Source organism: Hemitrygon akajei, chromosome 18 (genome assembly GCF_048418815.1).
Source record: "Hemitrygon akajei chromosome 18, sHemAka1.3, whole genome shotgun sequence".
Classification (NCBI taxonomy): domain Eukaryota; kingdom Metazoa; phylum Chordata; class Chondrichthyes; order Myliobatiformes; family Dasyatidae; genus Hemitrygon; species Hemitrygon akajei.
In genome coordinates this window covers 12524003-12808610 of record NC_133141.1, presented here as the reverse complement: position 1 = coordinate 12808610, position 284608 = coordinate 12524003, and the positions used below count along the sequence as shown (strand labels likewise).

Here is a 284608-nt window from a genome sequence, read left to right as displayed (position 1 = left end):
TGGTGCCTGATTTGCCGAGTATCCCAGATTTTTCCGTGTTTTCATTTCAGACTGCCAACTTCTACTTCTTTGGGGTTTGAAAGGTTATTGAGATGCTCATATTTAAGTGAAGCACCAATAAGGGCCAGTGCAAGATACCCGACAGACTGACTCGATAAAAGATACTTCATATATTGCAGGGGTCTCAGTAACAGTTTCCGGCGAGCTACATCAAGCGGGAGTGGGGCTGCAGCGCCACAAGGCATCTTTTCGTGTGGATGACGTTCGTTGAAAAGGGCTGGGCCCCTTCTGGGTGACGTCAGCTAGTGGTTATTAAACGGTTCTGCACCGCCCCGCTCGGGAGAGACGGAGTGGGAGAAAGAAGAGGAGCTTGAACTCGTCTCAAACATGGTCGGCTTCTCAGCCTGGTTTTGGAACGAGAGGTTCTGGCTTCCTCACAACGTCACTTGGGCCGACCTCAAGAACACGGATGGCGCCGAATACCCTCAGGCCGCTGATTTGTACTTCGCTTTCCCGCTGGCAATCGGCATATTCCTCGTCCGCCTGGCGTTCGAAAGGTGAGGGGGAAGGGATTGAGGGGAGGAGGAGAAAGTTGGGGAAACCAACCGTGATTGAGTGACAAGGTACCGCCATCAATCCGTGTTCGTAGCCCCACGCTGTTGGAGCGGGCTCATGGTCCCGCCCCCACCTCCGACGGGTGGGGAGAAAGTCGCGTCAGGGGTGTTGATTGGTCTGTTGTTTGATTCAGTTGTCAGCTGCACGGGGCATCCGCGTTTCCCATTGATGCTCCGCCGCTGTCGATCATTGGAGTGATCTGTCGGCGAGTGGGTCGGGAGAGAAGTGTGGTTGGTGACTGACTTGAGCACTCGTCAGTGTGTTTTGGTAAATTCCTAACCTAGAAATTAGTGACTATATCTGCTTTTATTTATTGTATTAATAAAAATATCTGAATAAAGTGTAATTGATATCCCAAATTGATTTTTATTTTGTGTTCCTTTGGGTGGGTTTATCGGAGAACTCTGAATCATTCTGGTTAACTGATAATTGGTGAAGGAGCAAATCCTGAAGTGATGCGATCAGGAATGTATCCCTCTGACCAAAGTTGGGGAAATCAGTGGACTCGTACTGGTCTGCAGGTTACGTTTGTCTGAACAGTGTCTTCCTCAGTAAGTGCTTGCATGCTGAAGATGTGAGAAGTGCTGTTCCATGCTTCTTGGCCAGTCCCACTCAAGGAGACTTATGAAAACCTGGACTCACAGATTGAGTGGGTATCGGCTGACGGGGAAGGAGGGGAGCAAATGGATAGTTTGAGGTGGTGTACTTAAGCAGGGCCTCCATGTGCTCCTGATGCATGGCCTTGGTTCCCTATGCCATCTGGAATGTTCTGTCTTCACTTTGAGTAGCCATAGAGAATCCTGGAAGTTGGCGAGGTGAAAGGTGCTCTCCACCTGCATTTCAATGTGCAAAGTCTTTTTTTTGTGAAGTGCATTCTCCAAATTTCCTTTATTTTGGAGAGCTTACAAGTAGAAGATAAAGAAGAATGACATGTAAAGGTTTTTGAAAGCAAAAGCTGTAGGTGCTGGAAATCTGAAATGAAAGCAGAAAATGCTGGAAGCACTCAGTGAGTAGGCAGCTGTAGAGTGAGAAGCAGAACTGTTGTAATGAAAGGTCATCTACCTGTGATGTTCACTCTATTTCTGTTAGTACAGATGCTGTCAGACCATAAGACATAGGAGTAGAATTAGGCTGTTTTGCCCAATGAGTCTGCTTCACCATTCAATCATAGCTGAACTATTATCCTTATCAACCCCATTCTCCTGCCTTCTCCCATAACCTTTGACACCCTTACTAATAAAGAACCTATCAACCTCTGCTTTAAATATACCCAATGATTTGGCCTTCATGGCCATCTGTGGTAACAGGTTCACTGTACTCTGGCTGAAGAGGTTCTCAGCAATTTATGCTGTAATGTACTATTTGACTGCAGCTTTATTGTTCCTTTTTAAATATTGGGATAGTTCAGAAGTTCTTTATTCAAGCTACAATGCTCTTTTGTAGTATTTTTAAATCTTCTGATGTTTGCTGACAATTCTAAGTAGATTTCCTATTGTGATCATGACTGTCTAACGTGGTGACTTGTTGAACAGGTGAAGTACCCACTATGGTATTTATTGAGCCATGCACATTGGAAGTGTGGATTTGAGTACTTCATTGTACAAAGTTATCAATACTATAGTGAACATTGCATTTTTATCTTTGATTATCCTTGGGCTAGGGGAAAATTTTGGAAATACTTGTCATGGATTACTGATTTTTTTTTTAATCACTATTCAGTAATCTTCCACTATCCCCACCCTCCCTCTCACTGCTGGTTGTGATGACTTCCAAGATTCAATTGCTTACTATATCAGAAGAGGAATGGAAGAGATGGTAGATGTGATTTGAGTGGTTGTGTTTTCAATAACAGAAACTTGGAATTAAATATATGCTTACTGTGTAAGTTCCACTTTTGTGAGGTGACATTCTGTGAGCCATGTAGGGAGTATATTCTTGGATGAAGTGACCTGGTATAATTTGATCACTGCAGCCCAACACTGATGCTTAATGGATACAAGTTTTTTTTATATTCTGCGGTTTGATCTAAATTCTGGAACTTTACTGAATAATGGGATTGGTACTCGAGCTGTTCGGAGACATTTTAAGATCCACCTATAGCTGATGAAATTTACACCTCAAATTTGTGGGTGGTGTAAAGGGGGAACTAGATCTGCCAGCTCTGTTTGGACTGTTTACCAATACTTGCCATAAGTTTTTACCATTTGTTTATTCTACCACATAAAATTGGTATTTTTAGAGGCATGCTAGTGTTTAGAATGAGAGTCCTGAACTGGGAGGGCACTTTCCAATTCCACCAAGGACCCCTCCCTGCCCTTCACCGTCAAATATTTACTTATCTTGGCTATGGGTCAGATATCTGGTTACCGAAGTGATTGATAACACTTGCTGGCTCCAATCTCCTCTTCCATACTCTCCTCCAACCCATCCCCCTCCCCACTTTGCATGCTCCCTAACTGCACTTGCTGAAGTGTTCCCATAATTAAAGTATCTGTTAGTCTAAGCTTGCCTAAGATTTGTGTGTAGTGAGTGGGATCCAAATCTCATCAAAACATTCAAGAGTCATTGAGGGAATCCCATTATTGGCATGCACTAAAATTGTTCTGAGCTCTGACATTTGTTTTTGTTTTGTCTCTTCAGCATTGCCATGAGAACGATTGGTTCAGCAGTTGACTTGTGTAATATTCCAAATTAATCACCCCGTTTCAAAGTTGTGCGAGCACAGTCCCACATTTGACAGATGACTTTGAGTCCACTGCGACTCCACTGAGGTTGATGGTTTTCATATATTTATTATGAGATAGTCAGATGACTGAAACAAGAAGTATTCATTGTCTTTTCATGCCTCTTCAGTGGCTCGTCGTTTCACCTAGTGATCTGATTGCCCTCTAGCCACCTTTCTAAAGCTGGGTGAGTACATTCAAAAGATGGATAACCACCCTTTCTAGACTTGCTGGCTGGTAGTAGTATGTGGAATTGTATAATTGTAGCATCATTTAAAATTGAAAGTGAATTGAGAATTCATTTGTTCTTGAAAGATGGCTCTGAATTGCCTATCTCACTGTGTACCGAACCTAAAATATCAAGCTCCATGCCCAACAACAAAATGTTTCTTGTCTATTGCTGGAGATCTTTGTTTCAGCAGGAGTGAGCATCAGAAGTGCTAGCAGAAGCCAGCCATACACCTCACTGGGCTACTCTGCCTTCCAAAAGATCATGCCTGAATTGATCCTACTCTCAGTTCCACCTTCTTTGACTTGATAACCTTTGACTCCTCTGTGTCTCCTTGGCACTGAAGGTCTTTGGATTGAGAATTCTTAGGAGAGTTGGTCTTCAAAAAATTACTTCCTCCTTTAGGGCTTCATGGGCTGACCCACTTCATCATGCAATTATGTCCCCTCATCTAGACTCCAGTATGAGAGCATATCCTCCTCCCTGTCAAGATCTTTCATGCCTTGTATAGTCTGTTAGGATCACTTCTAAATTCCAGAAAAGGAAGGTGTAATCTTTTTGACAATTTAAGAAGATCTATTCATCCTTGGAATTGGATTAGAGTGTGTGCAAGTTGTGTGGGAAATATTGAAGAGACCAACAAATTTTCTTTTAAGGTCAAAAACAAGGGATGAAACAATACTTTTAGCCTGAATTTCATCTTGACCCACAAACAGGATGTTTTTAAATGGAGAATGTAACATTATGTTGAAAATGGCAATACTGGTTGGAGTGGTGAAGACACTGTTATAGCATGCTCCCCTTCATAGGTAGGGGCATATAACTTGAGTTGGGTGTTGTTTTGTAAAGTTGCAACATACCGATAGACCACGTTTCTGGTTGCTGCACTATAGGAAGGATGTATTTGAACTAGGGGGAGCACAGAGGAGATTGACCAGGATATTGCTGGATTGAAGCACTTTAATTGTAGTGGTGGAATTCGATGCTATTGCTATTTCTAAGTGCTCAGACACTTAGACAAGGCATAGTAGGATGCAGTCGTAATGTGGGCATCTGGGATTGGTATAGAAAGGTGAAGGTTGGCATCAACATAGTGGGCTAAAGGGCTAGTTTGTATGACTGACTCTGACTTAAATTGTGAATTGCAACAAAGAATTAGTGCTGTTGAATAGTGGTTGATGATTCTTTGATAAGCTTGATTTGTACAAGCTGCAAGAAGGGTTGGAATCTGACAGTCTGGCTGTGACCTGTTGAGGAAATTGTAAATTGCTCAGGCCAATTGAGTTTGGGGTGGGGGGGGGGGGGGGGAACAGTTGAGCAAAGAAAATACTTTTTAATGGAGGAAAAATGAAAAAAAAAAATCGTAAATGGTGCATGAGCTATGTTTTCACGTGTTGTAATCAGGATAGAGCAATAATAAGTGTACCATATTGTCACGTAAAAGGCAAGGCTAACAGTTCAACAGCCTTGTAATTATCACAGTAACAGTGTTTTATAATATCTAAAGGAAAGTAAAGAATTAGTTGTGTTCCACTGTAGATTCCCTGAACTGTTATCAACAGTACAGAGGAGCTGGGTTATCACTTTCCTATTTTGAAGGATTGCAAATACAGAAGGTAATCAGATCTGGAACATTGTATTGTTGAACAAGTAAATATTTAGTGATATTTTTAAAATGTAAATATCAAATGCATTGCCTGCATTTGGGAATGCCTCAAATATAGTACATCAGTTGGAGCCTTATTTAGCTGCACGTCTATATTAGGTTGCAAGGTGTTGTATCGGTGGATCCTGTCTTTTTCTGCATTGTACTTGGTTTGCAATTCTGTTCCAAGCATATCATTGTAGTAGTGGTTTAAGTTACTAAGGTGGTATTTAGCAGTCTAGGCTATTATTTCTGAGATGAGCATTAGCTGAAAGATTTGATTGGATTGTTGCAAAAGAAAACACTGAAATTGAATCTTTGACTCGATGCACTGAGTCAGATAAGACAAAGAATTGGAAGAGTCTATTGCAATGGCTATGTGGCCAAAGAAAGGTTAGTGGCTAGAGGAACCAGGGAATATATTTTTGATATTCAGATGCTAGAAAGAATGCAGAAGTTCCTGAAGCTTGATGTTTATAAAGGTGGGCCAATATATGTTTTGAATACCTTTATTTGCTATGAAGAGAAAGATATTTTTGGTTCCCAGGATGACCAGAGTTAACATTGTGGGATCAAAGTCCAAAACTCTGCTTCACAGGCAACTGATGCGGTCGCTAAAGTTTACCTTCGTATGAGGTAGTCAAAATTTTTCTTATAGTTCCCTTTCGGGGATGGTGAGTTTTTTTAAAAAGTTAGCTCAAGCTTTTACCTTGCTTTGATCTTCTATATTGCTTTCAGTACTTTGAACATTGTTTTCATTACCTGGGGATTTGTGTGCTTGGCTACTTTCCATTGGGCTGTAGGGGTAGGACTTGCAAACGGGTGCCTGCTTTGAGTATTGGGTTTGTCATTTAAAAAAAAAAAAATAATAATTCTAAGAGCGCTGCTCTAAAGGTGATTCCGTATGTGTCAGAAGGAAAGCAATAAGCCCATGAGATAGATAGATACTTTATTCATCCCCATGGGGAAATTCAACTTTTTTTCCAATGTCCCATGCACTTGTTGTAGCAAAACTAATTACATACAATACTTAACTCAGTAAAAAAATATGATATGCATCTAAATCACTATCTCAAAAAGCATTAATAATAGCTTTTAAAAAGTTCTTAAGTCCTGGCGGTAGAATTGTAAAGCCTAATGGCATTGGGGAGTATTGACCTCTTCATCCTGTCTGAGGAGCATTGCATCGATAGTAACCTGTCGCTGAAACTGCTTCTCTGTCTCTGGATGGTGCTATGTAGAGGATGTTCAGAGTTATCCATAATTGACCGTAGCCTACTCAGCGCCCTTCGCTCAGCTACCGATGTTAAACTCTCCAGTACTTTGCCCACGACAGAGCCCGCCTTCCTTACCAGCTTATTAAGACGTGAGGCGTCCCTCTTCTTAATGCTTCCTCCCCAACACGCCACCACAAAGAAGAGGGCGCTCTCCACAACTGACCTATAGAACATCTTCAGCATCTCACTACAGACATTGAATGACGCCAACCTTCTTAGGAAGTACAGTCGACTCTGTGCCTTCCTGCACAAGGCATCTGTGTTGGCAGTCCAGTCTAGCTTCTCGTCTAACTGTACTCCCAGATACTTGTAGGTCTTAACCTGCTCCACACATTCTCCATTAATGATCACTGGCTCCATATGAGGCCTAGATCTCCTAAAGTCCACCACCATCTCCTTGGTCTTGGTGATATTGAGACGCAGGTAGTTTGAGTTGCACCATATCACAAAGTCCTGTATCAGTTTCCTATACTCCTCCTCCTGTCCATTCCTGACACACCCCACTATGGCCGTGTCATCAGCGAACTTCTGCACATGGCAGGACTCCGAGTTATATTGGAAGTCTGATGTGTACAGGGTGAACAGGACCGGAGAGAGTACGGTTCCCTGCGGCGCCCCTGTGCTGCTGACCACCGTGTCAGACCTACAGTCTCCCAACCGCACATACTGAGGTCTATCTGTCAAGTAGTCCACTATCCAATCCACCATGTGAGAGTCTACTCCCATCTCCGTTAGTTTGTGCCTTAAGATCTTGGGCTGGATGGTGTTAAAGGCACTAGAGAAGTCAAGGAATGTAATCCTCACAGCACAACTGACCCCATCTAGGTGAGAGAGTGATTTGTGCAGCAAATACGTGATAGCATCCTCCACTCCCACCTTCTCCTTATACGCAAACTGAAGAGGATCCTGGGCGTGCCTGGTTTGTGGCCTCAGATTCTGTATTATGAGCTGAGTGTTTCCTCAGTAGACTGCTTGCATGCAGCCACAGCGACACTTTATTAGACCACTGTGATGCCAGTTACCATTTGCTAATGGAATGACAGTTTCAGTTTAATTAGTCTCTTGTAGCCTCAAGATTCTCAGCCAGCTTCCGTGCTGAAAATGTGAAGAGACTAAATTATTGAGGTTATTATATGTACTCATGTAGTTTCATGAGTGTTATTTTAAAGTTCAGATTTATTCCCAAAAATACTTTTGAAAACTTGAATAAAATTAAGTTGGTTTATTATTGTCAGATGTATTGGAGTACAGTAGAAAAACTGCATATTATCCATACAGATCACTTTACTGCAGTGCATTGAGGTAGTGCAATATCAGAATGAACAGTGATGGCTGAAGTGATCCTTAAATTTTCATAAGGCAAATTCAGTCCAGCACACTAGTCCAAAATGTGAGCCAGGGGTCTAGAATGCAAGCAGAGCATGCAGCCAGAGACGGGTCCACAGTATGGTTGGGGTCTGAATTGTGGGCCAGGTGTGTCACCAGAGCCGGTGTTGGTATCCAAGACCCTAGTAGCCAGCAACATGGGTCATTTTATACCAGAGCTGGTGTTGAGAGTCCTTATGTATTTCTGGCTCCCTTTAAACTTGTGCTTGCTGGAAAATTATCAAACAGCTGTGTAACATTTTCCAAAACAAAATGAAATGTATATTTTGTTATTTATGAAAGTAATCAATAGTCCAGCAAATCTGTCTGTCTGGCACTACTAAAATCCTAAAGCTGCCAGATTGAGTTCTTTGTTCTGCTGCTGTTACTGGTTTCTGCAGTGATGTCATATCTTTCAGCCAATATTCCAGACTCCTTGGGGGAGGGTTGCAGTAGAGAAAACAGAGCTCAAATCCTTGTAGTTTGGAATTTGCTTTGTTGTCTGTGTAAAGCTTATCTTTTTTTCCCTCCTCACAATACCCAGAAAGCTCCCAATGGGCTGTGTAACAATAACATTTTTCCAAGAGGCTGTAATCCATGGGATGCCTTCATGTTGATCATTGAGATTTGGATAACTGGAAGAGGTCAGAAATTCCATACTTGTTAGCTGAGCCTAATCGGTGTGCTTTACAGTTTGATTTACTGAACACTTGAACATCTTTTATTTTGAATGCTTGAGTATCAGTAGCCAAGACATTGGGTCTGAATGAGGGGGAGGAGCATAAAAGGAGAGAATTGGAGAATGTGGTTATTAGGTGGGATATCACTGGCTGAGTGTCACTGAAGGTTTATCACAGGGGCCTTTGAGGCAGAGATAATGGGGAACAAAAAGGTGGAGTGGGAGCAATGAGTTTGTACTCCTGCCTATATATTTGTTTTGACTTTCCCCCCCCCCCCCCACCCCCATATCACCATATCTAAGTACAAAGGCTAGGTATGAGGAGGCAGAATACTGGGCTGGAGGGATTGAACTATTGAAGAGAATGTGATAGCAGAAAAGGTGTTAAGGGGAAATCTTAATTTCTGAGATTTGCTCTATCTACTGTGGTGGGTGACATTCTGATTTCTGTCCTGGAGCCAACTGCAGAAGTGTGATACTGAGCAGGCAATGTGCTCATATACTGTCCTGAAAACCTGGTAAAGGCTCTAGACAAGGCAGACACTGCAAGTGAGGATCATTTTGTATTTAAAAATTGGAGCAATAGATTGGAAGAAGACATTTTGTTATGTCACTGAACACCTGACAAATTTCCATAGATTTGTTGCGGAAAGTATCCTGACTGGTTGCATTATGGTCTGTTGTGGTAGGTTGAGTGTAGAGGAATGTAAGAAGCTGCAGAGAATAGTGAACTTGACCCAATACATACCCATCTTTGGAATAATCTACAGGAGGCACTGCCTCAGAAGGCACCATCCATGAAAGATCCCCACCATCTCCCAGCTTCCATTGGGCAAGAGGGATAGAAGCCTGAAGTCCCACACCAGCAAGTTCAAGAATGGCTACAATAAGAACGTGGAGCAAGTGTGTACAGGATGATACAACTCGTTGAAAAGTTTGTAGCTTTGAAATGGGACTTGCTTTACTATGGTGGCTTGATACATTCCAAGCAATAATGAAGTACTATTGCAGTGTACCCAATGCACCCAATTTGTAGTTGGTAAGCTCCTGTAGATGGGATTATGAGCAGGTAATCGTCTGCCTTTAAGTGATGGTTGATTTGAAGGATAAATTTTGGCCCCAGGGCATGAAACATGGGTTAGATATTATCACAATGAAGTTAATTGATGCATGCTTTTGAGGAATGAATAGGCTTGACCATATGAAACTCAACTTTTGTATTTGTACCAAAACTGATATGGCAATATTAAATTATTTGTATAATAATGAGCTGAAAAACATTATTTTACTTGGTGTAGTTCTACCCACCTTTCTTTTGTAAGTCCTTTGTTTTTTAATACTCCCTTGAAAGTAGTCTTTTGTTTAAAGGTGGGTTGAGCTTGGTTGCTACAGGACAATTGGATTGCAGTTGTACTGATGATGCTCTCTGGTTTGATATTCGGGCATGATTGTGGTTAGAAGAGATTCAAAGCAGTCTAAAACCTAAGGTGCACCTCCCAGTTATTTGTGATAGGGGAAGTGGGTTGCTTGGAGTTGGAATTGTGAAACAATCTAATGCTATACTTAACCTCGGGTCCTCAATTCCCTGATCATTCACCACCTACTGGGGCAGAGAATTCCAGAAACTGACCACCCTCTGAGAAGAAATTTTGAACTACTTCTGTTTTGATGCCTCTTGAATTTACTTGCATCCTTCACATACATGAGTAAAAATCTTTGTTATAGCTCTGTCTAAATGTGCAATTTGTAGTAATTTATAATAAATATTATGTACAACAGGACAGTCAATACAACATAGAAATACAGTTGTATCAGCATGAGTTAATCAGTCTGATGGCCTGGTGGAAGAAGCTGTCCTGGAGCCTGTTGGTCCTGGCTTTTATGCTGTGGTACCATTTCCCGGATGGTAGCAGCTGGGAACAGTTTGTGGTTGGGGTGACTCGGGTCCCCAATGATCCTACGGGCCCTTTTTACACACCTGTCTCTGTAGATGTCCTGAATAGTGGGAAGTTCACATCTGCAGATGCGCTGGGCTGTCTGCACCACTTTCTGCAGAGTCCTGTGATTGAGGGAAGTACAGTTTCCATACCAGGCAGTGATGTAGCCAGTCAGGATGCTCTCAGCCATGCCCCTGTAGAAGTTTTTATGATTTGGGGGGAGCCCATACCAAACTTATTCTTTCAACTCAGATGGCTGTGGTGCTGTTTTTCACCACACAGCTGGTGTGTATAGACCACGCGAGATCCTCGGTGCTGAGGCACTTAAAGCTGCTCACCCTCTCAACCCCAGATCCATTGATGTCAATAGGGATTAGCCTGTCTCCATTCCTCCTGTAGTCCACAACCAGCTTCTTTGTTTTTGCGACATTGAGGGAGAGGTTGTTTTCTTGACATCACTGTGTCAGGGTGATGACTTCTTGGCTGTAGGCTGCCTCATTATTATTTGAGATGAGGCCTATCAGTATAGTGTCATCAGTAAATTTAATTAGCAGATTGGAGCTGTGGGTGGTGACGGTCATGGATACAGAGAGTAAAGGGGGGGGGGCTTAGGCCGCAGCCATGAGGGCCACCTGTGTTAAGGGGCAGAGGTGAGAGGGCCCACTCTTACCACCTGCTGGTGATCTGTCAGGAAGTCCAGGCAGGGTGAAGGCCGAGGTCTCTGAGCCTCTTGTCGAGCCTGGAGGGAATTATGGTGTTGAATGCTGATTTGTAGTCCAAGAACAGCATTCTCACATAAACTTGAAACAACATCCTCTTGTTTGTTTCTGAAAATGTTTCAACATCCACCCTCTTTTATACCACTTCAGAATCTTTATATCTCAGAATCTGGTTTAATATCACAGCATAAGTCATTAAAATTTGTTGTTTTTGTGACAGCAGGACATTGTAATTTATAGGTTTATTACTTGTATTACATTAAGAAGTGTATATGGAAAAAATAAGTAGTGCAAAAAGAAGGAAAATATTATGGAAGTGTTCATGGGTTCAATGCCCATTCAGAAATCTGGTGGCAGAGGGGAAGAAGCTGTTCCTGAAACATTGGATGTGTGTGTCTTCAGGCTCATCTACTGCCTCCACCATGGTAGCAATGACAAGAGGACATGTCCTGGGCAATGGGGATCCTTAATGATGGATGATGCCTTGTGAAGATGTCCTGGATGCTGGGGAGGCTAGCGTACATGATGAATGGCAGAGTTTAAAACGTTCTGCAGCTTTTCCGATCCTGTGCTGTGGCCTCTCCATACCAGACGGTGATGCAACCAGTTGTACTGTGGAGAGCATTCTATCTGTAGAAATTTGAGGGTCTGTGATGTCCTACCAATACTCCATCAAACTCTTAATGAAGTATAGTTGCTGTCGTGCCTTCTTTGTAATTGCAGCAATATGTTGGGCCCAGAATAGATTCTCAAAGATATTGATACCCAGGAACTTGAAACTGATCACCCCAATTTTTTTTTAAATTTGGAGAATAAAGAGCTATCAGTTTAGCATCTCTTGATAAGATAATTCTCATCAAAGGAATTATAGAGCAATACAGCACAGAAACAGGCCCTTTGGCCCACTTAGTCTGTTCCAATATGATCTTCTGCCTAGAGCCATCTAGCTGGACCATAGCTCTCCATATCACTCTAATCCATGTACATATCAAAACAAATGTTACAATTGAACTTGCATCTACCACTTCTACTGACAGCTCATTCCACACTGGAACACCCCTTGAAGAAGTTCCCCCTCAGGTTCCCCTTAAAATATTTTATCTTTCACCTGAAACCAATGACCTTGAGTTCTAGTCTCACCTAACCTGAGGGGAAAATGCTTGTGTGCATTCTCCCTATCTATACCTCATAATTTTGTATACCTCTTTAAGATCTTCCCTCATTCTCCTCCACTCCAGGGAATTAAGTCCTAACCTGGTCAACTTTTCCCTATAATGTATTTTCTGTAGATAGTGACCAGAACTGTATGCAGTACTCCAAATATGGCCTCACCAACATCTTGTACAGCTTCAACATTACATCCCAACTCTTGTACTCAATACTTTGATTTATGAAGGCCAGTGTTCCAAGAGCTCTTTATGACAACATTGTCCTGGTTATCATAGCTCCAACCACAGACCTGTACTAGATCCAGGACACTATTTGGAGAAGAGCAGAGCCATCCTCTTGATATCCTGAGGAGAATGTTTATCTTTCACCCAGCAACTCAGAATATTTTTGTTTTCTGTGCTTGGGAACTTAATGGATGCAAATTGATTGCTGCTTCCTGCACTTATAAAGCTCCTTAGGATGACCTAATGGTTGAGAGTAGTATATCAATATAGTTATTTCTTTTATTTAATATATTGTGTATTTCAATTTTTGATTTTTCTTCTCCCCCCCCCCCCCCTCCCCGATCATCACCCTGACTACTCATCCTGGCATTGATGCTTGAATGTTGCCTATGACACTGCTGAGATGTAGAAGCAGGGAGGTTATTTTGTTAAATGAGGGGGATGTTGGAACTGCTCAGCAGGTCAGGCAGTATCTGCCCAAAGAAACAGTTAACCTTTTGAATTGAAGACTACCAGAACTTTGAGAGAAAAGAAGTTGTACTTTGTATTGGTCCACTATTTCTAGTATTTTTTAAATTTGCATTTTCCAGTCTCAAATTTGATTGAACTTTATTGGCTTTGAGGTTTGCTGTTTGTGGTTTTTTTTGGGGTGGGGGGGGGGGGGGGGAGACTTCCAAACTGAGTGTGTGTGTGTGCTTATAAAGAATCATCTGATATCTTGCTAAATAATTATTAGTTGGTAAACAAACCCTTTGTAACCAAGGTTGAGGGTGAATGAGCAACCTGAGAAGAAAATTGAGTGAATTGGATTTGAAGATTAAAGAATAGGAACACTCTGCAGGAATGACAATCCATAGTTCAATGTGTTCACTATCTGAACCAGATGACATTGCAAGTAGTAAAATTTCTTTTTTAAAAACAAATATGTAGCCCTGATGCTACAGCAAATTGCATTAGTGTTTGCTGAACTATTTCTTTACTAGCTGGGAGGTTGTGGGCAAAGGCGATTTCTGCACTTCAGCAGTCCAAATTGTACAGCAACTTGTGGCATTTCACTAAGCAATTCTTCCTGTCCACATGTTACCAGATTCTAGGATTGTAGAACATTTATGATGCGGAAAGAAGCTATTTGGCCCCTTGTGTCTTGGCAGTTGTGAAGGTTACCTGGTCTAATGGCAGTGCTGCAAGGTGTCTTACAGTTTAGTTCTTCAAGTACAGTTCCAATGAGGCTAGCTTCTACCTCCACCACCCTTTAAGGCAGTGAGTTGTAGACTTCCTTCACTCTTTGGGTGGGGAGAATCTTCCTCATCTCTCCTCTTAGAGATAATTGCAGAAGAATTGACTACACTCTCTGGTTCGTCACCTTGCTGCTAAGGGAAATGCATCCTTCCTATTTCTACTGTCTAGATCCTTGTAATTTAAAACGGCTCATTTAAGTCTCCTCAGCCTCCTTGATGAGCTAGGGCTGTTTTGTGCAATAATCTTTCCTTGTAACTACTCTCTAAACTCAGCAATATCTTCACAGCCTCTATAGAGTTAGGACTGCACTGGAATGTGATGACTAGAATGGTATGTAATCCTTCAGCTGCTGCCAAACTAGTATTGTTCACAGTGCTATCATAATCAGCCTGCTCTTCTATTCTGTGCCTTGGTTGACTTAAAGGAAAGTATCCCATGTAATTTTTTTTTTGGAAAAACCATGAGCTTATCGATTTGTCCTGCTGTCTATAACAGGGAGCCTACACTTTGAGGTTCATCCACTCCTCTCAGTATCTGTACATTTTACCATATATTCCCTTGCCTTGTTACACCTCTCCAAATTCATCACCTCCCACTCCTCTGGATTGACACCCATTTGCCATTTTTCTGCCCCGTTAACCAGACCATGCTTCCTGTAGTCTAAAGCTTTCCTCTTTGCTATCAGCTGCATTGGTGAGGCAGATTAAATTCTCCTTGGTCTTACTAACAAATTCTAGATAATTGCTTCCTTACTGATCTACTGCATCTCAGTAAGATAAGACCTGTATATTAGAAACATTTACACCATTTGTTGGTTTATCTTGGTTAGGCACTTAATAAGTTTCTCTAACTTTCTCAAGTGCCACAAAGGTAACACTGACACACTCAAAATGGTGTTGGAGTGGGGCTCTGGATCTTGTTTTATTTCTGGATATCTGGCACTGACTGATACACTGAATTGTATAGCATTTATAATTGTATTATCTTCTGGTCAATTTGGTCTTGGATCTGCTATTGCTTTCCTTCTGTGTGCTACACCAGTGATGGTCAGAGTTACACAGTGTGGAAGTAGGCCCATTGGCCCCACTGACTAAAATGTCTATCTAACTTGGCTGCATTTGGCCCATATCCCTGTAAACCTTTCCTATCCATGTACCTGTCCAAATGTCTTTTAAGCAGAATGATTATGCTTGCCTCCACTATTTTCTCTGGCAGCTCATTCCACATAACCATACCTTCTGTGTTACTCCTTGGGTCCCCTCTTTTTATCTTTCCCCTGTACTTGAGGTTGAGAGGAAGGAAGAAAACGGCTTAGAGATGAAACCCAGTACTGGATTGAAATAAATGCTTCCTGTTCTGTAACTACTATGTTCTGCTCTTCACAGGGTATTGGAAAAAGAACCTCCTAAAGAAGTGCAACTAAATTTTATAGCTTCATCTTGGAGGTCTGTTTGGGTATAAATGTTGATATTTAACTCAGTTATGAGCCTGAAGACTGTTTTAACTGAAGCATGCCCCTCCATTACTGCAAATGTAACAACTTCAATGTTACTTGTCTGTCTGAGGATGAAATGCCAAGTATTGATGAATAACAGAGGGCACATGGGCAATACCAAACAAATCACCCTGGTCTGGATACAGATCTAACCTTGTACTGGTCAGCTTCCTTCTGTGGTTAAATGAATCTGAATCCGATTAAAATTCGGGAGACCAGCTTCTTATCAGTTTATTGCACACCCTCCTGCCTGAGTTTGAGACCCAGTTGTCAAAGGGAAGGCACCTAAGTACTGCCACCATCTGACAAGTGGGCCCACTCTCTCCAGTTACAGCTGTATATTTATACATAGTAAGCCCCATATTACTGTTGCAAGATGTCATTTGAACTGGTACGCCCACCAAGTCTGTTGATGAGAAACTTAGTTGCAGATGAGAGCCTGCTAGATCAAGGCTTAATTACAGATGGATGTGCTGTCTAGTCCTTATCAGTTTTTCCCTTTGCTAGGCCCAGTCTTGATTACAGATGGATGTTCATTCCTGTCCTTACTGGTGAGTCCTCCTTCCCCTACTCCAATGAGTGTACAATGTTATCAAACTCTCAATATTTCTTTGGAAACCAGGGAGAACTGGTAATGAGCCCGTCTTAGCTAACTGCTGAAGACAGAGCTTACTTCAGTTCAAAAATTCCTATTCAGTCCCAATTATTCTTTTAGCCAGAGGTTACATGGGTTCAAAATGATTTTTTTAATATCCTCAATTCCTCAAACACTGGATTCCTTTCACTGAGTGCCCCATCTAGTATGTTCAGTGCTTGTGCACCACTCAGCAGAATTAAGAGTTTTCTAGTTTAAGCTCTGTTTTAACAAGGGCCAAAAATTTAAATGGTAGTTAAACAAAGTAAAGCAGCACATGAGGTACTGTCTCAACAGGTTTTTGGTCTGCTTTCTGACACTGCAACAGGTGAAAGTTTCTGCCAGATTTGCCACTGACAGTTTTGTGTCATTCTGCAGGAACCTCTTGAGAATAGTTCTCTGCTATTGCTCTGAGGAGCTGCATTAGTTGTGCTCTCCAGGGCAAAGCTAAGGAGTAGCTGAATAAGATGTGCTCTCCTCTTCTACCTATGGACAGAGTGAAGTGTTTTTTTTTGCTCTCCAAGTTCAAAACATTGTGTTCTCTAGTTATTTCTGTGGCTTCTGCTTTGCATGGCAGTCCATGAAATAATTCTGCTCAGTACCTGTAAGTGTAGGAGCCATGTCATGGAAAAGCTCTTTTTAAAGTGTCATACTACCTTCATGAAAATTTAATGCAGTATAAACCTTCCTCTGAACCATAAAGGACTGCAGCCCAACTGGGGTTTTTTTTTGTCTAGTTTCAGTACTTTTGACTGGCATCTTTCACTGGTTTTTGTTTATAAACCAAAGAGGAAGTTGTATTGTGGGAGTACCACCTTTGTTGCTCTTCTCCATGGTTCCAGTTTGCCAGTTCTGATCCCTATGCTGCTTAGTCTTTATTTTAAGAGATTGTTGATGCTGGGTGACTTTGTGCTGGGGACTGGATTGTGACAGGCCTAATCTGACTGAGCCCGGAAGACAGTAATGTCAAACTGAAGCAGTAATTTATTCAAGTCTGAAGTTCTTCCAATGTTCAGGGTGACTTGGAGAAATCTGGTGGGTGGAAGATTTTCTGGTGAACCCTCCTATCAGAGCTAAATTCTTGTGGGGTGGGCAGTGTTTGTGAGAAGCGCAGTATATTTGAATCTTTTTCCTAAATCTGTTTGGATCTTGTGTTGATGACTTCACAAGTACTATATATATTTTAAACAAAATGTAGTTGGCTTTTCAGCCAATGTGGGAAGGTGACTTAAACAGCAACATTTCAAAGTCTTCTAGTTGCTATTTCCAAAAGTGGGTTCTTGCATGTGTTAGGAAGTAAGCGTCAAGCTTTTATAATGTCTGGCCTGTTCCTTGAAATATTGGCCTTTACAATGTACTTTGGAATGAAAGCTGGAGGACCAAAGTGTGTGGTTTATGGAAGTAGTAGAAATTGGGCTGATTCTCCCTGCTCCTTTTTGTAGTTTCAAGTCCAAAAGAAAAGGAAATCTAGTTGTTTTTTTTTCTTTTGACAGTTGGATGGAAACTGGCTTTAACAATAGTTTGGCACTTCATAAGTTTTGAATTTTAAATAGTATTATGTAGGTGGGAGGAGAGGCCTTTTTAATTTACAAATGGGATTGGCACATGCAGTGAATTTACAGGCTGACCTTGCAACCCTGGGAGATTGTTCAACCTTGCCTGGACTAGATTTAAACTAGTCTGCTTGTATGTCGAAGTAAGTTTAAAATTCTGGTTGCTATGAAATGTTTGCAAACCGGCAACCCTCTTCTTGTAACTTTTTCCAACTTTACAAAGATTGCATTGCAGAAGGAGGCCATTCACCCTGCCAGTTCTGTGAAATTGTGGAATGCAATTTTCTGGCTTAACAACCATGGGTTGGTATGTCTAATTACTAAGAATTGGGAAAGATTTGTAAGACCCTCTGCTGGAAAAGTGTTTGCCAAATTTTCAACATTTTAAAACCAATTGTCAGGGTCCAGTTCAGCACAAGCTTGACTCTGATTTCGTGTATTTGAGGGGTGAAGAACACACATACCTTTTTATGGCTTTTTAAACATCTTTTGTCCAGCTCTGGTACTTTGAGTGATCTGATAAAGCTGCTTTTAGTTACATCAAAGAAAGCAGGTGTAAATAAGGTTACATTATACACTGCTAAGTCAGTTGGGTGTGGTTGTTGTCAGCGCTACCAAAGTCATGGTCATGATTTTGGCCAAAGGTTCAATTTTAAATCTTTGTTTCCTATTGGCCATGATCACAAGCCAGGAGCTGGGCCAGACCCTAATGGGATCCTTGGTGTACAGATTTCCCATGCTGTTTGGCAGGGGAACAAGATTGTAATTGCCCGTCTGGGACAAACATTCGTGGTCTGGAATCTGATGTTAAACTCTCTCAAAGGAAGGCTGTTTAGGTTGTTGGAAGCCAATCATCCCAGCTGCAGGATATCACAAGTACCTCTGGGTAGTGACCTAGGTCTGATCACATTTGACTGCTTCATCGTGACTGACCCTCTATCATAACATCTGAAGTGGGATGATTACAAATTATATAATGTTCACATTCACAGTGAAGCAATCAATGTCTGCCTGCAGCAAGACTGAGGAGAGATCTTCTCAGATATAAAGTTGACACCTAAACCGCTGCCTGATTTTCTACTTCTATACCTTGGCTATTGCTTTAAATATTAGTCTCAACTGTCCTATTTGAGGATAAAATGCCAAATGCTGATCAAGAACAAAGGTTGTAGACAGTAATACTAAACTAATCATCCTGACTTAGAAAGTTGGGGCGTGGGGTAGGGGCTTAGATGGCCTGTTGCAGCCCAACAGTTCTTTCAAGTCCAGAGTGTTTGGCTTGAGACAATTTCCAAGGCCTGAACAATGTTTCTGGCATGGGTGGATATGGCAAGTATCACCTGCAAGTGCCACATGCAGACTATTTCTAGCGAGAGAGACTCTGACCACATACCTTTTGATATTTAATGGTATTGCCATCAAAAGTCACCACTATCAACATCTTGGCAGGCCACCATTAGGTAGAAAGTCAATGGACCAGCTGGGTGTTTTGTAATAAGCGAGTCTCCTCCAGAGACCCCAAGGCCTTTCAGCCATCTATAAGGCGCAAGTCAGAAGCATGATGCAATATTCTCTACCACCCTAAATGAGTGCTGCTCCAATAACACTCGAAGGTCAATGCTATATATTCAGGATGTGGCAGTGTACTTGATTGGTTCCACCTTCATAAACCTTTACTTCCTCTAGCACCAGCACATAGTGGCTGCAGGGTCAACCATCAACAAATGCATTACAGTTACTCACCTAGCACCTCTTTTTGGGTGGTAGAGGTCAGCAAGTGCATAGGAATACCACACTGTGGACTTGGAAATAAAATACTGACCTTGTGAGCAGCTAGTCTTGCCCCAAATCCTGTAATGAATTTTTAAAAAAATCAACCTTTTGTACATTCTTCTGCCTCTTCTTTCCCACCTCCCCCCCACAAAATTAAAACACTGAATCTAATGTTTGTGATTCCAATGAAAACACTGACTGCTTCTGGTTTCAGCTTGCACTTTATCTGGCTAACCATATGATATGGGGGGGGCCTATAAAGCAGTTCTGGTCTGGATTTGTGCAGCTGTTAAATGTTAAGGCTGCTATAATTAATTCTGAATCGTAATTTTCAGATCTATTTTGATCATTTTGTGGGTTATGTATGTGAGGAATTGGTAAAAGGCAGGTGGGTTATAGAATTTACTGTTGGTATTTAGCTTTTGCTTTATAATTGGGATAAACTTATCATTTGTTCTTTAAAATTATGAATTTATTAATAGCAGTCTTAACATGAGAGGTGAGCTTTATTTGTCACGTACATTGAAACATGCAGTGAGCTGCATTGTTGACATCAATGACAAACATTCTGAAGGTTGAGTATGGTGCAACTAATGTTCTCAGCTGCGTATATTTCAATGCAAGAAGTACGTAGGAAAGGCAGATGAGCTCTGGGCATTGATCAACACCTGGAATTGTGATATTGTAACTATTAGTGAGACTTGGTTGCAGGAGGAGCAGGGTTGTCAGCTCAATATTACGGGGTTCTGTTGATTTAGATACAACAGGGGGAAGGATTAAAGGGGGAGGGGTGGCATTACCAGTCAGGGAGATTGTCACTGCAGTGTTCAGTCAGGGTAGAAAGGGAAAACTCATCCAGTAAGGCTTTATGGGTATAACTGGTGATGAGAAAGGTATGACCACATTAATGGTCTATATTATAGACCACCCAACAGTCTTTGGGATTTAAAGGAACAAAGTCGTAGTGAGATCGTAGATTGTTGCAAAAAACATAAGGTTGTTATAGTAGGTGATTTTAACTTTCTACATATTAACTGGGACTCCCATGCTGTAAAATGACTAGATGGGATAGAGTTTGTAAAATGATCAGAAAAGTTTCCTTAATCAGTATGTAGAAGTCCCAACAAGGGAGCATGTGATATTTGATCTGCTATTAGAGAATGAGACTGGGCTGTTGACAAAGTTTGTGTGGAACACTTTACATTTAGTGATCGTAATGCCATTAGATTCAAAGTAAATATGGGGGAAAATATGGGTCTGGTCCTCGGGTTGAGAATCTAAATTGGAGAAAGGCCAATTTTGATGGTATCTGAAAGGTTCTGGCAAGAGTGGATTAGGACAGGTTATTTTCTGGCAGAGGTGTACTTGGTAAGTGGGAGCTCTTCAAAAGTGAAATTTTGTGCAAAGCTTGCATGAGCCTGTCAGAATAAAAGGTAAAGATAATAAGTGCAGGGAACCTTGGTTTTCAGGAGATAATGAAGCCCTGGTTAAGAAAAAATGGAGATGGGGGAGATCTTAAATGGATTTTTTTTTTTTTTTTGCACCTGTGTTTACTTGGGGAAATGGGCACAGAGTATATAGAAGTGAGGCAAAGCAGCTGTGAGGTCATTGACCCTATTCAGATTAGAGGAGGAAGTGTTTTCTGTCTTGAGGCAAATTAGGGAGGCTAAATCCCCAGGGCCTGATGAGGTATTCCGTATTCCCTCGGACCCTGTGGGAGATGAGTGCAGAAATTGCAGGGGCCCAAGCAGAGATATTTAAATCATCCATGGTGACAGGTGAGGTACTGGGTGATTGGAGGATGGCTAATAATATTCCGCTGTTTTAAAAAGGCTGTTTAAAAATAAACGTGTAAATTATAGGCTGATGAGCCTGACACTGGTAGTGGGGAAGTTGCTGGAAGGTAGGCTAAGGGATACAAGTATTTGGATAGGCATGGACTGATTTGGTGATATTTGGCATGGTTTTGTGTGTTAGGTCATATCTAGCTAATCTTACTTTTTCAGGGAAGTTAGCAGGAAAGTTGATGGAGACAACACAGTGGAAGTTGCCTACATGGACTTTAAGGCATTTGACAAAGTCCCGTGCAGGAGGTTGGACACAAGTTCAGTCACTTGGGCTTCAAGATGAGATAGTAAATTGGATTAGACCATAAAATGTGGGAGCAGAATTATGCCATTTGCTCCATCAAGTCTGCTCTACCATTTCATCATGGCTGATCCAATTTTCCTCCCGGCCCCAATCTCCTGCCTTCTCCCTATATCCCTTCATGCCCTGACCAATCAGAATCTATTAACCCCTGCCTTAAATATGCATACAGACTTTACCTCCTCAGCTGCCTGTGGCAAAGAATTTCATAGGTTCACCACGCTCTGGCTAAATAAATTCCTCCTCATCTGTTCTAAAAGGATGCCCTTCTATTCTGAGGCTGTGTCCTCTGGTCTTGGACTCCCCCACCACAGGAAACATCCTCTCCACATCCAGTCTGAGACCTTTCAGCATTCAATAGGCTTCAATGAGATGTCTTCCCCCTCTCCCCTACCCCATTCTTCTGAATTCCAGTGAGTACAGCCCAGAGCCATCAAATGCTCTTTGTATGATGAGCTTTTCAGTCCCAGAATCACTTTTGTGAACCTCCTTTGAACCCTCTCCAATGTTCATTGTTAGATAAGGGCACAGAATTGCCTGCAATACTACATGAGGCTTCTGTGCCACTTTGCCTATTCTCCTCATCTGTCCTTCTGTAGACTCTCTACCTCCTCAACACTATCTGCCCCTTCACCTATCTTTGTGGCCAAATTTGCATACAACACTTATCAATTCTGTCCAAATCATTGACGATGTAAAACAAATCAGTCCCAAACAGACCTCTATAGAACACCACTAGTCACTGGCAGCCAATCAGAGAAAGCTCCCTTTATTCCCACACATTGCCTCCTGCCCATCAGCCAGTGCTCTATCCATGCTAGTATCTTTCTGTAATACCATGGGATCTTAACTTGTTGAGTAGCCTCATGTGGCACCTTGTCAAAAGCCTTCCAAAAATCTAAGTACACAACATCAACTGATTCTCTTTTGTTTATCCTGCTTGTTATTTCTTGAAAGAATTCCAGAAGATTTGTCAGGCAAGATTTCCCCTTAATATACCACGCTGACTACAGCCTATTTTAGTATGTGCCTCCGAGTACCCAAAACCTCATCCTTAACGATTGACTCCAACATCTTCCCAATCACTGAGGTCAGACTAACTGGCCTATAATTTCCTTTCTTCTGCCTCTCCCTTCTTGAAGAGTGGAGTGACTTCTGCAATTTTCCAGTTTTCTGGAACCATGCCAGAATTTATTGATATTTGAAAGATCATTTATGCCTCCACAGTCTCTTCAGCCACTTCTTTCAGAACCCTGGGGTGTAGACCGTTTTGGTCCAGGTAATATTTATCTAGCTTCAGACTTTTCAGTTTCCCAAGCATCTTCTCCTTAGTAATAGTAACTTCATACTCTTATGACCCCTGACGCTTCTGAACTTCTGGCATACTGCTAGTGTCTTTCACAGTGAAGACTGATGCAAATACTTATTCAGCTCATCAGCCATTTCCTTGTTTTCCCTTCTCTTCTCCCCCCACCCCATTACCACCCGTCCAGCATCATCTTCTAGTGGTATATATGAAGAAACATTTGGTATCCTCTTTAAAATTATTGGCTAGCTTACCTTCATATTACATCTTTTTGCCCCTTTTGACTTTTGTAGTTACCTTCTGTTAGTTTTTAAAGGTTTCCTAATCATCTTAACTTCTCACTAATCTTTGCTCTATTATCTGCCCCCTCTTTGGCTTTTATGTTGGCTTTGACTTCCCTTGTCAGCCGTGGTTGTCATTCTGCCTTTTAGAGTACCATTTCTCTGGGTTGTGTGTATCCTGGGCCTTCCGAATTACTCCTAGAAATCAATAGACAATAAGTGCAGAAGTAGACCATTCGGTCCTTTGAGCCTGCACCGTCATTTTGAGATCATGGCTGATCAATTCCTATCAATACCCAGTTCCTGCCTTGTTCCCATATCCCTTGATTCCCCTATCCATAAGATACCTATCTAGCTCCTTCTTGAAAGCATCCAGAGAATTGGCCTCCACTGCCTTCCGAGGCAGTGCATTCCAGACCCCCACAACTCTCTGGGAGAAGAAATTTTTCCTTAACTCGGTCCTTAATGACCTACCCCATATTCTCAAACCATGCCCTCTGGTACTGGACTCTCCCAGCATCTGGAACATATTTCCTGCCTCTATCTTGTCCAATCCCCTAATAATCTTATATGTTGCAATCAGATCCCCTCTCAATCTACTTAATTCCAGCGTGTACAAGCCCAGTCTCTCTAACCTCTCTGCGTAAGACATCCCAGGAATTAACCTTGTGAATCTACGCTGCACTTCCTCTACGGCCAGGATGTCCTTCCTTAACCCTGGAGACCAAAACTGTACACAATACTCCAGGTGTGGTCTCACCAGGGCCCTGTACAAATGCAAGAGGATTTCCTTGCTCTTGTACTCAATTCCCTTTGTAATAAAGGCCAACATTCCATTAGCCTTCTTCACTGCTTGCTGCACTTGCTCATTCACCTTCAGTGACTGATGAACAAGGACTCCTAGATCTCTTTGTATTTCTCCCTTACCTAACTCTACACCGTTTAGATAATAATCTGCCTTCCTGTTCTTACTCCCAAAGTGGATAACCTCACACTTATTCACATTAAACGTCATCTGCCAAGTATCTGCCCACTCATTCAGCCTTTCCAAGTCACCCTGAATTCTCCTAACATCCTCATCACATGTCACACTACCACCCAGCTTAGTATCATCAGCAAATTTGCTGATGTTATTCTCAATGCCTTCATCTAAATCGTTGACGTAAATTGTAAACAGCTGTGGTCCCAATACCGAGCCCTGTGGCACCCCACTAGTCACCACCTGCCATTCCGAGAAACGCCCATTCACCGCTACCCTTTGCTTTCTATCTGCCAACCAGTTTTCTATCCATGTCAATGTCTTTCCCCCCCGATACCCTGAGCTTTGATTTTACCCACCAATCTCCTATGTGGGACCTTATCAAATGCCTTCTGAAAATCGAGGTACACTACATCCACTGGATCACCCCCGTCTAACTTCCTGGTTACATCCTCGGAAAAACTCCAACAGATTAGTCAAGCATGATATACCCTTGGTAAATCCGTGCTGGCTCGGCCCAATCCTATCACTGCTATCTAGATATGCCACTATTTCATCCTTGATAATGGACTCTAGCATCTTTCCCACCACCGATGTCAGGCTGACAGGTCGATAGTTCTGTTTTCTCCCTCCCTCCTTTCTTAAAAAGTGGGATAACATTAGCCATTCTCCAATCCTCAGGAACTGATCCTGAATCTAAGGAACATTGGAAAATGATTACCAATGCATCCGCAATTTCCAGGGCCACCTCCTTTAGTACCCTAGGATGCAGACCAACTGGACCTGGGGATTTGTCAGCCTTCAGTCCCATCAGTCTTCTCATCACAGTTTCCTTCCTAATGTCAATCTGTTTCATTTCCTCTGTTACCCTATGTCCTTGGCCCATCCATACATCTGGGAGATTGCTTGTGTCTTCCTTAGTGAAAACAGATCTAAAGTACTCATTAAATTCTTCTGCCATTTCTGTTTCCCATAACAATTTCACCCAATTCATTCTTCAAGGGCCCAACATTGTTCTTAACTATCTTCTTTCTCTTCACATACCTGAAAAAGCTTTTGCTATCCTCCTTTATATTCCTGGCTAGCTTGCGTTCGTACCTCATTTTTTTCTCCCCTTATTGCCTTTTTAGTTCTGTTGTTCCTTAAAAACTTCCCAATCATCTGTCCTCCCACTCACCTTAGCTCTGTCATACTTACTTTTTTTTAATGCTATGCAATCTCTGACTTCCTTTGTCAACCACTGTGGCCCCTTTCCCTCCTTTGAATCCTTCCTTCTCTGGGGGATGAACTGATTTTGCACCTTGTGCATTATTCCCAAGAATACCTGCCATTGCTGTTCCACTGTCTTTTCTGCTAGGCTATCCGTCCAGTCAACTTTGGCCAGCTCCTCCCTCATGGCTCCATAGTTTCCCCTGTTCAACTGCAACATTGACACCTCCGAGCTGCCCTTATCCTTCTCAAATTGCAGATAAAAATTTATCATATTATGATCACTACCTCCTAATGGCTCCTTTACTGCAAGATCGCTTATCAAATCCTGTTCATTACATAAGACTAAATCCAGAATAGCCTTGTCCCTGGTCGGCTCTCGTACAAGCTGTTCCAAGAATGCATCCCGTAGGCACTCTACAAACTCCCTATCCTGTGGTCCAGCACCAACCTGATTCTCCCAGTTCACCTGCATGTTGAAATCCCCCATAACTACTGCGACATTACCTTTGCCACATGCCAATGTTATCTCCCTATTCAACTTGCACCCAATATCCATGCTACTGTTTGGTGGCCTGTAGACAACACCCATTTGGGTCCTTTTGCCCTTACTGTTCCTCAGTTCTATCCACACAGACTCTACTTCTCCTGACCCTATGTCCCCCCCTTGCAAAGGACTGAATCTCTTTCCTCACCAACAGGGCCACCCCACCCCCTCTGCCCACATTTCTGTCCCTACGATAGCACGTATACCCTTGTACATTCATTTCCCAGGTCTGATCTCCCTGCAGCCATGTCTCCGTTATCCCAACAACATCATAGTTACCCATTCGCACCTGGGCTTCAAGCTCATCCGCCTTATTTCTGACGCTTTGTGCATTCAGATATAGAATTTTTAGCCCATTTCTCCTCTCTCTGTTTGAATCGCTGCCTATTGTGCTTAACCCAGCTCCCCGAACTCCCATTGGGCTATATGCCCCTAGAATTTTGTTGTCCTTCCTAAATTTACTTATTCTTTCAACACATTTAACTCCATGTTCTGTCAGACCATCCCTCTGTACATGTGTCCTCCTTATCACTTGTTCCGCCTCACCTTTCTCTACTACACACTTAATATTCCGGACCCGTGTAGTCCCCACCTGTCCTTTATTCTTCCTCTCGCTATCCTCTCTCATATTCTGGATCCCTGCCCCCTGCAAATTTAGTTTAAACCCCCCCCCCCAAGAAGCACTAGCAAACTTCCCTGCAAGAATGTTAGTACTGCTCCAGTTCAGGTGTAAACCGTCTCTTCGGAACAGATCCCACCTTCCCTGGAACAAAGCCCAATTATCTACAAACCTGAAGCCCTCCCTCCTGCACCATTCTCTCAGCCACGTATTAATCTTTATAATCTTTCTGTTCCTTGCCTCACTTGCACGTGGCACAGGTAGCAATCCTGAGATTGTTACCCTGGAGGTCCTGCTCTTCAGCTTCGCACCTAACTCCCTGAACTCCCTACGCAGGACCCCCTCACTCATCCTACCCACGTCATTGGTCCCTACATGGACCACAACATCTGGATTCTTGCCCTCCCTCTCGAGAATAACCTGCACCCGATCTGAGATGTCTCGGACCCCGGCACCAGGGAAGCAACATACCATCTGAGTCTCCCGATCTTCCCCACAAAATCTCCTATCTGCTCCCCTGACTATAGAATCCCCTATCACTACCGCTCTCTTCTCTTCCCTCCTCCCCTTCCTAGTCGAGGGTCCAACCTCAGTGCCAGAGACAGGACCACTGCAGCTTGTTCCTGGTAGGTCATCCCCACCAACAGTATCCAGAACGGTATACTTATTTTTGATGGGAACGGCCACAGGGGTGCTCTTCTCTCTCTGTCTGCTCCCCCTGCCTCTCTTGACTGTCACCCATTTGCCTACCTCCTGTCTTTTCGGTGTGACTGCCTCCCGATAACTCTTATCTATCTCTGCCTCTGCCTCCCGAATGATCTGTAGTTCATCCAGCTCCTGCTCCAATTCCCTAACTCGGTCTGATAGGAGCTGCAGCTGGATGGACCTATTGCAGGTGTGGTCATCAGGAACAACTGTGTTGACCCTGACTTCCCACATACTGCATACGGAGCACACCACTGCTCTAACTGTCTTCCCCATTACCTGATCCCAGATTAGTCAGAATAAATGAAAAGCACGTACTCAGGCTCACTAATTTCTTCTTGCCGAAGTCCTCTTGCGCCGAAGCCTGCTGAGCCAAAGCCCAGCACTCTGCTGCTGCGCACTCCGCTGCCCGCTCCTGAAAGTGGGCCTCTTTTTAAAGCTCGCGCTTGCCGCTGACGTCACCCGCGCTTGCGCAGCTTTACAATCCCAACCATTGCTTCTCTGTTGTCATCCCTGCTCGTGTCCCCTTCCGATCAATTTTGGCCAGCTTCTCTCTCATGCCTCTGTAATTCATTTTAGTCCACTGTAATAATGATAGAGATATAGTCACTGTATTGTCAATAATGACTATAGCTTCTTCTGAAATTGCAGAGTGAAGACTGTCATTATGATCATTGCTTCCTAATGGTTCTTTTACCTTAAGCTCTCTAATTCCGGTTCATTGCACAACACCCAATACAGAATAGCTGATCCCCTAGTGCGCTCAACCACAAGCTGCTCTTAAAAACCCATCTCGTAGGCATTCTAGAAATTCCCCCTCTTGGGATCCAGCACCAATCTGATTTCCCCCCCCCCCCCTAATCAATCTACATATTGAAATCCCCATCGACTGTCGTAACATTGCCCTTTGACATGCTTTTCTATCTCTTTCTGTAATTTGTAGCCCAAATTTTTTGGCTACTGTTCGGAAGTCTGTAATACAACTTCCATTAGGATCTTTTTACCTTGCAGTTTCTTAATTCTACCCACAACAATTCTATACCTGATCCTATGTCACTCCTTTCTAAGGATTTGATTTTTTAAAAAATTTTTTTTTTTGCAAACAGCCACCCCCACCCCCTCTACCTACCAAGCCTGTCCTTTCAATAAAGTGTGTATCCCTGGATGTTAAGTTCCCAGCTATAATCTTTCAGCAGCAATTTGGTGATGCCCAATGTCATACCTACCAATCTCTTAACTGTGCTTCAAGTTCATCTACCGTATTCAGTGTACTGCATGCATTCAAATATGCAGTTGCAAGAAAAAGTTTGTGAACCCTTTGCAATTACCTGTTTTTCTGTATTAGTTGAAAATGTAACTTGGATGAAGATCAGACCGTATTTTGAGTAATTCAGAAAACAAGGTAATTTCAAAGGTTCACATTTTTTTTTCTTGCAACTATAACACCTTCTGTCCAATATCCATCACCCTTTTTGATTTTGACCCCCCTTTTTACATTACAGCTTGTCGCATTTTATTTGCAGTTTTGTCCTTTGCCCTATCAGCAGCCTCTCCACACTACCCACTGCCTCTGTTTATAAAACAATTGCCTATCCCCAGCTCTATCACTCCAGTTCCCACCCCCCCCCCCCAGCAAATCAATTTTAACCCTCCTGAACAGCTCTTGCAAACCTGCCCACAAGTATATTGGTTTCCCTTGGGTTCAGGTGTAGTCTGTCCCTTCTGTATATGCCATACCTTCCCCAGAAGAGATCCCAGTGATCCAGAAATCTGAAACCCTGCTCCTTGCACCAATTCCTTAGCCAAATCATCCTAATCTTGCCCTCACTAGCATGTGATACAGGCAGCAATCCAGAGATTACTACTTTAGAGGTCCTGCTTTTCAGCTTTCTAACTAGCTCCCTGAAATTTCTCTTCAGGAACTCTTCACCTTTCCTATCCATCTCATTGGTGCCAATATGTACCAAGACTTCTGACTGTTCACCCTCCCCCTTAGAATATCATGGACCTGACCCTGGCACCTGGCATCTGGGTGTCTCTTGTTGCATCCACAGCATCTCTTCTCTATTCCTCTGGCTATGGAATCTCCTATCAGTGGCTCCCCAGCTGGTAAGTGATCCCCTCAATGGTACTTATTATCAAGGGGAATGGCCACAGGGGTACTCTGTACTGGCAGCCCATTTCACTTTCTTCTCCTGATTCTCCTGACAGTCACCTAGTTATGTTTCCTGCAATTTAGAGGTGACTACTTCCCTGTAGCTCTTATCTATCACTTACTAAGTCTCCTGTATGAGCTGAAGCTCATGTTCCTTAACACGCTCTCTGAGGAGCTACAGCACAGTACGGATGTGGCAATGAATACAGGTTCATAATTCAGTGAAATTGGCATTAGATAGATGGGGTCGTAAAGAAAGCTTTTGGCACAATGGTCTTTATAGATCAAAGTATTGAGTTTAGGAGATGGGATGTTATGTTGAAGTTGTACAAGACATTGGTGTGGCCTAATTTGGAGTATTGTGTGCAGTTTTGGTCACCTATCAACAGGAAAGATGTAAATAAGGTTGAAAGAGTACAGAGAAAATTTACAAGGATGTTACTGGGTCTTGGGTTATAAGAAAAGATTGAACAGAACATTGAAAACCTACAGCACAATACAGGTCTTTCGGCCCACAATGCTGTGCTGAACATGTATGTACTTTAGAAGTGACCTAGGGTTACACACAGCCCTCTATTTTTCTAAGCTCCATGTACCTATCCAGGGGTCTCTTAAAAGACCCTATCGTATCTGCCTCCACCACAGTTGCCAGCAGCTCATTCCACACACTCACCACTTTTTTTTTTTAAAACTTGCCCCTGACATCCGCTCTGTACCTACTTCCAAGCACCTTAAAACTGTGCCCTCTTGTGTTAGCCATTTCAGCCTTGGGGGTGGGGGGAAGCCTCTGACTATCCACACAATCAATGCCTCTCATCATCTTGTACACCTCTATCAGGTCACCTCTCATCCTTCGTCGCTCCAAAGAGAGAAAGCCAAGTTCACTCAACCTATTCTTGTAAGGCATGCTCTCCAATCTAGGCAACATCCTTGTAAATCTCCTCTGCACCCTTTCTACATCCTTCCTGTAGTGAGGTGACCAGAACTGAACACAGTACTCCAAGTGGGGTCTGACCAGGGTCCTATAGAGCTGTAACATTACCTCTCGGCTCTTGAACTCAACCCCATGGTTAATAAAAGCCAATGTACCGTATGCAGCCTTAACCAGAGTCAACCTGCACAGCAGCTTTGAGTGTCCTATGAACTCTGACCCCAAGATCCCTCTGATCCTTCACACTGCCAAGAGTCATTAATACTATATTCTGCCATCATATTTGACCTACCAGAATGAACCACCTCACACTTATCTGGGTTGAATGCCATCTGCCACTTCTCAGCCCAGTTTTACATCCTATCAATGTCCTGCTGTAACCTCTGACAACCCTCCACACTATCCACAACACCTCCAACTATTATTATGATGGGTATAGATAGGGTAAATGCAGGCTTTTTCCAGAGGTTGGGTTTGACTACAACTTGAGGTCATAATTTAAGGGGAACCTGAGGGGAAATGTCTTCATTCAGAGGGTGGTGAGTGTGGAATGAGCTGCCAGTGCAAGTGATGCATGCAAGCTCAAATTCAACAGTTAAGAGAAGCTTGATAGGTACATGGATGGCAGGGGTATGGAGGGCTGTGGTCCCAGTGCAGATCGATGGAGTAGGCAGTTTAAATGTTTCAGTGTGGACTGTATGTGTTGAAGGGCCTGTTTTTGTGCTGTCCTTCTCTATGACTGTGCTGAATGTAGCTCAAAGTATTGCCATGCTTCTGGATGTCTTTGGAAATGTGGGAGTAAACCAGAGCACCTGCAGGAAACCCACGTGGTCACAGGGTGAACTTGGACTCCTTGCAGAAACCAATGGGAATTGAATTCTGATCGCTGTAAAGTGTCATGCTAACCACTTTGGTACCATGCTGCAGTGCCACAGTTTTCTGTGGTTGCCACATATAATTTTATTTTTAACTGTTGGATAATCTTTTGCTTGGCTTTAAGGTGCATTGTTGTCATGGTAAATGCTGCTTTCCATTTTAATATAATTAAGCTCTTCCAAGAAGTATGACTGGTTCAGCATGACAAATATTATCCGGAGTGGTTCTATTGTCTTAAGCTGAGGAAAAGCTCTGTTTTGGAATCAATGGATTGTTTTCTTTCTCTAAATTGCTCAGTTTCTATTCTATAATCAGGCTGTGGAGGCCGAAGGAACTGTGGTGTGATTCTTGTCTGTGCTGAGTTACTGATCAGCGCATCACTCGGTCTGTGGTGGATGTTGTGTAATCTTAAATTTTGCCTCTTTACTCATGGAAACTTGCACAAAGAGGTGAGGACGCTTGAAACTCCCTAATATGGTATTTTGACAAGCATGTAGTTTTAAATCTATATAAGGTTCTCTTTAGTACACTGTCAGCCCTGTTCATCATTAAAATTAGTGTTCCAAACTCAAGTTTGCAACTTTAATTGCCAAAGTATTGTTTGCTCTTTTTTCCCCACTCAAGTTGTGTGAACTTCTTACCAGTTAGAGCCTCAGTGTCATGGAATCATTTTCACCAACTCTGGAATGCTGTGAAGGGCTGCACCTCTGACAGTGCATTGCTCCCTTGGTACTTTTCAGATGTGTTGTGGCTGTTTGCTTGGAGCAACAGGAAATTCAACAATGGGGAAGACAAAGATGAGCAAATGTGACATACTTCTGGGAACCTTGTCACACTTGGGAATAGGATAGAATAGTGCTTCTTTCACTATCCCCCACCCCCACTACCACCACCATGATTACCTTTCTTGGATGGAGTTATTTGCTAGAGAATTTGGTGTGTACACAAACAAAGTGCAGCTTTTACATAAACCATTGAAAGCTTCATTTATTTCTGGAAACTTCATAGGCCAATGAGTTTGATGTAGATACAGTGCTGTGACGTCTTGGAAACTGAACAATGGTGTTCCAGCTTGTGTCATTGGATGTAAAATTATTTCTTTTAGTTAGAAAAATAGACTTGCATAGCTGAAGTTGCGAAGCCTACTAGCAGTGCTGCATCTGTGGAATATTGAGCGTTCTGCTTATGAATCACACTGGATCCCTGTGTGTGAGCAGTCCCTTCTCCACCTGGAAGAGTTTTTTTTGTCACTTTGTTAGGTCCTAGATGAGAAAGTTCATGTTGGCCTTTTTTTTTTAAGAAGGTTACAACAAATCTACCATCTGAGCCCCCTTCCTATAGATGCAACCCATATGTCTGTTTTGTCTGCCTTTCAAGAATTGGTTTCTAGTGGATTGAGCAAATAGGACATCTGGAAAGATGCATTGAAAACTTCCTGTCAGCTAAGGCAAGCAGTACAAGTGCAGGGAGGTCATGCTGGAGCTGTATGAAACACCTGCCAAGCCACAATTAGATGAAACCACTGTTGTAGTCACAACATCACAATGATATGATGGTATGAGACAGTGCATAGTAGATTTACAAGGATGATTCCAGGGCTTTAGAATTGCACAGTTCTATGGAGTGATCTGGGTAGGTTGGACCAACTTGTCTATCTTGTCTATACTCTTCATTGGAACAAAACATTTTTCTTACACTTGTGCACAATCCCTTTTTGCAATGAGATCAGCATTGTATTTGCCTTTCTAATTGTTAACTCCCATATGCTAATGAAGTGAACTGCATTTTAAGTAAATTTTGTTCAATTGGTTTAAAATGAGAATGTAAGAGCCATTAATAAGACTATTCAGCCTTCTTACTTGCTCTGCCATTCAAAGTGGCTGATTTTTTTTTACCACTTTGCTGCACTTTCCTTTAATTTTCAATAATATCTGTCTTGAATATACTCATGAGCACAGGTTTCCTTCCCTTTTTTTGCCAGTTAGATTTTTTTTTTTGTTTTTGAAACTTGCACTGTGTACTTTTAATAGAAAGAGGAGAATTCTTGCTGGTGGTATTGTGTCCAGGACTGCAGTAAGTCACAGTGAACCAGATTTGTTTCTGTTCTGCAGAGAAGGTAGTCTGCTGTCCCTGGTGCGCCTTTTGAGACTCCAGTCACTCTAGATCTAGATCGATTTTAACTATCCCTTTTGAACAAAAAGCAGGCTTGGTAAGAATGATTTATTTATTTTGAGGCAGACAGTAACTGCCAGCCTTGCTAGTGATTCCACAGTTGTGAATTAATGTACCTGTGACCCGAGTCACCTATGTGATCCAGTGGGCTGTGTCTTTATTTGAGTGAGGTTTATGATTGGGAAGGAGGGTGAATCTTGTGCTAATCATGCATCAAGGCAAAAGGAGTGATCACGTCACATTTATTTTAAAAATGTTCCCTTAAGGAATGGGAATGTCCTAGTAATAATTTTTTTTCCCCGTGGCAGTTAATGGTTCACAAAAAAATCTAGTCACTGACTGTTTCCTCTGAATTTTCTATGATGACTTGAGTTTGCATCTACCATACAAGCACCTCAACTACAAATGTTCAAGTGTTGTGGTAAGGTGGGCAGCAAGATGGTGGAGTGCCTCAATTCTGAAAATTACTCTTGGATAGTCACTGTTGACCAGGCATTTACCCCTTGGCTGCAGTTATACCAGTGGGTGCCATTAGCTCTCTGTTATTCTGATAGCAAGTGCTGGCCCATTATCAAACTTGTAAATTCCTCAGAGAATTCAATGAGTGCAACATAAATCAAGCCCAGATTGCATGTATAGGCAAGGTGGTTGGGTATTGATTAAAGTAGTAATCTTGGGGTACTGATACATTAGCGTGTTAATGGTATTCCAAAACATTAGCTTTTGTAAGTATGGATTATGATCTGTACTAAATTGTATGTATTGAAAGTTTAAATGTATGCCAACATTTTAAGGTATTTTAAATTGAAGACTGTAATAAAGATAATTGCTCTTGTTCACTTTGACACTTTTAAAATGCTTTTTCTAAGCCTTGGAGAACAGTTTGGATAGGAATGCATCTTATAATATAAATCTGTATCAGACAGGGAATGTTTTCTTCATTTGGAGTGCAGCAAGTTTTGTGACAAGGAAAAATAAACCTTGCATGTAAATACTCCCATGAAGCTGATCTTTGGCCTCCAGCAGCTCAAACCTGTTTACCACACGACTGAAACTGGAGTTTGCAATTTCAGAAATTCAGTCTTGTGCAGCATGTGCGAACCTGTGCTTTTCCTATGGGAAATTATTCTTTGATTCTGACATTGGCTTATCCCAGCAATCCCTATATTGTTTAGACAGCTGCTCTTTTTTTGTTAGCAGATACATTTTGCTAACAGCTCTTTAACTTGGCAGTGTGCCACAGAGCAATGATTGGATTTGGTTTGGTGGGCACTGACTGCCCTTCAATAATGTCTCACTGATATAGCTATCCGTCTGGAATGACCTGTATCTCTTTGATCGCTTTCTTGCATGATATGCATATGTTGTAGCATGAGTTACGACACATTTTGAAACCACTCTTGAATAGTTCCTATTCCAGGGCATAAAGTCTGCAAAATGAATTTGAAATGGTGGTAGCAGACCAGAGGGGTAATAGTTGCAGCTGCACAGGTCATTTAGGCAACCAACAATCTGCAGGCATATAAAGCAAATGAATTCTCTGTTTAATTTTTCCCCACGGCCATTTAACAAAAAGCAAAATGATTATTAATTCTGTATAGGATATCTAATTGGGGTGTACCAGGATGTTGGATTATGGAAAGGATAGCAAAGCATTTAGAGAAGGAATAGTGCAAATGCAAGGGATAATGGACTATAATTACAGACACTTTGTCTTGTTCTCTTTGAGCATGTTGAAAGCTGACCCTTTTTAAAGAACACTTGTACAGTATGATAATGGGTGGTTGGTGACAATACACTGCTTGTAAAAGAAAAGAAAAATTTGAGTTTATGATAATGGAGTTAAAGGAATGGATAATGGAATCTCCAGTAGATAGAATGTTGAAATCTTCACCCTGGTCACTCTTGACTTTTCTTTTAAAAAGGAACTGTGTAGTTTGAAACAGATTGTGCAATCAATTTTTTAATTTAAAACTTCATATTTAAAATGCTAAACGTCCCTGGTTGCTATTATGAAATTCTTATTTGATTCCTTCTGCTTTTGCTAATTTGTTGGGTATAGTGATTAAGTGCGTGTTTTGGGATTGGGCTAAACATTCAGTTGGGAGGGGGTGGAACCAGTATAAGACTTAAGACGCTTCATTTTGTGATTTTGCTCTTTTGTGGAGGGGGTTTATTTAAAAAATAAATAAATATCCTTTGGGGCAGGACTATGGTCAGGTGAATACCTTTCAGTTTCTCTTTTTTCCCCCTTCATGCTCAAGTGCTGTCCAATTCTGTGAGTGACGTTCACATTTCTGGCTGACTACCCACTCCACAACATCTGCATGGCTCAGAGAGCAAGCCCACCATGCCTACACCCTCCATTTTATGTTGCTAAACCCAACTCCAATTTTCTAAGAATGTTTTAAACCCCCACTATGAATTGCTTTCACGTTGGATTATTTTGATTTGATTCCTGACTTTCTAGACTTTTATTTCTATTGTACTGATCACAACCACCCGACATCTCAAATGCTTCACAGCCGGAAGGGACTAGTTGGGCCAAATGTCCTGTTAATGTGTAAACCAATAATGTAGTGTGTTTTTTTTTAAAGTATAGCCATTGTTGTAATGCAGTGTATTTTCTGCTCACCTTTTTTTGACTAATATTCTGCAATCTTCAGTGATGAGAGAGCAGATGGAGCTTCAGTTTAACAGGTGGTTACTGTTCCACCTACTGAATACCTGCCTCCAAGAACCCAAACTAAACCAGGTCATCCATCTGTTTATTGGATAGGTCTTGGGTAGTAGATGAGTCTTGCTGCAGGATGGCCATTTAATAAATCCAAATGGGGAATGCAGCAGAGACTTATCCAGAGGAACTCACAAGAAATGGTTGAAATAAATGGCACCTTCAAGTGGAAGATAGATAAAGATCTGAAGAAGAATAGATGTAGGAAGTTCATGAGGAAGCATTAGTATAGATTATTTGGGCCAAATGGCCTGTTCTGTGCTGTCAATCCCATGCTTAATTATTCTGGTGTGCAGCTGTTTTAATGAATGCATTGAGATCAGACTGTCTTGTGCACATGTGTAATACAAATTTGTCTTTGTTGTTGTTACCAATAGTAATGACACCCACTCAGTGCATTTTAAGCTTGGACTTTGATAAAATGATGCAGTCTTTGTATAAAGCAGCTTTTGTTTGATACTGGAAACTCTTCAAAAGTGGTTCTGTTGAAAAGAACACTGCTGAGTAATACCATGGAGTCGAGGCCTCTGAAGTGAGGATGCTGTCAAAGCTCTGTGACTGTGTCACCCACTCCTAACAAGTTTGCACAGACCCAGTTTCCTATTCATTGCTAAAACTAGACTAGATACAGTTGTTTTACTGGTAAAATTGCCATTGCATGCTTCCAAGTAGAACACAACGGATTTGTGAGGATATATTCTGGCATCATGCCACCACGGCACTTGCCTGAACCAATTGCCCTAATTATCTTTTTAATAAAACTTTTTTTTGAGAGGGGGGGAGTTGGCAAATCAGCTTCAATTATTAAGTAACAGCTTGCATTGATCTACTGTCCTCAAAAATAATTAATTAACATGGGCAGTGAACAAACATTTTGGCACTAGGTTGCATTAGGAGGTATTGAAGCAAGTAATCAAAGCTTGGTCAGAGATGGGGCTGGAGATGAAGTGAAAAGGAAGGAGAATTGGTCATGGCCTGTAACTCCTGATCTCCCTATCAGATGCGGCAAGATGGCTATGGTCTCTGAACGCTGAAATACTTTGAATTTCACACTTCCTCAGTTTTTTTGCACTATTTTTAGAACTGGGAGATTTTTCTTTTATCCCTTTTGGTGTTATTCCCTTGCTAGTCAATGCTTTGTTCTTTCTCCTGCACTGCAGGTTAACTGATTGCTTCCCATTTAGTGAGTCATTTTTCAATTGATTTCCAGGGAGAAATTGAATAAAGAACTGATTCTGCCATATTTTCTGGCTTGTACAATATCAACTTCAGCAAAGTATTTGCATCATTCAATTATGTTGCTTATGATGAAGAGTTGTATAGCACAAATGGGTCATTTGGCTCACCACCCTGATCTTGTAATCTGGATGTTTGTTGAAGAATTAGCAAGATGCCTGAATCTTTGCAGTTTTAATTCACAATAAACATGGCTTGAATAAACCAGTGCGTATATATCTATATATATTTGTTTTATTCAAACAGGTTTATTGCCAAACCATGTGCCTTGACCCTTAGAATCCAAGCAAATGGACCACGCAGAGCACAGCCCAATGCTATTCTAGAGAAAGTCTTTACGTCAATTACAAAGGTAGGTGCTGTTTTTGCAAGACTTTCTGGTTTTTGCTTTATTGTCTTTTTGTTTTAAAAGTCTACTGTTTATATCGTCCTTGCCCTGTTTGCTTCCCAGCTCTGATCAGGTAGGTGTTGATTGCCAGATGTTTGCTAATCATAACTTTGCCCTGGCTTCCAGTAGCTCAGAGCAGCAGGATGATGTCCTATATTACAGCTTTTGCTTATCTCCTGCCTTCCTTTTCTGAATATGTGAGTGAAATGTCGGCTTGCATTAATCAAATCACACTGCATGAGGGATGTCTGGATTTGACTGGGAAAAGGGCTTTGACCAGGAAAAGGGCTTTGACCAATGGCCAATCCAGACATCAGTAGTTTTGAGAGGAGGGGACTTCAATTAGGTCCACTGCCTGAGTACAAAAGACTGCAGCAGCTCAGTACATGGGGGGGGGGGGAGGAGCTTTGACTAGTGACCAATTGGCCTTTGTAATTGATTAGCAAGAGCAAATTAAAGGAAGGCAAGGGCAAGCACAGTGGCTGTTGTCAGTGGTGATCTTGGGGCTTTAGCTCTTCAAGGCTTCAGTCAGAGAAAGCAGAGAAAAAGAAAAGCTCAAGTTTTTTCTTCCCTCCTTTATATCTGATCAGCTAAGGTAGAGATTTCAAGCAGGATAGTGAATGCTCCTCTTGCTGGATGTGGGAAGGCAGGGAGATCTCCAGTCTCCTCGATGACTACAGCTGAGAGAGGTACATCCAGCTGCAGCTTCTGACAATCTGTGTTAAGGAGTTGGAGCTGGAATTGAATGAATTCTGGATCATTTGGGTGGCTGAGGGGGTGATAGATGGGAGATATCTAGAGAGATGGTTACACCCAAGGTGCAGGACCCAGGAGACTGGGTGACAGTCCTGACGAAGGGTCTCGGCCTGAAACGTTAACTATTTGTTTCCACGGATGCTGCCTGACCCGCTGAGTTCCTCCAGCATGTTGTGCATATCACTTGATATACTGCTGGGGGGAGAAGAAGAATGACCTAACAGGAAAATCACAGGGGTCTGGTCTCTGGCACTGAGTCTGCTTCTGTGACTCAGAAGGGAAGGGGTGGAGGGAGTGAATAAGCATGCTGTGGTGATAGGGGATTTGTTAGTTTGGGGAACATACAGGAGGTTTTGTGAGTGAGAACAAGATTCCTGAATGGTATGTTGCCTACTGGTTGTCAGGGTTCAGGATATCTTTGATAAAGGTCTCATCATTCTTAAGTGGGAGGATGAACAGCCTGAAGTCATGGTCTATGCAGGTGCCAATGACGCAGCTAGGACAAGTGACGTTCTGCATAGGGAGTTCAGTGAGTTAGGTGCTATGTTAAAGGGCATGACCTTCAGGAATATTCTAAAGGCAAGATCTCACAACCGTGGTTAGTGAGAAGTCAAAGCCAAAGAGCATATAATAGAGCAAAAATTATTGGGAAGTTGGGGAATTGGGAAGCTTTTCAAATCCAATATAAGGCATCAAAATTCATTAAGAAGTTAAAGATGGAATGCAAAAGTAAGCTAGCCAATAAGAGGCTACCAAAAGTTTCTTCAGATACAAAGTGTAAAAGAGAGGCGAGAGTGGATATTGGACTGCTGCAAAATGATGCTGGAGGGGTAGTAATGGGGGACAAGGAAATGGTGGACAAACTGAATAAGTATTTTGCATCAGTCTTCACTGTGAAAGACACTAGCAATATGATGCAAGTTTCAGGGGTCATGAAATATGTGAAGTTACCGTAACTAGAGAGAAGGTTGTTGGGAAACTGAAAGATCTGAAGGTAGATGAGTCACCTGGACCAGATGGTGTACACCCCGGGGTTCTGAAAGAGATGGCTGAAGAGATTGTGGAGACATTAGTAATGATCTTTCAAGAATCACTTTATTCAGGAATGGTTCTAGAAGACTGGAAATGTGCAAATGTTACTCCACTTCTCAAGAAGGAAGAGAGACAGAAGAAAGGAAACTATAGGCCAGTTAGTCTGACCTCTGTGGTTGGGAAAATGTTGGAGTCTATTATTCAGGATGAGGTCTCGGTACATGGAGGCACAAGATAAAATAGGCCGTAATCAGTATGGTTTCCTCAAGGGAAAATCTTGCCTGACTAACCTTGGCATTCTTTAAATGACAAGCAGGATAGACAAAGGATAACTGGTTGATGTTGTGTACTTGGATTTCTAGAAGGCCTTTGACAAGGTGCCACACAAGCTACAAGTCCATGATATTACAGGAAAGATTCTAGTATGGGTAAAGCTGTGGGTGATTGGCAGGAGGCAAAGAGTGGGAATAAAGGGAGCTTTTCTGACTAGCTGCCAGTGACTTAGTGGTGTTCCACAGGGGTCTGTGTTAGAACTGCTTCTTTTTATGTTTTATGTGTATGATTTGGATGATGGAATTAATGGCTTTCTTGCAAAGATCAGTAGATGGAGGGGCAGGTAGTTTTGAGGAAGTAGAGGAGACAAAGTCTTAGACAGATTAGGAGAATGGGCAAAGAACTGGCAGATGGAATGCAATGTTGGGAAGTGTATGGTCATGCACTTCAGTAGAAGAAGTGAAAAGGTTGACTATTTTCTAAATGGAGAGAAAATTCAAAAAAACTGAGGTTCAAAAAGACTTGAGAGTTCCTGTGCAGGATTCCCTAAAAAGTTAACTTGCAGGTTGAGTCTGTGGTGGGGAAAGCAAATGCAATGTTAGCATTCATTTCAAGAGGACTAGAATATAAAAGCAAGGATGTATTGTTGAGACTTTTTACAAAGTACTGGTGAGGCCTCACTTGAAGTACTGTGATCAATTTTGGGCCCCTTATCTTAGAAAGGATATGCTGAAACTAGAGAGGGTTCAGAGGAGGTTCACAAAATATTCCAGGATTGAATGGCTTGTCAAATGAAAACTGTTTGATGGCTCTAGGCCTGTATTTGCTGGAATACAGAAGAATGGGGAGTGACCTCATTGAAACCTATTGAATGGTGAAAGGCTTTGATAGAATGGATGTGGAGAGGATGTTTCCTATGGTGGGGGAGTCTAAGACCAGAGGATGTAGCCCCAGAATAGAGGGGCGTCGTTTTAAAACTGAGCAGAGGAGGAGTTTCTTTAGCCAGAAAGTGACTCTGGAATTGCTTGCCACAGGCAGCTGTGGAGGCCAAATCATTTGGTATATTTAAGACTGAGGTTGATAGATTCTTGATTTGTCAGGGCTTGAAGGGATACAGGATGAAGGCAGGAGATTGAGGCTGAGAGGAAAATTGGATCAGCCATGATGAAGTGGCGGAGCAGACTCAATAGGCCAATTGGCCTAATTCTGCTCCAAAAAAAGTTTGAATGAAACAATCATTTAGTTTCTTAATGACCCTCCGAATGTTAATGGTTTTCTACTTTGATTTGTTTTGAGAGGTGGATATCACTGGGAAGACTAACAGTTAATGTCTTGAAGTTGGCGTAAGCTGCTGCTTTGTGAAAGTGCCACTGGTGAGGGAGTTTCAAGGTTTGGACCCAGTGACAATGATTGTCTCCAAGTCAGCAAGCTGTGTGACTCGGAGGGGTTGGTGTTCCCATATGCTTGTTTTCCTTGGTGGCAGAGGTCATAAGTTGGGGAGGTGCTGTTGGAGGTGAATAACTGCGTTGCATTTAGCAGACGGTGCACACTGCTACCTCTGCAGGACATGGCAAAAGAATGCGTTTAGTGTGGTGGATGGTATGTGCCAGTCAGGCAGGCTGCTTTGTCCTGCTGATGACTAATTTCTTGACTACAGTTGGAACTGTTTTCAAAGGAAGTGGAAGTTACTATGTCATGCATGTGATTCTTTCCTTGTAGACGGCGGAAAGGCTTTGTAGAGATGAGAGCTGAGTCACTCACTGCAGGACACCCCAACCTCTGCCTTTTCTGCATATTACTGGTTTCATGAATGACTTGACTCAAAACACAACAGTGGGAATGATATCCCTTCAATAAAGGAAACCAGTCATTCCCTGTCACTTAACTTTGACCCTCGTAGTAATTTATCTCTTATCCTGAAGTTGGGGATTTATGGATAAAGGTGAACAACTGCAATTAGCCTGTAATTGACCTTGTTTACAGCCATTAGACTTTGTAACATGAAAGGTGGAAATTGGCTCCAGCCTTGGCAGGAGTGTATTGTATTGTACATCATACAACCTAAAATTCCTCTCTTGTCATGAGATCTGTCAAATGTTGAAGTCAGCAAAATTTTTTGTTTTGGTCTTTTGTGGTTGAAAAGCTGTTGAATCCTTCAGGCTTGCATTATGTTGTCCTCAATGTACACGTTAGTCTGCAAGTGTTGGCTCTGATTCGGGGGTCGGCCTGGTAGCATAATGGTTAGCGCAATGCTTTACAGCGCCAGCAATCACTGGGAGTTTCAATTTCTGCCACTGTTGTTTGTATGCTCTCCCTGTAGTTGTGGGTTGCCTCCTACATTTCAAAGACTCGCTAGTTAGTAAGGGTACTACCTCATATGTATTTGGAATGTGGGAGGAGCCATGCTGTATTGGTGCTGGAAGCATGGTGACATTTTTGAGCTGCCCCAGCACATCCTCTGACTGAGTTGTTGATACAAATGATGCATTTTATTGCGTGCTTTGATGTACATGTGACAAAGTTGATCTTTAATCTTTAAGGATTTATCCATTGGCTGACTGCCTTTTTAATCTTTCTATGGAAACTGGTGGTTAATAAAAACAAGTGTAACTCTGACTACGATGCCAGATTGCCAGGGGCTATGAACAACAACTGGCCCACATCCCAGGGTCAGTAATTCGATGGCACAGCTTTTTTTCCTCCTTGCCTTTCCTGCCATCTTCTTTTACTTTTTTTGGATGAAGTTCCACAGATCCCAGAATACCCCTCCATCCCAGTAATTGTTGTAAAACTACAGAAAGGCATTGTACCTGAAACACCTTATTGGTATATGATTGCTTCAACTGGTGGGGCAATTTCACTGTTTTTCCAGACTTACTCCCCACTCACTTGGGGGCTGGGTGGTTTGGAGGGCATTTAACATTATTAGCTATCCATTGATTAGGAATTGGACTAGGAAATTATTGCAATATAGGAGTGTGCTCATTCATGAGGACCATACTAACTCTGTGGAGCAAACCCATCAGTCTTATTTCCCTTGAGCTCTTAATTCTTTCACTCATGGCTATTAGCTTCCTTATGGTGATTTTGGCTATATTTAAAGGGAAAATTACTGTGGTCAATTAACCAATATGAGGGGCAACACAATCACACAAAACGTTCAGCTGCCACATGGATAGCACCTGAGGACGGGATTGAAACTCTATCTCAGAAACTAGAAACAGAGTGCTCATAGTGCTGCTCACAACTTGACGTAGCAAAGCACTAACTGTTAGTGGGGGTGTGAGGTAAGGACCATCCAGCAACAGCAATTTCCAATTGTATGGTATGTTAGATGCAAAAAGAGCTGGGTGGAGAAATGATGCTCTGCTTGAGAGGGGGAGATTAACAAGGATGACTGAAAACTTGGCTAAACACCTGGGTCATTTGGATTGCCTAGTAGAAAGGAAAGGTGGAATAATTTAGTGACTGTGAGGCAGCACTGCCCTGTGATGATGAGAGGAGGGCTGGGTGCAGAGATCAGGAACGTACAGACTCTACATTCGGGTACGGACAATACACTATGCAGAGCTGTGCAATATAGAGGGCAAGTCTGAAGAGATTTATATGCTATGAAACATTTAGGAAGTCAGGAAAAGGTTGCAGATGTTGGAAATCTAAAATTCAAAATACTGGAAGTACTTTTATCTGAAATGTTAATTGTTTCAATGGATGCTGCCCAATCTGATGAGTATTTCCAACATTTTCTGTTTTTGTGTTGGCTTGTGGACTGGCCTAATTAATCTTTGCAGCATTTTACCCATCTACAACTTGTGTAAAAAGTTTTAATTCCTACAAAGCAGTGCTCTCTTGTCCAGAATCTATTTGAGAGAGCAAAAGCTGTGACCTATTGTCAAAGTAATTCGGTGAAATTCCAACTCGTGTAACCTTGCACTGTTAGCATGGGCCACATAGATTCCACAGATGACATGGTGCACATTCATGGGTTTGGGAGCTGGGGAAAGGAAATATTATCTGGCAAAAGCACTAATGTTCAGGCCCTTGGGTCCTGGGAAATCTAATTCAAATATAAGGTTGGTGATCTGGGAAGTTGGTGCCTCTGTGCAGGGGCTATCTGCAGTACAGAATGCTCCATTGTGTTAAGTGTTGAGATGGGCATTTTCTGTTTGTGTAGAATCGCAGTATGTTTCACATGAGTGAAGGCCATTTGGCCCATTGTACCTGCATTGGGTAAAGGTGTGGCACTTTTGTTTAATTTTCCTAACAACTTGGAAAGCAAGAACTTGCACTTGTTTAGTAATTTATCAAGTTGTTGGGATTTAGCAGAAGAATGCGATGCAATCAATGGCTTTCTTTCAATTGCAGTTACTCTTGTACAAATGTAGCGGCCAAACTAATGGAGAAATATTAACGAATTTTCATCTTGTGTAGTGTTGATTGAAGGGTCACGTGACAGAGGCTAAATGAGTACACTGCTTTTCATCAGCTGCTCTTGTACCCAAGTGAGCAAGCTGATTATGCCTCCGCTTGACATCTCAAGGACTTGTAAAGGGCAGAACCCTTGTCAATACAATAGTCTCAATACCATGCAGAAGTAAAGGGTAGATTTACCAAAATTTATGACAGGAAACAAGGTCATTTTTTTTTTAAAAAAAAAGCAATTTGTTGGATGAACTCAGCTGGTTGAGCAGCAACTGGAGACCGATGGATCAAGTTTCAGGTCCTGAGACATCAAACATCTTTTTGCCTCCACAAATGCTGCTCAACCCCACTGAGTTCTTCTGGCAATTTGTGCTCCGGATTCCAGTATCTGCAGTTCATTCAGACTATTTTCTGTGCTGATAGGGTTGAATGCAAGCTAAGTCCATGGAGAGGATTGGTCCCTTTAATTCTTGGATCTGAAGTGAGATTATTGTACTGAGCTAACATCAAGGAACAATAAGAAAGAACCAGTGGTGTGGTTTCATTTAACCCAAGAGCTCTCCCATCTACATTGGTAGAATAAATGAAAGGATTGACTCATTTCTAAATGAAGAGAAAGTACAAAAAAACTGAGGTACAAAGGGACTTGGGGACTCCTTGTGCAGAATTCCCTAAAGGTCAACTTGAAGGTTGAGTCTGTGGTGGGGAAAGCAAATGCAATGTTAGCATTTGTTTCAAGAGGACTAGAATATAAAAGCAAGGATGTATTGTTGAGACTTTACAAAGTACTGGTGAGGCCTCACTTGAAGTACTGTGATCAATTTTGGGCCCCTTAGAAAGGATATGCTGAAACTAGAGAGGGTTCAGAGGAGGTACACAAAATATTCCAGGATTGAATGGCTTATCAAATGAAAACTGTTTGATGGCTCTAGGCCTGTATTTGCTGGAATACAGAAGAATGGGGAGTGACCTCATTGAAACCTATTGAAGGGTGAAAGGCCTTGATAGAATAGATGTGGAGAGGATGTTTCCTATGGTGGGGGAGTCTAAGACCAGAGGACGTAGTCCCAGATTAGAGGGGCGTCGTTTTAAAACTGAGCAGAGGAGGAGTTTCTTTAGCCAGAAAGTGACTCTGGAATTGCTTGCCACAGGCAGCTATGGAGGCCAAATCATTGGGTCTATTTAAGGCAGAGGTTGGTAGATTCTTGATTGGTCGGGGCATGAAGGGATATGGGGAGAATGCAAGAGTTTGGGACTGAGGGAAATTGGATCAGCCATGATGAAATGGCAGAGTAGACTTGATGGGTCAAATGACCTAATTCTACTCCTTTCCCTTATGGTCTTGTGGTCTAAAATAACACAATGCAGCACTATTTAAATGTTTGTGTGCATGAGAATTTTATTGTGTGGGCACCTTGATTTTTAAATTGGGCTGCTGTTAAGCTTGTTGGTTTGGGTGGAGGCTGGATCCACAGTAAAATCTGGAGCTGGCTCAGGGAAATGTAACTATCTGCATGGCAAAGGGTTGGAGTTCAGAATTCTCCTGATTTTTGTTTTTGAATCTGGATTGGGGAAACTTGCTGCTTACAAATTTGCAGATTGAGTGTGATTTATGCTTAAAGCCAACGAGGCAATCAATAGCCTAAAGTGGTAGATGGTTTGTGCATTGTTTATGATTGTATAATATAATTTCCAGTACATAAGTGTAAAAAGGAGAACAAAATGATTGTTACTCTGGATCCAATGCATCACAAAGAACACAATAATAAAGAAACACAAAATAACTATCAATGTACAAGATGACGTACATATAGATTGCATGTCCATAAAGTGATGGGCACAGGAGTGTTTGTACAAAAGGTGACTCTGGCAGGGAATGATAGTGGTGGTAGTGGGTGGAGGTGTTGATCAGCCTTGCTGCTTGGGGGAAATAACTTTTTTGGGAGTCTGGTGGTCCTCACGTGGATGCTATGTAGCCTACGCCCTGATGGGAGTGGGACAAACAGTCGATGAGCAGTGAGTGTTGGATCCTTCATGATGTCACTGGACCTTTTCCAGCACCTTTCTGTGTACATGTCCTTGATGGCAGGTAGGCTGATGCCAGTGATGTGTTGAGTGGTTTTGACTACCCATTCCTGTCCACTGCAGTGTTTCTGTACCATGCAGTTGATGCAGCATGCTCCCTACTGTGCATCTATAGAAGGACATGAGTATAGATGTGCATCATCCTCCTATCTTTAGCCTCCTCAGGAAGTAGAGGCTTTGAGCTTTTCTGATCTAGTAGGATGTGGTCTGAATACGACTAAAGGTGCAGATGAAGTGATTGAGGAACTTTGGATTGGTTGCACAATCATTACAAATAATGTAATAAAATTAATTCTACTTCAAGTAAAAGTGACCAAACCAGTGAATACCTAGTAAAAATGACTAGTCCTAGCAAAGATGTCTTGAAACCCCACAGGATGTGTAGGGAGCAGGTGAGGGATGTTGATTAAAAGTACATCCCTTTCATCAGGTGCTCAAGTAGTGATGGTTGCTACCTCTATCTGCCTATGATGCCTTTGAAGAATAGTGATTGAATTAATTTGCCTATGTAGTGATCTTCTCCTGTAGACGACCATTTAAATGCTAAAGTGTGATTTGAGGATCCCCTAATTGGACTTTTGTTTTCATTGAGTTGTACGTGTTTGAGATCTGAAGATTGAAGGTTAACATAAAAATGAATTTAAAAAAAAGAAATGTTGATCCTGACACCTGAGCTGCTAGAATCTGTCAATGCCTGTGTTTCTGTACAGTTCTAACAGTTAGACTAGCGTTGGTTCCTTTTGTACATGTATGGCATGCTCTGCTTTCATTAAAAGTTCCAGGCCCTTTTGAGGAGATGGAGCTACAGATGCTTTAAATGGTAAAAATTTAGGTACAAAGAGATGGGGTTTATGCAAAGACCAATAAAATCTAACTTTGACTCCTACATAAACAGATACTGCACAGACCACGACACACTGTCGTTTTTTCCATGTTATGAAATGCGACTTCATTTTGAGTGTTTGCTGCAAATCCTCTTTTTTAAAGCACCAATCATAACTGGTAGAACTGTCAGAATGACACTTGCTTTTGGTGGATTACTTGTGTAGAATCTACTGGCATGACTGACTTGGAGTTGACTTTTATAGCTGATTTGTCTGTTTGGGGAGTTGGGAGAAGGAATGCAGAGGGAAAATTAAATTGAAACCGGCTGCTCAAGATTTCCAAATTGTTTATAGCTTGTAATCTGCTCCCTAGTATGGTGTAAATGTTTTACCAGCATCAACTCTGAAACCTAAACTTAAACTGAATTGCTTTTAATTTAGTGTTTTGTAACTTGTCTACTGTATTGCTGTGAATCTGAAGGAGATATTCAGACCACTGTCTGTCTGTGCTTGAGCAATCCAAAACATTACATAGCTGCAAACCTTCTCTCTCCAACCCTGGATCATCGTCTGCTTAATTGTTTTTTTCCTCCTTGAACAGTTAGGACACAAGGCCCTTCAAGGGTGTATCTGTACATGTAGGCCAGCCACTTGCTTAGTTTAAAAGCATCCAGAGGGGATGAGTGGGAATTCCAGGGTGCAGGTCCTGGACTGTTGAACAATGAAGTAAAAGAATCCAAAGAGGGGCAAAGGTTTGAGAAACAGAAATAGATGCTCCATAGATGCATTCTGTCTGGATGCATGAAAACTTGCATGTGACCACTAGAAACTGCAAAGTTGTGAACACAGCTTAAAACATCACAGGAACCAGCCTAATGGACTCTATCTATACTTCTGGCTGCCTCAGTAAAGCAGCCAGCATAATTAAAGACCCCACCCACGACAGACATTCTTTCCTTTCCCAACGGGCAGAAGATGCAAAAGCCAGAAAGTGCATACCACCAGAGGTTTGATAATGGCTTCTATCCCGCTGTTATCAAACCTCTTGCATGACAAGATGGATTTTTGGCCCCACAATCTACCTTAATATGATCTTAAACTTTATTGTTTGCATGCACTGCACTTTCTTGGTAGCTTTTAGATTTATTTTGTATTGTTATATTATTTTGTGTTGGCCTAATGTGTTGTATAATCTGATCTGTATGAACAGTATGCAAGACAAGTTTTTCACTGTATCTTCGTACATGTGGTAATAATAAACCAACACCAAGATATTTTTATAGGAGAGGCCCTTCTCCCTAGCTTGGGGGGTGCTGTTTATAGGATTGTTGTGCTACAGGAGGTTATTTTGCCCCTTGTTATTATGTTGGCCCTGAAAGCTGTCCAATCAGCCCTTTTCCCCTGCTTTTTCCTTATAGTCCTACAAATTATTTTATCGTGTCCATCCAATTACATTTTTTAATGGAATGGCCTGATTTAATTTCCACCCTGCTTGAATTCTAGATCATCATCTTCTCTGTATATTAGTATTTCCCCCCCCCCCCCAAGTTTTTCTTTCCATTAATTTCTTTAGTTTCTATCTATTGTCACAATTTTGTCTGCCTCTATCACCTCTTCCACAAACCAGGACATGTGCTCTTCTCATTTCTTGTCACTGTTGTAACATCAGCTAGTTTGTATACAGCATGGTGCATAAGAATGACCCTGACTTATTTTTATCCATTTTCTGAATGATCTGTATATAGGCTAGGATACACAGTGACTTTCATCATGAACACTAGTCTCCACACCATAGAGGATACCTGTAAAAGGTGATGGCTCAAGAAGGCAGCATTCATCATTAAGGATGTTCACCATCCAAGACATGCCCTCTTCTCATTACTGCCATCGGGGAGTAGGTACAGGAGCCTGAAGACCATATTCAATGTTTTAGGAACCCCTCTGCCATCAGTTTCTGAACACTATTCTGCTGTCCTTTTTGCATGAATTATTATTTTTTTTATTGTCACTTGTAATGTCTCTGTATTGCACTGTACTGCTGTAAAACAACAAATTTTGTGACATCCGTGATACTAAACCTGATTCTGAGCTCCCCGCTCTTAGTTGCAAAGCTAAAGAGGGCAGGCTCAAGCTGATATTCTGCGGCAATATTAATGGAAGTAGAAGTGGGTGTTCATGAAGATTTAGATATTAAATGGGGATGCTGTGGTTGCAAACCTGAGGTGATGACCAGGGAAGAAGATAAAATTATGGCAAGGCCGAAATTGATGGCTCAGTCTTCTCAACCTTCTCCTCCCCCCCCCCCCCCAACCCCAAAAGTGTACAATGCCATTCCATATGGAAAATTTTTTTTTTTGTTTGCTAAATTGTGTTTCCAATCATGATGTCCTTGCCAGGCCTCCAGTTTGTCAGTAAGACTACAGAGTAATTGTGCATACCTTTGCTTTTTTTTTAGGTTTCTGAATAAGACTAAATGTTGCCCTTTGCAGAAGTTTCTTAAGTTTGTTTCTTCATCTGCCCCCCCTCCCCCCAGTCCAAGTCTTGTACATCTGCAGATCCCAGTATCTCCAGCAAAACTAGCTCTGTACTTAATTTTGGCAATAAGGGACCTTTAGAATTGGCAACTGGAAAAGGGCCTTTTTTAAAAAAAATGTTCGTCTATAACTAAGAAAGCAATGTACTGATGGAATCCGTAACCTGGATGGATTTCTTCCCATTTGATCCTTAATTTCATCAACATTATGTGCCATGTCCACGACCATGATTGTTCCTGGCAAATTTTTCTACAGAAGTGCCTTCTGGGCAGTGTCTTTACAAGATGGGTGACCCCAGCTGTTATCAAAACTCTTCAGAGATTGTCTGCCTGGTGTCAGTGGTTGCATAACCAGGACTTGCGATATGTACCAACTGCTCATATGACCACCCAGCACCTGCTTCCATGGCTTCACGTGACCCTGATCGGGGTTGGGTGGGGGCTAAGCAGGTGCTACACTTTGCCCAAGGGTGACCTGCAGGCTAGCGGAGGAAAGGAGCGTTTTCTACATCCGTCGGTAGAGACGCATCTCCAACCCACTATCCAGACCTTTAATTTATGCTGAATAACCTGTTTGAGTGGCTCTCTGAGCTGATCTGGTGACCTTTGCTAGAAACATTTGCTTGATCTGTGCCATCCAGTAGCATTGTTTTTGATACTGAATTTGTAATGATGGGGAATGTACCTTGGGACACGAGTTGCTGTCAGGTTTGAGATGTGGGTGATTGGAAGAGGGAGGAGTAAGGGAAAGGATTGGACCCTGTATGAAACTTGATAAGACAGTATCCAATAATGAATTTATCTTAAAACAGTGCATAGATCTGTGGCACCTTTTTTTTGAAGGGGTTAATCTGCCTGGCCAAATGCAATATTAGAAGAGATGTGCAGCTATTAAATGTTTTCCTACCTGTAACAGTAAGTATTAATGAGCTTTTGAAATGAGTATTATTGCACCCTTTACATAACATTGCATATGCGTAAGCTGTTGCCTTACTACTGAAAGGCATTGTCAATCTATTAGGGTTTTTTCCACTTTAGCATCCATCCAAGTTGCCTTCCCCTCCACTCTTCAGATGGAAGACAATACTTCATAATTAACTCATGAGTGTTAGAGCTTTGGCATTTGGTAAGTACGCGATCTCCAGAGGAAATTGATCTGTTGTACTTTCTGGAATGGATGGCAGCTGTTCACTGTGTATTACATATGGCCTGCTGTTTTGTTTCTTTCCCATAAAATCCAGTTCATGTTGGACTTCAATTCATTTGTGGGATTCAGCTGGAGGAGCCTGCTTCACAAAATGTTCTAGAATTGCAGTGTCATTTCTCCGTGTGTTATTGTGAGCCTTGTGAATCTGGCAGGTCTTGATTTTGAGTCATAGCATCAAACAGTACAGAAAATGACCCTTCAGCCCACTGTGTCCATGCTGATCATGGTACTTGTATCTGCCATTTCTAAGATCCTACATTGGTTCCTTGCCCTTTCTGTGCCTCAATGATTCAGTGCTTGTCTAGATGCTGCTTAAATGTTCTTGAGTCTCTGCCTCCACTGTCTCCTTCAGGCAGTACATTTCAATCCCTCAGTTTGTCTGTGGGGTGGAGGAGGGGGAAAATTCCTCCTCTGATCACTGAAATGCTCCAACCAGGCAACATCCTATTAAATCTCCTCTGCACCCTCTTCAATGCAATAATGTCTGTCAGAAAGTATGGTGTCCAGAACTCTGCAGTTTTTCCAGGTGTGCCTTAACAAATGCTTTAAAGTTGTAATATGACATTCCTGGTCTCCACACTGCAGCTTAAGGCAATCCTCCTTTCTGTACAACACTACACATGGTGTTACCTGCAAATGCCAGATCCAAGTTCTGCTGAATATTCTTTGGATAGGTGACCAGTTAATCACTGTTCATTCTGGAAAAATAAGTTTGAATCCCTGATCTTTGGGATGGTGACATCATAGGATAGGAACATTTGGGGCTGAAATAGATTCTATTCAGCTGTGATACCTACCCATTTGACTAGTTGAAAGTGCTGTCATTTTTAAAAAAAAAAAAATATATATATATGGAAAAGTTGCCATCTGGTGTAAGATGCCGACCTTGAATGTGCAGCTGTTCCCCAAAACAAGTAGGAGAGACGTGTGAGCCATTCCCCTTTGCACAGTGTCAAAATTGTACTGCAGAAACAGACCTTTGGGGCCTTCCATATCCATGGCAACCATTATGTGCCATCTATGCTAGTCACATTTTCTGGCACTGCTTTGGATATGTTAAAATTGGTACTCAACAGTAGAAAAGGCAAGAACTATACTTGGTTACACTCAACTTCTCAACAATTAGCTGTTGAACATTACAAGGCAATCCATTGATTTGATTTAATTGAATAAAAATTTAACCTTTACAGATAAGAAATGCCACTGTGGTAAAACATCGCAACAAATTCCAGCTGCATTCTGCATCACTTTTAACCTTTCACTTTCTTTCCCTCTGAATTCTACCACAAATGGTTGCCGAGCCTTTGATATGTGCCTTTACCTACCCACTCTCTCAATGTGATTACCCTCTTACTTCCCGACTGAACCCTGTTCATCTATGTAAACAAAGTTCCTCTGAGTCCATTTGAGCTTCCATGTTCTACTCTTTTTTTTTTTGTATTTTTACCCCAATATTTGGGATAGATCAATATTGATATTGTTTCACTATTATTGTTTCAAAAGGCATGCTTGAGGCTGCAGGTTCAATGAGATGTACTTGTTTGTACATGGCCATGTCTATTCCTTCCACTGCACTCACTTCCATTTTTTTTTAAATGCCTTTCATGCAAGTCATTAATTTTTTTTTTTGTTTCTTTTCAGTCTCCTGATGAGAAAAGGCTCGAAGGTCTGTCCAAGCAGCTCGACTGGGATGTCCGCAAAATTCAGCGCTGGTTTCGACATCGAAGAAACCAAGATAAACCCAGCACGCTCACAAAATTCTGTGAGAGCATGTACGGCTTTTATTCTACTGTTATGTCTGAGTTTAGTTAGCTGTATTGTACAGATGTTTTTGTGTATCAGCATTTTTTTTAAAAAAAGACAAATGAAGCATGAAGTGAATCTCTTGTCCTATTTTGCTTGCTCTACTCACCACTCCACCTTTTTTTAAAAAAGCAAAAGTGATTATTAATTATTTTGAATAGATTTGGCATTTTCAGTAATGATTTTTAACAACTTGGATTGCTGCAATTTATTTCCTTATCCTGCCTTATGGAAAAAATTTTGATCAGTGTGAAACATGATGATAGGATCTTCCTTGGATAATTTTAGGATTGCTATAATGGTTGGTATAGTCTTGTATCATACTCCCCCAGTAACTCCACACACAAGTGAGGTTCTTGCTAACAGGAATGGAGTTTGCCCATAACTCTGTCCACTGGTTTATGGTGACTGAATGAGTGAACACCAATTATTCTTCCATGGGATTTCATGTTTCCGGCTGAAATTTATGGATCATATTTCAGGTTCCAACCCAAGCACAGCAAGGGCCACACTGACCAGGGACAAACATAAGGCAGCTCCTGGTCACTGTAATGCTTGGCAGTGGGCTTGTCTAGTGTTTCATCGTTGCAAGCACTCTGCCAAACCTTTTTACACTGTTCAAGCTGCTTAGGACAGCAAAAGACAAAAAATGGCAGCGGCATTGGCATCTGGGTTAGAATGGCAGCGCAACAAAAATGAGCCTAGAGCAGCGGCGGCAGAACACGAGTAGCGAGGAGCATGTTGCAATGGCAGCAGCGGCAGCAGCAACGTAATCTCAGCGTGCACCATTGGCATTTTGGTTGCAAATAAGGAATTTTTGAGGTCCTGCAGGGCGTAACCCATTGGCATCAGCTTCTTCGTTTTTTATTTGTCATGTTAAAATGACGTCATTGTCCAAACTTCACAGCAAGGGTAACTCTGAACTACTTTTATGGAGCATTTTCATTCTTGTTGACCCTTTCTCCCCTGTTGGCTTAAACTCTTTTGGCTCTGATAGTAAAACCATCTAGAACAAGATTCTTCAGCCTGCTCTTTGGATTTTTAAAAAATGTGAAAATGTACTTCTTTCAAAGAGCCGGCACGTGGATCTCCTCCAGCATTGCACCAATGAATCGCATTTCCTCTGCTTTTTCCTTCTTTCCCCCCCCCCCCCGCCACCCCCACCCCTTGTGGTATTTGTTCTGTTCCCTTATTGAATCTGTTTCCACTGCATTCCTTGGACATTGTGTTCCAAATCATAAATGTGTAGAAATTTAAGTTGCCCTCCTGTCCTTTTTTAATCTTTTAATCAGCGTCCTCCAGTTATGAACCCTGCTGGTGCTGGAACTAGTTTCTCCTTGTTTGCTCTCACCAGAATTTGTACTTTAGAGTCCTTCTATTAAATTTCCCCATAATTTGCTCTATGGAGAATAATGACAGTTCCTTCAGTCTCTCCATGTAACTTGGCTTCCATCTCTGCCTGGTACCACTCCAGCTAAGAATTTTGCCAGCCTTTTAATCTTTTCAATCAGTCTTAACACCTTCAAAGATTTGTATGCATATATTTGAGTGAAGCCACTTTGTTCACACCCCTACTCTCATACCTTTTTAGACATGTGTTGTCTGTCTTTACTATTCTTAATAAATCACCTAACATTTATACATTGCATCTCTTCCATGTGACTTGGCCATTTCACTAATCTATACCTTCCTAGAGAATACCAAATGTCAAGGTCGAGTTTGTAGTCATAGGCACAAGTACAGGTGTAATGGAAAAACTTAGTTGCAGCAGCATCACCAGCACATAACAGCAGCATTCACAAGAAAAACAAAAATGAAACAAAATTAAATTTTTGCATGAAAATATAATTGGAGCAAAATAAAGCCCATTGTAGTGCAAAGTGGTTTTGTTGCTGAACATGTAGTGATTGGGGTTGTACCAGTCAGTTCAAGAAGTAAATGGTTGAAAGGAAGTAGCTGTTCTTAAACCTGGTGGTGTGGGACTTGATAGTATAGCCTGTGTAGTCTTTATGACAAATGTGTGTCTGTGTCTCCTTGATCAGTATAATAAATCCAGTAACCATTTGGTGAAAAGGCTCCACCTGAATTATAAACTGCTGTTGCCCCTTTGTGGAAATATGAGGATCTCGAGTCGAGTGTCGTGTGCTCGTGTGCACCTGTGCCCTCCCATTGCTTGGGCACAGGAGCAGCGGCATAGCCTTGTGGGCAGGAAAGGGAAACCTATGAGCATCACAGAGCTTCCCCTGTGTTTCAAGGCTGGTTGCAAAACTACAAAATGAGGAAGGAGGATAGCAGAGCCTTTTTGGAAAGTCTTGGGTGGCCACGAATCTTGTAGAGCCACAAACCAAATGCTAATCTTTACACGTTGATCAGTGTGATCAATAACACAATCCTGGAACTTGGCTTCTAGTAATTCTTGAATTTTGGCTAGAAGCCTGTCTATTCTAGAGTGTCATTGATTAAATGGGCTGTTAGAGAGTATGTGTGTGTGTGTGGTCATTCTGATGTATCACAAGTAAGGGTCTCCATCTTCTGAATTGTATGGAAGGAAAAGGTTCCAGAAATGGCTTCAGTCTGTGCTGTCTGTCTTCATCTGCATAAGAAGGGTGGGGAGGGGGGTTTGTCCATGAATGCCTGCTGCCTTCTGGGTTGAGGAGAAGGGTCATTGGGTGTTGCTGTTCTTGATTTTCAGTTTGACAACCCCTACTGGAGTGTACAGGCAGGTATGTGATCAAATTTGGATAGAAGGTCCACAGTCAGTAGCTTGCTGCCTAGGCTCACGCGTAAGTAATGGCTCAGACTCGCTATATACGGAGGTGGATGTAACCAGAATCTCAGCTGTAATCTTGGAGTTCTATGGAAGAAAAGTTGAATTAAACTTGCTCAGTCACCGTAAATTAATGCCCCTGATTGTAAGTAGGTGGAATTCAATTCTCTTCTCCACTCACTACTTCCAAGATAACTGAATTTGATTTCTTCAGTCATGAGTGTCCTTGGTATATTAGCTACTTGGGCAATATACCAATGCCGTTGGGACTGTCAGTGATGAAGGCAGCTTTCTGTGGTAGAGAAAGTGATTGGTGGTGGGGAGGGGGGGAAAATAAACAAGTTTGTGGCCCAATGTTTTCTGTGGTCTTCCAAGACTTTCCAAAAAGACTGTATGCTCCATACCACTTGCATTCCTTATTTAATAGTGTATCAGGGGTGTTTGACTTTCTTCACTGGTACTGTCCCTGTGATCTCATTGGCAGAGTTCTCTGCTTTGATTGAAACAGAAGGGTGGGAAGACAGGACTTGTGGTAGGAGCTGACTCTTTCAGCACCCAGCTTTCATGTGTAAATTCTACCCTTGTTAAGTCCGTTTTAATGTGGTTTTCAAAGTTGTGAAAAATGTTTGTTTTGGAAATTCATAAACATGCTTCAGGATTCCCTGAAGACCTAATGCTGGTTAGCCACCTAGCTTTCCAGCATGGCAGATGCAATTCCGTGTGTGCATTGATGGTATTGTTTCCTGGTGCTGTGCGTTCTCTTCTCCCTCTGCAGCTCCCTCATTTTTCTCTAGGATGTACTCTTACCTTTACATCCAATGAAAATTTACAAGTTCAGGTCTCTGCTAAAATGCCAAATATTTAATACATCTGACTGCTCCCCCCACCCCCTCCTTTTTTCCAAAACCTGGTTATTGCCTAGTTGAAATATTCCACAAATTTTCTTTTTTTTTAAAGTTCTTTCCATGAGTTTCCAGGTTTTAATTTAGTCTTGTTGAATTTGTGAATAGTTTCTGCAGTACCAAAATTGCTTGCTTTGCTGACCATCTTATAACACTGGAGCGAGCCTTGCCACTTTACCTGAATTGGAAAACAATTTGACAAACAAAAATGCATTACAAGTCAGTTAGTGTTTGAGTGATAGGAAGAAGACCAGTTAACATTCAGTTGTGCCTTGCTCTTTGACACTAGGTCTGTGTTTGAATTGTGACTTTCCTCTGCTTTTTTTGTTTTCTGTGGAGATGTTCATGGGTTAATTTTTTTTATTAGCTATTTCCAGGCACAGTTTACACAGGGAAGTGACTGTCTTTTAAAAGTGACTTCAACAACAAAGACTTGCTTCACTTCCATGATAATGATCAGTCAGTAGCCTAGGTTTTTAAGAAGCTCTTACTACAGCTTTCCCTTTACAATTTATTACCATCTGCACTGCCAGTGCTTGGAATCCACAATCACCACTCCCCTCAATCAGTGATTTACAATCCTTCAGTCGTAGTTTCATTCCTGTTCTGGTTTTTACTTTTGCCTTTCTCAAAGGTGTGGATTTGACAGATGTGGTGGGAATTTTGTATTGTGTTCATATTTCATTACATAAGGCTGTAAACTGCATGTGAGTTTTTTTAAGGTTGTCCACATGCTAAGCTTCCAGTCTTAAATCATAAGTATCACAATGCAGGAAGCACCTTCCTTATAAGAACAGGTGTGGTTAGAGTGCCAGGTCTAGGCAATAGATTATTGAGGGTAGACTTACTGGTGAGGTGTTGTTAACTGGGCTTTGAATGACTATAAAACAAATGAACTATCCTTGTATAACTTTAATTGTCAACAGAGGATTGGCTTTTTAAGGCAAGTTTAAATTTGTATTTTTCCACTTTAGAAATGTTGCTAAGTTCACTTGTCTTTAGGTTGTATTGTGCCATTTGTGTAATTGATATTGTAGTGAGCACTGGAGGTTGCAGGTTCATGGAAAAACACAATTCTGTCCAAGAAAGAATTGTGGCATTTAGTGCTGCTGGTGGCTTCTTTGTGCCTGACTTGGCCAGTGTCATTATCAGCTTGTGTGTCTTGAGGTGAAGGATAGCTATAATCACTGACCTCTTATCAAAGCCCTGGAGGTTTATGTTGAAATTTCTGCATCCAGACTCTTGCATTGTGGAAGCATAAACACTTATTTTTGTTTCTATTTCCTTAGTGTTTTGAAAAGAGGCTGGTGAAATCCTGGAGACTTGGGAGCAATAACCCTCTGCCTATGTGTCACTGAATGCAGCTATACCACTCTGAGAGACCATAACACACGGGCAGGTCCATTGTATTTAACCCATTGAGTCTGCTCTGCCATTCCATCATTGTTGACATATTTTCCATAACCTTGGACACCCTTACTATTAAAGAACCCTCCAGTCCCACTGAAAGGTCTCTGCCCAAAGCTTCAACTGTACTCTTTTCTATAGATTCTGCTGGCCTGTTGAGTTCCTCCAGCATTTTGTGTGTGTTTGTTGCTCTGGATTTCCAGCATCTGCAGATTTTCTTTTGTTTGTAATCAAGAACCTATCAACCTCTGCTTCAAATATACCCAATGACTTTGCCTCGCAGCTGTCTGTGGCAATGAATTCCACAGATTCACCACCCTCTGGCTAAAGAAATTCCTCCTCATCTATTCTGAGCTGTGCCCTCTGGTCCTAGACTCTCACTATTGGAAACATCCTCTCCATGTCCACTCTATCTAGGTCTTTCAATATTCAGTAGGTTTTAATGATATTTACCTTACCGCCCCCCCCCCCCCCCATATTCTTCTAAACTCCACTGAGTACAAGCCCAGAGCCATCAGGCACTCATTCCTGGGATTGTTCTTGTGAACCTTCTCTGGACTGTAAAATGCCAGTACAATCCATCCTTGGATTAGGAGCCCACACTACTCATAATACTCCACACGTGGTCTGACCAATATCTTTACTTATAAAGCTTCAGCATTGCATCCTTGCTCTTGTATTCTACTGCTCTGGAAATAAATGCAAACATTGCATTTGCCTTTCTTAACTACCAACTCCACCTGCAAGTTAATGTTTAAGGAATTCTGCATGAGGACCCTTTGCACCTCCGATTCCTGAATTCGCTCCCTGTTTAGAAAGAAGTCTACACCGTTATCATACCAAAGTGCACACACTTCAATAGGTTTCAATAGGTATATTTTAATGTCAGAAACATATACAATATGCATCCTGAAATTCTTTGTCTTCGCAAACATCCACGATAACAGAAGGGTCTCAGCCCAAAATGTCGACTGTACTTTTTTTTGCATGGCTGGTACCTGGCCTGCTGAGTTCCTCCAGCATTTTGTGTGTTGCTTGGATTTCCAGCATCTGCAGATTTTCTCTTGTTTGTGATTGGATAACCTCTCCAGTGTCATTTGCCAGCAGTCTGATATGTACTCTTGCCTCTTACTCTTTATGTATAAACTTTCAGCATCCTCTCTTGTATTATTTAGCTTACCTTCATATTTCATCTTTAATGTTTTTTTGTTGCCTTCTATTGATTTTTCAAAAACTTTCTGATCCTCTAACTTCCCACTAATTTTTGCTATGTTATATGCCCTCTTTTGCTTTTATGCTGTCTTTGACCACTTTCCCTTGTCAGCCCTGGTTGCCTCATCCTGCCTTAGAATACTAATTTGAAGAACCTGGAAACTGGTTCACCTGAGCGAAGCAAAGAATTGCTTCGGGCTGCTCCTGGGTTGGTTTTATCCGAATATTTGTAGAGCTAAGAATAGATTGCTCAGGCTGTGGTAGGGCAGGGAAGACAAGGCATTTTATTTTCATGGTTTTAAAATCTCTCCAGAGTTTTCATTGGAATCCAGGTTGGTGGACTGAGCTCCCTTCCATCAAATTTCCCCATGCACTGACTCCCTCCTTTTTCCACCCTGTCCCATTATCTGATTTCAAGTGTTTTGTATTTGCAGGTGGAGACTTGCATTTTATTTCTATATATTCTTCTATGGAGTGAGATTTCTATGGAAGGTAAGTGTTTGTTGGTGTGTGTGTGTTGGTTGGTATATCTGATGCAGCCCTCTCCCAAAGAGTAGCATAATTATGATTTTTTAGGTGGGATGGATAAGGGTCTTTCCAGGAACCTGAAGTATAATGATCAAATGTGCAAAATAAATAGCAGCCTATAATAAGTGCCATTAATAGTGCTCTTTTACTTCAGTGTAAACCTACTTCACTTTGTATTCGACCTGTATTTGCAGTGCAGAAACAAGGTTGGGGGGGGGGGGGGAGAGGGTGGTTGAGGTTTACTGTGTATTAAAGTTAAAAAAATGCATTTATCTATCTTCTTTCACTGCCTCTGGATGCCCAGAAGTGCTTTACAAGTGCAGTGTTGGAAATTGCAGCAACTAATTTAAGCGCAGAGTGCTTCTACAAACAGCGCAACAAATGTTTGGCTGTTATTGTAGCAAGTGATGTCTTTCGGCCGATTTATCAGAACTTCCTCATTCATTAACTCGTGCCACAAGATATTGTACTTCTACCTTGAAAGGCACAGAAAGGCCTCAGCTTTACATTGGGAGCACCTGTCTAGATTTTTGTGCTCTACCTTCTGGAGTGGGGCCTTAATCCATGACCTTGTGATCTGAGTGTAAAGCTCTACCATGGAATTGGGACTCTTGTTTGTTCTCGGTGGCTGCGTATAATGAACAAAGTATGTAGAGAAACACTGAGGGCCACAGTGTTGCAGTTACAAGGACCTGTATTTGTTTACCTCTTGCGGTGACTCATGGCTTGACTTACTCCTCCCAAAGTAATTGCTTTATGCCTCCAGTGAGGTGTGTCTTTGCTGCAGGGTATTTGTTACAGTGACTCTAATGTGTAGTTGCATGACTTTGCACCTAAATGCCCCCAGATGAGGGTGGTGCAATGATCAGTGGTCTGTGGCTAGGTACTGTGACTTCCTTCCCAAGTGATTTAAGTGATTTGCTTTTACAGAAGATAATGACCTCAGTTGTGCCATATTTTCCTCTCAGCTCATTTTTTTTTTTATACTTATTTCCTTTTTCGACTGTGCTGTAAATTCTGGGTTGAACTGACTTGGAACAGTTCTTTTCAATGTTCAAGTACATCAAGAATCCATCCAAGAGCTACCCTCCACTCCAGTATGTATTGAACCAAAAGGCGAGTGTTTGAGAATTGAAGGCATGCAGCAATATGCTGTATGCAATGCACTTGCACCATTCTGGTAGTGGTGCTTTATTCCCCTCCAACTCTCACTCCAGGGTACAAAGTCTGGCTTTCAGTTTCTCTTGAACAATTGAAGTTCTGTGAATGTAGTAAATTACAGCAAATGTTGCTCACATGGGCAGCTGTTTCAAACGGGCTTCATGCTGAGTCACATGCATACGCCTCTGCCAATTGACTTGGTATTGTAATGTTGAATGAAAAATTCCCCCAAGCGTTAACTGGAATTCTTTCTGAATACAAATCTATGTCCATCCAGTGCTATCGAACTACTCTTTTGCATAAATTAAAGGGTGCCTGATAATATGTGAAATGGCTAGTGCTGTTATGCTGAAAGCATGTGGGGATTTTGGCTAGTGAAAGTAACATTGAGGCTAACAGCCTTGCTGTTTGTGAGAGGCAGCATTTTCAGCCAAGGGCAGGTGGCAGTTTAGTTATTGTCCAAAATGTGCTGCTCTACTGTCAGCTGTGCACAAGTTTTGTCACGTGCCTGATTTGGTATTAAATTACATCCAGTGGTGTGAAAATCCTGCACTTGAACCATGGGTACAGAGCAAGCTCAACACAGGAAAACGCAGTCAAATTGAATCAGGTTTTAAAAGAGCTTACAATTGTTATGTAGGGATGACTTACAGTGGACTGAAAAGCTTAAGCATGTAGGTATTAAAAAAGGGGATTTGCTGGAGCTTTTGGAAAGCATCAAGTTGGATAAGTCACCGGAACCGAATGAGATGTACCCTAGACTACTGTGGGAGGTGAGGGAGGAGATTGCTGAGCCTGTGGCGATGATCTTTGCATCATCAATGTGGACAGGAGAGGTTCCGGAGGATTGGAGTGTTGCAGGTGTTGTTCCCTTATTCAAGAAGGGGAGTAGAGATAGCCCAGGAAATCTTACTTCAATGGTTGGTAAGTTGATGGAGAAGATCCTGAGAGGTAGGATTTATGAACATTTGGAGAGGCATAATATGATTAGGAATAGTCAGCATGGCTTTGTCAAAGGCAGGTCATGCCTTACAAGCCTGATTGAATTTTTTGAGGGTGTGACTAAACACATTGATGAAGGAAAAGCAGTGGATGTAGTGTATATGGATTTCAGCAAGGCATTTGACAAGGTACCCCATGCAAGGCTTATTGAGAAAGTAAGGAGATGTGGGATCCAAGGGGACATTGCTTTGTGGATCCAGAACTGGCTTGCCCACAGAAGGCAAAGAGTGGTTGTAGACAGGTCATATTTTGCATGGAGGTTGGTGACCAGTGGTGTACCTCAGGTATCTGTTCTGGGACCCTTTTTTCTTTGTGATGTTTATAAGTGACCTGGATGAGGAAGTGAAGGGATGGGTTAGTAAATTTGCTGATGACAAAGGTTGGGGGTGTTGTGGATAGTGTGGAGGGCTGTCAGAGGTTACAGCAGGACATTGATAGGATGCAAAACTGGACTGAGAAGTGGCAGATGGAGTTCAACCCAGATAAGTGTGAAGTGGTTCATTTTAATAGGTCAAATATGATGGCAGAATATAGTATTAATGTTAAGACTCTTGGCAGTGTGGAGGATCAGAGGGATCTTTGGGTCCATGTCCATAGGACGCTCAAAGCTGCTGCGCAGGTCGACTCTGTGGTTAAGAATGTGTATGGTGTATTGGCCTTCATCAATTTTGGGATTGAGCTTAGGAGCTGAGAGGTAATGTTGCAGCTATATAGGACCCTGGTCAGACCCCACTTGGAGTACTGTGCTCAGTTCTGGTTGCCTCACTACAGGAAGGATGTGGAAACCATAGAAAGGGTGCAGAGGAGATTTACAAGGATGTTGCCTGGATTGGGGAGCGTGCCTTATGAGAATGGGTTGAGTGAACTCAGCCTTTTCTCCTAGGCACGACGGAGGATGAGAAGTGACCTGATAGAGGTGTATAAGATGATGAGAGGCATTGATCGTATGGATAGTCAGAGGCTTTTTCCCAGAGCTGAAATGGTTTCCACAAGAGGATATAGGTTTAAGGTGCTGGGGAGTAGATACAGAGGAGATGTCGGGGGTAATTTTTTTTTACTCGGAGTGGTGAGTGCGTGGAATGGGCTGCCGTTGACGGTGGTGCAGGCAGAAACGATGGTCTTTTAAGAGACTCCTGGGTGGATACATGAGCTTAGAAAAATAGTGCTATGGGTAACTCTAGGTAGTTCTAAGGTAAGGAGACTTTCAGCACAGCTTTGGCTGGCTGGTGGCACAATGGCATCAGTGCTGGACACCGGAGCAAAGACTCCTGAGTTCGAATCCATGTCGGGCCACCCTCGAGCACGGTCTCTATCCATGCCGTGTTGAGCGTTGAGCTATCCTCTCGGCATTGTAAAGGATAAATTTTTTTTAAAGGGTCGAGTCAGGAATGTTCATATCGTGACTCAGTTAATCTGAAAGGAGACAAATCCTGACACCACGTACCAGACAAGAATGACTGACTGTCTGGTGTGACACACCTTTTTATTTTAAAAAAAAGCAGCACAGCTTTGTGGACCGAAGGGCCTGTATTGTGCTGTAGGTTTTCTATGTTTCTAAAGTTATCTACTACAGTCTCAAAGTTCCAAGGTTTTAATTCTTGGAAATCTAAGAAGCTGTTAGAACACTGTCTTTCTATTAGCACTTCTCTTGGCCACCACCAAATTCAATATCTCAAAATATTCAAAGTACATTTATTATCAAAGAATGTATAAATTATACAACCTTGAGATTTGTTTGCTTACAGACAGCCACAAAGCAAGAAATCCGAAAGAATCTAATTTCTATGTTCTATTAAAAAAAATAAAGATGTACTCCCAATGTGGAGAGAAAGAGAAAATTCAAATTGTGCAAACAATAGAAGCAAGCAACAGCATTCTGAACCAAATTAAGCCCTTGGATCAGAATCCCTGGAGTAGGCCTGAAGCCTCGGTTCAGTCCATCATATGAGAGGGATAAATCCCTGCGAACCTTGCAGACGCAAAGCTCGGCAGCCAGGTCCTAATGAAGTGTCTCGACTCACTTTGCTTCTACTGATGTTGCCTGACCCACTGAGGTCCTCCAGCAGTTTGTTTCTTCACTCCAATTTTATTTAATTCAGTTCTCTTGATATGTGGTGCTATGGAATTCATTGATTCAAACTTGTGCTCTTCATTTCAATTTGTACTCTTCAATATGATTTGGTGAATAAAATTGTGTAGTAGCCAGTTCTGTCTGCACATAGGTCATGTTTCTGTTTACTTCTAGCAACTCGCTGTGCACAGTACAAGGGAGATCGCAAGTTGCGCAATTTTTAAGCCATGATATTTTTGGGATTTTATCACTAATTTCTACATACTTCTGGTCTTATTTAAAATTCTGACCAATTGGTCATTGGCTGTCCATAAAGGACACACTGTTCAAGTATTAAAATATAAAATAGTTTCAAAACTATTTAATGGAATTATTGCAAGATTGAACATTTTGAATTGCTAACTGGCTGATGTTTAATTAGTTGCAGAGTTATGGTTTGTACCTCAATACTCAAAATACAGTTACGAAATTAATTGCCTCTTCTCTGTCTTCCCCCCCTCCCCCAATTGATCTTTTATGAATGGCTTTGAACATTTATTTGCAAGATCTGAGTAAGTCTGGCATTTGTTGTGAATCCTTGTCCTTCAGAATGTTGTGTTGAACCACATTTATTGAACTTTCTGAATGTACTCCCGTTGGGGAGGGAGTTCCAGGGTTTAGAGCCAGCAACAGTGGAGGATATATTTCTGCATCAGCATGGTAGTGGCAACAATTTTTGTGCCCAGAATTAGAAAACTTGCAGTACCATTCACAAATAGAGGGGAAAGGAGGAAGTAGAGTGTGACTGTTTTCCAAGACAACAACACGGCTCTTTGCTTCCCATTGAAAAGTACAATGCAGGTGCTGATTTAGTTTAAACCGGATTGACCAATCGTCTGCTTTGATCTGTTGCTTTGCTGTGTTACGAACCCCGTAACTGGGTCACTTACCAGCAAAGATAGAGAGGTCCTTTGAAGTCTGGTGGTACTATTTTTAACAGTATTTATTAGTAAAAATACACAAAAATAATATCAATGCAAACATACAGATAATATACGTCGTCAATACTAAATCTAAAAGTGCGGGTATAATAATAATCAATAAGAAATATCTCTATCGTTGTCTAGGGGATAATGTATTGTCCGATGGAAATATAAAAGTCACTCAGTTCATTCAGGCTGCAGCCTTTGGTTGTAGAGAGAGAGAGATTTTTAGAAACTTGCCGGCTTTCCTTTTTATGATTTCGATCCGTCAGTAGTCCCGTTGGTGTGGCTGTTCACTTGTGGCCTCTCCTTTAGCTAAGCCGTTCTTCCGTGGTAAGCCCGCCAACCCAGGCAAGGGAGGATGCACACGGGCCCCACCGGCTTTGGCTATCAAATGCTGTCACTGGATTTCCAGCATTTCTCCTGGTGTGTCTAAAGGAGTTGTTCCCCAGACTCTCTTTTATCCTTACCCACGGGGTCTCAGATGTCAATCAGGTTGGGATGATGCAATCCCTCAACCAGCCCACTCTGGTCATCCCCTGAGGGGCTTCAATGAATAGTACCGTACTCAATACACAATTCCGTCTCCAAGAGACAGTAGCCGTTATCAGGGGTTTTGTTTTCGCTGAGGCCAGGACACATTCCAAACCTCGTGGATTCTCTCTCATTTCCTGGGTCCCAGACCCGAATTAATAGCGATCTTGCGATTCTCAAAAAGGAGGGGGCTACTTTGTACCCTTCGGCCCCTCAGAGTTGCTGCACATTCGTAACACCCCCTTCAAAGATTTTTGCCATCGGTAAAAATGAATTAATACAGAGTCTTACAGGATGTTGGAATCTAACACGAGTTTTTTTTCACTAAAGACTAATACAGTTATACATTCAATTCAGCATCTAAACAGTTAGCGATTACATTGTCACTTCCTCTAATATCTTAACATCTTGTACCTTAATAAATCCTTGTAGCATCAGACTCCAATTTAATAACCACCTATTTTTATTCCTTTTCTTCAGCAAACAAAAACTAAAGAGTTGTGATCTTAGCTTACGTGTATATTACAAAAGTTCATGCAAATACTAATCTTTATTTACTTTCAAACTTAACAGTCAATCTTCCATGGAGGTTGTCTTTATTATTCACATGCTTTGTCGAAATCCCTTAAAACCGGATCCTGTTATTTAAAATGGCATCCCGTCAACCCTTGCCCCTTTTCCAGTTAACTCCCACGTGGTTAGCTTGTATACCAGTGTGGAATAAGCTTTTGCATGCTCCTTTCATAGGAGTTATTTTATCAACAATGTGTTCCAAACTTAGACCATTTTCCGAATTTCCACACAATTCTTTAATTTTAAGTACATCGTTAGTTTTATCTTCAGGACCCTTCATTCTATTAGTTTTCAATTTAAGATCTGCAAGCGATCTCTCTTTGTTCAAACAGCATTTCAAATTCTGCCTCCTCACAGCACACTCTCGAATAACAATAGCGTGTGGGGCACCTTTACATTCCAAATCAACCTGTAATTGATTCGCAGGCACCGTGTTACCAAGCCATTGTCCCTGCAGCCTGGTTACTGCTTCTGACATCAATCCAGACTCTAAATTTTCTTCATTCAATTTAGGAACTACACTTTTCCCTTTTCCTTCAATAATAATATTCACCTCACCACCTTTTATCTCCTCACTAACTTTTAACACACCTTAGAGCACAAACAATTGGGAATTCTCACTTCCCACTATTACCAAGGTTAACCCTTTCTTCACTGAACCAAGTCCATCTGACCCACAAGGACTGCATTCCTTTTCAACTGAATCAAATACCTCAGACTTTTTCTGAGCTCCATTACTAGGTTCAGTACCACATGCATCCACATCTTGAACACACTCAAACGGGACATTTGCCTCTTCCAATGCTTTCAATACCTGTATCCTTTTCAAATTCTAAATTCCCCTGATCCGCCCAGTTACTCTCTGGGCAACTGCCTTCCGGAGTAAACTCAACCCCGTGAGCTGAAACAACCTCATCTGCCAACCCAGCAGACTTCTTCAAGGTAATGGCATCCTTTTCATCTAGGACTGCCCTCATTTCATTATCGGGAACACCTTTAGAATTTTCAACTTCTTCAAACAATTCTGCCAAACCAGACAGATCATCCATGTCCAACCCTGGACCTTCTAACTGCCTCATCTTTCTCATCTTTACTCTGTGCCTCCATAACCTCCTTCCTCACTCCTAAGTGTCCACCTAGGGGTATTTTATGGGTCAGGTTCAAAATTCCGTTCCTTGACAACACTAAATCTGCTTCGTCTCCCTTACTTTCCTTAGCTCCACTATCCTCCGTTTTACCATCCTCTAACCCCTCTTGGTACAGGACTGGTAAAAACATCTCCGCTAAATCAACCCTGGACTCATTTAAACTGTCTCCTTTCTCAGCCGCCTTTCTAGACATGCAGGATAAATCTTGGAATCTATGGGCGGGTCCTCAGCACTTACAGGCTTACTTGTTAATTTCACTGCTGAACACACGTCACCACCTGCCAAATTGTTACCAAGTAGGACGTCCACGCCGTCCATTGGTAGTTTCAACCGCACCCCTATTTCGAATGGTCCAGATACCAGGTCACATTTCAGAAACATCCTGTGCAAAGGTGCGGCCTCGGTCCCTTTTCCAATACCTCTTAACACAACCTCCCCAGTCTCAGGACCGAAGTCTAACACCTTCCTTGGAATCAATGACTGATCGGCCCCAGTATCTCTCCAGATCCGCACTGGAACTGGGGTTTCACCCTCCTTCACAGACACCGTCCCTTCCGAGATAAACTTCTCACGCCCCTCTTGTGCTCTATCTACCTTTGCCTTCCTCATCGATCTGTTGACTGACTCAATGCAACCAGTCGGGACTGCCGTTTTCCCTCTTCCTGTCTCCTTCTTCGGAGCAAAACACTTAGATGCTATATGACCAGCTTTCCCACAATTATAACATGTAAAGTTGGGAACCTTCCTGCCAGCCTGTTTTTCCTCCTTACCTTTTCCACTAGCTCCCGGCTTATTCTCTGCCTTAGCCGGTGGCTTTTTCTACCATCCCTACTGCCTTTCTGGTAGCTCTTATTTGAGGAAAACTTTGTCTTGTGGGTTAGGGCATATTCATCTGCGAACCTAGCAAGTTCGGATATGGACTTATTCGGCTTCTCATTCAAATACATCCAGATATCATCCGAAACACAACCTTTAAATTCCTCAATCAGAATTAATTCCCTGAGATGCCAAAAATCTTCTTCCACTATTTCTGCTGCACACCAGTGATCCAAGAGCACACCCTTCTCATAGGCAAACTCTTCATACGTCTGATTCCACCCTTTCTTTAAATTTCTGAACTTTTGTCTATAGGCTTCAAGTACCAATTCGTAGGTCCGAAGAATGGCCTCCTTTACTTTCTCATAATTCTCAGACTCCTCCTCCATGGACAACGCCACATATGCCCGTTGTGCCTTCCCTTTTAACATACTTTGTAACAACGCCACCCATTGCTCTTTGGGCCACTTCTGACTCACTGCCACCTTTTCAAAAAGCAAGAAATAACTATCAACATCCATCTCCTCAAACAGAGGTACTAACCTAAACTCCCGACTAACATTAAACTGCTCCTCTCGGTCTGACCCTTGAGCTCTTCGCTCTTGCCTTAACTTCTCCATGTCCAAGTCATGTTGCCTCTGTTTCTCTTTCTCCTCATACTCTCTCTCCTCGGCTCTCTCCCTCTCTTTCTCGGCCCTTTCTTTCTCTTTTTCAGCTGCTTCCAACTGTTTTAATTTAATTTCATGCTCCCTCTGCTTCTCAGATCTTTCCTGCTCTAACTCCTTTAGCTGGAGCTCATGCTCCCTCTTCCTCTGTTCCGCGTCCAGCCTCAATTTCTCCAACTCTAACTGAGCTGTCCCACTAGCTGGTACCTTTTCAGGGATATTTTCCAATACCTCAGCCGAAAACACATTCTTCACAATATAATACTGAGTTATGGCCCTCCGCACCTCCCGCTTTTTCATTGACAACCTCACCTCTGCGAGGTTTAGTCCTTTCGCAATATTTATCAATTCCGACTTTGTGGCCGCCTCTAGCGCCTCCAGAGTTGGGTTTTCTATAAATTCATCCACGTCCATCTTTGCTGGTTTCCCGTCTGGCTACCCGCGCAACCAGACCCACATTTGGACTTAAGCCCGATTTGCTGGCCTTCCAATTTGGTATCAAATCCCGAGACAAGCCCCCACTTTGTTACGAACCCTGTAACTGGGTCACTTACCAGTAAAGATAGAGAGGTCCTTTGAAGTCTGGTGTAACTATTTTTAACAGTATTTATTAGTAAAAATACACAAAAATAATATCAATGCAAACATACAGATAATATACGTCGTCAATACTAAATCTAAAAGTGCGGGTATAATAATAATCAATAAGAAATAAGCTCTATCGTTGTCTAGGGGATAAATGTATTGTCCGATGGAAATATAAAAGTCACTCAGTTCATTCAGGCTGCAGCCTTTGGTTGTAGAGAGAGAGAGATTTTTAGAAACTTGCCGGCTTTCCTTTTTATGATTTCGATCCGTCAGTAGTCCCGTTGGTGTGGCTGTTCACTTGTGGCCTCTCCTTTAGCTAAGCCGTTCTTCCGTGGTAAGCCCGCCAACCCAGGCAAGGGAGGATGCACACGGGCCCCACCGGCTTTGGCTATCAAATGCTGTCACTGGATTTCCAGCGTTTCTCCTGGCGTGTCTAAAGGGGTTGTTCCCCAGACTCTCTTTTATCCTTACCCACGGGGTCTCAGATGTCAATCAGGTTGGGATGATGCAATCCCTCAACCAGCCCACTCTGGTCATCCCCTGAGGGGCTTCAATGAATAGTACCATACTCAATACACAATTCCGTCTCCAAGAGACAATGGCCGTTATCAGTGGCTTTGTTTCGCTGAGGCCAGGACACATTCCAAACCTTGTGGATTCTCTCTCATTTCCTGGGTCCCAGACCCGAATTAATAGCGATCTTGTGATTCTCAAAAAGGAGGGGGCTACTTTGTACCCTTCGGCCCCTCAGAGTTGCTGCACATTCGTAACAGTTGGTTGAACTCTGTTACACAAAAGGCTCCAGGGCATTACTGGTTTTGCTTTTGGAAGCTTTTAAGAACTAATCATTGTCAGATACTCCTGTTTGTTATGAAGAGACTGCTATACTATTTTAAATTTCTAACTACCAAGGCACTGCTGTAGGCCAGAGTCTAGCAGCTGTAGCTGCCAGGTGTCTTGTGCTTTTGAATTTAAAAACAATATTAGTAGAAGCACCTACCCTTGCAATAGTTTTTGACCAGCAATTTTTTTTCTTCTGGATTTGCCAATATTGCAGCCAGACAGCACAATTTAGTTTGCAATGTTATTGTCCATGTTCTATCTCCAGTGTAAATATTTTTGTAAAAATGCTGTAACAAGCCATCTCAAGTTTCCCACCTCAAGTCGAGTCTTGTTCATATTTAATGCTCTTCAACCTTTACTGTGACAAGTCTGGGCAGAATGAGATTTATTTATTTTTTTGTTTCCACCAAATCTGTGTGTGACATGTGGAAGTTGTCTAAGACCACAATTGTCAAATTACTTGCAATATGCTTCTTAATGTCTGTGTATCCTGCAGGGTTTATAGGAGTAGGCATTGAAATCCATCATTTGTTAAGTTTGAACAGTTGGGTGGCTGCTACTTGTAATTTACTTCCCCAGTTCCCTTATTAAATTAGTGACTAAGCCAATGAAGGGTTGTGGTCCATAGTGCCTTTATTGTGGGCTGTGCATTGGGGTAGTAAAATATACTTTCTCTCCCCACCCTTCCACAGGGCATTGGTTTCTGCTTGGGGTCATATTTCCTTGATGGTTAGGCATTGCATCTTAATGGGGAATCACTGCCACTCAGAAACCATACATTTTGTCTGATTTGAGACGTTGCTCTCTTTCCACACACAGACAGACATACTTTATTGATCCCTAGTGAAATTGGGTTTCGTTACAGCCGCACCAACCAAGAATAGTGAAGAAATATAGCAATATAAAACCATAAATAATAATAAGTAAATTATTCCAAGTGGAAATAAGTCCAGGACCGGCCTATTGGCTCAGGATGTCTGACACTCCGAGGGAGGAGTTGTAAAGTTTGATGGCCACAGGCAGGAATGACTTCCTATGATGCTCAGTGTTACATCTCGGTGGAATGAGTCTCTGGCTGAATGTACTCCTGTGCCTAACCAGTACATTATGGAGTGGATGGGAGACATTGTCCAAGATGTCATGGAATTTGGACAGCATCCTCTTTTCAGACATCACTGTCAGAGAGTCCAGTTCCACCCCCACAACATCACTGGCCTTACGAATGAGTTTGTTGATTCTGTTGGTGTCTGCTACCCTCAGCCTGCTGCCCCAGCACACAACAGCAAACATGATAGCACTGGCCACCACAGACTCGTAGAACATCCTCAGCATCATCCGGCAGATGTTAAAGGACCTCATTCTCCTCAGGAAATAGAGACGGCTCTGACCCTTCTTGTAGACAGCCTCAGTGTTCTTTGACCAGTCCAGTTTATTGTCCATTCGTATCCCCAGGTATCTGTAATCCTCCACCATGTTCACACCGACCCCTTGGATGGAAACAGGGGTCACCGGTGCCTTAGCCCTCCTCAGGTCCACCACCAGCTCCTTAGTCTTTTTCACATTAAGCTGCAGATTATTCTGCTCGCACCATGTGACAAAGTTTCCCACCATAGCCCTGTACTCAGCCTCATCTCCCCTGCTGATGCATCCAACTATGGCAGAGTCATCAGAAAACTTCTAACGATGGCAAGAGTCTGTGTTGTAGCTGAAGTCCAAGGTGTAGATGGTGAAGAGAAAGGGAGACAGGACAATCCCCTGTGGAGCCCCAGTGCTGCTGACCACTCTGTCTGACACACAGTGTTGCAAGCGCACGTACTGTGCTCTGCCAGTCAGGTAATTAATAATCCATGACACCAGGGAAGCATCCACCTGCATCACTGTCAGCTTCTCACCCAGCAGAGCAGGGCAGATGGTGTTGAACACACTGGAGAAGTCAAAAAACATGACCCTCACAGTGTTCGCCGGCTTGTCCAGGTGGGCGTAGACACGGTTCAGCAGGCAGAATTTGATGTCTGCAACACATTCAATAAAAGTTGGGACAGAGGCATGTTTACAATTGTGTTACATCACCTTTCCTTTTAATAACACTTTTTAATCGTTTTGGAACTGAGGATACTAATTGTAGTAGATTTGCAATTGGAAATTTTGCCCATTCTTGCTTGATATAAGACTTCAGCTGCTCAACAGTCCGTGGTCTCTGTTGTCTGATTCTCCTCTTCATGATGCACCATACATTTTCAATAAGAGATAGATCTGGACTGGCAGCAGGCCAGTCAAGCACATGTACTGTGTCTACAAAGCCACACTGTTGTAGCCCGTGCAGAATGTGGTCTGGCATTGTCCTGCTGAAATAAGCATGGACGTCCCGGGAAGAGACGTTGCCTTGATGGCAACATATGTCTCTCTAAAATCCTAATATACGCCTCAGAGTCAATGGTACCTTCACATACGTGCAACTCACCCGTGCCGTGGGCACTGATGCACCCCCATACCATCACAGATGCTGGCTTTTGCACCTTTCGCTGATAACAATCAAGATGGTCGTTTTCATTTTTGGCACGGAGAACTCGATGCCCGTTTTTCCGAAAACTAGCTGAAATGTGGACTCATCTGACCACAGCGCACGGTTCCACAGTCTTTCGGTCCATCTGAGATGAGCTCAGGCCCAGAGAACTTGCCGGCGTTTCTGCATAGAGTTGACGTATGGCTTCCTCCTTGCGTAATACAGTTTCAAGTTGCATTTCTGGATGCAGTGATAGACTGTGTTAAATGACAATGGTTTTCCAAAGTACTCCCGAGCCCAGGTGGCTATAATTGTCACAGTAGCATGACGGTTTCTTAGGCAGTGCCGCCTGAGGGCTAGAAGATCACGCACATTCAACAGTGGTTTCCGACCTTGCCCTTTACACACTGAGGTGCCTCTGAATTCTCTGAATCTTTTCACAATATTATGTACTGTAGATGTTGAAAGACCTAAATTCTCTGCAATCTTGCGTTGGGAAATGTTCTTTTTGAACTGACTAACAATTCTCTCACGAATTTTGGCACAAAGGGGTGAGCCACGACCCATCTTTGCTTGCAAAGACTGAGCCTTTGATGGACGCTATTTTTATACCCAGTCATGATACCTCATCTGCTACCAATTAGCCTGCTTAGTGTGGAGTCTTCCAAACCGGTGTTACTTGAATATTCTGTGCACTTTTCAATCTTACTTTAACTCTGTCCCAACTTTTGAGTGTGTTGCAACCATCTAATTTTAAATTTGTGTATATTTACAAAATACAATTAAGTTGGCCAGTAAAACTATTGAAAATCTTTTCTTTGTACTTTTGTCAGTTAAATAAAGGTTCACGTGAATTAACATATCACAGATTTTTGTTTTTATTGCATTTTGGAAAATATCCCAACTTTTCTGGAAATGGGGTTTGTATTATAAATTACTGTGATTGCACATTTAGTTGGAGGTGTAAAGATTTTTACTCATGTATGTGAAGGATGTAAGAAATAAAGTAAATTCGATTCAATCAAGCCTGTGCTGCTTTTTTTTTGGTTTGTTTTCCTTTCAGTTCCTTGGTGTGGTTGATACGTCAGTGCATGGAGAGAGATTGCTGGTGTCTGACTGCCTGGTAGTCTCTTGCAAGATTTAATTCCATACATGCACTACTCCAGCTGTCCACCTTCCTCTTGTGAAGAAGCAGACTCTTGCAACATTCAAGGTCTGCATCAGTGTTCTTTAAAAATAAGTCAAAAAAGGATGCTGGAAATGGGCAGTATCTATGGAGAGAGGAACAAAGTTCATGTTTAAACTCAATGAAATTCCCAATGTTAATATCAGTGTTGCTTTTTATCTCTGATTTCTAGGAAGTCAGAATCTGGTTTGGTATCACCAGTGTATGTTGTGAAATTTGTTAACATTGTGGTAGCAGTACAATGCAATCCAAGATAAATATAGGAAAACTGAATTACAGTAAGTTTGTGTATATTAAATAGCTAATTAAGATAAGTTGTGCAAAGAAACAGACTTAAAAAAATATATAGTGTTTACGGGTTCCAATATCTATTTAGAAATTGTATGGCAGAGGGGAAGAAGCTGTTCCTGAATGGTTGAGTGTGCTTTTGGGCTTCTCTACCTACTTCCTGATGGTAACAGTGAGAAGATGGAATGTCCTAGATAGTGGAGGTCCTTGATGATAGAAGCTGCTTTTGAGACACCGCTCCTTGAAGATGTCTTGGGTACTATGGAGGCTAGTGCCCAAGGTGCAACTCTCTACAGCTTTTGGTTCTGTGCAGCTTGTTAGAATGCTCTCCACTGTATATCTATAAAAACTTTCGAGTGTTTTGGGTGATGAACCAAATCTCCTCAAGCTTCTAATGAAATACTGTGGTCTTCTGGTTAGGAAGTCAAGGATCCAATTGATTGTCAGCAAGGTGGAGATGTTATTACCCTTAATATCCAAATGCATTAGTTTACTCTTAGCTTGTGGAATCTGTTACTGTGAACTCTCCTTTGGTAGATTTCTTTGTGTAATACACCATACAGTCCCCTCTTCAGGTTTCTCCACCAGCCTGTAATTCTTGTTCAGCCAGTGAAGACGTAGAAAATGACTGGAGAATCAAGCAGTTCGGCGCCTCAGTTTCTCCCTTCAGTGATGGGGGAAGTACCAGTTTAGTAGAAAGGAAAGCAACATTCATAGAAAGGTGAAACAAAAGCATTGCTGGAAATGGTGATCAGGTCTGGCAGCATCTGTAGAAGGAGAAACAGTGACCTTTTTTGACCTTTTAGGTCAAAGACCTGAATTCTGTTTGTCTTCGCAGATGTTGCCCAACTCAAGTATTTTTAACATATTTGGTTTTTATTTCTGATTTCCAGTATTTTTTTTGGTGGCAGTATAGAGATCAGAAAACGTGCAGGATGTTCAAAATGGCTCACCATCTGCTGATTCGAGGTTTTCTACATTTGTTGTCTACATACCTTATTTACTTCATTGCCTCTGTTTTAGTGAATTTACTTTTTCTGTCTAGATTTCTTAACTTTGGGTCTGTGGCCAAGATGAAAATGCTGTACAAATTGAAATTAAAATGCAAAGACAAACCATTGGTCAACTCCAATAGGAGATGTTATCCGGGAAGCAGTAAATTGAAATAAGTCCCAATGCATTGGTTCTGGCAGTGAGTATTGTACCCTTGCTTTAATGCACAATCTAATTATAATGTATGCAAGAGATGCCTTGCGTTTGTGTTCAACTTTGATTTTTTTGAGGATATTCTTGCAGCCTGTGCCTTGCTCCTTCTACCATCAAGCTTTGTATGGCATCTTGTCTTTGAGGATGTTCATGTTGGTTCTTTCTCTGCAAGTTTTCTCTTCACCCATGCAAAAGGGTATAATTCCACAAGTATTGTGCATCCTTCAATGCACTGTCCAAGTGGCACTCAAATTTGACCTTGGTGCTGTTGCCAGGTTAACAGAAGCCCAGGAGAAGGCACAGCCTGCAGTGAGACTTGGTCAACGTGCAAGCTAGGGCATTATGACTACCTGGGTGATCTAGAATAAATGAACAATTCACCATCTTCCTAGAAGCTTTCTTGGATTCTACAAGACTTGGAAGGTTGTGGGGTGGTGGGAGGAGTTAATGGATAGTTCACTTTCTGGCTTGCCACTGCAATACTCATCCAAGACTAGGATCTGCCTGATTTTCAGTTGTTTACTGAGAATTCAGTACTGTAGCAGGTACCTACTATTTAAGTGCCCTGCCTCCTTTATGATCCATCCCTCTTGGTGTGAAATGCAAGAGCAGCACCACCATAGAGGAAACATTGTCCCTGGCTGTCCTAAATTGGATGTGTATTTCTTCATAGTTACTGGGTCAGAATCCAGGGGTTCCTTGACAATAACACAGTGAAGTAAAGCATCAGTATGTGAGCCACAGTGTTAGAGGAAACTATTTACTGTCCTCTTGGGGCAACTGAGGGGAACCAGTGAATGAGACCTTGCGTGTGTCACCCATGTTCCAGGAACAGAATTTAAAAGTATACTTCTAATGAGCAGTTATGGGGAGTGGAAATCCTGGCTGACCCAGCTATTTGACACTGTCCCTGAGGCAGTGCTTATCCTGTCTGGCTGCTTTGTCTGATAATCGCTAACCACGGATTGTGCTCAGTGCTTGCCTTCCTCTGCATATCCCAGTTCTCCAGCTACTTGCTGAATGACACAGTAATGTGATTCTGTGTCTTGCCAGAGAAGGGAAAAACATGTCGGACCCTTGCAAAGCAAGGGGTCTTCTGTGAACTCATCTAAACAGCTTTAGGAAGTCTGACCAACACTGGCTCTGGAAGTACAACTGTTTGTACAGGGTCTGGGAGTGATTCCTTATTCTACACTGAAGCTCAAATGTGCTTCTGACCTTTAAGTGCTGTAATGCTTTCCTAGAGCTATACCTATTAGCTCAAATTGCCACATATGTATGGAAACATGTAGTGAAATAATGTTTGTCAATGAGCAATATAGTTTGAGGATGTGCTGGGGGCATCCCTCGTGTCACCATAGGATGCCCACAACTTACTAACGCTAACCCCTATGTCTTTGAAATCATATGACAAAGGCAGAATTGATTCAAGTCTAAGACAAAAGTTTTGTGCTTTCACTCAAGGCAAGCGAGTGCTGTTCTATAAATAGCTGGCTCTGTGCCCTGTCCTGGTGTTTTTATTAGTCTGTCTCAGGTAGCCGTCTTGATGAGGTTGAACTTTTTTTTTCCCAGTGTCTTCAGCATTAACTTTGTTCTGAGTTACAGGAACGAATAGGAATTATTTGGATCTGAGCCAATTCCATGTATTCTTTGGCTGCTCTTTATTAACAGCATTCTATTGTAAAATGGAATCAATACTATACAGGTGCACCCCCACCAGTGTTATTTTAAATAAATTTGCCAAATATCTAATGTTTGCAGACCGGGAGAGAAGTGGAGAGGGAATTTCATGTGCTTTCTAACACAGTCCTCTATTAGCCCAGCAGGCATGAAACCAACATACCTGATTGAACAACTAACTTGGGCCACACTAGAGAGTAAACCTCCAGCTTTGCAAGCTATCCAGGCTAGGTGTACACTGCATAGAGCTCTTAATCAGTTATTTTTCTTTCTGTTTGGTCCTTATCCTAGTTCCTCTGGGAATGATCTCCCAGCAACTAGAAAGGAGGGTCTATTAATCTGCTGTCAAGTCTCCAGTGGTATTTTTCCAGCTGCCATACTGGACTGGTGGATATGGAAGCAACTGTGTGATTTGGTTTATTGACTGCCATCACCTTGCTATCTTGTAGCTCTCATTTGTTGGGTTTGGCCAGCAGTTGGGAGTTAACCCAGTGTCCCTCACTTCCTCCTGTGGGACTCCAGCACAGTGACGTGTTTCGGTTTCTACTGGTTCTGTCACCATGGGTTTTAAATATTTGCATAGCAATCATCAAAAGAGAAAAGGAAAAGATTAAACAATGAGCTTTATTTGTCATGCTTACATTGACACAGTGAAATGCATTGTTTACATCAATGACCAACACAGTCCGAGTAGGTGCAAGTACCTCTGTGCTTCCAGTGCCAACATCTTGTTAACCTGTAAGTCTGGAATGTGGGAGGAAACCAGAGCACCTGGAGGAAACCCATGGGGTCACAGGGAGAATGTACAAACTTCTTGTAGACAGTGGCATGAACTGAACTCCAATAGCTGGTGCTGTAAAGCATTATGGTAACTGCTACACTGCCATAACCCTGGTGAGTTGCACCACCACTTGGCTGGGATTGACTTTGGTGCTGCCCAATGGTGCCACTTGTTATAAAGATGTTTGCCTGCCAGTTACAGTCCTTGACCAAAGAGCTTCTAAGATGTTGACAGTGAATGGGCAGCCAGGTTTTGAAAAGTGGCACAGTTGCAAAGAAATCCAGCAATCAAGTTTTGCTAAACAAGCTCCCACAGTCAGCAATGAGGTAAATGAGGGTAAGTATTATCCCTTTTGAGAGAGAAGTATTGGACTAGATACTTGAAAGTAATTGAATTGTGCACTGGAATCTTTCTCTGCAGTCCTCAATTTAAGTTCCTCCTCTCAATGATAAGTCTAACACTACTTCAGTACTGGGGTTAGTGCATCAGCATGGATTCTGTGCTATAGTGCAGCTTCAATCCATTACCATTGGACTCTGGTGAGATGGCTTTCTTTAAATTGAGTGAGGAATCTGCTCCACTGTGGGTGGTAATAAGGTCCTGGTTATGGCTGTTTTTTTCCAAATTTTGTTTTCAATGAATGTGTAATACTGATGCTAGGGTTTTGGGGCTGTGCATTTTTTAGCTCAAAATTCATGTAAAGGGCTGGCTAGACAGGCTTGGGCTCTCAGTGGTATTAATTGCCCCATCCCCTTTTGTTGGGTCAGTGTTTAACTTTGGCTCTCCTAACTCAGTGGTGAATTCAATGAGGATGAGCTACTGAGTGTTGCTGGCGTCTGAGTTACTGCCATAAAGAGGAATGAAAACTGCTGGGGGAACGAGAGGGCACTTGAAGAAAAGAACACTTCTAATTTTTTTTCAATTGACCACCAGTCCATCAAATGGTCATTGCAGAACCAACCTAAGCCTCTGCTTTCTTTCAGGCTCCCTGGTTCTGGGATACGCGACATTGCTGGTACAACTACCCATATCAGGTGAGAGTTGAATAACAGAAATGCTGTCATCCAATGATAGAAATTTTCAGGCCCTTTGGCCCACCTTTGTCCATGCTAATCATGACACTATCTCTGCAAATCCTGTTTATCTCCATTAGGTCTGTATTCCTCTACATCTTTCCTATGTAAGTACCTGTCCAAATTAAGCCTTGTCATTGTATCTGCTGCTACTACCCCTTCTGCCAGCTTGTCCAGTGTACTCAGCACTATCTGTAGGAAAACATACCCCTAAATCTCCTTTAAATTTCTTCCCTCTCTGTAAACCTGTGCTTTCTATTGTCAAATGTATATTTGTAAATAAAGCCCTCCATTCTTGGCAACATCTTGGTGAATCTCTTTTGCAATTTCTAATGTTACCACATCCTTCCTGTAGTGTGGCAGCCAGAATTGTATACAGTACTCTAAGTGCAGTTGAACCAATGTTTTATACAGCTGCAACGTGATGTCCCAAGTCTTGTATGCAATGCCTAGGCCTCTTTCTATTTGCTTACTTCTAAAATTTAAAAAGAAATGTTGATTCTCTGAACAATTGTCTTTGATCAGAGCTCCTCTTTGGCTTTCGGTGTTCAATGTAATTTTTAGTAAACTTTTAATTTTTCCTTAATTTTTAAAATGTGTGATTAAGTCTTTGGTTTCTTGTCATAGTTAGAAGATCATTGTCACAACTGCTGTGAGCAGCTAGCAGCTGACAGTATAAAGTGGGATAACTTTCCTCAGATAGTCCAGTTACTTTAACAGTACAGCAGATAATGGTCATTCTGTTGTGCTCCAGTCCCTGAAGTTACACCTTTTGCACAGGAATTATATTGATCAGTACTGCAGTGTCATAAGTTGGTGTCACAGAAACAGAAATGACTGGTTATTATTGCCAAACAAGTTACTGATAAAACCGCACCCATTTTGTGTTAATAAGCTGAGACTAATTACTAACTTGATACTTTTTTCTTAAAAGGATTATCTTGTACTTTTTAATCTATGCACTTTTTAAAACAATATATTTCCTGTGGGTATTCACTTGCATGCCTCTTTACATCTGGGGACCAAGGTTGAATTCCAACTAGTTTAATGAGATGAAATGAAATGCTGGAAAATTTCAGCAAGTCAGGCAGCATGTGTGGGGAGAGAAACAACACTAATGTTACCTGTTGCTGACTTTGCTTCAGAACTCTGGCATAAGAATATGACAAACTATTAACAAAAATAGATAACTATAATTCTTAATGCTTTTTAAGGGCAAAAGCTGTCTTGTCTATTTGCCTGTTTGATTGCCTTATTGACCGAATGAATCTTTTGTATATCCTCCTTGTATGGATCAATTGGTACTCAAATACAGTTGCTGTTACCTATCCATCAGTCAAACTGCTTTTGACTACTTTTTGTTTGTGACTGAGAGAGGGAAAGAATGAGGTCAGGGGCAAAACAGCAAATTCTGAAGTCAATTTTAATGGCTGTTACATAGTCTACCAGATGTTTAATGAGAAACAGGCACACTGTGCTGTAATTGAGACAATCCAACCCAAAAAGTCTGTTTTCCCTGTATAAAAAGGTTATTTAATTACTCCCAATTTGTCACTTGATAGCAAAAACCTCAGTTTGTATATTTAAAACATTAGTATTCAAGCTGTCCATATTTTAAATTTTAAAAGTCCTTTTGTTCAACAGTGTGAAATATGATCACTATTTCAGTCCTAATCTGGCTCAATGCATATAGCAGAACTATCAGTTGCATTTTGTTGAGAACAATGTTGGCTTTTTTTTTAATAAAGCAAAAGCTAAATATAATGCATTCAACCATGTGTTTTCATAGCTCTCATTAGCTTGTAATATTTGTGTTTTGTACAGGGACTATATTCCCTTTATGATGCTAAACCTTGTCAAATGTTTTTGTCCTTTCCTACAGCAACTGGTATTTGACATGTATTATTATTACATAATGGAGCTGTCATTCTACTGGTCACTGATGTTTTCACAGTTTACAGATATTAAAAGAAAGGTAAGCAGCTGGGTTTCCTATTGAGAGCCAACCATTAGTGTAATCTCTTTTTAAAGTGCTTGGGAACTCCAGCATTGTAGATGCTGGTCAAATTACTCTGTCATAGTTATACAGGGTGGAAATGGGGCCTTCAGCCCAACTCATCCATGCTGACTGTTTGGCCAGTGAGCTGGTGCCATTTGCCTGCATTTAGCCTATTCCTCTAAACCTCTCCTATCCATCTACTTAACTAGATGTCTCTAGCAGCTTATTTCAAATATGCACTACCCCTTGTGTGGAAAAAGCTGTTCCTGATGTCCTTAAATCACTTGCCTCAAATCTCAAACACATGCCCTCTAGTTTTTAGGAGATCTTCCCTTAGGGGTGGGGGGGGGGGGGGGGAAGATGGTACTTTCACCCTGTCTATGCCCCTCTTATGCAGGACAAAAATGGGCACTTCATATCTGATCCATGCTGACTAAGTTGTCCACTTGAACTGGTCGCAGCCCAGTTCCCTGCATTTGGCCTGTACCTTTCTATCCATTATCCATAACTTTCTGGCCATGTACTTGGTCACTTTTAATGATGGAGAGGAAGGTGGCTGGGTACATCTTGTCTGTGCTGGCCTTTAACACAGTAATCCCATCTGTCCCATTTCTCTCTAGCTTGACAACTTGCTTTCTGTCTCTCTGTCCCTTGCCAATTGATTCTGTTGCCACTTGCATACACTGAGAGTTCATTTACAGCAGATATGATAGTATTGCATCACCAAGATGTACAATGTATAAAATTGTTAAATTGCATACTAACAGAACCAAAGCTCAATAACTGATCTTGAATTAAAAGTAGTCCAAAAAGGATATTTTGATCTTCAAACTGATGGGTTTTTTTTTGCTTTATTAGACATGGTTACACTGCAGACAGAGAATCAGTAGGCTTGGATTTTGGGGCTGGTTCTGCAAGTTAAAACTAATTATTAACTGTTTGCCTATTTTGTTGTAACTCATTAATTGAAAGAGCTGGTTCAAACTTGATGGGCCAAATGGCTACCTTCTGGGCTGGGTTCTGATTCAGAAAGTTTAACTGCTGGAAGTGGAAATCACAACAGTGCTCTTGGAACATTTCCTGCATTTTTCTTTTATTTCTAGATAGTAATATTTGGATCTTTTTTGCTTTTGCAATTGGGGGAGTATTTTGAATGTGAGAGCAACTTTTACCCTGCATTTGCCCAACTTTTTGTAATTACTGTAAAGATAATTTCCAAGCATTTATTTTTGTTTTTAATTGATTTGCTTTGTCATCTTTATTTGTGCCACATAGTTTCAACAAAGCCTCTTAGCAGCAGGTGTGCAGATAGTGGCTGCTTACATTGACAAATACTGTACTAAATAAAGCTGCTTATCTGTTTGGTATTGTGTTTGCAGCTTTCCCACTTTACGTTATGCAAGCAAAGTTGAACCTAATCCATTTTTTGTAGTGATTTTGCTTGTGAATGAATTTCTCAGTAATAAACCCAGGCAATACAAAGGCATAAAGAATCAGTCCTCTCTGGCAGTCTTTTGACATGGGGGATGATTTGTTTCTTCTCCAGTTATGTGGGCTATAAGATGGCTGATGAGGCCTGTGCAAGAAATGCAGACTTCTCCATGGATGGGATGGGACTCGGGTGTCTAAAATTATGAGGGACATGGGTGTAGTGTATGCTCAGTCTTTTTCCCAGGGTTGGGGTATCAAAAACTAGGCCATGGGTTTAGGTTGAGAGGGATGAGGGGTAAGATTTTAACAGAAACCTGAGGAGCAACATTTTGACCCAGAGGTTGGTCTGTATATGGAACAAGCTGCCAGTGGAAGTTGAGGCAGGAATATTAGCATGATTTAAAAGACAGTTGGGCAGGTACACTGATAGGAAAGGTTTAGAGGGATGTGGGCTATACATGGCAAATGGGACTGGTTTAGATGGGGATTTTGGTCAGCATGGACCATTTGGGTTACAGGGCCTGCTTTTTGTGCTATATGACTCGGAGATGGGGCAGATAGTACCTGATAGGGTAAGCAGTCTGTGATCGTTCCATCATGTCATGGAGATGTACAGTACAGAAAGGAACCCTTCAGCCCATGTACATGATGCAACATTTTTGCCTGTCTGCAATACTACCATTTGGTCACATAGGCTCAGTGCTCAATACAATCCTGAATGTTGCTCTTCCACTTTCAAGCCTTGGAGATTGCCAAGTTTCAGTGAACATAGTTCACATTTACTCAAGTATATCTCAAAAAGCCTGAGATTTTTAAAAATTGTCTGCCCAATTACAGTTTGGAATAAAAACACTATCCAAACTGGCTGTAAGAACTGCTTGACTGTATTTGTTTCTGAATTTGATTGGCAGGCTGTAATATTCACTCAACTAATTCCCTGGGAAGAGAGTAGTGCTGGAGTTCTCTCAGAGGGGTAGTGGATAAATACAGTACTGTGAATAATACATAAATAAATTCAATTCTGTAGCATTGCAGTTAAATCATTGAAATTCCTTTCATCGGTTTAAGAAGGGCCAACATGCTTCCTGATTCAATCAGTCTCAAACTAAACTGGCCCCAGGTTTGCTTCTTCAGTCTAACTGATTGCTACTACTTCATTGAATTGACCTAATAGAGGTCTTTATGAAGGAATTTGAAGTGGATGCTGCAAATGTTTTCCCTATGGGGAAGAAGATCACCAAAAAATCCAGTGGGAAATTTGGAAGAACATTCTCTATTCAGAAAGTATTGGGTGTGGAACTCACTCCCACAAAGAGAGGTTGAAGTAAATGGCATGGATGTAAATGGGGGCAGACTGGAAAAGCTGAGGGAGAAGGAATGGAGGCTTGTACTGATAGAAATAGTGGAGGAAAGGTGGCTTGAGTGGAGCATAAATGTCAGCATGGAATGAGTAGGCCAAATGGTCTGTCCCTGTCTTTTGAATCCTAGAAGGGCAGTCAACCCTCAAACATTAGAAAAACCTTTTTTGCAAGTCTCCACATGGGAGATTACTCTAGAAAATGAAGGGATATGAAAAACGGGAAGGATGGCAATTCTTTAAAAAATGCTTTGGAATGAAGATTGACAAATTTTTCAGACTATTTGCAAGCAAGTTACCATGTCCCTCTGGGGCCATTTCTGTCCAGTGTGTGTACGTTGACAACTTTGATGGGGTCCTTGAGAGAGTGGGACCCCATTAGCAATTTAAAATGGCTTCTCCCAATGCTTAAGTCTAGCATCTTTGATTTCAATAGTCTTGTGATCATTCAGCTGCTTGTCGTATGAGTGCAGCATTTCATAAATTAATTACCTTTGCTTTTAAATTAAAGACTGCGTGTTTGCAAACTGAATGATTTCTGCTCAGAAATGGTCAGAAACATAACCTTACCAGCTGCAAGTTTAATTTCAACTTGGTTGTCTCTTTTTTAAAAAAAACCAAGTATAATCGTGGCGTTTAACCTTAAATTCAGTTATTGCCAAAGTCTAAGCTGAGAACTTGGATTCAAATAGGACTACCGTGTTTTTTTTAAAATAGAAAAAACACCACCGACTCAACTGGTGGAGTTGGTGGATATTTTAAAATTTTTGCGGAATGTGGATTTGAGGTGGTACCCGGTGGTCTTATGATATGTTAAAACACTTCTCCCATACTGGTTGCTGCCTTAACTTTCCCCTTTCCTTCCTCCTCAGCTCTTGGAAGTATTATCTGACCTGGGCTCTTTTAGGGTTCAGCTTGGCAGCTTGTGTTGATAATTGTGGGCTGATATGTTGCCTCACATTGGTCATAGGACCTGGGTGAATTCCTACCAGTGATTGTTGAACTTGTAAAGACCAAAACTCACCCATGCCTTGACTGGTCTATTTGTATTAGAAACTCCATTTTGTCTTTGTTTTGTATTTAATAAACTTATTTTTAGTGCAGAAAGGATCCCATTTGCCCTTTTTCTATCTTATCCCTGTTGTGCATCATTTGTATAGGCTGCAACCATTTTGTGCTGATGATTCATTCATCTGCTGTTCTAAATGGCTCCCTCTTGGCTTGTTTTGTGTTCTTTATCACCACCAGGTTTAAGTATTGCTGTCTGTGCACTGTTTGCACTGACCTCGTAGTGTGCTGAGAGCTGGTCCAGCATTTTGCCTTTCCTTCACCCCTTAGCTTTGTTTAATCAGCTTCCTCCTTAATTCTGGTCACATGGGTTTCATTAACTGTAGAAGGTTTGTTTTCCGGTATGCAGTCTGTGAAAGTTGAACTGCCTGGGACTTGAACTATCATCTCAACTCCTTGAACTTCATAGACTTGCATCATATTTGTATTCATTTCTGGGTTCAAAGTTCATTTATTATCAATATGTATACTATATACGACCTTGAGATCTGTCTCCTTACAGGCAGCCACTAAACAAAGAAACTCAATAGAACCCATTTAAATGAAAAGACCAAGCACCCAATGTGTGTGTGGGGGGGAGGGGGAACAAATCATGCAAACAACAAAAGTAAGCAAGTAACATTCAGAACTGAAGTTCATGAAAGTGAGTCCACAGCCACGAAGCCAGTCATCACTGCAGCCAATTTGGGAGCCCGTTAGTTGCAGGCCAGCGCAGAGACAAGTAAACCTTAGGGCAGCGAGCTGAACCAGCCTGTTCCTCTCCTCCAGCATGACGCGCTGACCTTTACAAACTGGCCTGGTGCTTAAATCGTCCAAACCTCAGGTTGTTCCTCACTCTTGGACCCTGGCCCTGCCACTTCAATATGCTCTCAGGCCTGGGTCCCGCTGCCTCAATCTGGCCTGGCGCTTAAATTGATCAGACCTCTGTTCATGCCTTCCCTAGGGCCCAGGCCCTGCTGCCTCAACTCTGCATTTCCTCCATATAGCAAAGGAAGGCACATTCCTTCGATGAGTTTGCATGCAGTCACTGTGTGCTTGTGCCCATGACTGACCAAGGAATGGTTCCAGTTCAATGATGTTAATGGGAGTTGTCAAATAGATTCTTGGTCTCTGGAATATTTCCCAGGCAGCATTGGCAGGCCTCTCCTTCACTTTCAGGCTCTGCTGTGCACACATGAAAATGAAACCAAATTTCTTTCTTACTTTTTTTAGGGAGCCATGGGATATAGGGTTAGCACAGGAACATGGCACTGAAGTAAAGATCAACCATGATGTAATGGTATGGTGGAGCAGACACAAGGGGTCAAATGGCCTCATGCTTTTATTTCTTTCTGTTGGTGCACAATCACTTTGTGTAAAGTCCACACTCACATACTCCCAGATGGAATTGTCATTGCTATCATAGCCTGACCTTCCAAAACAGCTTCTACTGGCCTCCATAGATGCAACAATGCCATCTGATGTTCTTGTCTGCTGCATTGCCAGAAGCATTAACCCATTCATCAAGTGTTGTTGTTAAAGCTGCCCAACTCTTACTTTTAAATGATTAAAATGGATGACGGAAGAACAGGGTCAAGAGTTCAACAGCACAGAAACAGGTCCTTCGGCACAACTTGTCCACGCTGACCAAGGTGCCCAACTGAGGTAGTCCCACTTGCCTGTGTTTGGCCCATATCCCTCTAAACTTTTCCTATCCACATATCTGTCCAAAATGTTGTGATCGTATCTGCCTCTACCTCTTCCTCTGGCATATACTGACCACCCTCTGTGGGGGTGGGGGGGAACCTTTTAAATCTTCCACCTCTCACTTTAAACTTAGTTTTGGGCTCCACTACCGTGGGGGGAAAAGATTTACTTTATCTGTACACTTTATGATTTTGTATCCTTCTATAAGGTCACTTCTCAGTCTCCTTGGCTTCAGGGAAAACAGTCCCAGCCTATTCGGTCTCTGCTTGTAACCCTAGCCCTCCAGTCCCAGTAACATCCTTGTAAATCTTTTTTTGCCCCCTCTCTGATTTAATGAGATTCTCCCTATGGTAGGAAGACCAAGACTGCACACAGTACTCCAAATGTGGCCTTGCCAACTATAATATTTGGGCAAAAATTCCTTGAACCAATAAAGTATGTACAAATTGAGGGGCTCTGACTAATTTGACTCAAATCCAGTTGCACAGAAGTAATATCTGTGGTACTGTGTAAAAGCCTTGGGCACATGTTTTTAAAAAAAAATCAAAATTCTGAAAAGTGAAGATGCTGTCAAGATAATGGAAAGTTCCTAAATATCAAAAAATTACTATAAAGAGCAATAAACAGTAAAACAAAACTAAATCAAATCATGTTTGGTGTGACCACCCTTGCTTTTAAAACTGTGTCAATTCTCTTGGATACACTGTCATGCATTAGAAAGTCAGCTGGTGGGTTATTCAGAGTATCTTGCCACAGTTCTTCTGCAGACTTTGGCTGTCTCTCCAGGTAATCCCAGACAGCCTTGATGTTGAGTTCGGGGCTCTGTGGAGGCCATACCATCTGAAACCATATTTTTAAATAAATCAATCAACCAATCTAGGGTGTCTAAGACTTTTGCACGGTACTGTAGTTGTCTTGTACCTGATGTTTTATTTATAAGCCAAGAGACTTCTCATTGCAACCCCCTCATCTCCCATTTGAATGAAATAATTTGCATGAAATTTGTATGTCCAGTTGCAATTAATTCCTCAAATAAAGTTCACACTTTGTTTCTGTGTTGACTGCTTGGGCAAGTGATTTGGCATGGAAGGAGCAGTCGGCCCATCTGGCTGTGCAGATGCTAACTGACCTCCTGAGGTTCCTTCTATTTGTCATTGAATGTTTAGGGAGCCACTTTTTCATTTTCCTTCTCTTTCGCTTGGGATCAAAAGCCAGGTAGTGGTTTGGTCAAAAAAAAAATTCAGCTGACTATATTAATTTGAGAGATTAATTTGGTGGTGAGGATTTTACATTAGAAATAATAAAATTCCTTGGACAACCAGTTGCAGATAAACAACATGTCTCTGTGGATTTCTAGCATTTACTCCACATTTCCTGGGTAGTTTTACATTCTCCACTGTCAGACATGTTTCCTATTACCATCCCTTTCACCTGCACCATCTTCCTGTCATTTAATCCCTCAGCCTTTGTTTTGTTCTCTCTCCTCTTCAAAGTTCAAAATAAAATTTATTAGAGTATATGCATGTCACCACATTAAACTCTGAGCTTCATCCTAAAGCATGACCTGAAATGTGCTCTTTCTTCAGGATGTTGCTTGATCTGAAGTATTTTATGTGTTGATACGGACTTCTAGCATCTACAGTGCTTTGCTTTTGTGTTATTGGAAAGTGATTCTGAAAATTGAGTGCAACAGATATTTTGCATACTGTTCCTACAACTACTTCCAGTTGTTCTTCAACCCTTTCGCAGTCTCTAGTTTGTTCGTAATGCATTTTGGTGCAAACTGCTAAGCTGTGAGTCTTGGTCGAATCTCCTTCATCTTGTGTTGAGATTTGAGGTCCTGTGTATTCTTTCTTCCACCCTTTCCCCACTAACTTCGCGGTTTGTTTACCTGTTACTGTAAAGTAGTGGGAAGGGGAATGAGACCAGCTGTAACTTTCACACAGCTGTTTCATGTGTATCTGTGCCATTAATAGTTGACTGATGCCTGCCATTTTATTCCCTTGCAGGATTTCCTCATTATGTTTCTCCACCACCTTGCAACAGTTGGATTAATCACATTTTCTTACGTCAACAACATGGTGCGGGTTGGAACACTCGTCATGTGCCTTCACGATGCATCTGATTTCCTTTTAGAGGTGAGGATATCTTGTTGCTCACTGTGGATATCGTGGCCTGCTGGAGATTCTCCAGTTCTTCACATGGTGGAAGATACTTCTTGGTTCTCAATTCCCAATTGGAGAGTTGGATTTACCTTCCATTGAAAGTTCCCACAGAAAGCGAAAGCAGTGATAAGAAAGGAAGGTGGGGAGAAAACCTCTGGGCAGGAGTCCAAGACTCCAGTTTAATAACCCAGTTCAGATAATGTTAGTTACTTGACCTTTGTTTTTATGGTTTACAGGCCTGAGATTGCTTGGCAGCACTAACCACCTACATGCAATCTGCTTCTATCTGGGTGACAAGTGAGCATCTGGGGATTGGAGGGAATCTGAAGTTTGGCTTTTTTATTATCTTGCAGAATATGATTAAAGGTTTCCACCCATCCAGTGTTTGATTTTTGAGGCTTGTCCCTTGTCCTTGCCCAGATCCATTCAACTTTGCTATTTGAAGTTCTGTATGACCCTTGTCCCCTTAAAATGTCAGCCCACATGATGTGTCACTAACCCCAGCATGCCAAGCCCAAGGCAGGAGCTGCTTAGTAAGCTGGACTTTTGCTCTGTGCGTTGGCTCTGATGTGGCATGGAATTGTACATTATGGAACAAAAGGTCATTTGAACCTATGGTGGTTACCGGTAGAATAATCCCAACAGTTTATTTTCCCCCATAAATCTGACGTGAAGGATATTCTCTCTCGTGTGCCAATTTATTGTGGAAAGCCCTGCTTGTCTGTTTCCACCAGCCCTACTGATTTTCCTTGTTCCTTAAATAACTGGTGTAAATTGTTTAAATCAAATGTCCTCTGCTCTTGAACTGTCAGCTAAAAGGAACAGCTAGCTGTTCAAATCTGTTCTGATGCCATGCATATTTTGGTAAACCTCACCCATCTTTACTTCAAGAAGACCATTGTCAGTTTAAGTTCACAGCTGATGTTGCTGGTCTCTGGAGGCATTCTGATAAAAATGTCAGATTTTCTACTGGTAAATATTAAAAAATCAGGGATTGAGATGAGTTTGAGCCAGGGTGGAGAGAACTATATATGACTGGGTTGGCAGTGCTGTATTATTCAACACACAAAATGCTGGAGAAATTCAACAAGTCAGGCAGCATTGATGGAGGGGAATAAACAGTTGACATTTCAGGCCGAGACCCTTCATCAGGGAGTTTCTTGATTTTCAGCATCTGCAGAATCTCCTGTGTTAGTGATGTGTTTTGTGTGTTTGCACACAAGCTATTTCTTGTGAATGCACCTCATTCTCCACCCCACCTCACCACAAGACACAATATGGAAGATCTAGACAGAACCATTTTATGGGCTTGGTCAGTTCAGAAGTGCCTAACTCACATCAAGCAGGGCCTGGGAGTTATTCTAAAAGTAGTCATTTTTGAAAGACTTGCCAAAAGAATCCCTGTTGCTTGAGTGAACACGAGGTATTTCTGACATGCAACTTGGACCAAAGTGGTGGGAGAAGATGAGTGAATAGTGGTCAGCATGCAGGAAATGGGGGAGGTGACCTCTGGGGGAAGGCAGAGGACTTGGGACAGAATCAAGTGCAGGGCTGAAGGTGTGTGATGGTGAAGCAGGTAGAATGAATAGCCAGCATGCAGTTGATAGATGTCTGAAGGTTGGGGGCAAGTGTTGGGTTGGATGAACGCTACAGGGCCAGAACGAGAGCACTTGGGCTTTAATTATTTTGCTGATTGCTAGAAGCTGGAAACAAAGGTGTTTGGTGAAAGTAAATGGTGTGGGTTCTGTTCTTTATTCATTGGTTTCTGAATGAGTTGAAAATTGTTTAGATGCAATAGAGGAGGCTACCAGAGTCAAAAGTGGAGTTTATTGTTATGTGCACAAGTAAATATATGTAATGGTGCAGAGAAACACTTGCTTACAGCAGCATCACAGGCACATCACATTGTATAAGCAGCATTCATACAGAAAACAAATTGTGATTCATGTAAAAACTGTACAATTAGAACAAAAACAAAGTCCATTTTAATGCAAAGTGGTCATTGTTTTGCCTCAATGCACTGTAATCTGATCTGTATGAACACGCTTTTTACTGTCTCAGTACATATGACAATAAACCCATTCGAAAAAGCTGTAGTGAATGGGGTCGTGCCATTCAGTTCAAGAACCAAATGGTTGAAGAGAAGTCACCGTTCTTGAACCTGGTGGTCTGGGACTTCAGTCTCCTGTACCTCCTGTCTGATGGTAGCTGCAGAAAGATTGAGATTGTCTTGGAGTGCTTGTGTGACGGGAGATGTTCAAGGTAGCAAATGGCAGATGGTGGTCTGGAGTTTGGAGCTCATCAGACAGGATGCCCAGGTTACACGCTGAAGGAGTAGCCAGCAGATAAATGCCTGAAGCCTGGAATTTCTGGTGGAACCAAACAGGATTGCTTGATCTTGCTGCAGAGCTGATGGGGTTTTTCCCTTGCATTTGCTGATTAAGCAACAGCTTGTATATTGTCTTGACTTACAAGCAGGGTAGACAAAGGAGATGCAGTGGATGTAGTGTGCAGGCAGTCCCCAGGTTACGAATGAGTTCCGTTCCTGAGTCCGTCTTTAAGTCGGATTTGTACGCAAGTCAGAACAAGTACATCCTGTATTATTTACCATCATTTCATCAAATGTTTGTCTTAGTATACTGTATATATTTTACCTTTCTATGCATATAAAACACTTAAGAAACATATGTATTCCAATAATTAAACCACTGTGTTGCTTAATAATAATTGTAGCTTTCATCGGGCAGGGCCTTTCACATGCTCCATTATTCTCACTTTATCCATTATCCTTTAAAATTGTTCCGATCGTTGATCGACTGTAGCCTAATGCTTTTTCAATGACCGATGGCGTTTCACCTCTTTCCAAACACTTTATTATTTCCACTTTATTTTCAATCGTGATCGCTTCCCATCAATGGAACAGAAACACTGCGGGCGGCGGGTCTAGACCTGCACCGGCTTCTGAGGTCCACTGGGTCTTAAGGAACACTGCACTGATTTCCCCGGGTCCTAAACTGCACCGCACTGAGACAGGTTAAATGGGACAAGTGTGGGCTGTGCTAGGTTTGGGTATTTGATCCTCTACAATATTCCACGTGGGAATTTAAACTGGAGGTGGTATGTTTTTTTTTTGTGAGGTTGAGTTGCGAGCTCGACATCAACCCGGCATGGATGGTACAGGAGTCACTGGATTGACATCAACCCGGCACAGGAGCGGTCTGTCACTAAATCGAACTCGAGACCCTCCGTTCTCTAGCCCGGTGCTGATCTGACTGCGCTACCAGCTGACCGGAATGGCAGTGGGGGGGGGGGGGGGGGGGGGTCAGGGTGAATCTTACTAAGAAAAATTTAAGCCAAATACAAAGTTAAACACTCAACACAGTGTCAATGGCAACGACTTAAAATGGTGGACGGTGTCACGATCCGACTTAAAATGGCGGACGGTGTTCTTCTTCCTCGGTTTGTAAGTACAAGTTGTCGGTAAGTCGGACGTTCATAACTCGGCGACTACCTGAACTTGGATTTTCAGAAGGCCTTTGACAAGGTGCTGCACAGGAGGATGCTTAGCAAGATAAGAGCCCATGGAATTACAGGGAAATTGCTAATGTGGGGGGAGCATTGGCTGGTCAGCAGAAAACAGTGGGAATAAAGGGATCCTATTCTGGCTGGCCGCTGGTTACCAGTGGAGTTCCACAGGGGTTGTTGTTGCGACTGCTGATTTTTACGATGTATATCGATGATTTGGACTATGGGATTAATGGATTTGTGGCTAAATTTGCCAATGATACAAAGATGGGTGGAGGAGTGGGTAGTGTTGAGGAAACAGAGAACCTGCAGAGAGACTTAGGTAGTTTAGGGGAATGGGCAAAGAAGTGGCAAATGAAACACAATGTTGGAAAGTATATGGTCATGCACTTTGGTGGAAGAAATAAACAGGCAGACTATTATTTAGATGGGGAGAAAATTCAAAATGCAGAGATGCAAAAGGACTTAGGAGTCCTTGTGCAGGATACCCTAAAGGTTAACCTCCAGGTTGAGTTGGTGGTGAAGAAGGTGAATGCAATGTTAGCATTCATTTCTAGAGGTATAGAGTATGAGTAGGGATGTGATGCTGAGGCTCTATAAGGCACTCGTGAGACCACACTTGGAGTATTGTGTGCAGTTTTGGGCTCCTTATTTTAAAGGATGTGCTGACATTGGAGAGGATTCAGAAAAGATTCACGAGAATGATTCCAGGAATGAAAAGGTTACTGTATGAGGAACATCTGGCAGCTCTTGGGCTGTATTCCCTGGGGTTCAGGGAATGAGGGGGGATCTCATAGAATCATTCTGAATGTTAAAAGACCTGAACAGATGAGATATGGCAAAGATATTTCCCATGGTAGGGGAGTGTAGGACAAGGGGGCACGACTTCAGGATTGAAGGATGTTCATTTAGAACAGAGATGTGGAGAAATTACTTCAGTCAGAGGGTGGCAAATCTGTGGAATTTGTTGCCACGAGTGGCTGTGGAGGCCAAGTCATTGGGTGCATTTAAGGCAGAGATAGACAGGTTCTTGATTAGCCAGGGCATCAAAGGGTATGGGGAGAAGGCAGGGAAGTGGGGATGACTGGAAGATTTGGATCAGCCATGATTGAATGGTGGAGCAGACTTGATGGGCTGAATGGCCTACTTCTGCTCCTATATCTTATGGTCTTGTTCTCAGTATTTCAGGATTAATTCTGTGGAATCTCTTCTTTCCCAAGGTTGAGGGGTATTTGGGGGGGAAAGTGTGATCACTCTTGCAGGTGCACGCTGAGTATTATTTGACATTTCTCAGCTGGAATTGTATAATGGTTGTCTTAATTGTGGCTGAGGAGTGTTAAGGCTCTCAAAATTATCAAAGCATTTTATTTCTCTATTTTCATAATCCCATTCCTGCAACACAGTGACACACTGCTCTTTTGATTGGAAATCATTACTCGACTACAGGCAATTTAACATGCAGTGCTCACCCTCACTTTAACCCCCAGCTCTGAATAAGTCTACCCACCGGCTTATGCAAAAGCTATGCATAAAACTGTGATGGTGAGGAAAACTGTCTCCTTTTAGTGTTGAAACTAGACTGAAGTAAGAGTACAGGGGGTTGTTGCAGAGCTACCTTATTCTCAAAGGTACAAATTAATCTTGAATGTACTGAGTATGACACCATTCAGATGGAGGGACTAGTTTCCTTTTTCCATTGTCACTGTTTTCTCAAATGGCCTTGCGTTAATCTCTTTGTCTCATCAGCTCTGTGGCACAGGATACTAATGAGCTCTTTTGCTGTTTTGATTTACAGGCTGCTAAATTAGCCAATTACGCCAAGTATCAAAGACTTTGTGACACACTATTTGTGATGTTTGGTTTTGTCTTCGTCAGCAGTAGACTTGGCATTTACCCATTCTGGTGAGTAGTAATTAATGGAGTGGTTTTGTGCTTTGGGTTGTAAGCTGGGGTCCTGGGGAAGAGGGAAATAGACATGTATGAACATCTGACAATGTTATTTATTTGCTGTTCCCTTTGGGTAACCAACCGTAACACTTGGAGGGTGAAGGAAAGGATATTTATCTTCCTAGATTTTATAATTAATTCGGCATTACTTAAATTGGTATACAAGTTACCTTAACTTGAAAATGCACTTGGATTTTTCTCGTATGTGTTTTGGCAATTGTAGTGAAAATTTGGAAGTAAACTTTGCTATTTGATGGATTGCTAGCTATACTTTGTATAAGGTCTCACTCCTAATGAAAACTCCTTTTAAAACTCTAGTGGGATCTTTTCCTTCATCAAACAAAGGGAGCAATTAAATGTTTGTAATCTGAAGAGACATTTTCATAGCACACTGTCTCCACTCCAGTCACAAAGCAATACAGCACAGATACAGGCCCCTTTAGTCCAACTATGGCAACCACCCAACTAGTCCCAATTTCCTGCATTCAGCCCTTTTCCCTCAAAGCCTCACCCTTCCATATCCCTATCTAAGTATTTCTTAAATGATACTATTGTACCTGCCTCAGTACTTCCTCTGGCAGTTCATTCCATATATTCACTGCCCCTCGGGTCCCTTTTTAAATCTGCCCCCTCTCTTCCTAAACTTATGTCCTTTAGGTTTGGACTCCCCTACTTGGGGTAAAGACTTGCCATCCATCTTGCCTATCTATGCCTCTCACAATTTTAAGCACTTCTACAAGGTTGCCTTATTTCCTATGTACCAAGGAATAAAGACCTAGTCTGGTCCACCTCTCCCGTATAACTCAGGTCCTCATCCTTGTAAATCTTTGCACCCTTTCCAGTTTAACCACATCTTTCCTATAATAGGGTGACCATAAATGCATACAGTACTTCAAACGCAGCCTCGCCAATGACATGTAGAGCTGCAGCAGAATGTCTCCACTCCTATAAGTGCATTATCAATTCCAACTATTCTCTAACCACATCCACCTCCCAAAATCCTGATTCCAGAACTGGGTATCCTCGGCATCTCCCTCTCAATTCCTGTGAGCCATTGGGCATAGCAGTGGTTTAAAATTATAGATTTGATATCAATCCTGAGAGAAGAGTAAAGATCAGTATGAAGGAAAATGAATTCAGCACATCTGTGATTCCATCCTGGCCAAATTGCAAATTTTTTTAAAAAAAATGAAATGGAATGTTACCTGGCATCACTCTAAGGATAGATATCTAACTAAGCTTGCACCCCATGCTCCAGGTAGAAAAATGACACTTTGTTTCATAAATTCTGTGTTTATCCAAGATTGTTGTTCACTGTCCCTAAGCACTGAGCAGTTCAGTATTGCATGAAACAGAGTCCCTGGTGGCAAGGATTACAAATCTTTGACATTGAAACTGAATGACATGGTATCAAAAATTTCTATCTTTTAGATGAAAAGATCTCTCCTGTGAGGAGAGACCATTATCCTTTTGGAATTCAGAAGGATGAAAATTTAGAAGAATCTCATCAAAAAATCTTGGTGATTAATGTGGTGGATGACTAGGGCTGTTTCCTTGGGTTAGACAGCCCAGATCCAGAGGGTGACGATCTTGGGACAAGGGGCTGGCATTTAGTACTAAACTGAGAAATATAGATGTATTCCTCTCTTTTAATCTTTTTATTAGTATTAAAAATATTATGAACAAAATACAATTAAAATATTAATAATGGATTACAAACATATAAACTCCCATTACACATGAAGGAATACATAAACAATGAATACAGTATAAGTAAGCTTTCCCAAACATAAACCATATAGTGTATATATGAACAAGGTAAGTCTAGATATTCCATAATATATAATATAAAAAAGAGAAAAAAATATATAAATCTATATATGAAAGTTAACTAATCTACTAATCTAATATCTAAGAAAAAAAAACAAAAAAGGAAGAAAAAACTAAAAAAAAAACTAAAAAAAAAAGAGAAGAAAAAAAAGGGCTGTTCATAATATCTCACAAGCATACATAAACATCAATGTCGTCAACTCCGATCCTCTCAACATACATACGATTAAAGCTGAAAAAACCGATAAGCTTGGCACAGGGCCATTACATCATATGAAAATATTGAATAAATGGTCTCCATATCTTTTCAAATTTAATAGAAGTATCAAATACAGCACTTCTAATTTTTTCTAAATTTAGACATAACATAGTTTGAGAAAGCCAATGAAATACCGTGGGAGGATTAATTTCCTTCCAATTCAACAAAATAGATCTTCTAGCCATCAAAGTGAGAAAAGCAATCATTCGACAGGCGGAAGGAGATAAGTGAAGTGAGCCCATCATCGGTAAACCAAAAATTGCGGTAATAGGATGGGGTTGTAAATCAATGTTCAGTACCGCCGAAATAATATCAAAAATATCTTTCCAATATTTTTCCAAAATCGGACATGACCAAAACATATGAGTTAAAGACGCGATTTCTGATTGACATCTATCACAAATAGGGTTTATATGAGAATAAAAATGAGCTAATTTATCCTTGGACATATGGGCCCTATGCACAACCTTAAATTGTATTAATGAATGTTTGGCACATATAGATGATGTATTAACTAATTGAAGAATTCTATCCCAATTCTCAATAGGAATAATAAGATTAAGCTCTCTTTCCCAATCATTTTTGGTCTTATCAAAGGGCACTGAACGTATCTTCATAATTATATTATAAAGTTTTGATATAAGCCCTTCTTGAAAAGGGTTTAATTCAAACAAACTCTCCAAAATATCTGAAGACACAAAATTTGGGAATGAAGGAAGTACCGTACTTAAAAAATGCCTAACCTGTAAGTATCTAAAAAAATGAAATCTAGGCAAATTATATTTATTTGCCAATTGCTCAAAAGACATAAAACAGTTGTCCAAAAATAAGTCAGAAAATCTTAATAATCCCTTAGTTTTCCAAGCCAAAAAAGCTTGATCTATAATTGAGGGGTGCAAAAAACAATTAGATACAATAGGACTATTTAACACGAATTGAGTCAACCTGAAAAATTTCCGAAATTGAAACCATATACGTAAGGTATATTTAACTATCGGGTTGTCGATTCGATTCGGCAATTTAGAAAGAGCAAAAGGGAGAGATGTCCCTAAAATAGAACCCAGAGCATAAGCAGATACCGATTTAGTTTCCAAACTCACCCAATGAGGGCCAAAAGGACCACCATCCCATTCTTTCAACCAACATATCAAATGTCTAATATTAACTGCCCAATAGTAAAATCTGAAATTGGGTAATGCCAACCCACCATCCTTCCTTGTCTTCTGTAAGTATATTTTACCTAACCTGGGATTTTTATTCTGCCATATATATGAGGAAATTTTTGAATCAACATTAGTAAAAAAGGATTTCGGAATAAAAATTGGTACCGCTTGAAAAATATATAAAAATTTAGGTAAAATAACCATCTTAATAGCATTAATCCTACCTATCAGAGACAAAGATAATGGTGACTACTTAGTAAACAAGCCTTTAATCTGATCAATTAAGGGTAGAAAATTAAACCTAAATAATTCTTTATGGTTTTTTGTAATTTTAATCCCTAAGTAAGTAAAAGAGTCTTTAACTAATTTAAACGGTAAAATACCATAGTTTGGGACCTGTCTATTCAAAGGAAACAATTCACTCTTATTAAGATTTAACTTATACCCAGAAAACTCACTAAATTGAGCCAACAATGATAAGACTGCTGGAATAGATTTCTCAGGGTTAGAGATGAATAATAATAAATCACCTGCGTATAAAGATACCTTATGAATATCTGTTCCACGATTAATACCCAAAATATCCTGTGATTCTCTGATGGCAATTGCCAAAGGTTCTAAAGCGATGTTAAATAGTAATGGACTAAGAGGACAACCTTGTCTAGTGCCCCGAAATAAACGAAAAAATGGAGATCTTTGATTATTAGTAAACACCGAGGCTACTGGAGTTTGATATATCAGTTTAATCCAAGAAATAAAGGTCGGACTGAAATTAAACTTCTCCAGCACATAAAATAAGTAAGGCCATTCAACTCTATCAAATGCTTTCTCCGCATCTAATGAAATAACACATTCTGAAGTATTGTGTGAAGGAGTATAAACAATATTCAATAATCTCCTAACATTGAAAAAAGAATAGCGATTTTTAATAAAACCGGTTTGGTCTTCCGAAATAATTTGGGGTAGTACCTTCTCCAGCCTGGAAGCCAGTAACTTGGAAAAAATCTTAGAATCCACATTCAATAAAGATATTGGTCTATAAGATGCACAATCAGTAGGGTCTTTATCTTTCTTCAGTATTAAGGAAATGGAAGCTCTATAAAAAGATTGAGGCAAATTCCCCAATTTAATTGCTTCTTCAAAAACCTTGCATAGCCAAGGAGATAGAGTAGCAGAAAAACATTTTAAAAAATTCTACTGTGTACCCATCTGGACCTGGTGCTTTCCCAGAATTCATTGAGGAAATGACCCCTTTAATTTCCACATCCGTAAACGGAGTATCTATTACTGAAAGATCATCAGATGATAGTTTTGGAAAATTCAATTTCCCAAGAAAATCACACATGGTATTATGATCCTGAGGGAATTCAGATTGATACAGGGAGGTATAAAAGTCTTGAAAAGACTTATTTATCTCATCATGGTTAACTGTCAAATCCCCGTTCTGCTGACGAACCATAGTGATTTGACGTTTAACTGAAACATTCTTCAGCTGACTAGCTAACAGTTTTCCCGATTTATCACTATGTATATAAAAATCAGATCTGGTTTTCATTAATTGATTTTCAATCGGAGATGTAAGTAATAAACTATGTTCCATTTGAAGTTCAACCCTTTGTTTGTAAAGCTCCTTGCTAGGAGTAGTCGAATATTTCTTGTCAATCTCTTTAATTTTATCAACCAATAAAAGAGTTTCCTTCTTAATGCGTTTTCTCAGACCAGCAGAATAAGAGATAATCTGTCCACGTATATACGCTTTAAAAGTGTCCCAAAGTATTCCGCAAGAGATATCCTCCGTGGAATTAGTTGAAAAGAAGAAATCGATCTGTTCCTTCATAAATTTAATAAAGTCCGGCTCTTGCAATAAGGTAGAGTCAAATCGCCATTGTCTAGCACTTAAAGCTGTATCCGTAAAATTAATAGAAAGTTTTAATGGAGCATGGTCGGAAATAGCTATAATATCATAATTACAACCAATTACCAATGGAATAAAACAAGAGTCAATAAAAAAATAATCAATTCTCGAATAGGAGTGATAAACATGTGAGAAAAAAGAAAACTCTTTGTCATTAGGATGACGAAATCTCCAAATATCAAAAACTCCATTATCAGTCAAAAAGGAGTTAATACAAGTGGCCGACTTATTGGGTAGAGTCTGAATAGGTGTAGATTTGTCCATCAAAGGAATTAGACAACAATTAAAGTCACCACCCATTATTAACTTATATTCATTTAAATTAGGTAAAGAAGTAAATAAGGACTTAAAGAAATCAGGACAATCCACATTTGGGGCATAAACATTAACCATAGCAACCTTTTTATTACCGAGTAAACCCGTAATTAACAAAAATCTACCATTCGGATCCGAAAGGATATCATGTTGAACAAATGCAATAGAGGAGTCAATAAAAATTGAAACTCCCTTAACTTTGGCATTCGAATTCGAATGATACTGTTGACCCCGCCAAGACCTAAAAAAGCGATATTTGTCCTCCTTCCTCACATGAGTTTCTTGTACAAAAATAATATGAGCATTAAGTCTTTGGAATACTTTGAAAATCTTCTTTCCTTTAATCGGATGGTTTAATCCATTAGTATTCCAAGACACAAAGTTAATGGTTTGAGCCATGTTTCTAAAGTCATCCCTTTGGTATATAAAGGGTTAACCATGTTATAAACTCATGCACCCGGAAGAGGAACAAAAATAAAGAGCGGACCCGGAAGTGACGACATCGTAGACATATTTGTAGTTCAAGAACAGCCCAAGTAAAAAAACTAAAACAAATTGATAAGAGAAAAATTAAAAAGGAAAACAGACCAACCCCCACCCCCACATGAAAAAGAAAAAAAGCCAAAATATGGCTAGAAAAAAGAAAAAATGAGACTAACTCTACCCCCATATCAGCGGCAGACCACTCCGTGTTTAAAGGATATATATTAAAAAAACCACCCAAACTTTAAGAACTATGATCGCAGTACTAAAAACTACGCTTCTTAATATGCTGAGTTGTAAAGAAAAAGGGAATATAATCACTAAAAGTTTATAAATCGGGTTATAACCCAAACAAACCAAGAAGTATTTAAACTATGATAAGCGATGCATTATAGGAAGAAGACGAAAAAAGAAACAATAACGCCATCTTAAACTAAACCAATACTTTGCAAAAAACCATTATCTTGATATTAAACAAAAAATTCACTTCGAAAGGTTAAAAATATACCTTCAAGGGAACAAAAATAATAGACAAAAATATAGTATAGTAGTTAAAGTGTATAAGACAAAGCGATTAATATAACGAAAACACACTTTAACTTAAATATGAAGTATAGGATAAACCTACACCAATAACCAGAGACTAACCCTGGTTTAAGGAATCGAAAACCATCTTTCACGATCAGAATCACTCATTTAATGGAGAGTAGTAACTGTATCAGTAGGGAAGTTCTCCTCCAAATACTTTTTCGCTTCAAAGGTAGACAGAAATACTTTACGCGGAGCATTCGGGGGGGGGAGATCCTGAGCTTCGCTGGGTATAAGAGCGCAGGTTTTAGATTTTTCTCATAACATTCAGACATCAGAGGTTTAAAAAGCAGCCTTTTTTTCATAACTTCTGGGCTAAAATCATCCACCAAACGAAAGCAATAATCACGAAATTTAATCATCCCAGCCCTTCGAGCTTCACGAATGAGTTGTTCTTTGTCGTGTACGTAATGAAATCGGACGATTACCACCGGGGGCTTATCTGAAACCGTCGGTGAACGACTCCAAATTCTATGTGCTCGGTCAAGTAGCGGAGGGTTTTCTGGAAAAACCGACGGAAACGCATCTTTTAGAAATTGAGCAAAGTATTTCGAAGGATCGCCTTTTTCTATGCCGTCTGGGAGACCAAGTATGCGTAGGTTCTGTCTTCTGGACCGATTCTCCAAATCGACACTCTTGGCTTTAAGTGTCTCCACCAGTTTAATGGTCGAAATTAAATCCTGTTGCAATTTTTCAATTGTCAAATCTCGTTTCCGCGCTTCATGTTGCAAAGACGCGATAAGCGCTTGCTGCTGGTTAATTACTGAATCCGTCTTAACCATATAATCTTGAAAAGCCTTTATATCTCGTTGAAAAGCCTGATGTTGTTCCTCAAATTTTTTATCCAAAAGCTCCATAAGCAGTTCATAAGTTAACTCAGTGCGTTGCGGTTGAGCTGGCTTCTTTCCATTACCGTTCGGGTTTCGCCCCGGTTCTCGTCCTTTGGATCTAAGAGCCATTTCTGTTTGCATATCTTCCAAAATTCACAATAAAATCTTAACAATAAGCCCGAGAAAGTAGCAAAAATCTTTTGGTGTAGGTAACAATAAGTTGAATAAGGGTGATCAAAGGTTAAAAAAAGTCAAGGTTATGGAGCGGATCTGAAACAGTACTCACTCCATGAGCGTCTCCCGCTGACTCATAGATGTATTCCTGTGGGTTTTTTTTTCCCTTTTTGTTTGGCTCTGACCTCGGACAGTGATAAACCTGTGGAATTTTCTGTTCCTGAGAGCTGTGGACACAGTCTTTGGGTGCACCTGGAGTACTGTGTGCAGTTCTGGTCTACATACTTGAGGAAGGATATACTGGCTTTGGGGGCAGTGCAGAGGAGGTTCACCAGGTTGATTCCAGGGATGAAGGGGTTAACCTAAGAGGAGAGATTGAGTCGTCTGGGACTATACTTTCTGGAATTCAGAAGAATGAGAGGGGATCTTATAGAAACATACAAAATTTTGAAAGGGATAGATAAGATAGAAGTAGGTAAGTTGTTTCCATTGGTTGGTGAGACTAGAACAAGGGGACATTGCCTCAAGATTCAGGGGAGAAGATTTAGGACGGAGATGAGGAGAAACTGTTTTTCCCAGAGAGTGGTGAATCTGTGGAATTCTCTGCCCAGGGAAGCAGTTGAGGCTTCTTCACTAAATATATTTAAGATACAGTTAGATAGATTTTTACATAGTAGGGGAATTAAGGGTTATGGGGTAAAGGCAGGTAGATGGAGCTGAGTTTACGGACAGTTCAGCCATGATCTTATTGAATGGCGGGACAGGTTTGATGGGCCGGATGGCCTACTCCTGCTCATATATCTTGTGTTCTTATGGAAATGTCAGGTTTGACTAACAATTGAATTTTTGAGGAAGTAACCAAAAGGGTTGATAATGGTAGTGCATTTGATGTGATCATTATGGATTTTAGCAAAGCCTTTCAAAGTCCTACATAACAGGGTAATCAAAAAAATTTAAAAGCCCATGAGATCTGAGGGAGAGTGGCAAATTGGATCCAAAAACTGGCTTAGAGGCAGGAAACAAAGGGTGATGGTTAATTGGTGATTTAATGACATGAAGGCTGTGCTAGTGGAATCCTTCTGGGTTCTGTACTTGGTTCCTTGTATTTTTGTAGTTAGTATTGTAGGAGGCATGATGGGGTAGTCTGCAGATGCAAAATTCGGCTTTGTGGTTGACAGTGAGGAAGAAGGCTTTAACTGCAGGAAAATGGGCAGAAACATGGAAAATAGTTTTCAATCTAGAGAAGTGGGAGGTTATGCAGTTGAGGAGGTGCAATGTTTCAAGAGAATGGACAGTAAATGGGAGAGTATTGGGTGTTGGAATGAAGGATCATTTGCAATGTATGTGCCCAGATCCTTGCTCTACTAATTTGCCCTGCTGCCCTGGTTTAAAAGGCATACAGGATGCCTTCCTTCATCAGTCAAGGCACAGTGTATGAGCAAGATGGCCGTGCTAGAACAGTAAACAATACTAGTCTAGCTATTGGTCTGGTACTGTGCACAGTTCAGTCCACACAATAGGAAAGATAGCACTGAAATTGGAGAAGGTGTGGAGGTTTACAAGGTTGTTACTGGGACTGCAAAGTTGAAGCTAGGGGGAAAGGTTGTAGAGTCTAGGATTGTTTTGTATATTTGTCTTTTATTGCCCAAAATCAGAATCGGGTTTATTATCACTGGCATGTGTTGTGAAATTTGTTAACTTAGCAGCAGTAGTTCAATGCAATTCATAATATAAAAGAAAAAATAAGTCAATTACAGTATGTATATTGAATAGATTAAAAATCATGCAAGGTCAGAAATTATATATATTTAAAAAGTTGACATGAATGGAAAAGCCTGCAAAAAGTAGTGAATATGACCCTGTCCATCATGGGTAAAGTTCTCCCCACCATTGACCTCATCTATATGGAACACTGTTGTTGGAAAGCAGCATCCATCATCAAGGGCCCTCACCACCCAGGTTATGCTCTCTTCTTGCTGCTGCCATCAGGAAGGTGGTACAGACCCACACCACCAGGTTCAGGAACAGTCATTACCCCTCAACCTCTTGAACCAGAGGGCATAACTTCACTTGAAATGTTCCCATAACCAATGGACTCACTTTCAAAGACCCTTCAACTCGTGTTCTCAATATTTATTATTATTAATTTTTTGTATTTGTAGTTTTTTAACATTGGTTATTGTCTGTCCTGTTGGGTGTGGTCTTCATTGATTCTATTGTGTTCTTATGATTGCCCACAAGGAGAATGTATCTTGGAGGAGTATATGTATGATACATACATGTATGATGTATGTACTTTGATAATAAATTTACTTTGAACATTGGATGTGTGCATCGCCAACAAGACCAATATTTATTCCCCTTGAAAAGTGGGTGTGAGCTCCTGTCTGAACCACTCCAGGGTTGGTTTTCTGGGGGGAGAAAAAGGAAGCTGAGCAAGACCTAATTTAAAGTATTTAAAGTCTGTAAGATTACAAGATCCTTCCTATTTGTTTTACTTGGCAGAGCAGGTTAAGGACCAGGGGCACGAGTTTAAAGAAGTTTGTAGAAAGATTAGAGGGTAGATGGAGTAAAAGCTATACCAGTGAATGGCAAGGATCTGATCCTTGCTGCTTGAAAGGGTGGAGGTAGAAATCTCTCCCACATTTAAACAGGACTTGAGGAATTGTGACTGCAGGATAGAGGGTGTGGTGAAGGTGAAATTTTTGCTCCCAATATAAGTGTGTTGCATGTTCTCTCTGATCTTTTCTTACGATTAGAGGGGATCAGATGATCTCAGTAAGTGGCGTAGCAAACTTGGAACAGTGTAAACTACTCCCGGTTTCTTGTCACTCTGAACTGTTTTGAGGGTTGTAGTACTGTGTGAGTAAAAAGATCTTGGTGTTGACAGTCAGGACAGCTGCTTTGCAGATTAACATTGGTCATGTTTTCTCCCCGCCAAATGTGACATTAATTTTATTTCCTTGGAATATATTCCTTTTTAAGCCCAGGGTTTACTCTCACTTCTAAATGCATTTGTCGTCTGTAAGGGGATTAAAGTGCCAGTATGTTCAACAATGTAAAGCAAAATGTGAGTTACTTGTAGGTTTACACAAGGCAATTACTCCTGTACCCCCTGTTATGTGGTGACTTTTTGTGTAACCATATTTGCATGTATTTGGTGATAGTGTAACTCAAGTGAATACTCATTGCTGGGTGAGAACTGCTAAACAAGCTGTCTGCTGGTCAGATCTGGCCTCTGACTTTCTAGAGATAAATTTGCTAGATTATTTCAGCAGCAAATCGTGCCCTGCAGTGCACGCATGTGTGGGGGGGGGGGGGGGAAGCTGCGGGGTTGCATAAACAGTATGTAGTATTATGTTGTACATAACTTGAATACTTGTATAATATGGCTTCTTTATCTCAGCTAGCAAATTCCAATTACTCTTTCCAAGAAAGTAAGAATCCTATTTACCATGTTTCCTTATGATGGTGAAGGAAGCTATTCAGCACAAAGTCTAAGTAGGCTCCTAAATTTGCCCTCCTGTTTTTAATGGTCTTTGTGTTCCTGTTGGGTGATTATATGGAGATCATTCCACGAAGCAAATTACCAAGTATTTTACCCTCTCTTCTCCCCCCCCCCATTCATTCCCAGTCTGAAGTAGAATTAGTGGCATTATTGCATATATGTTGGCCTGCTATTCCAGTCTTGTTTAGGTACTAACACAAGTACAGATTCAGGAAGGCTGTGCAGAACATATTTTCCACAGTGAAGTGTGTGCAAATCTCTACCAGTCTTTAAAGGTTGATGGTCACTGCTATCCTGTTTTGGAGCAGCAAGTCCCCACCAGCTTCCCAATGTCTTTTTATTGCTGCTGTACCACCTCCACCTCCCCATAGCCTTTCCTCTTCCTGTTTTGACTCATTAGTGCCTTTTAAAGGGGCATTGCTACATTCTGTATGTCCAATTGGTTCAAGCATTGTCAAAGTCAATTTGGACTATGAACCTATTCAGCCCTTGATCAGGGGGAAATGTTTTGTTATGAGTAACATTTTTCACAAAAATAAATCAGGAACCATTGTGGCTTGAGGTTTGATGTCTGGGTGCAGATGAGGAGATCTAAAGGCCAAATAACTGAGCTGAATCTAGAATATCAAATTTGTGCGTCCTGTGTATTGTAAGCCCACAAGAAACAGGATGGGCAATTCAGCCCCTTGAGCCGCCTCCTGCCAATAGAACATAGAAAACCTACGGCACAATGCTGTGCTGACATGTACTTACTTTAGAAATTACCTAGGGTTACCCATAGCCCTGTATTTTTTCTAAGCTCCATGTACCTATCCAGGAGTCTCTTAAAAGACCCTATTGTATCCACCTCCACCGCCGTCGCTGGCAGCCCATTCCACGTACTCCCCACTCTCTGCATTTAAAAAAAAACTTACCCCTGACATCTCCTCTGTACCTACTTCCAAGCACCTTAAAACTGTGTCCTCTTGTGGGAACCATTTCAGTCCTGGGGGGAAAAGCCTCTGACTATCCACACGATCAATGCCTCTCATTATCTTGTACACCTCTATCAGGTCACCTCTCGTCCTCCGTTGCTCCAAGGAGAAAAGGCCAAGTTCACTCAACCTATTCTCATAAGGTATGCTCCCCAATCCAGGCAACATCCTTGTAAATCTCCTCTGCACCCTTTCTATAGTTTCCACATCCTTCCTGTAGTGAGGTGACCAGAACTGAGCATAGTACTCCAAGTGGGGTCTGACCAGGGTCCGATATAGCTGCATGGGATGTACCATTGCCAGATATCAGAGGTGGCTGACATAAAGTCCTACCAATGGTTGGAAATGGCAGGGCTGAGGGACAGCACAGAGATGCTGCTCATGGCTGCACAAGAACAGGCACTAAGCACAAAAGCGACAAAACCCAAGATGCAGACCGCAAGGAATCTGCTGAAACCATCCAGCACATAGTAGCAGGCTGCAAGATATAGGCAGGGACGGCATAGACTGAACAGCACAACCAAGTTGCAGGAATTGTGTACAGGAACATCTGCGCTGAGTATGCATTCGAAACTCCCAAGTCCAAATGGGAAACACCTGAGAAGGTAGTGGAGAATGACAGAGCTAAGATCCTGTGGGACTTCCCAATACAGACTGATAAGCAGGTACCGGCCAACCAGCCAGACAGAGTAATACTGGGCAAGGAGCAGAAGAAAGCAATAGTAATAGATGTGGCAATCCAGAATGACAGTAATATCAGGGAAAAACAATGAGAAGCTGGAGAAATCCCAAGGCTTGAAAGAGCAGATAGAAAAGATATGGAAGGTTAAAGCCAGAGTAATCCTGGTGGTGATGGGAGCACTTGGGTGTTGTTCCCAGGAATTGTTTGAGCCATTCTCCCAGTCCAGGTGTCACAGCCCGGAGATCTTGATCCAGAAGAGCGCACTACTAGGAGCAGCAATTATAAAAATTGGGAACTTCTGACCAGTTACAGTGGAAACTGGTGTAAACACTGTTAATCCCCTCCCCCTGCCTTGGAGGATATAATTACAGTGTGATTGGTTTATGGAGAAAGTTTCCATTATTAATGTTGAGTCCCATATTAATAATGATGAAGTTCACCTTGAGCGCAGATGTAAGATTTTTAAACCTATAGCAAGTGCTGCAAGAAGCAATATCTTTGTCTAACTGCTCAAATTGCTTGACTTTGCCAAAATTCCGAAGTAACTCAGTGTCCTCAAATCTGACTTCTCTATAAAATGGATTGTTGTTACTGTCCTTGGTCTCACAGTAATTGGGTGATTTCTAATCTAAACATCTGTTTAATGAAAAAGTGCACCAGTGGGGTATATTGAATTGACTAAATCAGGCTTTTATTTTTTAAAAAAGTATTGCCTGGAACTATGAGACTATTCCTGGCTTTTTTTAATTTTGAGGATTGTATTTTAAGATTTTTGTCTGCTGCTCTTTTTGCAAATGGCAAACTGGTAACAGCTGAGCAATAAATTTCCACTTTTAGCAAGTCTGTTGCTGTGTTTCTCACAGTAGTTTAAAATACTACAGAGTCTGTTAAACTGAGGTGTAGTGCCTTCCTGTAAGGGAGAGTCAGGAAAATTAATGGGAATCCAGTGAATTTAATGTATATCCGGTTTGCATCCAAATGGAGGTAATTCTATAGAAACACAGGGCAGTGCAGCACAGGCACAGGCCCTGCAGCCCATGATATCAGTGCCAAACACAATGATGAATTAAACTAAGTTCATGTGCCTGTCTCAGTGCCTCTTGAACACCATTATTGTATCCGTTTCCACCACCACTGACAGAGCATTCCAGGCACCTACCACTCTGAATTTTAAAAACAAATTTGCCCCACACACCTTTTTAAACTTCCCCCTCTTACTTTAAAGCTGTGCCCTCTGGTTTCTGACACTTCTACCCTGAAAAAAGAGACCCTGACTGTATCTGTGCCTCTTTTAGTTTTTGTAAATTTTTCAGGTCTCCCCTTGACCTCTGACACCCCAAAGTAAACAAGCCAGGTCTGTGTATTAGCAGCAATACAGTGCAACTGTTAAGAAACACTGACCTATTTTAGAAAGGTGCTTGTGAAAATTAACCATGTTATTTGATTCTAGGCTTCATTCAGAATTTAAAGCTTTAAACTGGCATTTCTCCATGCATCTGTCTGTCCATAAAGGATTGGCGTTGGATCACGTGATTTTAAGTTCATTGATATGGGTGTGAAAACATACTGCCCACTGGTATTGTTTTGCATCTCTAAAAATAACTGTAACCTGCTCCAATTTCTTCGTGTTAACAAGTCAGAGGGTTGCAAGGAAAGAAATGACCAAGCAAATGGCATCTAACAATGGCTCCATTATTCCTTGCAATTAGAAGGGTGGGTGGGTGAAAGAATGCATGTGTATCTTTAGTTATTTCATTCATCAGTGTTTCATATTTCTGTGTCCCATGGTGATATGGCATGTAATGATGGGAGTCCCAAAGTTCATAAGTTGTAGATGTAGTGTAATTATAGTTCTAGTTTATCTGGCTTAGCAACTTGTGTTGTAAAAACAATCCACAGGTTGAGATTTAATTTTCCAAATATAGGAATTTTGGACTGTTTTTGAATATTTGTTTTGAATCTGAATCAGGTTTAATATAACCGGTATATGTCGTGAAATTTGTTAACTTTACAGCAGCAGTACAGTGCAATACATGATAAATATAGGGGGAAAACTGAATTACAGTAAGTATATACAGTATGCCTATTAAATAGTTAAATTAGTGCAAAAGGGTTTTTTTTAAAAGTAGTGATGGTAGTGTTCGTGGGTTCAGTGTCCATCTGGCAGAGCGGAAGAAGCTGTTTGCTGAATCGCTGAGTGTGTGCCTTCAGGCATCTGTACCTTTTCCTGATAGTAACAGTGAGAAGAGGACATGTCTTGGGTGATGGAGGTCCTTAATTACAGATGACACCTTCCTAAGGCACTGCTCCTTGAAGATGTCTTTGATACTACGGAGGCTAGTATCCATGATGGAGCTGACTAATTTTACAAGTTTCTGCAACTTCAATTTTGTGCAGTACCCCCCCCCCCCCACAATACCAAAGGGTGATACAGCCAGTCAGAATGCTTTCCACAGTGCATTTGTAGAAGTTTTCAAGTGTTTTTATTGATGAACCAAATCTCCTCAACACAATTTACCCAACCACAGCAACACTTTTGTAATGAAATTCTAATTATCTGGATAGTTTTGGTTTCACTGGGTTGGATGGGAAACATAGAAACATAGAAAATAGGTGAAGGAGTAGGCCATTCGGCCCTTCGAGCCTGCACCGCCATTCAGTATGATCATGGCTGATCATCCAACTCAGAACCCTGTACCTGCTTTCTCTCCATACCCCCTGATCCCTTTAGCCACAAGGGCCATATCTAACTTCCTCTTAAATATAGCCAATGAACCGGCCTCAACTGTTTCCTGTGGCAGAGAATTCCACAGATTCACTACTCTCTGTGTGAAGAAGTTTTTCCTCATCTCGGTCCTAAAAGGCTTCCCTTTATCCTTCAACTGTGACCCCTCGTTCTGGACTTCCCCAACATAGGAAATAATCTTCCTGCATCTAGCCTGTTGTTTTACAACTGGGAAGTTGTTTTAGGAGTCTGGTGGGATTTTCATCATAACCTGAATATGCCAATATTTTGGGTGAAGCTCTGTGATATCATGGTTTTTCCTAGAAAAGATTCCACTTTCAAAAGTGTACCCCAGAGAGGCTGCATTGCAGACAGCTGGTGAACTTTCATATGTGTCTCTGTGCTGCTCCCAGAACAGTATAACAGGTTTGCAGTGTAACCTGTAATCAGTTCTTTTTTCCTGATAAGAGGGTAGGAAGCTACATGGGAAACACAATAAGCTCCAATATATAGTTAAGTGAGGTGACCAATTTTCAGTGATACTGTTGGCCAGGACTCTAGCGAAGAACTCTGATGTTTTCCAGGAGATTTTTTTTTTTTGCAATTTGCCAAGGAGAGCAGATGGAGCTTTGCTTTAACTTCTGACAGCGTGGCATTCTGTCAATGCTACATGGCCCATAACCTTCTGACCTGGATGAGGGTGCAACTGAACAAGAGGGAAAACGTGTAGTATTTAAACATTAAAAAATATTACACACACACACACACAAACCTTGTCTGTTGGAAAATTGAATATTTTGTGTTATTTCATTTTCAGGATTTTAAATACAACACTTTTTGAAAGTTGGGAGATCATTGGGCCATACCCATCCTGGTGGGTCTTCAACATTCTGTTGCTGCTACTACAGGTTCTACACGCCATCTGGTCATATCTTATTATACGCATTGCATACAAAGCTGTCGTTAAGGGAAAGGTAATTTTAAACCTTTAACAGTAGAGTAAGTTTTTCTGTTCTTGGCTGAGATTTATCAGAAAATGCACAATTCCTGGCCATTAATTGCAGTTTCAACTTTACTTGTTAGGGTGAACTTTGGTGGTGAAGCTTAGAAGCAAGATTATATCCATTCCTTAGCTGGTCTTACAGAAACACTAATGACTATGGGACTGAGACTTCCATATTTCTAATTTGGGCGTGAGAGAGGGAAGTGGAATAAAATCTTTGTTTATTTTAAGGTTTGTAATTCTGAGGAAGTGTGCTATTGGATTTCCCATCTTTCAGATGCAGTGTTAAACAGAGGACTTTGTCAGTGCTGTCATGTAGCTGGGAAAGGTCCTACAGCCACAATTAGAAAACCTTTTTCATCCCATGTCCATGCTGACCTTTCTGCCCACATTCTATCATTCTATACCTTGCTTTGTAGTATCAAAGGTCTAATTTAATGTCAGAGAAATATATTCAATATACATCCTGAAATGCTTTCTCTTCACAACCATCTGCGAAAACAGAGAATGCCTCAAAGAATGAACGAGTTTAAACGTTAGAACCCTAAAGTTCCCGCCTCCGAACTCCCCCTTCTCACACATAAGTGGCAGCAAGCAACAATCCCCCCTCCCCCCATCGGCAAAAAAATGCATCGGCACCCGCCACCGAGCACTCAAGCGTGCAGCAAAGCAACAGTAAAAACACAGACTTACAGTACCCCAAAGACTTTGCATTTCACCCGGTATTCGACATACCACAGTCTCTCTCTCTCTCTCTTCCCAGTGAGAGGGAGACATAATACACAACTCGCTGGTTTATTATGTTAAAAGTCCCCCACATCACTTTTTTCAAGCTCTGTACCCAAAAAAAAAAAAAATTGGGGCACACAGCCGCAGATATTCTGACTCCCCTGATGGCACACGTGTCTCCAGTCGTGACACCGACCCTCAATCCACCCATCTCCAGAGCTCCGAGATCCTAGCCTTCCAAATCCGAGCCAGACTCTCAGGCTGAGTCCTTGGTGTGCTCAGCAACAACAGCTGGTTATGAAACCCTGAGAGCGGGTCCCATTCCCACAAAGACCCATAGTCAGCGTGTAACTCCAGGTCAGGGTCTTCAAAAGAACCCTGAAAGGGAAAAATAGAGATAATAAAGACGGAAACAGAGCTGTTTCCGAAGATGCAAGCAAAGGAGTCGCTGTTTAGCACCATCTGTCTCTGACTCTCTTAAACACAGCAACCATATCTGACTCCACCTCCTATCATTTATGTTTCATTAATCTTTTTGTTCTTCTGACAAACATTATTCTTGTATTCTTAACACCATTTGAAATGTGCCTCATTGTGTTCCATAATATTCCCAAACAATATTATTAACCATTTGAATTTTTCTGATATTTTGTTCTCGTCCCTTCAGAATGAGCTTTTCTTCAGTTCTGTTGTCCAATCTTCTTTGTGTCCTTTTCATTTATTTTGAAATGTATTATTAATATTGCCTGGATCCCTACTTGTATATCTGTGGTTCATTCCCTATTACTAAATTTGACGGCAAGTGCTCTCTCAGCAGGCTTTTGATGCAGTTAGGCATGAGGTTTGACCAATTAACCTTACATTAGCTGGAAAACACATTTTACTTTGATTTTTTTTTGGTATATACCCACTTTCAGGTAGTCTGTAGATGCCCCCCCCCCCCCCACTTACTGGGATTGATCTTGTCTTTTAAGCTGTGACACAGTGCTGCTTTGGGGGCAACCAATGAAAGGCACTAAATTCTCTTGCCAGCTATATTTGCATCCCATAAATGAATGAAAAGGATTGCCTGTCATTAAAACTGATAATAGGGTCAGTTACAGAGGGATTTCCTCTTTCTACCACCCCCCCCCATCCATTTGATTGCTGAATCCTAACAGCATCATATGTCCTCCTTTGTTACAGCTTGCTGGCATGTAATAAAGGCATTGTGGTTGATGCCCCATTAATTACTGCCCAGAGTCGGTAACCGTCAAAATCATCTGCCCAGAGTCGGTAACCGTCAAAATCATCTGCCCAGAGTCGGTAACCGTCAAAATCATCTGCCCAGAGTCGGTAACCGTCAAAATCTGCCCAGAGTCGGTAACCTCCAAGCTCGACTCAAGAATAGCTGTATGCTGAGTGAAAATGGTGCTCTTAAAAATTGATTGTAACTGTCCTGTAGCTTGACAAAGTCAGTTCATTTTCCATTGCAACTTCCACTTGCCACCTTTCACCTCTTTTTGTGCATTTTCTGAAGCCATTCATCATGAATTTGATTAAATCTGACCTGCAATGTTGAGACCCAATTAGTTTTCTAATTTTATTTAACCATTACAAACATTGGGTTAATGATATAATGCCCTCTGCATTTTGATACAATCTTGACCTTTAGCAGGAACATAAAATACTTGAAGCTACAGTACTCACTACTTTTTCAGGGGAGATGAGCAGGTATCTGGACAGGTCCCATGGATTTATGTAATTGCTCTGTCTTAAAGGTTCTGCCTTTGTTAAGTGTGCTTCACTGCCATTGGTTGTGAGCTATATTAGCATCTGTGTTTATGTATGAACAGGATATGGGGAGGGTAGAGAGTTGTAATCAGAAATATTTAAATAGGTTGATTCCTGACATGTTTGGCTTTTGGTGATGTGTACTATTGATCTATATTGTCCCATGTACTAAGATGCAGTGAAAAGGTGGGTAAATGTTCATACAAATCAAATTATTACACAGTGCTAAATCGATAGCAATACAGAGAAAAGTGTAAAAGCCACAGCAAAGGCCAGATAATCAATAAAGTGCACGATCATTACAAAGTAGATTGTGAGGCCAAGGGTCATCTTATCGTGCAAAAGATCCATTCAAGATTCTGGTATCGAGAAGCTGCCCTTGAGCCTGGTGGTATGTGTTTTAGTCTTTTGTATCTTCTGCCTGGTAGGAAAGGAAAGAATGTCTGGGGTGGATGGGTTCTTTGTGATGGCTGCTTTACCGAGGCAGCAAGAAGTATAGGCAGTCCATAGAGGGGAAGGCTGGTTACTTGCACGTTCTGTGACACAATCCTCTTTTGCTGTAATGAGATCCCTAGGGCGGTTGGGCAGGAGGCATTTCTCACTTCTACTTTTACCAAATAACATGCAGCACTCCTGAAGGGCATCAAGCAGCAGAGCACAAAGAGTACATACACAATGACTATTAACTGCTGCCACGCACTCACTCTCTGTTCCAACCGATATCAGTCTGCCAATTAAATGAACCTCTTTGTGGTTTACTGGCCTTCTGTGGGCTCAACTGCCTATTCTTTCCTCTTTTCCTTCTCCATTCCTGTCAGAAGAAATGATTAGAAGGGATTCCCTGCACTTGTTCTCTTGTAATTGAAAATCAAAGGCAGACATAAATGTTTAGTTTTGAATTTAAGCTGATTTGTCACTTTTAATTGCAATATTAAATATTCCAAGTTTTCCTCCACCTATAGGCACAGTAGGTGTAGACTGATGCCCATGGTAAATTAACTAGTGAACCACGGACACTGCTTTCTGACCCTGGGGCTGCAGCTGTACTTGGTGTTGTGTTTCTTCTGTGTATCTGTGTTACATGTACCTGCTTTAAATGATCCAACTGAGCAAGAATTTATTGACCAGCTTTTCTGTGGTGCAAGATTTGGTTTCATTTTGTTTCTGTCTCTTCTTTCCCTCCCTTGTGTTTTTTATTCTTTCTATCACTGTACACCGGGAAGTGGGACCTTTTGCTTGTAAGTGTTGCAACTGTTGGAGATAGTAGTCCAACACTCTGCCTGATTATTTCACTGCATGCCATCCTCCCTCTGCTTTTGCATGGTTGTGTAATTTCATTGAACTGCAGTCCCTTTCTGCTCTGCATAATGCAACCTGAAATAACAGCATGGCACCACCTGTAAGCGCAGGGGTTGCAACTAATGCCAGTAATTAACATTGCATTGCTTTCTCAGTTACCAGGAGTGAAATCGTACAGATATCCCAGGTCATTTTGTTTTTACAAACCATTCAATTTCCCCTTGTATGGCTTCAATATACTGCAAATATGGACACGAGCAACTTTCTCAGCCACTTTTTTTTAAAAGTAAATGAATAATTCTGCTGCTTTATGAATGATCGGGTTTGTTAGCGCTTCCACTGCTTGATGCTCCACTCACACTGGATGGCAAAGGTTCCGCTTCAGGCCTTGCTGTTTGGTGATCTCCAGTGTGAACAAAGGCTCAGAGAGCTGTTATATTTCAAGGTTTCGAAGTGCTCAGTTTGAAGGGTTGTGTTGAAGGCACTGTTACATGGTGGTTGTGTTGCTTGCTGGGAAAGCAGAAGCTGAACTCGTGACCTTGGGCACAATCGTCCACTCAACTGAGTCGACCAGTAAATACTGCCTATCAGAGCAGCTCGCCAAGTAGCTCTCCTGACACTCCCCCAGGCCCATCTACAGTCAAGTGGAGATGGAACACTCCCTACTTGCCTGGGCAAGTGTGACCCCCCAACACTTAAGAAGGCCAATGCCTTCTGGGATGGAGCAATCCATTTGATTGGTACCCCCATCCACCATCCCAAAGTTCTGCAGTAATGTTTCAGGTTGGTGACTTCTCAATTTTAGCTATTTTTGTGAAAGGCCATCGATGCAAAACATGAGCTCTGTTTCTCTTTGACACTGCCTGGCCTTTAGAGGATCTTAAGGTATTGAGAGTAATTACTCAACCCTCCACAATCTAGGAGCAAATTAGTTAGTGAAAACTTTAAAGTATGTAGTGTCCTTCATTCAGTTGTCAAATGAGCATCTTTACTACATAAAGGGGTGTGGTGGCAGGGCAGAGTTTGGAACATAAAAGGGCAATGAAACCATGGTAAGCAAAGCAGCTGAATGTCGTCCTCTAGCTGTGTCACTTGGTTTAAAATGTCAGTTTGGAGACTTAATAAAATGTCAAGGCAAATGACTGGTTAATGTCTAAATGAAGCCTTTCTACATATGTATTTAAATCCACATATCCCTTTTGTGTTTAATCCTCCCTCTGTTAATTTAACCTGTTGAATTAAAAAAAACACCTTTCTTCCCCACCCCCTGCCAATTAATCTCTTGAGGACAGAAAACCATTGAAACCCTGACACTTCCAAAGTGATGTAGGGTTTCATTTTAAAGCAATACACTCAAACTGCTAGAGAAACTCAGCATTTATGGAGGGAAATGAACAGTCGACATTTTGGCCAAGGCCCTTCAGCAGGATTGAGGATGCAGTTTCCAGCATCTGCAGTCTCTCTCATGCCAGGATTTTGTTTGACTTTGTTTTGGTATCTGAATGAGTTCATTCACACATAAATACGCCTTATCTTGTATCTGTTAACATTTGCTAACATGTAACTGGCTGCTTTGTTTTTAAAAATATTTTATCTTGACTGCAAGTACCAACATGCCAGTGTAAATATTACTGAGAAAGAGATGGAAGGAAAGTAGCCTTGTATGGCAATTTGCCGCCTTTGACAGGATTTGCTCCCCTGCCCACCTCCGTGTCCCCTGCTGCTTGGGCTGTCAGAAACAAACACTGATAATAAGAGGGAGGTGGTGATTCTTTCTCTGTCCACTATTAGGTAGGGCCTAGATTCTTTTATGCTCCTCACTGGACTGGTATAAGACCCCAAGAACTTGTCATGCTAGCTTGGAAAATTGGTCCATTCTGTTCAACCTTGCATACAGGGAGATCTGCATTTAACTTTTTAAATGAATTTTCCTGTAATGAATACAACTCCTTGTCTTAAAAGAAACAAGCTTCTGAAAGACAAATTGTTTCCCAGCTGTTGTCTAATGGGGCTGGTAAGTTACTCTCTTGTGCATCAGTTTTATCTCTTGCCCCTAAATAACTGTGCTTGGCATCTGCATCTTACAAACTTACTGGTCCAAAACAAGATAATAGATATGTGAGCCTTTTGACTAACATTTCCTTTACATAATTCCCTCTGCCATAATTTAAATCCACAGGTTCTTAGACTTGTGCAGACTCTCTACATTTAACCCAAGGTATTGAATTTTTTTGTGTATTGGGAGTAGCCCTTTCACAGTTACAACAACAGCATTCAGAAGTTGGCATGCTGTTTAGGCAAATTCTCTACTCGAGCTTTTTTTGTTTTCCCCCACCCCTGAGGAGTTGGGAATTCTGGCATTTCCACAAAGGATTCATTCCTTAGAAGTTAGAAGCGTGTGCTTTACGTTAGCCATCTTTTGGTGAGTTTTCCTGTTGCTTAATACCAGCAAACCAGAAGCATGTGCTCTGGGAGACAGGCCAACCAAGGGTGAGTTATAGATGTCACCAGGGAGGAGCCTGTTCCGCACATGTCCAATGCAGTTGAAACTAGTCACAGCAGCAGCCAACTGTGTGTGGCCTGGTCCAGAGTGCCACCTGCTGAATGATTTGGGAAGCACATGCTGGGAGTTTCTGCCTTGTGCTGTAGGCCAGCAGTGAATGAGGCTTCTGGGTTGCCACTTATTTGGCCTTCCTGTGCTTCATCTTTTAAAAGCCAACCAGATGACATGGCCTCAATCACTCAGATGCTGCTGGTGATCAAGTTTATTTTTTTAAAAGTGTAATTATTTGTGGTTTGTAGAACAGGCTTTTGTCTTCAACTGATTTATTTATTCATGGAGTTTTGATGGGTGTTGTTAGTGCTACAGGAACCCATTTGGCCCATCTCATTGTGCTGATCTTGTATAAGAGCAAAACCTAGTCAGTGCCATTCTCATTGCTCTGTTCACTTAGAGTCCTAAAAACTTTATTTTGTTTTAAAAATACTGACCCATTTCCTTTCTGAAAGTGGTTAGATTAGTTTCCATTAACTTTTTGGGCAGTGTTTTTTTTTATTATCAGGAATTTATGCAGTGAAAGAACCTGAAACAATAATTCTGTTTCTCTCTCCACAGATGCTGCCTGATCTACTGTTTCCAGCATCTTGTTTTTGTATTGGATTTCCAGCATCTGCAGTGTTTACTATTGATTTGCATGTGGTAGTGAATTAAAGAACACAGCTGCTTGTTGCATGGAAATGTTTTGGCCCCTTCAGCTCTTTTAGCTGATTGCTTTAAAAAAAAACTCTTATTGTTGTTGATCCTTCCACCAATGGAAACAGTTCCTTTCACTATCTAGAGCAGGGGTTCCCAACCTGGGGTCCACAGACCCCTCGGTTAATGGTAGGGGCCCGTGGCATTTAAAAGTTGGGAAATCCCTGGCTAGATTTTCTTTTGAACACTTATCAACTTGCCTCTCAAATTCCAGCTTCTCCAACCTAACACTCCCTCATTCTTTCTAAAGTGAGGTGAAAAACTGGACACAGTACTCAACTGTGCGGAACAGTACTCATCTTTCCTAGGGGGCTTGTCACAAAATCCTGTTCTACAGTTATAAAGCTTTGAATCCTGTGTTTGTTTTTCTTTTGTTTTGTTTAAGCTCTTTCTTAAACCATCCCAATTTCAAAAGATGAGTTGCATTTCAAATTGTCCAACTCAGTAATCGCTGAGCTAAGGAGCTTTTCATTGGGAAAGGTAAATGTAGCCACTCTGATTGTTCCAAGGGTTCTAGCAACTGTGGTTCAAGGTTTCAAGCACAAGTACACGCAAGCCTTCCAATGGTGAATATCCCGAGAATGAATAAAAAGGAGAATGTCGTGCCCTCTGCTCTTGTTTCTGTGAACGGATTGTGAGGGCACGATTTGCTTCGGTTTGTGACTAGTTTGCCTTTGTAGGAAGAAGGGTTAGAAGGAAAATGAGGCTAAAACAGAATAGAAATGGCTGTTGGAGACTGAGATCTTAATGTCAGGGGTAATTTCCATGTGGTGACCCAATGTGTGGCCTCTGAGACCCTCCGTATACTGCGGGGAGAAAGCTGTTCAAGCATCCTTTAAAGCATATATGTCAAACTCAAGGCCCGCGGGCCAAATCCGGTCCACGGTGGAATTATCTTCGGCCCGCGAGATAATATCTAATTACTATTAAAGCTGGCCCCAGTAATCGAAGCGCCTATGGCGTATGATATGGCTAATGCTGAGTTTATTCAGGTACCAGGTTTTCAGGGTTTTTAGTGTTTATTCGGCAGTCTTCTTCATAAGAAACGGAATTTGTAAAGTGAAACACTTTGTAGTTATAGCAGAGACTGAGACACATGAGAGCAGGCTGAAAAAACGGAGGCAACGAAAGCTGCATTTGCACGCGTCCGACTGATCCGGCCCGCATGAAGCTGCATTTTGCTCAATCCGGCCCGTGACCTAAAATGAGTTTGACACCCCTGCTTTAAAGGGTTCATGGGACCCTATTTTGCAATTCTTAACAACTAGGTTGGGCATCACACTCAGAGAGGGTGGATGATGAATCTGGGTTAATATTTCTTTTGAATTGTCATTGAGTCATGCAAGATGCAAACAGGCCATTCGGCCCACCAAGTCTGCACTGGCCATTAGGCACCTATTGTCATAATCCTATTTGATTCTTCTACCACACACTGGGAGCAAATATAGAGTGGCCAGCTAACCTAACAACCCATGCATCTCTGGGACGTGGGAGGAGACTGGAGCACCCAGGGGAAACCTATGTGGTCAAGGTGAATGAACAAACTCCACACAGGCAGCAGTGGTAGTTAGATGGGCTATGTTTGTGAAGCATTCTCAAAAGCTATGGTAGGGTGGAATTAGTGTGGGGGGGGGGGGGGGTCATGAAAACATCCAGGGTAATGTGTCCTCTTCCTTTGAGTTGGGAGTGACGGATGGGCCGAGTGCTGGGAATTGTCTATTGTGGAGACTTGGCCCAAGTCTCACACCACACCCTGTGAGTTTCCACATGCAGGTAACTGGCGCAGGGAATACTAGGACTTGGCTCAGATGCCAGTGGTGATTTTGTTGCCTGATTTTTCAGCATTGGAAGTGGCAGCAATGCAGGTAAACAGAATTTAAACTTTGTCTTCCATCCAGGTCTCCAAGGATGATCGCGAGTGACATTGAAAGCAGCTCTGATGATGAGGATTCCATGACTAATGGCACAAAACTCCACCACTACAGCCCTTGCAAAGGTGCCACCAATGCCAATGGAACCAATGGGCACCTAACCACTGGAACATGGATGGGAGACCATTAGATGGTGTCCTCATGGACTACGTAATGTGGGTTAAGTGCAGAAAGGACGACTGTAATGGAAAACTACCCCGCACTGGACAGTTTTTAAAAATGATAAATAATGAACTGTGTGTTGCTGCATGGTATCTGAGCCTACCTGCCTGCTCAGTAATGTACACCTGCAAACCGCCCAGGCATTCTGATTTATTTTCTCTCTGTTTGTGCTTTAGCAATGTGAGAAATTGAAGTGCAGCTTTAGATGAGGAGGATGGAGCCACACTGTGGATTCTGTTGTCCCATTCTCCCATCTTCCCTCTCCCCATTTAACCACCTGCACTGCTTTAAATGGGCTTTGTGCAATTTGTCGAATTGCTAAAGGTGGAGTTTACATTTCAGGCTGGTGTTGTTGTTGTGTTACATATTTTGTAATTATTTTTTTTTGGGGGGGGGGTTGGATTGTTGGAATTGAGGCACGTGAGTGAAGCCGAAGACCCTGGGATTGAACTGTGGGGATTGTGTGATCAGTTTCAGTTGATGGGTGTTCAGTTAAGTGGCGTGGGAATGCAGGGAACTTGGGGAACAATGGCATCAGTGCCTGAATTCTTCCCATCCCTGGCATGGGTATTTTTATATAAAGGAACTGAATAGTTTGCTAAATCCAAAGAATCAGGAGGAGAATGGCTCAGGGGTCCGAATTGTCATTTTTGTGATGTCATTCCACTGTTGACTAAATGTTGAAACAGGTTTTGTGTGTGTGTATGTGTGTCTGTCGGGGAGGTAAAATGGAATCCCTTTGGAATTTCCTTTTGGGTATCTATATGGGGTGGTCAGTTATCCATTAAACTGAGTTTTTTTTTATTTTAAAAGGGAGCATGTTGGAAAGTGTTTGTCTACTACTTGTGTTGCTGAATCCCTGGGGTTGAAACTTCTCCAGATTTCACTGCAATAACAGTTAAATATGTCTATAGGGGATTGTTTTCAGGAAGAATTTGCATGGAACTGTTCCAAAATGGTTTGTTTACAAGTTGCAGAGTTTAATCTTTTTTCAAAAAAAGGGCACTCCAGCTGTGTCAACTACTTTCTACAAAGGAAACAGTGGTCTTTTTAACCAATAAAATTGTCAGATGCTGAAGCTGTCTAGAGGTTATGTGATTACATTATATATCACAACTAACAGTCTTGAATTTTTCCCCCTGTAAAATTTTAAATAGGGATATTGGTGTCTTTTATGTATGGTAAATAATTCCACAAATGGCATTGTTGGGCTGGAGCCAGGAGAATGAGAGTGTTCTAATGTTTGCAAGCTCCTGCCGTTAAAGGCAACTATAAAACAATAGCTTCAGCTAACAGCTTTGGAAATCCTCTTTAGTCCACTCCTGTACTTTCTCCCACCATTCATTTTGCCACAACCTACTGCTCAGATGCCCGGCTGAACTCAGACTGATTGATGGTTGGCTGGTGGATTGAATTGCTATCCTGGTGCTGTGTCACTCTTCACCAATCTAAGAGTTGGGTAATCCAAATTAAATTGGCCCTGAATTGAATTAGGACTGAAGTCTAGCAAAAACTAGGCATCTATCCAAAGATATTTTTTGGTTTGTTTTTTTTGGCCAACTCTTGTTCGTAGCTGGACTATCCCATTCACCCACAGCTACAGTCCACACCACATTGGGTGCCCATGAAGAGTGGAACCTTGATGCGAAAGCCTGCCTGTTTTGAAAGGCTCTGAGTGTGCCACAATGGTAGCTGTGGATGGTAGTGCTGTGTCTGGGTGTGGTGCACCAAGCCTGCTCATCCTGCATAGCCTTAACTCCTGACAGTAATCACTGCTGCTACCTGTTCTAGAGCCTTGGATTGTAAAACTGCAGATCCCCTTTAACACTCTGAAAAGTTTCCTGTGTAGGCACAAGAGCCAAAATAGTCAAATCAATGATGTGGGTTAAAATGGTGAGCTGACCTGATCAAGATTTATTTTGGAACAGTTTCTGCAGTGAGTTTGTTGTGGGGAGGCTGTTGGTCAGCTAGAGTGCTTTCTGTTTTGGATGTGAACTGATTTTTGTTGTTGTTTTTCTGCAATTTGAACTCAATAGAAAAGACCTTAATGTGGAATGACCTGAAAGGTGACAGTTTGGACTCTTTTGAAGGACTTTCTGTAGCAAAACAAAACAAGTGATTGGTTACATGGCAGTAAGTTTTCTGCTGTTTGACCCACAATACAACTGTTGGAATCTGTCCAAAATCCTTTCAATGTAGTGTTCTTGCTGGCTGATTTGCAGAGTGTCTTGGGAGATGCCTTGAAACCATGTAATCCTTGGTCAGAGCCTGAACTGACCATTGTTTTTTCTTACTTGCATTTTTTTGTTGAGACAGAACTTTAATATTTAGTGTGTTCAGGACAAAACTGTTTGAAGTCAATTGTATAATCCAGCATTGTAAACTACAGGATTGCTTTGTTTTTTTTGTTTAGCAGTCACATTCATGAGCATCACAATGATTTTTTAAAATTTTAATCTTCATTATGGGGTACAACATGAATGTTTTAAAATTGCTATTCCACAGTTGCCCTGCCCTTTCAGACTTGTGGAGGAAGCTGTGCTGAGCCCATAGCATCTCACTCTGGGTGTTTGTGTAGCAAATTTTGTCTTGAACTGTTGAGTAATAATGATGGGCCACCTCATGATTTGTTTAATGGAGAGATGGGAGGAATTCACGAAATTGCAGTTGAGAGCATTTGAATTCTGTAATGTAAAGCTTGATGTGAGCATACTACATTTTCACTAGTGAAGGTAACATCGCCGCCCACTCTGGATCAGTTCAGAGTCACAAGAGTCTAGAAAAATTGGGTTGCAGCAGGTCACCACGTTTGAATCTTTCAGAGGGAATGTTACTGTGTGCAGAAGTGTGTATGTGTAAAGTACTCCAATTACTTGCCTTCAAGGTAATATGATATCCATACAGAAGCAGTCTTGCACTGTCAGGTTTTTGTGTACAGCACACCCAAGGAGAGTTTTTGATCCCTGGGTAATTCTGAGGCTTTCTACTTTGCCTTTCTAATGCTGAGCTCTTAACCCAATCCATCAGGCAGGCTGGCTGGTGCTGACTAGACACAACGAAGATTCTCTGAAGCAAGAGGGAGCTTTAACTTTGTAAGCTGGCATTTGGGGGGGGGGGGGGGGGGAGAGAGAGAGAAATTGTATTTCCACCACCTCTCAAACATGGCATGCCTCAGAAGTGCATGTGTGTGAGTTCTCTGATAAAGGCAAATGAAGTTGTTTATTGCTGCACATGACTAATCAAATATTGAGAATGTTTGAAATTTTAGAGGAACAATGAATTACTGTGTATATTCTACAAGTTTTCCTCACTACCTTTTTGACTATGACACCCTTTTAACTATTGAGATTGTATGAATGCTTCACTTTTGTTATCCTATTCTAGTTGAATATCATGTCTTCCTCTACTGATCAGCTCAGCCAGGCTGGGTTTCCTTTTGGCTTCTCTTTAGCTTGTGGAAGTGGTGGAGGGGTTATAATGGAAACCTATACCTATGTTTATTATACGAAGTGGACATTGCTCCAGGAATTCGATCCAGCCACTTAAAAAAAATATATATATATAGCTCCAACCTGTGTTATAACGGGGTGGATTTGATATTTTTACATTACATAGACCTGGATGCTAGCTGTCCCTTACAATGTGCACAGGCTGGAAAAGCTGGGCTGGAGATGGGACTGATGGATTCTCTAACTGTGCTTGGAGAATTACTGGAATACAGAAAGCTTTCAACTGCAAACTGGATCTCATTTTGAAAAAGGTGAATTTGTGTAATGATGCTTCATGAAAAGATTTGCAATTTATATCATTCCTTTGAATGGATGGACTCTTGTTAACTTTTGTAATGCTCTGCTGGGACCAGTCATATTAAAGTATGAGATCACTGTGTGAGATGTGTAAAATTGACCACCTACTATTTGCTTGTTATAATGTTGACTGTTTCTGGTAGATATCTGTGGTTTGGCCCTGCATCTCTACAGCAATTATTTTATCATTTGTTTTGCAGCCCTAGGTGCCATCTCTTACACTGGTTTGGACCTGGCCAAGGCGAGCATGTGTCTGATTTGGTTTAATTATCAAAAAGTGGAAAAGCCAATAAGAATGGAGCTACATGTTTTCTTTAAAACACCGAGTAGCTTGTTTGGTAACCTTGTCACCTGATGTACAACACAAGTGTACAAAGTAGGAAATCCCAGAGTTGATCATCAGTGTAGGAGAATTGCAAAAGTTGGCACCTTCAGGGGTCTTGGAGCAAATGGCATCACTCACTGAAACACACTTTCTATTTTGAGGTGGTTTTTGATACTCTTGGTAGGCACTTCCTTGTGGTGTGAATGATTGGCTGACTGGTGGGGGGGGGGTATTGGAGAGAAATGATGGGGCTTGTTCTGTTGGACATGCAACTCCACCTGTTTTGATTTGTGTTGAACTGTTTATATTGCTGTAGAATGCTACTTTGCAGCTTTGCTGTGCTCAATTCAGCCCATTTCTGCATTGCAGATGCTGGCTGAGCTTTTGTTCAGTCTTGGCCAGGCTGTCAAATGATGGAAGATGGAGGATTTTTTTTTGGGCTCCACGCTGCCTTCTGAGCCAAACACCCCAATGACTAGATCTAAGTGGCTTTAGCAACAGCAGTGATTTAGGGGAGGGGGTGGAGGACAACCTTGTTAATTACAGTACCAAAATTGCCTTGCATTTTAAATCAATGCATCAAACTTCCTGTCAATACAGACTCGTGGTTTGCAATGACAAGCTGTGGATGTGTTGGTGGAAGTTCTTGTAATTCTGTTTTTTTTTTACTGGATACATTGCAATAAAAATGTTGTTAAATATTTTAAATGGAATCTTTCCACTTTATTTCTGCTCTCAGTAGTACACTCAATCATACTCTTAGTGCTTTAAGTCAGCTCACAGAAAGACAGTAAGCAAATTCAGAATCTGACATTTAGAGAGCAAAGTACAAGAGACTGCAGATACTGAAATTGGAGTGGAAAGACAAACTGCTGGAGGAACGTAGTAGCTCAGGACCAGATGAAGGGTCTCAGCCCAAAATGTCAACTGTCCATTTCCCTCCAAGATGCTGCCTGACCTGCTGAGTTTTACCAACAGTTAAAGGATGACTCTGACTTCATTTACAATGAGAAGAACTTAAACTATTTTTAAAAAATTACATTTACCCATTGGGGCTTTTGGGCACAAGAACAGAAGAGACATCCTTTGCACTTGCTCAAAGTAGTCAGTGCTCTTTGTGATAACTACCTGTTCACTTTGTTAGACTTTTTGGATAACCAACTCCCCTACCAAGCTGGGCCCAGCATCAAACTACTCTGCCCTGGGATTGCTGCTCTAGCATGATAGTGATTCAAACTTTTGGGAGCATTAATAAAAGCAACATCCTCATTCAAAAAGTTGTGGGGGGAGGGAGAAAGATGTGGTTTAAAATGAGCTGATATACTAGTGGAGTGACCATTTTGGTGTCAAAGAGCTTGTGCTCAAGGTCCAAGTGCAGAGTCTGATAAGGAGGTTGATGCAAATAGGGCATTGTCTTCTATTTAACTCGCTATTCACTTCAGAGGTAGAAGTGGCTGTCAGTGGGAGTGATGGTCACCTCCTGTGTGATGGGAGAAGGGTTTGGGTGTCCCTGACAACCCATACATGAAGTGTGTGCAGCTGCTGTTCCCCTCCGACCCTATGGCTCGACTGCCACTGAGCATGAGTTGTGATATCATGTTGCAGTTGTACAAGACATTGGTTAAGCTGCACTTGGAATACTGTATGCAGCTCTGGTCACCATATTTTAGAAAGTGTTAGTACTGATTAGAGTTTTAGGTGCAAGGAGGGCTGGGTTTGCTCTCACTGTCACTGGAATGTAGGAATCTTGAGGTGGGGGAAGCTTGTGTCCCTCATTTATAACCTTTAAGATGAGATGGTTGCAATATTTTTTCCCCAAAGGTGGCAAGTCCAAGGTGAGGGGGAAAAGTTTTAAAGGGGATCTGAGAATCAACTTGTTCCACAGAGTGGTGATATATGGAATGAGCTGGCAGAGGAAGTAGTAGAGGCAGATACGATAACATTTTAAAAGGGGGATATGACAAATGGGGATTAGCAGAGATAGGAGCATGGATGGGTTGGGCCAAAGAACCTGTTTCTGTGCTGTTTGACTCCATGTGATTGTGACACCAAAATGCTCGCTGTTCATTGAGTTTACTGCTCTTCTAATTTCATCTATTGTATGTACTGTTGACAAGGTCTGTACTCTGGGCCTTTCTAGAATAAAACCATTCAGACTGCAGACATCACCCCAGTTGCCTCTCGAATTCTCCATCCTAATCCCCCCTCCAAATGAAACCATTATAGTGCAGCTCAAGTAAGTAAACAGTACATGTTAACTCAACATCAGATCATCTATTATCACTGCTCCAGTTTGTTTGCCTCTTTTTCACCTGGTCTCATCACCACCACATCTGTTTGCCTTTGATCTTTATTCAGTTCTTTCTATCTGTTGCTCAGTCCTTTAGGAGAACTAGCAAAAGCTGGTAATGCAAGGTCATTTAAGGTGGAAGAAGCAGCCCACTGAACACTTTTTTAAAAAAAATTACACAAAGCTCAATTTGTTTCAAAAGAATTATTTTAACATTTTATAACATATAGATCTTAATGTTGATTCACACAATTCCTGTAGCTGGATATACAATCTAAAGCATTCATTTCTTACACAAAGGGTGGGAGTGGGGGCTGCTCAATTCCCCAAAACAGGCAGCTTTTTAGTCTTTTATTATTTCACTGGCTTGATCTTCAGCTGCTGTCTTCAAGGCCTTTTGTCTCTGGAAGAAGCGGGTAGACACGGAGACTGCAGAGATAGCCACCGTATGCTGTTAGTAATATCATTGAGCCAGAGACCACCTTGTAACCCATGTCTGCAAGTCTCTTGGAGGACATCATGGTGATGAATCTGAAATACATACACCAAGATTTAGCTGGAGATGGGAAGGGAAGGGTTGAATTTTAACAAACTTGCTTGAGTGCTGTGGTTCTCGACCAAGGAGGGGGGGTAATGTTTTTTTTTCTGGTTAATGTGCTTTCTATCAGCCAGGCATACTTCACCATGGACAAATAACCCAGCAAACACATGATCTCTGAAATGGGATCTGTCAGGGATAAACAATTCCAGATTCAAGCTTTAAAAAAAACAGGGATGTTTTAACCCTAAACCCTGCTGCTGTCAGAGGGGAAGGTGGATATTGAGCAGCTATATCCCCTGACCCAGTCACCAGAAGTGGCCTGGGATGGCCATAGGTAGGTAACCTGTACCTGCTGACTATGGTAGTCTCTGATCTTAAGTAGTGCTCAGTGCTGTGACTAAGGCATGCTCACATATGTGGCTTTTGTTGTAGAAGCTGGGGGAAGATGTGGTGTTCAAGCACTCGTGTCTGCAGGATAACGCATTACACTCCAACAATCACTTTCAGCAAAGTCTGCTCTCCCACAGTCTTTTCAACTGCCACATACAAATGTTGCCTACAATAGAGATCCAAATAAGGAAACAGAACAGATTCAGATGTCACAGGATGCATAAGCGTTGATAAATCCCTAGGCTAGATGAGATTATCCAGGTTGCTTTAGGAAACAAGGGAGCTGGGGCACTGACAGATTTTTTTTGCATTTTTTTTTAGTCAGGAGAAGTACCAGTAATCTGAAGGACAGCTAATGCTGTATACTTATTTAAGGGCAATGAGCATTATGTCAGTGGTAGGAAAATTGCTAGAGAAGATCCTAAGGGATAGGATTTATATACATTTGGAAAGGGAGAAGCTGATTGGGGATAGACAGCATACACTTTGTGTGAGGAGAAGAACATAAGAAAAAGGAAAAGAAATTAAGTAATTCGGCCCATAAATTCTAGTCTGCCTTTTGGTCACAGCCGATTCCTTAATTGCAGGACTGAAGGAGAGTGGTGCGGACAACCCAACACATCTGTAGTTGTGAACTTCCCATGATTCAGGACATTTACAAAGACAGGTGTGTAAAAAGGGCCTGTAGGATCATTGGGGACCTGAGTCACCCCAACCACAAACTGTTCCCAGCTGCTACCATCCGGGAAACAGTACCGCAGCAAAAGAGCATGGATCAACAGGCTCCAGGACAGCTTCTTCCACTGGGCTATCAGACTGATTAACTCTCACTGATTTTGAGTGTATTTCTATGTTACATTGATTGTTCTATTTATTATAAATTATTATAAATTACTGTCATTGCACATTTATACAGAGACATCATGTAAAGATTTTTTTTTACTCGTATGTGAAGGATGTAAGAAATAAAGTCAATTCAATTACAATCCCTCTCAACCTTATTCTCCCCATATCCTTTGACACGCTTATTAATCAAGAACTTATTAATCTCTGTTTTAAATATACTCAATAACTTGGTGTCCACAGCCATCAGTGGCAATGAATTCCACAGATTCCCCACCCTTATCTCTATTCCAAAAAGATGTCCTAATCTGACGATGTGCCATCTGATACTATACTCTCCCAGTATTGAAAATGTCCTCTGCACATACATTCTACCTAGGCCTTTAAACATGAGAGGTTTCGATGAGATCTCCCACCGCATCTCCACCCCCCCCCCCCCCCCCACCAAATTTGTCTAAACTGAACTCCACCAAGTACGATCCCAGAGCTGTCAAGCGCTCCTTGTTTTCATGAACCTCCTCTGGACAGAGCTAAAAAGTGCTCATAATACTCCAGATGTGGTCTGACCGATGCCTTTATAAGGCCTCAGCATTACATCCTTGCTTTTATATTCTAGTCTTCAAAAACGAATGCGAACATTGCATTTGCCTTTCTTATTGCAAGTTAACCTTTTAGGAATCGTGCACAAGGACTCCCAAGTCCCTCTGCACCTCTTAATTTCTGAATTTGGCCCCTATTTAGAAAATGGTCCATGCTTTTATTCCTTGTATCAAAGTGCACGACCATACACTTCCCTACACTGTATTCCATCTGTCACTTTGCCCATTCTCCCAAACTGTCCAAGTCGTTCGTTCTACAGACTCCGTTTCCTCAACACTATCTGTCCCTCCACAAAGGATCATCTGGAAACTTAGCCACAAAGCAATTGATTACATCATCCAGAATATTAACATATAACATAAAAAGTAGCAGAACCCAACACTGTTCCCTGCAGAATATCACTAGTCACCAGTAGCCAACCAGGAAAGGCCCCCTTTATTCATAAAGACCATAAGACAAAGGAGCAGAAGTCGGCCATTTGGCCCATCGAGTCTGCTCCACCATTTCATCAGGAGCTGATCCAATTTTCCCTTTAGTCCCATTCCCCTGCCCTCTCACCATAACCTTTGATGCCCTGACTACCCAGATACCTATCAATCTCTGCCTCAAATACACCTAATGACCCGGCCTCCACTGCTGCCCGTGGCAACAAATTCCATAGATTCACTACCCTCTGGCTGAAAGAATTTTCTCGCATCTCTGTTCTGAATGGGCGCCCTGCAATCCTCAAGTCATGTCCTCTCGTACTAGACTCCCCCACCATGGGAAACAACTTTGCCACATCCACTCTGTCCATGCCTTTCAACATTCAAAATGTTTCTATGAGGTCCCCTATGATACTAAGCTGGGTGGCAGTGTGACGTGATGAGGATGTTAGGAGAATTCAGGGTGACTTGGATAGGCTGGGTGAGTGGGCAGATACTTGGCAGATGGCGTTTAATGTGAATAAGTGTGAGGTTATCCACTTTGGGAGTAAGAACAGGAAGGCAGATTATTATCTGAACAGTGTAGAGTTGGGTAAGGGAGTAATACAAAGAGATCTCGGAGTCCTTGTTCATCAGTCACTGAAGGTGAACGAGCAAGTGCAGCAGGCAGTGAAGAAGGCTAGTGGAATGTTGGCCTTTATTACAAAGGGAATTGAGTACAAGAGCAAGGAAATCCTCTTGCATTTGTACAGAGCCCTGGTGAGACCACACCTGGAGTATTGTGTACAGTTTTGGTCTCCAGGGTTAAGGAAGGACATCCTGGCTGTAGAGGAAGTGCAGCGTAGATTCACGAGGTTAATTCCTGGGATGTCTGGACTGTCTTACGCAGTCCATTATGTTCCAGATGCTGGGAGAGTCCAGTACCAGAGGGCATGGTTTGAGAATAAGGGGTAGGTCATTTAGGACCGAGTTAAGGAAAAACTTCTTCTCCCAGAGAGTTGTGGGGGTCTGGAATGCACTGCCTCGGAAGGTAGTGGAGGCCAGTTCTCTGGATGCTTTCAAGAAGGAGCTAGATAGGTATCTTATGGATAGGGGAATCAAGGGATATGGGAACAAGGCAGGAACTGGGTATTGATAGGAATTGATCAGCCATGATCTCAAAATGGCGGTGCAGGCTCGAAGGGCCGAATGGTCTACTTCTGCACCTATTGTCTATTGACATTCTTCTAAACTCCAAGGAGTACAGTCCAAGAGCGGTCAAACGTTCCTCATATGTTAACCCTCTCATTCCGGGAATCATTCTAGTGAATCTTCTCTGAACTCTCTCCAACGTCAGTACATCCTTTCTTAAATAAGGAGCCCAAAACTGCAAACATGATTCCAAGTGAGGTCTTATAGAGCCTCAACATCACATCCCTGCTCCTATATTCTATACCTCTAGAAATGAATGCCAACACTGCATTCGCCTTCTTCACCAGCGACTCAACCTGGAGGTTAACCTTAAGGGTATCCTGCACGAGCACTCCCAAGTCCCATTGCATCTCAGAACTTTGAATTCTCTCCCCATTTAAATAATAGTCTGCCCGTTTATTTCTTCTACCAAAGTGCATGACCATACACTTTCCAACATTGTAATTCATTTGCCACTTCTTTGCCCATTCCCCCAATCTATCCAAGTCTCTCTGCAGACTTTCTGTTTCCTCAGCACTACCGGCCCCTCCACCTATCTTTGTATCATCAGCAAACTTAGCCACAAAGCCATCTATTCCATAATCCAAATCGTTGATATACAACGTAAAAAGAAGCAGCCCCAACATGAACCGCTATGTAACACCACTGGTAACCGGCAGCCAACTAGAATGGGATCCCTTTATTCCCACTCTCTGTTTCCTGCCAATCAACCACGTATGCAACTTACCCGTAATTCCATGGGCTCTTATCTTGCTTAGCAGCCTCATGTGCGGCACCTTGTCAAAGGCCTTCTGAAAATCCAAATACACAACATCCACTGCATCTCCCTTGTCTAGCCTACTTGTAATTTCCTCAAAAGTCATAGACTTTGTGATTAGAGTCATTCCCACTCTTTTAATATCATCCCTGTAATACCATGGGTCTTTTCTTGCTTATCAGCCTCATGTGCAGCATGTCAAAGACCTTCTGAATATCCAAGTAGACAACATCCACCGATTCTCCTTTGTCTACCTTGCCTGTTGGTTCCTCAAAGAAGTCCAACAGATTTGTCAGGCAAGATTTGCCCTTAAATAAGGTATGCTGACTTTGGTTGAAACCACGTTGACGTCAGGAAATCATGCTGACTTCTGTCTATTTTACTGTGCGCGTCCAAGGACCCCAACACCTTATCCTTAATAATGGACTCCCAATATCTTGCCAACCACAGAAGCCAGGCCAACTGGCCTATAATTTCCTGGGTTTTTTTTGCCTCCCTCCCTTCTTAAAAAGATTTTCCAGTCCTCCAGAACCAAAATGTAGTGATTCTTGAAAGACCAATACTAATGCCTCTGCAATCTCTTCAGCTAGCTCCTTCAGAACTCTAGGGCAGGGGTGGGCAAACTTTTTGACTTGTGGGCCACAAAGGGTTCTAAAATTTGACAGGGGGGCCGGACCAGGAGCAGATGGACGGAGTGTTTTGGTAATACACCTCATAAGAGAAAATAAAATATCATGGGATATGTAGAAAACATGTGCTTTAATTTCAATTGAAAATGAACAAATGCATTACAACAAAATATCTGTCTTTGAAGTCCCATGGTATTTAGCTATTTATTGAAATGACTTTTAAAACACTGAAAATTAAATGAATAAAATACAGCTTTTTTTAATAGTAACAGATTATTTTAAAGCACTGAAAATTCTGTTATCCTTCAAGATATTATCATCACTCTCCTCCTGACTGTCTTTATTTCAAAAACGGTAGGAGATGCAGGTCTACTTGTCCTGCTCCTTCTTATTCAATTGTCCCCTGTGCCAAAATTCAACAACGACCAGCACAAGGACAGAACAGTGACAGCGCGCCAGTATGCGGAGTGCGTTATTTGATCTGGAGCGCATTTTTTATTTTGAGAACGTACGTGCACCTGCGCACTACTCATGTCCATCACTTAACAGAAATGACATGTAACATGTAAGGCTTATTGAAAAAAATAACGCCAGAATTGCGGGGAAAAAACGTTAACAAGGTTTATTAATATAATTTCATCAAGTTCTGCGGGCCGGATTAAAAAGCTTGCCCCCGGGCCGTAGTTTGCCCATGCCTGCTCTAGGGTGTACACCATCTGGTCCAATTGACACTTCTATCTTTGGACCTTTCAGCTACCCAAGCATCTTCTTGACTACACTCACTTCTGCCCCCTGCCACACTCGAATTTCTGACATACTGCTAGTGTCTTCCACAGTGAAGACTGATGCAAAATAGTTACTCAGTTCATTCACCGTTTCTTTGTCCCCATTACTACCTCTCCAGCACCATTTTCCTACAATCTGATGTCCACTCCTGTCTCTCTTTTGCCCTTTATGTATCTGAAACAACCTTTGGTATCCTCTTTTATATCTTACTTTAGTAGCTAGCTTACTTTACTATTTCTTCTTATTTCTCCTTATTCTTAAGGAAGATGTGGCAAATGTGGCTGACAAATGAAAGACAGTGCATACAATGTAGCATATATGCAAAATATATGACACCGGAATGTGAGGTGACACTTGTGGGCTGACCCCAGCACATCCTTGGGTGTGTTGATTCTTAATGCAAATGATACATTTTACTGTATGTTTTGAAGAACGTGTGATAAATAAATCTGAATTTGAATTGTTCCCAGAAGCTCCAGCCGTTGCTACTCTACCATCATCCCTGTTAGCATCTCCTTCCAAGCAACTTTACCCAGCTTCTCTCTCGTGCTCTGTAGTTCTTTATTCAACTGTTAGATAGATAGATAGATAGATAGATAGATAGATAGATAGATACTTTATTCATCCCCATGGGGAAATTCAACTTTTTTCCAATGTCCCATACACTTGTTGTAGCAAAACTAATAACATACAATACTTAACTCAGTAAAAAAATATGATATGCATCTAAATCACTATCTCAAAAAGCATTAATAATAGCTTTTAAAAAGTTCTTAAGTCCTGGCGGTAGAATTGTAAAGCCTAATGGCACTGGGGAGTATTGACCTCTTCATCCTGTCTGAGGAGCATTGCATCGATAGTAACCTGTCGCTGAAACTGCTTCTCTGTCTCTGGATGGTGCTATGTAGAGGATGTTCAGAGTTATCCATAATTGACCGTAGCCTACTCAGCGCCCTTCGCTCAGCTACCGATGTTAAACTCTCCAGTACTTTGCCCATGACAGAGCCCGCCTTCCTTACCAGCTTATTAAGACGTGAGGCGTCCCTCTTCTTAATGCTTCCTCCCCAACACGCCACCACAAAGAAGAGGGCACTCTCCACAACTGACCTATAGAACATCTTCAGCATCTCACTACAGACATTGAATGACGCCAACCTTCTTAGGAAGTACAGTCGACTCTGTGCCTTCCTGCACAAGGCATCTGTGTTGGCAGTCCAGTCTAGCTTCTCGTCTAACTGTACTCCCAGATACTTGTAGGTCTTAACCTGCTCCACACATTCTCCATTAATGATCACTGGCTCCATATGAGGCCTAGATCTCCTAAAGTCCACCACCATCTCCTTGGTCTTGGTGATATTGAGACGCAGGTAGTTTGAGTTGCACCATATCACAAAGTCCTGTATCAGTTTCCTATACTCCTCCTCCTGTCCATTCCTGACACACCCCACTATGGCCGTGTCATCAGCGAACTTCTGCACATGGCAGGACTCCGAGTTATATTGGAAGTCTGATGTGTACAGGGTGAACAGGATATTGATATATCCAAATTTAGCTTCTCGATCTCAAACTGCGTAGGGTGAATTCTATCATATGATCATTGCCTTGGGGTTCCTTTACCTTAAGCTCCCTTATCAAATCTGGTTCATCACACAACACCCAACCCAGAACTGTGTTTTCCCAGTGGCCTCTACCACAGTTACTCTAAAAAGCCATTTCATAGGCATTCTACAAATTCCCTCTCTTGGGATCCAGAATCAACCTGATTTTCCCAATCTATTTGCCCTTTTTACATACCTTTTCTGTCTCCCATTGTAATTTGTGCCCCACATCCTGACTACTGTTTGGAGGCCTGTTAACTTCCATCAGTTTTTTTTTACCCTTGCAGTTTCTCAGCCCACAAGGATTCTACATCTTCTGAACCTGTTATTTCTTTGTAGGATTTTATTTCATTTTTGTTTAACCAACAGAGCCATCCCAACCCCTCTGCCCAACTGCCTGTCCTTTCAATACAATGTGTATCCTTGGATGTTAAGCTCCCAACTATAATCTTCTTTCAGACAAGACTCATTGATGTCCACACTATATCTGTCAATTTCTAACTGTGCTACAAAATCATCTACCTTATTTCATATACTGCCTCACCAACATGATTTAAGTTTTTTTCTGAGGATGTATCTAAGAAAATTCGAAGTTATTTGTGATAGTAACAATCTGGATGTTAAGTAGGAGATATGATTAGTAAGTCTGCAGATGACAAAAAAAAGTTGTTGGTGTTGTGGATAGTTAGGAAGGCTTTGAAAAGCTACACCAGGATATAGTTCAGCTGAAAAGCTGGATACAGTGTCAGCAGACAGAATTTAATCCTGGCAAGTATGAGGCGATTGTGTGCAGTCTGGTCACCACAGTGCAAGCTGAATCATCTGCAGCTCAACATCAGTAAGACAAAGAGGAGATGGTGATGGACTTTAGGAAGACTAAGCCTGCACTGCTCCCTGTTACTATTGATGGTGAGGACGTGGATGTGGTGAGAATCTACAAGTACCTGGGGGTGTACCTGGATGACAGACTTGAGTGGAGCACCAACACAGAGGCTGTGTACAAGAAGGGCCAGAGTCACCTCCACTTCCTGAGACTGCAGTCCTTTGGAGTGTGCAGGCCTCTCCTTCATGTGTTCTACCAGTCTGTTGTTACCAACACAGTCTTCTATGCTGTGGTGTGCTGGGGCAATGGCATTAACGTGGGCTCAATAAACTGATCAGAAAGGCTGGCTCTGTTATAGGAGTCAAACTGGACACACTGGAGATTGTGGTAGAACAAAGGACCCTACGGAAAATCCTGGCAATTCTGGACAATGTTTCTCACCCTCTGCATGCCACCTTGGCTATTACTATTTTAGTAATAGACTAAGACAGCTGTGCTTCTCCAAAGAGCGCTTTACCCTCTGCCATTAGGCTCTATAATGAGTCAACCTATAGCCGGGGAAGTGATGACCCTCCTCCTGTTAGACTGTTTGTAGTAACTTATTTTTTATTTATCCTTATTTTTCTTCTAATATTTGTGTATCTCTGCACTTGTAATGCTACTGTGACACTGTAATTTCCTTTGGAATCAATAAAGTATCTATCTATCTGATGGGCTAAAGAGCCCATTTCTGTGTTGTACAAATCTATGACTCAATAACTATGGCTCCCAACCCTTTTGGACTGTAATATCCTTTAAACAATTTGTAATCACAGACTATCTTTACCATCTAAATTTCAATATTACTTATTACACATGTAGCATTGCAACGTGTAGTCTTAAATGTACCTTTCAAATATGGATCTTCTATGACACCAGGGAATTGTTTTCTTTGTTCAAACCTTAAAAGCAAATGATTATGATTAGAATAAAGGCAATACAAGTCCTTTCAACACCCTCACCAATATCGCACTGTAAACCATTAACCTGCCATCAAACTGCAAACAACAGGTATAAACTATTAATAAAAACAAGGGATTCTGCTGATGCTGGAAATGTAGGTGAAGGGGAAACCTACAACTTCCCAGTTTCTCACTTTATTTCCCCCACCCACCCATCTTCCCCCTCACCTGGTTTCACCTATCCCCGCAGCTTGAACTCCTTCCCCTCCACCAATCTCCTTATTTCTGGCCTCTGCTCTCTTCCTTTTCAGTCCTGATGAAAGGTCTTGGACTGAAATGTCTACTGTTTATTCCCGTCCACAGATACTGTCGGGGATAAACGACTGACATTACTGGACATGATGTCACGTTGATTGAATTAAGTGGCAATCAAAGCAAGATAACAACAGAAAATAAACTCTTCTCGGGCTTCCAGCCGGGTACAACTGTCAATTATAACCGACGTTTCATGAAGAAGATGGCAGAGTTTGTCATCGAAACGCCAGTTAATATCGATACTTGTACCCGGCTAGAGCCCGGGAAGAGTTTATTCGTCATATACCCTGGAAAAGCAGTAGATCCTTTTTCAATAACAGAAAATGTTTCAACTTCTGGGGGTTCTCAGATAGGGCCAACTCCTCTCTGCTCCAAGCCGGGCTCCGATTACCAACCCACGGCTGCTGCCCGCAGACGGGGTGCCCCAGAGGTTGCAAAGCGGGAGGTAACCCCCACCACGGGCCCAGAGGCTGGCCCTCGGTCTCGGGTGCAAGGAACTACGAACGACCCGGCAAGGACAAGCAAACGACCGCCGGCGGCCGTTTCAGCTGCACCGGTGGCCTTTACGGCAAGCCGGAGGCTGTTCACAGTGAAGGGCAGAGCCCCTGACTCTTGCACCGTGGTTTTGAGACTCATTTTTACCGAACGGGAGCCGGGCAACGAAGCGCGAGCAGGACGCACCGGAACAGGAAGCGGCTACTGATTGACAGAGGTCGGTGGGAGGGTTCGGACAGTGTCCTTCTTGGTATTTTGTGCCCTCAGTAATAAGTATAATAATTATATCAGTGAGACCCGACGTAGATTGGGAGACCGCTTCGCCGAGCACCTACACTCCGTCGACCAGAAAAAGCGGGATCTCCCGTTAGCCACCCACTTCAATTCCACTTCCCGTGCCCATTCCGACATGTCAGTCCGTGGCCGCCTCCACTGTCGTGATGAGTCCACACTCAGGTTAGAGAAACAACACCTGATATTCCATCTGGGTAGCCTCCAACCTGATGGCATGAACATCGATTTCTCAAACATCCGGTAATGCACCCCCTCTCTCACCTTATCTCATTGCTTGTCCATCACCTCCCTCTGGTGCTCCTCCGCCTTCCCTGTGTTCCGTGGGTCTTCGGTTCTGTCCGATTAAATTCCCCCTTCTGCAGCCCTTTATCTCTTTCACCAATCCACTTCCCAGCTCTTTACTTCATCCCTCCCCTTCTCCTGGTTTCACTTATCACCTGCCACCTTGTATTTCTTCCTCCACCCCCCCCCCCCCCCCCCCCCACAGGATTGTCATGTCATGATTGTTTGCCCTTCATCTTAAACAATGTCTGGTTATTGTGTACTTTTCATGCTAGGGACCATGAGTGAACAGCAGAGAACCATGGATGAGCTAGACCCTGATCTATAAATAGCAAAGATTCACCAGGCTGAATTTTGGAAGGGTATGATAAAATGGCTTCACAGTCTACCTCGTTGTGACCTTGCACTTTATTGTTTACCTGCACTGCACTTTTTTCAGAAGCTTTTATATTTTATTCTGCATTGTTATTTTTTCACCTTATTCTAACTTAATCAACAGTATGTTTGATCAATATGAACAGCATACAAGATAAACTTTTCACTGTATCTCAGTGCATGTGACTATAATAAATATGTATCTCAAGCTGTACTTTGTCCTAGAAGAACATGCACAAAATGCTGGAAGAACTCAGTAGGTCAGCATCTATGGAAATGAATAAACAGTTGACATTTTGGGCCAAGACCTTTCTTTGTCCTAGAAAAATTAAGTTTCACTTTTTACAGTTAACGGACTACTAAATATTTTTAGATAAATGGAATATAAAAAGTAAAAATCAGATCTGTATTAACAGCAGTCGGTGGTGTATTAGCAAGGTAATTCACCTTGCACACCCTAGCTGATGGGAATTCAGCAGTATTTATTGAGAGATCCACAGGCTCAATCCTGACCCGTGCTGCCTCTGTGGAGTTTGCATGTTCTTCCTGTTGAATGCATGGGTTCCCCTGCCCCCCAAACCTCGAATGCTCTGGTTGTCTCACACATCCCAAAAACATGCAAGTTTGAAGATTGATTGGCTGCTGCAAATTGTCCCTAGTGTGTAGCTGAGCGATAGAATTTGAGGGCAGTTGATGAGAGTGTGGGGAGAAAACAGGTTACAATGGAACCAGTGTAAATGGAAGATCCAACCTTTTCAATTTCTACCTTCAGAACATCATTGTGATAAATGAACAAATAATGCAAGGAATAAAATTCAGAACACTGAAGCCCTGAGCACCTTCTTGGTATAATGTAACTTTATTTAACTCACAATATATTCTACAGTTGCACTTGCATCACATCACCCGTCACAGCACGATTCAAAGAGGTTCTCTCTTTTAATTGCTTTTTTTTAAGAAAGGTTGTTGGTCCTAAAAATATATAGAAAGAAATGAACTTTCAGTCACAAAAAAAACTGTACATTATAAAAGTGGCAACAGCAAATGTCATATAAAAGGGTTCTCCTTTTTGGTAAAAGGAATAAAGGAATGGGTTTTTCCTATGCAGACCAGTCTGCTCCCTGTGTAAATGACTGATCCCACTAGACGAATTTCCATCTTGACTATTAATTTTTTTTCAAATATTTTTCACGGGTTTTCTCTGTGAGGGTTGATAGTGTTCAAGAACGGGATGGTCCCTTCCCACTTTGCCACTTACTAAACATTGCGTATGTTTGTGCACACAAGTGTGGTACATTTCCATTTATGAAAACACCAGTTAAGGACCCAGGAGATCCAAAAGACAAGAAGCTCAGGTAGATACCAGGACTAGTGATGTATTTCCCAGGCTGTGGAGCAAAGACTTGATGCTTCTTGTCTGCTACTTGATATCATTTATAAAATGATCAGCTTTCATTATGAGCTACAAAAATGTTTGAGAGAGGACAAAGATGACATTCCTTAAACGAAGAAAGGTCCACGTTTCCTGTTGCTGTACTGTTACTACCCCCAGTACCTGGAGACAAGCTTTCATTACCTTTCCATTACAAACATTTTGTAGGGTTTAAGTTCTCAAAATATGCCTTAGTGGCCTTTTTCTACGTATTCTAAAAATGTTAGCTGCTGCAGGGATTGGGTAATGGGCCCTGGGATTGGACAAAGGAATCAAATGCAATATATCCAAGTTTGGTGATGATGCAAACCTGGGTCACAGTATTGCCTGCGGAGGTGCTCTAGTGCCAGGGTTCCCAATCTTTTCTATGCCATAGACCCCCTGCGTTAACCAACAGTCTGTGGACCCCAGATTGGGAACCCCTGTCTAGGGGAGATGAATGGGCAAGTGAATGGACAAGGATGTGGCAGATGGAATATATTGTGGTAAAAGTAGGTTGCCCACTTTGGTGGAAAAAATAGAAAAATGGATTAGCAACACACACACACAATAATGAAGGAACTCTGCAGGCCAGGCAGCATCTACGGAAATGAATAAACAGTCGCATTTTGCGCTGACAGATTATAAAAAAAGATGGATTTTTTTTTAATGATAGAAGATTGAAAGGTGTTGGTGTTCAGAGGGACCTGAGCTTCCTCTGAAAGTTAACATGCAGGCTCAGCAGGTAGTGACACACCAGCCTTTGTTGCCTGACACCTTGAGTGCAAAAGTACACGCATCTTACTAAAACTATACAGGATCCTAGTGAGACCATATCTGAAATATTCCCTACAAGTCTATTCTCCCTACCCAAGAAAAGATATTCTTGTTAAAAGACGGAATGCATCAAAACAGGGAAGATTCACCTGATTGATTCCTGCATCTGTCAAATCCTGTAAGAATTTGTATATTCAATGAGACCATCTTTCATTTTCAATAACTCGAGCATATGGGCCCAGTCTGCTCAATCCCCTCCAAGAACAATCTCTCTCTCTGCTAAGAATCAACCTGGTGAATCATTTCCTATGCTCCACTACAACACCCTTTATGGCAGGCTTCAGAGCAGATCTCTTATTTAGCAGCTCCCTTTTAGGAAGCTTGTTGGTCCTAAAAATACATTGAAAACTGTCAATCACAGAACAAATGTAACATTATAAAACAGTGACAAAGACAAATGTTAAATAGGAAGGTGATTCCTTTGTTAAAAGGAATAAAAGAATGGGTTCTTCCTATTCAGATCAATTTGCTCACTCTGGTTAATGACTGATTCACTGTCCTAATTTCCATGTTGGCTTAAATTAATGCTTTCAAAATATCATTTCCTATGGGGTTTCTGTGCAACGGTTGATTGTGTTTGAGATGGGTCTTTCTGGAACATAGTTCATCCTGAATGCATTGAAGGCTTCCAGGAAGATTCTGATCTCAGATGCTGGGGGCCCCAGAGATCTGAATTCACAGTTCCACTGAAGACCAGCAGGAAGGTGCTCGGAGCCAGAGTGGAGGCACAGTTGCAATTGAACACCAAACAACTGCTGATGCTGAAATAAAAACAGAAAAACAGTGGCGGAGGAAAGAGCTGGGTCAATACCTTTTCATGAAAACTGATTCATAAGCTCCAATTAAGTTTCATGGACACTAAATGTTAACCCCAGCTGCATTTACCGGTTTTATTGGAGGGAGAGGAGGCTGCTCCAAGGTCAGGTTTGTCCCTCAGGCTGTTAGAGCTGTTTTCTGTGCTCAAGGCATCATTAGGATGCAGTCCACTGGGTCCACCTCCACCCTTCTCTGCTGAGATTTTACCAAATTATTAGTAGGATTGTGAGGACGTACCTTAGCCCAAAGGTCTCTCTAAACTGCATTTTTCCATTTTGCACAATACCTAGCTGTGTGCGGTTATTAAACTGATGTCAGGTGAAATTACTGAAGGATCATCCAGTGAGCTTATGGGTGGAGCTGATAAATAAGGGGACGATCGCATTGTGGGGGGGGGGGGGGGGGGGTTTGTACAATAAATGACTATATTTCAATCACTTTATATTGCCGCAAATTTGTCTGGCTTAAGCTTAATCGTGATAACTGCAAACACGCTTATTCCACAGCAGTCACCTCTTTTGCAGTTTAGATCACCTATGAGGGGCAGTCTGTACAATCTCCAGATGCACACCATATTCGTTGCTCCTCCAAAACAGATTTCTTTCCTGTCGCTGTCACTGGCAACAAGTTGCAGAGTGCCAAAGATTGTTGCGTGGAGATACCCTGAAAAGTGTACTGAACCCAGAGTAGTGAGGCAACACGAGGCTGTGTGTGATTCAGTACAACAGTCCCAGCAATGTTCTCTCTTTCAATTAACTTCTACTCCACTTTTAAGAGCTGGAGGGAGAGGAGGGGGATAGGGTTGGAAGGAAAGTGCAAAGAAATGTAGTGACAGAAAATCAAATAAATTTCACTATTTTCTGACTGAGTCTGAGGTATGACATTCATATTCATTCCTGGGGGAAAGAATATTATTCTACTTGCAAGAGAGAAAGCTTGATGAAAATTTATCTAAGTTTGTAATAATGGCTATGGTTGGTCCAGGATTTCAGTGAAAGGGTTTTGCAAGGCGCCATTCCAATGCCCAGATTGGGAACTCATTGTTCCTTGAACACTTAATACAGTACTGTAGCTCAGTGCAAAACTACGACATAAAACATAAATAATATCATTTACTAAATGACACAAACATAAATAGACAATAATGAAATCAAAGACTACTGGTAAATATATCCCTTTCAATTCTTTGTACTGCTTATCTCAGTTGTGAGTGAGGATGGCTGTATCATTTGGGAAGGGAGAGGGAGGTCAGACCAAAAGGAATGAGTTGGCAGGTCTCTGGTACATTTTGGGTGGAATTTTAGGAGGCTGCTGTTTCAGGAAGGTGGAATGTTTCCTGCAATGACCTCAGACAACATGAGTAAAGAGTCAAACTATGTCTATGGCACACAGCCTTTGGCTGTTACATTCTCTCCATCTCCTGTGCTTCCTCAAATGTGAGCTAGGTCCAAGTCAAATGCAAAAGTCACACAGTTCAGAATGAACACCTGATAGAGACACAATGTTGGCTTCACAAATCATCTTCAACAAAGGTTTTGATGACGCTATGAGTGAATCTCTTGGGTTGTGGAAGGGGAGGGAACTAGTATCAAACAATTCAGAGAAAGCTCCTGGTATGACAAACAGACACAAATAACTAGCCCAGGAGAGAGAGTATGCAGTTTTAAATCCCAATCAGCACAAATTAATGAATTTGAGGAACTGCAATGAATAATATAATCAATTTGCTATGTTCCTAGTAAAGCATCTTGTTCTCATCCTTTTGTGAAACTAATGAGTGGTGGTTTGATTAATTGTGATCCCCAGCAAAATCAATTGTACCGGGAGATCAACAGTACATTCCTCATTGTCATATCCATACACCATATATTCAATCTTGGCATCTAAAAGCTAAAACTGACACATTAAAGATAGGGTTTTATTTTTAAAATACCATGAATTCAAATCCAAAGAAAGTCAAGAGAAACTGCCAAAATATGTCTTGTTTCCAGTCTCAAGTCACATTGAGCTTCAATGGTGAGAGGCAGTGTTATTGGGCGTGATCTTGATCTATAACATCGCCTTTTCCCCTGGCCTCCCAGTGACATTTTAGCTTGAATGATAAAACTCGGCCCATCGACTCTCAAAGAACTTCCTCATCACATTCCCTGCCTGTCCAATCTCGGAGCTGTTTTCGTTGAAGTTCAAGCAGTTATCGAACACCAAATGAGCATCTGCAGCAAATTCCTTGCAGCTCGTGTATCTGTATGGGAGAGGCCAGATTCAAAGTTAGAACCTTCAAAAAAAAAAGCCATTGATCCTCCCTCTATTGCACTCCACAGTTCTATTTAGTTAGTGGCTTCGTCCACTACAGGGCACATCGCCTGCTCAATACATCCCCTCCCTACCATCCGTAGTATTGACAGGATTTACACTGTTGCAATTTCTCCCAATCAGGCACCTCCAGTTATCAGGAAAATCTGACTGAAAATAACTGAGTTCGAATCCAGCGGCTCCCTTGCACGCTTTCCTTTTCTTTTTCAATCTTTTGATTAAGTTTTAAACATGTATACATAGCAGTCATAATAGAACAAAGAGAGTGGGATTACATTATTGGTAATTAACACATGTTGATATAAGCTATAGGTAACACCAATATAGTTGACCTCCCAAGCTCTTAATATAAACATGATATAAAGAAATAAAAAAAACAAAAAACACAAATTGAAAAATCAAAAACAAAGTAAACAAAACTAAACTAAACTGATCAAAGCTGGGCTGATTTTTTTTTACATCAGGTACAATCATTAATGTCGTCAACTCCGCTCCTCTACCTATATTTAAGGTTAATACAAAGGAATCAGAAATGGTCAAATTATATTCTATGAAAATATTGAATAAATGGCCTCCAAGTTTCTTCAAACTTAGCCGAGGGATCAAAAGTACTACTTCTAATTTTTTAAGTTTAAACAAGATATGGTTTGGGAAAACCATTGAGATATAGTCGGAGAGTTAATCTCTTTCCAATTCAATAAAATGGATCTTCTAGCCATTAAAGTAGCAAGTGCAATCATCTGACAAACTGAGGAGGGTAAATCCATCATTGGTAGGCCAAAAATTGCGGTAATAGGATGAGGTTGTAAATCAATATGCGAAACTGTAGAAATAGTATCAAAAATATCTTTCCAATATTTTTCCAAAAGAGGGCAAGACCAAAACATACGAGTCAAAGAAGCTACCTCAAAATGACATCACAGATCGGACTTATATGAGAATAAAAACGAGCTAATTTATCTTTAGACATATGGGCCCTATCACCACTTTAAATTGAATCAACATATGTTTAGCACAAATAGAAGAAAATTAACTAATTGAAACATTTTCTCCCATTTCTCTATAAGGAGAGTTGAAGTTCCTTCTCCCATTCATTCTTATCAGGTATACCTGACTGTATTTTCATAATCATATCATAAATGATTGCTATTAAACCCTTTAGATAAGGGTTTAAATCTAAAAAAAAATTCCATGATATCGATTGGATATGAAATCAGAAAAGTAGATAACATAGTATTCAAAAAACCTCTAATCTGTAATTATCTAAAAAAAATGGGATATGGGCAAATTATATTTATTAGACAACTGTTCAAAAGACATGAAACAGTTATCCAAAAATAAGTCACGAAAACATATTATACCCTTCATTTTCCATACCAAAAAGGTTTGATCCATAACAGAAGGTGAAAAAAAATTAGTAATAGGACTTGATAGAATAAATTTATTCAAGCCAAAAAATTTACAAAACTGAAACCATATTCGTAATGTATATTTAATTATTGGATTAACCATTTGTTCAATTTGGAAAGAACAAAGGGAAGCAAAGTTCCTGAGACGGAAACCATTGAAAACCCTTGTACAGAATTACATTCAAGGTTAACCCATTGTGGACTTGCATTTATATCCACACCCTCTGTCCAAAGTATTAAATATCAAATATTAATTGCCCAATAGTAAAATCTTAAATTCGGCAGTGCTAAACCGCCATCCATTTTGGATTTCTATAAATATTTTTTACTTAACCTAGGATTTTTATTCTGCCGTATGTAAGAAGTTTAGAGTCAATAGTATCAAAAAAGGATTTGGAAATAAAGACTGGTACCGCTTGAAAAAGATATAAAAATTTAGGTAAAATAATCATCTTTCTTTTTCAATCTTTTTATTAATATCAACATGATAAGATTAGTACACAGATAATGGGATTACAAACTTACAAAATTAAAATGAACATAAAAGAATACACAAGCAATAAGTACAATATAGTTAAGTTTTCCCAAATCATGAATGATACAAATGTCATATAAATGAAACAAACAAAAACTAAGTAATTCATGTTAAAAAAAACAGAAAAGAGAAAAAGAAAAAAAAATTAATACCCTAAGAAAAACTAAACTAACAAACTAACCACTATTAAGAAAAAAAAGGAAAGAAGAAAAAAAAATGGGCTGTTTATAGTATCTATAAAAAAAATTACAAAATCATCAATGTCCCCAACTCCGATCCTCTCAACATATATATATATATATATATATATATATATATATATAAAATCAAAACCGGAAAAACAAATACGGTTGGAACAGGGTCAAATTACATCATGTGAAAATATTGAATAAATGGCCTCCAAATCTTTTCAAATTTAATAGAAGGGTCATATACGACACTTCCAATTTTCTCCAAATTTAGACATAACATAGTTTGAGAAAACCAATGAAATACGGTAGGGGGATTAATTTCTTTCCAATTCAACAAAATAGATCTTCTAGCCATTAGTGTAAGAAATGCAATCATCCGACAAGCAGAAGAAGATAATTGGATTGACTCCATCATTGGTAAACCACAGATTGCAGTAATAGGATGAGGTTGTAAATCAATGTTCAATACCGTGGAAATAATATCGAAAATGTCTTTCCAATATTTTTTCAAAAGTGGACATGACCAAAACATATGAGTTAAAGAAGCTATCTCAGAATGACATCTGTCACATATAGGATTTATATGGGAATAAAAACGAGGCAATTTATCCTTGGACATATGAGCCCTGTGCACAACTTTAAACTGTATCAATGAATGTTTAGCACATATAGAGGATAAATTAACTAATTGAAGAATTTTATCCCATTTTATCCCTTATTCAGCTTGGAAGACTAAAGGAATACTACGATTTTCTGATTTATTTTTGGATAATTGTTTTATGTCTTTTGAACAATTAACTAATAAATATAATTTGCCCAGATCTCATTTTTTAAGATATTTACAGATTAGGAATTTCTTAAACACTGTACTTCCTACTTTTCCAAATCTTGATTCTTCGGGTATTTTGGAGAAATTGTTAGAACTAAATCCTTTTCAGAAAGGTGTAATATCAAATGTTTACAATATAATTATGGAAATACATTCAGAGGCCTTTTATAAGATTAAAAATGATTGGGAAAGAGAACTTAACTTTAATAATCATCTTAATAGCATTAATTTGACCAATGATAAAGACGATAAGGACCATTTAGTAGTAAGCAATTGTTTAACCTGATCTATTAAAGGTAAAAAAAATTGGCATTAAATAAATCCTTATGCTTTTTAGTAATTTTAACACCCAGATAAGTCAAATAGTCAGTAACCAATCTGAATGGTAAACGTCTATAAATTGGAACCTGCATATTTAAAGGGAAAAGTTCACTATTATTTAAGATTTAGTTCATAACCAGAAAAGTTACTGAACTGAGCGAACAGGGATATAACAGCAGGAATGGATTTCTCAGGATTAGAAATATATAGTAACAAATCGTCTGGGTGTAGAGCTAGCAGCTCAGCCTCGTAAAAACAAGAAAGCCTGCTTAAAAAAAGTGCCATCACAACGGCGTCCCGATGACTCCACTCAGAGTTAAGGGCTTTCTTCTTTATTTTAGTAGTCTCACCTTAAAGGATCTCAAATTGAAATGTCGACCTGTTTATTTCTCTCCATAGATGCTGCCTGACCTGCTGAGTTTCTCCAGTATTTTGCGAGTGATGCTCAGAATTTCTAGCATCTGCAGAATCTCTTGTGTTTATGACTTTCAAGGTGAAGCTACTTTTCCACGTATGGGAGTTAAAAAGTACCCACAGTGGTCAGTAATCCCAGGCGATCACACACAATAAATTCAGAAAAGATGGGTGGCAGTCAGTCTTCTTTTAAACTGATCTTTATCCTGTTGTGTGCTGGATTTATATGGAACCAAAATATCTCATTTTATAGAGGGTTATGGGCTGTGTAAGAAGAGTTAGGTTGACCATGGAGTACTTATATATCGGTTGATGCAACATTGTGGGCCAAAGGGCCCATACTGTGCTGTACTGTTCTATGTACAAAGATTCGTTCCATGTAAGTTACTGTTGACTCAATTCAAAATGGCCTCAGAAATACACATTGTTCTCCAAAACTTCTGCCATCTACAGTGGGTTCTACCACTGAACACATCTCTCCTTCCCTGCATTCTCTACTTTCCACAAGGATCATTCTCTGTGTGACTCCCATGTCCACTTGTTCCACCCCCGCCCCCACTGATCTCCCTCCTGATACTTAACCTTGCCAGCAGGACAAGTGCTACACCTACCCCTACGCCTCCTCCCTCACTACCATTCAGGACCCCAGACAGTCTCTCCAGGTGAGGCAACACTTCACCTGCAAATCTGTCAGGGTCATCCACTGTATCTAGTGCTCCCAGTAGCCTCTTCCACATCGGGGAGACACGTTGGAGACTGGAGGATCACTTCATCAAGTACCTTCACTACGTCCACTGCGCATTTCCCAGCGGTCACCCATTTTAATTCCAATTCTCATTCCCGTTCCAGCATGTCTGTTCACGGCCACCTCTACTGCCACAATGAGGCTACACTCAGGTTGGAGAAACAACATCTTCTATTCCATCTGCGTAGCCTATCTGATGGCATGAACAGCAATTCCTCCAACTTCCAGTAATTTCTACCCCCTCCTTTTTTCCATTCCCCATTCTGGTTTCCCTCTCACCCTTTCTCTTCTCCTCACCTAACCATCGCCTCTCTGGTGCCTCTCCTCCTTCCCTTTCTTCCATGGTCCACTGTCCTCTCCTATCCAGTTCCTCCTCTTCCATCTAACCTCCCAGCTTCTTGCCTCATACCCCTTCCCATCCACTTTTTCACTCACCTGGCCTCATCTTTCACCTGCCAGCTTGTACTCCTTCCTCTCTGCCCACTTTCTTAATTCTTGCTTCTCTCCTTTTCTTTCCAGTCCTGATGAAGGGGCTTGGCCAAAAACGTTGACTGTCTATTCTTCTGCACAGACACTGCCTGACTTGCTTTGTGCGTGTTGCTCTGGATTTCCAGCATCGGCAGAATCTCGTGTTCAGAAATACAAAACCTGTTTCTACTTTAAAAATACTTGCAACCTCTGACTTAGCACCCAACGGAGTGGTTGGGAGGGAGGTGAAACTGCCTCGATATAATCGTATCATTGTAAATTATTAAACCCTAGTCTCTCTTGTTGAATCATCTTTCATGGGGCAGAGCCAGGTTTTAGCCCATCTGACAGACCCCAGACTTGGAGGGTGGCCAAGTGGTCTGGAAGAAAGCTCATCAGGACAGTAAAATCCAAACACCACACCCAGCCGAGGCCCTGCACTGTCACCAGCCTCGGAGAAGCTCCGGCTGCAAGCGCTTCTTCCTGTTAAACACCACCCATCTTCCCCTTCCCAAGGCCTGAAATAAAAGCCCCACCCAGCTCCCTTTTGCTCGAGTGCTTTTTGCCAACCTCCAGCCATCACAGAGCTTTGAGGCAGCGATACTCACTTCCTTTCAATGAGCTTGCCCCTGATGGTAGAAAAGTCCATGGGTTTTTTGATGACCTTTCTATAACCAGGCACCATCCGTGGATTGACAGGGTGTAAGAAGGGCCAGGCGTCCTCGTGGGATTCCATTTCCATGAGGATAACCCTACAGGGAATAATTCTCGGCATTAGTCATGGACACAGGTACTGTATCAGGCATTATAGATAGAGGTACAAAGTACAAACGTCCACTAAACCTGTGTAATTCTGGTCACCGCATTATAGGAAGGATGTTAAAGCCCCAGAGTGAATGCAGAGGAGTTGTACCAGAGCAGTTGCAGGTTCCAGGGATTGCAGCTCTAAGGTTAGGCTGGAGAAGCGAGAGGTTCCTCTCGCTGGAGCAAAGGAAGTTGAGAGGAGATCCTAAAGGAGGTGGACAAGATGAGTAACACACAGAAAATGCTGGAGGAACTCAGCAGGTCAGGCAGCATCTATGGAGAGAAATAAACAGTCGACGCTTCAGGCTGAGACCCTTCTTCAGGATCAATCCTGATGAAGAGTGCCAGTCTGAAAGGTCAACTGCTCTCCATTTGATACGACTTGATATTCTGACCAACTGATACAGAAACACGAGGGAAAATTGTTATTTATATGCAGAGAGCAGCGATGACCCAGAACTGACTTCTTAAATCAGTGGTGGGAGATAAGGTAAATCAGACCTTTGGGGGACAGAAGGAGGGTAATCTCTAGGGCTGTGGGTCTGATACAGCGCAATAACTCCATGCTTTGTTTCTGGTCAGAGCACTGGAGTCGGAGTTTGCAGGATGTCAATGTGCCTCTAAGATTCTGTATTTTGGACCAAAAGACCTTCAACAGAGGGGGAAATGCCAGAAGATAATCAGTGTTCTCTTGCCAACATCCAGGAACATAAGCATGGAGTCAGTAAAAGCACCAGCAGTGAACCAGGGAGCAGATGGGCCAGCCCAAGGGTCCTTCTTTGATGACACTTACTCGCACAGCGCAAGGTCCTTTGGATCACTTTTGGCTGAGATTTTCCTTTTCTTGGCAGCAGGAGCATTCCCTGGCAATAGAGAATTACTCCTTCTTTTGCTTCTCTTTTTCACAGCGCTATATTCCACACCTTTGGCATTACTGATTTTGTTTTGGGTACGCTTCCTGTATCTTCTCTGCCTGCCTTTGGTCAGAAAGGATCCAGGCTCGGCAGAGTGGCTGTTTGCCTGGAAACAAGACAAAACCAGTCAGCATCTCCCAGTCAACTGCAGTGACCCTCACATGGTGATAACACACTGACCACCGCGTCTGCTGTGGTGAGCCCAAGATGAAACCACCTCCCCCCACCCACACTGCGACCACTCTGTCCACCGTAAGACCATATGGAGCAGAATTCGACCACTCAACCCCTCAAGTCAATTATGGCTGATATATTTTCTTTCTTAACCCCATTCTCTTGACTTCTTCCTGTAACCTTTGACACCCTTACTAATTAAGAACCTATCAACCTCCACTTTAAATATACCCAATGACCTGGCCTCCACAGATTAACCACCCTCTGGCAAAAGAAATTCCTCCACCGCTCCGTTCTAAAGCGATGTCCCTCTGCTCCTCGACGCTCCCACTGGTGACGCCACCAGACCACAGTGACATCAACATTCCTAGAAATAGATAATCTCTCCCTTTCTTCATCATATACTTTCAGAAACAGTGGACCAAACTGTACATGTCACAGACCTTTCTTGCAAGATGCTTTCTGTCTCTTCTCTGCTTGATTTTATTCCGAGACAGTCTAGGCCTGGCAGACTGTCTGTTCGCCTGGAAAGAAGACAAAACCCGTCAGTGGCTAGTTCCACAGACAATCAGTTGCAATTGCTTTCTGATGTAGTGGGTCTGTCTCAACATGTTAGATAGTGGGTGGAGAGACTTTAGCTATGTCTTTGCATTACCCTTGAGTGTCCATCACATTGTTGGCTGAAGTTCACCTTGTGTGTCAGAAGGAGCAATGTATAGAAGAGTTGCCAAAAGTTAAGCAAGCCAGATGTAAAAGAATTACTCTAAGGCCATAAGACATGGGAGCAGAATTAGGCCATTTGGCCCATCGAGTCTGCTCCACCATTTCATCATAGCGGATTTATGATCCTTCAACCCCATACTCTTGCCTTCTGATAAACTTTGATACCCTTACTAATCAAGAACCCATCAACCTCCACTTTAAATATACCCAATGACTTGGCCTCCACAGCAATGAATTCCATAGATTCACCACCCTATGGCTGTATCAAAAAAAAATCCACCTTATCTATGTTATAAGGAAACATCCTTCTTTTCTGAGACCACATCCTCTGTTTTTAGACTCTCCCACTACTGGAAACATCTACACATCCACTCTATCTAGATTTTTCAATATTCGATAGGCTTCAATGAGATCCCCCTCACTCTTCTAAACTCCAGCAAGTACAGGCTCTGAGCCATCAATCGCTCCTCATACGTTAACCTTTTCATTCCCCGAATCATTCTCATAAACTTCAATCTGGACCTTCTCCAATGTCAGCACATTCTTTCTTAAATATGGACAACACTCCATATGTAGTCTGACCAGTGCCTTATAAAGCCTCAGCATTATATCCTTGCTTTTATATTCTAGTTCTCTTGAAATGAATGCTAACATTGCATTTCCTTTCCTGACGACTGACTCAACCTGCAAATTAACCCGTAGGGGATCCTGCATGAGGACTCCAATGTTCCTTTGCACCTCCAATTACTGAATTTTCTCTCCATTTAGAAAACTGTCTGTACCTTTATTCCTTCTGCCAAAGCACATGACCATACACTTTCCTATACTGTATTTCATCTGCCACTTCTTTTCCCATTCTCCTAATCTGTCCAAGTCCTTCAAAAACTCCCTGCCTCCTCAAAACTATCTACCCCTCCACCTATCTTTGTATTATCGGCAAATCTAGCCACAAAGCCATCAATTCTGTCAATCCAAATTATTGACATATAACATGAAAAGAAAAGGTCCCAACACCAATCCCCTTAGAACACCAATAGTCACTGCAGCCAAACAAAAAAGGCCCCCTTTATTCCCATTCTTTGCTTTCTATCAGTCAGCCCATGCTAGTAACTTTCCTGTAATACCTAGACTCTTGCTAAGCAGCCTCATGCAACATTCTCTCTAATTACCCAATGAAATAGAAACTTTAATTCAAAAAGGAAAGATTAAAAAATTTATCTCTTGTATGTATAATTTGATTCAAAAACAGGCAATTAAACAAGGAGTCCATAAGTCAAGACAAAAATGGGAAAGTGATTTGAATATCAAAATTGAAGAAAAAAACTGGTCAAGACTATGTCTTGAGAGTATGACAAATACAATAAACGTTCGATTAAGATTAGTGCAATACAATTTTTTACATCAACTATATATTACACCACAAAAAATAAACAAATTAAACCCAAATCTATCTGATCAGTGTTTTCGATGTAACCAAGAAATTGGTACTTTTTTACATTCTACTTGGTCCTGCTCCAAAATTCAACCTTTTTGGACATATTTAAGAGTTTTACTGGAACAAATCATTGGAATACAACTTCCACACAACCCAACATTACTTTTACTAGGTAATATTGAAGGGATAAAACCGATAGCCAGATTGAATAAATATCAGAAAGAATTTATAAAAATTGCATTGGCAGTAGCCAAAAAAGCTATTGCAGTGACTTGGAAATCGGATACATATCTAAGTATAGATCGTTGGAAGAACGAAATTTATGGCTGTATTCCACTTGAAAAAATCACTTACAATTTAAGAGATAAATATGAAACATTTTTGAAAATTTGGCGCCCTTATTTACAAAAGACAGGATTAAATATATAGGTGCTCCGAAGATGAAATAATTGGTTACTTGGGGAAAGAAATAAATGCATACACCAAAGTTATTACGAACTCCGTGGAGCGTGTGGGGATCTTCCAATATCCAGGCATTCCTTCTTTTTTTTTTCTCTTTCTTTTTTTTTAGGGATGTTAGGGGGGAGGGGTTAAGGGGAGGGGGGCTGGGTAACATTTTTTTTTCTCATACACTTTTGTAACTATTTGAAAACAATAAAAAAAGTTAAAAAAAAAAAAAAAAAAACATTCTCTCTAATTTTTTTTTACAACTGCGTGGACTAACCATTGCTCTGAGCAGGAAATATTTACATGGCTTGAAAACTGCGAGGCACTTTACATGTATTTTTTGGTAATATGCACGTCAAACAAACACAAACAACAACTCTCAACACAAGTAAACGATGTCAGGCAGCCATAACAACTGTCAGGCATTGGCAAAATGTTTTGACTAGATGGCATCAGCGTTCAGTGGGCCGCTGGTTTATCAACAATGAGCTACCGACTTCCATTCTGTGTTTATTGTTACAATTTGTAACCGTGTTGTAATTCGAAACTAACAATGTAAATATGTTTAAGCTCTAAAATATTTCAAAGTTAAGGTACAGGGTATTTTACAATTACATATTAACATATTAGCATAGTTTCAAAATTATATTAACAAGTAAAAGAAAATATCAGCTGTGTGGTAACAAAGGTTACGTGTGCAAGAGCAGTTACTGTGCAGCCACACCCTCGCAGCTTAGAGGAAACAGTGGCCTCATGTGCGGCTCCTTGTCACAAGCCTTCTGAAAATTCAAGTAAACAACATCCATTAACTCTTTTATGTCTACTCTGGCTATTATTGCCTCAAAAAAAAAATCCCAACAGATCTGTCAGGCAAGATTTCCCCTTAAGAAAACCATGCTGACCTTGGCTTACTTTAACATGTGCCTTCAAGTACCCCAAACCCATAATCCTTAATAATGAACTCCAACATCTTCCCAAGCACTGAAGTCAGAAATAACAGGCCCAGAATTTATTTTCTTCTGCCTTCCTCCCTTCTTAGAGTAGAGTGACACATGCAATTTTCCAGTCCTTTGGAATCATTCCAGAATCTACAATGCCTCGCAATCTCTTCAGCCATCTCTTTCAGAACTCTGGGATGTCCACCATCTGGTCCAGGTGACTTATCTACCTTCACACCTTTCAGTTTCCCAGGAACCTTCTCCCTAATGACTACACTCACTTCTGGTCCTAATCACTCAAATTTCTGGCATGCTCCTGGTGTCTTCTACAGTCAAGACTGATGCAAAATACTTATCAAGTTAGTCTGCCATTCCTTTGTTCCTCATTACTACCTCTCCATTGTCATTTTCCAGCAGTCTGATGTCCACTTTTGCCTCTTTTTTACTCTGTATCTGAAAAAATGTTTGGTATCCTCTTTGATATTATTGGCTAGCTTACCTTCATATTCCACCTTTTCCCTCCTTAAGGCTTTTTTAGTTGACTTATGTTGATTTTTAAAAGCTTCCCAGTAATTTTTATGATGAGAATTTTATTAATTTTATATTATTTGTCCTCTCTTTTGTTTTTATGCTGTCTTTGACTTCCTTTGTCAGCCACAGATCCCTCACCCTGCCTTTAGAATACTACTTCTTTTGGATGAACCGATCCAGCGTCTTCCAGACTGTAAACTCTGTGAAAGACGCAGTGGCGGTCTTGTTTCAACAGATGGAGTTTGCTTATACATTGCTCTGCATTCACTGTCTCAACTCTAGGAAGGTTAGAATTATAGCGAGATCACATAGTGCAAAATTTGCAGCGTCTGGCTGGGTTAACCCCGTCAGTTTCCTTCAGCACTCTTGGCTTGAAGGAGGGGCAATTATCAGCAAAGATATCTCCACAGTCATGGACTAATAATTCAATGCACAGACTTTGGGTTGGAATTTCCTCTGCAGTCACATGACCTACTGTCCAGCCTCTTGTTGAAAATTGTTCCCATGTTTGAGGTTCTGATGATTCCAGGTAACCGTACCTCAGGAGGGCTCAGTGCCTTTAGAAGAGGGCCAAGGATCAAGCCTTTCTGTGGGGCTATTGATTAGGTCAGCTAGGGCAATGAGTACTGGACTGGATATTCCAGCAATAAGGAAATCCAGGGATTCTTCATGCTCTTCAGAAAGACTTTATTAAGAGGCAGTGCCCAATGCTGGCAATATATTCAGAAACATAGACCGATGCTTCGTACCTTACTGATGCAGATCGGACAGAACCAGTCGTCTTCAGGGATCTCTTCAATCTTCGGCTTGAGGCAGAAGGTGTGGCAGCCCTGTTCACAGTTGTCACACAGAAGCAGCAAATCATCTCTGTTTCCCTTTCGACAGATCTGACATAACTGCAGAATAAAGGCAGAAGTGGGCATTGACCCGGTGAATTGTCATTGACAGTGACAGGACGCTTATGGTTGGGAAAAGACAGCACACAGCACATCCTCCCAGGGAGCCCGACTGATGGAGTGTGCATGCACCTGGCTGAAGGGAGGGTCAGGCATGGGTTAATCAAACCCTCTCTTCCCAGATCAAGCACCCGGTCCAAGGCCACACCAACTGCCAAGACACCGCTCTTCATGATAGATGGACAGCAAAGCGAAAAGAGGTGAAACACGAGCAAACATCAGCAGCCTGTATTAGATTCACCACAGCAGAACGTCGCTCACTGCAGTGTGCAGAGGAAGATTCCAGCCGGCCCTGGAGATCTGGCCTATTCAGTGTTTGTATCAGCCAGAAGGAAGAGTTCAGTGGATTTTGTTGGATTAAAATGTAACCACTTTTATCGGCTTGAAACGTCAACTGTTTACTCCCCTCCATAGATGCTGTCTGACTTGTTGAGTTTCTCCATACTTTATTCCTCTAGTGAACTAGTTTTCGTACAAGCCACTATAACTTTGCTGTTCCTTTGTGTTTTCTTTGCTCTCCTCCTTTGCCTTCTCTCTCTGACATTGGAGCTGGTTACCGTTATTTTTTACTGTTATGTATTAGGGAGTTATTTAGACAGATTGACTTACCACTTTCAGAACAGACTTCTCCCAAGCAATGGAATTCTCCAGCCGCTGGATGCACATGAATACCTGAGCAGCGTTTGTGCATTTCAGTAAGGTTTCTCGCCACAAGCTCAGCCCAGGAGGGACACCATCGTCGTTGCTGTGTGACAAACACAAAGAAAGCCCCTCAAGTTCACAGTCTGCTGCCCGGAGTGTGATCATCACAGCGTACGACCAATTGGAAGATACAGAGGTGGCAGGTTAATGATTGCCCCTTTACTGACTCTCGTGAACACAAGGCAGCATCCTGGGCTCGATCCTGACCTCGGGCACTGTGCATTCTCTTTGTGACTGTGTGGGTTTCCTCTGGGTGCTCAGGTTTCCTCCCTAGACATGTGGGTCGGTGGATTAGTTCCTCCCACATTCTCCATTACCACCTCCTCCCCTGGAGTGGTGCCGGGTGAGGTTGATGGGGAATGTGGGCAATATGGGATTAGTGTGAATGTGTGCTTGAACAACATAAACCTGTTGGGCTGAGGCGCCTGTTTCCGTGCTCTAAGACCCTATGACATCTCTGCCTTCGCCATAACCGGTTCTATATTCAACAGGAGAGTCTAAGACCAGAGGGCACAGCCTCAAAATAGAAGGACATCCCTTCAGATAAGGAGGAATTTCATTAGCTAGAGGGTGGTGATTGGCACAGATGAATTTGGAGGCCAAGTCATTGGGTACATTTAAAGCGAAGGTTGGTAGGTATTAATTAGTTAGGGCATCAAAGGTTACGGGGAGAAGACAAGAGAATGGGGTTGAGAGGGATAATAAATCAGCCATGATGGAATGGCAGAGAAGACTCGATGGGCCGAATGGCCTAATTCTGCTCCTATGTTGACTGCATATATTCCAGAATCAAGTAGTAAATAAACTTTCACCTTGAGGTGAATGGAGACCATGAGATTTACATTTTGCCAGGCGATTTGTTAGCCTTGTTGGCATGGGTGGGGTACTGAGCCCTTCACTGGCTGCTTGTCTCCAGGTAGAGTGGGCATCAGATGCTCAGGGTTAGTGAGAGAGAAATCAGGGTCACCAGACTGGGTTGACATCCGGTGTCCCTACTGGGAAGCGGATGGTGTACCTGAGGAGACACGACTCAGTTCCAGCTTGGAGCTTTCCTGCACCAACAAAATGTCACATGCAATCAAAGGCGAATTCCTCTTTCAAAGATTAGCTTTATTTGTCACATATGCATTGAAACATCAAAACACACACTGACATCTGTTGTTTGTGTCAATGGGCAGCCCCCCAGTACAGAGCCAGCGATCAATCAGGGTTCAATACCTGCTGTGGTCTGTATGGAGTTTGTATGTTATCCCCATGACTGTGTGGGTTTCCTCTTTTCCTCTGGCTGCTCTTGTTCCCCCCCCCCCCCCCCTCCACCTCCCAAATTCCAAAGATGTGCAGGTTAGGGCTAGTAAGTTATGGGCATGCTATATTGGCACCGGAAAGGTGGCAACATTTCTGGAGTGCCCATAGCCCATCGTCAGACTGTGTTGGTTCTTGATGCAAATGATGCACTTCCCAATGTATTTTGATGTTTCAATGCACATGTGACAAATAAAGCTAATCTTAGAATCGCTGGAAGAGATTCCCCATTCTGGCTCCCCTCTTACCCCTTTCTCTTCTCCTCACCTGACCATCACCTCCCTCTGCTGCCCCTCCTCCTTCCCTTTCTCCCAGGGTCCACTCTCCTCTCCTTCTAGATTCCTTCTTCAGCTCTTTTCCTCTTCCACCCATTATCTCCCAGCTTCTTAATTCATCTCTTCTCCCCAACCCACTCTCCTTCCCCCTCACCTGGTTTCACCTATCACCTGCCAACTTGTGCTCCTTCCCTTCTCCACAGCTTCTTATTCTCGCTGCTTTCCCCTTCTTTCTGGTCCTTATGAAGGGTCTCGGCCTGGAATGTCTTCGGCTTATTCCTCTCCATAGATGCTGCCTGACCTGCAGAGCTCCTCCAGCATTTGTGTGCGTTTCTCTTGATTTCCAGCATCTGCAGAATCTCTTGGGTTTAAGCTCCAGGGTGAAAAATCAAAAGGGATATTGGGGCAAATTCTTCATGCAAACGGTGGTGAGTATATGGAATGAGCTGCCAGTGGAAGTGCTTGAGCCAAGTACAGTGCATTAACACTTCTAGAAGACATTTGGACAAGTACACGGATAGGAAAGTTTTTAAGAGGGATACGGGCCAAACATGGAGTGATGGGACTAGATTAGATGCAAACCTTGGTTAGTATTGATAAGTTAGGCAAAAAGACCTGTTTTGATTCTGTATTACCCTGTGACTCCATTACAGCCAGCTTCACCATGGGCACCATCAAGGACATCTTCAAAATGCGGTGTCTCAAGGTGGCAGCACCCAGTCGGGACACATTTCCTTCTCATCGGAGAGGAGGTACAGGAACCTGAAGATCCTCACTCAACATCTTAAGAACCGCTTCTTCCCCTCCACCATCAGATTTCTGAATGATCCATCAACACTACCTCACTGCTTTGCCTTTTTTTTTTGCACCACATATTTGTTTTTAAAATTTTACGTTCTTATTGTATCTTATAGTAATTTATTATCCATTGCGCTGTGCTACTGCCACGAAGTAACAAATTTCACGACATACGTCAGTGATAATAAACCCAATTCGGATTCCAATTCTGACTGTAAGTAATGACAGTGTAAGTTACCTGTTCACTTCCGCCTCCAAGCCACCCTTGACAGGAGCTTTACTTGCTGTCGCTATGGGCTCCAGTTTCCTTGCAGCGGGGGCACTGAATGGTTCCTTTAGATACCGCCGCTCGATGTTCAGCTCCAATGCCGCCAGGCGGCTCACAGCTAGATCCAGGGGGTTGTTATTTCTCCGCATGAGCTCCATCTCCTCCTCTCCTTTCATGTTGCCTTCACTGGAGGTCAGGCACTTCTGATCAAAGTACACCAGGTCATCACGGGTGGAGTCAGTGTCCGGACAGGTCCAGCCCTGGACAAAGCAAAGACAATGCTTACACACTATTTGCAAACAAGTTTACAGTTGTCCACAATCCCAGTCCCATTCAACTGTGAGTGCTGGCCATCAGACACAGCATGAGCACTTAAAGCCCACGTGGTGTCACAACGTGTAGCTCTTCACAGTTTGCTGCCACTCCATTCTATCATTTCCAGAAGTGACAAGATGCCAAAATCGCAGCTGGTCGAGCAGCATCTGTTGGGGCGGGGGGGGGGAGGGGGGCGTGAAAGAAGGGAATTGTCAATTATTCAGTCCCAAAACATCAGTAATTCCTTTCGTCCCTACAGCTGCTGCTCGACCAACTGAGTTCCTCCAGCAGATTGTGCGCCACTCTAGATTCCAGCATCTGCAGTCGCTTGTGTCTCCAGTTGCCAGATCCAACACACAATGTGGAGAAATAACAACCCCCGGATCTAGCTGTGAGCCGCCTGGACATGTGGGCGCTTGGCCAAGTGGTTAAGGTCGTTAGTTTGAGCCTCAGCCGTGTGTGTCCTTGAGCAAGGCACTTAACCACACACTGCTCCTGCACGTTTATAGCCCAGTGGCAGTGGTTGATGCAGTATGGACAAGACAAGACAAGACAGTGCAGTTTTGTTAAAAAAAAAATCATAGTATTGCAGACAGTTCAAAGGAGATTCACCAAGGTAATGACCGGATTGAGAGGGATGTCCTATCAAGAGTGGCTATATGGGGGAGTCACATGGGCCCTGGGAAAGATGGCTGCACGTTAGCAGAGCTCCAACAACCCACCATGAAATTCTATTAATTAGAGCATATTTATCCCACCTTGTCCGGATACAGCTGTCCCGCAGTTAGAAATTGTTTGTTTTCTTCACTAAAAGTGCTATTAACAATTTTGTGAGATAACTCTGTATGATGTCAAGACCTTCTAAGAGCACTAGAACAAGCCGCGTGGCTACAAGGCAGGGCCCACAATCCGAAGTTCAAGGCACACTAACAACAAAGGCTCCAACATGGAGAATTTACTGGCTGAGGTTAGTCCTATGAGTTCCACTTTACTCGTGGTGGCTGCTGATGTATTTACGATTAAGGAAACGACAGCGGAGTTGAAGAACTCTGTCAATGCCATTCAAGAGAGGCTGACGGAAGCCGAGAGTTGCCTCTCCAGTGTGGAGGACACCACTGTGCAACTGGTGGGTGCCAGCGAGCAGAATAATAAACGCTTGGACCTGCTGTGGAACGGTGTCGAGGAGCTTGAGAACTGGAGCAGACGGAACAACGTCAGGCTGTTCGGTCTAAAGGAGAGTGCGGAAACGGGCGGTCTGATTAAGTGTGTGTAGAGAATCATGTCCGAGGGATTTGGCATCAAACTGAACGCAGAGTTTGAGATTGAGAGGGGGTATCGGGCCCCCCCCGCCTGGTCCTAATACGATTCTTGTGCTCTTCGGCCAGAGAGAAAGTGCTGCAAGCGGCCAAAGCAAAAAGAGGAGTTGAGTGGGAGGGATGCAAAGTCTCCTTCTTTCCAGATATGTCCAGAGAATTGACTGAAAACCGGAGGGCATTTACTACGGCTCGGAAAATGCTGCAAAGAGTCAACGTAAGGTATACACTCGCTTATCCAGCAGTTCTACGCTTCACGTGGGAAGAAAAGAACAAGTTCCTTACTACTGCTGCAAAAGCAGAGAAATTCATTCAGGAAGACTGCAGCACTGGCACTGACTGAGAGATATAATCACAGTAATAGATGGAGAAAACGTTTTAGGTACAACAGGGTGGGTGGGGAGCTGGATAAAGCGGTCTGATTAGGGCTAGGCTTACCAGCTGGCTCGGCATTTTGCGGACCATATCATGTATCTTTTTCTTTACAGTTTCTTTGTGGAGTTTATCCTGCCTGTTTGTTTTTTTTTGTTAGTTAATCTGGCAGGAATATATTATTGCTACGTTTGTGGGTTATGTTGGTTGTTTACTTGTTTGAGAGGGCAGCATTTCCAGTGTTTGTTGGTAATAATTGAGCATGGGGATAGAGTACAGCAGGTTTTTTTTTGGAGTTATTGCATTCCAGACTCAGCCATCTGGGAAAATGTATATTTCTGCAGATGTGTGCATGAAGTTTAGGACATGAAAATGGTTAATTTCATATCATGGAACATTAATGGGTGTGGAAACCCAATCAAGAGGAAAAAGATTTTATCATACCATAAAGGTAAACAAATTGATGTCACATTTGTCCAGGAAACACATTTTAAAGATGTTGAAGCACTGAAATTTAGAAGAGAATGGGTGGGCCAGGTATTCTATTCATCATTTAATAGCAAACAAAATGGGACAATGATTTTAGTTAACAAAAAACTTAGTTTTGTATTGCTTGGAGAATTTAAAGACAAGGATAATTTGTATAGATGCACTTATTAATGGGGTGAAGGTGGTACTTTGTAACATATATGCACCTGATAAGGAGGACCCAGACTTTCTTAACAAGGTGAACGAAATTTTAGGTACCAAGGAAGGAAAAACAATTTTAGCAGGAGATTTTAACCAAGTAATGGACACTGTTATTGATAAAAGCAAATTTCAGGCATCACCAGTACCTAGGGACAGGGCAGCCCTACATCAACTTATTGAGGATATCGGTCTGGTGGATATATGGTGATGGGTGAATCCTCATCAACATAAATCCTACTCTAGAATAGATTTTTTTCTAATATCCAACTCCATTGTTGAACAGGTGATAGACTGTAAAATTAGCCCAATAGCATTATCAAACCATGCACTGGTTGAAATTCAAATTGATTTAAATACTGAAAGGGGAAGGAGGGGTAGGTGGCGATGGATATTATGCTGTTAAAAGATGAGGATTTCAGTGATAAGTTGGCTGAAGATCTGACTTCGTTTTTTGAATTGAACGTAGGGAGCACAGTAAAGCTGTCCCTGGTATGGGAGGCATCCAAGGCGTATATAAGAGGAAAATTAATAGCACAAACATCTAAAAGGAAGAAAGAAAGTATGGAGCAAATAAAAAATCTAGAGGCAGAAATAACCACATTGGAAAAGGTCTTATTGAGACAATATACTGATGACTTGTGCAATTTGAAATTCCAGCTAAATAACAAAGAAGCAGAATATGCATTATTTAGATGAAAAACGAGTTTTTACGAAGGTGGTGACAAAGCTGGTAAGCTGCTGGCACGACATTTAAAACAGCAGAATACGAATAGTGTGATACCTGTAATTAAGAAAGGGGATACATTAGTGTCATCATCTAAAGAAATGAACAAAGTCTTTCAACAATTCTATGAACATCTATTTGCATCACCGTTTAATCATGACCAGGAGGAGCTGAATCAGTTTTTTGCTAACATAAAATTGCCTACATTATCCCCACAACAAGCTGAGTCCTTGGATGCCCCAATTACTGAGGATGAGGTCAGACGGGCTATGGCAGCTATGAACATGGGGGAAATCTCCGGGTATGGATGGCTTCCCATTTGAATATTATAAGAAATTTCTGGACATATTGGCTCCTATTCTAACAAAAATCTATTCGGAAACATTTAATTTGGAATCTTTACCAAATACATTTAATGAAGCATTAATATCGTTGATCCCAAAAAAAGACAGGGATGCAATAGACCCTTCCAGTTATAGGCCTATAAGCTTAATTAATGTGGACTGCAAGATACTGACTAAAATACTGGCTTCGCGATTAGAGAAAGTATTGCCATCTATAATTAACACTGACCAGGTTGGCTTCATTAAAGGCAGATCCCCAACTGACAATTTAAGGAGATTACTGCACTTAACATGGCTGAACTCCCCAAGTAGTATCCCAGTTACGGCCATCTCCCTGGACGCTGAAAAGGCCTTTGACAGGGCTGAGTGGAGATTTTTAACCACGGCCTTGTCATTCTTTGGGTTTGGCTCTATCTTTAAATCACGGATTAGTATTTTGTATAAATACCCTAAGGCTGCAGTTATTACCTATGGTATCATATCCCCATTTTTCAACATTTCACGGGGTACATGCCAAGGCTGCCCCCTCTCCCCACTGTTATTTACGATTTTTTTGGAACCATTGGCAGTCATGATTAGAGCAGATCCAAATATTAGAGGGGTGAAGGGAGGCGGAAAGGAGCATAAGCTGATGGTATATGCTGACGATATTTTATTACTGATTAGTGACCCTCCTAATTCCTTACCCCCACGAATGAAAACAATTCAATTATATTCTGAAGTGTCTGGTTATAAAATCAACTGCAGTAAATCTGAGGCTATGCCAATGTCAAAATTGTGTTATTCAAATTCAGTATGTCAGTTTAATTTCAGATGGGTGCCAGTTGGAATGAAGTACCTAGGGGGTCAAACTCAGTCAGAATTTGGATGAAATAATTACTTTAAATTATATTCCATTATTGAGTAGGATAAGAAATAAGCTGGATAAGTGGGGGCACTGAGACTGTCACTCTGGGGTAAAGTCAATGTAGTTAAATGGTCATAGCACCTCAGTTTAACTATCTTTCTATGATACTCTCTTTAAATATTTCAGATTTGATCTACAAGCAATACAACAAAATTATCAGTGATTTTCTATGGGATAAGAAGAAGCCCAGAATTAAAATGAGTAAGATGTGTATGTCCAGGGACATGGGTGGGCTCAGTCTACAAGATGTCAGGGCATATAAATTATCCTTTGAAATGACCAAGTTAGCTAAACATCGGGACAGGGCTGATGTTGATTTAGATTGTGTAGTTATAGAACGGAGCTTGGCTGCACCACATTCACCCCTTAACATTCTCTCACAACATGTGGAAAACAAGACAAATCTAAATCCTATACTATTTCACTCAAGGAGTGTGTGGAGTACAATTCATAAAGCTTGTAAAATGTCACATTTAAATCAGTTATACTCCTCGCTCTGGAATAACCCTGCGATAAGCATTGGGAAAAGGATGGTGTACTGGAAAGAATGGAAGATTAAAGGTGTAAATACAGTAGGTGATCTCTATGAGAATGGGATTTTTATGTTGTATGTGGATTTGCAGAGGAAATATAACTTTGTAGATAAAGGGAATTTTTGAAAGTATTTACAAATAAGACATTGCGTTAGTATATTCAAGAACGGTGACCCACAAAGTAACCCTTTAACTGAATACTTTACACTACCACAGGAAGTTCATAAAGCATCAGTGTTTTATAAAATGTTCAAGCACTCTGTGGGTGAACCGTGTAACAATCTCAAAGCAGTATGGCAGAAGGATCTTGGAAGCAATATTGAAGATAATGAGTGGTCAAATATTTTATCAAATGTGGGTAGACAATTTAGGGAAGTGAGAGGGGAATTTATTCAGTATAAGATAGTACACAGATATTATTGGACACCAACTAGACTCTACAAAATGGGGATTGTTGATAATAATTTATGCTGGAAATGTAAAAAATGAGGTGGGCACATATTTTCACATGACTTGGGAGTGTTCCATGGTTCGTCCATTTTGGTGTAAAGTTCTTGATTTGTTGGGGAATTGGTCGAGTTCTACACTGCCCTTGTGCCCACGGCTTTGTCTCCTGGGTGATAGGACAATGATACCTAATGTAAATAATGACAGATTTACTTTTTTAAAGGTGGGTCTCATCACAGTTGCAAGAATTATATTGCAAAACTGGGAAAAAAAACCTAGATGTGAGGGAATGGACTGAGGAAATGGTTAACATTTCATCATATGAACACATGTTGTGAAGAATTAACAGTGAGGGAAAAGTGCAAGACGCGTGGGATCAGTTTTGGTTGTATGTTAATCTAAACTTAAATAAGAACTTTTTTTCTGTTTCTAAGTCTTATTTGTTTTCCTGTCATGGGATGGCTGTGTAAATACGCTTTACTGTATCTGCTCTAGGATATGCTGTGCTGCTTTGTAAAATAGGAATAAATAATAATAAACATTTGAATTTAAAATAAAGAGTGGCTATATAATTTGTGTCCGTATTCCTTGGAGTTTAGAAGAATGAGAGGCGATATTCAAACATATTGTAAGATCCTAAGGGGGCCGGGCAGGGTAGATATTGAGATGTTTTTATTCATGGGAGAGCACTGGCAAGAGCACATAGTTAGTTACAAGGCTGAGGCCAATGTAGATCAGCCATGATCACATTGAATGGTAGGACAGGCTTGAAGGGATGAGTGGCAAATGCCTGCTTCTATTTTCTCATGTTCCTGTGGGGTCCTGATTACATTGAGCATCATTTGATCTAATAAATTCTTCCCCAGGGCTGCTGAACCATGAAATTCTGACTTCCTCATCATCCCTACTTTCCACGGGCTGTTAAAACCCTTGCTGGGGTCAGCTTACCACTATACTGCCATTTAACTTCTCTCGGTTTTTTTTTACCATCAGCACTGATCTTGGCCCTTCCAACAGGTCGCCAAGTTTCTTGTTCCTTTTAACTAGATTGTGAAGCTGGTCAGTGACCATGCAAATGTCTCGAACAGTCTTGATCTATCGTTTGGTGGCAACGCGATCACCAAGGGCCCTTTAACAAAGGCCACGAGAGGCCTAAACCCTTCTTTCCAAAGGATTTGACCTTCCAAGTTCCTGTGGGCCGCTGATCCGAGTCGGGTTCAATGTGCCCAGCTTCTGGACGTGGCCTGGTTGAAGGTGAACTTCCTGCACCTCGTCTCTGGTGAACCTGACGTCACCTTGCAGGATTCTTCCCCTGCCTCGTCCACCCTTCCCCTCTGACCCAGCAGCAACGTTTCTCCCTGTCGCAGCTTGCTCCCGGGATCACCTCACTGTTGTCAAGTCCCCTGTCCGTGTCACTGCAGTATCCTAACTGTCTGACCTATGGCCAACCTCAGAGCCAGCCCTGTTCACCCTGTGCTTTACTGCACATCAATGCTCGCTTGAAGATCTATCTTGGGTCCAACATATTCATGCAATTACGAAGACATAATAGTGGCTACACTTCATTAGGAGTTTGAGGAGACTTTGTACGTCACCAAAGACTCGTGCAAATTTGGACAGCATTCTAACTGGTTGCATCATTTTCTGGTTGGGGGGGGCACGGCACAGGGTCAAAATAAGTTGCAGAAAGTCGTAAACTCAGCCAGCTCCATCATGGACATTAGCCTCCCCAGTATCCAGGACATCTTGAAATCGCAATGCCTCAAAAAGGCAGTATCTGTTGTTAGGGATCCCCATCACCCAGGACATTGCTGCCATCAAGGAGGCGGTACAGGAGCCTGAAGGCACGTTTCAGCAACAGCTTCCTCCCCTCCGCCACAGGATTTCAGAATGGAGATTGAACCCATGAACACGACCTCACTATGTTGGTTTTGCTCTCTACTTACTTGTTTATGTATATATATTCCTTTTTGTAATTTACTGTTTTAAAAAAATATTATGTATTGCAATGTGTTGCTGCCACAAAACAGGACAAAGACCAGTGATTTTGTTTCTGATCATCCCTTCTACTCCTCCTTCAGTCACCCTGGGTGCTCACGAACTCTCTTCCACACGGGCCCTCAAAATTCTCCTCAAGACCTCCTGGTGACCATGCTTGTGGCCGCATCTCTGCTCCCCCTTCTGCCAAAATCCAGCATTCGAACGGGAAGATCCACAGGACACTTTGCCACGTCAAAAAAAGGGGAGTTGTGGCTGTACAGCACGAGAACAGGCCCTTCAGCCCATTGAATCTGTGCTGACCATCAACCGCACGTTTACACTGCTGCCAGTTTATTCTCACCGCCCCCAATCCCCCTCAATTCTCCCCAGATTCTACCACTCATCCAAACACTGGGGGAATTTACAGAGGCCAATTGAGCCACCAACCCGTACATCATTGGCAAGTGGAAGGGAACCAGAGCACCCAGGGGAAATCCATGCAAACTCCACACACGCAGAGGTCGGGATTGAACCTAGTTCATAGGGATCCTACCAGCTACATCACTGTACAATGATGTAACTTTGATTGTGGAAGAGGGATTTCTGAACTCATCAAGTCTCTGCTGGCGTAAGGGCAGTGTGAGCTTGCCCAGTATCAGTCAGTAAGTGACTGGTCCATCTCCATTTGGAACTGTGTAGTGTTTGTCAGTACCTCCACGTGCAGACTGGCAGATATCACCCTCTGTTCCAGTTCCTCAAGATACTGCAGGACCTCGAGGTCAGCTAAAATCGCCCACTTCTCCGGTTTCCAATTCTCCACCATTTCCTTTGTAATTATCTGTTCCTCACTATCGTTACTGAAGAGGATATCTGAACAGGAAAAGAAAACAGTCACATAAACTACATTGACAAACTTGAGGCAGGGCTACAGTTGCACTCAACATTTAGATCGAGAAGAAATCAAACACGCACTTAGCTTTTGATTACTTCCTGGCTGGCAAACACATAGTGGGCCTGACTGCTACGTTCAGGACTGGGCTCAGTTGTGATGCCCCCTCCGATCAAATACTAACATTCAATATACAGGTCTTCATATGTAAAGCTAGATGGGTGACTAACCCAGCGAATCTCAGCTGGGACGTCTGTGATCAGTACTGAGTTCTCTGTTGCTTGTGATTGTATATCAATAATTTGGTCGTAAGTGTAGGTGGTCTGTTTAGTAAGTTTGCAGGTGATTTAAAAATTAGTGGTGTTGAGGATAGTGAAGAAGTTTGTGAAAGGATACAGCAGATCAGTTGGAAATCTGGGTGGAGAAATGGGAGATGGAGTTTAATCTGGACAAATGAAAAATGGGCTGAAAAATTTGCAGACGGAATTTAACTTGAGTTGTTGCACTTTGATAGGACAAACCAGGCTAGGACTTACACAGTGAATGCTAGAGCACTGAGGTAGAACAGAGGGGTCTGGGAATACAGGTACATAATTCATTGAAAGTGGCGTCACAGATAGATAGGGTAATAAAGAAAGCTTTTGGCACATTGGCCTTCATAAATCAAAGTTTTGAGTACAGGAGTTGGAATGTTATGTTGCAGTTGCATAAGACTGCAGATGTGCAGTCATAAGACTGAGGTGTACAGTTCTGGTCATCTACCCACAGGAAAGATATGATTAAGATTGAACGAGTGCAGAGAAAATTTACAGGGAAGTTGCCAGGACTTGAGGATGTGAGTTATAGGGAAAGGTTGAATAGGTTAGGACTTTATTCCCTAGAGCGTAGAAAAATGTGGAGAGATTTGATAGAGCTATACAAAATTATGAGGGGGATACATAGGGTAAATGCAGGCCGGCTTTTTCCACTGAGGTTGGTTGAGACTAGAATTGGAGGCCATAGGCTAAGGGTTAAAGGGGAAATATTTAAGGGGAACCTGAGGGGGAAACTTCTTTGCCTAGAAGGTGGTGAGAGTGTGGAATGAGCCGGATGCAGGTTTAATTGCAACATTTAAGAGAAGTTTGGAACAGTACATGGATGGAGAGCTATGATTAAGGTGTGGTTCCATGAGATTAGGCAGACTAACAGTTTGGCATGAACTAGAAGGGCCTGTTTCGTTGCTGCAGTGCTCAATGATTCTCTGATTCTAAGTGTGTGGCGACACATTTGGCCGGGGGGAGGTTCAAATACAGGAAGAAAGTATCAGCAAACACTGGAACATTGATGTACCCGAGAGATCTTGAGGTACATGTCCACAGCTCCCTGAAAGAGGACAGGGTAGTAAAGAAAGCATATGGCACACTTGCCTTTATCATCAGGGTGTTGAGTATAAAAGTCAGGAAATCATGTTGCAGCTATATAAAAATTTGTTTAAATTAGCATCAGATTCCCATGCTGTACTGTTCTGTGCTCTATGCTCTTGCCTTGAAAATAATGTCACCTTGTTTACTGTCAAGAGTAAATCTCTCCGTTTGTATGAATTATTTTGGTACAGCATTCACAGTCACAGAGCCCTACCCCTTTTGTCTCTCATGCAGGCTTGATTAACGTAGTCCATGTGCTTGAGGAGCTGTTTGTGTAAGGCCTTTTCTCGGATACCCCGTGGATGAAGCGCTTTGAGCAGGCAGTTCAGTTCCTCCGGGCTGTCAATGTGCCACCAGCCTTTCTGCATCTCTACAAAAGACATAAGATCACGTGATTAGTGAACGAGTGCAGCTCCAGACCTGTGCCCCTCTGATCCTGACACGAGCACCGAGACGCAACCGTCCAACTCCAAGGCTTGCAGGCACGGTAAGCAAACTGGCTTGCAAAACCAAAAGCAGCTGTCCAGGCGTGTGACGGGCTGACACTGCAAGCTAATGCCTTCACATATTGGGCTGATTAAGTTGTGCCAATTCTTAAGTAGTTTGATTATTGACTGTTACCAGCTAGAGAAATAAGGACCATGCGGAGCTAATGTATTTTCAAGTGAGATTAGGAATGACAGCGTCATTGTTACAGGCAGTTCGGACATCAGAAACAAACTAAGTTTATTGGCTGCAGGAGAGACGATCTTGCACATGTACAATTTAGACAGCTGTGAAGAAGGGCATTCAACTCATTGTGCCAGTTCTGGCTCCATGAGTTGACAAACAAATCTTTATCCCAAATCACTCACCGACAGCCCTACATGCTAGGGCTTTTCCCTTTGGAGCAGAGGGGGTTAACAGGCGGCTAGATAGAGGTGGATAAGATGATAAGAGGCAGAGATCCTGCTGCTGTCTGTAAGGAGTTTGCACGTTCTCCCTGTGACCATGTGTGTTTCCTCTGGGTGCTCCAGTTTCCTCCCACAGTCCAAAGACACACAGATTAGGGTTAGTATGTTGTGAACATGCTATTTTGGCGCCAGAAGCGTGGCGACACTCGTGAGCTGCCACTAGCACATCCTTGCACTGTTGGTTATTGATGCAAATGACACATTTCACTCTATATTTTAATGTACGTGTGACATGTGTTAGACAGAGTGGACAGCCAGCGCCTTTTTCCCAGGGCAGCAATGGCTAATATGAGAGGTCATACTTTTAATGTTGGCTTAGGAGCGATGTCAGAGGCAGTTTTTTAAAAATATATACGCAGAGAGAGAGAGTATGTGCATGCAATGCACTGTTGGGGGTGGTAGAGGCAGATACATTAGGAACACTTAAAAGACTCTTAAATAGGCACATGAACAAAAGCAAAATGGAGGGCTCTGTGGGAGGGAAGGGTTAGATTGACCTTGGAGTAGGTTAAAAGATCAGCACAACATCATGGGCCGAATGGCCTGTATCATGCTGCACTTTCCTGTGTTCTATTGACTAACCCCAGCTAAATATTTATCCAGTTTTTAATCCAGCAAAAGTGGCATTTCATAGAGACATGAAAACCTATTTCTGGCACAGAAAAGTGTTCACAGAGACTCTAAATGGATGTTTAATATTACACCTACAGTGTCTTCATTTCTTCTGGTTTTCGTGTTGATGCTTTAAAGTGTTTAAATGAGACACAAATACTGCTGGGTGTTCAGCCAGAAATAGTGATATTCCACATGGTCCTACTGTGGTTCCTCAGAACACTAAATATTTATTTCTGTTAGAAATAATCTTCTAAAAGCCAAAGCCACATTTTACTTGATAGGAAATACTAAATGGATATTAAGTGGGTGGATTTACCACACAAATATACCTGGCAGCATGTTGGAGTGCTGCATTACCACTGACATCCAATAGAGGGCGTTCTAACAACATTGTTCTACAATGGTGGGCTTCATGCATAGCTCTGAGTTTGGCTGCTTTAGAGAATGAAGCTAATCATTCTTATCAAAGTGGAGTAAAGAAAAGACCATATTTGCTTTGTAAAAAGTGCCTGCTGGAATGGGATGAGACCAAACTGGAAATTTTTGTCCTCAACACTAAGACCATAAGACATAGGAACAGAATTAGGCCATTTGGCCCATTGAGTCTGCTCCGCCATTCAATCATGGCTGATCCTTTTTTCTATCTCCTCCTCAACCCCAGTTCCCAGCCTTCTCTCCGTAACCTTTGATGCCATGTCCAGTCAGGAACCTATCAATCTCTGCCTTAAATACACCAAACGACCCGGCCTCCACAGCTGCATGTGGCAACAAATTCCTCAAATTCACCACCCTTTGGCTAAAGAAACTTCTCCACATCTGTTTTGAAAGGGCACCCCTCTATCCTGAGGCTGTGCCCTCTTGCTGTACGTCTGGCGTAAGTCTAATACTGCACATCAGCCAGGTAGCACTCCCCCTACTGTAAAGAATGGTGGAGGTGGCATCATGCAATGGGGGTGCTTTTCAGCAGCAAGCACTGGAAATCTGGTCAGGATTGATGAAAAGATGGATGCTGCTAAATACAGAGAGATCCTGGATAAAAACCTGCTAGCCTCTGCCAGAAATCTTAAACTGGGGAGGAAGTTTGTCTTTCAGCAGGACAACAGCCCAAAACACACTGCCAGAGCAACCACGGACTGACTTCAAATGAAGAAAATTGAAGTCTTTGAGTGGCTCAATCAGAGGCCCGATTGAACATCTCTGTCAAGATCTCAAGATTGCCACCCACCACCGCTCTCTAGCTAACCTGGCACACGAATAAACTCTTCTTGGACTTCCAGCCGGGTACAAGTACCAATTTTAGCCAAGGTTTTGATAACAAACTCTGCCATCTTCATGAAACGTCAAAATATTGGTTAAAATTGATACTTTTACCCAGCTGGAAGCCAGAGAAGAGTTTATTCATCATATATGCCAGGAAAGCACTAGATAGATCTTTTTTTAATATAAACCTGGCACAGCTTAAGCAATTTTGAGAGGAGGAATGGGCAAGTCTTGCTCCATCACATTGGGCAAAGCTAATAGAGACTTATCAAAAAAGACCACTGGCTGTAACAGCTGCAGAAAGTGGTTCAAATAAGTACTGAGCAAAGGGGGATGAATACTTTTTGAACTGCTGACATTTCATTATTTGAATTTTTAGTTAGTTTTTCATGTTTTACAATTTCCCCTGTTTTTTTGGGTTCTATGACGAAAAAAAGGAGCACAAATATAAATTCTCAGTTAAATTGATCAAAATCCCTGGTTGTAATACTCATTTATGCGAACAAAGGGTTGGGGGCTGAATATTTTTTCCAAGGCGCTGTATATAAAAGAAACATAAGCAACATTTTATGAAAGAAAGTTGAACTGGGAATTGCATACAAAGAAGTTGAAAAAGAACCTTTGATTTAAATCCCACTGCAGAGGTTAAGAGGTCAAATCCCCTGCTAAGGTTGGGAGGCGAAGGCTGTTAGAGGGACTATGTTTTGGATGAAATACTAAACTGTCAGGAAGAGATGAGGGAGTGTGAAACATTATTTCCAAGACAGGCATTAGAGTTCATCCCAGTGTCCTGGGGCCAACTTCTCTAATCAACATCAGAGAAGTGGAAATAATAAAATAAAACAAGCTGGAACACTGAACAGGTCAGGTATTGTCATTGATTTTCTCTCTCCATAGATGCTGCCTGACCTGCTGAGATTTTACCTCACATTCAAGCTGCTGCAATATTTTGCATTTCAGTCACTAAAACTGATACCATCATGGTGCTGTCTGTGAGAGTTTGATGTGCACCAGTTGGTTGACAACAAACCAAAAAGTGCTTCCTCGCCTGTGAGATGCTTTGGGATGTCCTGTGATGGTGCAACATGCTCAAGGTACTTAAGTAATTTGATTAACACTGATGGCTACAATTAGATTGTAAGTTTCAACCTTAACCTCAATAGTGGTAAGTGCAGATAATAGATCCCCTGCCTTTGTCCCATTCTCCTGTTAATGTTAGAATAGAGACATGGAAAATTACACATATCATGTGGACACATTAGCCAAAGAGTGTGGCTTAATAGCAGCATTTTATCATATCGATTGATTGGTTAATGACTACCTGGTACTGTAGCTTTTTGGTCCTCAGCACATTTTCTGTCATTTTAGGGAAACTAAGATTTATTTTCATCGACAAGTGACTGCAAGTAAGTAAAGGCTGCAATTTAATGTCAAGAGCCATCAATCAACAGATAGCCCAGTGTTCATGACACTACTTCTGCACCAAAATTAAAATGCACCTTAACTATTCATCACTTGCACAAACAGAGCCAGCTTGGGTTGAGTTAAAGAGGGAGAATAGTCGTGGGGGTATCTTAATGGATGTGGGTAATACTGAAGTATTCACAGGTAGATGGGTTCAATTTACGTTAATACAAGACTCATAACTTGTAGAAATGATGAAACTTGTTATGTTGAGGGAATATGATCACTTTTTATACAACAGCCTTGTGGGATTTTTTAAACTGTGGATTTTCTTGTTAAAGGTTAGATGAAGAACAAGAACAAAGAGATTTCCTGAGCTATTTTCCACACCTGGAGTAGTGTGACCCTTCCCTCCGAACACACCTTGACGGGTACGAGTGCAAATATTCCCAAGCAATCTCACCTGCTGGAATTGGTTTCAATTGGCACTGATTAGACTCCTTCTGCAATTTTGACGGCCGCCCACGGCGTTTAGATATCCATTGCCGTGGACTCTCAGCCGGAGGAGGGCCTTCAGCCGGATGAGGTTTGGTCACGGGGGTGTTAGTTTGTGGAAAGGCAGATTCGGAGGACCCAGAAGCAAGATCAAGGATCAGAGAGTCTATGAACTGTGTGTCAAATGGAGTCTCCATAGATGGCTGCAAAACAGAGGAAAGGCGGATGAAGTGAGCAACAAACAGACCCAAAACATGAATCAAAACGTTATGGTCCCAGACCTGAAACATTAACTGCTTCGCTTCCCGCAGATGCTGCCTGACGTGCTAAGTGTTTCCAGTAATTTTCCATTTTGATTCATATTTCAGCTTGATACCTGAAATGTTAACTGTTTCTTTTTCCACAGAAATGTTAACTGTTTCTTTTTAGCCTGAAGTGTCTTTCTCTCTGCACGGATGCTGACTGACCTGCCGAGTCTTCCCACCCTTCTCTGTTTTTATCTCGGGTTTTCAGAAACTGCAGTTGTTGCAATTCCTATACCGTTCTGATGTCTGGGCACGTCTCTAACCGGACTGAGGCAGCCCACACCTGGCACATCGACAGATATCTGCCAAGATTCAGGGTGCAGAATGCAGCCAACCCGACCATGCGGATGCTTCCAATATCAGAGTTTAAGATCCACCTCGCTCCTTGCCTCCCCCATCGAAGACACGTACCTGTGCAGCGGCAGGTGGCCCCAGCGAACCACGGTCCAGTCCACTCGGATCGGAGGGCACTGACTGGCACTGATGCCGCAGTGCTGGCTGTGGAGAAGCTGGGAGCTGGATAACAGAAGAGGTGTCACAGGGACTCCTAGGGAGAAGGCTGAACCACTGCCCTTGCTTCTCAGCGCAGTCCTTGACCTTCTGCTCGGAGTTTGGGACGCTGAGGTCGAACAGCTTGCGGTTGCTGGCGAGCAGGACCTCGGGGGAGAAGGCCGCCAGTTTGTCTTTGCTGGTGCTACACTGAGGACTCGAGGTGGAGAGGTCGGACACAGAATTCTGCAGGATGCCCAGCCACGCTAAAAACACAGTCAGGTGCTCAAGGCTCGAGTGAGGCACCTCCTGCTGCAGAGCACTGCAGTGTCTTGCAATGGCCCGCTGCTGCTCTGCGCTCTCTGCGGCGGTCACACTGGCCTCGCACTTGCCCCGCGGCTCATCCTTTGGCATAACCAGAGTGCTGGCCTTCGCACTCAGTGCACCTGCCCCCTGCACTTCAGCTGGGGCAGTCTCCAGAGACTGGCGCTGGCTCTTATCCACGTCCCCCTCTTCAGCGGCTGGTGGAGAGCAACAACAAGGCTTCATCAGCGTTAGAATGAGTTTCATAGTGCTTAATGTCCATATTAACATTGACGTGTTGAACCACATCAAAAACAGAAAATGCTGGAAGGACTTAACCATCTGTGTAGAAAAGAGAACAGTTAACACTTCAGATCAGGGGCTCTTCCTCAGTTTTGAGGGACTCTGACCTGAAACATTGACTAATTTCTCTTTCCACAGATCACGTCTGACTAGCTGAGTTTTTCCAGCATTTACGTTTATGTTTCAGTTCAGCACTTGTAGTTTTATTTGTTTCCCCTTAACATTGAGCAGTCGGTCTTTCTGAACCATTAGCATGATTCACCTATTGCAGGTGAGTGGGATTAGGGATGTGGTGGGCTGGGCGGCCTGTTTCTGTTATGACTGTAACTCCATCGAGCTCCCTGAAGTTTCAGGGTCACCATTACTGACACAAGCATTCCACTCCAGATTTACTTCAGTATTTGAATTTACACTTCCCAGCTGGTCAATGATCCAGGCCTCTGGATTATCAGAACGGTAACATAGCACTTTCACGCCTGGCTCTCTCCCAAGCCAGGGGGGGCCTGGTTATACGTGTCAGGTTCAGGCCAGGTTAGGAAAAAAATAAGTGCTCACTTTCGAGCAAGGTTCTGAATTAGCTGAGGTCAGGTCATGTTTTAATTTTATTTCCAAGCAGACTTCTGAACTGTGCCCCTAACTCTGCTTCAGTCATTGAGCAATACTGACACTGATACAGGACCTCCAGCCCAACTAATCCATGCCAAAGACTAGACCAGAAGATATAGGAGCAGAAGTAGGCTATTCAGCCCATCAAGCCAGCTCTGCCATTCAATCATGGGCTGATCCAATTCTTCCAGTCATCCCCACTCCCCTGCCTTCACCCCATACCCTTTGATGCCCTGGCTAATCAAGAACCTATCTGTCTCTGCCTTAAATGCACCCAATGACTTGGCCTCCACAGCCGCTTGTGGCAACAAATTCCACAGGTTTACCACCCTCTGACTAAAGTAATTTCTCTACATTTCAGTTCTAAAAGGATGTCCTTCAATCCTGAAGTTGTGCCCTCTTGTCCTAGACTCCCCTACCATGGGAAATAACTTTGCCATATCTACTCTGTTCAGGCCTTTTAACATTCGGAATGTTTCTATGAGATTTCCCCTCATTCCCCTGAACTCCAGGGAATACAACCCAAGAGCTGCCAGACATTCCTCATACGGTAACCCTTTCATTCCTGGAGTCATTCTCGTGAATCTTCTCTGAACTCTCTCCAATGTCAGTATATCCTTTCTAAAATAAGGAGCCCAAAACTGCTCACGATACTCCAAGTGTGGTCTCACGAGTGCCTTATAGAGCCTCAACATCACATCTCTGCTCTTATATTCTATACCTCTAGAAATGAATGCCAACATTGCATTCACCTTCTGCACCACCAACTCAACCTGGAGGTTAACCTTTAGGATATCCTGCACAAGGACTCCCAAGTCCCTTTGCATCTCTGCATTTTGAATTTTCTCCCTATCTAAACAATAGTCTGCCCGTTTATTTCTTCCACCAAAGTTCATGACCATACACTCTCCAACATTGTGTTTCATTTGCCACTTCTTTGCCCATTCCCCTAAACTATCTAAGTCTCTCTGCAGGCTCTCTGTTTCCTCAACACTACCCGCTCCTCCACCTATCTTTGTATCATTGGCAAATTTAGCCACAAATCCATTAATCCCATAGTCCAAATCATTGACATACATCATAAAAAGCAGCAGTCCCAACACCAACCCCTGTGGAACTCCACTGGTAACCATCAGCCAGGCAGAATACGATCCCTTTATTCCCACTCTCTGTTTTCTGCTGATCAGCTAATGTTCCACCTATGCTAGTAACTTCCCTGTAATTCCATGGGCTCTTATCTTGCTTAGCAGCCTCATGAGTGGCACCTTGTCAAAGGCCTTCTGAAAATCCAAGTACACCACGTCTACTGCATCTCCTTTGTCTACCCTGCTTGTAATTTCCTCAAAAAATTAGTCGGACAGGATTTCCCTTTCAGGAAACCATGCTGGCTTTGGCCTGTCTTGTCATGTGCTTCCAGGTACTCCGTAATCTCATTCCTAACAATCGATTCCAACAACTTCCCAACCATTGATGTCAGGCTAACAGGTCTATAGTTTCCTTTCTGCTGCCTCCCACCCTTCTTAAATAGCAGAGTAACATTTGCAATTTTCCAGTCATCTGGTACAATGCTAGAATCTATCGACTCTTGAAAGATCACTGTTAATGCCTCATCAATCTCTCCAGCTACTTCCTTCAGAACCCGAGGTTGCATTCCATCAGGTCCAGGAGATTTATCCACCCTCAGACCATTAAGCTTCCTGAGAACCTTCTCAGTTGTAATTTTCACTGCACAAACTTCACTTCCCTGACACTCTTGAATGTCTGGTATACTGCAGATGTCTTCCACTGTGAAGACTGATGCAAAATACGCATTCAGTTCCTCTGCCATCTCTGCATCTCTCATTACAATATCTCCAGCATCATTTTCTATTGGTCCTAAATCTACCCTTGACTCTCTTTTACCCTTTATATACTTAAAAAGCTTTTAGTATCCTCTTTGATATTAGTCAATAGACAATAGGTGCAGAAGGAGACCATTCGGCCCTTCGAGCCTGCACCGCCATTTTGAGATCATGGCTGATCAACTACTATCAATACCTGGTTCCTGCCTTGTCCCCATATCCCTTGATTCCCCTATCCATAAGATACCTATCTAGCTCCTTCTTGAAAACATCCAGAGAATTGGCCTCCACTACCTTCCGAAGCAGTGCATTCCAGACCCCCATAGCTCTCTGGGAGAAGAAGTTTTTCCTTAACTCTGTTCTAAATGACCTACCCCTTATTCTTAAACCATGCCCTCTGGTACTGGACTCTCCCAGCATCTGGAACATATTTCCTGCCTCTATCTTGTCCAATCCCTTAATAATCTTATATGTTTCAATCAGATCCCCTCTCAATCTCCTTAATTCCAGTGTGTACAAGCCCAGTCTCTCTAACCTCTCTGCGTAAGACAGTCCAGACATCCCAGGAATTAACCTCGTGAATCTACGCTGCACTTCCTCTTCAGCCAGGATGTCCTTCCTTAACCCTGGAGACCAAAACTGTACACAATACTCCAGGTGTGGTCTCACCAGGGCTCTGTACAAATGCAAGAGGATTTCCTTGCTCTTGTACTCAATTCCCTTTGTAATAAAGGCCAACATTCCATTAGCCTTCTTCACTGCCTGCTGCACTTGCTCATTCACCTTCAGTGACTGATGAACAAGGACTCTGAGATCTCTTTGTATTTCTCCCTTACCCAACTCTACACCGTTCAGATAATAATCTGCCTTCCTGTTCTTACTTCCAAAGTGGATAACCTCACACTTATTCACATTAAACCTCATCTGCCAAGTATCTGCCCACTCACCCAGCCTATCCAAGTCACCCTGAATTCTCCTAACATCCTCATCACATGTCACACTGCCACCCAGCTTAGTATCATCTAAATGATACTAAATCGTTCATCTAAATCATCTAAATCGTTGATGTAAATCGTAAACAGCTGTGGTCCCAATACCGAGCCCTGTGGCACCCCACTAGTCACCACCTGCCATTCTGAGAAACACCCACTCACCGCTACCCTTTGCTTTCTATCTGCCAACCAGTTTTCTATCCATGTCAATGTCTTCCCCCCCAATGCCATGAGCTTTGATTTTACCCACCAATCTCCTATGTGGGACCTTATCAAATGCCTTCTAAAAATCGAGGTACACTACATCCACTGGATTTCCCCCGTCTAACTTCCTGGTTACATCCTCGAAAAACTCCAACAAATTAGTCAAGCATGATTTACCCTTGGTAAATCCATGCTGGCTCGGCCCAATCCTATCACTGCTATCTAGATATGCCACTATTTCATCCTTAATAATGGACTCTAGCATCTTTCCCACCACCGATGTCAGGCTGACAGGTCGATAGTTCTCTGTTTTCTCCCTCCCTCCTTTCTTAAAAAGTGGGATAACATTAGCCATTCTCCAATCCTCAGGAACTGATCCTGAATCTAAGGGACATTGGAAAATGATTACCAATGCATCTGCAATTTCCAGGGCCACCTCCTTTAGTACCCTAGGATGCAGACCATCTGGACCTGGGGATTTGTCAGCCTTCAGTCCCATCAGTCTTCTCATCACCGTTTCTTTCCGAATGTCAATCTGTTTCATTTCCTCTGTTACCCTGTGTCCTTGGCCCATCCATACATCTGGGAGATTGCTTGTGTCTTCCTTAGTGAAAACAGATCTAAAGTACTCATTAATTTCTTCTGCCATTTCTCTGTTTCCCATAACAATTTCACCCAATTCATTCTTCAAGGGCCCAACATTGTTCTTAACTATCTTCTTTCTCTTCACATATCTAAAAAAGCTTTTGCTATCTTCCTTTATATTCCTGGCTAGCTTGCGTTCGTACCTCATTTTTTCTCCCTGTATTGTCTTTTTAGTTAAGTTCTGTTGTTCCTTAAAAACTTCCCAATCATCTGTCCTCCCACTCACCTTAGCTCTGTCATATTTCCTTTTTTTTTAATGCTATGCAATCTCTGGCTTCCTTTGTCAACCACTGTGGCCCTTTCCCCCCCTTTGAATCCTTCCTTCTCTGGGGGATGAACTGATTTTGCACCTTGTGCATTATTCCCAAGAATACCTGCCATTGCTGTTCCACTGTCTTTTCTGCTAGGATATCCGTCCAGTCAACGTTGGCCAGCTCCTCCCTCATGGCTCCATAGTTTCCCCTGTTCATCTGCAACACTGACACCTCCGATCTGCCCTTATCCTTCTCAAATTGCAGATAAAAGCTTATCATATTATGATCACTACCTCCTAATGGCTCCTTTACTGCAAGATCGCTTATCAAATCCTGTTCATTACATAACACTAGATCCAGAATAGTCTTGTCCCTGGTCGGCTCTCGTACAAGCTGTTCCAAGAATGCATCCCGTAGGCACTCTACAAACTCCCTATCCTGTGGTCCAGCACCAACCTGATTCTCCCAGTTCACCTGCATGTTGAAATCCCCCATAACTACTGCGACATTACCTTTGCCACATGCCAATGTTATCTCCCTATTCAACTTGCACCCAATATCCATGCCACTGTTTGGTGGCCTGTAGACAACACCCATTTGGGTCCTTTTGCCCTTACTGTTCCTCAGTTCTATCCACACAGACTCTACTTCTCCTGATCCTATGTCCCCCCTTGCAAAGGACTGAATCTCTTTCCTCACCAACAGGGTCACCCCACCCCCTCTGCCCACATTTCTGTCCCTACGATAGCACGTATACCCTTGTACATTCATTTCCCAGGTCTGATCTCCCTGCAGCCATGTCTCCGTTATCCCAACAACATCATAGTTACCCATTCGCACCTGGGCTTCAAGCTCATCCGCCTTATTTCTGACACTTTGTGCATTCAGATATAGAATTTTTAGCCCATTTCTCCTCTCTCTGTTTGAATCGCTGCCTATTGTGCTTAACCCAGCTCCCCGAACTCCCATCGTGCTATACGCCCCTAGAATTTTGTTTTCCTTCCTAAATTTACTTATTCTTTCTGCTCATTTAACTCCATGTTCCGTCAGATCATCCCACTGTACATGTGTCCTCCTTATCACTTGTTCTGCCTCACCTTTCTCTACTACACACTTAATATTCCGGACCCGTGTAGTCCCCACCTGTCCTTTATTCTTCCTCTCGCTATCCTCTCTCACATTCTGGATCCCCGCCCCTTGCAAATTTAGTCGCCAGCTTCCTGTCATAATTCATCTTTGCCTTCCTAATGACCTTCTTAGTTTCCTTCTGCAAGTTTTTAAAAGCTTCCCAATCCTCCATCTTTCCACTAGCTCTGGCTTCCTTGTAGGCCCTCTCTTCTGCTTCTACTTTCACTCTGACTTCACTTGTCAGCCACAGTAGTGTCCTTCTTCCATTTGAAAATTTCTTCTTATTTGGAATATATCTGTCTTGCACTTCCCTCATTTTTCACAGAGACTCCAGCCATTGCTGCTCTGCTGTCCTTCCTGTTCGTGTCCCTTTCCAGTCAACTTTGGCCAGTTCCCCCTCACGCTATTGTAATTTCCTTTATTCCACTGAAATACCAACACATTGGAATTTAGTTTCTCCTCAAATTTCAAAGTGAACTCAGTCATATTGTGATCACTGTTCCCTAAGGGTTCCTTAACTTTAAGCTCTCTTATCACCTCTGGATCATTGCACAACACCCAATCCAGCACAGCCGATCCCCTAGTGGGCTCAACAACAAGCTGTTCTAAAACCCATCCCTTAGACATTCTACAAATTCTCTCTCTGAGGTCCAGTACTGACCTGGTTTTCCCAATCCACTTTCATGTCAGAACCCTCAACGATTATCATGACATTGCCTTTCTGACACGCCTTTTCTATCTCCTGCTGTAATTTGTAATCCACATCCCGGCTGCTGTTTGGAGGCCTGTATACAACTGCCATTAGGGTCCTTTTACCCTTGCCATTTCTTAACTCAACCCAGAGAGACTCTACACCTTCTGGTCCTATGTCATCCCTTTCTAATGATTTAATATTATTTCTTATACACAGGGCCACACCACCCCCTCTCCCTACTAACCGTATATCCTTGGACGTTCAGCTCCCAATGGCAGCCATCCTTTAGCCAAGTTTCATGGTGCCCACTGAGCTGGTCCCAGTTTCCTGTATTTGGCCCATATCCCTCTGTGTACTCATCCAAGTGATACGATTGTACCTGCCTCTGGCAGCTCGTCACCACCCTCTGCATGAAAAATTCACCCCTCATGTCCCTTTTAAATCTTTCCCCTCGCCCCAACCTGATGCCCCTAGGTTTTGGACTTCCATACCCTGAGGAAATAAATGTCTGACATGTGGAGATTCACAAAAATTACTGGCTCCCAGGCCTACTGTTCCTTCGACCTTGAGCCAGGGCACATTCTGACACAATTCACCTCAGAGCCAGGCTTACTGTACTATCTCCTGCTGCGGAGGATTCTGCCAACACACTTTGGGCTATAAACCCGTAATAGGTGGTGGCCTTAAAGAGACTGCATCTGCCAGTTATTACACTGGAAAGGAATCTCTGGAGTCGAGTATGATGCTTCTAGCTTCTGAGGCAATCACCCCTTATCATTAGTGGGGGAACAAGGGAGCAGTCTAGTCAACGGGGTGAAACAGGGCTAATGCAATAATGGATTTTGGTGGGAAATTATAGAGAGCATCGACTAGTAGTTTATGGTTTAGAGGTTAAGGGAATAGTGATCATAATATAAAAACAGAAAATGCTGGGAAAACTCAGCAGCATCTGAGGAAAGGGAACAGTTAACTGTTTCTTTTTCCATAGACGCTTCCTGACCAGCTGAACTCTTTCACCATTTTCTGGTTTTATTTTAGATTTCCAGCATCTGCACATGAATTCAATAGGGATTTCTCTAAAGACTGAAAATGGCTTAGGAGATACAGATTAAGTGAATGGACAAGAACTTGGCAAATGCAAGACAGTATGGAATTGAGATTCATTTTGGTAGGAAAAAACAGAAACGAAGTACTTTTTTTAATAGTGAGAAACTGAAAGGTGTTGGTGTTCATAGGGACCTGGGTTTTCCTACACACATTTCACTGAAAGTTAATATGCAAGTACAGAAACACAGTAGGAAGGAGAAAAAGGCAAAAGTGACTCAATGGCATTCTTTGCTTCCAGTGTTCTGCGTGTCAAGGTCAGACGCTTCCCTGGAACTCTGGGACTGGACTATTTTCACACAAGTGTTGGGACTGTGAGCCTTACCCGCTAATTCCTCGGAGCCTTCCACGAACACGCCACTGAGGTGAGGAAAAACCCAGTAGCGACGCCTGAAGCGGTCCCGCCCCAATAACAAGGCACGTAGTTTCTGGGAGAATTGAAGCAGCTTCCGTGCAAAATAGATTTGTCGCTATGGAAACAAGTAATGAAGCAATGGTTACTAAACATTAATGACAAACAGTGCTATTGAGCTCCAACGTACTCAAAGGCAATATAACTGAACATTTCACAAGGTGGAGAGAGTGGTCTGGAGGCAAAAGTGATCAAATTCAAGGGGTGCACGTCTGGGGAACATTGGCGGACACCTGCTGAATATAAGCAGAAGGCAAGAGCTTTTAAGAGGCTCTTGAATATGGCACATGGAATTAACACACTCCTGGCCAGTGAAATCTCTACTCTCAGTAAATTCAAATCTCCCATACTCTGCTGCCTGTGTCTTAACTCAACTGTCACCATCAGCTCTATGCTTGCTAACCTACATTTGTTCCTATTTAAGCCGGAATTTTAAAAACTTTCAGCCTTGCTTAAGATGTCCTCTGTGCGTTTGGCCAACCCTTTCTTCAGTCCTGCCACCATCCTTCTCCCCATATGTAAGATCTCCTTTTTGGCCCGGTGTTTGATAGCCTTCCTGAACAAATCTCGGTTCATTACACTCCTGTGAAGCATCCTTTTGGCTCATTACACTAAATATAAGCATACAGTAAATAGCTGCCTGAAAGACATAGATGGCCAGTGTGCTAAAAGCAAATTAGAGGGATAAAGGCAATTGCCTGGGCCTGGAGCAATATTGTGAGCAGTGGTTGTGTGTCAGGTGTGTTCTCATTCACGTTAATACCCAAATGATCTGGACTGACAACTGAGTGAAAAAAAACAAAGTTGCTTATGATTTGACATCGCAGTAATGAGCATGAGATACGGGAAGACAGCCTGAACATCAATTTCTCCCCCCCCTTCCCCCTTCTCTTTTTCTATTCCTCATTCTGGTTTCCCTCTCACCCGCCAAACACCTCCTCTGGTGCCCCTCTCCCCTTTCTTCCATGGTCCACTGTCCTCTCCAATCAGACTCCTTCTTCAGTCCTTTAAATCTTCCACTTATCATCTCCCAGCTTCTTAGTTCATCCCCCCTGCCCCACCCACCTTCCCCCTCACCTGGTCTCACCTATCACTTGCCAGCGTGTAGTGTTTCTCCTCCCCCACCTCCTATTCTGGCTTCTGCCCCTTCCCTTTTAAGTCCTGATGAAATATCTCAGCTCGGAACATCAACTGTTTATTCCTCTCCATAGATCAGGGAACCACAGATGCTGCCGACTTGCTGAGTTTGTGTGTGTTGCTCAGATTTCCAGCATCTGCAGAATCTCTTGTGTTTATTAAACTTACAAGGCAGAGAGAAAAAAAGGAACAAACTTCAGTTTTAGGTCCAAGGAATAAAAGAAAGACGCAAGTGATATCCCAAAGCCTAGAGATGCAGCTGGGATACTAGGTAAACTTTTGAGGCCCCCATTATAATGATGCAGAATCAATGGAGGTCACAACCTGGTCATTACTGTTACAAAGGGCAGCTTTGCTGGAAAATCTCTGCTTTTTGAAGGCTGACAGTTGACCTGATCAGCGAACGATAAACATTGATGTTAGTTTACTGGCTGGGATCTTAGGGTCTAGAATGCTCAAGTCAACAAAGCAGAGTCTGTAAGTAGTTTCAAGGGCAAATTATATGTCTTTGATGAATATTATAAGATGGAGCAAGCAAGAGTTTGAGATTAAATCACATTGCTCATATGAAAACTGTGTAACAGAGACACAGATTGATTTGCTTATTTAACAATACCGTGTGAAGCACGCCTTTCTGCCCCTTCGAGCCATGCCACCCCAGCAACCCCAATTTAACCCCAACCTAACCACGGGACAATTTACAGTGACCAATTAACCTACCTGGTACGTCTTTGGAGTGTGGGGGGAAAACTCACGCATTCCACAGCAAAGACTTAGAGACTCCTTACAGAACAGCGGTGGAATTGAAGTCCGAACTCTGAAACGCCTATAGCTTTAGTAGCATTGTGCTAACCGCTACGCTACCGTAAAAGAGACAACTGATCCAGTGCTGAGGATGTTCACGTACCTTACTGAGCTTCTCAATCTGACAGCTTAGTTCAGACACACTGGTACACGGCTGTTCGTACTCCTGGGATAGGGAACACAGACATTTAAGCAGGAATAAATATTCACACCATCGTATGCATATGTTTGAGAAGCAATCACAGTGCTAAAGGTTCGTGTTTGTTTATCTTCAGCCCTTCTTCTTCTCTATACCGTATGAAATCTATGTCCAGGAGCCCAAGCCATTCACCATGCACACTGCCCAACTGAGTGTCAAATGAGGGAGAGGGGGAGGCACGAAGAGATGTGGGAGTCCTAATGCAGGATTCCCTAAAGGTTAACTCGCAGGTTGAGCTGGTGGTAAAAGGAAGGGAAGTGCAGTGTTAGCATCCATATCGAGAGGAATAGAATACAAAGGCAAGGATGTACTGCCGACGCTGTATAAGCACTGGTGAGGCCTCACTTGGAGTATTGTGGGCAGTTTTGGGCCCCTTATCTAAGGAAGGGTATGCTGGCATTGGAGAGGGTCCAGGAGGTTTACAAGGATGATCTGGGAATGAAAGAGTTAATCCACAAGGAGTGTTTGATGACTCTGGATCTGTGCTCATCGGAGTTTAGAAGAATGAGGGAGGAATCTCAATGAAGCCGAGCAAATACTGAAAGGCCTAGATAGTGTGGATGTAGAGAGGATGTTTCCTATAGTAAGAGAGTTTAGGACCAGAGGACACGGCCTCAGAATGGAAGGACGTCCCTCTAGAACAGAGATGAGAAGGAATCTCTTTAGCCAGAGGGTGGTGAGTCTGTTGGGTTCATTTCCACTGACAGACGTGCAGGTCAAGTCTTTGGGTGTATTTAAAGTGGAGGGTGATAGTTTGTTGATTAGTAAGGATGTCAAAGGTTATGGAGAGGAGGCAGGAGAATGGGTTTGAGGGGGGAAATAAATCAGCCATGATCAAATTGTGGAGCAGACTTGATGGGCCAAATGGCCTAATTCTGTTCTTATGTCTTATACTCTTTTGGTCCAAAGGCAATTTATGAAGCACAAAGGATAACGGTCCAAGTGGGAAAATTATAGCATAGGTCCAACAAGGAAAGTCCTAAAAGTTTGTGTTGACAACGTAGGGAGAGTCTTTATAACATATCGAAACTGTGCTGTCCCTGCCTTGTAATTGTACAATGTTACAGTGTGAGGGAGCTTCACTTTGTCCAGGCCCATACTTAACCTGCACTTGCAATACTTGATGTGAAGGTTTAGAGGGAGCTTTATTCTGCATTTGATCTGTGTTATCTCTGCCCTGGGAGTGTACGGATAGAACAGTGTGGGGGCTTTACTTTGTATCAAATCTCTACTGTCCCTGCCCTGGGAATCTGTGATGGAACAAGGTAGACAGGGTTTTGCAGCATCTGAAACATGTCCTGGGTGTGTGTGGGAATAGGAAGGCGAGTTGAACTTAGACCTTGGGATGGCCATTTGCAAAGAACGCAGATGCTCTACAAATCGATATATAAGCGGCCACATCGGGAGCACCCGTAGATGGAGCTGGAGGAGGTGCGTGTGAATATTTGCCTCACCTAGAAGGGCTTTCAGGTCCCCGAGTGGAGGTAAGGAGGAAGCGTAAGAACAAGTGTTGCATCTCCTATGCTTACATGAGTGGACCACACAGAGAGGGCGGTCCTGGCAGAAGGCAGAAAGGGAAAGGTGGCTGGTGCTGCGGTCTCATTGTGGCCTGAAGAAGTGACGAAGGATGAGGTGCTGCATGCAGATGCTCAGCTGAAAGGAAAGGACCAAGGAAACTTACCTCTGCTGGCTAGAGGGGTGGTGGGGTCATAGCAGAGTGCGTAAGAAATAGAGGAGCAGCAAGTGAGAGCTCCATCAAGCACAGTAGAACGGAGGACATGTTTCTTGGAAAGAAGGACATTTCAGATGTTCTGGAATGGAGGACCTCATCTTCACAGCACATGTGGCAGAGGCAGAGAAACTGGATGAAGGGGGTGCATCCTTACAGGGAGGAGGTAATCCCTCATCGTTTCTCCAGAGCCCAGCATCTGCAGTTTCTTGTGTCTCCACTGTAGGAGGATATCAGTCTGTGTTTGTGTAATGGGAGAGTGTATAGAGTGTCCAACCCCAGGAGAATGAGATATGATAGTTCAGAGAGGTTGTCACTGTGTCTGACCCCGGGAGTGTGTGATGGGACGGTGTGGAGGGAGATTCACTGTGTGTCTGACCCCGGGAGTGTGTGATGGGACGGTGTGGAGGGAGATTCACTCTGTGTCTGACCCCAGGAGTGTGTGATGGCACAGTGTGGAGGGAGATTCACTCTGTGTGTCTGACCCCGGGAGTGTGTGATGGGACAGTGTGGAGGGAGATTCACTCTGTGTCTGACCCTGGGAGTGTGCGATGGGACAGTGTGGAGGGAGATTCACTCTTGTGTGTCTGACCCCGGGAGTGTGTGATGGGACAGTGTGGAGGGAGATTCACTCTGTGTCTGACCCTGGGAGTGTGCGATGGGACAGTGTGGAAGGAGATTCACTCTTGTGTGTCTGACCCTGGGAGTGTGTGATGGGATGGTGTGGAGGGAGATTCACTCTGTGTGTCTGACCCTGGCAATGTGTGATGGGATGGTGTGGAGGGAGATTCACTCTGTGTCTGACCCCGGGAGTGTGTGATGGGACGGTGTGGAGGGAGATTCACTCTGTGTGTCTGACCCCGGGAGTGTGTGATGGGACGGTGTGGAGGGAGATTCACTCTGTGTCTGACCCCGGGAGTGTGTGATGGGATGGTGTGGAGGGAGATTCACTCTGTGTGTCTGACCCCGGGAGTGTGTGATGGGACGGTGTGGAGGGAGATTCACTCTGTGTCTGACCCTGGGAGTGTGTGATGGGACAGTGTGGAGGGAGATTCACTCTGTGTCTGACCCCGGGAGTGTGTGATGGGATGGTGTGGAGGGAGGGTCACTCTGTGTCTGACCCCGGGAGTGTGTGTGATGGGGCGGTGTGGAGGGAGATTGACTCTGTGTCTGACCCAGGGAGTGTGTGATGAGCAGTGTGGAGGGAGATTCACTCTGTGTCTGACCCTGGGAGTGTGCGATGGGACAGTGTGGAGGGAGATTCACTCTTGTGTGTCTGACCCCGGGAGTGTGTGATGGGACAGTGTGGAGGGAGATTCACTCTGTGTCTGACCCTGGGAGTGTGCGATGGGACAGTGTGGAGGGAGATTCACTCTTGTGTGTCTGACTCTGGGAGTGTGTGATGGGACGGTGTGGAGGGAGATTCACTCTGTGTGTCTGACCCCGGGAGTGAGTGATGGGATGGTGTGGAGGGAGATTCACTCTGTGTCTGACCCCGGGAGTGTGTGATGGGACGGTGTGGAGGAAGATTCACTCTGTGTCTGACCCCGGGAGTGTGTGATGGGACGGTGTGGAGGGAGATTCACTCTGTGTGTCTGACCCTGGCAATGTGTGATGGGATGGTGTGGAGGGAGATTCACTCTGTGTCTGACCCCGGGAGTGTGTGATGGGATGGTGTGGAGGGAGGGTCACTCTGTGTCTGACCCCGGGAGTGTGTGATGGGACGGTGTGGAGGGAGGGTCACTCTGTGTCTGACCCCGGGAGTGTGTGATGGGACAGTGTAGAGGGAGCTTCACTCTGTGTCTGACCCTGGGAGTGTGTGATGGGACGGTGTGGAGGGAGATTCACTTACTGCCTGATCCCGGGACTATGTGATAGGATGATATGGAAGGAGCTTCACTCTGTTTCTGACCCTGGGAGTGTGTGATGGGACGTTGTGGATGGAGATTCATTCTGTGTCTGACCCCGGGAGTGTGTGATGGGACGGTGTGGAGGGAGACTCACTCTGTGTCTGACCCCGGGAGTGTGTGATGGGACAGTGTAGAGGGAGATTCACTCTGTGTCTGACCCCGGGAGTGTTTGATGGGACGGTGTGGAGGGAGATTCACTTACTGCCTGATCCCGGGACTATGTGATAGGACAATATGGAAGGAGCTTCACTCTGTTTCTGACCCTGGGAGTGTGTGATGGGATGGTGTGGTGGGAGCTTCACTCTGTGTCTGACCCCGGGAGAGTGTGATGGGACGGTGTGGAGGGAGCTTCACTCTGTGTCTGACCCCGGGAGTGTTTGATGGGACGATATGGAAGGAGCTTCACTCAGTATCTTATGCTAAGACTTCATGCACAAAACGGGTAATTTACCGTTACTAGTCCTGATGTCCTTTATCTTGAAGAGCACAAAAACATTTATATAAATATTACGATTTAATTAAATGAATTGACCCATTTTAATATGAATATCATAAGCAGCCCACGTGACACGTGGTTGTCAAGATTGTTTGCCAATTTCGAGTAACTGGAGGCACTGGTGTTCCAGTGCACATTAGTCACCGTGCCCTCTCCAATACATTTAATCTGTTTAGTGGGAAAAAATGTTAATGAGGCTTTTAATAAACAATTTTCCAGTCTTTGAGAGCTGAGGCTTCAACAAACTGTCATGAAATGACAGAGCCAGTGCCTATTCATTTCTCCCTTTCCCTCTCCCTCCTCCTTTAAAAAGGCCCATAAAACCTACTGCATTGACCAAGCTGAAGGTCATCTGCATTGGCAGCTCTTTATATGGTGTGGCGCCAACTTTTTTGTTTGACAAATGCTACTGTGAAGTCCCACGGGGACATTGTGTTACATTAAATACTCTACAAGAATGGATATTGCTTCCAGTTAATGGATTACATGTGTTGGAGAGGATGCAGGGACTAATGAGGACAGGAACACTGCTATCTCTCTTACACAATGCCTGACAATTACACTTTATATGTCAGTCATCGAGACATACAACACGGAATTAGGCCTTTCAGCCCATTAAGTCCATCCTAGCCAACTCTACTGATCCTGTACCAATTCCATTTATTCCCCCCACATTCCCACTGCATGACGGGTGACTTACACTGAACAATTAACCCACCAACTCGCACATCTTTGGGATGTGGGAAGGAACCAGAGCACCCTGGGGAAACCCGTATGTTCACGGGAGAGCATGCAAACTCCACACAGATGATTGAACCGGGTGCCTGGAGCTGGGAGGCAGCTGCATCACTGTGCCCCTCCGTCGGAGTATACGTGACACAGGAGGGACGTTATACAAAGGGGAGTAGAAGAGCCTCAAACATCATTTACCATCTTATTTCCTTCCGTCTTCTTCCCTGATAATTTCCCTCTGGTACCTTCCTTCACCCGCTCTTCATCCCCGCTTCTCGTAGATGTGCCACTGTGGTCAACTTCAAAACTGAATTCTGGTTTCCAACGCCTGTCTTCCACGATGGTTTTGAGCTTTTCAAATCCTTTCTTCTTCGCCAGACTCCTCTGTAACCTGCCAATTCAGACCAAAGAGAAAAGCTTTCACTTCAGTCTGTGCCCTGTTAACAATATTCAGCAGCTCGGCAAGGTAACTTAGTCTGGTGTGAACACGAGGAAATCTGCAGATGCTGGAAATTCAAGCAACACACACAAAATGCTGGTGGAACGCAGCAGGCCAGGCAGCATCTATAGGGAGAAGCACTGTCGACGTTTCGGGCCGAGACCCTTCATCAGGACTGGCAGTGGATGGGAGATCCCCAGAGCTGGTAAGGTTGGTGATGGTGTGGGAGACAGTGGCCTGGTGCTCCTTAGTGGGGTCATGATGGAGGGGTAATTAAGAGGAGGTATCAGCAAGTTGTCGCTGTGCCTCGGCCAGGTAGAGGTCAGTACGCCGGACTACAACAGCGCCCCCCCCCCCCCCCCCCCCTTATCTGCAGGTTTTATAGTGAGGTTGGGATTGTTGCGGAGGGAGCGGAGAGCGTTCGGAAGGACTGGCAGTGGATGGGAGATCCTCAGAGCTGGTAAGGTTGGTGATGATGTGGGAGACAGTGGCCTGGTGCTCCTTAGGCAGTCCTGACGAAGGGTCTCGGCTCGAAATGTCAACAGTGCTTCTCCCTGTAGATGCTGCCTGGCCTGCTGCGTTCCACCAGCATTTTGTGTGTGTGTTAGTCTGGTGCATGCAGAGAAACCCAAAAGACCCTCACCTTCCACTTTTTCATCTCACATCCTGCAAGCTCAGGCCAGAGCACAGGTCCAAATAATCCACATCTGCTGAATGTGGAGGCCATCACAGACAAGGCCAATGTTATGTGGTCACATGCACATAGACAAAGAGACGGACAAACTACAGACTATTTGGTGTCTCCTGCTTTAAGTTAAATTTATTTTACTTCACAATAAGGTGTTACCTCCTGAGTTTGCCATCCACAATCCACTTGTTCTTCCGAATGTTGGCTCTTTGGTACAGGTTTTTATCGATTTCCCTGCAGCAAGTTAAAACAGAGAGGCGTGATTGAACAGCAAAGCAATTTGAATGTGTATTAATCCAATCGCAAACAAGAGAAAATCTGCAGATGCTGGAAATGCTAGATATGGCAAAGTTATTTCCCATGGTAGGGGAGTGTAGGACAAGAAGGCACAGCTTCAGGATTGAACGACATCCATTTAGAACAGAGATGCGGAGAAATTACTTTAGTCAGAGGGTGGTAAATCTGTGGAATTTGTTGCCACGACTGGCTGTGGAGGCCAAGTCATTGGGTGTATTTAAGGCAGAGATAGATAGGTTCTTGATTAGCCAGGGCATCAAAGGGTATGGGGAGAAGGCAGGGGAGTGGGGATGACTGGAAGAATTGGATCAGCTCCTGATTGAACGGCGGAGCAGACTCGATGGGCCAAATGGCCTACTTCTGCTCCTATATCTTGTGGTCTTATGAAATCGAAGCAACACACACAAAATGTTGGAGGAACTCAGCAGGCCAGGCAGCATCTGTAGGAAAGAGTACAGCTGATGTTTCGGGCCGAGACCCTTCGGCAGGATTGGAGAAAAAATGCTGAGGAGTAGATTTCAAAGGTGGGGGAGGAGGGGAGCAAGAAACACAAGGTGATGGGTGAAACCAGGAGGGGGAGGGGTGAAGCAAAGAGATGTAGGGCTGGAGAAGGTGGTGGGAGGGAATCTAAAAGGAGAAGACAGAAGGCTGTGGAAGAAAGAAAAGGTGGGGGGAGGAGCACCCAAGGGAGGCAATGGGCAGGCAAGTAGGTAAAGTGAGAGGTGGGGGAAAGGGGATGGGGAATGGTGAAGGGGGGGTGGGGGAGGGAAACGCATTACCAGACGTTCAAGGAATCTATGTTCATGCCATCAGGTTGAAGGCTACCTGTTGTTCCTCCAACCTGAGTGTGGCCTCATCTCGACAGTAGAGGAGGCCATTGGATTGTTTTACGTAGTCTCGTGTAGCCCTGAGTTGTCTCACATAGTCCGGTGCAGTTTTGTGTTGTTTCATGTAGCACCAGGGTCCTGTAGGAACGTTGTTTCGTTTTTACTGTGTACTGTACCAGCAGTTTGTGGTCGAAATGACAATAAAAAGCGACTTGACTTGATTGACGTATCGGAATAGGAATGGGAAGTGGAATTAAAACGGGTGGCCACTGGGAGATCCCACTTCTTCTGGCGAATGGAGTGTAGGTGCTCGGCGAAGCAGTCTCCCAATCTACATTGGGTTGTAGACCCCCCACCTTCACCATTCCCCATCCCCTTTTCCCTCTCTCACCTTATCTCCTTGCCTGCCCATCACCTCCCTCTGGTGCTCCCTTCTCGGCCTGAAATGTCAACAGTACTCTTTTCCATAGAAGCTGCCTGGCCTACTGAGTTCCTCCAACATTTTGTGTTGAATGTGTGTTATACATGTTGTCTCTGAATTCCCCTTTTCTTAATTATGTGTTTCCTTTTAGCTTGATCATTCCACTCACTGGTTCAGAGGACAAGGCACTTGACAAAGCTGCCCCCAACCAAGACCGTAGCCTAGGCCAACTCAGCCCTTCCTGTCTCACCAGAGACAGATTAACTCCTTTGATTTCCTGCTCAGATCAGTTCTTCATCTCAAATATCTTTGCACCATCTCACAGATAGAGGAAAACGAGTGGAGATTTGATAGAGAAATTTTGATACAAAATTAAGAGGGGTATAGACTGGGTAAATGCAAGCATGCTTTTCCTCATTGAGGTTGGGTGAGACTAGAACTAGAGGTCAGAGGTTAAAAGTGAAAGGTGAAATATTTAAGGGGAATCTAAGAGGAACTTCACTCAGGTGATGGAGCATGTGTGGTACGAGCTGCCAGTGGAAGTGGTAAATATGGGTTCAACTGTGACATTTCAGAGAAGTCTGGATAAGTACAGTGGTGCTAGAAAGTTTGTGAACCCTGTAGAATTTTCACTATTTCTGCCTAACTATGACCTACAATGTGATCAGATATTCACACAACTAGATAAAGAGAGCCCAATTAAATAAATAACACAAAAAAACATTATATTTGCTCATTTATTTATTGAGAAAAATGATCCAATATTACATGTATTTGTTGGAAAAATTATGTGAACCTTTGTTTTCAGTAACTGGTGTGACCCCCTTGTACAGCAATAACTTCAACCAAGTGTTTCTGGTAACTGTTGATCACTCCTGCACCTCAACTTGGAGAAACTTTAGGCCATTCCTCCTTACAAAACTGCTTCAACTCTGGGATGTTGGTGGACTTCCTTGCATGAACTGCTTGTTTCAGGTCTATCCACAATATTTCTATAGGATTAAGGTCAAGACTTTAACTTGGCCATTCCAAAATGTGAATTTTCTCTTTTTAAACCATTCTGGTGTTGATTTACTCTTGTCTTTTGGATCATTGTCTTGTTGCATTATCTAACTTCTATTCAGCTTCAGGTAACGGACTACTACACTGACATTCCCCTTAAAATACAATTTTGAATTCATTGTTCCCTCAACAATTGCAAGCTGTCCAGGCCCTGAGGCAGCAAAGCAGCCCCAAACCACAGTGCTCCTTCCACCATGCTTCACAGTTGGGATGAGGTTTTGGTGTGCAGTGCCCTTTTCCCACCAAACATAGCAACGTGCATTTCTGCAAAAAAATTCAACTTTTGTCTCATCTGTCCACAGAACACTGTGCCAGAAGTGTTATTCTTTTGCAAACTTGAGACGTGCAGCCATATTTTTTTGGAGAGCAGTGGATTCCTCTGTGGTGTCCTTCCACGAACATCATTCTTGTTCAGTGTTTTTCTTACAGTGGACATGTGAACAGAGTTCATGAACTTCAGCAAGTTCTAGAGATTTCTGCAGGTCTTCTGCTATTACCCTTGGGTTCTTTTTCACCTCCTTCAGCATTGCACGCTGTGCTCTGGGTGTGATCTTTGCAGGACGCCCACTCCTAGGGAGAGTAGCTACAGTACTGAATTTCCCCCATTTGTAGACAATTTCTCTTACTGTGGACTGATGAACACTCAGGTCTTTAGAAATGATTTTGTAGCCTTTTCCAGCTTTGTGCATCTCTACAATTCTTCATCTAGGGCCCTCTGAAAGTTGTTTTGATCAAGGCATGATGTACATAAATAGATCTTTATTGAGAAGAGCAGGCTCTGTCAGTAACCTTTGTGTGCCTTTTTATAAGGCAGGGCACCTCTACAGCCCACACATCCAATCTCATCTCATTGATTGCAATACCTGACTCCAAATAGCTTTTGTAGAAGGCATTACCCCAGGGGTTCACATAATTTTTCCAACAAATACATGTAATATTGGATCACTTTTCTCAATAAATAAAAGTATAATTTTTTATTGTTATTTATTTAATTGGTTTCGGACTTATGTGAAGATCTGATCACATTTTAGGTCATGTTTATATAGAAATAAAGAAAACTCTACAAGGTTCACAAACTTTCTAGCACCACTGTACATGGATGGGAGGGATATGGGGGGCTATGGTCTAGGTGCAGATCGATGGGATGGGACAAGGCAGGATAGCAATTTGGCATGGACTAGATGGGCCAAAAGGCCTGTTTCTGCGTACAACTATCAAGCAACTGGTAGCTTGACTGGCCGCTGCAAATTACCACTAATGTGTAAGTGAGTGGCAGAATCTGAGTCAATGGAATATGCGAAGAATAATATGGGATTAGCGTTGGATAAATGTCAATAGGTGGTTGATAGTCGGCATAGAATTGGTGGGCTGAAGGGCCTGTTTCTACGCCGCATCTCCATACGGCTAACCGGCCGGGCTTTTGTTTTTGGTGCTTAAGCAGTCCCTGCTGGAAGGGAAGCTCACTTACCTTACGACGAAGCTGTTCTCCAACAACTCATTGACCAGGAAGGCCAGCACCGACGCCTTTTTCTCAGAAGAGTGCGCCTGGAAAGATTTGCTCTTCAGACCTCTACATAACTCCGCTTCCACACCATACGCTTCCAGGAAAATCCGCAGCACTTCCGACACGTTATTCCTGGTGATTTGAATGTCACGGATTCGCTCCCTTAGAAGTGTAACTGACTAATAAAGAAATAGATTAGTTATTATTTGCTGTGAACTTCAGAGCTGTCGAAAGAAACAGCAGATGAAGGCAACATAATTTACGGTATTTATAAGTCAAGGTATTTGCCAGTCCAACATCACAACAGTGCAACAAGGTTCTACTATGAAGGGCTTACACAGAGGGATAACACGTGGGATGCATGAAAGGCAGGAAAAATGGGTGACATGGAGATTAACAGTGTTTGGAGAGTGCTTTATACAGGGCTGCACATAAGCTAGCACTGGACCATACACAGAATAAAGTCTGCTTCCAACGGATTGCAGTATTTAGTATACATTACGAGTAAAGACAGAGGAAAAGGGATATTTATGTTCCATATTATGACATGTCAGACCACAGCCGCCATGAGGCCACTCTCAGGCTGGAGGAGCAGAACCTCACATTCCAGCCAAATAGCCTCCAACCTGATGGCATGAACATAAATTTGTCTAACTTCCAGTGATTTCTCCTCCCTCCCCCTTTTCTCTTTTTCCACTTCACATTCTGCTTACATTTGCACCCCTTCTCTTCTCCTCACCTACCCATCACCTCCCTCTGGTTCCTCTCCTCCTTCCCTTTCTTCCACAGTCTACTGTCCTCTCCTATCAGAATCATTCTTCTTCAGCCCTTTAACTCTTCCACCTATTACCTCCCAGCTTCTTAACAAAGAATAATACAGCACAGTACAGGCCCTTCGGCCCACAATGTTGTGCCAACCCTCAAACCCTGCCTCCCATATAACCCCCCACCTTAAATTCCTCCATATACCTGTCGAGTAGTCTCTTAAATTTCACTAGTGTATCTGCCTCCACCACTGACTCAGGCAGTACATTCCATGCACCAACCACTCTCTGAGTGAAAAACCTTCCTCTAATATCCCCCTTGAACTTCCCTCCCCTTACCTTAAAGCCATGTCCTCTTGTACTGAGCAGTGGTACCCTGGGGAAGAGGCGCTGGCTGTCCACTCTATCTATTCCTCTTACCTTATTCCCCCCCACCCTCCCACAGCCACCCAGCTTCCCTCTCACCTATCACCTGCCAACTTGTACTCCTTACCCTCCCACCAACTGGCTTCTGCCCTCTTCTTTCCAGTCCTAATGATAGGTCTCAGCCCAAAATGTCGACTGTTTATTCCCCTCCACAGATGCTGAGTTCCTCCAGCACTTCGTGTGTGTTGCTCCTCCCTCCCCATTTTCTCAAGATTTCCAGCATCTGCAGATTTATTTCCTGTGGGGTTCTAGCCCTCTCACAGTCAATGGGCTGGTTAGTGTAGAGAACGTCCGCCGTTCTGTTCACAGTCCCACACTGAGGTGCTGTTGCTCTGAAAGATAATCTTCCAGCCCCTTCTCATTTTTCTAATGTTGAAGTTGATGAAAGGTGCCATTCCATTCCATTGCCCCCTTCCTCTGGAGGGGCTTTGTGAGTGCTGGCTAACACAAGAACAACGCCTCTCATGCATGAACATTTCTCAAGGTGCTTCAGATTAGTGTTACTGGTAACAGACAATTCAGAAAATGTCAGTTGCATATGTGACAATTCAAATCAGACTGCTTTTGGGGTTTATATTTGACACTCACACATCATATGTCTGCATTTTTAACCTCCTTATCCTGGGAGCAGGGATCATCAGAGGTAGGTTTTAAAGAGAAGTGGATTGAAGCACACCCAGGGGAGGAAGTGTGGTGTTGCAGGTAAAGAGGGTGGGTGTTGTATTCAAGGGCAGTGTTAAAGGAACAGAGTTTGTTTGCAAAATGGGAGAGCTGTGGGGCTGGCTGTTACAGAGCTTGCTAGGAGATTTGCTGCTGTGATCTGGAAATTCCCGGGAAGAATAAGCATCGCCTTTTCTTTTCAATACCCTTCATCATTTAAAAACTCCATCAAATCCCCTCATAGTCTTCTCTGCATCTGTGCAAATCAATGTCTCAAGCCCCTTCTAGAAAGGGCCAAAACTGCCTGTGCATTCCAGCTGTGGCCTAACCATCATCTTCTGCAGACTCATTATTCTTTTTTCTCACTGACTCTCATGCCTCTGTTTCAAAACTGCCCACACACCGCCAGAGAATTATGCCTCTGAATCTCTAGGTCTCTCTGCTTATTCAGATGATCCACCCACCTCATAGTGAGTGTACATTCCTTGTCCAAATACATTATCTCAAATTCCTCTACACAAAACAGATGGGCCACAAGTCAAGCAACAAACACACACACAATGCTGGAGGAACTCAGCAGGCCAGGCAGTATCCATGGGAAGGAGTAAACTGTCGATGTTTTGGGTCGAGATCCTTCAACAGGGTTCTGATGAATGCTCTAGCCTGGAATGCCGACTGTACTTTTTTCCATGATGCTGCCTGACCTGCTTAGATTCTCCAGCATTTTGCACGTGTTGTTCAGGTTTCCAGTATCTGCAGATTTTCTCTTGTTTGTGCTAGGGCCACATGTCTATGAACTGAACTCTTTCTCCTTGAATTTCAAGCCCTCTGAGCTACATCCATTAGTCCATTTTTCCTGTCCATCAACTAATGTTCTACCTGTGCCTCTGGAGTTCCCCTTGTGTGACAGTGGTGCACAGACTGCAAGGCATTCCGCAGTGCTTCGGGCTCCATACCTGGTACTGATTAGGCAATCCTGGATTAACTACTGCAATGTGGAGTAACTTAATAAGCAGGTCCTGGATAACGCCCACTGCATCTCCGACGTTCAGCAGGCCTTCCTGGAGTGTTTTCAGGGTGGGCATGTCTTTGAGAACATTGAAGCCTAACACCTTGCCATAGGTGTGCAGAAACTCAAACACTGTGAGACAGTCGGAAAAGGCACGGCCTGAAAGAACCAGGCCTGCAATGCGCTTAAACTCTGGCAGAGGCTGCAAACAGAAAAATGCCAGGGGTGAAGATTATTTTACTGGAGTTGCACACACTCTGTAGCAAAATCATTATAGCACTTGTTTCCATACTAATAGTCACGTGGAGCAAAATTAAACAGGTATCTTCCTTCAACATGGTTCTTCCAGCCCTGAATCTCCCACAGTGTGACGTTCCCTCGGTACCACCCTTCCCACAGTGTGACGTTCCCTCGGTACCACCCTTTCCACAGTGTGACCCTCCCTCAGTACCACCCCTCCCACAGTGTGACGTTCCCTCGGTACCACCCTTCCCACAGTGTGACCCTCCCTCGGTACCACCCTTCCCACAGTGTGACGCTCCCTCGGTACCACCCCTCCCACAGTGTGACGCTCCCTCAGTACCACCCCTCCCACAGTGTGACCCTCCCTCAGTACCACCCTTCCCACAGTGTGACGCTCCCTCAGTACCACCCCTCCCACAGTGTGACCCTCCCTCAGTACCACCCTTCCCACAGTGTGACGCTCCCTCGGTACCGCCCTTCCCAGTGTGACGCTCCCTCGGTACCGCCCCTCCCACAGTGTGACGCTCCCTCAGTACTACCCCTCCCACAGTGTGACCCTCCCTCAGTACCACCCTTCCCACAGTGTGACGCTCCCTCGGTACCGCCCTTCCCAGTGTGACCCTCCCTCGGTACCGCCCTTCCCAGTGTGACGCTCCCTCGGTACCGCCCCTCCCACAGTGTGACGCTCCCTCAGTACTACCCCTCCCACAGTGTGACCCTCCCTCAGTACCACCCCTCCCACAGTGTGACCCTCCCTCAGTACCACCCTTCCCACAGTGTGACGCTCCCTCGGTACCACCCTTCCCACAGTGTGACCCTCCCTCGGTACCACCCCTTCCCACAGTGTGACGCTCCCTCGGTACCGCCCTTCCCAGTGTGACGCTCCCTCAGTACCGCCCTTCCCAGTGTGACGCTCCTTCAGTACTGCCCCTCCCACAGTGTGACGCTCCCTCAGTACCGCCCTTCCTACAGTGTGACCCTCCCTCAGTACTACCCCTCCCACAGTGTGACCCTCCCTCAGTACCACCCTTCCCACAGTGTGACGCTCCTTCAGTACCACCCCTCCCACAGTGTGACCCTCCCTCAGTACCACCCCTTCCCACAGTGTGACGCTCCCTCGGTACCACCCTTCCCACAGTGTGACCCTCCCTCGGTACCACCCCTTCCCACAGTGTGACGCTCCCTCGGTACCACCCTTCCCACAGTGTGACCCTCCCTCGGTACCACCCCTTCCCACAGTGTGACGCTCCCTCGGTACCGCCCTTCCCAGTGTGACGCTCCCTCAGTACCGCCCTTCCCAGTGTGACGCTCCTTCAGTACTGCCCCTCCCACAGTGTGACGCTCCCTCAGTACCGCCCTTCCAACAGTGTGACGCTCCCTCAGTACTACCCCTCCCACAGTGTGACCCTCCCTCAGTACCACCCCTCTCACAGTGTGACCCTCCCTCAGTACCACCCTTCCCACAGTGTGACCCTCCCTCAGTACCACCCCTCCCACAGTGTGACCCTCCCTCAGTACCACCCTTCCCACAGTGTGACGCTCCCTCAATACCACCCCTCCCACAGTGTGACCCTCCCTCAGTACCACCCCTCTCACAGTGTGACCCTCCCTCAGTACCACATGGAATAGAACTTGGAACTCAAATCCCTGAAGTGGGACTTGAGCTTAAACCTCCTAACTTGGAAGTTAGTACTGTCGACTGGGCGTCACTTACACTGTCTGGCGTGATACTCACCTGGATCGAGCTGAATGGCAGCAGTTTCATGCCACGGTCTTTAATTCAACTAAAGGAACCAGGTGAGCATAAGAACAGGCCTTGGGTACCCCCTCACACATTTCACTGACAATACACCAGGATTCACCCTTCCCCTTTTTAAGTACGTGTCAGATCCCTATACAGTGAAATGGCTCCATGACACTGGCTACCTGAGGGACACATTTTGGAAATGTGACCTTTGTGGGGAAACTATATATGGTGTTTTAAGATTGCTAGCATGGACCCTTCCTTTGACAGTTACTTTGTGATCCCTCTTTGCTTTGAATGCCTACCTTGAGATCTCTCAGATACAGATCCTCAGTGGGTTTCTTCATCTCATGCAGGAGCTGCAGTCTCTGCTGCTTCACTTTCTGCTGCCTTTTTATCACCTTCTCCTCTTTCATCCTGTTTGCCTTCTGCACCTTACTTGGCCCCTGCTGTTAAGAAGGCAAAATTGGCAGGGTTTTTCACTTTGCTGAGGGTGCTCGTGCTGCGCACACGCGGAGAACATTAGCCAACTGTACTGCCCTCCTGTTGTTACCCCATTTGAGATCAGCAGAGGACCTGGAAGCTCCTGAGTTCAGGCTGCACTTACTGACTGACCCATCAGGTGAATCAGATAGCAAAGTGGCACTTCCTCATGGATAACCTTTTACCAATGTGCAATATCACTTGCCATTTTACTGGCACAAGACCATAAGACATAGGAGCAGAATTAGGCCATTTGGCCCATTGAGTCTGCTCCGCCATTCAATCATGGCTGATCCTTTTTTCTATCTCCTCCTCAACCCCAGTTCCCGGCCTTCTCCCCGTAACCTTTGATGCCTTGACCAATCAAGAACCTATCAATCTCTGCCTTAAATACACCCAACAACCTGGCATCCACAGCTGCATGTGGCAAAAAATTCCACAAATTTACCACCCTCTGGCTAAAGTAATTTCTCTACACCTCTGTTTTGATTGGACGCCCCTCTATCCTGAGGCTGTGCCCTCTTGCCCTGGACTCCCCCACCATGGGGAAACATCCTTTCCGCATCTACTCTATCTAGGCCTTTCAACAGTCAAAAGGTTTCAATGAGATCCCCCTCATCTTTCTGAATTCCAGCGAGCACAGACCCAGAGCCATCAAACATTCCTCGTATGATAAACCCTTCATTCCTGGAATCATCCTTGTGAACCTCCTCTGGACCCTCTCTAATGCCAGCACATCTCTGCTAAGATGAGGGGCCCAAAACTGTTCACAATTCTCTAGGTGAGACCTCACTAGTGCCTTATAAAGCCTCAGCATCACCTCCCTGCACAGCTAGGGGCAGCAAGGGACATGAATGGATCAGTGGTATAGACCAATCACAGCCTAACTAAGCAGGGCCAATGGGGCTGAATAGCCTCATTCTGTTCCCCATCAAAGCTTTCAAGGGGAATGGAAACCAACAGATCTAAATTTTACCACTTTAAACTGTGTGTCAGGACCTGGCCGACACAGGTTCGGTTCTAGTAAGAGTTTTTTCTGACCCAGTAAATATTCTGATGTCAGTTTGACAGTTCACTGCACAGGTTGGCCTTGCAAGCTCCCTGTAAACTCAGCCTATTACCGTCCATTACCATTAAATTAGTTATATTTCCAACATAGTCAGGTCTCCAGGCAACTGCATTGAAAACCCACACAAACACATTTCATGCAGGGCTTTTAGCAGCTGTTCGAGTGGAAGCAGGCCCTTACTCCCAGTTAGTTGAGCTACACTTAAAACTACCAGCAGACCCTTGCACCTCCTGTCCCCCTGCTGACTAAGCGCTTTGACAATGGTTCTGGTTTCAAATACCTTTTGCTTCAATTTATTCATCAGTGCTTTCAGTATCTGTATCTCTTTTGGATTCAGAACAGCTAGAAGTTAAATCACAAAGAGAACCGGATTAATCAATCAATTTCCACTCTCTTGCAACCAAACTAACCATAAAAATACGATGGCTGGTTGAGCAGGGTTGGGCCGGTTGTGCAAATTCAGCTCTAGCGCAGTGGAGCTGGGGGTTGGGCTGGGGTGTGTGGGTCAGCCACCTGTATAAATTGGGTAACATGCCCTTGAACTGAAAAGCAAACTGCTCCTAATGCAACAGGTCCGTATGGGGTGCAGGAACAGGGAAAGATTGGCCTTCAATGCTCGGGTGGGTATTTAACCTGCTGCCTGCCCTCGAACAGTGTCCTCCTGCAGCCAGCTTGTAAAGATAAGCTGAAAGGGAGGAGGGGCCACATCCAATAATCTCTCCTTCCAGCAGAAGATAAGAATACAGATGAATGCGATAAAATGTGAGCAATGCCAATGGAGTAAAATTTATTATTTAGTTAATAATTCATCTATCTGCACACGCCATATTTTAATTCAGTTTAAGATAGTACACAGGGCCCATATGTCCAAAGATAAATTGGCACATATTTTTCATAATACATGCCCTATTTGTGATAGATGTAATGCAGAAGTGGCTACTCTAACCCATATGTTTTGGTCATGTGTAAGATTAAATAATTTTTGGAGGGATGCGTTTGGAATATTTAAGTTATTGTTATGGATGTTCAACCTAATCCACTTACAGCAACTTTTGGGATTTTCCCAGAGGAAGCAAGCAAAGTGTCTGCCTCCGCCCAACATGTGATAGCTTTTTCAACTTTACTGGCTAGGAGAGCTATTTTGCTACACTGGAAAGAATCTAACTCGCCCACTGTTTTCTATTGGCTCTCCTCCATCATGTCATGTTTAAGCTTGGAGAAAATTAGAAGCTGGACATTTGATACATCTTTTGATTTTGAACAAGTCTGGCGACCCTTTATTCAATATTTTCACATGATTTAATTTATCTTTATTTATTTACTTTTCTTTATTCTCTTTGGAGAATATCCTTGTCCATGAAGGTTCGGAGATGACTGGAAGGATGTGTTTTTTTTCTCTCTCTTTTTTAAGTTTATCCTCATTTGGACTGCCCAATCTTTCTTTTTCTTTCTTTTTTTTTTCTTTCTCTCTTTTTTGTTTTAGTTTAGTTAGTGGGGTTTTTCCTTCTCTATCAATAAAATTTCCAATCTTTTTTTTTATGATTGCTATGAGGAGTTGTAATTTCTCTCTGACCATTGTATATATAACAGCATAATATATTACCTATTTGAGTTTGATATTATATGCTTTTTGTCTTTAATATTGCTGTTTATATGTCTTTTATATTATCTACTTGTTAAACTCCTCTTTCGATTTGTATTTGTATATTCTTTATTTGAAAATCAATAAAAAATTGAAAAATGAAATGAAAATGTGAGCAATGTTTTAACAAGAACATAGCATATAAGCCTAATTATGGAATCACCTATTCATGGGGTAAAATGCTGCACAATAAGGTCCATTATTGAGAGTCCTGAGGGATCTTCTCTGCAGTCATTCCTTCAGCCTCATAAATGAGCAGAAGTCCAAGAGGATAAGCCAGAATCAGCCCTACGACTGGCACGTTAAAGCCCTACTTCACAGGAGTTTATGGACCAGCAACCAGAAAACGGGCATCAGTTGGCGTCACTAGGGGCAATATTGAGGCAGACAGCCATGCACTCCCAGTGCGGTGGCTTACAGAGGCACTTGTGATTGAAGATGACACAAATACTCAGGATTTCCATCGACAGATGGGATCTTTAGAGCACGGTCCAAACATAAAAACTCTTTCGCCACCAAAATATCCTTGCTTACCATTTATCTTTTATCCCCCCAATAGTAATGAACAGTTTGTAAGTTAAAAGCTTCAAATCTTGCCATGTACCTGTGGGTGTCTCTGTCAGACCTGCATCCGAGATCACTGATGAATAGGACACGTTCTGTGGCTCCCTTCCCTCTCTTCAATTGCTCCACTGAATTCAAAGGGTGAAGTGGATGAAGAGATGTTTGGCACACCCCATTATCCGGCACAAGGATATAATCAGGAGGCATAGTGGTAGAGATTCAGTGACCCAGGTTCAGTCTTGACCCCCCTGTGGCACTCCCGTGGTACTGTGCTGTGTGCACCCCGAAGTACAACATGGCCCAGCATGCAGTGTTATCGTCTCCCAGTCAGGACAAGGTGAAGTGATGCAGCCTGTTGCTCTGCTCAAGGTGGCAAAAGCTTGGGAATAGGATGTTTCCCTGTGCTCTTGAACAGGGAAGGGGAAGCGGAGACACCAGGAAGAGGACATTGCCCTACTGAATCTCAGCCTGCCGGCAACAGGAGTGTGCACCGACCCTTGTGCCAGCAAGAGGCAAGAAATCAGGATGCCCAGTGCACCAGTTACTTTGATGCGCATTGGTGTGGTAGTGTAACGAAGATAAAGAGTAAGGACACAAACAAAGAACCAGCAGGGCACATGGACCCTGCAGCTGCCCACAGCATGGGTTAAGGAGCTTCAGGAGCAGAAAGGACAAAAATGGGTAATTAAAATGGGAATGGTGTGGAAAGTAGTGAAATTGCAAAGAACGCCAGTGAATAAAAGCGTTAAGGAGGACCTCACAAAGGGTGTTGTTATTTTCGGAAAATCAGGTTGTACCTTGCTGTTCAAGCTTTTTCATGAGTTTGGCATCACTGCTGTCAAGGAGGGTCACAGTCCTGGTCTTTCGTGATCTTCCTTTACCCTGGTTGAGCACGGCTGGCTTCTGGGCCCGCTGCTTGCTGGAATTTGGCGGCCGTCCCCGTCTGCTCATCATTGCCTGAATCCGCAGAGGGGCTTCTTCAGCTGTGAGCTTATACCACTGGTTGCCCTAAAGAAATCAGAGAGAGATCACATGGACACATGGAGGGAGGAAGCAGACTTTTGTCTGTGTATAAAATACAACTTGCTGAAGGTTTGATGTACAGGTGAAAAGTGCCAGTGGTTTGTAATGTCAATGGGCTAGGCAGAGACGGGAAGGGTCTGGGTACACTCCCAAGTGCTCACATATTCCTTTCTCTTAACCCTGACAGTTGCGGGTGAAAGATGAACAGTTCAACATAAGGAGAGAGGGGCGGTCAGCAGAAACTGACCCCACTGTCTTCCAAATCGCCCACGCAAAATCGCATTGGTCTGTCAGGCTGAAACTTGAGTGAAGCTTCCACTGTTTATACCAAAAACTCTGGGGGATAATGGTGGTGTAAAAACTCTTTTCCCAGCAGCTTGTTCTAATCTCAAATTTTAATTAGAACCACAGCACAGAAACAGGCCTTTTGGCCCTTCTTGGCTGTGCCAAACCATTTTTCTGCCTAGTCCCACTGATCTGCACCTGGACCATATCCCTCCAAACCCCTCTCATCCATGTACCTGTCCAAGTTTTTCTTAAATGTTAAAAGTGAGCCCGCATTCACCACTTCATCTGGCAGCTCATTCCACTCTCCCACCACTCTCTGTGTGAAGAAGCTCCCCCTAATGTTCCCTTTAAACTTTTCCCCCTTCACCCTTAACCCATGTCCTCTGGTTTTTTTCTCCCCTGGCCTCAGTGGAAAAAACCTGCTTGCATTCACTCTATCTATACCCATCATAACTTTATACACCTCTATCAAATCTCCCCTCATTCTTCTACACTCCAGGGAATAAAGTCCTAACCTATTCAACCTTTCTCTGTAACTCAGTTTCTCAAGTCCCGGCAACATCCTTGTAAACCTTCTCTGCACTCTTTCAACCTTATTAATATACTTCCTGTAATTCAGTGACCAAAACTGCACACAATACTCCAAATTCGGCCTCACCAATGCCTTATACAACCTCACCATAACATTCCAACTCTTATACTCAATACTTTGATTTATAAAGGCCAATGTACCAAAAGCTCTCTTTACAACCCTATCTACCTGTGACGCCACTTTTAGGGAATTTTGTATCTGTATTCTCAGATCCCTCTGTTCTACTGCACTCCTCGGTACCCTACCATTTACCTTAGAATTGGAAGCAGACACTATGACACAAGTGAAATTTGTTTGCCTAGAAATTGCTGTGGTATGGTAGCGACAGTGATTGTACTCTGCTCCCAGAATTGACTCCGTGGACACCGGTGGAAGCAGAGTTCTACACCGATGCCAGACAGTGTGTTCAGCCCGGCTGACTGGGAATGGTTGGAGGCAATACGTCCTGTTCTGGACCAACAGCTGATACAAACCTCAGGAGATTCTTTCATTTCAAAAAATTCTCCAACGTTCATTCTAGGACTGAAGCTGAAATGTTCACGACTGAGTTCTGTTATCCCGTTTCGGATCAGGTACTGAAAAACAAACATGATCCTCTTATAAGTTTCCAATCGAATGCTTGTGTGAGTTGACTTAAGGTCACAGGTGTCTCGTAATCAGACTCCTCTCAAAGTGCTGATAGGATTTTCACATGAAAAAGCGCAAGATTTCTACGTTTTTAAAATGCTTAAACCCCAATATCTTGCCTCATTACATTTAAAATTACAAGACCATGTGACCTCCTTGACTGAAGTGAGTGGAAACTTCTCCATCACTGATAGGGTTTGAACACCCTTAGTGAAGCACACAATGGATGAAGGGATTCAAGACTTCAAAGCCACACGATGCCAAACTCTTTAAAAGATCTCGGCCAACTGTCAACCACTGAACACCGCAGCCTCTTAGAAAATTCTCACTGATTTCTGTCACCACCATTATACAGTCACTGCCAAGAACGGCTGCACCGCTGAAGGTGAAAGGTGCAGCTTGCCCAGTGAATGTGGGGGACCTAGAACAGGTGAACCCACCCCCCCCGCATTCATAAACATAAACTGGCACATTTTGCAACAAAAAGAGCAGTATCTGTTTGCCAGCTTAAAAAAATTGGAAGGATTCAAATGAAGGGTGGAAACTAATGGCCTACTGACCTATTGTAGAACAATATTCCCTGGAATGAAACAGACTTTTTTGTTTAAAAAAAAATATTTTTCCACCATTTTTCTGGCAGCTCTGTGGCCAGTGTTATATCAGTGGGATATTAAAGCTGTTCAGCGCTCTCCTCACTCCGCACCTGTGTGTCCAAGCCAATTTTCCTCTCGCCAACACCAAGGGCAGAGCTTGGTGGTTGGGAGATAGATGGCGTGGAGGCCTGTCTATGAGGCTTCAGCTGAACGCAGCCAGCTTAGGGTAAGGGCCATACCAGAGTTTTCCAGTCCTGGGCTATACAACCTCTATTTTGTTAAGGGCACAAGTGACTGAAGTCAACAACAACCGTGCACTCAGAAAGACTAAGGAACCGATTGTGGTTTTCAGGAAGGGGAAGTCAGGAGAACACACACCAGTCCTCATTGTGAGGTCAATTTTCAAGTTCCTGGATGTCAACATCTCAGAGGAGCTATCCTGGGCCCAACATATCGATATCATTACAAAAAAGGACATGTCAATGATTATATTGCATTTGGAGCTTGAGGAGATTTTATATGTCACCAAAATGTCTAGCAAATTTCTACAGATGTACCGTGGAGAGCATTCTAACTGGCTGCATCACCGTCTGGTATGGAGGGGCCACTGCACAGGATCAGAAAAAGCTGCAGAGGGTTGTAAATTCAGCCAGCTCTATCGTGGAAATTAGCCCCCACACCGTCGAAGACATCTTCAAAAGACGATGCCCCAAGAATGCAGCATCGAGAACATACCCTCTTCTCACTACTACCATCAACACACCCAGCACCTCACTGAGCCAGCTGCCAGAGCCAAGCTGGTGCAACAATCCAAGTGATGTGATTCCTAAGCCAAGGAGGAGGGAGGTCCCTCCCCATCCCTGCTTCCAAATACCTAACAGTGACCTCAGGAGGTTCAGGGTCATTGGGGTGAGGCAGCATCCAAGCTTGGACACACTCCCCAAAACCTACCATCTTCAAATGGCCACCACCCTCCTCTGCCCCAGGATTCACTGCTAAAGAGCGATACCGGGAAGAATTACAAAGGGGCAGCACCCCATTCTAATCAGAAGGCAGTGTCCTCAGGAGAAGGGAGGTAGATCTACTGGAATGTACCTTCCAAAGGCAATTTAAGATATTATAACAGCAGATAGCTAGTTGTATTATATAGTAGTTTTTTTAAGGTAATTACCTTTATAACATCAGGGAACTGACGCAACTTCTTTCCACAGGGGGCATAATAGGTGGTTTCCCCGTGCAGACGATTTCCTACAGTCTTTATTCTGATCTCACGTTTCCACCTGACAAAGACAACATCTTCATTAATTGAAAGTCAAACATTTAAAGTGATGATTATTTTCATAAAAGGCATTCATCATTTCCTTTCCCTCACCGTGACGTGTCTCAGAATCATGCAGTGTTCCTAGCTGAGGGGACTGAACAAGCAGGCCGTCTTCTGGCCTCTGCCCAGGACCCCTACACTTCACAGAAACAGACGGTCTGGAAGGAGGCTACTCAGCTCATGCTAGCAGGTAAGTGACAGGTGAAATTCAGTAGAAAAGTCTGCTGCACTCATTCCAAAAGGAATGGAGTGGGAGAATGCAGACCAAATAGTACAGTGCTTATAGATGTGCAGGAATGTACAGCTTACAGGTTAATATAACTAATAAAGCACAGGGATCCTAGGTGTGACCAGAGAAAGACAGTTCAGAAGCAGACAGGTTACATTGAACCTCTACACAACACTGCTGTGGAGTTTCATGCCCAGTTCATCAGCACATTTTAGGAAGGGCAAGGAAGGACCTTGGAGAAGGTGCAGAAAAGATCTCCACTGCAAATTCAAGCTGGAGAAACTGGTATTATTCTCCTTAAGGTAAAGAAAACTTGAGAGGAGGTTTGATAGAGGGGACAAGATTATGACTGTTTTAGATCAGATAATCACAGAAACGTTCTCATTAGCAGCTAGCACAGATTTTAAATGAAGAGCAAAGGATAAGGTGCAAAGAAGAAGTCATCTTATAGAGCAGCAATGATTGGAAACTCGCTGCCTGAAGAGTCAATCTAGGTCATCAGAAGAGGATTGGTCAGGGGCCAGAGGGGACAGTGTTAGGGCTGTCAGGAAATGGTACTGATAGGGACTGGCACTGACTCGATGAGCTTTGTATTCTCCTGGAAGCAGCACCTCATTGCTCCAGCACTCTCACTGGGGGGGGGGAATAAAGCTGCACAATGAAAAATGAAGGAAGGCAGAAAGGAAGTCAAATACGGGGTTTTATCCAGACTTTGGGGGGGGCGGTGTAGCAGGACAGGTGGATTCAGGGTCAAGTTCAGGTAGAGAAAGGTTTACAGAGTGACCACTCAGTGGTATGCAGTGACCACTTCACGGAAGGGCAGAGGGAGGGCATTTGGCCAGAGTAGAACACGCTGCAAAAGTAGAACAAGATGTGGAGCACCGCAGCTTAGCACAGCGCTATTACAGCTCGGGGCTTCGGAGTACAAAGTTCAATTCCAGCATCCTCTGTACGTTCTCCCTGTGTCCGAGTGGGTTTCCTCCAGTTCCTCCCACAGTTCAAAGACGTGCCAGTTGGTAGGTTAATTAGTCATTGTAAATTGCCCCATGATTAGGCCAGGATTAAAGTGGGGGTTGCTGGGCGGGACGGCCCGTTGGGCCGGAAGGGCCTGTTCCACACTCTCTCTCTTAAATAAATAAAATAAAGACCATGACAGATGGGGTAACCCAAGATTCAAGAGCCAGTGGATCTAAGCAAAGTTCTTAGAGATTCCCAGACCTTGTGTGGGGGGATACTGGCCACAGAAATCTGGGTGAGCTAAGGCTTCTGGACGATGTAATGAGAGTTTCGAAGAGGCAGCATTGCAGAAAGTCTTAATCTCACTCAGGTAGTTTGAGAGACCTGGGCTACTGGTGATATTCACTCCTAGGAACTTGAAACTCTCAGCTCTCTCGATCTCCTGGAGCAAAGGGGGCTATGGTGACGTTATAGAGCTATATAACATTATAAGGGGCACAAATAGGAGAGGTAGCCAGCATCTCTTTCCCAGAGTAAGATAGTCTAAAGTTTTTTTCATAACTTTAGACGGAGGAGGTTTAACATGGATCGAAGGGGTTTCTGGAATGAGCTGCTAGAGGAGGCAGGAACATCATTTCGGAGGCATCTGGACAGATAACTGAATCACAGAGCACAGCGCAGGGAATTAATGCAGGTCAGTGGGATTAGTATAGGTAGTTGTGATGGCTGGCAGAGACCTGGTTGGCCAAAAGGCCTGTTTCTGTGCTGTACAATTCTCCATCGATGAATTAGGAGCTACGAGGAGAACGGTGTTGAAGGCAACGAAGGAGAGCAGTCACTGTTGACCTGAGCCTGGAAGGCTGATGATCTTCGGCAGGGACAGGTGGGAATACATTTCCAAGATATTCGTGTATTCAAAGACTTTGCAAACAAGTGAGGAGAGAGGACAGTTGTTGGAGAAAGTGGAGTGACAAGGGGCAGTGACAAAGGGGGAAGACGGAAAGTTAAGAGGAGGATCGAGGAAGTAGGGAGAGGATTTTGTGGTCAAACCGACAGGTGGAATGGAGGGATCAGGTCGAGGGAGTGCACAAACTCCTCCAGTTTAAATGCTAAATATGAGGTTGGAGATGGTACAGGCACGGAGTTTGGGTCGTTCCTGTTCTGCAAGATAACCTTAGATCAGTATGAGGGCTTGCTCTTGGATCCCCACGATTAAAGGTGATGATCATGAGGGAGAGGAATAGAATGATGGCATGGGGTCTGGAAGGCAGTGAGAGGGATTTGATGCCCAAAGGGCACAATATCAGCAGACAGGAAGGAGACACATTGAGCTGTGGAGGCTTATGTTCTTACTAATAACAACAACATTATTTATAGAGCACTTTTCATACAGATAGTTCAAAGTGCTTTACTAAAGTACAAACTCAAAATAAAAATAAACATGAAAACAAAAGACAAAAAGATGTCCGTTAAAATAAGTTTGGAGTTAGTCTGCATCCCTTATTGTTTTAAGTATTGAAATCCACAGTTTCGGAGCATAGTTCAAAAAAGCGGACTTGCTGACTATCGTTTGAGGAAGATTGTTTTCAATTCTGTGATGTACTCCGGTTCCAGACCATTAAGAACTTTAAAAGACTAGTTAGTAAGAGAACTTTAAAATCAATTCTAAAAGAAACAGAAAGTCAATTCTTAGAAGGACATAACAATCAGGTGAAAAGCATGAAGAGGGCAAAGCACATTAGGGCAGGGACAGGGGGAGAGAAGTGGAGGACAGCGTTTAAAAGCACTGACACGATGTGTGCAGGGGAAAAGGAATGATATCAGGGACATTCAGAGATTGGGGAGGTTGTGGAGAGGGGTGAGTGCAGGGGGATACGGTGACCGACCCTTCAGGTTAAACGGAAAATAAATGAAGTCTATTGAGAGGTTCAAGTCTGAGAGTTGCCCCGAGGAGAATTCAGGCAAATGCCACAGTCAGAGTGAGGTCAAAGTGAAGAGTTTAATACAAACCATAAGAATAAGCCGTTTCACTGTCTTGAGACAGACCAAAGGTCGGTCTGACCCTCAAGGTCCACGGGGTGACCAAGCCACTGGAGAGCATGCTGGTATCAGCCCAGAGGTGGTTAGACTGGGGATGCAGATCTAGACATGTCTGGGCTTAGGCCTGGGAAAGGGAGGGACAGCAGAAAGATCTGGGCTTCACACACGAGTTGGACCACCTGGGTTTTGCAATGGAAGCAAGGCAGCAGGGAGCCATGGCCATAGGCCCCAGCAGCAGGAACGGAAAGCAGTTTTCAGTGCAGACTACTTGCAATTATAAAGGCAAAGGTTTTTCTTCTTTATGGTCCCCACTGGGGTCTTGCAGGCAGAGATTCCTCTGGGAGTTTGGGGGTGGACAACTGGTTAAATCACTGACTCTGGAGCCAGCTTTGCCGTTGAGATAAGTAGCACTCTGAAGATATGGCTTCCAGTTCCATGGCTGCCAGGAGAGGTGACTGAGCCTGGCACTGAGAAACAGCACGGGCAATGCCATCAAATCCCTTCCAAAGCCATGCAGGGCATGCTAACATGAAAACTGAGAGCTAGTGTACCTTTATTTTAGGCAACAGGCAGCAAAGGATCATCTGAGAAGTGCTAAGCACAACGTGATACCGGTTCAGAGGTGTAGCTGGTCGGTGCCAAGGTAGCTAATCACAGCGCTGAACCATGGGGACAAACACCAGAAGCAGGCGTGCGCGTGTGTGTCTGAGAAGTACAATTAAAACACAGCAGTTTTACTGGGAACAGAAATGCTCAGGCATTGGTTAGACCTCAGGAGAAGCTCCAGCTTCCTGAAACAAGAAAACTATTGAAGGGGGCATCATCGTTCAGGCAGACCACAAGACCCTGTAAAGGTGCACGGCACCAAAGACCACAAGTAGAATTGGCTCCATAGTAGTAAGTACCTAAGATAAATTTGCGCTGAATTATCTAGTCGTGGCCCAGGGAGGTAGTAACCCCTCAGCACCCCTGGGTTAGAGAAGGAAAGAAAGGTATCAGCTGGAAGTCCGCTCTTGAGCATTGCTGAGAGAGCTTCAGTAGTAAGTGTACTCGGGTAAGGATCTGGTGAGAACAGTACTGAGCTCAACAACAGTGGATCATACACTATTGGTCAGACATGAAAGATGGTCTTTCATAGATGAGAGAAATGTCTCTGCAAGGTGGCGCCAGCGAACAACGTGTCCAACAGTGACGTCCTACATTTTGATGGTGTGTGTGTCTGGGCCAACTGAAGATCTGGCGTTCTGCTGTCTCTGAGGGAGTTCAGTGAGGTTGGGAGCGGAGTGTGCAGCCCGGAGGCGTGGGGTGAGCCCATGATCGGCTCCATTGTTTCCTTCCGATTGAGGTATCGAGCAAGGACGAGGACAAGAGCGGAAGATGGGCCTTGACCAGTCTTCCTCGCCTTCTCATTAGTTGCTGATGGAGGAAAGTGGATCCATGTTGCAAGGATTGATCGGCGAGGCCGTGAACTCGTTTTGGGGGGGGGGGGGCTTTAAGGTTCATGTAGCATGTGTTTCTAGATTCTGGTAACTCTTTGTTTTCTGTATTTTGAGCAGTTTGATTGGGGCAATCGATGTGGACCGGCTCTGCAGCCCACACTCAGCTTGTGGTGCTGAAATGAACCAAACTGAACACTCCTGGTTTGATAGTCTATGTGGTGTTCGCTCGCTTTTTGCCATTTGCGCAATTTGTTCTTTTTTTGCGCATTGGGTAGTTGATGTTTTCTTTCAACAGGTTCCATTGTGTTCCTGACAGAGGATAAATCTCAGAATTGTATTCATATACATACTTTGATAATCAATGTACTTTAAATCTTTGAGCTACTTCTGGCTAGAATCCTGAGGTGTGGCAGAGCATCTTAGGGGTTTTACTTTAAGAATGGAGAAAGACAAAGGAAGGTGGGGGTCTCTGCTAATATTTAGTACTCGCTTACTTGGACACAGAAGCATTTCTTTGGACAAGAAGGCTCCTTGGATGAAGTCCACTTACTTTGGATCTGCAACTGCGGCAGAGGTGAAATTTCACTGTTAATGGGTTGGCTTTCAGTAGACTTCAAACAAAAATAAACAGACAGGAGTTTTGTGCAATGGTGTCAATCGATGCTCTAAATTTAGCGCAGAGGAAATCAGAGAGAAGATTTGCATTTATATAGCGCCACAGCACAAATTGCCTCAAAGCGCTTCATACAGTGAACTACCTTGAAGTGCGGGATAGTTCTTACAGCACGACTTGAGAAAGGCATACCTTCTGACTGATGCCAGCAAAAATATGTTAATGATGCAGATCTGAGAACAAGATAAGGATTTGCAGGTGAGACCTCAGGTAATGATGGAAAGTCTTGGATGATAAGGAAAAGCTGAAGTTACACAGTGTCAGGCAGATGACGCATACTGTATCATTTCTATTTGCTAACAAGGCCAGCATTTCTTGCCCAAGCCTAAAATGGAGTGTGAAGAGAGGTGTAGAAATGAGACCAATCAAATTCAAGACCGTAGTGCCATGACTGCATTCCACAGCCAGGGAACAAAAGCTCGCTACTTTTGATCAGAGACTGGGTTGCATTGGCGAGCCAAAGATAATGTTATCTCAATGTCCCAGTTACACAAGCTTAGTTAGTTATGTGGCCAAGACTTCCTGAGGAGGTCTATCAAGGAAATGCAACAAAACTTAACATGAGGAAGACAAGAGAGTGGTTACAGGGACAGAGCCAGCTAAAGGCAATATTAAAGAAAATATTGAGCTGCAAGAGTTACAAAATTGAGAAACAGACCAAGACATTGACAGTTGGGGATTTCAATTTGTCTAAGACCAAGGCCTGGTAGAGATGGCGATCCAGGCAGTGGTCGGATTTAAGGCCTGAAGCTGGAGCTCCCTGTGCTTTCAGCAAATGTGGTACTTGCTTCTGTATCTAACAGCCTTAATAAACATCAGAGAAAATTACCCGTATTGCAGTGGAATGCGCAACTCGCTTTCGTCAGTTACTCTTCTACGCATGTATTTGCCTGTGGAGGAGAAAAGCAAGAGGACATTTTACTTCCACATACAAGCCGTACTATTGGTAGCACGTGGTGTTTATGACAAACCCTGTCAGAATCCTAGCCTTTTATGCTGTGCTCTAAGAAACACCACACACACCTATATTGACATCAAAGTCTGAAAATTGCCAGTTCCCTTCCTTCTGAGCATCCCTTTCCACACCTCGTCCATGCTGTTTGACTTGCTCTTGAGGGCGTCCCGGTGGAAAGTGCAACTACTGAAGGTGTTTCCCCAGGAAACACAGAAACCAAAAGGGAAACTCTGTTCAAATTTCCCCTCCCCCTCTGCCATGCTAAGGTTACCACAACAAAGTGCACACTAACCCATTTGCTTTGCAGTTCTAAGGCTCGTTGAAAAGGGTGATGCCTATTTTGTGATGGACGTGACTTGGTTTCTCTCTCTTTTGAAAGGTACCTTACCTTCTGACCCCTCTTTGCCACACTTACACTATGGCCCTGGCCAAACGGACAAATGTGCACCTTGTGCAGCTGTACAAGAGAGGTGTACAAGTCCTCTGTGACTCTCATAGCTGTGTAATTAACACCAGGATCAAACATGCCAACCCATCACTCTCTGGCCCAGCAGTTTAACACCATTCCTTTATATGCTAAGCTACTCAGACTGCAGTAGACACAAAGGACACCTGCCAAAGCTATTATCTTTGCCCTTATATTAATAGTGCTCTTGCAGTTATTAGCAACAAGAAAGAGACAGTTGAGGTGGATTTTAGTTACAAGGCTCCTGGCTGCCGTGGGAGTTCCCAGATAACTGAACTCTGTGCTGTTGTATTACCTCACTCAAATCTGCTTCCCTGTAGGAACATGGAACCCCTCCTCTCACCCCCATCCCTCTTTCAGCCCAAAATGACACTAAAATATTAACAAACAAGCTGGTTGACACTTCCAAATGGAATTCCTTTGACTATTTCCACAAGGATTCCCACAAAAGGTGGGAACATCCTTGATAAGACAGGAGGCTAAGGGGATTTCACACATCCTTTCTTCCATTAGCATTGCAACCTCAACTTTACCTTTACAACAGCCTTAGCCATGAGAGATTTGCAAGTCGAGATTAATTAAACACAAGAGATTCTGCAGATGCTGGAAATCTTGAGCAAGAAGCAAACAAAACCCTTCGGGGTCTCTGTCAGAAACGCCCTGCACAGATGCTGCCTGATTCGCTGACTTCCTTCGGCATTTTGTGTGTGTTGCTCAAGATGAACTAAACCCCTTTCTCTTCTCCTATCCTCCTACATTTAAGGTTGTCCTTCTCAAAGATTTTTTTCCATAAGTTGCCCTATAATGTCTTTCACATATTTGTCCTCACTCTGGTGTAAAGGTAGAAAGTCCACAAGATTAGTACAACAAACACATTGGTTAGGGTGTTAAGGGTTAGCCTGGTTGTTTTAAAAACAGTGATAAATATCTTGCAAATGGTAGTGTGAATTCTAGGAAGTGCTTGATGGTGTACTTGAGATAGAGGAATTTTTTCTCCTTCCTCTTGGCTGTTGAGATGCCATGTTCCACTCCTGTCCACAGGGGCTGAAAGGCTGTCCACAACGACTCTCTTCCAAATTTTGCTTCCTCCTCAGGGTGCAGTTGCCCTCGTACACAAGCCAGTCCGCCTGGATGCTGTACGTGGGACAGCAGTGCAACCCCGAATTTAAACTGGTCAAAAAAAATTACATGCCAAGAAAAAAAATTCATCTTAAGCAGTAGTTCATGCTGCTGACTGTCCAGGGTGCTACTGGAAGAAATATCACTTGGGATTGGGAAAAGCTTCCTCAGACCCTTTTACTTAAAAAGTTCAGAGACATCGGACAAAAAGCTGTTGATGGACAGTAACAAATTGCCCAGTCAGTTCAGGAAGAGTCCATTCCCCCACCAATTAGCCAAGGGAGGTGGTACTTCTTGACGATGGACGTAATGAATGGTAGGGCTGTATTGGCTGGAGGCAAGAGATTATGTGATGTAACCTTGGGAGTTGGCCTAGCTTGAGTTAAAACTACTGACCTCCACAATAAACTGCTCTTGACCAGTTTGTTGGGGGGGGGGGGAGCAGGGAGGGGGGTGGGGAAGTCAGAAGGGTTGGAGGGGGAAACTGTCTCTTTGATGGGAAGTGATGAGGGCCCCTAGAGCTCTGTGATTCCACGGCTTAACAAAATGCCCCAGAATTTCCCATGCTGCTGTCTGTTTCCTTGCCTGAGGAGATACCCCCAATTACAAGTGCAGTGGAGGTAACAACTGAGGTATACAATTACCAACAACTACTTATTCACCTGATTTTCTCGGGGGAAGTGGACATCATTGGCAACTTCGAACCCATTCCTAAAGCTGCACCATTTCAGAGTCAGGAGAAGTAATATTAAAAACAGAAAATACTGGAAGCATCCTGTGGGGAGGGGGAGAAATGGGGGCAAGATTTCAGGTGGGTGATCCTTCAATGTTTCTTATGCAAAACCTGAAATTTACCTCTTGTTTTTCTCTCCACAGCTGCTCCCTTGCCCACTGACAAGTATTTTCTCCATTTATTGTCTGGTGTCTGAGTCAGACTGGTATCAATTTACACAGCTAATCCTATGTCAGCAATTTCCAACATTTCTCATCTTACACTCCACTTGATGCTGAAGTGGCCAAAGTACAAAATGAATAATCCCATTACTCTCAACTCACTAATAAACTCAGCATGGGGTGAGCAGGGTCCAAAGTGTGAAACAGATCAGGATTCGCAACCAGATATCACTGAGGTTTGCAAACAAACTGATACACAGAGGGAAGAGGAAAACGAAGAGTTTGCATTTATATTGCGCCTTATTCATGTTTGTTGGAACAATCTCAAAGTGCTTCAGCTACAATGAATTACTTTGAAGAGCAGTGCCTGTTGCGTTGTAGGTAAACGCGGCAGCCATTTTGCGCACAGCAAGATCCTACAAGCAGCAGATAAATGAGCGGTTACTGTTATTTAGTGATACTGGTTGAGGGAGCAATATTTGCTAGGACACTGGTGGGGAGAGGGGGATCTTCTCGTTCTTCTTCCATCGGTGCCAAGGGATCTTTAATGTTCACCTGAACTGTATCTTTGTGGATCACTAATGCAGCATGGTGACTGTGTTACCAGACTAGTAATACACAGGCCTGAACTAACGACAAGTATGTTCAACAATGGCTGGGGAATTTAAAGTTCTGCTAAATAAATACCTGCAACGAAAGAGCAAACCACATATACTGGAAGTCACAAATAAAAACAGAAAACTGGAACTACCAAACAGGTACTCAGCATCTGCAAGCAGAAGCAGAATAAATACTTCAGGTTAATGGCAGCTCTGATAACAAAAGCCAGTGAGCTGACATTAACTCTGCTTTTCTTGCCATAGATGATGCCTATCTGTTGAGTATTTCCAACTTTTTCGGTTTTTATATCAGAAATGAAAAGCCGTGTCAGTAGCCGTGACCAAAATGTTACTGGATTGTTGGAAAACCCATCTTGTTCACTGGGATTCAATAAAGAAAAACGTTGCCATCCCTAACTGGTCTGATCCACTGGCTTTCGAGTTCTCAACATTGCTCCAGACCCCATGTAGTCTCTTGGTATTCAGGCAAACATGAGCATAGAAATCTTCCTCTGACTATTAACTCTTGCCCTCATTCAGTAGATGAACCACCTCCACATTGAGCAACACTTGGAAGAAGTTCTGAAAGTAGCAAGGGCACAATGTCCTCTGTGTGGGGACTTCAACGTCCATCACTAAGAATGGCTTGGTTACACCGCCACAGAGTGAGTGGATCGAGTCCTGAGGAAAGGGTCTGCATGAACCAACACAAGAGATACACCTACTTGAGCTGCGGTACACGCTGTTGTCCAGGAAAGCACTGCCACTGTGCGCACCTTTGAAGACCACATCAGAAACACCCTTCATCATGTTCTGTAGAACCACACACACACGCTAAGTGAGATGGATTGAAATAGATCAAAGCTGCATTGATGAGCCTCAGTGGAATCTCAGCAGCTGCAGAAGTGTTCACTACCACAACCTGGCATACCCCTCACTCCACAGGGATTTGAATCCCTGCTCCAATGAGAAAACTCAAAGAGCATCACTGAGTGCAGCTCGAAATTAAGGGACCTCTTGGTGAAGCTGGAACACAGGGCTATTTCTGTGCTACAAATATGCAACAGATACGACTAAAAGACCCACAACCATAAGATCAGATAAACCTCATCGGTCCTGGAACTTTTCAGCATGAATCACAGCTCCAAGAATGTCAGTGATGCTGGAGTTCAGAAGATTAGTATCAAAGGCTGATAAAAAGTGTCAGATGGAATACAGTGTCGGGAAGTGTATGGTCATGCACCTTGATAGAAGAAATAAAAGCACATACTATTTTCTAAACGGAGAGAAAATATAAAACTCCGAGATGCAAAGGGACTTGTGCAGAATTCCCTAAAGGTTCATTTGCAGGTTGAGTCTGTGATACGGAAGGCAAATGTGATGTCAGCATTCATTTCAAGAGGTCCAGAATATAAAAGCAAGGGTGTAATGTTGAAACTTTATAAAGCACTGGTGAGGCCTCACTTGGAGTATTGTGAGCAGTTTTGGGCCCCTTGTCTTAGAAAGGATGTGCTGCAACTGGAGAGGGTTCAAAGGAGGTTCACGAAAATGATTCCAGGATTGAATGGCTTGTCATATGAAAGTATTTTGACGGCTCTAGGCCTGTATTTGCTGGAATTCAGAAGAATGGGGGGTGACCTCATTGAAACCTGTCGAATGGTGAAAGGCCTCAATAGTATGGACGTGGAGAGGATGTTACCCATGGTGGGAGGGTCTAGAACCAGATGACACAGCCTCAGAATAGAGGGGCGTCCTGTGAGAACGGAGATGAAGAGTAACTTCTTGAGCCAGAGGGTGGCAAATCTGTGGAATTCATTGCCACAGGCAGCTGTGGAGGCAAAGTCATTAAGTATATTTAATTCAGAGGTCGATAGGGCATGAAGGAATACCAGGAGATTGGTGAGAGGAAAAATGGATCAGCCATGATGAAATAGCCTAATCCTGCTCCTATATTTTATGGAAATATTCATAACTACACCTTGCCAAAAGTGTCAAGTCCTTCTCTTCTTCCTAGCATTATACAGCCATTTTTCAGCATATTCAGTTCTCTCCATATTACATCATGAAATAGCTGAACACACTGGATCTAACAAAGGCTATGGGGCCAGACAATATCCCAGATGTAGTCTTCATCCTGGTTGAAGACTTCTTTTCCAGAACTAGCAGCTCTGCCTCCAGCCAAGTAGAAAATTAGGACTAGGGTATGCCCTCTTCACTAAACACAGGACAAAGCCAAACTGGCTCATTACTGCTCAGTCTGTCCACTCTCAGCAAAGTGATGGAAGATGTTGTTAACAGTGCAATCAGCACAGCCTCATCAATAGCCTTCTCTACATGCCCAGCTTGGGTTTCCACTAAGATCATTCAGCTCCAGACATCATCAGAACCTTGGTCAAAACATGGACTAATGAGCTGAACTGCAGAGAGTGATATTAAGGCAATGGGAGGTCTAATTTGGAGTATTGGGTGCATGCACGTTCACCTACCCACAGGAAGGATGTAAATCAGGTTGAAGGAGTACAGAGAAAATTTACAAGGATGTTGCCGGGTCTGGAGGACCTGAGTTATAGGGAAAGATCGAATAGGTTAGGACTTTATTCCTTAGAACATAGAAGGTTGAGGGGATATTTGATAGAGGCGTACAAAATTATCAGACATATTGATAGGATAAACGCACGCAGGCTTTTCCACTCAGGTTGGGTAGGACTACAACTTGAGGTCATAGGTTAAGCAGAACATGACAGGAAACTTCTTCAGGAGAGTGTAGAATGAGCCACTAGTGCATGTTGGTACATGTGATTTCAAATTCAACATTTAAGAGAAGTTTGGATAGGTACATGGATTGTCGGGGTATGGAGGGTTATGGTTCCCAGTACAGGTCGATGGGAGTAGGCAGTTTAAATGTTTCGGTACAGACTAGATGGGCCAAAGGGCCTGTTCTGTGCTGTACTTCACTATAACTCTTTCACCTCCAGCTGCTTCATAAATAACCTTCCTTCCATCACAAGGCCAGACAGGGAGATGTTCACTGATGTGTACACAATGTTCAATTCCAAATCACAACTCTTCATTTCTGTCCACATACAGCAAGACCTGCATAACATTTAGGGATGGTCTGATAAGAGACAAATAATACTTATGCCACACGAGTGCTGGGCAATGACGATCTCTAATAGGAGACAGTCCAGTGATCGACCCTTTATATTAAATGGCACTATCATTGCCAAGATTCCTGTAATTGACATCCTGACGATCATTGTTGACCAAAAGCTTAACTGGACCAGCCATATAAATACCAGAACAGAAGCTGGGTATCATCTCCTGACACCCCAAAGCCCATCTGTAAGGTACAAGTCCAGATCTCTGCTGGCAAGTGTGAGTGCACCTCCAACATCACTCGAGAAGGTCAACATCACTCAGAACAAAGCAGGATGCTTGATTGGTACTTTATCTGCCACCCTAAATATTTACCACCAGCACACAATGACTGATATGCAGAATCTACAAAATACACTGCAGTAATTTGCCCAGACAACTCTCATAGCACCAGACTCACAAATCTACCCCCCACCCTCCCCTCCACAGCGGGGGCACTAGGAGCATGGGCACACCGCCACTTGTACAAGTTTCACACCACTCTGACTTGGAAATATACTACCATCCCTTCACTGATGCTAGGCCCATTACTCATTGCTACTATCGAGGAGGAGGTACAGGAGCCTGAAGACACACACTCAATAGTTCAGGAACAACCTCTTCCTCTCCATCATCAGGTTCCTGAATGGTCCATGAACCAGTTAACACTACCTCACTATTTTGCTCTCTTTTAGCACTACTTATTTAGGTTTTATATATTTCTTATGGTAACTTAATAGTAATTTTCTTAAGTATCGCACTGTTCTGCGGCCACAATAAATTTCACTACATACATCAGCGATCATAAACCTAATTCCGATTCCAAACCCTGGAATTGCCTCCCCTAACAGCACTGTGACAGTGCCTTCACCGGAAAGTCTGCAGCTCACCACCACGTCCTCAAAGGAGATAAGGGATGGGCAATAAATGCTGGCCTTGCCAATGATGCCCGCATTCTATAAATGAATGCAAAATATATATATATCTTTCACTTGTTTAAATGCCCACATTTAATATCCTGCCCTGATGCCGGGAGGTGTTGACTTGGGAGGTGTTTCCAAAGTAATGGCATGCAATATGTAGCTAGTACACACTGTAGTCCACTGTCTTATCTTGGCTTCTCTCTCCACATATGCTGCCTGACCTCTTAAGTGTTCCCAACATTTTTCTGATTTATTTTTCAGGCTGAAGAACTTGCTTTCTCTGAAGAAAAATTGCGAACTAGATGGGTTTTCTGGTCATTTCAGGGTCACCATCACTGACATCAGCTTTTAATTCCAGATTTATTTTGTAAACTGATTTTAAATTCCCAGCTGCTGGGGTGGGATTTGAACTCGTGCTTCTGGATAACTCTCCTTGCAACTCAACCAATATCCCAACATCTCAAATTTTCTATGCATTAATAGATATGGCATTAATAAGTTATATGTTGAACATATTGGAGTGTTTCCAGACCATGGATAGATCTACCTCTGCAATCTTGAGCAGCAGACTATTGGTCACAGAATTCTAGAGGCCCTGGATGTAATACATTGCCATGGAGATCGCAAAAAATACCGAGGAAATAAAATGGATTAAAGAGAACATGATGTGCAGTACTGGTGGGGGTGTTGTGGTTTGGAGAGGAGGGGAGAAGGACAGCAGAGATAAACACACAGCTTAGTGTTAAGATAAGCTCTCTGGATCGGATTTTTTCCAGGGTTTGTAAGACTATTGGGCCTCGAAAATAGATAGGGGGAAGGGGTTCATTTAGACACAAGAGTCAGTTTAAGACAACCTCACACATAGATGACCAGAGCTTGCGAGCTCTCCTGACCCGTGGAATGGTCCATGGCATTTGGAGAGAAGCAGCCGGAGAGAGGGAGAAATCACCAACTGATGGGTACGGGTGCTGAATCAGTGTTGATTTTGCTCTATTGTGTTGCCATGTTACGGCTTAAGGCCTCTTCAAATAGGGAAGATTCTGACACGTGACTCACCCTGACCCTTGGTAGAGGATGGCGTGGGAGCTGCTTGCATCGTCGCAGGCTTTCTGGTGAGCGTGAGGGATTCCGGAGAGCTGGTGCTGGCAGCCGCTCTCTCACCTTCGATGTCGGACAGCATGAGGGCCGACATGGCTGCAGCATCGTTGTCCACATCACTGATATCTGCAGAGTTGCAAAGCAGGGCTGTTAAATGAGAATAAAAGAAAAGCTTTCCACAACCAAAAATCTTTGAGGTAAATGCTTGTTTTCAGTTCCAAAGCACATGTGAGCAAGGCTCATCCAATCTGAAGCCCTTCAGTGCTGATTTACCCAAGGGTTGCTTCGAGTCAAGCTGGTGTTTGGGTCCTAGGAACTGACAGCTCTATCTTGGCCCAGTTGCCGACCTGATCATTCCCTTCAAGCGTTTTTGATAACATGGTTTGCTGCTGAATAATTCATCAGGGTTGATTTCTGATATTGCCAGAACTAAAATCATTGCAATCGCCACTGTGGTCTCCATTTGAGAATGTTTGTTGATGTGTCAAGTTTTCCCCTTCATTTCTCTGGTTCGGACCATCCCAGTCTTATTTTGCCACTTGGATGTGGCAGTGTGTATTTCAATAGTGCGTTTGTACCTGCCACTGGCGCCTAACGAAACCTGTGGCAGTGATTTGACAGCGAGGAATCCAATACAGTCACAGAACATTGCAGCTCTTCCACCCAACCTGTCCATGCCCACCCAGCTGGTCAGTTTCCTGCACTCGGTCCATATACAGGACTGGAGAGGAAGGGGAAATGAATGTGATACACTACCCCTTACACCCTGCCATATACAGTACATTCTTCCAAGCACCTTAAAAGTATGCCCCCTTGTATTAGCAATTTTACACCCTGGGAATAAGACTCTGGCTGGTGGTGGTAGATGCAGATCCATTTAAAAAAACTCTTAGGCGGGCACATGGATGAAAGAAAAATGGACGACTATTTGGGAGGGAAGGGAAGGGTTAGGTTAAAAAGGTCAACAGAACATTTTGGGCCTAAGTGGCTGTACTATTCTATGTTCCATGTTCCTTGCTCTGCTTGCATTTACCCTATCTACACCCCTCATAATTTTGTATACCCCTATCAAATCTCCTACGCACCAGGGAATAAAGTCCTAACCTATTCAAGCATTCCCCATAACTCAGATCCTCTAGTCCCGGCAATTTTCCCTGTAGAACCTGAGGTCGCAAGTCTCAGAATAAAGGGTTGATGGAGATGAGGAGAAATGTCTTTACTCTGAGGGAGATGAATCTGTGTATTTGGTAGATTTCTAGACAATAATAAAATCAAGAAATAGATGATAAGGCAGAAAAATATTGCCAAGGTAAACATCACTGCTTAATAGCAGATCAGGCTTAATGGGCCACATGGCCTACCTGCTTCTGGTCTCATGATAAAATGCCTTTCTCTTGCCTGGATGAGTGTAATGTCAGCAACTCTCAAGAAGCCTGACAGCATCTAGGATAGATCAGCTACCTTGACCTTATTCACCAGCCTAAACATTCAATGCCTCGCCACTGGCTGCCGTGTGTACCATCTATAAAATTCACTTGCAGTTACTCACCCAGGCTACTTCAACAGCATCCTCCAATCATGTGACCTCTACTGTCTGGAAGGACAGGGGCAGCAGGCATATGGGAACACCATTACCTGCTAGTTCCTCCCCAGGTCACACCATGGCCATTTGGAAATAAATCACCTTTCCTTCAACATTACTGGGCCTCAATCCTATATTTCATTCTCCATCAGCAGTGTAAGAGCATATTCAGATTATAATGGTTCACCACCACCTTCTCATGGGCAATAAATGGTGGCCTTGCCAACAACATCCACATATGAACTTTAAAACCCACCTTTCTTCAGTGATGGTGTTTGTGCAGGCATCAGAAGTGAGGCGGTGTTCTGTGTTTCATTGAGTGAAGTTTTGAACAGGTTCAGACTTTCAAAAGAAGGAGCAAGTGTTGTGTCGGTAAGGGAGAAGGCAGGGGCATCCTGTTTCGGAGACGCCTTCACTTCTGAACTCTGGCACTCATTCACTGTGTCATTAAGCTCACCTACAGAGTCAGTAAAGACGGAAAAGAATTAGATTGTGCAAACTCTGGAAACAGACATCACTGAAATTTCTGAATATTTATTTTCTCTTCCTTGCCCTAGGGCACTGATTGTATCTGCTCCATTACGATTGTCTAAGTGAGAAAAACCAGGTAGATAAACTAGAAAGAAGTGGGCCGTACAGTGGCTTAACAGTTAGAACATAGAAATTTACAGCACATTACAGGCCCTTCGGCCCACAATGTTGTGCCGACCATGTAACCTACTCTAGAAACTGCCTAGAATTTCCCTACTGCACAGCCCTCTATTTTTCTAAGCTCCATGTACCTATCCATGAGTCCCTTAAAAGACCCTGTTGTATCAGCCTGCACCACCATCGCTGGTAGCCCATTCCACGCACTCACCACTCTCTGCGTTAATTTAAAAAAAACTTACCCCTGACATCTCCTCTGTAACTACTTCCAAGCACCTTAAAACTGTGCCCTCTCGTGTTAGCCATTTCAGCCCTGGGGAAAAGCCTCTGACTATCCATACGATCAATCAGAGCTGTAAGGACTGGATTCAATTCTAACATTGGTTATTGTCTGTTTGCAGTTTTCGCATTCTCTCGGTAATGGCATGAGCTTGCGCCTACGTCCCAACGATGCATTGGTAGGTTAACTGTAAATTACAGTGCAAGTTAACTGACCACTGTAAGAGTTGATGGAATAGATAAGAGTTGATGTGAGAGAGAACAGATTGCAGACCCACAGGAAAATAAGGAGAGATGGAATGGGACTGATGGAATAGGCCAAATGACCTCTTCTGCATTGAAAGAAATTACTCTTCACGACATGTACAGCTTAGAGACTGATTGGGCATGGCACCTATCAATACAACTACTTGCTCTGTGTAGCACAGTGTTAAGCAGTAGGGTAGGGTTTCACCATGACCATAACCAGGATTTCTGACGCATGTGCTTTCAGTTTGAACAGTTACAGGCTCTAACACAGGAGTTCCCAACCTTTTCTATGCCATGGACCCCCACCATTAACCGAAGGGTCCGTGAACCCCAGGTTGCGAACCCCTGCTGTAACATATTCTATAGTGCCTTTCACAACCCTGTCAGGATGTCCCAACTTTTAAAAATTTTTTCTATTTCCTTACAGGACATAACATCGGTTTGGCAAGGTCAAACGCATTCCACCTGACTGTGGGAAAGTGCTAAGGGGAAAACAGGATCAAGTAATTTGCTTTAATTTTGGAGATATAAAAGACAGGAATCTTTTTAAATCCCTCCTCTCTTTAGAAGCAGAGATCTTATACAGCAACCCGAGAAGGCCTTGGGTTAAATCTTGCCCAAAGGCAGCACCCTTTGGCACTCCTTCAACATTACTCTGGTGTGCCAGCCTTGACTTGTGGTCCAGTGTCTCCAGAACGGGACTTGGATGCACAGCAATGTGCCTCAGAAACCAAACTGAGCCACAGTTGAAAGGGTGCTATATGAAGTGATATTACAACAAGGCACGCTTTGCATAATATCCCAACATTGTATGGTGGAAATGCAGAGTCAATGAAACAGACCCTTCGATTCACCAAGTCTGTGCCTACCTTCAACAGCCCATTTACACTAATCCTACATTAATCCCATTTTGTTCTTCCCACATTCTTAGCAACTTCTCCCAGATTCTACCCGTCACCAAAACAATAGAGGCAATTAACCCACACACCTTTGAGATGTGGGAGGAAGTAACCAACACAGTCACAGGGAGCATGCGCAAACTCCACACAGACAGCATCTGAAGTCCCTGATTCTGTGAGGTAGTGCTGTTGCATGAAGGAATTGAGGATGCCAAAAAGCCAAACTTTCATAGAATGGGCAGCAAAGTGATCAGTGAGTGTTAAAAGAGGCAGCGTGCTCGCCATGAACTTCCCATTCATTCTCATCACTTTAGTTATTTGATCAACTCCCAAAGTATGGGGAAAATTTGATCTGATTGACTTCAGAACAGAAGTTACTGGAGACGGTGCCCTTATAACAATAAGGGAGTCAGGATAATTGCACTAAGAGGCTTAATAAACCTGAAAAGCCCTAGGATAGATACACATGTTCACATTGAGCTGGTTAATTTCATACAGCTTGTAGAAAAAATTGTGGAGGTCTTACCTTAGCAACAATGAACACTGTCACTTATTCTACAGACACAGGGCACAAGCCTAGTTATAATGAACCATATTAGGAGGGTTGGGGACCTTAAAACCCTCAATCCTAATTGCCATCCATTGGGGAATGCGTGCTCTCTCTCCAAGTTCCCTGCTTCCGATTGCACATCCTTTACCCCCAACACCAAAGAGCTGCTATCATTTGATCCATCATGGGACAAAGAAATAATATCCCTTTGATCACTGCTTTTCTGATCAATCCATAGATAGTCTATTCCAAGTCTGTTCCAATAAGGATCAATAGTGAATAAGTACATGTGGAAAAAAAGCAATACAGGAGGAAAGGTATTCAGTCAAAGGTGAGTCTGCATCACCAAATAAATAACTGTTTGAATTAAAGCAACGCTACATCCCATTTAGAATTAAGCTCAAAACCATCCACAAACCAGAAAGGTAGCCTTGAATTAAAGTGACGCTGTGTGTTGCAGGGATGAATTACCTGTGTGTGGTGACAAGGTAGACGGCACCACCAAGGCTGGATCGTGAGGAATTTCCTTCAGCAGAATATTGAAGTTTAGAGAGTTTTCAAGAGTCTGGTTGCCATCGTAGCTGAAGAATATATGGGTGGGGAGGTCCTGCGCTGTGCCCACTTTCAGTTCGTCTGTCTTTGGCTCGATGCAGTCGCTAACGTCATTGTCGCAACTCTCTCGGTTCTCTGCAAAATAAACAAAGCTTCTCTAATGCTTCTAAATTCCTATCCATGCATGAGTTTAGTGGAGATCAAAACCGTTAAGCTCTGGTGTGGTGTGGTGTGGGGTGCAGTGGAAAGGAAAATGTAGAATGCAAATGGTACCTGTCGAATATTTGTTTCAACTATGTAAATATAAAAGGGTTAGGAGGTGATTTATACCATCCAAAAAAATTGACCTAACAGCAATTAACCCTGGCACCATTCTCTATAGATGTTAACCTTTCTATAGTAAATTTATTGAAAAACTAAGTTCAGTGCAGCCGGCTCACTCCTAAGAGGCAGCACATGCTAAATGCTGGAGGAACTCAGCAGGTCAGGCAACATCTATGGAAATGCATAAACAGTCGACGTTTCAGGCTGAGACCCTTCTTCAGGACTGAGAAGGAAAGTGAAATTGCCAGAATAAAAAGGTGGTGGGGGGGGGCGGGGAGAGAGGGAAAGGAGGATAGCTAGAAGTGATGGGTGAAGCCAGGTGGGTGGGAAAGGCAGAGGGCTGGAGAGGAAGGAATCTGATAGGAGAGGAGAGTGGACCATGGGAGAAAGGGAAGGAGGAAGGGGCCCAGGTGGAGGTGATAGGTGAGTAAAGAGGTAAGAGGCCAGAGTGTGGAATAGAAGAAGAGACAAGGTGGAGGGAAAAAAATTACCAGAAGGAGAAATCAATGTTCATGGTATCAAGTTGGAGGCTACCTAGGATTATGGTGTTGCTCCTCCACCCTGAGAGTGGCCTCATTGTGGCAAAAGAGGAGGCCATAGATTGTTGGAACGGGAATAGGAATAGGAATAGGAATCTCACTTTTGCTGGGTGGAGCAGAGGTGCTCGACAAAGCAGTCCCTTAATTTCTGACAGGTCTCACCAATGTAGAGGAGGTCGCATTGGGAGCACCGGATACATTGGGCCCTGAATGGAGGCAAAGGAGGATGCGAATGGGCAGGCACAGAATTTTTGTCGCATGCAGGGATATATGTCAGGAGGGAGATTAGTGTGGAGGGACAAATGGACAAGGGAATCACAGAGGGAGCAATTCCTGTGGAAAGCAGAGAGTGTGGAGCGGGATAAAAAGGCATGCTTTTCACACAACCTGCAATGGCCTATCTGAATGTTTCTATAGCTTTCCCAATGCTCTCTTCATCCTGACGCTTCCCCCTTCACCCCACCCAGCTCATCAACTTGATGGATTTCTGTTTCTTATGTAATTGTTATAATTTTGATCTGTGTAACAAAAATGAGCAGCCATTCAGCCAATCATGCTAGTGCTGGCTCTTTACCACAACAGTTTAGTCTAATTTCAAATCCCTTGTCTTTTGCCCACATCCATTTTTGGCTAATGATCTAACTACTTTTGAAACAATATCTGTCTCTAATATTCCCAAGGACCACCAACTAAGGGCGACCATTAGAAAGAGTTAGAAGAACCTGGGACACCTTGCTCGTCATGACTCAACCTCACCACGGCATCTACCAGTCCCTTGGAGCAACCCAAGTATCTAAGCAGCTTTGGACAGTTTGGTGTTGAGCCTCTGACACCTTGATGATATTGCTGTTTCTTTTGTCCTTACTTTAATCCAGTCTGCTTTTGATAAGGAGGCTGATCCTGAAATGTTAGCGCATACTCTTTCTTCTACAGATTTCAATAAAGCTGCAGCCCCTTTCTGAGATTTTCTGATTTTATTGGCACGGAGTAATGCAGTGTCCTTAACTTCAGGTCTGTACTGTGTGTCTTCATCATCCATCCAGCCCCTCCCCTCCTGTCCTCACCACGGCACATTCTGCAACACTTCAAATGAAAATCAAGTCTCTGGTGAGAAGTTTCACGACAGTTTGGTGATCGCAATGGGTACCATTTCCTTCCTGTGGTATACCGCATTATAGTTCGGTTTCTCTTGAACTGATAAAAGTCATTTTGATAATTCATAGGGTATCTGGTAGATTTTCTCACTTCCAAAAAAAAACTTCCCTGTATTGTAGGCCTGTCTTCCATTAAAATCAATTAATAACAGTAATATTGATTATTGTTGGGGACAACACTTTTACTTATTGTGTGACATTTTATTAATGGATATAGTGCTCTTTAATTTCTTACATATCTTTTTCCATTGTCCTGTGCTCAGAGGCAGTCATTGTGTTTGATGACCATCCCATCCCTGCATTTTATAAGAAATTTTACTTGAATGTAGCTACTCACAGAATGCTGCAGACAAGCAGCTGGACCTTCTCCTAAATTTCAGGCTCAGAGTCAATGTCTACATTACCTGCTTAACTCCCCATTATTTTCTGAAAGGGGAGTTGTCTCCCATTAATGTCACTCAGAGCCACTGCTTTTAAGCAAGCTCCAGATGAGGCACTTGGTGAAGGAACCCTGATAACTAAGCTAAGCTTGTCAGTTTCAGAAGCACTAACACTGTTAGACTATGTGAGATCTGTACTGGGACTGCATGTGCATACGTTACTAATAAGTGCAAATTGCAAGCAAGCTTTTTCCACTGATGTTGGGTGGAACTATAACTAGAGGTCATGGGTTAAGGAGGACAGGAGTGGAAATATCTTCACTCAGAGGGTCATGAGCACGTAGAACCAGCTGCCAGTGCAAGTGATGCGTGCAAACTCAATTTCATCATTTAAGAGAAGTTTGTGTAGGGACAGTGCCTATAAAAGAATTCGACCCCAACCACCCCCGGGAAGTTTTCATGTTTTATTGTTTTATAACATTGAATCACAGCGGATTTAATTTGTTTTTTTACACTAATCAACAGAAAAAAACTTTCGTGTCAAAGTGAAAACGGATCTCTACAAAGTGATCTAATTAATTACAAATATAAAACACAAAATAATTGATTGCATAAGTATTCACCCATTTTGATATGACACACCAAATCATCACTGGTGCAGCCAATTGGTTTCAGGAGTCACATAATTAGTTAAACGGAGATCTGTTTTTGGAGATCTATGTGAAGTCAAGGTGTTTCAATTGACTGTAGTGAAAATACACCTGTATCTGGAAGGTCCAACTGTTGATGAGTCAGTACCCTGGAAAAAAACTACACCATGAAGACAAAAAGAACACTTCAAACAACTCTGCAAAAAGGTTATTGAAAAGCACAAGTCAGGAGATGGATACAAGAAATTTTCCAAGTCAATGAATGTCTTTGGAGTACAGTTAAATCAATCATCAAAATGAAAAAATATGGTACAGCTGTACATCTGCCCAGGGTAGGCTGTCCTCAAAAACTGAGTGACTGGGACTAGTGAGGGAGGCCACCAAGAGACCTATGACAACTCTGGAGGAGTTACAAGCTTCAGTGGCTGAGATGGGAGAGACCGGGTGCTTCACCAGTCACAGCTTTATGGGAGAGTGGCAAAGAGAAAGCCACTGTTGGGGAAAAAAACTCACTTTAAATCTCAGCCCTGGAAAGCTTGTGAAGGTGGAGGGTAAAACGAATGCAGCAAAATACAGGGAAATTCTGGAGGAAAACCTGATGCAATCTGCAAGGGAACTGTGAATTGGGAGAAGATTTGTTTTCCGTCAAGACAATGACCCCAAGGATAAAGCCAAAGCTACACAGGAATGGCTTAAAAACAACAAAGTTAATGTCCTGGAGTGGCCATGTCAGAATCCAGACCTCAATCCAATTGAGAATTTGTGGCTGAACTTGAAAAGGGCTGTTCACTCACAATCCCCTTGCAATCTGACAGAGCTTGAGCAGTTTTATAAAGAAGAATGGGGATAAATGGCAGTGTTCAGATGTGCAAAGCTGATAGAGACCTATCCACACAGACTCAAAGCTGTAATTGCTGCCAAAGGTGCATCTACTAAAGACTGACTAGAAGAGGTGAACACTTGTGCAATCCATTATTGTGTTTTATTTGTAATTTAGATCACTTTATAGAGATCTGTTTTCACTTTGACACAAACCAGTCTTTTTCTGTTGATTAGTGTCAAAAAGAGCCAAATTAAATCCACTGTGATTCAATGTTGTAAAACAATAAAAATGAAAACTTCTGAGGGGAGGTGAATATGTTTTATAGCCACTGGACATGGATAGGAGGCCGATGCTCCAGGTGCTTAAATGGCTCAGCACGGACGAGATGTTTCTGTGCTGTGGTTTTTACTCAGATTAACTGCATTCTCTGCTGCTTGCTTCTTTTATCACTCATTCCTTCTGCCTCTGATATCTATCACTTGGAACTCATTGGCACCTTGTCAGTATGGGAAATTAATGCATGTTCTGGAGTGCACTGTAAATGGTCAGTGTCAATGTCAGTGATAGCAATTCACTTCTGGAATGTGTTCTATTTCTCAAAAGATCCAACCAGAGCAGATTATCACAATCTATCACGCAACTTTTCACTGGTAAATTTTGCCTGGTTCAACTCTTAAGTGCAAGTTGAAATGCAATGTACAGTGGGTTATTCCGCTGATAAACTGGAGCTCGCTACTCCTTTGCAAGTGATAAAAGGGCATTTTCTGTTCCACTCTCAGCACTCTTGCAAGGTAAATGAGCAGCACTGCTGTCCAAAACAAGCCCAAAAGTAGCCGCTCACCTTGAAAGTGCCTTCCAGGCTACAAATAACATAAACTCCAGACTTTACGATTGAAAATGCTTGATTGACAGCAGAACAGCTGAGTGATTGGAGGTGTGCTGTCCTAACCCCCCACCCTTTATGACCTCTAAATTAAAACAGGTAAAAATCAAAAGCCAAAGGACAACTCAAAAACTTTTAAACAAAAAACAAGTCCAATTCTGCTTACTGTTGATAGACTGGCAACATGATCACTGGGACAACTAAGGACTAACTGGCCTTTGGAAGTCAGGTCACCTTAATGTCTAACTAGCATTAGTATGCAGTTTTAATTTTAAAATGTTTAACAGAGAAATTTGTCCTTTGGCATGGCATCTCAACTGTTAGGCTAATCTTTAATTTTAAACACTTAAAATCACTTGTGGGAAATTAAAAGATATTCCATTTTAAATCCATAGGTTAATTATACCATGTAAAGTTATTGCTTTGTTCAGACTAGGTGTGCCTTCATGATTATAAAGTTTAATTGCTTTCAATCTTCTAAAACCTGGTAAGGTTAGACAAGAAGCTAGCCTTATTATGATCTTACACTTTTATCATTTACCTTACACTGCATTTTTATGACAGCTTTTACACCTAATTCTGCATTGTTAAACTTTTACCTTATTCTGCCTCAGTGCACAGTGTAATGAGTTGATCTGTACAAACAGCATGCAAGGCTGCATCTTGGTACATGTGATAATAATAACCCAATATAACTACTTAAACGGCTATATCTGATTTTAGCTGCCATGGTGAGATTTAAACTCGTGCCTCAAATTATGAGGTTACTATGCAACTGCTACCATTTAGCTGCTAGCTGCCTTTCTCTCCATATAAACCATACCTGACTCTTTATTCAGCATCCCCACGACATCTTCGTACTCCTTGCTGCAGAAGAGATCCAGGTCAGCTTCCTCAAGATCCACCAGGTGTGGCTGTGAGTTGCATTGCCCGTACTGGTGATCAAAGGGATAGGGGAAGGAGTGAACCTCTTCAAACATAATCCTCGTCAGCTCGGGGTTTGGGGAGAAAGACGGTGTTCCATGGACCATGTCAAAATGAATTTTTTGAGGAGAACACAAGTTGTAAGGATCAAAATCCAAACTGCCAGAACTGCTAGTCCTGTCATCGTACAGCTTCAGTGCTTTGGGTACAGAAGGCGGCTCAAATGGCATATCTTTGATAGCAGCTTCAAAAGGACCAGTCGGCTGGTGCTGTCCTTGAGATGGCAGTTGAGACAGCAGCACCTTCTCTTTGAGGATGTCTGCGTTTGTTGCCTGGTACTGTCCGCAGTCCCAGTAAAAGTCATATCCGCTCATTGAGTTGGGGTGGGAGCTCGGCACCTCAACATTCGTTGCTGATGTTGGAGAAAAGGCCTCAGATGTAGTGGCTCCCGAGTCAAGTGTCACCCCCTTAACATCAATCTCGCCGTTCATAGCTGAGTATACAGAGAAAAGACAGTGTTGAAAACACTTGTACTTTAAAGCAAGCTCACGTATTCTCCCACAGTATGTAGTGGTTCGTTCCCACTGACTAGCAGAAAGTTATATAGCAACTAGTTAACAGTTTATTACCTTTCTCATTTTTCATTGGCTACGAGTTTACACATTACCTACGTCATACAATTGTGCAACCAGTGATTGGTTTATTCTTATCTGAAGAATTTTCTGTTAAATCAACTAAAAAGGTAATGCATTTTTCAAGGTGCCATCTTCTTTCTATCGGTTGCTTTTCTCTCCGCGCTTCACTTAGTTTGCTTAGTATCTGTATGTTTGTTTAAGCTTTAAAATAAATGCTCAGTAAGAATTAAGACTCACCATTCTTGACCCCCGGAACAACCCCCAAGGATCAGAGATCCAACAAAAGGCTTCAATGTAAATTCACTGATAAAGGTCATTCAGCCCTCTGAGTCTCTGCTAGCCCAGACAGAAAACCCATTCTCCCACCAATTTTCCCCGCAATCAACTCTCCCCACTCCTCAGATGCAACACACACACACTATTTACAGAGGCCAATTAACCTACCTGTACATCTATGGGACATAGGAAGAAACCAGAGTTTTGAACGGAGAACGTGCAAGCTCTACACAGATAGGATCAAAAGCCAGCCGGACTGGCATCATGGAACAGTATCTACCGTGTAAAGTATTTCCTTGAGTGATCTCCGGGTTCCAATATGCCCCGCCCATAACCTATTCAAACACGCCGCTGATTTACGTTTTAAAAAGACTGGTTCATCTTTGCTTAAGAGTTTCCAGGCAGAGAGCGTAAAGCAAACGTGGAGCCCTACCCGTTAAAAATGTTGTGGATTTGTTTCTTCGTATGAACCCACTGGACAAAGGTTTGATTTCTACTATTCGAGATATGTTAGCGAAATTGAGGCATGCCCCCTTCGACAAAATTAAAACTGCCTGGGAGCATGATTTAAATTTTCCTTTGTCCGACGAGGTTTGGGATTCAATTCTCAAGTCAGTTAATTAGATTTAGATTGTGAGGATACTCAGTCCTTGTTTATTGTCATTTAGTAATGCATGCATTAAGAAATGATACAATGTTCCTCCAGTATGATATCACAGAAACACAAGACAGACCAAGACTAACTTACAAAGAACACATAATTATAACATATAGTTACAACAGTGCAAAGCAATACTGTAATTTGATAAAGAGCAGACCATGGACACGGTAAAAGAAAGTCTCAAAGTCCTCGATAGCCCATCATCTGACGTAGACGGTAGAAGGAAGAAAAACTCTTCCTGCCATGAACCTCCAGCGCCACAAAGCCTCCCGGTGCAGCCTCTGGAAGTACCCGGCCACAGCCAACTCTGAGTCCGTCTGAAAAACTTCGAGCCTCCGACCAGCCCTCCGACACCGAGCACCGAGCACCATCTCTGCCAAGCGCTTTGACCTCGGCCCCGGCCGCCAAGCAACAGGCAGAGCCGAGGATTCGGGGCCCTCCTCTCCGGAGATTTCTCGATCGCACAGTAGCAGCGGCAGGGAAACAGGCACGTCAGAAGTTTCGCCAGATGTTCCTCCGTGCTTCTCACGTCCGTCCCCATCAAAGTCAGGATTGTGCACGGCCCCTACTTACAGGTAACAGATATTCATTCCTGGAGTGGCCGCGCGCACTGCCGTCACACCGCCATTTTCTCATCATCAACTTCTCTCTGTGCTCGCCACTGCCTTTTACAGTTCAAGGTGGCACACAGGGCTCATCTGTCTAAAACTAAAGTATCACGGTTCTAACCTGATATTAGTCCCTGTGGCGATAAGTGTAAAGGGGGCAAGGCTTCTCTTATTCATATGTATTGGGCTTGTCCTAGCTTCGAGAAATTCTGGAGAGATAGTTTTTTAAACTTTTATCTCATATACTTAGTTGCTACTTGGAACCTAACCTAACTGCTCTTTTCGGTTCTTCAGGAGAAGCTGACATACATTTAACTCCGACTAAGCGTCGAACATTGTCTTTCGCCTCTCCTTTGGCCAGACGTGCAGTCCTCCTTAGGTGGAGAGAAGCTGCCCCACCCACCCATGCTCAATGACTCAGAGACATTATGTCCTGCTCAGAGCTTGAAAAGATTCATTATTCACTTCTTAATTCAGATATAAAGTTCCAAAAGGTGTGGGGACCTTTTCTTGAACATTTTCATAATTCCCCTTTAGATTCAGGGTGCATCCCTCCCTTTTTTTCTTTTGCATTTAAATCCCTTACTTCCAGCTTCTTACAGGTAAGATTTATGGTTTTTTTTATGTGTAAACATATTATGGATTAGGTAGTAGGCAATATACCTTTTTATAAATACAGCTCTGTGGTGATAAAAGTTCTGATTAACTTTTTTATACATTGTAAGGTTGGCTTGGAGTTGGGTAGTGGGAGGATGGGGTGGTAACTAACTTTATACAATTCTACTATGGGTGCTTTTTCTTCATTGTTACGAACTGTACATTTGATATGTTTGTTTTGCACTGTATAAACCTCTTTACTGTTCTTTTTTGTTTTGTTGCATTGTAGAAACTCATAAAAAAATTAATTTAAAAAAAGCAAACGTGGACCCCAAGAGTTGATTGCTGTCCCTTTCTGCATCTCTGTGATTTGCTAAAATAGGCAGCTGCTGTCAGTAGAGTTCTAGGAAATGACAACAATTTGCAACTGCCTAGCAGTGCTAACATAGAAAATTACCCCAAGATGTCTTACACAAGGATAATCAGAGAAAACTGCACACTGAGAAAGACCTGGAGATTGGTCGAAATCTTGGACAAAGGAGAGCAAGAAAGAAGGATAAAAGATGAGCTATATTTGTCACATGTACATTGGAGCATCCAGTGAAACCTTTGCACCAAGGACCACAGTTTGAAGATGTAACGAGGGCAGTTCATAAGTGGGTCGCCATAGCATGCCCACAACTTACAAAGCCTAACCTGTATGTCTTGCAATGTGGAAAGAAACTGGAAAACTCGGGGGAAACTGGAAATGAATCCCAGTCTGTGATCGACAGTGCTGTAAAGCATATCACTACGCTATGCTATTGTGATGGCCCAGGAGATGCTTAAAGAGAGCATGGGGGGATAAGCGCCTGTAGCCAATTCTCCAATGAAAATTCAAGGGCTTCCAAAGGCAAGACGTGGTGCACAAGCAGATGGAAGAACAGGTTTCCAGGGACTGGTTGTTGAACTGGAGGTCAAATTAAGTTGAGAACAACAGGCCATGGAGGTGTGAAGCCTGAAACCTGACACCCATAGATGATGTCACCAGGGATAGAGGATTTAGGTGAACGTGATTGACTGGAGGATGAAGGCAGCCAAAGACAACAGCCTAGGGGAATTCTACAGATACCAATGCAGAGTCTCAAACACGAGATTCTGCAGATGCTGGAAATCCAGAGTAACACACAAAATGTTGGAGTACTCAGCAAGTCTATGGAAAGGAATAACTGAATTGAATTGACTTTATTACTTACATCCTTCATATACATGAGTAAAAATGTTTATGTTACATCTCCGTCTAAATGTGCAATGTGCAGTTTATAGTAATTTATAATAAATATTATGTACAACAGGACAGTCAATGTAACACAGAAATACAGTTGCGTCAGCACGAATTAAGCAGTCTGATGGAAGTTGTCCTGGAGCCTGTTGGTCCTGGCTTTTATGCTGTGCTACCATTTTCCGGATGGTAGCAGCTGGAATAGATTGTGTTTGGGGTGACTCAGGTCCACAATGATCCTTCAGGCCCTTTTTACACACGTCTTTGTAAATGTCCTGAATCATGGGAAGTTCACAACTACAGATGCACTGGGTTGTCCACACCACTCTCTGCAGAGTCCTGCGATTAAGGGAGGTACAGTTCCCATACCAGGCAGTGATGCAGTCAGTCAGGATGCTCTCAATTGTATCCCTCTAGAAAGTTCTTAGGATTCGGGGGCCCATACCAACCTTCCTCAATCATCTGAGGTGAAAGAGGCCCTGTTGTGCCTTTTTCACCACACAGCTGGTGTGTACAGACCACGTGAGGTCCTCGGTGATGTGGATGCCGAGGAACTTAAAGCTGTTCACCCTCTCAACCCCAGATCCATTGATGTCAATAGAGGGGTTAGCCCGTCTCCATTCCTCCTGTAATCCACAAACAGCTCCTTTGTTTTTGCTGCATTGAGGGAGAGGTTGTTTTCTTGACACCACTGTGTCAGGGTGATGACTTCTTCCCTGTAGGCCACCTTGTTATTGTTTGAGATGAGGCCAATCAATGTAGTGTCGTCTGCAAATTTAATTAGCAGATTAGAGCTGTTGGTGGCGACACAGTCACGAGTATACATGGAGTAAAGGAGGGGAGTTAGTACACAGTCCTGAGGGGCTCCTGCATTGAAGGTCAGAGGGGCAGAGGTGAGGGAGCCCACTCTTACCACCTGCCGGCAATCTGACAGGAAGTCAGAGTTTTGGGCTGAGACCCAAGTTACAATTGGAGTCAAAATGAAGGGAGGTTTTTTTTGGCCCTGACTAGTGGAAGTAATCACATATGTTTCCCCACTATGTCTTGTTAAGAACCGTCACCAGCAGCAGAAGATGATGGACTGAGCAACAGAGGAGAAACAAAGATTGGCATAACTTCTTGCTACTACCATCAGGCAGGAGGATACAGAAGCCACCAGGTTTAGGAGCAGTTATCACTACCTTACAAGCAGCAAGCTCCTGAACCAGCGTGGATAATTTCATTCACCACTAATCTGATTCTGTGGCCTACCAGCTCACTTTCAAGAACTTTTTACAACTCATGTTCTCAGTATTATTTTCCATTGCCATTGATGTTTCTCAGTTTTTGTCAATGTACAGTTTTTCCTAAATTCTATTGTATTTCTTTTTTCCTAGCAACGCCTGCAAGAAAATGAATGGTAACATGCTGTATATAATAAGTTTATAACATATAATTAAGTCAATATAGATAATAAATTGATAATGAATTTACTTTGAATGTTGATTACATCAAAGGCTGCAGAGAGGCCTAAAGTGGGGTAGTGGTGGTTACACGACTAAAAAGAGAACAAAAGGTGAGCGACACACACAAAATGCTGGATGAACTCAGCAGGTCAGGCAGCATCAAAGATGGGGAATAAACAGTTGATGTTTTGGGCTGATTTCCCCAAGTGTTTTGTGTTTCTCAAGATTACCAACATTTGCAGATTCTCTTGTGCTTATGAAAAGGTAGGTGCGCATTTAAGGAGCCAATATATTCAAGAAATAGCACAGGCCTGAAAGCAGGCCAGTAATTTACAAGGATATTGACCGAGTGACCAGCAGCTTAGGGCTAATAAGGTCAAGAGTCAACAATGCAGTTGCAGCACTCTCTGAGCAGATAAGAATGATGATTAATAGCTTGCTCTGCAGACCTGAATAATAAAGAACTTCAGTCCTCAGATCACAGAGAGTCACTCTCCCAACCAAAACCACCACCGTCTATCAGCAGCTGGCAATGGTTCTTAAAGTGGCTCGGTGGAGTGAGCTGCCTGCAAACCGGCTTTGCCACACAGTTTACGTTGTCATGCAGTTCAGCAGATCACCTGCACAATCAGAAAAAAAAATAATCACTCCATCTACTCAAGAGAAAAAAATGGCACTGACCAATTGTTCTGGATAGCTGCCTTTAAAGCTGCCCTGTGCTGTGCTCCCGTTGACGAGAACCACCAGGTGCCTGAGTACGTGCAGGAAAAATGAAAAAGCAATGGCAGAAACTTGCAGTAAACGTTGTCACTGCAAACATTTCCCTCCACAGCTTCTGCCGTGGGTGGCAAAACAGAGGATGACTCAGCTCTCTTTGTCAGTCTTTCTCGAGATTGGAGAAGCAGCCAGTGACGAGTGTTTTTATTCATTTTATTCTTTTATTGCCTTATTGCTCTTGAGAAGATGGTGGGGAGCTTGAACTGCAGCAGTCTTTGATGAAGGTGCTCCCACAGATCTGTTAGGGAGGGAATTCCCAAATTTAGACCCAGTGATGGTCTTTATCTCCAAGTCAGGGTGCTGTGGTAAAAAAAACATAAAAGCTGCAGATGCTGGAAATGTGAAAAAATAATTTTAAAAATGACAGAAACACTCAAAGAAAAACACTGTTAATGTTTCAGACCCTTAACTCCATTTCCATAGACACCGAGTGTTTCCAACATTTTCTGTTATTTCAGTATGGTGTGTGCCTGATTTGTTGCACCCTTGATTTTGTGTTTTGCAAGGGCATGATCATTACATTTATACAGTAAACTACAGATTATGTGCTAACTTATTTTCACAAGACTCACTCAACTCACTTCTGAGAACATGGAAGCAGCTTATAAACTGACCCAATTTGCACACAACAACCACTATGACAAAGGGTCTTCAATTTTAGCTCTTTTCTTTCCACAGATGCTGCCTGACCCATTTGAGAATTTTCAGCATTTTCTGCTCTTATTTCAGCTTCCCAGCATTTGTTTTTTTCTCTTCTACCACTATGACAGGCCAACGCTAAATAATAAAAAGGCACAAACTGGGGAAATTTTAACTTGGTCCATTTCTGACACCTCTCTCCCCTTTCTTGATCTGTCTCCATCTCTATATATTTTATAAACCTAGTGACTCGCCCAGCTACACTGACTGTACCTCTGCCCACCGTCTCCTATAAAAATGCTGTTCCGCTTTCTCAGTTCCTTCAAATCCACTGCATCTGTGGCATGGTGGTTAATGCAACACTATCACAGCTCGGGGCATCAGAGTTCACAGTTAAATTCCGTGAGATATGTGAGTTTGCTCCGGTTTCCTCCCGTAGTCCAAAGACATACTGGTTAATAGGTTAACTGGTCATTGTAAATTATCCCATAATTAGTTTAGGATTAAATCGGGGGTTGCTGGGCAGTCCAGTTCAAAGGGCCTATTCCACCCTGTATTTCAATAAATATATAAGTAAATTAAAAAAACTGTTCTCAGGATGAGGCTTTTCTTTTCAGAACATCAGAGACGTCCTGCTTCCTCAAAGAATGGGATTTCAATTCTTCAACCATTGATGCTGCTCTGATTTGCAACTCTCCATTTCCGGACATCCGCCCTCACCCCATCTTCCTGCCACCTTAACAGCAATAGTTTCTCTTGCCCTCACCTACCACCCCATGAGCCTCCACATCCAACACAACATTCTCCACAACTTCCACCATCTTCAACGGGACCCTACCGCCAAAGACATCTTTACATTCCCCCACCCGCCGCTTTCCACAGTGATCCCCTTGTCCGTTTGTCCCTCCCCACTAATCTCCCTCCTGGCACCACTACATGCTACACCTGCCCATTCACCTCCTCCCTCACCTCCATTCAGGGCCCCAAAAAGTCCTTCCAGGTGAGGCAACACTTCCACCTACGAATCTGTTGGGGTCATTTACTGTATCCGGTGCTTCTGATGGAGCCTCCTCTACATCGATGAGACCTGACGTAGATTGGGGGACCGCTTTGTCAAAGACCTTCACTCCTAGTGGCCAATCATTTTAATTCCAATCCTCATTCCCATTCCAACATGTCTGTCCATGCCCACCTCTATTGCCACGATGAAGCCACTGTCAAGTTGGAGAAGCAATATCTCATAATGGTAGCCTCCAACCTGATGGCATGAATATCAATTTGTCCAACTTCCAGTAACTTTACCACTCCCCCCCTCCACATTTCTTCAATCCCCCACTCTGGCTCTCCTCTTATCTCTTTCTGAAATTCAAAGTTCAAAGCAAATTTATTATCAAAAACATGCATGTCACCATAGATAACCTCTGAGAGTCATTTTCTTGCAGGCAATCATAGTAAATACAAGAAATGCAATAAAATCAATGAAAGGTTGCCCTCAACAAAAAGACAGCAAACTTTGCAAATACAAAAGAAAAACAATTATCACTTTGTACATGAGATGGCTTTGCACATGCCCTGGGAAGTACCTGGACCTTTTATATTTTGCTTGGTCACCAGACCTGAATGCCACTGACCTGGCCCTCAGCTGAGTGTGTATCTCATGGTGCATCCAGGGCTTCTGGTTGGGGAAGACTCTAAATGATTCTGTGGGGACACACTCGTCTACAACTGTTTTTATAAAGTCTGTGACAACCATGGCGTATTTGTTCAGATCCACAGATGAGTCCTTGAACACGGCCCAGTCCACTGACACGAAGCAATCCCGTAGCCGCTCCTCTGCCTCCTGCTGTCCTTGTCGCTGGAGCCTTGCTCTTTAGCCTCTGCCTGTGTACAGGTAGGAGGAGGACAGCAGTCGTGCAGACAGATGTCCTGAAATGCAGTCTAGGTATGTAACAGTAGGTATTCCTAATCATAGTATAATGCATTGGGACCCCTGGTGCTGTAGGTGATATGCACACAGAACATAGAAATCTACAGCACATTACAGGCCCTTCGGCCCACAATGTTGTGCCGACCATGTAACCTACTCTAGAGACTGCCTAGAATTTCCCTACCACATAGGCCTCTATTTTTCGAAGCTCCATGTACCTACCTAAGAGTCTCCTAAAAGAGACTCCATTGTATCCAGCTGGCAGTGCATTCCACGCACCCACCACTCTCTGTGTGAAAAATGTACCCCTGACTTCTCTCTGTACCTACTCCCCAGCACCTTAAACCTGTGTCCTCACGTGGCAACCATTTCAGCTCTGGGAAAAAGCCTCTGACTATCCACACAATCAATGCCTGTCATCATCTTATACACCTCTATCAGGTCACCTCTCATCCTCTGTCACTGTCACTCCTCTGTCAGGAGAAAAGGCCGAGTTCACTCAACCTATTCTCATAAGGCATGTTCCCCAATCCAGGCAACATCCTTGTAAATCTCCTCTGCACCCTTTCTATGGTTTCCACATCCTTCCCGTAGTGAGGTGACCAGAACTGAGCACAGTACTCCAAGTGGGGTCTGACCAGCGTCCTATATAGCTGCAACATTACCTCTCGGCTCCTAAACTCAATCCCACGATTGATGAAGGCCAATACACCATATACCTTCTTAAACACAGAGTCAACCTGCACAGCTGCTTTGAGTGTCCTACGGACTCGGACCCAAGATCCCTCTGCGGTCAGGATCACGGAGGAGAACTCTGGTTGAGTGAACTCGGCCTTTTCTCCTTGGAGCGGCAGAGACGAGAGGTGCCCTGATAGAGGTGCATAAGATGATGAGAGGCATTGATTGTGTGGATTGTCAAACGCTTTTTCCCCAGGGCTGAAATGGCTAACTCAAGAGGGCACAGTTTTAACGTGCTTGGAAGTAGGTACAGAGGAGATGTCAAGGTAAGTTTCTTTTTATGCAGAGACTGGTGAGTGTGTGGAATGGGCTGCCAGTGATGGTGGTGGAGGCAGCCACAATAGGGTATTTTAAAAGACTCTTGGATAGGTACATGGAGTTTAGAAAAATAGAGGGCTATGGGTAACCCTAGGTAATTTCTAAGGTAGGGACATGTTCAGCACAACTTTGTGGGCCGAAGGGCCTGTATTGTGCTGTAGGTTTTCTATGTTTCTATGTTCTATCATTGTAGGACGAAGTAGGAAGTTGCTCTGAGCCCCACATTATAAGCCTGGCTAGTAAATCCCTACCATTACCCTGGAAAAGTTCTGTAAGGCCACCGTCCAGGAGGAATCTGAACAGTGACGAGGTCTTCACAGGTTGCCTGTAGAGAGGCATTTCAGACAGGTAGCTGCCCAGTGCCTTTACTTTCTTAGAAGTTTGCATATATTCAGCATTATCTGAAACTTTGACAAACTTCTATAGATGCACAACGGAAAGTATCCTAACCGGTTGCATCAAAGCCTAATACCGAAACACCAATGCCCAGGAACAGTAAAGGCTAAAGGAAGTGTTGGATACACCCCAGTTCATCACAGGCAAAGCCCGCCCCACCATTGAACACATTTACAAGAAAATAGCATACATCATCAAATACCCCCACCGTCCAGGCCATAATCTCCTCCATGACTGCTATTGGGCAGAAGGTACAGAAGCATCAGGTCCCACACCAGTGGGTTCAAGAACGGTTATACCCTTTAACCATTAGCCTCCTAAACTGGTGTGGATTACTTCTATCACGACTTCTCTGAATTGATTCTACAAACTATAGACTCACTTTAAAGGACTCCTTACAATTCATGTTCTCAGTATTATCTTTCATTTGCAGTTTGTCTTTGTTTATGTATAGTTTTTCATAAAATTCCATTGCATTTTTTTCCTCTAAATGCCTACAAGAAAATGAACCTCAAGGTAGTATATAGTAACATGTATGTATTTCATAAGAAATTTTCTTTGAACACTATTGAGGCCTGGCCTCCTATTGGTCCCTTGCAAGCAGGCAAATTGCCAGCTTCCTGTCTGCTGTTAACTCCCCTCTTAGTACCTCACTCAATGTAAAGAAGTTCAAAGTAAATTTATTATCAAAGTACACATATGTCACCATATACAACCCTGAGATTCATTTTCTTGTGGGCATACTCAATAGCCATAATAGAATCAATGAAAGACTGCACCAACCTGTGCAAAATAAAACAAATCATGCAAATACATAAAGAAAGAATTAATAACAATAAATAAATAAGCAATAAGTATCATGAACATGAGATGAAGAGTCCTTGAAAGTGAGTCCATAGGATGTGGGAACATTTCAGTGATGGGCAAATGAAGTTGAGTGAAGCTATCTCCTCTGGTTCAGAAGCCTGATAGCTGAGGGGTAATAACTGTTCCTGAACCTGGTGGTGGTAAGTCTTGAGGCTCCTGTACTTTCTTCCTGATGGCAGCAGCAAGATGAGAGCATGACCTGTGTGGTGGGGATCCCTGATGATGGATGCTGCTTTCCTGCGACAGCACTCCGTGTAGGTGTGCTCAGTGGTAGTCAGGGTTTTACCTGTGATGGGCTGGGCCGTATCCACTACTTTTTGTGGGATTTTCCATTCAATGACATTAGTGTTTCCATACCAGGCCATGATGCAACCAGTCTATATACTCTCCACCAAATATCTATAGACATTTGTCAAAATTTTAGATGTCATACCAAATCTTCACAAACTCCTTAAGGAAGTGAAGACACGGCCATGCTTTCTTTGTAATTGCACTTGTGTGCTGGGCCCAGGACAGGTCCTCTGAAATGATAACACTGAGGAGTTTAAAGTAGCTGACCCTCTCCACCTCTGATGAGCACTGGCTCACAGACCTGTGGTTTCCTTCTCCTGAAGTCAGTAATCAGCTCCTTGGTCTTGTTGACATTGAGTGAGAGATTGTTGTTGTGACACCACTCAGCCAGGTTTTCAATCTCCCTCCTATACACTGATACATCACCACCTTTGATTTGGCCCTCGACAGTGGTGTCATCAGCAAACGTGAATATGGCATTGGAGTTGTGCTTAGCCACACAATCATAAGTGTAAAGTGAGTAGAGCAGGATCTAAGCACACGGCCTTGAGGTGCACCTGTACTGATGGTAATTGTGGAGGAGATGCTGTTGCCATTCAGAACTGACTGGGGTCTGCAAGTGAGGAAATCTAGGATCTAATTGAGGATCTTGAAGCTGATTGATGAAGTTTTGAGGGGATGATGGTAGAACATGGAACAGTACAACACCAGCACTATGTTGTAACAGGCCCTTCAACCCATCTTGTCTACGCCGACCTCAATGCCAATCTAAACTAATCCTGCTTACCTGCATAAAGTCCGCATCCCTCTATTCATGTAAAGGCTTACCACATTTCCTCACTTAACACAGACACTGCAAGAAAATTTTCTACTCAACAAGCTGACCACCACGGTATCACCCACACCAAAGACCTTCAACTCTTTCTCCTGGCAAAAAGAGCCACTCCAGACACACACATTGGAACTTCAAGAGAACTCAACCAAAGGCGGTAGGAACAAAGAAATTCCACGCGGTCCAGTAAGAATAACACCCAACTGGTTTCCACCCCGTCTGTCACTTAGTGGCGGTATGATCAGTACTTGTAAATGTGCTGGAATGGGAACAGTGCTCACTGCTGTCTGTCAAACTATGCCTCCCTGCCCTCAAGGCTCCTCCAAGTGAGATAAAGGATAATCTCGCTTCTGGCCCACAGTGGCCAAGGCCTAGGGTTAGGCAGGGCACAGACAACCCCAGCCTCTGCCCAGCCGAGCCAAGGTCACCGTGCCCTCATTAGTCCGCAGGCCAGCTTCGTGATACAGTGAGGGGCAGCGTCAGGTGTCAGCACACGGCAAGCAAAATGAAGCAGGTCCTCCACATTTGGAAAAGTAATAAAACGTGGAGACGCGTCCGTCAGGCAAATCTCTCCCGCATTGTGGATTCCAGGCTAACAATTTCCAAACAAAAATCCTTCCACATTCCCTTGGTCTGATCTTGCTAAACGGTGAAGTGTGAATGGTCCAGTATGTGAAGCCTCTGAATTTCACAAGTAAACAGAATGGAGTGACCATCTGTCCGAGCAGTACAATAAAACCAGTAAGCAGCAATGTGGTACAAGAGGGATGGGGTGGGTTGTTTAGGATAAAACTGCCCTCTAGTTACTCCTCTGTACCTCTGTTACAGCCAACACGGGGATTAGAAATTAAAAAAAAACAGAATATGCTGGAAATGCTCAGCAGGTCAGGCAGTACCTGTGGAGAGAGAAGCAGAGTTTCAGGTCAATGACCTTTCGTTAGATTTCCAACATCTGCAGTTCTGTTGCTTTGCAGAGATGAAGTGGCAATCCTGTCCCATCGAATGAGTAAGGCAGCAGCAGTGAACGGGGACTGCCCTGTTGAAATCGGCTTCCTTCCAATCTAGAAGGAGAAAGAGCGAGACCTGCCTGGTATCAGCAGACCATCCACTGTAATTGCTAGGCTGTGAAAGCACGATTTCTACTGAATACAGACTAGAAAGGAAAATGCAATATCACCCCCAGCTCCTACACAACCCACATCACTATCGGGAACTGCCACTGTACTCATGGCCCAGAGTAACAGCCTGATTTCCAGCAGGATTGACCACTCAGCTTGCTGGTTGATGGACCCACAGTTAATATAGTTTTTCATGAATTATATTGTAGTTCTTTATTTTTCCTGCAAATGCCAGTAAGAAAATGAATCTCAAGGTAGTTCATGGTAACATATACCCACTTTGACAGTACATTTACTTTGGCATTAATAGATTTTGTAGAAGAAATATCAAACGCTATAGAAAGAAATGAATACACAGTGGGAATATTCCGTGATCTAAAATAAGCATTTGACACCATTGACCATAAACTATTATTAACAAAAGTAGAAAGATATGGTATTAGAGGTTAAGTAGTTATTTGGAAAACAGGTATCAGTATGTACATATAAACGACTCGAATTCAAAACTTCTGAGGGTAACTTGTGGGGTTCCACAAGGTTCAGTGCTTGGTCCATTGCTGTTCATTTTGTATATAAACGATACATGTATGGTCTCTCAGACATTAAAATGTACATTATTTGCTGATGATACAACTATATTTTGTAGTGGGGAACATCTGAAACAACTTTTGGATACAGTGGAGAAAGAATTAAAAATTATAAAGAAATGGTTTGATGCTAACAAATTACCACTGAATCTAAGTAAAACTAAATTCATAATATTTGGAAGCCGTGTACCAAACTCATAGAGTAAACTTAGAATAAAGGATTTTGAAGTTGATAAGGTATCTGAAACAAATTTTTTTAGGAGTAGTAATAGATAATAAATTAACCTGGAAACCACAAATAAGTTATGTCAAAGCAATAATGTCAGAATATGTTGCAATACTGTACAAAGAGCAAGATTTCTTAAATCAGGAATCTTTGTATACATTAACTTGTTCACTTAATAGTCCCATACATGACTTACTGTGTAGAGGTACGGGGAAATACGTACAAAATGAATATAAACTCAACTTTTCTACTCCAAAAGAAAGCCATACGAATTGTAATTAAGACAAGTTATTATGAGCCAACTAATCCACTATTTATTCAACTAAACATGTTAAAATTCAGAGATTTTGTAGACTTTAAAATAATACAAATTATGTATAAAGTAAAAAAATGGGAAGTTACCACAAAGTATCCAAAGATTGTTTAAAATGAGAGAGAGTCAACATGATTTGAGAGGAACATGTGTATTTCAAAAACAAAGGATAAGAACAAATGTAAAAAATCATTGTATTTCAGTCAGGGGGTGAATCTATGGAACAGTTGTAGTGAGAATTTAAAAAACATGCACTATACTTAACAAGTTTAAAAAATTATTTAATGAACAAATATAAAATACATGATTTTAAATGAATGGGAGTAATGTAAATAAATGATATTTGGAACTGGATTTTGTGTTAAAAGATTATGAATTTTTTTTTGTTTTGATGTGATGACTGACGCCAAATATGTTGTTGTATAAGTCAGAGGGGTAGGCGTAATAAGCTGTAGCTTCAGCCTACACCCTTTCGGTCTGTTTTAAAGATTTTTATTATTTAATTTTGTCTTATGAAATCATCATTGAAAATGATGCTTTTTGTTATGTTTGTACTGACCAAAATAAATAAAATTTCATTCGTTCATTCACTTTGAACTTTGAAGTCGCGGATCATCCTGAATTGGAAATATATCAGTGGTCCTTCATTATTAGGTCCAAATCCTGGACTTCCCTCCACATCTGCACTGTGGAATCACATGGACTGCAGTTCACCCCATGCATCCCTCAAAACCTATGGTGAGGGACAATAAAAATCTGGCTTTGCCAGTAACACCCACAAATTAATTTCCAGTCTAGGAACCATAACCCCTACAACCTCTACACTTTCCAACCCTGGACTGCCATTGAAATTAATGATAGTCTCGGAACATTTACTTGTAAAATCATGGTGTAAATCAGAAGTGCTGAATTCCTTTTTGAGGGAATGTAGAACCAGTATTATTTGATTCGTAAAGAAATACTGTGCTTTCTAGTTGCTGTTAATAGTAGCTCTGGAAGTTCTGAATCCCACCAACCATATAGGGTAATTATCATTCATTGTAAAATATAGATACTGCACTGCATTCCCTATTGTGTTGAAGTTGGCCTGGTGAACCACAGCTATTCACAACTGGTAACCTCATTATGATTGTATTCATCCCCAAAAGTCTGTTCTGACCAGTTCCCATATTAAGCTACATGAAATTTGCCAATGAACAGACTATCCCAGTGGAATATTTTCTTGCCAATCTTTTCTCTCCCCTCCTCTTGTTCCCTGCTCTAACCTTACCCCAGACGCTCCCTGCACAGAAGCTCTGAATCTTGCTGAAGGACCTCAAAGAAAGTTAGTGAGGATTTCAGGCTCTCGGATGAGACGGAAGGGGAAGAACCGCACGTGGCTTTAACACCATTGTGACAATGTAGTTCAACAAACAAAAAAAATTGGCACACTGAACCCAATTATCGTCAGGACTGTCCTAACTCCTTAAAAGCGGCCTGTGCCATCGTCCACCTATTGCCAATTATTTATTGCTGAGGAAGCAAGGGTGTTTTGACAAGTGGACCTTCCATCTAGAAAGCTTGGGAACCAACTGTTGCAAGGTATACTAGTGACATTCTTGAGAAACACAAGCACTCCCCCAGCTAGTTGGCAGATGGAATTTAATACAGACAAGTGTGAGGCATTGCGCTTTGGGAAGACAAGCCAGGGTAGATCTTACACAGTGAACGGTAGACCAGAGGGATCTGAGAATACAGGTACATATTTCGTTAAAAGTGGTGTCACAGGTAGATAGGGTCATAAAGCTTTTGGCACACTGTCCTTCATAAATCAAAGTGTTGAGTACAAGAATTGGGATATTATATTGAATTTGTATCAGATGTTGGTGAGGCCTAATTTGGAGTATTGTGTGCAGTTCTGGTCACCTACCTACAGGAACGATCTCAACAAGGTTGAAAGAGTACAGAGAAAATTTACAAGGATGTTGTCAGGACTTGAGGATCTGAGTTATAGGGGAAGATTGAATAGGTTAAGACTTTATTCTCTGGAGTTGGGTGAAACTAGAACATGAGGTTATAGGTTAATTATGAGTGGTGAAATATTTAAGGGGAACCTGAAGGGAAACTTCTTCACTTGGAGGGCAGTGCAAGTGTGAAACAAGGTGGATTCGGTTCGATTGCAATACTTAAGAGAAGTTGGATAAGTACATAGATGGGAGGGGTATGGAGGGCGATGGTCTAGCATTTGTAGATGGTCATTTTACCTGTTAACGTTTCATCCTGATCTGCAGAAGTAGAAAGAAAAATCTCATTTGAAATTTGTAGCTAATCTGGAATTTCCTTGCACTCATGTTTCTTAACCACTGCAGCCATTAGTAAAGTTTATTTACGCCTGAAACCACCTCCACCATCTAATCGCAAATCACTAGCATTGCCTCCCGGGTGTCATTCAAGTCTGCACCTCCCCACATATGTTTTCCATGAGGTCAAAGTTCTTCAATACATTCAAAGTAAAATTAATAATCAGAGTACATATCTGTCACCACATACAACCCTGAGATTCTTTTTCCTGTGGGCAGACTTAGCATATCTATAGAATAGTAACTGTCAAACAGGATCAGTGGACAAACTGTGCAAATGCAAATATAAATAAATAGCAATAAATAATGAGCATGAAATAACAATATAAACAGCCCTTAAAGTGAGATCATTGGTTGTGGGAACACCAGAGGTAGAATGAGTGTAGTTATCCCCTCTGGTTCAGGAGCCTGATGGTTGAGGGGTAGTAACTGTTCCTGAACCTGCTGGTGTGAGTCCTGAGGCTTTTCTAACTTTGACCTGATGGCAGCAGCGAGAAAAGAGCGTGGCCTGTGCTGAGGATCTTGGATGATGGATGCTGCTTTTCTACGGCAATGTTTCATGTAGATGTGCTCATTGGTTGGGAAGGTTTTACCCCTGATGTAGTGGACTGAATGTACTACCTTTTGTGGGATTTTCTGTGCAAAGGCACTGGTGTTCCCACACCAGGCTGTAGTGCAGCCAGGTCAGCACACTGTCCACCACACATCTATAGAAGTCTGTCAAGGTTTTTGATGACATGTCAAATCACCACAGACTCCTGAGGAAGTAGAGGCACTGTAGTGCTTTCTTCCCAGTAATATTTATATGATGGGTCCAAGACACTTAATACTGTGGCAGTTCCTCAAAGGAGATGGGATAGGAGGGGTGGGAGCTGGGGACAGTGTTACGTTTTCCCTTGTAGTTACCAGGCCTTGCACACAGCTAAGCAAGTAACCAGCTGCACTAAACCAATACATTTAGGTGGAGAAATCAGTGCTCGAAAAGGTGAAAAACAAAAGCAATTAATACACACTAGATACAGGAGAAATTCAGCAAGTCAAGCAGCAACTATGGAGGGAATTAACAGTTAACCTTCAGGGCTAAGACCTTTCACCAGAAGCAGTCAACTGTACAATCCCCTCCGCAGGTGCTGAGTTCCTTCAGCATCGAGTGAGTGTTGCTCAAGATCTCCAGCGTCTGCAGAATTTCATGTTTAAAGCCTTTTGTGTACTGTTTTCTCCTTTAAATCTCTCCTTAAAGCATGTACAGGCAATCCCCGGGTTACGTACGAGTTCCATTCCCGGTCCGTCTTTAAGTTGGATTTGTACATAAGTCGGAACAAGTATATCCGGTATTATTTAGCATCAGTTAGTCAAACGTTTGTCTTAGTATATAGTCTATATTTTACCTTTCTATGCATATAAAACTTAAGAAACACTTAATTATTCCAATAATTAAACCACTGCGTTGCTTAGTAATAATTGTAGTTTTCATCGGGGCAGGGCATTTCACATGCTCCATTATTCTCACTTTATCCGTTATCCTTTGAAATCGTTGACTGACTGTAGCCTAACGCTTTTCCAATGACCGATAGCGTTTCACCTCTTTCCAAACGTTTTATTATTTCCACTTTATTTTCAATCGCGATCACTTCCCATCAATGGAACAGAAACACTGCGGGCGGTGGGTCCCGAGCTCCGCTGGGTCTTAAGGACCACTGCACTGAATTCCCCGGGTCCTAAATTCCACCGCACTGAGACAAGCTAAATGGGACAAGTGGGGGCTGTGCTGGGTTTGGGTATTTGATTCTCCACAATATTCCACGTGGGAATTTAAACTGGAGGTGGCAGTGTCTTTTTTTTTACGAGGTCGAGTTGCGAACTCGACATCAACCCGGCACGGATGGTACGGGAGTCACTGGATTGACATCAACCCGGCACGGGAGCAGTCTGTCACTGTTTCGAACTCGGGAACCTCCATTCTCCAGCCCAGCGCTGATCTCACGGCACCACCAGCCGACCGGAGCAGGGGTGGGGGGGGAGTGGGGTCAGGGTGAACCTTACTAAGAAAAATATAAGCCAAATACAAAGTTAAACACTCAACATAGTGTCAACGGCAACGACTTAAAATGGTGGACTGCGTTGTGATCTGACTTAAAATGGCGGACGGTGTTCTCCTTCCTAGGTTCGTAAGTACAAGTTGTTCGTAACTCGGGAACCACCTGTACTGTTTTCTCCTTTAAATCTCTCCTTAAAGCACGTACTGTACTTCAGATCCAGCACTGGCTCATCACTTTTAATACATTGTCACAAAGCTCAGTACTGATATTTAACCCAAGAAAGGCACGATATAAATGCAAGTCATTGCTGACTACATAAAGTGCACTGGCACAGAACGTTATTAGCCTTTTCACGGCTGCACTGCTCTCAGCAATCCGTCCTGCCTCGCTTGAATAGCTTATTGCCTCATCCACCAGTGAGTGATCTGCAGCCGAGCTGGAGGTTGCCCTCAGCTGAACCCCACACAGGCTCAATCAGCAGCAAACTGGATTAGCCCTCCTAATCCTGGGAAACAGGGCCACACCTGCACCTGTGCAATGTTACATTCATCATCACAGTAGCCAATGCAAAAGGGATACAAGGGATTTGTGTAAATGGTGGCCTGGTCAGCACAGCAGAAGGCTTGTTTCCCTGCTCTACGGCTATACCAGACTTTCATTTGGATTTCCAGTTCATCATTAGCTCACTTTACACAAGATAAAACACAGAACAGGACTTTGGCCCACAATGTCGTGTCAACCCAAGCTCAATCTGACCCTTCCCTCCCACATAGTCTCCATTTTTCTATCAGCTACATGTCTATCTAAGAGTTTCTTCATGTCCCAAAAGCACCTGCCTCTACCTCCACCTCCCACAGCATCTCCAATGTAAAACAAAACCTACCTCTGACATCACTGCTATTCTTTCCTCCAAGCTCCTTAAAATTATGCCCTCTCGTATTAACCATTTCTGCCCTGAGAAAAACGCACTGGCTGACGATTTTTATCAATGCCTCTTATCTTATACATCTCTATCAGGTCAACTCCCGTCGTCCTTCGCTCCAAAGAGAAAAACCCTAGCTCACTCAACCTTTCCTCATAAGACACATTCTCTAATTCAGGCAGCATCCTGGCAAATCTCCTCTAAAAGTTCCACATTCTTTCTGTAATGAGATGGCCAGAACCGAACACACAGAGCTTGCAGAATGTCCCATTGAAAGCTTGAGATGAGAACGTGCTGGTGATAAGTACAAGGTTAATCTTCACAGATTTTACAGTAGTGGTCACCAACCCTTTTAAGCCCAAGATCCCTTACCTCGGCCTTAGTGAAAGGCAAGATTGACCCTAAATCGATCAGTCACAAGCATGTGCACCTGGCAGAAAAGACCGGAAGTAAAACCCCGCAACCCGGAAGTAGAAATAATGTATACTCCTCACCAGGGGTACCCACCCTTTTTTGCACCGTGGGCCGGTTTAATATTGACAATATTCTTGTGGACCGGCCGACGGGGTGGGTGGGGGGGTGTTAAACACGACCACAATACAGCGATACTTGAAGGATGTTCCATATGTCCAGTCTATTCTGCAATTTCATTTACATGGCTCTCAGCACTTGCTTTTGTCCCGCTTGCTCACGTTTTTTCTGCTCAAAAAACTCAACGGGTTTGTCTTTAAGTGCTGGGTGCTTGGACTCGGGGTACCGAAACAGTTTTGAGGGCTTCATTGCCTCATTAGACAGCCTCCGGGCCCGAACTCCAGCTTCCCGCCCGCCCGCCGCCAGACGCCTTGGTCAGGTGCAGCTGGTCGTGGTTGGGGTGAGAGGACAAGGTCAGGGCCCGAGGTCCCCGTGCCGGGGCCGCGGCGGTCACAGTCCGGAGAGAGCGACCAACCAAGTGAGAGTGCGACAGGGCACGTGCCCACCCCGCCCTGTAGAATCTATCGGCCGACAAAAGTTTGGCTCGAGGGATGACTTTCAGTAGATCGCAGCGAGGTAGCTGCTCTGCTACTTACGAAACACTGAGCCCGAATTAGGTCGTCTGCGAATATTTTAGCACCAAGTTCCCCACAAACATTTGGTGTGCTAAACAGGTTTAGAGGCGGCGCCTATCTGTCCGCGCTCCAGGCCAGTAGTAATGGCACTTCTCGCCGGCCGCACAAGGTGGCTGGTTACCCGAGGCCAACCAGTGATCCCTGGCGTGAGGGTATCACTGCTTTTAGGCGGCTGATGACCTCACGTGCGTTCAAGTTCAACAGTGGGCGTGACAGGGAATGAGGAAAGGTGCAGCTGACTCATATAGTTTCATATCGCCAAATCATAGTTTCCTCGTTGGGGACCACTGAAGTACACTGTGTAGTGCGTGGCGGGGGAGCTACACGCATGCGCACAGGGCAGAAAAACGGAACTAAAACCCCGCAACCTGGAAACAATCTCTCAACAGTATTTGTGTAAAAAATTTTCATTTTTTTCAGGATCTACTGGGAAAGTCTCAAAGATCGACCAGTCGATCGCGATTGACGGGTTGGCGACCACTATTTTACACTGCTGCACTTGGATCAGAGCAGGGTACAAGTCTACAACTCAATGCCACCCTTTGGCCCCTTGCTTCAATTCTTCCTAACAGGTTCCTCGTGGACCTGATTGTGAGCGGGAACCACTCAGAGAAAGCAGGTACTAGTGAGCTTGTCTTTTTGAAAAAGTGCTCACTTACGCTAATGCGGATGTCACTGGCAAGGCCACTCCCCTCCACCCATTAACTACCCCCTACCCAAAGGGCCACATCACAGAGCAGCTAGATCCGTGTGTAACCTACACCAGGGCCAGATAACAGTTTTCTCCCCCGATGGCCACATCAGTGCACCAGGCAAGTTCTTACAACCAGCCTGACACCATGATGATGCTAGCCCTTTATTCCAGATTAGTTTAAGGAACTGAATTTAAATTCCCTAGCAGTCACGATGAGAACTGCACTCATTTCCCAGCTCACTAGTCCAGGCCTCGCTCACATTTTACTTCTTGACATTCTAAAATCCCTACTCCTAACTTTCCTCTCCTAAAGGCAATGATCGCCTGAGGATGCAGTTTCACAGAAACCCTTCCTCCTGGGCAAGTCCAGGTATGAAGAATTGGAAGGCTATGTAACTACAGAGCACATCAATCCCAAAACTGACACTCAACCTCAAGGATGCACACTTATCCCACTGCTCTACACGCATGATTGTGGCAAGGCACAGGTCAAATGCCATCTATAAGTTCACTGATGACACCACGGTTGTTGGCAGAATCAGAGATTTAATGAGGAAGCATAGAGGAGCAAGATAGATCGGTTGGTTGAGTGGTGATGCAACAACAACCTTGCACTCAAAGTCAGTAAGGCCAAGGAATTAATTGTGGACTTCAAGAAAGAGAAGTCAAGAGAACTTCGATGGTTATCTTGGTCAGTGTAGACAAGTTTTGCCAAAGGGTGTGGTTCCATGCTGTTCTTATTTTATAACCTTAAAGACAATACTCAGCATGGACCAGTTGGGCCCAAGGCCTAGCTCAGTGCCGTTTACTTTATACAGTGCCTATAAAAAGTAATCACCCCCCCCCCCCCCATTTTACAACATTGAATCATAGTGGATTTCATTTGGGGGTTTTTGACACTAATCAACAGAAAAATACTCTTTCATGTCAAAGTAAAAACAGATCTCTACAAATTGGTCTAGATTTACAACAATTATTAAACACAAAATAATTGATTGCATAATTACTCACCCTCTTTAAGTCAGTATTTAGTAGATGAACCTTTGGCAGCAATAGCCTCCCTCCCACATAGCCTACATTTATCTACATGCCTATATAAGTGTCTCTTAAACCTCGTTAACATATCTGCCCCTACCACCACCACTGGCAGCACATTCCACGCACCCACCACTCTGTGTCATAAAACCTACCTCTGACATCCCCCCTATACTTTCCTCCAAACACTTTAAAGTTATGCCCTCTCGTATTAGCCATTTCTGCCCTTGATAAGAGTACTGTACCTTTACCAAGCCACCTCTCATCTTCCTTTGTTCCAAAGAGAAAGTCCTAGTTCACTCAACCTATCTTTATACAACATTCTCTCTAATCCAGGCAGCATCCTGGGAAATCTCCTCTGCACCCTCTCTAAAGCTTTCGCATCCTTCCTATAATGAGGCAAACAGAACTGAACACAATATTCCAAGTGTGGTCTAACCAGGGTTTTATAGAGCTGCAACATAACTTCTCAGTTCTTGTATTCAATCCCCCAAATAATGAAGGCCAACACACTATATGCCTTCTTAACCTCCCTTTCAACGTGCGTGGCAACTTTGAGGGAGCTATGGACTTGGACCCAAAGATCCTTCTGTTCTGCCACACTGCGAATAAGAATCCTGCCATTAACTTTTAAGTTTGACCTTCCAAAGTGAATCACTTCACATTTTTCCGGATTGAACTTCATCTGCCACTTTTCAGCCAAGCTCTGCATCCTGTCAATGTCCTGTTGTAACACAAGAAGTCAGTACTTCCCCACCACTGCCTCACCCCACCCAGAGGGCTCCAGATTTTCACAAAGCTGCTTATGTTAAACAAGGAAATGGTGGAAGGTAAGAGTTGGAGAAGATTGGGCTAAACTCTTCAAATCAAAAATGACTCTCAATTCTGCTAACCCAACATAAGATGGAAATACTCAAAGTCCTTACAGAAAAAGAGGGTTAACTGGCAGAAATGTGTCCTCCCATTTAAAAGCCCACACATAAACAGGAAAATAAACACTTAGTTCTCAACTTGTGTATTTAAAAAGGGTTTAAATATGCTTTCTTCTTTTTCCGCCAATTAAAGTCAGCCTAAGGACAGTGGGATTCTGAATCTGTAAAATATACAACTTTATACATTTGCCTCCTCCCCCTCCCCAGCCACTGAGGTTATAATTATACGGTTATTACAAGAGGCTAATATGGAGAAAGATAGGAGGTGGGATAAGGGCGGGGGAAACAGTGCAGCCTCTTCACACAATCTAGGGAATAACATAGCACTGGGCCTGTAATGGAGGAAAGCAAAAAGCATTGATGATTCATCAGTATTGCATTAATAAAGTTTTATTCAAATATGCACTTCATACTGCTAATTAAGGAAGTGTTGGGGGTAGGGAACTGCTGTGAGTCACACATTTGAAAGAATTCAAACAATGAGCATTTTTCCCCAAATTAGTAATGTTATAATTCAGGAGCATGCAGTCTGACACTCCACAGATTAATTTCCCCTCTGTGACAACTGAAACAATTCCAGGAACTTTCAGGGAGGTAGAGAGGGATCTCAGAGTAATTGCTGGTAGAAAATTGTTCAAATTTACTTTTGCTGGTGTGTGAAAGCAAAACATAGGGAATTACTGAAATGCAGTTGAAGCAAAAAGCATGACAGATAATCCATCTCAGTTTGTATTGAAGCAGAGAAACATGGGTTGGGTTTCCTTGCAGCCATGATCAGCCAGGGATAAAAACAGCTAAGAGAGGAAATGAGTGGATCCCAACAAGCTGCGGTGCCCTCTGGGTCCTAAAACCTGTCAGGTCTTGCTACAACGCACACTAACTACTCAGTTGACACAAACCACACTCTATCCTGAACATTCCACGGTGCATATTTTCCTAAACAGGTTTGATCTTGATTCAGTAAAAAACTACAAATACCATACATTACTAACAAAAGAGAATGGAATCAAAACAGAGACAAAGCTGTGGATTTTCCTTCATTATAAAATTAGGAAATGTCACTCAAGTGTGTGTCCATCAGTTTGGAATTTGATTTTTGTATGATTCTGTAGCAACATCATCTGGCTTTTTAACAATTTACTTGCCTGATTCACATAATAATTCTGGGTTAAGCTCATTTCTTCCAACCACTAAATGAGCTTGTGTTTATATAGCACCTTTAACGTGGAAAATGTCCCAAGTTTAAAGCAGGGACAGTTATTTTGAATTCACTCATCGGATGTGAGTGCCACTGGGCTACCCAGTATTTACTGCCCATCCCTAACTGTGCCAAACACAACAGGCACACAAGAATCAAAAAGAATGGCGTGGTCTGAAGTCACACATAGACAAGATCAAAATGTTCAAAGTAAATTTATTATCAAAGTGCATATATGTGACCGTATACAACCCTGAGAATTATTTTCTTGTGGGCATACTCAGTAAGTCCAATAACCAGGAAAGAATCAATGAAGGACCACACCAACAGGGCAGACAAACAGTGTGCAAAAGAAAACAAACTGTACAAATACAAAAAGAAAGGGAAAAAAGTAATAATGATAAATAAATAAGCAATAAATATCAAGAACATGAGATGAAGAGTCCTTGAAAGTGAGTCCATAGGTTGTGAGACAGTTCAGTGATGGGGAGAGTGAAGTTGAGTGAAGTTATCCCCTCTGGTTCAAGAGCCTGATGGTTGAGGGGTATAACCGTTCCTGAACCTGGTGGTGTGAGTCCTGAGGCTCCTGTACCTTAGAAAAACAGATTTCCTCCACTGAAGAATATTAGAGAGGTACATGGGTTTTTTTAAAGAACAATCTAGTCGTTTCATGGTTACCATTACTAACACCAGATTTTTTTAAAATTCCAGATTTATTTGAAATTCCCCAGTTACTGCAATGGGATTTGAACTCATGCCTTTGAACCAACGGACTTTGGACAACTCAATCATTGTACTGCAGAAAGGCAAAGACATTCAGTAAGGAGATTCCAGCGCTCAGCCCTCAGGTAGCCAGTGGCAAGGAACAACAAATGGGAATGATCTAAGAGGTCAGAGCTGGAAAAGTTCAAGACATCTCAGCTGTAGGTGAATGAGGGAATGTCAGAGTGTGAGGAATTTCCAGCGGTTGGAAGTATAGTGACCATGAAGGGATTTCAAAAGAAGGATCAAAGTTTTAAAAACCAGACTGGGAGCCAACATGAAAACAGAGGTTCTAATGCTTAGGCTGCTGGATTCAAGGGATGTGGCCATACGGTAAAGCACTCTGTAAAGAATAAGAGATCTGTCCTCCAAAATTTTCATTTTGAAAGTCACTGAGCATTTTCTCCAACATTAAATTCAGAGTATGTTTTGATGGCTTGGCACAGACTGAACTACACTGATTAGGAAGATCGAGATGATTACAGCTGGATTCCAAACTTGTAACACAGCTCTCTCACTCTCTGGCCCATGCCTGGATATTCTCAACAACTATCCTCCTGGAATTCCTAAAACAGCAAAATCTCTTTAAATTATAAAGCAACCACAAAGTACAGAGCCAATATGTCAGAGTGATTATGTATCAGTTTGACTATGGTGACCTCACCCACTCGCTGAAGACAGGCCCTTGATGACTAACAGTCCAACACATCTCCAAGCAGTCAATAACGAAAGAGACAACATCACAACAAGCTACAGAGGACCTACAGATACAGGCCAAGTATCTCTAAGTTTCCAAATTGAAATGCCTCATAGGTTCAGAACTAGAAACTACAAATGTCGCATGTTTGAAAGCGTTTACCCCAACTCCCTGCCTCCACCCTCCTTCCTCTTGTGAAGGTTTAGACACTCGCTAGAGCACCACAGCCTTGCAGGGTGGCCATCCTTCATGTTAGACACCCAGATTGCAAGTGTCTGTGGACTTTTTTGCAGCAGCTGAGGAGATAGGAATCAGCACTCAAGATTCCTCCCCTCTCCTTCCATTTCCTTTTCTCCAGCCACACAGTGTAATTCAACATGGCTCTGAACAGAGAACAGACAACTGCACTGAGCAGTCAGTGAACTTGGAAGCTTCCCATTCCCCAAGGTTCACACAGCACCAGGTGGTGCATGTACTCATCAAACACTCGGGTCGCACTCCTTTAACAATTCAGTGACTCCTGCCAGAAGCTGATCCAATTCCGAAGTGCTATGATGTCATGCTAATCTCCGGCTGAACTTGTGAATGAATGGAGCGCAGCGAGGAATCACTCGGAAGCTCTCACTCTCACTATGGCTGGTACTACTGGATTTTTGCCAAGAGCCATACACAGCAAGAGAAGCAATTTAAATCAAACGCGTATCATGAAATCCGTAGGAGTTGGAAACAGGTTCTTTAACAAATCAGAAAGGGTCGACTCTTTAAAGACACCCTGTTCATATTAACATTACAGCTTTGGTTGGAAATCTTGTCTACTGTGATCTTGTGTCAGGGTGGGAATTTTTGGGCTTAGATGAGAAAAGCAACCTCCCCCTCACTATTTCAATGTCAGTGTTCCTCAGCTCAAGTACTCACATGCTTAACTATTTGGATCTTTCCCTTCTCTCTCTCTCTCTCTCTCCCCCCCCCCAACCTCTCCTGCCAGTTCTCAGACTCCACCTTTAGTCTATCTGGAGTGTTAGATGCACGACACTGACACAGCTTTCAGGATTTCCCCTTCCTCCTGACGGGCACTCCCTTGGATTGGGTTAATTACACAAATTGTCCACAATGGCCTCCCCTCCCAATCTTCCTCCTTCCTCTACTTCAGTGTCGACTCCTTGCTTTGGTCCATTACCAGCAGCTCACAGCATTCTCGTTCAGCCAAAACACTAGTTCAGCTACAGCAGGAGTGGCACTGTCCAGAGTACACAATACCTCTAATGCTGTCCCTAGAAACTCTACTGGGGTCCAATGCACGACACAAGTCACTTGGACAATGATGCTCCCATCTAATTCAGGCACAGCCCCGACATTACTTTCTTATTCCATCTTTACCTTCTAAATGACTTTTAGTTGCCTTCTGTTGTTTTTTTTAAAAAAGCTTCCCAATCCTCTAACTTCCCACTGATTTTTGCTCTATTATATGCCCTCTCTTTGGCTTTTATATCGACAAACAAATCGTAAAGGGTGAATATAGGACTGGAGGAGATATACAGCATTTGAATGTGCGCAGCATACAGAGTAAGGACAATGAACTTGCAGCACAGTTAAGGATTGGCACGAATGATGTTGTAGGCATCACTGAATCATGGCCGAAATAAGATTATAGCTGGGAGCTTAATGTCCAAGGAGACGCATTGTATCGAAAGGACAGGCAGAAAGGCCGAGGGTACAGGTTGCTCTGTTGGTAAAATATGAAGTCAAATCACTGGAAAGAGGTGGCATAGGATCAGCAGGTGTAGAATCATTGTGGATATAGCCTCAAGTAGATTTAGACGGAGATGAGGAGGAACTGCTTTTCCCAGAGGGTGGTGAATCTGTGGAATTCTCTGCCCAATGAAGCAGTGGAGGCTACCTCAGTAAATATATTTAAGACAAGGTTGGATAGATTTTTGCATAGTAGGGGAATTAAGGGTTATGGGGAAAAGGCAGGTAGGTGGAGATGAGTCCATGGCCAGATCAGCCATGATCTTATCGAATGGCAGAGCAAGTTCGATGGGCCAGGTGGCCCACTCCTGCCAGATTAAGGAGAACTACTTTTATGAATTGGCATCACTGTCATATAATTTATGAGAACAGGCCACTGAGTGCCCAATAGGTTTCAGAGGCAACCCAGCAAGTTTTAAGAGGGAGAAATGTGTTGTACAAATGTTTGTAGAATCAACAGAACGTAGCACAGGGACAAGCACTTTGGCCCACAACTTCTATAGATGTGTGGTGGAGAGTATATTGACTGACTGCATCATGTCCTGGTGTGGAAACACCAATGCCCTTGAACGGATAATCCTGAAAAAAGTAGTGGATATGGCACAATCCATCACTGGTAAAGCTCTCCCCACCACTGAGCACATCTACACGGAGTGCTGTCACAGGAAAGCAGCATCCATCATCAGGGACCCCCACCACCCAGGACATGCTCTCTTCTCACTGCTGCCATCAGGAAGGAGGTACAGGAGCCTCAGGACTCACTCCACCAGGTTCAGGAACAGTTATTCCCCTCAACCATCAGGGTCTTGAACCAGAGGGGATATCTTCTCTCAACTTCACTTCCCCATCACAGAACTGTTCTGTTCCTACAAGTTACAAGCAATACCAGCAAGAAGGAGGCCGGGGGTGGGGGGGAGACAGAGAATGTCCAGGGTGGGTAAGGAGTTTGATTTTCAGAGGCAGCAAGAAGAGTAGACTGAAGCTTTGAAGATAAATGAGCAAGGACAGCTGGGCCACAGTCTAATTCTGTACTGTAAACAGTATTGCATCAGCATGAAACACAATTTCATATACAAGCTACTCACTAATGGTCTAGTAATCTGAAAAACACAAAAAACATACATTCACTTGATATAAAGCATCTGATCTCGAAACCTATTGCGGACAGTTCCAGACAGAAGGTAAAAGCTATACAATGTCACACAAACAGAACAAAACACCAATTTTGCCTGTTTCACTGAATCACACCTGCATAGTATTGAACTTTTCAATCAAATTCATATAAAAAGCACGTCATCTCATTTCTCCCAATGCAGTAACTGGCACAGCATCAAGTTTGAGTTCACAGATGATGGTACTTAGGCCTCAACTGAGAGCAAAAAAAATCAGGCCGAGTCTTCACCAGCAAGTGAATTAACACTGAATCACTGAGGGTTAGAAGACCAAATACTGGTTAAAAGGATGAGTATAGAAGGACTGAAGGGCCTGTTTCTATGCGGTATGACTGTGTAAGAATGGCACCATTTTATAGGGAAATAAAAACCTACTTCTTAAAGTTACAAAGGACACACAAGTGAATCTGCAGATGCTGGAAATAAATAAAAACACAAAATGCTGGCAGAACTCAGCAGACCAGACAGCATCTATGGGAGGAGGTAATAACGACGTTTTGGGCCGAAACCCTTCATCAGGAGTGAAGTAACATGGGATGGTCGAGGGGGGATAAGAAGTGGGGGGAGGGATAAAGTAGAGAGCTGGGAAGTGATAGGCTGGAGGGAAATGGGCTAGGGGGAAGGTGGAGAATTACGGGAAATAAAAGAGAAAGAAAGGTAGGGCTGGGGGAAGAGATTATAGTGAGGGGGGAAAAAGAGAGAGAAAGAGAACCAGACTAAAATAATAGATAGGGATGGGGGTAAGGGTGGGGGGCAGGGGTATCAACGGAGGTCAGTGAGTTGAATGTTCATGCCGGCAGGTAGGAGGCTACCTAGGCGGGAGATAAGGTATTGCTCCATCGACCTGCGTGTGGCCTCATCTTGACGGTAGAGGAGGCCATGGACAGACATGTCGGAGTGGGAGTGGTCTGTGGAATTGAAGTGTGTGGCCACAGGGAGATCCCGCCACTGCTGGAGGACTGAGCGCTGGTGTTCGGCGAAATGGTCTCCCAGTCTGCGGCGGGTCTCCCCAATGTATAAATGGCCACATCGGGAAATGTTACAGTTACATAAAGTTACAGTTCACTGCCTCCAACATCTCAGTGGCAATTGATCACCTCTCCAAAAAGATGCAACCAGTAATTTATATTATCCATGGAACTGTGCCAACTCAAAAGTCTACAACTGTGATGAACTCTTTCCTGGACTCAGGTTCCCAATAATGGCACCTGTCAATCAGGTGGTTGATTTTTAATACCAAGGCCACTTATCTGCCGCTTGTTTGCATTACTAATATGGTGAACAATTTTAAAAATGTACTCAAATGAATTCACAGGAAACAAAAAGAAGGCTGGAAAATCATTACACAGCTCTGCAACAGCCACAGGGCCAGAGAATTTCAGAGATAAACCACCCTGAGAGAAAATAATTCTGTACACCTCAATTTTAAATGACCTGGCCCTTATGTAACTGTGTGCCCTTGTTCAAGACTTTCACCAGTGAAAACATCCCAGTGTCCACCCTGTCAAACTTTAGGATATTATGTGTTTGAATAAGATCACCCCTCGTTCTTCAGAACACATGGATTCATGCCATCGTCCCAGAGCAATACAGCAGACAAGGTACCAGCTTCACATGCACTGCCAACGCCCCTGGTCTGACATCTTGTCACATGCATCCACTATAATGCAGTAAACCCATGCAACATTGCAAGATGAGCTCTCCACCAAGCATCCAAACATCAATCAGAGCCACTAAATACACAGAATTAAACCAGTCCTAACAGAAGCAATGTTGAGTGCCTGGCATAGTAACCTCACATTGGGTCCAAGAGAGGGCACAGCCTTGTGAAGAAGGTAATTCTCCTTAATACAGCAAAAAAAAAGACAAATCTGTTGACACGACTTGCCATTTATGAAATAGAATTATAGATCACAAAAGTTGTTCAGTAAACTATAAATATCATATTCACACATCATTATTATTCTGCAAAGTCCCGTGAAAGTTTTACTACATCGAAGGCATGGCAGCAGTGCAAGTTCTTTTTGGACCCTCCCATTAATCCTACAGCCAATCTGAACACAACCCAGAAGTCAAAGAATTCTATTGTACTGATTTTAGTCAGGAAGAGGTTAAAATCCATTGCAAGCAAATCAATTTGAAGAGAGGTTCTGACTTCTATAGTGTCCAGTTTGGGCAGTGCACTGAAGGAATAAAGGAATAATGAAAGGGTACAGAAGTGATTCCAAGGATGAGGAACTTCAGGTACATCTATAAACTAATGACGGTTCTCAGTGGAACAGAGTTTTTGACAAAAGGATTTAAAATTGTGAAGGGTAGAGAAAGAGCGGTCAGAGAGAAACTTCTCATTGGCAAAAGGACTAAATATCACAAGGATTTACACAAAAAAGGAGCAAGTAATTTGATGTTTGGAATGCACTGCCAAGTTCAAGTTCGAGTCTATTGTCATTCAATTGTACACATGTATACCACCAAGTGAGCCAACATTCCTCTGGACCAAGATGCACAACACTACATTACACAGATGCAGTAGTGGAGGTAGATTCAACTGTAGCATTCTAAAGAGAGCTGAGCTGAAAGGAAAGAATTTGCAGAGGCCTGGAGAGAGCACAGGGGAGTGGGATTAACCGTATTGCTCTCGCATAGAGCTGGTATGGACTCCACATTTGTATTGGCCTCCTGCCACGTTGTAACCATTGTGAGATTCTCCAGACCAGGCCCCCAGGCTTCTGAACATAACAGGCCTGACTTTTGTCCTGAGACCAACGCTTACCGCTCAAGCCCAGTGATCTGGTCATTCTCATGTTGACGTTTGTTTGCAGTTGCACAAACTGCAACTGTGTTTCCTGCATTACAGAAATGAGTACACTTCAAAGTAGTTACTGACTGTAAATTTCTGGGAATTCACTGAATGTCGATGTCACAGCATTAACCATCCTAACTGCCCCTGAACTGAGGAGGCAGTTAAAAGTCAACCTCTTCAGTGGGTCTGGAGTCACAACGAGACCAGAATGAGAAAGGACTGCTGAGTAACATCAGTGAACCAGATGAGTTTTACAACAATCCAGTGGTTTCATAGTTATTATTGAGTCTGGCTTTTTTTTTCAAATTCCAGATGTATTTAATAATTTGGACTTAAAACTCCCAAGCTGTCATGGTGGGATGCATCTCTGGATCAATGATTCAGAACTCTGGCTGCTGTGCAACTGAACCCCGACACCACCTCCCAAGTGCTAAAAAGGAAAACTAAGTTCTTTTTGCATAGATCTGCCTCTTTACAGCACTTCTTGGAACACTATATTTATAACTCTAAGAAAATTTATGTCACCCTAATTAAAAGCAGAGAAAGAGACTTTTGCAACAAACAATCTGCTGGGGGAACTCGGCAGGTTGAATAGTATCTAGGAGAGGAAAGGAACTGTTGAAACCCTGTATCAGGACATATTAAGGGCCTTTTGTAGCTGTATGGTGCCTATAGCAACCTTAGGACATGCTAAATCACCTTTTTGTTTTGTCCTTCTGGCATTGGCAAGGCCAACATTTACTGCCCTTGCAAAGGTGGCGGTGAGCTGCCATCTATGTAGTGACACCAGTTCATGATGCACTCCTCCCCTACAGCTAACGATAACATTCTTCTGACCTCATTGACCTGACAATTTCTCCTTTTAAGAGTTTACACTATAGTCCTACCCTCACCCTCCCGTCCTTCTCCCCGCAACTCCACACATCCCTCACCAACCTAGACCGCACTGTTGCTCCAAACTCTGAAGACTCCTGGCACTTTGGCATGGGAAATGGATCCCACTGGGTAAGCATTATCAAGAGACGAAGAACCTCCATGGACAACAGCCAGGGGAATTCTAACCCTGGAGCAAAACAGCACCCAGTAGTGAAGACAGAATATAATATTAATGGTCCGACTCCTGGCAATGTGGAGGATCTGAAAGATCTTGGGGGTCTGCGTCCAAAGGACACTCAAAGCTGCTGCGCAGGTTGACAGTGTTGTCAAGAAGGCATACGGTGCATTGGCCTTCATCAACAGTGGGATTGAGTTTAAGAGTCGAGGGGTAATGTTACAGCTATATCGGACCCTGGTCAGACCCCACTTGGAGTACTATGCTCAATTCTGGTCGCCTCACTACAGGATGGATGTGGAAGCCATAGAAAGGGTGCAGAGGAGATTTACAAGGATGTTGCCTGGATTGGAGGGCTTATGAGAATAGGCTGAGTGAACTTGGACTTTTCTCCTTGGAGCGACAGAGGATGAGAGATGACCTAATGGGGGTGTATAGGATGATGAGAGGCATTGATTGTGTGGATAGTCAGAGGCTTTTTCCCAGGGCTGAAACGGCTAACATGAGGGGGCATAGTTTTAAGGTGCTTGGAAGTAGGTACAAGGGGGATGTCAGAGGCAAGTTTTCTCACAGAGAGTGGTGGGTGCATGGAATGCACTGCCGGCGGTGGTGGTGGAGGTGGATACAATAGGGTCTTTTTAGAGACTCTTAGATAGGTACGTGGAGCTTAGAAAAATAGAGGGCTATGCGCTAGGGAAATTCTGGGCAGTTTCTAGAGTAGGTTACATGGTTGGCACAACATTGTGGGCCGAAGGTCCTGTAATGTGCTGTAGATTTCCATGTTCTATGTTCTACTGGGGAGTGGTAATGAGGGGCAATCTGGGGTGTGGAGCAAGACTGGTTTTCTTCCCTCCCACGAGACAAATTTAATAACCAATCATGACCATAATTTAGTCATGACCCTTCCAGATTGCAGTGCGGTTTAGATTTGCATGTAAGCGAGCAGATACTACCTGTCCAAGATCGTGGATGAAAATATGGTCACTTTGCTGAGGTATACAAGACCAATCAGAACCCTTGGTGAAAAGCCCTGATAAGAGGCAATGCCCATTGGGTCACAGCTTTTGACAGATATCAAAAGCTTTCAATTTCTTTCACATCCCTTCTAGGTTTTATGGAAGTCCTTCCTTTGAAACATGGTTCTTTAAGGTTGTTATAGCCGGGGATGGTAATGGGGACAACTCCCACTGCCTATTAAATGCCCCCAATGGTGTGTGCCTCAAACAGCCTCTGACAACCAAGTCCAGCTCCTGGCCATCACGTGTGGCTTAGCTACAAAACCCAGCAGAACCATTTCTGCTGACAGACGAAGGGGCAAAGGTGGGTTACTGGCACCTTAAAACCAGTCACTTCAGGCAGGTGGGGCTCATCAGCCGTGGTTGGCAGCTCACCCAGGGAAAGGAAACCTTATCTGCCTTGCGTTTATAATCACTCATGGAGGAGGCTTTGGGAGTAAGCCCAGAGGGAAAAATCCGGAGCTGGAGTCCCTCAGGCAGTCCTACATTGAGTTCGATGCTGACTGGCAACTTCTGCGACGCAGCTGGTGCCGGACTGTATCGGTCTCTGCCGTTCCTTTGGGCTCATCGGCTGCATGGAGAGGGGGGAGCTTGCTCCATGGGCAACAGCTTGCTCTCCATATCGTACTGTCCAGGCTTACGTATCTAGACAGCTGGGACACGACATCCATGGTCAACTCTGACTGACGGAGGCCTCAGACAGACGTTCTGATAGGAGGCACTGCCGAGCAATGCACAACAAGCTGTCACAGGCAGTAAAGTGTTAATCAATATCATCTGTTTCAGTGATAGTTATTGGGGATTGCTATTGGCACAAGACATTGGGGAAAAAAACTCCATTATTCAAAAAGCTTTACTTCAACCTGTAAAAGCAGACAAGTTCTTGGTTTTGCATCTCGTCTGAAATCCTCAAACAAATATTCCATCAGAACCGCAATAGTGTATCAGGCTTTTGAGTTTTGGGCTCAAGAATCAGAACAAGATTGGAACCCACAACCTTCAGTCTCAAGGATAATGGTGCAACCACTGACTCACAGCTGGCAAGGCACAGAGAGAAATTGCAGAAAAAGGGACAAAACTAACGGTAAGGAAATAATCTGATAAAGACCTTGATTCCCTGATGCCTTGATCAGGGTGCAGAAAATAGAATGAAGGCAGACATCTCTCAATAAATTCACTAACCTACTCCAGGCTCTCAGGAAACTGAAGTGCAACCCAGAGATTTTGTGCTCCAGCTGTTGCTGACGTAATCAGGGCCTGAGAGCTATTTGAACTGGAAGTCTATTCTTGTATCAGACTAGTGGCTGAGTCAGACCATCCTGCCAAATACATGTTGAGGAAATGAAATTCAATTGCATTTATCTCTTGACAGTATCAAATCCTTTGCTATAAAATAAAAAAAATCCCTGAAAACCACTGCTCGGTTCTCTGCATTGAAAGAAAAGACCAACGTCCAAATTTATCTCAAAAACATTTAAATGTCAGTGTACTTAGTTTATAATGTTCACATAAGACAAAAATGGGCATTAACATGATCAACCTTTGTAGCACAAGTTTTCTCTATTCTTCTGAAGTTTCCCCTTTTTTGTTCCAAATTTCAATTGTTTTTATTTTGGCCTCCCTTCTCCTTTACACCTCTACCCTCTTCCTTCCCCACCCCAACCCAACCCAACTGTGTATAACTTCACAGACAGGTCCCATTCTCCACCCCTGGAGATCAAACATTTCTCCACCCCTGGAGATCAAACATTTTGGATTTGAACCTTCAGAAGTGTATCTGTCCGCTGAGGTTTCTTGGTCAATTCACTGAATGAATGGTAGAGCTTAATAATAACACCTACTATGTGCTGGCAATGTCAATCACTCTGCTAGGTGTCAAGGCCCTGCCAGCAATGTCCATTACTATCACAGAAATCTAATCAAACCTCATACTTACCCTGCTTTACACACCAATAGTGTAAATGCTTTACATGAAATGCCTCGTTTTGAATCCCAGGAATAAAATGTTTCAGAGGTCAGGCAGCATCTGTGGAAAGACAAATAGTTAACATTCAGATCAAAGACCCTACATCAGAAGTAACAAAGGGTCAAGGACCTGAAACATTAACTCTTTCTCATTTGACAAGTGCTGCCTGACCTGCTTTGTGTTTCCAACACTTTCTGCATTCTCTGTTCTTATTTCAAACTTCCAACGTTCGTAGTTTTTTTTCTTGATTTTCATTCAGACTTCTCACTCTGCATCAGCTGACCCAGTGGGCAGTACTACTCTGGAGTCCTTAGCACATAATCAAGTGCAGGAAACAGAGGGTGAACTCTTAAGAGAAATGTTCTTAAGAGAAATGTTCAAAGCCCTGTCTCTAGATCTATGAAGGACCAGGAGTGGTGGCCAAAGGTCAATATTTATCTGGTTTATCTAGCACTAAAACCGTATTAACATCTAATGAATCTTGCAGTGTCCAAGTTGACTGCTGTATTTGCTACACTATAACACAAAAATATTTCACTGGCTGTCAATAGCTCTGGAACAATAATGTATTTTCATTCTCTCTTTTTGGTGTCAGAGTCATAGCATGGTTACATTAATAAAACTTGTAAAAAGATGATGATGCACCCACCCAAAATAATGAAGCAAAGACCAAGGAGCTGATTGTAGACTTCAGGAGAGGGGAATCAGAGGTCCATGGGCCAGTATTCATCGGGGGATCAGAGGTGGAGAGGGTCGGTAGCTTTAAATTCCTGGATGTCACAATCTCAGAGGACCTGTCCTGGACCCATCATATAAATATTATTGCTAAGAAAGCACGACAACACCTCTACTTCCTCAGGAGTCCGCGGTGATTTGGCATGACATCAAAAACCTTGACAAACTTCTTTAGATGTGTGGTGGAAAGTGTGCTGACTGGCTGCATTATGGCCTGGTATGGGAACACCAATGCTGCTGAGTGGAAAATCCTACAAAAGGTAGTGGATTCAGCCCAGTACATCACAGGTAAAGGCCGCCTAACCATTGAGCACATCGACATGAAACACTGTCATAGAAAAGCAGCATCCATCATCGAAGTTCCTCACGGCCCAGGCTGTGCTCTTTTCCTGCTGCTGCCATCAGGTCAGAAGTAGAAGGCACAAGTGTCTCAGGACTCACCACCAGGTTCAGGAAGTTACTACCTCACAACAATCAGGCTCTTGAACCAAAGGGGATAACTCCACTCATCTATTGAGATGTTCCCACAACCAATGGTCTCACTTTAATGACTCTCTGTCTTGTTATTTCATGCTCTCATAACTTATTACTATTTCTTTATATTTGCATTTGCACTTTTTGTTGTCTTCCGTGCTCTTGCTCTTTCATTGATCCTGTTTCCAGCTACTACTCTAAACATTTGCTGAGTATGCCCTCAGGAAAAAGAATCTGAGTTGTACATGGTGACATGTATGCACTCTGATAAAAAAAATTACTTTGAACTTTGAAACTTTTGCTGATCGTTATAGCTGTGGGTGGAGGGGGAGGAAATACAGCCAAATGAATCAGACGGACCACAATGAGGCCTCACTCAGGTTGGAGTAATACTTCATATTCCATCGGGGAGACTCTAACCTGATGGTACGAATATCAATTTCTCTAACATCCGGTAATTTCTACCCCTCCCCCTTCTATTGAATGTTGAAAGGCCAAAGTAGAGTGCATGTGGGAGAGTCTAGGACCAGAAAGCGCAGCCTCAGAATACAAGGCAGTCTCTTTAGAACAGGGATAAGGGATTTATTTAGCCAGAGGGTGGTAAATCTGCGGAATTCAATGCACATTCAGTTGTGGAGGCAAAGTCATTGAATATATTTAAAGGGGAGGTTGCTAGGTTCTTGATTACTAAGGGCATCAAAGGTAGAAGGAAGGAGAACGGGGTTGAGAGAGATAATAAATCGGCCATGATGGAATAGTAAAGCAGACTCGATGGACCAAATGGCCTGAATTTGCATCCATGTCTTGTTATCTATGAATGCTCTTCCCAACATCACACATTAGTGCACTGTGGTCACGTAAGGCCAGTGTCTCCAAAGAGCCTGCTGACCCACAACTACCATTGTAATTGTAATCCAACTCTCTTGGTATGAAACCTCAAGGACCAAGGAGAATGCTGGATATAAACCCACGCCACAGTATAAGTGGAGATACAAGAGATTGCAGATGCTGGATAGTGGATATGAGATCTTACATCAGGACTGCTTATAGCCATGACTGACTTAAATGGAGGCTAAGTCGGGGTATAAAATCTGACCCATCCCATCAGTGCAACAGTGAGTAAATGAGGTTAATGCTGTCCCACACTGGCTTGATTCAGTCGTAACAAAGCGACCTTTGGTTCTGGTACTGCAAGGCTGGTAGAAATTGTGAACACTGGGCAGTGGAAGGGTGAGAGTAACTGGGATAATCCCACAACTGGTCTCTTAAGGCTCATCTTTAAAGGGCCCTCCCCATCCTGTCTAATTTTACTCTACACGATGCATACAGTTTTCCAGCAAATGGATGGAAACTCAGAGAGCCTGCGTCTGTTTTCCTGATGGGAGAGATCTGCAGTGGGAACACGATTTTGTGAAACAATCAACTATCTACTTTCCACCTCAGTCTCCGAGCTTCCAGTCGTTTTTTTTCGCTATTGTGCTGAGCTCTTGATGTACGATTTACGTCACATTAGGAATACAGAGTATAGCTGGGTCTGTTTCTCGTGTCTCTGGGTCTTTTGCCCTCTGGCACCAAAACAGTCACTATCACAAAAAGCTTTGAAGATTGGACCTGTATTTCACATCTACTGTGACACTAAGCCTTACAGCAATATAGAACAAAAAAAAATACAGCACAGCAACAGGCTATTTGGCTCACCATGTCTGCACCAATTATGATGCAACTTCCAACTGATCCCTTCTGCCTGCACACAATCTTTATCCTTTAATTCCATGCTTGCTCGCATGCCTCTTAAATGGGGTGGCATGGTAGCGTAACAGTTAGTGCATCGCTTGACAGCCCCAGTGAGCAGGGTTCAATTCCCAATAGCTTGTACGTTCTCCCCCATGACTATGTGGCTTTCCTCTGGGTGCTCTGGTTTCCTCCCACAGTCCAAGGGATGAATAGGTTAATTGGTCACATGTGCGTAATTGGGCGGCACATGGCTCATTGGGCCAGAAGGACCCAATGAGAACACTGAAGAAAGAAATCAGGAAGGCTAAAAGAAGGCATGAGGTTGCTTTAGCAGACAAGGTGAAGGAGAGTCCAAAGAGACTCTACAGGTATGTCAAGAGCAAAAGGACTGCAAGGTCCTCTTGAAGATCAGAATGGTAATAGATGATAGAGATTTAAAAATAATGTTTTGCATCTGTATTTACTCAAGAGAAAGATACAGAGTCTATAGAAGTGAAGCAAAGCAGCACCAACTTCATGGACCCTGTACAGATTGCAGAGGAGGAGGTGTTCACTACCCTGAGACAAATCAGGGTGGATAAATCCCCAGGGCCTGATAAGTTGTTCCCTCTGACCCTGTCGGAGACGAGTGCAAAAACTACCAAGGCCCTAGCAGAGATATTTAAATAATCCTCAGCAACAGGAGAGGTATTGGAGGATAGCCAATGTTGTTCCGCTGTTTAAAAAAAGGCTCTAAACAAAAACCAGGAAATTATAAACCAGTGAGTCTAACATCAGTAGTGGGAAAGTTATTGGAAGGTATTCTAAAGGACAGATATATGAGTATTTGGATAGACAGGGACTGATTAAAGATAGACAGCATAGCTTTGTGCATGGTAGGTCATGTCTAACCAATCTTATAGAGTTTAATCAAGGAAATTACCAGGAAAGTGGAAGAAAGCAATGCAGTGGATGTTGTCTAATGGACTTTAGCAAGGCATTTGACAAGGTCCTGCATGGGAGGTTGGTCAAAAAGATTCAATTGCTCAGCATTCAAGTTGAGGTAGTAAATTGGATTAGACATTCGCTTTGTGGGAGAAGCCAGAGAGTGGTAGTAGATGGTTGCCTCTCTGACTGGAAGCCTGTGACTAGTGGTGTGCCACAGGGATCGATGCTGGGTCCTTTGTTGTTTGTCATTTATATCAATGATCTGGATGGTCATGTGGTCAACTGGATCAGCAAATTTGTGGATAACACCAAGATTGGGGTGTGTGTAGTGGACAGCAAGGAAGGCCATCATGGCAGGGATCTGCATCAGCTGGAAAAATGGGTGGAAAAACGGCAAACGTAATTTAATGCAGACAAGTGCGATGTGTTGTATTTTGGTAGGACCAAATAGGGTAGGTCTTACACAGTGCACGGTTGGGCACTGAGGAGTGTGGTAGAACAAAGGGATCTGGGAGTACAGGTCTATAATTCATTGAAAGTGGTGTCACAGGTAGATAGGGTTGTAAAGAAAACTTTTGGCATAAATCAAAGTATTGGGATGTTATGTTGAAGTTGTACAAGACATTGGTGAGGCCTAGTTGGGAGTATTATGTACAGTTTTAGTCACCTATCTACAGGAAAGATGTAAACCAGATTGAAAGAGTACAGAGAAAATTTACAGGAATGTTGCTGGGACTGCAGGACCTGAGTTATATGGGAATATTGAATAGGTTAGGACTGCATTTCTTAGAACGTAGAAGATTGAGAGAATTGACATACACAACATTATGAGAGGTATAGACAGGACTAATGCAAGCAGCTTTTTCCCCACTGAGTTTGGGTGGGACTAAAACCAAAGGTCATGGGTTAAGGGTGAAAAGTTTACAAGGACCATCAGGGAAAACTTCTTTATTCAGAGGGTGGTGAGAGTGTGGAATGAGCTGCTAGCACAAGTGGTGTATGTGAGCTCGATTTCAATGTTTAAGAGAAGTTTGGATGGGTACATGGATAGTAGGGGTATGGAGGGTTATGGTCCCGGTACAGGTTGATGGGAGTAGGCAGTTTAAATGGTTTCAACATGGACAACAGGGGTTAAAGGGCCTGGTCTATGCTGAACTTCTCTATGACTCCATGACCGTGCCTGTGGCTAAAGAGTATAGAAAGATCTTTGTCAAAGCCCCAGCAATCTCCTCTCTTGCTTCCCTCAGTATCTTGGGATAAGATCCCATCAGGCCCTGGGGACTCATCCAGCTTAATGGTTTTCAAAATAATTTGTTACTTCAAAAGGATTCTGTGTCACACGGTCTCTTCATTCTCTAGGCATAGTAAGTAACTCCAAACTCATGATACGAGTTACAACAGAATAACCCTAGATATCTGTAACAAGATATCTGTAAAGGAATGCTGCCACCCAACACATTCCAAGCTGCAGGAGTACACGCTAAAGGATGCACTGAAGCTCCAGCAGTCAATGCAAAAGCTTTATGGGGAAGGACTGCAGTCGTCAGTCTTGCAGCCATGAGACACTGAGGGGCTGACACCTGTGTAATCAAACACAGGAGTAGCAAAGATGCCTTGTACAGAGGATGCACTAGCACAACTATTTATAGATCTAATAACGCTACGCACGTGTTATCTGGACAACACTATGAATGCAAGGAAAGCTCCACTAAAACATCAAAGCAAGCAGAAGCTGTAATTTTCTCTGCACTTTTATAGAAATAAAACTTTACAATTAAATATCAACATCCAAGGAAATGGCTGGGTAGAAGGCCCAGTATATCTCGGATATATCTCAAGAGTGGTAGGACATAAATATACACCAATACAAGTATCCTTTAAAAGTCTTATTCCTAACCCTCAAAAGAATTTGCTCAGAAAACAGAAAATAATGTCTTACAGGGCTGGAGAGAAACGTCTAGAGCTGAAGTTAATTTGGACAACTCCTTCTGTTGTCAGAAAGCAGAAAGTTGTCCACACTATCAGTGGAAAAGGGAGCAACGTGCAATAAAAGAACGGTGTAGAGAAAGAGAGCAAGAGTTAGTAGCTTTCGTTAGGGCTATTCTGATGAAGGATCTCAGTCCTGAAACACTGACTCTGTTTCTCTCCCCATTGATGCTTTCAGCAATTATTTTAGATTTCCTGCATTCATTTTAAACAAATTCTGGCCCAGTTTCCCCAGGGTAATTCCACTTTGAGAATAAAGCAACAAAGTCATTCACAGCCCCCATTTCTTACAGAATGTACTTGGTTATACAAACGTACAAATGAGGACTTGACCACTAAAACATGCTCTGCCATTCAATAAGATCATGGCTGCCTTACTGCAACTTCAGGAGTGACCAAGATTTCTGCCTCCAATCTTTGCTGAAACTATTCCATAAAACCCCGTTGGGAGATGTACAAAAGTGAGTGTTACAAAGCTTGCAAAAAGGCAACAACTATCCCTTTCTTCCTGTGTGTAGCTGCAAGACCTCCACTTGGCATATCATTCCGGAAAGGGATTCAGCATGTGCACGAACTGCACCATGTACAGCACTGCACCAGCTCGGTGTCATTTGCTCCCCATAATAATTAGCAGGATCTTGGCCCCACTTGCAATTTCTTTTTTGGTCATTTTCACTATTTTACACACTAAACAGTCAACAGAGGAAGCCACGGTAACCAATCTACAAGTAACCTTACGTTGCAACCCTCAAACAACACCACGTGGTCAATCAAGACAAGAGCAGTTTCCAAAATTGCCATGCTTCATGGAATTAAACTAGTGGCTGTTGCCATATTTTTTAATTCAAAATTCTTCTGCCCTAGTAGCAGTTTGAGGGAATTTGCAATTTTGAGCCAGATAGACTAGAAATGTTCTATGTTCTATTCCCAGTATGCAGATTTCATGCACATATATTTATAAAAAGTATTCCCCCCTTGGAAGTTTTCATGTTTTATTGTTTTACAGTATTGAATCAAGTGGATTTAATTTGGTTTTTTTTACACTGATCAACAGAAGACTCTTGTATCAAAGTGAAAGCAGATCTCTACAAAGTGATCTAAATTAATTGCATAAGTATTCACCCCCCCCTTTAATATGACACACCAAATCATCACTGATGCAGTCAACTGGTTTCAGAAGTCACATGATTAGTTAAGTGGAGATCTATGTGAAGTCAAGGTGTTTCAATTGATTGTAGTAAAAATACACCTGTATCCGGAAGGTCAACTGTTGAGTCAGTTCCCTGGCAAAAACTACACCATGAGAACAAAAGAACCCTCCAAACAACTCTGCAAAAAGGTTATTGAAAAGCACAAGTCAGGAGATGGATACAAGAAATTTTCCAAGTCAATGAATGTCTTTGGAGTACAGTTAAATCAATCATCAAAATGAAAAAATATGGTACAGCTGTACATCTGCCCAGGGTAGGCTGTCCTCAAAAACTGAGTGACTGGGACTAGTGAGGGAGGCCACCAAGAGACCTATGACAACTCTGGAGGAGTTACAAGCTTCAGTGGCTGAGATGGGAGAGACCGGGTGCTTCACCAGTCACAGCTTTATGGGAGAGTGGCAAAGAGAAAGCCACTGTTGGGGAAAAAAACTCACTTTAAATCTCAGCTAGAATATGCCAGAAGGCTTGTGGGAGATTCTGAAGTCAGCTAAAATCAAAATTGAGCTTTTTGGCCATCAGACTTTACGCTTTGTTTGGTGTAAGGCAAACACTGCACAGCATCAAAAGTACACCATCTCTTCACTGCAGTAAGTACTGGAAGGGTTGTTAAGGTAGAGGGTAAAGTGAATGAAAATTCTGGAGGAAAACCTGATGCAATCTGCAAGAGAACTGTGAATTGGGAGAAGATTTGTTTTCCAGCAAGACAATGACCCCTAGCATAAAGCCAAAGCTACACAGGAATGGTTTAAAACAACAAAGTTACTGTCCTGAAGTAGCCAAGTCAGAGTCCAGACCTCAATCCAATTGAGAATTTGTGGCTGGACTTGAAAAGGGCTGTTCACTCATAATCCCCATGCAATCTGACAGAGCTTGAGCAGTTTTATAAAGAAGAATGGGGATAAATTGCAGTGTCCAGATGTGCAAAACTGATAGAGACCTATCCACACAGACTCGAGGCTGTAATTGCTGCCAAAGGTGCATCTACTAAAGACTGACTAGAAGAGGTGAACACTTATGCAATCAATTATTTTATGTTTTATAGATGTAATTAATTTAGATCACTTTGTAGAGATCTGTTTTCACTTTGACATGAAAGTCTTTTTCTGTTGATCAGTGTCAAAAAAAGCCAAATTAAATCCACTGTGATTCAATGTTGTAAAACAATAAAACATGAAAACTTCCAAAAGGGAGAATATATTTTATAGGCACTGTATCAACAATAGCATTACTGTTGGGGTCATGATGCAAGGACACAAGTTGAGAACCATAAACAAAATAAACAGCTATCACCTGGAAAATTCCTTGTGTGACAGCTGGGCTCAATTTGTAAAATGTTTACCTCCTTATCTCTCAAGACCTCTAACATGAAAACTAAGGTGACATTTTACGGGCATTTGCAGAATGTTGTTCAAAACAGCTTGCTGTGTTGACTTGCATAACAATGACCACTGTGATTCATTATTGGAAAATGCAATTACAACTAAGTAACTGCAAGTCCCCTTATTATTAAATAACATTTCCCTATAACGTTCTGCACATTGCATCTGACAATATTTAGGGCCTTTCCTACTTCATGCACTTTATATAATCTACATCAGTGCTTCCCTACCTTTTTAAGCCCAACAAAACCATAAAGCACCTTCATATTTGCCAACGCCCCTCTTACACACAATATACTTTCTGATAGTGCAAAAACATGTCTACCACATGAGAAATATGAGAAAAATGATTCTGCTTTAAATTTTTATTTGTCTTTAAATCTAGTTTACACAGTATCTGTGCGCTGTACTGCAGCTTCGATATCAATGTGATCCTTGAGCTAGATGGTTTTTAGCAAGAGTTGAAATACCTGATTCAAGTTGACAGCAAAACGCTTAAAGTCGCCACACGTAACAATGTTCAAGTGGCTTCTGTTTTTTTTAATAAGTATGTGGTTCACTGCACTGAGCCTCTCTCAACAAGGTAGGAGGATGGAAATGTAATGGAGAGCAGCTTTGCTCTTTGCCAAAGACCAGGAAATCTCATATGACAGTGTAGCCACATACCACAAAAGCTGACATTTTTGAAAAGCATGTTTGCTTCTTCATCATTCTGAATTTTGATAATTTCTTCTTGCAAGGTGTCTTCCTATTCTTCCACCTTGCAAAGAAATAGATTAATTACCCAGTCTGGAATATCCAGATTGTTCAAATCCTTGAATCAATTCTGAAACTCCTTCTTCAGTGACTGCAGATATAAGCAGTACTCTTACAAATCACCATCTGTGATAGAGAGTGCCACACTTTCCATGCAGGGAAACTGTGAGAACTTTCTACTCCCAATATTTTGCTTATATATTTCCAATTTTCTGATAAAAAGTGGAAACTGCAATTTTTGCCTCACCTCACCCTGCAGTTTCATATTTAGAATGTTCAGTTTGTCATACAGATCGGGTAGGTATGCCACATCTCAATCTTGTTTCCCAAGCTCTTGTTGACTTTGAGCAAAAATTCAACCACAGTATCAAAAAGATCAAAGAAACATTTTAAGCAGCAGCCTTTTGACAGCCAACACAGCTCAGTGTGAAGCATTCAACTCTTCATTGCTATCTTGGCATAACTGGCAAAATACTCTGCTATTTAATGGATGAGCTATAGTTTTGCTGATAGCAGATGTTACAAAATATTGTATTATCTTGATTGTTGTGGGGTGGGGACAGTAAGCGGCACCCTAACTTGAGGCACGAGACCTGACCGACCGTGTCAACTCACTGCTGTCGTCAACATCCAATTGGCATTCCCCGTTTGTGTTCATTTTCTATTTTAATTTAGCCCCATTAATGAATGATAAGTATGTACTCTATGAGTCTGAAAGTGGTGAAACCTTGAATTCTAATCCTACTAAGAAACAGAAACTACAGGAAGTGCATCAATACAATGTTACATACCTGAAGTAAGATTTTATTCCGTTCCCGTCAGATCCGCGACACCCCATGTGTCTTATTATTAATACTGTACTGTCTAACTAAGCCATGAAGCCATCAAGATTGCAAGACGCTTCCATAAAAGACACCCTGAAAAGGCATACAGACAAGACTCCAACCCAGGTCAAGCCACCTCCAGGCCTCCAGTCTTGCTTTTAATATCCCCTTAAGTACCTTTACTGGCACTCACATTCTGCACTCATGAAAGTGGCCATTTTTTAATAAGTTATCTAAAGGCAGTCAACGCTCACAATATTTGCAAATCTAAGTCAGTGCCATAGAAACTTAGAAAGTAGGAGGAAGACTAGGTCTTCAGCCCTTCAAAGCCGCTTCTCCAATTAACATGATCGTGGCTGATCCTAAATCCATAAGCATATTGCTGCTCTCTACCCACTCACTTTGTCTGGAAATTGATCTCTTTCCTTTGGTGGCACGGTGGTGCAGCTAGTAGAGCCACTGCCTCATAATGCCAGACACCCAGGTTCAATCCTGACCTCAGGTCTTGTCTGCGGGTGGAATTTGCGCATTCTCCGTGCTGCGTGGGTCTCCCCCAGGTGCTCTGGTTTCTTCCCACATCCCAAAGGTGCGTGCGCTGATAGTTTAATTGGCCACTGCATACTGTCCCTAGCGTAACTGAGTAGTAGAGTTTGGGGAGAATTAGAATATGGGAAGAATAAAATGGAATTAGTGTAGTGAGTGGCTGAGTACTGACTCAATGGGCCAAATGGCCCATTTCCAAGCAGTATAACTCTGTGACTCTAAATGTCTTATTGACAGGGCTTCTAGCTGGAATGATGGAAGCCGAGAGCATCCGCTGGAGAAATCACAAGGCACCAAACTATGTACATCAATGTAGTGACCTCATTGAAACACAAAAAAGTTTAATGGGTCTTGACAGAATCAACATAGGGCTGAAGTTTCCCTCTGGCTGTGATGTTGAGAATCAGGGTCACAGTGTCAGAATAAGGGATTGGCCATTCAGGGTAGAGTTAAGAATGTTGTTCACTCAGAGATGGTGATGGTTGGCATTCTATACCTGCGGACATCCAGTACATTCAGGACAAAAAGTGATAGATTTTTAATTTTTACAGAAATCAAAGGATACACAGTTAGTGCAGGAAAATGGTACCAAAATAGATCACCTACGAACTTATTGAATGGCAAAGCAGGAATGAGGGGCTGAATGGCTGCTTCCTGTTCCCAACTGGGGCTCTCAGGTGGAAGATTTGTTGGTTTTAAAGCATGTGACCACTTGTCTCTGAGCAGCTGTTAAAGACAAAAATCTCCCTTTATTGCTAGCACTTTGGCTGTAGGGAAGGATCTGTAGACATCTGTTCTTCACAAGTATATAATTATAGTTTTAAAATAAAAACAGGAAATGTTGGAAATGCTCAGCAAAATCTGTGGAGAGAGGAACAGAGTCAATTTTTCAGATGAAGGGTCACCTTACTCATTAATTAGGTTTTTCTTTCTACAGATGCTGTCTGACTCGCTGAGAGAGTCTATCTTTTTTTCTTTAATTCAACCTACCAGAACCCTGAAATGATAAATCTTGTTTTTCTCTCCACAGATGTTTCCTCACCCTCTCTCAAACATTTTATCCATTTATTGTCTGAGTCAGAACGGTATTAATTTACACAGCTAATCCTATGTCACCTATTGCCAACATTTTTCATCTTACTTGAATACTGAAGTGGCTAAAGTACAAAATGTCTGTATGTTCTTCCTGTGACTGTGTGAGTTTCCCTGAGGTGCTCTGGTTTCCTTCCAAAGACATGCGGGTTGGTAGGTTAATTGCCCGAGGGTGTATGTGAGTAGTAGAATCTGCGGACAGTAAATGGGAATATGGGGAGAATAAAATGGGTTAGTGTAAAATCTGGGTGGCTATGGCCTGCATGGACAGTGGGCTGAAGGGCCTCTTTCTGTGCTGTATCTCCATCTTTAAGCTCATAAATGACAATCTGAGGAAACTGAAAGTGCACTGGGAATTTCACAGCAATGGACCTTTTATGATTCTGACCCAAATGAAAGACAAGGTTTAACAATATTAACACAGACAATGATTTACTAGGATCCAGCATTGAAAACTTTACACTAGTTAATATCTTGCACTAGATGACTAGGTTACCTACTGTAAAGAAGGTCAATGATATGGTTCACTACCTCAAACCAACTCTATAGCTCTTTTATTGCACAGTTCATTAATGAAAAGAAATGCAGAGTAAACCTTAAAACCAGTATTAAGCCACTCAGCCCATCAAGTTTGCTCTACCATTTCACCATGGTTTATTTATTATCCTTTTCAGCTCCATTCTTTTGTCTTCTCATAACCTTTGGCACCCTTACAAATCAGGAACCCATCGACCTCTGCTTTAAATACACCCAATGACCTGGCCTCCACAGCCGTCTGTGGCAATGAATTCCACAGATTCATCTCTCTCTAGTTAAAGAAATTCCTTTTCATCTCTGCTCTAAACTGACATCCTTATATTCTGAGGCTGTGCCCTCTGGTCCTAGACTCTCCCACTACAGGAAACATTCTCCCCCTGCCCTCTCTATCTAGGTATTTCAATATTCAATAGATTTAAATGAGAACCCAATCAAACACTTCTCAAATGCTAACCATTTCATTCCTAGAATAATTTTCACAAATCTCCTGTGGAACCTCTCCAATGCAAGCACTTGTTTCTTAGATAAGGACCCCAAAGCTGTTCAAAATAGACCAAGTACAGTCTGACCAATCCCTTATAAGCCTCAGCATTGCATCCTTGCTCTTATGTTCTAGTCCTCTCAAAATCAACGCTCACATTGCATTTGTCTTCCTTACCACCAATTCAATCTTCAAGCTAACCTTCAGGGAATCCTGCACGAGGATTCCCCAAGTCTCTCTGCACCTCTGATTTCTGAATTTTCTCTCATTTAGAAAATAATCTAAACCTTTATTCCTTCTACCATACACATGCCAATACACTTCCCTCCACTGTAATCCATCTGCTACTTCCTTGCCCATTTTCGTAATCATTCTGTAGCCTCACTGCTTCCTCAACACTACCAGCCTCTCCACCTATCTTCCTATCGTCTGCAAACTTGACCATAAAGCCATCAATTCCATCATCCAAATCATTGACATATAATGTGAAAAGCAGTTCCAAAATGGACTCTTGTGGAACACTAGTCACTGGCAGCGAATCAGAAGAAGTCCCCTTTATGCCCACTCTTTGCTTTTTGCCAGACAGCTAATCTTTTATCCATGATAGTATCTATCCTGTCATACCATGGGCTCTTATCTTGTTTAGCAGCCTCGTGTGCGGCACCTTGTCAAAGGCCTTCTGAAAATCCAAATACACAACATCCACCGATTTTCCTTTGTACATCTTGCTTGTTATTTCCTCAAAGAATTCCAACAGATTTATTAGGCAACGTTCCCCTTAAGGAAACCATGCTGACTTTGGCCTATTTTATCATGTGCCGCAAAGTACCCCGAAACTTCATCCTTAATAACGGACTCCAACATCTTAACAACCACTGAGGTCAGGCTAACTGGCCTATAGTTTCCTGTCCTTTAATTTCCTCTCTTCTTAAAGAGTGGAGTGATATTTACAATTTTCCAGCACCCTGGGAACCATTCCAGAACCTTGTGATTCTTGAAAGGTCATTACTAATGCCTCCACAATCTCTTCTGCTATCTCTTTCAGAACCCTGGGATGTAGTCCAAATGCTCCGGGTGACTTGTCTGCCTTCAAACCTTTCAGCTTCCCAAGCATCTACATTCACTTCTGCCCCCTGGCGCTCTTGAATCTCTGGTATTGTACTGGTGCCTTCCACAGTGAAGACTGATGCAAAATACTTATTCAGTTTGTCTGCCATTTCTTTACCCTCCATTACTACCTCTCTAGTGTCATTTTCCAGTGGGCCGATATCCACTTACACCTCTCTTCTACTCTTTATATATCAGAAACAACTTTTGGTATTATTGGCTAGCCTACCTTCAAATTTCATCTTTTCTCTCCTTGTGGCTTTTTAGTTGTTTTCTGGTGGTTTTTAAAAGCTTCCCAATATTCTAACTTCTCATTAATTTTTGCTATTTGTCCTCTCCTTTGCTTTTCTGTCTTTGATTTCCCTTATCAGCCACGGTTGTCTCATCCTCCCTTCAGAATACTTCTTCATCTTTGAAATATATCTATTCTGCACCATCAGAGAATGGTCAGTGCATGGATTGGGCTGCCAGCGAAGGTGGTGGAGGTGGATACGATAAGGTCTTTTAAGAGACTTTTGGATATGTACATGGAGCTTAGAAAAATAGAGGGCTATGGGTAAGCCTAGAAATTCTGGGCAGTTTCTAGAGATGTCAGGGGTAAGTTTTTTACTCAGAGAATGGTCAGTGCATGGAATGGGCTGCCGGCAAAGGTGGTGGAGGCAGATACAATAGGGTCTTTTAAGAGACTTTGGATATGTACATGGAGCTTATAGGTAAGCCTAGTAATTTCTAAGGTAGGGACATGTTCGGCACAACTTTGTGGGCTGAAGGGCCTGTATTGTGCTGTAGGTTTTCTGTGTTTCTATGTTAATATATTAATGCTTCCACAATCTCTTCAGCTACCTCATTCAGAACCCTGGGGAGTAGTCCACTTGGTCAAGGTGACTTATCTACCTTCAGACCTTTCAGTTTCCCAAGCACCTTTTCCCTAGTAATAGCAACTGCACTTACTTCTGCTCCCTGACAATCTCGAACTTCTGACATATTGCTAATGTCTCCCACAGTGAAGACTGATGCAAAATACTTATTCATTTTGTCCACTATTTCCTTGTCCCCCATTACAACCTCTCCAGCATCATTTTTCAGGGGTCTGATATCGACTCTCACCTCTTTGTGCACAGTACCTGAAGAAGCTCTTGGTATCCTCTCTAATATTATTTGCTTGCTTACCTTCATCGTCTAGCTTTTCCCTCTTTATGACTTTTTTTAATTGCCTCTGTTGGCTTTTAAAAGCTTCCCAATCCTCTAACTTCCCACTAACTTTTGCTTTGCTATATGCCCTCTCTTTAGCTTTTATGTTGGCTTTGACTTTCCTTGTCAGCCACTGTTACATTATCTTCCCTTTAGAATACTCCTTCTTTGGGATCTATCTACCCTGCACCTTCCAAATTGCTCCCAGAAAATCCAGCCATTGCTGCTCTGCCGTCATCCCTGCTAGTGTCTCATTCCAATCAACTTAGGCCAGCTCCTCTCTCGTGCCTCTGTTATTCCCTTTACTGCACTGTAATACTGATACATCTGACTTATCTTCTCTCTCTTTCTCAAATTGCAGGGTGAGTTCTATCATATTCTGATCATTGATTTCTAAGGGTTCCTTTACCTTCAGCTTGCTAATCAAATCTGGTTCATTACACAACACCAAATCCGGAATTGCCATTCCCAAGTGGGCGCAATCACAAACTGCTCTAAAAAGACATCTTGGAGGCATTCGACAAATTCCTTCTCTTGGGATCCACAGTACCAACATGATTTTCCCAATCCACGTGCATATTGAAATCTCCCATGACTATTGTAACACTGCCCTTCTTACATGCCTTTCTATCTCCCGACGTAATCCTGGCTACTGTTCAGAGGCCTGTATTTAATTCCCATCTGGGTCTTTTTACCCTTCCCGAAAGTATGCTACATCTTTCAATCCTCTTTCTAAGCATTACAATTTTTTTAAACCAGCAGAGCCACTTTAACCTATACAATGTATATCGTTGGATGTTAAGCTCCCAACTATCGGCGATGCCCGCACGTCATACCTGCCGATCTCTAAATGTGCAACAAGACCATCTACCCTATTCCGTACACGGCGTGCATTCAAATATAACACCTTCAGTCGAGCATTCATCACCCTTTTCAACTTTGCCCCCATGTTACCGGAAGTTAAATTCCTATCCCTTTCTGAACTTTTTGTCTTTTCTTTTATTCTGGAGACTTTGTAACCTCTCTTGCACTCTCCTCCTCTTTTACTTTATCCTCACTTTTCCAAACCATTGTACTGTCAAACCTACTATTTAGTTTAAAGACACTTCATTTATCTCATCTCTCTGACTGCAGTTTTGCCCTATTATCTGCCTGACCTTCCTCACAGTCTCACTACACGCTGCATCTACTTGTCTACTAACTGCCCAATCCTCCGCCTTACTGCTCCGGTTCCCATCCCCCTGCCAAATTAGTTCAAGCTCTCCGCAACAGCTCTAGCAAATTATGTATATATGGGTCTGTATTTATTCGCGTACCAAAGTATCGAATGTAACTATGGAAGAATTAACGACTGTGTTGATACGCCGCGCGAACATGTCGGTTCCTAGGACCCTGCGGGCTCTTTCTGTGTGTATTTGATTACGCGGACTCTTAAGACCCAGTGAGATGCCCAGGAGCCGGCCGCAGGAGGAAGTGATACAAGCACAAGAAAAAAAGATAAAAAACTGCACAGCAATCACACGCACGCACGCTGATCCCCAAACTGCTGCGGGCCCTACATGAGGAGGTTTTACAGCCTGATCGGAGGAAGGAGCCAGGTTATATTACTTACCTGGCCATCCAGCTCATGCCCAGCCGGGCGCTGAGCTCTACGACCAGCCCGAAATGGCAAAGTTTGGTGGATTTCGCAGAGAGTCTGTTTCACCCCCTCTTCAGGCAGGTGGCTGAGACTAATGACGTCAGTCAGCTCTGACCTACAGCATCATCTGCATAAATTTGACTTTGTAAAGAAAGATTACCATCTACTCATTAACATGCAGCCATTGTACAGCAACCTCCGCTGCTCCACATCGCGACAACCTTCATAATTATGCAATTAAATGCCTCCATTTTTCCTTTTAACTTTGTAGTCCATCCATTAATATAAATATTCATATTAATATTTTTAAAATATGTATAGAGAAAAATCACAATCAAAATGTACATAAACTATATTTGAAAATTATATTAAATATGAATTAGAAAAAC

General features: G+C 42.8%; 3 protein-coding genes across 7 annotated transcripts; 1 reads left to right on the top strand and 2 right to left on the bottom strand.

The window, feature by feature from the left end:
• Positions 1-317: 317 nt before the first annotated feature.
• Positions 318-122289, top strand: cers5 (ceramide synthase 5). The gene is given in 11 exon segments (XM_073070845.1): positions 318-557; positions 37422-37527; positions 52337-52467; positions 59221-59278; positions 78305-78355; positions 80277-80369; positions 87945-88073; positions 93421-93527; positions 109836-109992; positions 118974-118991; positions 118993-122289. Coding segments are annotated over 11 exon segments (1164 nt in total). The 5' UTR covers positions 318-387; the 3' UTR covers positions 119137-122289.
• A 3489-nt stretch (positions 122290-125778) lies between these two features.
• cox14 (cytochrome c oxidase assembly factor COX14) lies at positions 125779-136145 on the bottom strand. Its single transcript, XM_073070844.1, is given in 4 exon segments — positions 125779-126004; positions 126006-126120; positions 135061-135113; positions 136071-136145. Coding segments are annotated over 2 exon segments (177 nt in total). The 5' UTR covers positions 126111-126120; positions 135061-135113; positions 136071-136145; the 3' UTR covers positions 125779-125932.
• A 5693-nt stretch (positions 136146-141838) lies between these two features.
• LOC140741092 (bromodomain adjacent to zinc finger domain protein 2A-like) lies at positions 141839-284313 on the bottom strand. 5 transcript variants are annotated; one of them, XM_073070821.1, is made up of 29 exons: positions 284193-284274; positions 267574-267663; positions 231510-232103; positions 225853-226068; positions 223013-223213; positions 221133-221300; positions 212815-212875; positions 206498-206606; positions 204580-204681; positions 203001-203211; positions 200278-200339; positions 198751-198894; positions 196406-196660; positions 193564-193778; positions 189648-189722; positions 188560-188752; positions 183399-183461; positions 181268-181412; positions 172791-173389; positions 172043-172277; positions 167562-167717; positions 165768-165925; positions 157401-157690; positions 154695-154830; positions 153879-154025; positions 149499-149579; positions 148761-148987; positions 147772-147915; positions 141839-142180 (listed from the first exon to the last, which is right to left on the bottom strand). In XM_073070821.1, exons 3-29 carry the CDS (start codon positions 232099-232101, stop codon positions 142027-142029), a joined length of 5139 nt encoding a protein of 1712 aa, XP_072926922.1. In that variant the 5' UTR covers positions 232102-232103; positions 267574-267663; positions 284193-284274; the 3' UTR covers positions 141839-142026. The 5 variants fall into 5 exon arrangements, with proteins under 5 accessions (XP_072926922.1, XP_072926921.1, XP_072926924.1 ...); XM_073070820.1 differs by lacking the exon at positions 267574-267663 and having other exon boundaries at positions 284193-284313; XM_073070823.1 differs by lacking the exon at positions 267574-267663 and having other exon boundaries at positions 198751-198891; positions 284193-284313.
• Positions 284314-284608: the final 295 nt, after the last annotated feature.

What these genes read in the sequence shown, in the direction of transcription:
- LOC140741092 (XM_073070820.1), bottom strand. Translation starts at nt 232,101, where the DNA reads ATGAACGGCGAGATTGATGTTAAGGGGGTGACACTTGACTCGGGAGCC. An exon ending in AGACGGAAGGAAATAAGATG is followed by an intron (nt 183,462 to 188,559) that starts GTAAATGATGTT and finishes TCCCTATCCCAG; the next exon opens with GAGTACGAACAGCCGTGTAC. An exon ending in AGAAGTCTGTTCTGAAAGTG is followed by an intron (nt 154,026 to 154,694) that starts GTAAGTCAATCT and finishes TTTATTCTGCAG; the next exon opens with TTATGTCAGATCTGTCGAAA.